Raw genomic sequence first — 248,124 nt, forward strand, 5'->3', positions numbered from 1 at the left:
GCCGATTTTGACACCATACTATACTATGACGTTTTTTATGACATTTTGAGGTCCAAAAAAATTTTGACTTTTTTTGGCCGAAAAAAACGCCATACTATACTATGACGTTTTTTATGACATTTTGAGGTCCAAAAAAATTTTGACTTTTTTTGGCCGATTTTGACACCATACTATACTATGACGTTTTTTATGACATTTTGAGGTCCAAAAAAATTTTGACTTTTTTTGGCCGATTTTGACGCCATACTATACTATGACATTTTTTATGACATTTTGAGGTCCAAAAAAATTTTGACTTTTTTTGGCCGAAAAAAACGCCATACTATACTATGACGTTTTTTATGACATTTTGAGGTCCAAAAAAATTTTGACTTTTTTTGGCCGAAAAAAACGCCATACTATACTATGACGTTTTTTATGACATTTTGAGGTCCAAAAAAATTTTGACTTTTTTTGGCCGATTTTGACGCCATACTATACTATGACGTTTTTTATGACATTTTGAGGTCCAAAAAAATTTTGACTTTTTTTGGCCGAAAAAAACGCCATACTATACTATGACGTTTTTTATGACATTTTGAGGTCCAAAAAAATTTTGACTTTTTTTGGCCGATTTTGACGCCATACTATACTATGACGTTTTTTATGACATTTTGAGGTCCAAAAAAATTTTGACTTTTTTTGGCCGAAAAAAACGCCATACTATACTATGACGTTTTTTATGACATTTTGAGGTCCAAAAAAATTTTGACTTTTTTTGGCCGATTTTGACGCCATACTATACTATGACGTTTTTTATGACATTTTGAGGTCCAAAAAAATTTTGACTTTTTTTGGCCGATTTTGACGCCATACTATACTATGACGTTTTTTATGACATTTTGAGGTCCAAAAAAATTTTGACTTTTTTTGCCCGAAAAAAAACGCCATACTATACTATGACGTTTTTTATGGCATTTTGAGGTCCAAAAAAATTTTGACTTTTTTTGGCCGAAAAAAAACGCCATACTATACTATGACGTTTTTTATGACATTTTGAGGTCCAAAAAAATTTTGACTTTTTTTGCCCGAAAAAAACGCCATACTATACTATGACGTTTTTTATGACATTTTGAGGTCCAAAAAAATTTTGACTTTTTTTGGCCGATTTTGACGCCATACTATACTATGACGTTTTTTCTGACATTTTGAGGTCCAAAAAAATTTTGACTTTTTTTGGCCGATTTTGACGCCATACTATACTATGACGTTTTTTATGACATTTTGAGGTCCAAAAAAATTTTGACTTTTTTTGGCCGATTTTGACGCCATACTATACTATGACGTTTTTTATGACATTTTGAGGTCCAAAAAAATTTTGACTTTTTTTGGCCGAAAAAAACGCCATACTATACTATGACGTTTTTTATGACATTTTGAGGTCCAAAAAAATTTTGACTTTTTTTGGCCGATTTTGACGCCATACTATACTATGACGTTTTTTATGACATTTTGAGGTCCAAAAAAATTTTGACTTTTTTTGGCCGAAAAAAAACGCCATACTATACTATGACGTTTTTTATGACATTTTGAGGTCCAAAAAAATTTTGACTTTTTTTGGCCGAAAAAAACGCCATACTATACTATGACGTTTTTTATGGCATTTTGAGGTCCAAAAAAATTTTGACTTTTTTTGGCCGAAAAAAACGCCATACTATACTATGACGTTTTTTATGACATTTTGAGGTCCAAAAAAATTTTGACTTTTTTTGGCCGATTTTGACGCCATACTATACTATGACGTTTTTTATGACATTTTGAGGTCCAAAAAAATTTTGACTTTTTTTGGCCGATTTTGACGCCATACTATACTATGACGTTTTTTATGACATTTTGAGGTCCAAAAAAATTTTGACTTTTTTTGGCCGAAAAAAACGCCATACTATACTATGACGTTTTTTATGACATTTTGAGGTCCAAAAAAATTGTGACTTTTTTTGGCCGATTTTGACGCCATACTATACTATGACGTTTTTTATGACATTTTGAGGTCCAAAAAAATTTTGACTTTTTTTGGCCGAAAAAAACGCCATACTATACTATGACGTTTTTTATGACATTTTGAGGTCCAAAAAAATTTTGACTTTTTTTGGCCGAAAAAAACGCCATACTATACTATGACGTTTTTTATGGCATTTTGAGGTCCAAAAAAATTTTGACTTTTTTTGGCCGAAAAAAACGCCATACTATACTATGACGTTTTTTATGACATTTTGAGGTCCAAAAAAATTTTGACTTTTTTTGGCCGATTTTGACGCCATACTATACTATGACGTTTTTTATGACATTTTGAGGTCCAAAAAAATTTTGACTTTTTTTGGCCGATTTTGACGCCATACTATACTATGACGTTTTTTATGACATTTTGAGGTCCAAAAAAATTTTGACTTTTTTTGGCCGAAAAAAACGCCATACTATACTATGACGTTTTTTATGACATTTTGAGGTCCAAAAAAATTGTGACTTTTTTTGGCCGATTTTGACGCCATACTATACTATGACGTTTTTTATGACATTTTGAGGTCCAAAAAAATTTTGACTTTTTTTGGCCGAAAAAAACGCCATACTATACTATGACGTTTTTTATGACATTTTGAGGTCCAAAAAAATTTTGACTTTTTTTGGCCGAAAAAAAACGCCATACTATACTATGACGTTTTTTTATGGCATTTTGAGGTCCAAAAAAATTTTTACTTTTTTTGGCCGAAAAAAACGCCATACTATACTATGACGTTTTTTATGACATTTTGAGGTCCAAAAAAATTTTGACTTTTTTTGGCCGATTTTGACGCCATACTATACTATGACGTTTTTTATGACATTTTGAGGTCCAAAAAAATTTTGACTTTTTTTGGCCGAAAAAAAACGCCATACTATACTATGACGTTTTTTATGACATTTTGAGGTCCAAAAAAATTTTGACTTTTTTTGCCCGAAAAAAACGCCATACTATACTATGACGTTTTTTATGACATTTTGAGGTCCAAAAAAATTTTGACTTTTTTTGGCCGATTTTGACGCCATACTATACTATGACGTTTTTTCTGACATTTTGAGGTCCAAAAAAATTTTGACTTTTTTTGGCCGATTTTGACGCCATACTATACTATGACGTTTTTATGACATTTTGAGGTCCAAAAAAATTTTGACTTTTTTTGGCCGAAAAAAAACGCCATACTATACTATGACGTTTTTTATGACATTTTGAGGTCCAAAAAAATTTTGACTTTTTTTGGCCGATTTTGACGCCATACTATACTATGACGTTTTTTATGACATTTTGAGGTCCAAAAAAATTTTGACTTTTTTTGGCCGATTTTGACGCCATACTATACTATGACGTTTTTTATGACATTTTGAGGTCCAAAAAAATTTTGACTTTTTTTGGCCGATTTTGACGCCATACTATACTATGACGTTTTTTATGACATTTTGAGGTCCAAAAAAATTTTGACTTTTTTTGGCCGAAAAAAACGGCATACTATACTATGACGTTTTTTATGACATTTTGAGGTCCAAAAAAATTTTGACTTTTTTTGGCCGATTTTGACACCATACTATACTATGACGTTTTTTTATGACATTTTGAGGTCCAAAAAAATTTTGACTTTTTTTGGCCGAAAAAAACGCCATACTATACTATGACGTTTTTTATGACATTTTGAGGTCCAAAAAAATTTTGACTTTTTTTGGCCGATTTTGACACCATACTATACTATGACGTTTTTTATGACATTTTGAGGTCCAAAAAAATTTTGACTTTTTTTGGCCGATTTTGACGCCATACTATACTATGACGTTTTTTATGACATTTTGAGGTCCAAAAAAATTTTGACTTTTTTTGGCCGAAAAAAACGCCATACTATACTATGACGTTTTTTATGACATTTTGAGGTCCAAAAAAATTTTGACTTTTTTTGGCCGAAAAAAAACGCCATACTATACTATGACGTTTTTTATGACATTTTGAGGTCCAAAAAAATGTTGACTTTTTTTGGCCGAAAAAAACGCCATACTATACTATGACGTTTTTTATGACATTTTGAGGTCCAAAAAAATTTTGACTTTTTTTGGCCGATTTTGACGCCATACTATACTATGACGTTTTTTATGACATTTTGAGGTCCAAAAAAATTTTGACTTTTTTTGGCCGAAAAAAACGCCATACTATACTATGACGTTTTTTATGACATTTTGAGGTCCAAAAAAATTTTGACTTTTTTTGGCCGAAAAAAACGCCATACTATACTATGACGTTTTTTATGGCATTTTGAGGTCCAAAAAAATTTTGACTTTTTTTGGCCGAAAAAAACGCCATACTATACTATGACGTTTTTTATGACATTTTGAGGTCCAAAAAAATTTTGACTTTTTTTGGCCGATTTTGACGCCATACTATACTATGACGTTTTTTATGACATTTTGAGGTCCAAAAAAATTTTGACTTTTTTTGGCCGATTTTGACGCCATACTATACTATGACGTTTTTTATGACATTTTGAGGTCCAAAAAAATTTTGACTTTTTTTGGCCGAAAAAAAACGCCATACTATACTATGACGTTTTTTATGGCATTTTGAGGTCCAAAAAAATTTTTACTTTTTTTGGCCGAAAAAAACGCCATACTATACTATGACGTTTTTTATGACATTTTGAGGTCCAAAAAAATTTTGACTTTTTTTGGCCGATTTTGACGCCATACTATACTATGACGTTTTTTATGACATTTTGAGGTCCAAAAAAATTTTGACTTTTTTTGGCCGATTTTGACGCCATACTATACTATGACGTTTTTTATGACATTTTGAGGTCCAAAAAAATTTTGACTTTTTTTGGCCGAAAAAAACGCCATACTATACTATGACGTTTTTTATGACATTTTGAGGTCCAAAAAAATTTTGACTTTTTTTGGCCGATTTTGACGCCATACTATACTATGACGTTTTTTCTGACATTTTGAGGTCCAAAAAAATTTTGACTTTTTTTGGCCGATTTTGACGCCATACTATACTATGACGTTTTTTATGACATTTTGAGGTCCAAAAAAATTTTGACTTTTTTTGGCCGAAAAAAACGCCATACTATACTATGACGTTTTTTATGACATTTTGAGGTCCAAAAAAATTTTGACTTTTTTTGGCCGATTTTGACGCCATACTATACTATGACGTTTTTTATGACATTTTGAGGTCCAAAAAAATTTTGACTTTTTTTGGCCGATTTTGACGCCATACTATACTATGACGTTTTTTATGACATTTTGAGGTCCAAAAAAATTTTGACTTTTTTTGGCCGATTTTGACGCCATACTATACTATGACGTTTTTTATGACATTTTGAGGTCCAAAAAAATTTTGACTTTTTTTGGCCGAAAAAAACGGCATACTATACTATGACGTTTTTTATGACATTTTGAGGTCCAAAAAAATTTTGACTTTTTTTGGCCGATTTTGACACCATACTATACTATGACGTTTTTTATGACATTTTGAGGTCCAAAAAAATTTTGACTTTTTTTGGCCGAAAAAAACGCCATACTATACTATGACGTTTTTTATGACATTTTGAGGTCCAAAAAAATTTTGACTTTTTTTGGCCGATTTTGACACCATACTATACTATGACGTTTTTTATGACATTTTGAGGTCCAAAAAAATTTTGACTTTTTTTGGCCGATTTTGACGCCATACTATACTATGACGTTTTTTATGACATTTTGAGGTCCAAAAAAATTTTGACTTTTTTTGGCCGAAAAAAACGCCATACTATACTATGACGTTTTTTATGACATTTTGAGGTCCAAAAAAATTTTGACTTTTTTTGGCCGATTTTGACGCCATACTATACTATGACGTTTTTTATGACATTTTGAGGTCCAAAAAAATTTTGACTTTTTTTGGCCGAAAAAAACGCCATACTATACTATGACGTTTTTTATGACATTTTGAGGTCCAAAAAAATTGTGACTTTTTTTGGCCGATTTTGACGCCATACTATACTATGACGTTTTTTATGACATTTTGAGGTCCAAAAAAATTTTGACTTTTTTTGGCCGAAAAAAACGCCATACTATACTATGACGTTTTTTATGACATTTTGAGGTCCAAAAAAATTTTGACTTTTTTTGGCCGAAAAAAACGCCATACTATACTATGACGTTTTTTATGACATTTTGAGGTCCAAAAAAATTTTGACTTTTTTTGGCCGATTTTGACGCCATACTATACTATGACGTTTTTTATGACATTTTGAGGTCCAAAAAAATTTTGACTTTTTTTGGCCGAAAAAAACGCCATACTATACTATGACGTTTTTTATGACATTTTGAGGTCCAAAAAAATTTTGACTTTTTTTGGCCGAAAAAAACGCCATACTATACTATGACGTTTTTTATGACATTTTGAGGTCCAAAAAAATTTTGACTTTTTTTGCCCGAAAAAAACGCCATACTATACTATGACGTTTTTTATGACATTTTGAGGTCCAAAAAAATTTTGACTTTTTTTGGCCGAAAAAAACGCCATACTATACTATGACGTTTTTTATGACATTTTGAGGTCCAAAAAAATTTTGACTTTTTTTGCCCGAAAAAAACGCCATACTATACTATGACGTTTTTTATGACATTTTGAGGTCCAAAAAAATTTTGACTTTTTTTGGGCCGATTTTGACGCCATACTATACTATGACGTTTTTTATGACATTTTGAGGTCCAAAAAAATTTTGACTTTTTTTGGCCGATTTTGACGCCATACTATACTATGACGTTTTTTATGACATTTTGAGGTCCAAAAAAATTTTGACTTTTTTTGGCCGAAAAAAACGCCATACTATACTATGACGTTTTTTATGACATTTTGAGGTCCAAAAAAATTTTGACTTTTTTTGGCCGATTTTGACACCATACTATACTATGACGTTTTTTATGACATTTTGAGGTCCAAAAAAATTTTGACTTTTTTTGGCCGAAAAAAACGCCATACTATACTATGACGTTTTTTATGACATTTTGAGGTCCAAAAAAATTTTGACTTTTTTTGGCCGATTTTGACACCATACTATACTATGACGTTTTTTATGACATTTTGAGGTCCAAAAAAATTTTGACTTTTTTTGGCCGATTTTGACGCCATACTATACTATGACGTTTTTTATGACATTTTGAGGTCCAAAAAAATTTTGACTTTTTTTGGCCGAAAAAAACGCCATACTATACTATGACGTTTTTTATGACATTTTGAGGTCCAAAAAAATTTTGACTTTTTTTGGCCGAAAAAAACGCCATACTATACTATGACGTTTTTTATGACATTTTGAGGTCCAAAAAAATTTTGACTTTTTTTGCCCGAAAAAAACGCCATACTATACTATGACGTTTTTTATGACATTTTGAGGTCCAAAAAAATTTTGACTTTTTTTGGCCGAAAAAAACGCCATACTATACTATGACGTTTTTTATGACATTTTGAGGTCCAAAAAAATTTTGACTTTTTTTGCCCGAAAAAAACGCCATACTATACTATGACGTTTTTTATGACATTTTGAGGTCCAAAAAAATTTTGACTTTTTTTGGCCGATTTTGACGCCATACTATACTATGACGTTTTTTCTGACATTTTGAGGTCCAAAAAAATTTTGACTTTTTTTGGCCGATTTTGACGCCATACTATACTATGACGTTTTTTATGACATTTTGAGGTCCAAAAAAATTTTGACTTTTTTTGGCCGATTTTGACGCCATACTATACTATGACGTTTTTTATGACATTTTGAGGTCCAAAAAAATTTTGACTTTTTTTGGCCGAAAAAAACGCCATACTATACTATGACGTTTTTTATGACATTTTGAGGTCCAAAAAAATTTTGACTTTTTTTGGCCGATTTTGACGCCATACTATACTATGACGTTTTTTATGACATTTTGAGGTCCAAAAAAATTTTGACTTTTTTTGGCCGAAAAAAACGCCATACTATACTATGACGTTTTTTATGACATTTTGAGGTCCAAAAAAATTTTGACTTTTTTTGGCCGAAAAAAACGCCATACTATACTATGACGTTTTTTATGGCATTTTGAGGTCCAAAAAAATTTTGACTTTTTTTGGCCGAAAAAAACGCCATACTATACTATGACGTTTTTTATGACATTTTGAGGTCCAAAAAAATTTTGACTTTTTTTGGCCGATTTTGACGCCATACTATACTATGACGTTTTTTATGACATTTTGAGGTCCAAAAAAATTTTGACTTTTTTTGGCCGATTTTGACGCCATACTATACTATGACGTTTTTTATGACATTTTGAGGTCCAAAAAAATTTTGACTTTTTTTGGCCGAAAAAAACGCCATACTATACTATGACGTTTTTTATGACATTTTGAGGTCCAAAAAAATTGTGACTTTTTTTGGCCGATTTTGACGCCATACTATACTATGACGTTTTTTATGACATTTTGAGGTCCAAAAAAATTTTGACTTTTTTTGGCCGAAAAAAACGCCATACTATACTATGACGTTTTTTATGACATTTTGAGGTCCAAAAAAATTTTGACTTTTTTTGGCCGAAAAAAACGCCATACTATACTATGACGTTTTTTATGGCATTTTGAGGTCCAAAAAAATTTTTACTTTTTTTGGCCGAAAAAAACGCCATACTATACTATGACGTTTTTTATGACATTTTGAGGTCCAAAAAAATTTTGACTTTTTTTGGCCGATTTTGACGCCATACTATACTATGACGTTTTTTATGACATTTTGAGGTCCAAAAAAATTTTGACTTTTTTTGGCCGAAAAAAACGCCATACTATACTATGACGTTTTTTATGACATTTTGAGGTCCAAAAAAATTTTGACTTTTTTTGCCCGAAAAAAACGCCATACTATACTATGACGTTTTTTATGACATTTTGAGGTCCAAAAAAATTTTGACTTTTTTTGGCCGATTTTGACGCCATACTATACTATGACGTTTTTTCTGACATTTTGAGGTCCAAAAAAATTTTGACTTTTTTTGGCCGATTTTGACGCCATACTATACTATGACGTTTTTTATGACATTTTGAGGTCCAAAAAAATTTTGACTTTTTTTGGCCGAAAAAAACGCCATACTATACTATGACGTTTTTTATGACATTTTGAGGTCCAAAAAAATTTTGACTTTTTTTGGCCGATTTTGACGCCATACTATACTATGACGTTTTTTATGACATTTTGAGGTCCAAAAAAATTTTGACTTTTTTTGGCCGATTTTGACGCCATACTATACTATGACGTTTTTTATGACATTTTGAGGTCCAAAAAAATTTTGACTTTTTTTGGCCGATTTTGACGCCATACTATACTATGACGTTTTTTATGACATTTTGAGGTCCAAAAAAATTTTGACTTTTTTTGGCCGAAAAAAACGGCATACTATACTATGACGTTTTTTATGACATTTTGAGGTCCAAAAAAATTTTGACTTTTTTTGGCCGATTTTGACACCATACTATACTATGACGTTTTTTATGACATTTTGAGGTCCAAAAAAATTTTGACTTTTTTTGGCCGAAAAAAACGCCATACTATACTATGACGTTTTTTATGACATTTTGAGGTCCAAAAAAATTTTGACTTTTTTTGGCCGATTTTGACACCATACTATACTATGACGTTTTTTATGACATTTTGAGGTCCAAAAAAATTTTGACTTTTTTTGGCCGATTTTGACGCCATACTATACTATGACGTTTTTTATGACATTTTGAGGTCCAAAAAAATTTTGACTTTTTTTGGCCGAAAAAAAACGCCATACTATACTATGACGTTTTTTATGACATTTTGAGGTCCAAAAAAATTTTGACTTTTTTTGGCCGAAAAAAACGCCATACTATACTATGACGTTTTTTATGACATTTTGAGGTCCAAAAAAATTTTGACTTTTTTTGGCCGAAAAAAACGCCATACTATACTATGACGTTTTTTATGACATTTTGAGGTCCAAAAAAATTTTGACTTTTTTTGGCCGAAAAAAACGCCATACTATACTATGACGTTTTTTATGACATTTTGAGGTCCAAAAAAATTTTGACTTTTTTTGGCCGAAAAAAACGCCATACTATACTATGACGTTTTTTATGACATTTTGAGGTCCAAAAAAATTTTGACTTTTTTTGGCCGATTTTGACGCCATACTATACTATGACGTTTTTTCTGACATTTTGAGGTCCAAAAAAATTTTGACTTTTTTTGGCCGATTTTGACGCCATACTATACTATGACGTTTTTTATGACATTTTGAGGTCCAAAAAAATTTTGACTTTTTTTGGCCGATTTTGACGCCATACTATACTATGACGTTTTTTATGACATTTTGAGGTCCAAAAAAATTTTGACTTTTTTTGGCCGATTTTGACGCCATACTATACTATGACGTTTTTTATGACATTTTGAGGTCCAAAAAAATTTTGACTTTTTTTTGGCCGATTTTGACGCCATACTATACTATGACGTTTTTTATGACATTTTGAGGTCCAAAAAAATTTTGACTTTTTTTGGCCGATTTTGACGCCATACTATACTATGACGTTTTTTATGACATTTTGAGGTCCAAAAAAATTTTGACTTTTTTTGGCCGAAAAAAACGCCATACTATACTATGACGTTTTTTATGACATTTTGAGGTCCAAAAAAATTTTGACTTTTTTTGGCCGATTTTGACACCATACTATACTATGACGTTTTTTATGACATTTTGAGGTCCAAAAAAATTTTGACTTTTTTTTGGCCGATTTTGACGCCATACTATACTATGACGTTTTTTATGACATTTTGAGGTCCAAAAAAATTTTGACTTTTTTTGGCCGATTTTGACGCCATACTATACTATGACGTTTTTTATGACATTTTGAGGTCCAAAAAAATTTTGACTTTTTTTGGCCGAAAAAAAACGCCATACTATACTATGACGTTTTTTATGACATTTTGAGGTCCAAAAAAATTTTGACTTTTTTTGGCCGAAAAAAACGCCATACTATACTATGACGTTTTTTATGACATTTTGAGGTCCAAAAAAATTTTGACTTTTTTTGGCCGAAAAAAACGCCATACTATACTATGACGTTTTTTATGACATTTTGAGGTCCAAAAAAATTTTGACTTTTTTTGGCCGAAAAAAACGCCATACTATACTATGACGTTTTTTATGACATTTTGAAGTCCAAAAAAATTTTGACTTTTTTTGGCCGATTTTGACGCCATACTATACTATGACGTTTTTTCTGACATTTTGAGGTCCAAAAAAATTTTGACTTTTTTTGGCCGATTTTGACGCCATACTATACTATGACGTTTTTTATGACATTTTGAGGTCCAAAAAAATTTTGACTTTTTTTGGCCGATTTTGACGCCATACTATACTATGACGTTTTTTATGACATTTTGAGGTCCAAAAAAATTTTGACTTTTTTTGGCCGATTTTGACGCCATACTATACTATGACGTTTTTTCTGACATTTTGAGGTCCAAAAAAATTTTGACTTTTTTTGGCCGATTTTGACGCCATACTATACTATGACGTTTTTTATGACATTTTGAGGTCCAAAAAAATTTTGACTTTTTTTGGCCGATTTTGACGCCATACTATACTATGACGTTTTTTATGACATTTTGAGGTCCAAAAAAATTTTGACTTTTTTTGGCCGATTTTGACGCCATACTATACTATGACGTTTTTTATGACATTTTGAGGTCCAAAAAAATTTTGACTTTTTTTGGCCGATTTTGACGCCATACTATACTATGACGTTTTTTATGACATTTTGAGGTCCAAAAAAATTTTTAACTTTTTTTGGCCGAAAAAAACGCCATACTATACTATGACGTTTTTTATGACATTTTGAGGTCCAAAAAAATTTTGACTTTTTTTGGCCGATTTTGACGCCATACTATACTATGACGTTTTTTATGACATTTTGAGGTCCAAAAAAATTTTGACTTTTTTTGGCCGAAAAAAACGCCATACTATACTATGACGTTTTTTATGACATTTTGAGGTCCAAAAAAATTTTGACTTTTTTTGGCCGAAAAAAACGCCATACTATACTATGACGTTTTTTATGACATTTTGAGGTCCAAAAAAATTTTGACTTTTTTTGGCCGATTTTGACGCCATACTATACTATGACGTTTTTTCTGACATTTTGAGGTCCAAAAAAATTTTGACTTTTTTTGGCCGATTTTGACGCCATACTATACTATGACGTTTTTTATGACATTTTGAGGTCCAAAAAAATTTTGACTTTTTTTGGCCGATTTTGACGCCATACTATACTATGACGTTTTTTATGACATTTTGAGGTCCAAAAAAATTTTGACTTTTTTTGGCCGATTTTGACGCCATACTATACTATGACGTTTTTTATGACATTTTGAGGTCCAAAAAAATTTTGACTTTTTTTGGCCGATTTTGACGCCATACTATACTATGACGTTTTTTATGACATTTTGAGGTCCAAAAAAATTTTGACTTTTTTTGGCCGATTTTGACGCCATACTATACTATGACGTTTTTTATGACATTTTGAGGTCCAAAAAAATTTTGACTTTTTTTGGCCGAAAAAAAACGCCATACTATACTATGACGTTTTTTATGACATTTTGAGGTCCAAAAAAATTTTGACTTTTTTTGGCCGATTTTGACACCATACTATACTATGACGTTTTTTATGACATTTTGAGGTCCAAAAAAATTTTGACTTTTTTTGGCCGATTTTGACGCCATACTATACTATGACGTTTTTTATGACATTTTGAGGTCCAAAAAAATTTTGACTTTTTTTGGCCGATTTTGACGCCATACTATACTATGACGTTTTTTATGACATTTTGAGGTCCAAAAAAATTTTGACTTTTTTTGGCCGAAAAAAACGCCATACTATACTATGACGTTTTTTATGACATTTTGAGGTCCAAAAAAATTTTGACTTTTTTTGGCCGAAAAAAACGCCATACTATACTATGACGTTTTTTATGACATTTTGAGGTCCAAAAAAATTTTGACTTTTTTTGCCCGAAAAAAACGCCATACTATACTATGACGTTTTTTATGACATTTTGAAGTCCAAAAAAATTTTGACTTTTTTTGGCCGATTTTGACGCCATACTATACTATGACGTTTTTTCTGACATTTTGAGGTCCAAAAAAATTTTGACTTTTTTTGGCCGATTTTGACGCCATACTATACTATGACGTTTTTTATGACATTTTGAGGTCCAAAAAAATTTTGACTTTTTTTGGCCGAAAAAAACGCCATACTATACTATGACGTTTTTTATGACATTTTGAGGTCCAAAAAAATTTTGACTTTTTTTGGCCGATTTTGACGCCATACTATACTATGACGTTTTTTCTGACATTTTGAGGTCCAAAAAAATTTTGACTTTTTTTGGCCGATTTTGACGCCATACTATACTATGACGTTTTTTATGACATTTTGAGGTCCAAAAAAATTTTGACTTTTTTTGGCCGATTTTGACGCCATACTATACTATGACGTTTTTTATGACATTTTGAGGTCCAAAAAAATTTTGACTTTTTTTGGCCGATTTTGACGCCATACTATACTATGACGTTTTTTATGACATTTTGAGGTCCAAAAAAATTTTGACTTTTTTTGGCCGATTTTGACGCCATACTATACTATGACGTTTTTTATGACATTTTGAGGTCCAAAAAAATTTTGACTTTTTTTGGCCGATTTTGACGCCATACTATACTATGACGTTTTTTATGACATTTTGAGGTCCAAAAAAATTTTTAACTTTTTTTGGCCGAAAAAAACGCCATACTATACTATGACGTTTTTTATGACATTTTGAGGTCCAAAAAAATTTTGACTTTTTTTGGCCGATTTTGACGCCATACTATACTATGACGTTTTTTATGACATTTTGAGGTCCAAAAAAATTTTGACTTTTTTTGGCCGAAAAAAACGCCATACTATACTATGACGTTTTTTATGACATTTTGAGGTCCAAAAAAATTTTGACTTTTTTTGGCCGAAAAAAACGCCATACTATACTATGACGTTTTTTATGACATTTTGAGGTCCAAAAAAATTTTGACTTTTTTTGGCCGATTTTGACGCCATACTATACTATGACGTTTTTTCTGACATTTTGAGGTCCAAAAAAATTTTGACTTTTTTTGGCCGATTTTGACGCCATACTATACTATGACGTTTTTTATGACATTTTGAGGTCCAAAAAAATTTTGACTTTTTTTGGCCGATTTTGACGCCATACTATACTATGACGTTTTTTATGACATTTTGAGGTCCAAAAAAATTTTGACTTTTTTTGGCCGATTTTGACGCCATACTATACTATGACGTTTTTTATGACATTTTGAGGTCCAAAAAAATTTTGACTTTTTTTGGCCGATTTTGACGCCATACTATACTATGACGTTTTTTATGACATTTTGAGGTCCAAAAAAATTTTGACTTTTTTTGGCCGATTTTGACGCCATACTATACTATGACGTTTTTTATGACATTTTGAGGTCCAAAAAAATTTTGACTTTTTTTGGCCGAAAAAAACGCCATACTATACTATGACGTTTTTTATGACATTTTGAGGTCCAAAAAAATTTTGACTTTTTTTGGCCGATTTTGACACCATACTATACTATGACGTTTTTTATGACATTTTGAGGTCCAAAAAAATTTTGACTTTTTTTGGCCGATTTTGACGCCATACTATACTATGACGTTTTTTATGACATTTTGAGGTCCAAAAAAATTTTGACTTTTTTTGGCCGATTTTGACGCCATACTATACTATGACGTTTTTTATGACATTTTGAGGTCCAAAAAAATTTTGACTTTTTTTGGCCGAAAAAAACGCCATACTATACTATGACGTTTTTTATGACATTTTGAGGTCCAAAAAAATTTTGACTTTTTTTGGCCGAAAAAAACGCCATACTATACTATGACGTTTTTTATGACATTTTGAGGTCCAAAAAAATTTTGACTTTTTTTGGCCGAAAAAAACGCCATACTATACTATGACGTTTTTTATGACATTTTGAGGTCCAAAAAAATTTTGACTTTTTTTGCCCGAAAAAAACGCCATACTATACTATGACGTTTTTTATGACATTTTGAAGTCCAAAAAAATTTTGACTTTTTTTGGCCGATTTTGACGCCATACTATACTATGACGTTTTTTCTGACATTTTGAGGTCCAAAAAAATTTTGACTTTTTTTGGCCGATTTTGACGCCATACTATACTATGACGTTTTTTATGACATTTTGAGGTCCAAAAAAATTTTGACTTTTTTTGGCCGATTTTGACGCCATACTATACTATGACGTTTTTTATGACATTTTGAGGTCCAAAAAAATTTTGACTTTTTTTGGCCGATTTTGACGCCATACTATACTATGACGTTTTTTCTGACATTTTGAGGTCCAAAAAAATTTTGACTTTTTTTGGCCGATTTTGACGCCATACTATACTATGACGTTTTTTATGACATTTTGAGGTCCAAAAAAATTTTGACTTTTTTTGGCCGATTTTGACGCCATACTATACTATGACGTTTTTTATGACATTTTGAGGTCCAAAAAAATTTTGACTTTTTTTGGCCGATTTTGACGCCATACTATACTATGACGTTTTTTATGACATTTTGAGGTCCAAAAAAATTTTGACTTTTTTTGGCCGATTTTGACGCCATACTATACTATGACGTTTTTTATGACATTTTGAGGTCCAAAAAAATTTTTAACTTTTTTTGGCCGAAAAAAAACGCCATACTATACTATGACGTTTTTTATGACATTTTGAGGTCCAAAAAAATTTTGACTTTTTTTGGCCGATTTTGACGCCATACTATACTATGACGTTTTTTATGACATTTTGAGGTCCAAAAAAATTTTGACTTTTTTTGGCCGAAAAAAACGCCATACTATACTATGACGTTTTTTATGACATTTTGAGGTCCAAAAAAATTTTGACTTTTTTTGGCCGAAAAAAACGCCATACTATACTATGACGTTTTTTATGACATTTTGAGGTCCAAAAAAATTTTGACTTTTTTTGGCCGATTTTGACGCCATACTATACTATGACGTTTTTTCTGACATTTTGAGGTCCAAAAAAATTTTGACTTTTTTTGGCCGATTTTGACGCCATACTATACTATGACGTTTTTTATGACATTTTGAGGTCCAAAAAAATTTTGACTTTTTTTGGCCGATTTTGACGCCATACTATACTATGACGTTTTTTATGACATTTTGAGGTCCAAAAAAATTTTGACTTTTTTTGGCCGATTTTGACGCCATACTATACTATGACGTTTTTTATGACATTTTGAGGTCCAAAAAAATTTTGACTTTTTTTGGCCGATTTTGACGCCATACTATACTATGACGTTTTTTATGACATTTTGAGGTCCAAAAAAATTTTGACTTTTTTTGGCCGATTTTGACGCCATACTATACTATGACGTTTTTTATGACATTTTGAGGTCCAAAAAAATTTTGACTTTTTTTGGCCGAAAAAAAACGCCATACTATACTATGACGTTTTTTATGACATTTTGAGGTCCAAAAAAATTTTGACTTTTTTTGGCCGATTTTGACACCATACTATACTATGACGTTTTTTATGACATTTTGAGGTCCAAAAAAATTTTGACTTTTTTTTGGCCGATTTTGACGCCATACTATACTATGACGTTTTTTATGACATTTTGAGGTCCAAAAAAATTTTGACTTTTTTTGGCCGATTTTGACGCCATACTATACTATGACGTTTTTTATGACATTTTGAGGTCCAAAAAAATGTTGACTTTTTTTGGCCGAAAAAAACGCCATACTATACTATGACGTTTTTTATGACATTTTGAGGTCCAAAAAAATTTTGACTTTTTTTGGCCGAAAAAAACGCCATACTATACTATGACGTTTTTTATGACATTTTGAGGTCCAAAAAAATTTTGACTTTTTTTTGCCCGAAAAAAACGCCATACTATACTATGACGTTTTTTATGACATTTTGAAGTCCAAAAAAATTTTGACTTTTTTTGGCCGATTTTGACGCCATACTATACTATGACGTTTTTTCTGACATTTTGAGGTCCAAAAAAATTTTGACTTTTTTTGGCCGATTTTGACGCCATACTATACTATGACGTTTTTTATGACATTTTGAGGTCCAAAAAAATTTTGACTTTTTTTGGCCGAAAAAAACGCCATACTATACTATGACGTTTTTTATGACATTTTGAGGTCCAAAAAAATTTTGACTTTTTTTGGCCGATTTTGACGCCATACTATACTATGACGTTTTTTCTGACATTTTGAGGTCCAAAAAAATTTTGACTTTTTTTGGCCGATTTTGACGCCATACTATACTATGACGTTTTTTATGACATTTTGAGGTCCAAAAAAATTTTGACTTTTTTTGGCCGATTTTGACGCCATACTATACTATGACGTTTTTTATGACATTTTGAGGTCCAAAAAAATTTTGACTTTTTTTGGCCGATTTTGACGCCATACTATACTATGACGTTTTTTATGACATTTTGAGGTCCAAAAAAATTTTGACTTTTTTTGGCCGATTTTGACGCCATACTATACTATGACGTTTTTTATGACATTTTGAGGTCCAAAAAAATTTTTAACTTTTTTTGGCCGAAAAAAACGCCATACTATACTATGACGTTTTTTATGACATTTTGAGGTCCAAAAAAATTTTGACTTTTTTTGGCCGATTTTGACGCCATACTATACTATGACGTTTTTTATGACATTTTGAGGTCCAAAAAAATTTTGACTTTTTTTGGCCGATTTTGACGCCATACTATACTATGACGTTTTTTTATGACATTTTGAGGTCCAAAAAAATTTTGACTTTTTCCGATTTTGACGCCATACTATACTATGACGTTTTTTATGACATTTTGAGGTCCAAAAAAATTTTGACTTTTTTTGGCCGATTTTGACGCCATACTATACTATGACGTTTTTTATGACATTTTGAGGTCCAAAAAAATTTTGACTTTTTTTGGCCGATTTTGACGCCATACTATACTATGACGTTTTTTATGACATTTTGAGGTCCAAAAAAATTTTGACTTTTTTTGGCCGATTTTGACGCCATACTATACTATGACGTTTTTTCTGACATTTTGAGGTCCAAAAAAATTTTGACTTTTTTTGGCCGAAAAAAACGCCATACTATACTATGACGTTTTTTATGACATTTTGAGGTCCAAAAAAATTTTGACTTTTTTTGGCCGATTTTGACACCATACTATACTATGACGTTTTTTATGACATTTTGAGGTCCAAAAAAATTTTGACTTTTTTTGGCCGATTTTGACGCCATACTATACTATGACGTTTTTTATGACATTTTGAGGTCCAAAAAAATTTTGACTTTTTTTGGCCGATTTTGACGCCATACTATACTATGACGTTTTTTATGACATTTTGAGGTCCAAAAAAATTTTGACTTTTTTTGGCCGAAAAAAAACGCCATACTATACTATGACGTTTTTTTATGACATTTTGAGGTCCAAAAAAATTTTGACTTTTTTTGGCCGAAAAAAACGCCATACTATACTATGACGTTTTTTATGACATTTTGAGGTCCAAAAAAATTTTGACTTTTTTTGCCCGAAAAAAACGCCATACTATACTATGACGTTTTTTATGACATTTTGAAGTCCAAAAAAATTTTGACTTTTTTTTGGCCGATTTTGACGCCATACTATACTATGACGTTTTTTCTGACATTTTGAGGTCCAAAAAAATTTTGACTTTTTTTGGCCGATTTTGACGCCATACTATACTATGACGTTTTTTATGACATTTTGAGGTCCAAAAAAATTTTGACTTTTTTTGGCCGAAAAAAACGCCATACTATACTATGACGTTTTTTATGACATTTTGAGGTCCAAAAAAATTTTGACTTTTTTTGGCCGATTTTGACGCCATACTATACTATGACGTTTTTTCTGACATTTTGAGGTCCAAAAAAATTTTGACTTTTTTTGGCCGATTTTGACGCCATACTATACTATGACGTTTTTTATGACATTTTGAGGTCCAAAAAAATTTTGACTTTTTTTGGCCGATTTTGACGCCATACTATACTATGACGTTTTTTATGACATTTTGAGGTCCAAAAAAATTTTGACTTTTTTTGGCCGATTTTGACGCCATACTATACTATGACGTTTTTTATGACATTTTGAGGTCCAAAAAAATTTTGACTTTTTTTGGCCGATTTTGACGCCATACTATACTATGACGTTTTTTATGACATTTTGAGGTCCAAAAAAATTTTTAACTTTTTTTGGCCGAAAAAAACGCCATACTATACTATGACGTTTTTTATGACATTTTGAGGTCCAAAAAAATTTTGACTTTTTTTGGCCGATTTTGACGCCATACTATACTATGACGTTTTTTATGACATTTTGAGGTCCAAAAAAATTTTGACTTTTTTTGGCCGATTTTGACGCCATACTATACTATGACGTTTTTTATGACATTTTGAGGTCCAAAAAAATTTTGACTTTTTTTGGCCGATTTTGACGCCATACTATACTATGACGTTTTTTATGACATTTTGAGGTCCAAAAAAATTTTGACTTTTTTTGGCCGATTTTGACGCCATACTATACTATGACGTTTTTTATGACATTTTGAGGTCCAAAAAAATTTTGACTTTTTTTGGCCGAAAAAAACGCCATACTATACTATGACGTTTTTTATGACATTTTGAGGTCCAAAAAAATTTTGACTTTTTTTGGCCGAAAAAAAACGCCATACTGTACTATGACGTTTTTTATGACATTTTGAGGTCCAAAAAAATTTTGACTTTTTTTGGCCGAAAAAAACGCCATACTATACTATGACGTTTTTTATGACATTTTGAGGTCCAAAAAAATTTTGACTTTTTTTGCCCGAAAAAAACGCCATACTATACTATGACGTTTTTTATGACATTTTGAGGTCCAAAAAAATTTTGACTTTTTTTGCCCGAAAAAAACGCCATACTATACTATGACGTTTTTTATGACATTTTGAGGTCCAAAAAAATTTTGACTTTTTTTGGCCGAAAAAAACGCCATACTATACTATGACGTTTTTTATGACATTTTGAGGTCCAAAAAAATTTTGACTTTTTTTGGCCGAAAAAAACGCCATACTATACTATGACGTTTTTTATGACATTTTGAGGTCCAAAAAAATTTTGACTTTTTTTGGCCGATTTTGACGCCATACTATACTATGACGTTTTTTATGACATTTTGAGGTCCAAAAAAATTTTGACTTTTTTTGGCCGATTTTGACGCCATACTATACTATGACGTTTTTTATGACATTTTGAGGTCCAAAAAAATTTTGACTTTTTTTGGCCGATTTTGACGCCATACTATACTATGACGTTTTTTATGACATTTTGAGGTCCAAAAAAATTTTGACTTTTTTTGGCCGATTTTGACGCCATACTATACTATGACGTTTTTTATGACATTTTGAGGTCCAAAAAAATTTTGACTTTTTTTTGGCCGAAAAAAACGCCATACTATACTATGACGTTTTTTATGACATTTTGAGGTCCAAAAAAATTTTGACTTTTTTTGGCCGAAAAAAACGCCATACTATACTATGACGTTTTTTATGACATTTTGAGGTCCAAAAAAATTTTGACTTTTTTTGGCCGAAAAAAACGCCATACTATACTATGACGTTTTTTATGACATTTTGAGGTCCAAAAAAATTTTGACTTTTTTTGGCCGATTTTGACGCCATACTATACTATGACGTTTTTTATGACATTTTGAGGTCCAAAAAAATTTTGACTTTTTTTGGCCGATTTTGACGCCATACTATACTATGACGTTTTTTATGACATTTTGAGGTCCAAAAAAATTTTTAACTTTTTTTGGCCGAAAAAAACGCCATACTATACTATGACGTTTTTTATGACATTTTGAGGTCCAAAAAAATTTTGACTTTTTTTGGCCGATTTTGACGCCATACTATACTATGACGTTTTTTATGACATTTTGAGGTCCAAAAAAATTTTGACTTTTTTTGGCCGAAAAAAACGCCATACTATACTATGACGTTTTTTTATGACATTTTGAGGTCCAAAAAAATTTTGACTTTTTTTGGCCGAAAAAAAACGCCATACTATACTATGACGTTTTTTTATGACATTTTGAGGTCCAAAAAAATTTTGACTTTTTTTGGCCGAAAAAAACGCCATACTATACTATGACGTTTTTTATGACATTTTGAGGTCCAAAAAAATTTTGACTTTTTTTGGCCGATTTTGACGCCATACTATACTATGACGTTTTTTATGACATTTTGAGGTCCAAAAAAATTTTGACTTTTTTTGGCCGATTTTGACGCCATACTATACTATGACGTTTTTTATGACATTTTGAGGTCCAAAAAATTTTGACTTTTTTTGGCCGAAAAAAAACGCCATACTATACTATGACGTTTTTTATGACATTTTGAGGTCCAAAAAAATTTTGACTTTTTTTGGCCGAAAAAAACGCCATACTATACTATGACGTTTTTTATGACATTTTGAGGTCCAAAAAAATTTTGACTTTTTTTTGGCCGAAAAAAAACGCCATACTATACTATGACGTTTTTTATGAAATTTTGAGGTCCAAAAAAATTTTGACTTTTTTTGGCCGATTTTGACGCCATACTATACTATGACGTTTTTTATGACATTTTGAGGTCCAAAAAAATTTTGACTTTTTTGGCCGATTTTGACGCCATACTATACTATGACGTTTTTTATGACATTTTGAGGTCCAAAAAAATTTTGACTTTTTTTGGCCGAAAAAAACGCCATACTATACTATGACGTTTTTTCTGACATTTTGAGGTCCAAAAAAATTTTGACTTTTTTTTGGCCGATTTTGACGCCATACTATACTATGACGTTTTTTCTGACATTTTGAGGTCCAAAAAAATTTTGACTTTTTTTGGCCGATTTTGACGCCATACTATACTATGACGTTTTTTATGACATTTTGAGGTCCAAAAAAATTTTGACTTTTTTTGGCCGAAAAAAAACGCCATACTATACTATGACGTTTTTTATGACATTTTGAGGTCCAAAAAAATTTTGACTTTTTTTGGCCGATTTTGACGCCATACTATACTATGACGTTTTTATGACATTTTGAGGTCCAAAAAAATTTTGACTTTTTTTGGCCGAAAAAAACGCCATACTATACTATGACGTTTTTTATGACATTTTGAGGTCCAAAAAAATTTTGACTTTTTTTGGCCGAAAAAAACGCCATACTATACTATGACGTTTTTTATGGCATTTTGAGGTCCAAAAAAATTTTGACTTTTTTTGGCCGAAAAAAACGCCATACTATACTATGACGTTTTTTATGACATTTTGAGGTCCAAAAAAATTTTGACTTTTTTTGGCCGATTTTGACGCCATACTATACTATGACGTTTTTTATGACATTTTGAGGTCCAAAAAAATTTTGACTTTTTTTGGCCGAAAAAAACGCCATACTATACTATGACGTTTTTTATGACATTTTGAGGTCCAAAAAATTTTTGACTTTTTTTGGCCGATTTTGACGCCATACTATACTATGACGTTTTTTATGACATTTTGAGGTCCAAAAAAATTTTGACTTTTTTTGGCCGAAAAAAACGCCATACTATACTATGACGTTTTTTATGGCATTTTGAGGTCCAAAAAAATTTTGACTTTTTTTGGCCGAAAAAAACGCCATACTATACTATGACGTTTTTTATGACATTTTGAGGTCCAAAAAAATTTTGACTTTTTTTGGCCGATTTTGACGCCATACTATACTATGACGTTTTTTATGACATTTTGAGGTCCAAAAAAATTTTGACTTTTTTTGGCCGATTTTTGACGCCATACTATACTATGACGTTTTTTATGACATTTTGAGGTCCAAAAAATTTTGACTTTTTTTGGCCGAAAAAAAACGCCATACTATACTATGACGTTTTTTATGACATTTTGAGGTCCAAAAAAATTTTGACTTTTTTTGCCCGAAAAAAAACGCCATACTATACTATGACGTTTTTTATGACATTTTGAGGTCCAAAAAAATTTTGACTTTTTTTGGCCGAAAAAAACGCCATACTATACTATGACGTTTTTTATGACATTTTGAGGTCCAAAAAAATTTTGACTTTTTTGCCCGAAAAAAACGCCATACTATACTATGACGTTTTTTATGACATTTTGAGGTCCAAAAAAATTTTGACTTTTTTTGGCCGATTTTGACGCCATACTATACTATGACGTTTTTTATGACATTTTGAGGTCCAAAAAAATTTTGACTTTTTTTGGCCGAAAAAAACGCCATACTATACTATGACGTTTTTTATGACATTTTGAGGTCCAAAAAAATTTTGACTTTTTTTGGCCGATTTTGACGCCATACTATACTATGACGTTTTTTCTGACATTTTGAGGTCCAAAAAAATTTTGACTTTTTTTGGCCGATTTTGACGCCATACTATACTATGACGTTTTTTATGACATTTTGAGGTCCAAAAAAATTTTGACTTTTTTTGGCCGATTTTGACGCCATACTATACTATGACGTTTTTTATGACATTTTGAGGTCCAAAAAAATTTTGACTTTTTTTGGCCGATTTTGACGCCATACTATACTATGACGTTTTTTATGACATTTTGAGGTCCAAAAAAATTTTGACTTTTTTTGGCCGATTTTGACGCCATACTATACTATGACGTTTTTTATGACATTTTGAGGTCCAAAAAAATTTTGACTTTTTTTGGCCGATTTTGACGCCATACTATACTATGACGTTTTTTATGACATTTTGAGGTCCAAAAAAATTTTGACTTTTTTTGGCCGAAAAAAACGCCATACTATACTATGACGTTTTTTATGACATTTTGAGGTCCAAAAAAATTTTGACTTTTTTTGGCCGATTTTGACACCATACTATACTATGACGTTTTTTATGACATTTTGAGGTCCAAAAAAATTTTGACTTTTTTTGGCCGATTTTGACGCCATACTATACTATGACGTTTTTTATGACATTTTGAGGTCCAAAAAAATTTTGACTTTTTTTGGCCGAAAAAAACGCCATACTATACTATGACGTTTTTTATGACATTTTGAGGTCCAAAAAAATTTTGACTTTTTTTGCCCGAAAAAAACGCCATACTATACTATGACGTTTTTTATGACATTTTGAAGTCCAAAAAAATTTTGACTTTTTTTGGCCGATTTTGACGCCATACTATACTATGACGTTTTTTCTGACATTTTGAGGTCCAAAAAAATTTTGACTTTTTTTGGCCGATTTTGACGCCATACTATACTATGACGTTTTTTATGACATTTTGAGGTCCAAAAAAATTTTGACTTTTTTTGGCCGAAAAAAACGCCATACTATACTATGACGTTTTTTATGACATTTTGAGGTCCAAAAAAATTTTGACTTTTTTTGGCCGATTTTGACGCCATACTATACTATGACGTTTTTTCTGACATTTTGAGGTCCAAAAAAATTTTGACTTTTTTTGGCCGATTTTGACGCCATACTATACTATGACGTTTTTTATGACATTTTGAGGTCCAAAAAAATTTTTAACTTTTTTTGGCCGAAAAAAACGCCATACTATACTATGACGTTTTTTATGACATTTTGAGGTCCAAAAAAATTTTGACTTTTTTTGGCCGATTTTGACGCCATACTATACTATGACGTTTTTTATGACATTTTGAGGTCCAAAAAAATTTTGACTTTTTTTGGCCGAAAAAAACGCCATACTATACTATGACGTTTTTTATGGCATTTTGAGGTCCAAAAAAATTTTGACTTTTTTTGGCCGAAAAAAACGCCATACTATACTATGACGTTTTTTATGGCATTTTGAGGTCCAAAAAAATTTTGACTTTTTTTGGCCGATTTTGACGCCATACTATACTATGACGTTTTTTATGACATTTTGAGGTCCAAAAAAATTTTGACTTTTTTTGGCCGAAAAAAACGCCATACTATACTATGACGTTTTTTATGACATTTTGAGGTCCAAAAAATTTTTGACTTTTTTTGGCCGATTTTGACGCCATACTATACTATGACGTTTTTTATGACATTTTGAGGTCCAAAAAAATTTTGACTTTTTTTGGCCGAAAAAAACGCCATACTATACTATGACGTTTTTTATGACATTTTGAGGTCCAAAAAAATTTTGACTTTTTTTGCCCGAAAAAAACGCCATACTATACTATGACGTTTTTTATGACATTTTGAGGTCCAAAAAAATTTTGACTTTTTTTGGCCGAAAAAAACGCCATACTATACTATGACGTTTTTTATGACATTTTGAGGTCCAAAAAAATTTTGACTTTTTTTGGCCGAAAAAAACGCCATACTATACTATGACGTTTTTTATGACATTTTGAGGTCCAAAAAAATTTTGACTTTTTTTGCCCGAAAAAAACGCCATACTATACTATGACGTTTTTTATGACATTTTGAGGTCCAAAAAAATTTTGACTTTTTTTGGCCGATTTTGACGCCATACTATACTATGACGTTTTTTATGACATTTTGAGGTCCAAAAAAATTTTGACTTTTTTTGGCCGATTTTGACGCCATACTATACTATGACGTTTTTTATGACATTTTGAGGTCCAAAAAAATTTTGACTTTTTTTGGCCGATTTTGACGCCATACTATACTATGACGTTTTTTCTGACATTTTGAGGTCCAAAAAAATTTTGACTTTTTTTGGCCGATTTTGACGCCATACTATACTATGACGTTTTTTATGACATTTTGAGGTCCAAAAAAATTTTGACTTTTTTTGGCCGAAAAAAACGCCTATGACGTTTTTTATGACATTTTGAGGTCCAAAAAAATTTTGACTTTTTTGGCCGATTTTGACGCCATACTATACTATGACGTTTTTTATGACATTTTGAGGTCCAAAAAAATTTTGACTTTTTTTGGCCGATTTTGACGCCATACTATACTATGACGTTTTTTATGACATTTTGAGGTCCAAAAAAATTTTGACTTTTTTTGGCCGAAAAAAACGCCATACTATACTATGACGTTTTTTATGACATTTTGAGGTCCAAAAAATTTTGACTTTTTTTGCCCGAAAAAAACGCCATACTATACTATGACGTTTTTTATGACATTTTGAGGTCCAAAAAAATTTTGACTTTTTTTGGCCGATTTTGACGCCATACTATACTATGACGTTTTTTATGACATTTTGAGGTCCAAAAAAATTTTGACTTTTTTTGGCCGAAAAAAACGCCATACTATACTATGACGTTTTTTATGACATTTTGAGGTCCAAAAAAATTTTGACTTTTTTTGGCCGATTTTGACGCCATACTATACTATGACGTTTTTTATGACATTTTTGAGGTCCAAAAAAATTTGACTTTTTTTTGGCCGAAAATAACGCCATACTATACTATGACGTTTTTTATGACATTTTGAGGTCCAAAAAATTTTGACTTTTTTTGGCCGATTTTGACACCATACTATACTATGACGTTTTTTATGACATTTTGAGGTCCAAAAAAATTTTGACTTTTTTTGGCCGATTTTGACGCCATACTATACTATGACGTTTTTTATGACATTTTGAGGTCCAAAAAAATTTTGACTTTTTTTGGCCGATTTTGACGCCATACTATACTATGACGTTTTTTTATGACATTTTGAGGTCCAAAAAAATTTTGACTTTTTTTGGCCGATTTTGACGCCATACTATACTATGACGTTTTTTATGACATTTTGAGGTCCAAAAAAATTTTTTAACTTTTTTTTGGCCGAAAAAAACGCCATACTATACTATGACGTTTTTTATGACATTTTGAGGTCCAAAAAAATTTTGACTTTTTTTGGCCGATTTTGACGCCATACTATACTATGACGTTTTTTATGACATTTTGAGGTCCAAAAAAATTTTGACTTTTTTTGGCCGAAAAAAACGCCATACTATACTATGACGTTTTTTATGACATTTTGAGGTCCAAAAAAAATTTTGACTTTTTTTGGCCGAAAAAAACGCCATACTATACTATGACGGTTTTTTATGACATTTTGAGGTCCAAAAAAAATTTTGACTTTTTTTGGCCGAAAAAAAACGCCATACTATACTATGACGTTTTTTATGACATTTTGAGGTCCAAAAAAATTTTGACTTTTTTTGGCGATTTTGACGCCATACTATACTATGACGTTTTTTTATGACATTTTGAGGTCCAAAAAAATTTTGACTTTTTTTGGCCGATTTTGACGCCATACTATACTATGACGTTTTTTATGACATTTTGAGGTCCAAAAAAATTTTGACTTTTTTTGGCCGAAAAAAACGCCATACTATACTATGACGTTTTTTATGACATTTTGAGGTCCAAAAAAATTTTGACTTTTTTTGGCCGAAAAAAACGCCATACTATACTATGACGTTTTTTTATGACATTTTTGAGGTCCAAAAAAATTTTGACTTTTTTTGGCCGAAAAAAACGCCATACTATACTATGACGTTTTTTATGAAATTTTGAGGTCCAAAAAAATTTGACTTTTTTTGGCCGATTTTGACGCCATACTATACTATGACGTTTTTTTATGACATTTTGAGGTCCAAAAAAATTTTGACTTTTTTTGGCCGAAAAAAAACGCCATACTATACTATGACGTTTTTTATGACATTTTGAGGTCCAAAAAAATTTTGACTTTTTTTGGCCGATTTTGACGCCATACTATACTATGACGTTTTTTATGACATTTTGAGGTCCAAAAAAATTTTGACTTTTTTTGGCCGAAAAAAACGCCATACTATACTATGACGTTTTTTATGACATTTTGAGGTCCAAAAAAAATTTTGACTTTTTTTGGCCGAAAAAAACGCCATACTATACTATGACGTTTTTTATGAAATTTTGAGGTCCAAAAAAATTTTGACTTTTTTTGGCCGATTTTGACGCCATACTATACTATGACGTTTTTTATGACATTTTGAGGTCCAAAAAAATTTTGACTTTTTTTGGCCGATTTTGACGCCATACTATACTATGACGTTTTTTATGACATTTTGAGGTCCAAAAAAATTTTGACTTTTTTTGGCCGAAAAAAACGCCATACTATACTATGACGTTTTTTATGACATTTTGAGGTCCAAAAAAATTTTGACTTTTTTTGGCCGATTTTGACGCCATACTATACTATGACGTTTTTTCTGACATTTTGAGGTCCAAAAAAATTTTGACTTTTTTTGGCCGATTTTGACGCCATACTATACTATGACGTTTTTTATGACATTTTGAGGTCCAAAAAAATTTTGACTTTTTTTGGCCGAAAAAAACGCCATACTATACTATGACGTTTTTTATGACATTTTGAGGTCCAAAAAAATTTTGACTTTTTTTGGCCGATTTTGACGCCATACTATACTATGACGTTTTTTATGACATTTTGAGGTCCAAAAAAATTTTGACTTTTTTTGGCCGAAAAAAACGCCATACTATACTATGACGTTTTTTATGACATTTTGAGGTCCAAAAAAATTTTGACTTTTTTTGGCCGAAAAAAACGCCATACTATACTATGACGTTTTTTATGGCATTTTGAGGTCCAAAAAAATTTTGACTTTTTTTGGCCGAAAAAAACGCCATACTATACTATGACGTTTTTTATGACATTTTGAGGTCCAAAAAAATTTTGACTTTTTTTGGCCGATTTTGACGCCATACTATACTATGACGTTTTTTATGACATTTTGAGGTCCAAAAAAATTTTGACTTTTTTTGGCCGAAAAAAACGCCATACTATACTATGACGTTTTTTATGACATTTTGAGGTCCAAAAAATTTTTGACTTTTTTTGGCCGATTTTGACGCCATACTATACTATGACGTTTTTTATGACATTTTGAGGTCCAAAAAAATTTTGACTTTTTTTGGCCGAAAAAAACGCCATACTATACTATGACGTTTTTTATGGCATTTTGAGGTCCAAAAAAATTTTGACTTTTTTTGGCCGAAAAAAACGCCATACTATACTATGACGTTTTTTATGACATTTTGAGGTCCAAAAAAATTTTGACTTTTTTGGCCGATTTTGACGCCATACTATACTATGACGTTTTTTATGACATTTTGAGGTCCAAAAAAATTTTGACTTTTTTTGGCCGATTTTGACGCCATACTATACTATGACGTTTTTTATGACATTTTGAGGTCCAAAAAAATTTTGACTTTTTTTGGCCGAAAAAAACGCCATACTATACTATGACGTTTTTTTATGACATTTTGAGGTCCAAAAAAATTTTGACTTTTTTTGCCCGAAAAAAACGCCATACTATACTATGACGTTTTTTATGACATTTTGAGGTCCAAAAAAATTTTGACTTTTTTTGGCCGAAAAAAAACGCCATACTATACTATGACGTTTTTTATGACATTTTGAGGTCCAAAAAAATTTTGACTTTTTTTGCCCGAAAAAAACGCCATACTATACTATGACGTTTTTTATGACATTTTGAGGTCCAAAAAAATTTTGACTTTTTTTTGGCCGATTTTGACGCCATACTATACTATGACGTTTTTTATGACATTTTGAGGTCCAAAAAAATTTTGACTTTTTTTGGCCGAAAAAAACGCCATACTATACTATGACGTTTTTTATGACATTTTGAGGTCCAAAAAAATTTTGACTTTTTTTGGCCGATTTTGACGCCATACTATACTATGACGTTTTTTATGACATTTTGAGGTCCAAAAAATTTTTGACTTTTTTTGGCCGATTTTGACGCCATACTATACTATGACGTTTTTTATGACATTTTGAGGTCCAAAAAAATTTTGACTTTTTTTGGCCGAAAAAAACGCCATACTATACTATGACGTTTTTTATGGCATTTTGAGGTCCAAAAAAATTTTGACTTTTTTTGGCCGAAAAAAACGCCATACTATACTATGACGTTTTTTATGACATTTTGAGGTCCAAAAAAATTTTGACTTTTTTTGGCCGATTTTGACGCCATACTATACTATGACGTTTTTTATGACATTTTGAGGTCCAAAAAAATTTTGACTTTTTTTGGCCGATTTTGACGCCATACTATACTATGACGTTTTTTATGACATTTTGAGGTCCAAAAAAATTTTGACTTTTTTTGGCCGATTTTGACGCCATACTATACTATGACGTTTTTTATGACATTTTGTGGTCCAAAAAAATTTTGACTTTTTTTGGCCGATTTTGACGCCATACTATACTATGACGTTTTTTATGACATTTTGAGGTCCAAAAAAATTTTGACTTTTTTTGGCCGATTTTGACGCCATACTATACTATGACGTTTTTTATGACATTTTGAGGTCCAAAAAAATTTTGACTTTTTTTGGCCGAAAAAAACGCCATACTATACTATGACGTTTTTTATGACATTTTGAGGTCCAAAAAAATTTTGACTTTTTTTGGCCGATTTTGACGCCATACTATACTATGACGTTTTTTATGACATTTTGAGGTCCAAAAAAATTTTGACTTTTTTTTGGCCGAAAAAAACGCCATACTATACTATGACGTTTTTTATGACATTTTGAGGTCCAAAAAAATTTTGACTTTTTTTGGCCGAAAAAAACGCCATACTATACTATGACGTTTTTTATGACATTTTGAGGTCCAAAAAAATTTTGACTTTTTTTGGCCGAAAAAAACGCCATACTATACTATGACGTTTTTTATGAAATTTTGAGGTCCAAAAAAATTTTGACTTTTTTTGGCCGATTTTGACGCCATACTATACTATGACGTTTTTTATGACATTTTGAGGTCCAAAAAAATTTTGACTTTTTTTGGCCGATTTTGACGCCATACTATACTATGACGTTTTTTATGACATTTTGAGGTCCAAAAAAATTTTGACTTTTTTTGGCCGAAAAAAACGCCATACTATACTATGACGTTTTTTATGACATTTTGAGGTCCAAAAAAATTTTGACTTTTTTTGCCCGAAAAAAACGCCATACTATACTATGACGTTTTTTCTGACATTTTGAGGTCCAAAAAAATTTTGACTTTTTTTGGCCGATTTTGACGCCATACTATACTATGACGTTTTTTATGACATTTTGAGGTCCAAAAAAATTTTGACTTTTTTTGGCCGAAAAAAACGCCATACTATACTATGACGTTTTTATGACATTTTGAGGTCCAAAAAAATTTTGACTTTTTTTGGCCGATTTTGACGCCATACTATACCATGACGTTTTTTATGACATTTTGAGGTCCAAAAAAATTTTGACTTTTTTTGGCCGAAAAAAACGCCATACTATACTATGACGTTTTTTATGACATTTTGAGGTCCAAAAAAATTTTGACTTTTTTTGCCCGAAAAAAACGCCATACTATACTATGACGTTTTTTATGACATTTTGAGGTCCAAAAAAATTTTGACTTTTTTTGGCCGAAAAAAACGCCATACTATACTATGACGTTTTTTATGACATTTTGAGGTCCAAAAAAATTTTGACTTTTTTTGCCCGAAAAAAACGCCATACTATACTATGACGTTTTTTATGACATTTTGAGGTCCAAAAAAATTTTGACTTTTTTTGGCCGATTTTGACGCCATACTATACTATGACGTTTTTTATGACATTTTGAGGTCCAAAAAAATTTTGACTTTTTTTGGCCGAAAAAAACGCCATACTATACTATGACGTTTTTTATGGCATTTTGAGGTCCAAAAAAATTTTGACTTTTTTTGGCCGAAAAAAACGCCATACTATACTATGACGTTTTTTATGACATTTTGAGGTCCAAAAAAATTTTGACTTTTTTTGGCCGATTTTGACGCCATACTATACTATGACGTTTTTTATGACATTTTGAGGTCCAAAAAAATTTTGACTTTTTTTGGCCGAAAAAAACGCCATACTATACTATGACGTTTTTTATGACATTTTGAGGTCCAAAAAATTTTTGACTTTTTTTGGCCGATTTTGACGCCATACTATACTATGACGTTTTTTATGACATTTTGAGGTCCAAAAAAATTTTGACTTTTTTTGGCCGAAAAAAACGCCATACTATACTATGACGTTTTTTATGACATTTTGAGGTCCAAAAAAATTTTGACTTTTTTTGGCCGAAAAAAACGCCATACTATACTATGACGTTTTTTATGGCATTTTGAGGTCCAAAAAAATTTTGACTTTTTTTGGCCGAAAAAAACGCCATACTATACTATGACGTTTTTTATGACATTTTGAGGTCCAAAAAAATTTTGACTTTTTTTGGCCGATTTTGACGCCATACTATACTATGACGTTTTTTATGACATTTTGAGGTCCAAAAAAATTTTGACTTTTTTTGGCCGATTTTGACGCCATACTATACTATGACGTTTTTTATGACATTTTGAGGTCCAAAAAAATTTTGACTTTTTTTGGCCGAAAAAAACGCCATACTATACTATGACGTTTTTTATGACATTTTGAGGTCCAAAAAAATTTTGACTTTTTTTGGCCGAAAAAAACGCCATACTATACTATGACGTTTTTTATGGCATTTTGAGGTCCAAAAAAATTTTGACTTTTTTTGGCCGAAAAAAACGCCATACTATACTATGACGTTTTTTATGACATTTTGAGGTCCAAAAAAATTTTGACTTTTTTTGGCCGATTTTGACGCCATACTATACTATGACGTTTTTTATGACATTTTGAGGTCCAAAAAAATTTTGACTTTTTTTGGCCGATTTTGACGCCATACTATACTATGACGTTTTTTATGACATTTTGAGGTCCAAAAAAATTTTGACTTTTTTTGGCCGAAAAAAACGCCATACTATACTATGACGTTTTTTATGACATTTTGAGGTCCAAAAAAATTTTGACTTTTTTTGGCCGATTTTGACGCCATACTATACTATGACGTTTTTTATGACATTTTGAGGTCCAAAAAAATTTTGACTTTTTTTGGCCGATTTTGACGCCATACTATACTATGACGTTTTTTATGACATTTTGAGGTCCAAAAAAATTTTGACTTTTTTTGGCCGAAAAAAACGCCATACTATACTATGACGTTTTTTCTGACATTTTGAGGTCCAAAAAAATTTTGACTTTTTTTGGCCGAAAAAAACGCCATACTATACTATGACGTTTTTTATGACATTTTGAGGTCCAAAAAAATTTTGACTTTTTTTGGCCGAAAAAAACGCCATACTATACTATGACGTTTTTTATGACATTTTGAGGTCCAAAAAAATTTTGACTTTTTTTGGCCGATTTTGACGCCATACTATACTATGACGTTTTTTATGACATTTTGAGGTCCAAAAAAATTTTGACTTTTTTTGGCCGAAAAAAACGCCATACTATACTATGACGTTTTTTATGACATTTTGAGGTCCAAAAAAATTTTGACTTTTTTTGGCCGATTTTGACGCCATACTATACTATGACGTTTTTTATGACATTTTGAGGTCCAAAAAAATTTTGACTTTTTTTGGCCGATTTTGACGCCATACTATACTATGACGTTTTTTATGACATTTTGAGGTCCAAAAAAATTTTGACTTTTTTTGGCCGATTTTGACGCCATACTATACTATGACGTTTTTTATGACATTTTGAGGTCCAAAAAAATTTTGACTTTTTTTGGCCGAAAAAAACGCCATACTATACTATGACGTTTTTTATGACATTTTGAGGTCCAAAAAAATTTTGACTTTTTTTGGCCGATTTTGACGCCATACTATACTATGACGTTTTTTATGACATTTTGAGGTCCAAAAAAATTTTGACTTTTTTTGGCCGAAAAAAACGCCATACTATACTATGACGTTTTTTATGACATTTTGAGGTCCAAAAAAATTTTGACTTTTTTTGGCCGATTTTGACGCCATACTATACTATGACGTTTTTTATGACATTTTGAGGTCCAAAAAAATTTTGACTTTTTTTGGCCGAAAAAAACGCCATACTATACTATGACGTTTTTTATGACATTTTGAGGTCCAAAAAAATTTTGACTTTTTTTGGCCGAAAAAAACGCCATACTATACTATGACGTTTTTTATGACATTTTGAGGTCCAAAAAAATTTTGACTTTTTTTGCCCGAAAAAAACGCCATACTATACTATGACGTTTTTTATGACATTTTGAGGTCCAAAAAAATTTTGACTTTTTTTGGCCGAAAAAAACGCCATACTATACTATGACGTTTTTTATGACATTTTGAGGTCCAAAAAAATTTTGACTTTTTTTGGCCGATTTTGACGCCATACTATACTATGACGTTTTTTATGACATTTTGAGGTCCAAAAAAATTTTGACTTTTTTTGGCCGATTTTGACGCCATACTATACTATGACGTTTTTTATGACATTTTGAGGTCCAAAAAAATTTTGACTTTTTTTGGCCGAAAAAAACGCCATACTATACTATGACGTTTTTTATGACATTTTGAGGTCCAAAAAAATTTTGACTTTTTTTGGCCGATTTTGACGCCATACTATACTATGACGTTTTTTATGACATTTTGAGGTCCAAAAAAATTTTGACTTTTTTTGGCCGAAAAAAACGCCATACTATACTATGACGTTTTTTATGACATTTTGAGGTCCAAAAAAATTTTGACTTTTTTTGGCCGATTTTGACACCATACTATACTATGACGTTTTTTATGACATTTTGAGGTCCAAAAAAATTTTGACTTTTTTTGGCCGATTTTGACGCCATACTATACTATGACGTTTTTTATGACATTTTGAGGTCCAAAAAAATTTTGACTTTTTTTGGCCGATTTTGACGCCATACTATACTATGACGTTTTTTATGACATTTTGAGGTCCAAAAAAATTTTGACTTTTTTTGGCCGAAAAAAACGCCATACTATACTATGACGTTTTTTATGACATTTTGAGGTCCAAAAAAATTTTGACTTTTTTTGGCCGAAAAAAACGCCATACTATACTATGACGTTTTTTATGACATTTTGAGGTCCAAAAAAATTTTGACTTTTTTTGGCCGAAAAAAACGCCATACTATACTATGACGTTTTTTATGACATTTTGAGGTCCAAAAAAATTTTGACTTTTTTTGCCCGAAAAAAAACGCCATACTATACTATGACGTTTTTTATGACATTTTGAGGTCCAAAAAAATTTTGACTTTTTTTGGCCGATTTTGACGCCATACTATACTATGACGTTTTTTATGACATTTTGAGGTCCAAAAAAATTTTGACTTTTTTTGGCCGAAAAAAACGCCATACTATACTATGACGTTTTTTATGACATTTTGAGGTCCAAAAAAATTTTGACTTTTTTTGGCCGATTTTGACACCATACTATACTATGACGTTTTTTATGACATTTTGAGGTCCAAAAAAATTTTGACTTTTTTTGGCCGATTTTGACGCCATACTATACTATGACGTTTTTTATGACATTTTGAGGTCCAAAAAAATTTTGACTTTTTTTGGCCGATTTTGACGCCATACTATACTATGACGTTTTTTATGACATTTTGAGGTCCAAAAAAATTTTGACTTTTTTTGGCCGAAAAAAACGCCATACTATACTATGACGTTTTTTATGACATTTTGAGGTCCAAAAAAATTTTGACTTTTTTTGGCCGAAAAAAAACGCCATACTATACTATGACGTTTTTTATGACATTTTGAGGTCCAAAAAAATTTTGACTTTTTTTGGCCGAAAAAAAACGCCATACTATACTATGACGTTTTTTATGACATTTTGAGGTCCAAAAAAATTTTGACTTTTTTTGCCCGAAAAAAAACGCCATACTATACTATGACGTTTTTTATGACATTTTGAGGTCCAAAAAAATTTTGACTTTTTTTGGCCGATTTTGACGCCATACTATACTATGACGTTTTTTCTGACATTTTGAGGTCCAAAAAAATTTTGACTTTTTTTGGCCGATTTTGACGCCATACTATACTATGACGTTTTTTATGACATTTTGAGGTCCAAAAAAATTTTGACTTTTTTTGGCCGAAAAAAACGCCATACTATACTATGACGTTTTTTATGACATTTTGAGGTCCAAAAAAATTTTGACTTTTTTTGGCCGATTTTGACGCCATACTATACTATGACGTTTTTTATGACATTTTGAGGTCCAAAAAAATTTTGACTTTTTTTGGCCGATTTTGACGCCATACTATACTATGACGTTTTTTATGACATTTTGAGGTCCAAAAAAATTTTGACTTTTTTTGGCCGATTTTGACGCCATACTATACTATGACGTTTTTTATGACATTTTGAGGTCCAAAAAAATTTTGACTTTTTTTGGCCGATTTTGACGCCATACTATACTATGACGTTTTTTATGACATTTTGAGGTCCAAAAAAATGTTGACTTTTTTTGGCCGAAAAAAACGCCATACTATACTATGACGTTTTTTATGACATTTTGAGGTCCAAAAAAATTTTGACTTTTTTTGGCCGAAAAAAACGCCATACTATACTATGACGTTTTTTATGACATTTTGAGGTCCAAAAAAATTTTGACTTTTTTTGGCCGAAAAAAACGCCATACTATACTATGACGTTTTTTATGACATTTTGAGGTCCAAAAAAATTTTGACTTTTTTTGGCCGAAAAAAACGCCATACTATACTATGACGTTTTTTATGACATTTTGAGGTCCAAAAAAATTTTGACTTTTTTTGGCCGAAAAAAACGCCATACTATACTATGACGTTTTTTATGGCATTTTGAGGTCCAAAAAAATTTTGACTTTTTTTGGCCGATTTTGACGCCATACTATACTATGACGTTTTTTATGACATTTTGAGGTCCAAAAAAATTTTGACTTTTTTTGGCCGAAAAAAACGCCATACTATACTATGACGTTTTTTATGACATTTTGAGGTCCAAAAAAATTTTGACTTTTTTTGGCCGAAAAAAACGCCATACTATACTATGACGTTTTTTATGGCATTTTGAGGTCCAAAAAAATTTTGACTTTTTTTGGCCGAAAAAAACGCCATACTATACTATGACGTTTTTTCTGACATTTTGAGGTCCAAAAAAATTTTGACTTTTTTTGGCCGATTTTGACGCCATACTATACTATGACGTTTTTTATGACATTTTGAGGTCCAAAAAAATTTTGACTTTTTTTGGCCGATTTTGACGCCATACTATACTATGACGTTTTTTATGACATTTTGAGGTCCAAAAAAATTTTGACTTTTTTTGGCCGAAAAAAACGCCATACTATACTATGACGTTTTTTATGACATTTTGAGGTCCAAAAAAATTTTGACTTTTTTTGGCCGAAAAAAACGCCATACTATACTATGATGTTTTTTATGGCATTTTGAGGTCCAAAAAAATTTTGACTTTTTTTGGCCGAAAAAAACGCCATACTATACTATGACGTTTTTTCTGACATTTTGAGGTCCAAAAAAATTTTGACTTTTTTTGGCCGATTTTGACGCCATACTATACTATGACGTTTTTTATGACATTTTGAGGTCCAAAAAAATTTTGACTTTTTTTGGCCGAAAAAAACGCCATACTATACTATGACGTTTTTTATGACATTTTGAGGTCCAAAAAAATTTTGACTTTTTTTGGCCGAAAAAAACGCCATACTATACTATGACGTTTTTTATGGCATTTTGAGGTCCAAAAAAATTTTGACTTTTTTTGGCCGAAAAAAACGCCATACTATACTATGACGTTTTTTATGACATTTTGAGGTCCAAAAAAATTTTGACTTTTTTTGGCCGAAAAAAACGCCATACTATACTATGACGTTTTTTATGACATTTTGAGGTCCAAAAAAATTTTGACTTTTTTTGGCCGAAAAAAACGCCATACTATACTATGACGTTTTTTATGACATTTTGAGGTCCAAAAAAATTTTGACTTTTTTTGGCCGAAAAAAACGCCATACTATACTATGACGTTTTTTCTGACATTTTGAGGTCCAAAAAAATTTTGACTTTTTTTGGCCGATTTTGACGCCATACTATACTATGACGTTTTTTATGACATTTTGAGGTCCAAAAAAATTTTGACTTTTTTTGGCCGAAAAAAACGCCATACTATACTATGACGTTTTTTATGACATTTTGAGGTCCAAAAAAATTTTGACTTTTTTTGGCCGAAAAAAACGCCATACTATACTATGACGTTTTTTATGACATTTTGAGGTCCAAAAAAATTTTGACTTTTTTTGGCCGATTTTGACGCCATACTATACTATGACGTTTTTTATGACATTTTGAGGTCCAAAAAAATTTTGACTTTTTTTGGCCGAAAAAAACGCCATACTATACTATGACGTTTTTTATGGCATTTTGAGGTCCAAAAAAATTTTGACTTTTTTTGGCCGAAAAAAACGCCATACTATACTATGACGTTTTTTATGACATTTTGAGGTCCAAAAAAATTTTGACTTTTTTTGGCCGATTTTGACGCCATACTATACTATGACGTTTTTTATGACATTTTGAGGTCCAAAAAAATTGTGACTTTTTTTGGCCGAAAAAAACGCCATACTATACTATGACGTTTTTTATGACATTTTGAGGTCCAAAAAAATTTTGACTTTTTTTGGCCGAAAAAAACGCCATACTATACTATGACGTTTTTTATGACATTTTGAGGTCCAAAAAAATGTTGACTTTTTTTGGCCGAAAAAAACGCCATACTATACTATGACGTTTTTTATGACATTTTGAGGTCCAAAAAAATGTTGACTTTTTTTGGCCGAAAAAAACGCCATACTATACTATGACGTTTTTTATGACATTTTGAGGTCCAAAAAAATGTTGACTTTTTTTGGCCGAAAAAAACGCCATACTATACTATGACGTTTTTTATGACATTTTGAGGTCCAAAAAAATTTTGACTTTTTTTGGCCGAAAAAAACGCCATACTATACTATGACGTTTTTTATGACATTTTGAGGTCCAAAAAAATTTTGACTTTTTTTGGCCGAAAAAAACGCCATACTATACTATGATGTTTTTTATGGCATTTTGAGGTCCAAAAAAATGTTGACTTTTTTTGGCCGAAAAAAACGCCATACTATACTATGACGTTTTTTCTGACATTTTGAGGTCCAAAAAAATTTTGACTTTTTTTGGCCGATTTTGACGCCATACTATACTATGACGTTTTTTATGACATTTTGAGGTCCAAAAAAATTTTGACTTTTTTTGGCCGAAAAAAACGCCATACTATACTATGACGTTTTTTATGACATTTTGAGGTCCAAAAAAATTTTGACTTTTTTTGGCCGAAAAAAACGCCATACTATACTATGACGTTTTTTATGGCATTTTGAGGTCCAAAAAAATTTTGACTTTTTTTGGCCGAAAAAAACGCCATACTATACTATGACGTTTTTTCTGACATTTTGAGGTCCAAAAAAATTTTGACTTTTTTTGGCCGATTTTGACGCCATACTATACTATGACGTTTTTTATGACATTTTGAGGTCCAAAAAAATTTTGACTTTTTTTGGCCGATTTTGACGCCATACTATACTATGACGTTTTTTATGACATTTTGAGGTCCAAAAAAATTTTGACTTTTTTTGGCCGAAAAAAACGCCATACTATACTATGACGTTTTTTATGGCATTTTGAGGTCCAAAAAAATTTTGACTTTTTTTGGCCGAAAAAAACGCCATACTATACTATGACGTTTTTTATGACATTTTGAGGTCCAAAAAAATTTTGACTTTTTTTGGCCGATTTTGACGCCATACTATACTATGACGTTTTTTATGACATTTTGAGGTCCAAAAAAATGTTGACTTTTTTTGGCCGATTTTGACGCCATACTATACTATGACGTTTTTTATGACATTTTGAGGTCCAAAAAAATGTTGACTTTTTTTGGCCGAAAAAAACGCCATACTATACTATGACGTTTTTTATGACATTTTGAGGTCCAAAAAAATTTTGACTTTTTTTGGCCGATTTTGACGCCATACTATACTATGACGTTTTTTATGACATTTTGAGGTCCAAAAAAATTTTGACTTTTTTTGGCCGATTTTGACGCCATACTATACTATGACGTTTTTTATGACATTTTGAGGTCCAAAAAAATTTTGACTTTTTTTGGCCGAAAAAAACGCCATACTATACTATGACGTTTTTTATGGCATTTTGAGGTCCAAAAAAATTTTGACTTTTTTTGGCCGAAAAAAACGCCATACTATACTATGACGTTTTTTATGACATTTTGAGGTCCAAAAAAATGTTGACTTTTTTTGGCCGAAAAAAACGCCATACTATACTATGACGTTTATGACATTTTGAGGTCCAAAAAAATTTTGACTTTTTTTGGCCGAAAAAAACGCCATACTATACTATGACGTTTTTTATGAAATTTTGAGGTCCAAAAAAATTTTGACTTTTTTTGGCCGATTTTGACGCCATACTATACTATGACGTTTTTTATGACATTTTGAGGTCCAAAAAAATTTTGACTTTTTTTGGCCGATTTTGACGCCATACTATACTATGACGTTTTTTATGACATTTTGAGGTCCAAAAAAATTTTGACTTTTTTTGGCCGATTTTGACGCCATACTATACTATGACGTTTTTTATGACATTTTGAGGTCCAAAAAAATTTTGACTTTTTTTGGCCGAAAAAAACGCCATACTATACTATGACGTTTTTTATGACATTTTGAGGTCCAAAAAAATTTTGACTTTTTTTGGCCGAAAAAAACGCCATACTATACTATGACGTTTTTTATGACATTTTGAGGTCCAAAAAAATTTTGACTTTTTTTGGCCGAAAAAAACGCCATACTATACTATGACGTTTTTTATGACATTTTGAGGTCCAAAAAAATTTTGACTTTTTTTGGCCGAAAAAAACGCCATACTATACTATGACGTTTTTTATGAAATTTTGAGGTCCAAAAAAATTTTGACTTTTTTGGCCGATTTTGACGCCATACTATACTATGACGTTTTTTATGACATTTTGAGGTCCAAAAAAATTTTGACTTTTTTTGGCCGATTTTGACGCCATACTATACTATGACGTTTTTTATGACATTTTGAGGTCCAAAAAAATTTTGACTTTTTTTGGCCGAAAAAAACGCCATACTATACTATGACGTTTTTTATGACATTTTGAGGTCCAAAAAAATTTTGACTTTTTTTGGCCGAAAAAAACGCCATACTATACTATGACGTTTTTTATGACATTTTGAGGTCCAAAAAAATTTTGACTTTTTTTGGCCGATTTTGACGCCATACTATACTATGACGTTTTTTATGACATTTTGAGGTCCAAAAAAATTTTGACTTTTTTTGGCCGATTTTGACGCCATACTATACTATGACGTTTTTTATGACATTTTGAGGTCCAAAAAAATTTTGACTTTTTTTGGCCGATTTTGACGCCATACTATACTATGACGTTTTTTATGACATTTTGAGGTCCAAAAAAATTTTGACTTTTTTTGGCCGAAAAAAACGCCATACTATACTATGACGTTTTTTATGACATTTTGAGGTCCAAAAAAATTTTGACTTTTTTTGGCCGAAAAAAACGCCATACTATACTATGATGTTTTTTATGGCATTTTGAGGTCCAAAAAAATTTTGACTTTTTTTGCCCGAAAAAAACGCCATACTATACTATGACGTTTTTTCTGACATTTTGAGGTCCAAAAAAATTTTGACTTTTTTTGGCCGATTTTGACGCCATACTATACTATGACGTTTTTTATGACATTTTGAGGTCCAAAAAAATTTTGACTTTTTTTGGCCGAAAAAAACGCCATACTATACTATGACGTTTTTTATGACATTTTGAGGTCCAAAAAAATTTTGACTTTTTTTGGCCGAAAAAAACGCCATACTATACTATGACGTTTTTTATGGCATTTTGAGGTCCAAAAAAATTTTGACTTTTTTTGGCCGAAAAAAACGCCATACTATACTATGACGTTTTTTCTGACATTTTGAGGTCCAAAAAAATTTTGACTTTTTTTGGCCGATTTTGACGCCATACTATACTATGACGTTTTTTATGACATTTTGAGGTCCAAAAAAATTTTGACTTTTTTTGGCCGAAAAAAACGCCATACTATACTATGACGTTTTTTATGACATTTTGAGGTCCAAAAAAATTTTGACTTTTTTTGGCCGATTTTGACGCCATACTATACTATGACGTTTTTTATGACATTTTGAGGTCCAAAAAAATTTTGACTTTTTTTGGCCGATTTTGACGCCATACTATACTATGACGTTTTTTATGACATTTTGAGGTCCAAAAAAATTTTGACTTTTTTTGGCCGATTTTGACGCCATACTATACTATGACGTTTTTTATGACATTTTGAGGTCCAAAAAAATTTTGACTTTTTTTGGCCGAAAAAAACGCCATACTATACTATGACGTTTTTTATGACATTTTGAGGTCCAAAAAAATTTTGACTTTTTTTGGCCGAAAAAAACGCCATACTATACTATGATGTTTTTTATGGCATTTTGAGGTCCAAAAAAATTTTGACTTTTTTTGCCCGAAAAAAACGCCATACTATACTATGACGTTTTTTCTGACATTTTGAGGTCCAAAAAAATTTTGACTTTTTTTGGCCGAAAAAAACGCCATACTATACTATGACGTTTTTTATGACATTTTGAGGTCCAAAAAAATTTTGACTTTTTTTGGCCGATTTTGACGCCATACTATACTATGACGTTTTTTATGACATTTTGAGGTCCAAAAAAATTTTGACTTTTTTTGGCCGATTTTGACGCCATACTATACTATGACGTTTTTTATGACATTTTGAGGTCCAAAAAAATTTTGACTTTTTTTGGCCGAAAAAAAACGCCATACTATACTATGACGTTTTTTATGACATTTTGAGGTCCAAAAAAATTTTGACTTTTTTTGGCCGAAAAAAACGCCATACTATACTATGACGTTTTTTATGACATTTTGAGGTCCAAAAAAATTTTGACTTTTTTTGGCCGAAAAAAACGCCATACTATACTATGACGTTTTTTTATGACATTTTGAGGTCCAAAAAAATTTTGACTTTTTTTGGCCGATTTTGACGCCATACTATACTATGACGTTTTTTATGACATTTTGAGGTCCAAAAAAATTTTGACTTTTTTTGCCCGAAAAGAACGCCATACTATACTATGACGTTTTTTATGACATTTTGAGGTCCAAAAAGATTTTGACTTTTTTTGGCCGATTTTGACGCCATACTATACTATGACGTTTTTTATGACATTTTGAGGTCCAAAAAAATTTTGACTTTTTTTGGCCGATTTTGACGCCATACTATACTATGACGTTTTTTATGACATTTTGAGGTCCAAAAAAATTTTGACTTTTTTTGGCCGAAAAAAACGCCATACTATACTATGACGTTTTTTATGACATTTTGAGGTCCAAAAAAATTTTGACTTTTTTTGGCCGATTTTGACGCCATACTATACTATGACGTTTTTTATGACATTTTGAGGTCCAAAAAAATTTTGACTTTTTTTGGCCGATTTTGACGCCATACTATACTATGACGTTTTTTATGACATTTTGAGGTCCAAAAAAATTTTGACTTTTTTTGGCCGATTTTGACGCCATACTATACTATGACGTTTTTTATGACATTTTGAGGTCCAAAAAAATTTTGACTTTTTTTGGCCGATTTTGACGCCATACTATACTATGACGTTTTTTATGACATTTTGAGGTCCAAAAAAATTTTGACTTTTTTTGGCCGATTTTGACGCCATACTATACTATGACGTTTTTTATGACATTTTGAGGTCCAAAAAAATTTTGACTTTTTTTGGCCGATTTTGACGCCATACTATACTATGACGTTTTTTATGACATTTTGAGGTCCAAAAAAATGTTGACTTTTTTTGGCCGAAAAAAACGCCATACTATACTATGACGTTTTTTATGACATTTTGAGGTCCAAAAAAATTTTGACTTTTTTTGGCCGATTTTGACGCCATACTATACTATGACGTTTTTTATGACATTTTGAGGTCCAAAAAAATTTTGACTTTTTTTGGCCGATTTTGACGCCATACTATACTATGACGTTTTTTATGACATTTTGAGGTCCAAAAAAATTTTGACTTTTTTTGGCCGAAAAAAACGCCATACTATACTATGACGTTTTTTATGACATTTTGAGGTCCAAAAAAATTTTGACTTTTTTTGGCCGATTTTGACGCCATACTATACTATGACGTTTTTTATGACATTTTGAGGTCCAAAAAAATTTTGACTTTTTTTGGCCGAAAAAAACGCCATACTATACTATGACGTTTTTTATGACATTTTGAGGTCCAAAAAAATTTTGACTTTTTTTGGCCGATTTTGACGCCATACTATACTATGACGTTTTTTATGACATTTTGAGGTCCAAAAAAATTTTGACTTTTTTTGGCCGATTTTGACGCCATACTATACTATGACGTTTTTTATGACATTTTGAGGTCCAAAAAAATTTTGACTTTTTTTGGCCGAAAAAAACGCCATACTATACTATGACGTTTTTTATGACATTTTGAGGTCCAAAAAAATTTTGACTTTTTTTGGCCGATTTTGACGCCATACTATACTATGACGTTTTTTATGACATTTTGAGGTCCAAAAAAATTTTGACTTTTTTTGGCCGAAAAAAACGCCATACTATACTATGACGTTTTTTATGGCATTTTGAGGTCCAAAAAAATTTTGACTTTTTTTGGCCGATTTTGACGCCATACTATACTATGACGTTTTTTATGACATTTTGAGGTCCAAAAAAATTTTGACTTTTTTTGGCCGAAAAAAACGCCATACTATACTATGACGTTTTTTATGACATTTTGAGGTCCAAAAAAATTTTGACTTTTTTTGGCCGAAAAAAACGCCATACTATACTATGACGTTTTTTATGACATTTTGAGGTCCAAAAAAATTTTGACTTTTTTTGGCCGAAAAAAACGCCATACTATACTATGACGTTTTTTATGACATTTTGAGGTCCAAAAAAATTTTGACTTTTTTTGGCCGAAAAAAACGCCATACTATACTATGACGTTTTTTATGACATTTTGAGGTCCAAAAAAATTTTGACTTTTTTTGGCCGAAAAAAACGCCATACTATACTATGACGTTTTTTATGGCATTTTGAGGTCCAAAAAAATGTTGACTTTTTTTGGCCGATTTTGACGCCATACTATACTATGACGTTTTTTATGACATTTTGAGGTCCAAAAAAATTTTGACTTTTTTTGGCCGATTTTGACGCCATACTATACTATGACGTTTTTTATGACATTTTGAGGTCCAAAAAAATTTTGACTTTTTTTGGCCGATTTTGACGCCATACTATACTATGACGTTTTTTATGACATTTTGAGGTCCAAAAAAATTTTGACTTTTTTTGGCCGAAAAAAACGCCATACTATACTATGACGTTTTTTATGACATTTTGAGGTCCAAAAAAATTTTGACTTTTTTTGGCCGAAAAAAACGCCATACTATACTATGACGTTTTTTATGACATTTTGAGGTCCAAAAAAATTTTGACTTTTTTTGGCCGATTTTGACGCCATACTATACTATGACGTTTTTTATGACATTTTGAGGTCCAAAAAAATTTTGACTTTTTTTGGCCGAAAAAAACGCCATACTATACTATGACGTTTTTTATGACATTTTGAGGTCCAAAAAAATTTTGACTTTTTTTGGCCGATTTTGACGCCATACTATACTATGACGTTTTTTATGACATTTTGAGGTCCAAAAAAATTTTGACTTTTTTTGGCCGAAAAAAACGCCATACTATACTATGACGTTTTTTATGACATTTTGAGGTCCAAAAAAATTTTGACTTTTTTTGGCCGATTTTGACGCCATACTATACTATGACGTTTTTTATGACATTTTGAGGTCCAAAAAAATTTTGACTTTTTTTGGCCGATTTTGACGCCATACTATACTATGACGTTTTTTATGACATTTTGAGGTCCAAAAAAATTTTGACTTTTTTTGGCCGAAAAAAACGCCATACTATACTATGACGTTTTTTATGACATTTTGAGGTCCAAAAAAATTTTGACTTTTTTTGGCCGATTTTGACGCCATACTATACTATGACGTTTTTTATGACATTTTGAGGTCCAAAAAAATTTTGACTTTTTTTGGCCGATTTTGACGCCATACTATACTATGACGTTTTTTTATGGCATTTTGAGGTCCAAAAAAATTTTGACTTTTTTTGGCCGATTTTGACGCCATACTATACTATGACGTTTTTTATGACATTTTGAGGTCCAAAAAAATTTTGACTTTTTTTGGCCGATTTTGACGCCATACTATACTATGACGTTTTTTATGACATTTTGAGGTCCAAAAAAATTTTGACTTTTTTTGGCCGAAAAAAACGCCATACTATACTATGACGTTTTTTATGACATTTTGAGGTCCAAAAAAATTTTGACTTTTTTTGGCCGATTTTGACGCCATACTATACTATGACGTTTTTTATGACATTTTGAGGTCCAAAAAAATTTTGACTTTTTTTGGCCGAAAAAAACGCCATACTATACTATGACGTTTTTTATGGCATTTTGAGGTCCAAAAAAATTTTGACTTTTTTTGGCCGAAAAAAACGCCATACTATACTATGACGTTTTTTATGACATTTTGAGGTCCAAAAAAATTTTGACTTTTTTTGGCCGATTTTGACGCCATACTATACTATGACGTTTTTTTATGGCATTTTGAGGTCCAAAAAAATTTTGACTTTTTTTGGCCGATTTTGACGCCATACTATACTATGACGTTTTTTATGACATTTTGAGGTCCAAAAAAATTTTGACTTTTTTTGGCCGATTTTGACGCCATACTATACTATGACGTTTTTTATGACATTTTGAGGTCCAAAAAAATTTTGACTTTTTTTGGCCGAAAAAAACGCCATACTATACTATGACGTTTTTTATGACATTTTGAGGTCCAAAAAAATTTTGACTTTTTTTGGCCGATTTTGACGCCATACTATACTATGACGTTTTTTATGACATTTTGAGGTCCAAAAAAATTTTGACTTTTTTTGGCCGATTTTGACGCCATACTATACTATGACGTTTTTATGACATTTTGAGGTCCAAAAAAATTTTGACTTTTTTTGGCCGAAAAAAACGCCATACTATACTATGACGTTTTTTATGACATTTTGAGGTCCAAAAAAATTTTGACTTTTTTTGGCCGAAAAAAACGCCATACTATACTATGACGTTTTTTATGACATTTTGAGGTCCAAAAAAATGTTGACTTTTTTTGGCCGAAAAAAACGCCATACTATACTATGACGTTTTTTATGACATTTTGAGGTCCAAAAAAATTTTGACTTTTTTTGGCCGAAAAAAACGCCATACTATACTATGACGTTTTTTATGGCATTTTGAGGTCCAAAAAAATTTTGACTTTTTTTGGCCGAAAAAAACGCCATACTATACTATGACGTTTTTTATGACATTTTGAGGTCCAAAAAAATTTTGACTTTTTTTGGCCGAAAAAAACGCCATACTATACTATGACGTTTTTTATGACATTTTGAGGTCCAAAAAAATTTTGACTTTTTTTGGCCGATTTTGACGCCATACTATACTATGACGTTTTTTATGGCATTTTGAGGTCCAAAAAATTTTTGACTTTTTTTGGCCGAAAAAAACGCCATACTATACTATGACGTTTTTTATGACATTTTGAGGTCCAAAAAAATTTTGACTTTTTTTGGCCGAAAAAAACGCCATACTATACTATGACGTTTTTTATGACATTTTGAGGTCCAAAAAAATTTTGACTTTTTTTGGCCGAAAAAAACGCCATACTATACTATGACGTTTTTTATGACATTTTGAGGTCCAAAAAAATTTTGACTTTTTTTGGCCGAAAAAAACGCCATACTATACTATGACGTTTTTTATGACATTTTGAGGTCCAAAAAAATTTTGACTTTTTTTGGCCGAAAAAAACGCCATACTATACTATGACGTTTTTTATGAAATTTTGAGGTCCAAAAAAATTTTGACTTTTTTTGGCCGATTTTGACGCCATACTATACTATGACGTTTTTTATGACATTTTGAGGTCCAAAAAAATTTTGACTTTTTTTGGCCGAAAAAAACGCCATACTATACTATGACGTTTTTTATGGCATTTTGAGGTCCAAAAAAATTTTGACTTTTTTTGGCCGAAAAAAACGCCATACTATACTATGACGTTTTTTATGGCATTTTGAGGTCCAAAAAAATTTTGACTTTTTTTGCCCGAAAAAAACGCCATACTATACTATGACGTTTTTTATGACATTTTGAGGTCCAAAAAAATTTTGACTTTTTTTGGCCGATTTTGACGCCATACTATACTATGACGTTTTTTATGACATTTTGAGGTCCAAAAAAATTTTGACTTTTTTTGGCCGATTTTGACGCCATACTATACTATGACGTTTTTTATGGCATTTTGAGGTCCAAAAAATTTTTGACTTTTTTTGGCCGAAAAAAACGCCATACTATACTATGACGTTTTTTATGACATTTTGAGGTCCAAAAAAATTTTGACTTTTTTTGGCCGAAAAAAACGCCATACTATACTATGACGTTTTTTTATGACATTTTGAGGTCCAAAAAAATTTTGATTTTTTTTGCCCCAAAAAAACGCCATACTATACTATGACGTTTTTTATGACATTTTGAGGGCAAAAAAATTGTGACTTTTTTTGCCTGAAAAAAACGCCATACTATACTATGACGTTTTTTATGACATTTTGAGGTCAAAAAAATGTTTGACTTTTTTTGGCCGAAAAAAACGCCATACTATACTATGACGTTTTTTATGACATTTTGAGGTCCAAAAAAATTTTGACTTTTTTTGGCCGATTTTGACGCCATACTATACTATGACGTTTTTTATGACATTTTGAGGTCCAAAAAAATTTTGACTTTTTTTGGCCGAAAAAAACGCCATACTATACTATGACGTTTTTTATGACATTTTGAGGTCCAAAAAAATTTTGATTTTTTTTGCCCCAAAAAAACGCCATACTATACTATGACGTTTTTTATGACATTTTGAGGTCAAAAAAATTGTGGCTTTTTTTGCCCGAAAAAAACGCCATACTATACTATGACGTTTTTTATGACATTTTGAGGTCCAAAAAAATTTTGACTTTTTTTGGCCGAAAAAAACGCCATACTATACTATGACATTTTTTATGACATTTTGAGGTCCAAAAAAATTTTGACTTTTTTTGGCCGAAAAAAACGCCATACTATACTATGACGTTTTTTATGACATTTTGAGGTAAAAAAAAATTTTGACTTTTTTTGGCCGATTTTGACGCCTTACTATACTACGACGTTTTTTTATGACATTTTGAGGTCAAAAAAATTTTTGACATTTTGAGGCCTTACTAAAGTATGACTTTTTTTGGCATATTTTGACGTCATACTATACTATTACGTTTTTATGACATTTTGAGGCCTTACTAAAATATGACTTTTTTGGCATATTTTTACGTAATACTATATTACGCCGTTTTTTTTTATTTTTTTGATATTTTAAGGCCCTACTAAAGTGTTACTTTTTTTGGCATATTTTGACGTCATACTATACTATGACGTTTTTTATGACATTTTGAGGTCTTATTAAAATATGACTTTTTTTGGCATATTTTGACGCCTTACTATATGACTTTTTTTATTTGGGCCCAAGCATGAAATTCGTGTGAAGCCCTATTGTAGCTGATGGGATTATTATTACTCTCCTCTTCTTTTATTTTCCTTCCACCGCTTTGTCGGCTAATTTGACCCCCTGAACGTGCTCAAAAACTCACCAACCTTTTCCCAAAATTTTTCCCCGACGAATGTTCTTCTTTGAAATATTTTCTTTTGTGAAAATATTCCAAGTAAGACCAACGGACTTGAAATTCGGTACACAGATACATCACTTCCACACGAGAAAAAAACTCTCCTGGACGAAAGTTCTACAATGTACAGGAAGTCCACCATTTCTGAAAAATACTGCCATTCTGTGTTTCGCACAGCTTGTACTTTATACAAGGCCTTCATGACTTTCTGGCCGTGGCGCTGCCACGAAATTGACCCTTTGCCAACACACAGGAAATTGATGTATTTGTGCCTGTATCTCCCACACACTTCATCCAGTGTGGATAAAACTTTACAGTCATGATTCAGAACAGATTGATTTAATGATATCATGGTACACAAATAGCGCCAACTACTGGGAATAGGAAATATGTCTATTTTTCATGTAGTTATGTGTATTTTTCATGTAGTTCACTGGCAAGCAGACCAGATGAAGAGGCAGAAACTGATCAGCATCCAAAAGAGAACACAGTGACATGCTCATATTATGCTACACACATACAGCACCTACTGGGGGAGAAGACATGTCTTTTGTACATGTGTATGTCTCTGTATATCTGGGGAGCAGATGAGAAAGGGCTGTTGGAAAGAAGAGAAGAGAAGAGAAGATAGTGGAGGCATTGGTGTAGTTGAGCTCCTTTTACTTGGAGCCATAAATGTCTGTTTATGTCAGTGTGCCATGTGAGCTATATAATGGAAATACATTCTACATAGATGTGTTAACATGGAGTTGTCATGACAAGCTGTGTAGATTTAGGATTTTGTGTGGCTCTTACATCATCAATCTATTAGCAGGGCACTGCAGGGAATTGAACCCCACCCTAGTGTACTAGGTGTACCATAACCAGTGCCTTTTGTTTTTGAAGTGATGTAAAGGTAAAGCAAAACCTATATTTCAACAGCATTTCTTAAATACTGTGTTATCAACATATCTAGTTAGAATGAAATATGGCATTCGTGGAAATGCCAACTCACTTAAAGTACAAATGTCCATTAAAGTTAACTTTTTCATATATATATCCACAAATACCAGGATATATTTAACCAAGGACATCCTGGTATTCTTAACATATGTGGCTGAAAATAACACCATTGAAATGTCTACACAAACTCTAAACAACACTAAAGTAATTTACAAATAACACTGTCCATTAAACCAAATTACATGTTTGCTCTGCACAGATAATCAGGATGACCTTCACACTCAACTCATTTATATGCTCATATGATGATACATTCATAGCGCCCCCTGCTGGAAGGGGGCCATGTCTGTTTTGTTGCTGTATACTGCTGTGCTTCTTTGCGGAGAAGAGCAGGAGAGAGGAGAGGACTTAGGAGGACTCTTGTGCATGGCTGCACTGGCTGCCACTCCCACGGCTCACAAGGGGTGCGAGGGCCCACCCATCACTGCTTGCAGCTTTAAGTTTATTTCACCTGTGACACATTCATCCACCTTTTGTTTTCATGTCCTTGTTTTTTTAAGTGCCGCTCAATAACAGAGCCTGTCATTCTGACCTTGACATGAAAAATAAGTAAGAACACCGGCTGTGAGACCCACATGGCTCATATATGATGTGTTTGATTTAAATTCAGGGTGTCAAGGTTTTCTAGCTGATTAAGCTAGGTCCAACCAGGGGACAATAAGGAGATATATTTCAAATACGCAACAAAATATGGCCTTAAATTCAGGAATGGTCCTGGAAGAATGGGGTCTCGTGCCTTTTGCTTATGGATATCTGATACATAGAAATACAGGGGCCTGGATGCAAGTACCTTGGTGTTCCTAAAATCCACCCTAGTGATGGCAGATATGCTTTTAGACAAAAGACAGGACTGAATTCAGTAAAACTAACATACAGAACTCTGCACTCTTGTTTTCCTGTGTTACCATCGCAACTATTGTCATATGCAGGTGGCAGTAATAAGATCTGAGTGTCGTCAGAGACTATTTTGGTTAAAATGGGACACCACTAACAACAGTGAAACAGACTACTAAGGTCAAGGCAAACAGAGTCCTGTGTGTCCAGTATCTTAGGACATAGATCAATGGTTTCCAACCTGGGAGTAAGGCCTCCGAAGGCGTCCCAAGATAAATCTGAGAGGTCACAAAGTGATTACAGGGCTGAAAAAAAAAGAAAAATAAAATACAATTACATATTTGTTAACACAAAATTAAAGAATGTTTATTAAAAGAATAGTTACAACTGACTCCTTAAACAAAAACTATATTTACAGCGACATACAAGAAGACAGCAACACAGTTCTGTTTTTGACAGGATGTAACAAATTAAAATTTTAAAACAATTCCCAACTATTTAACTTAAAGGACCATTGTGTTGGATTTAAGGAGATGAAATTATATTCCATGTTTTCACTAACTTAGAATAAACCCTTCATATGTACACAAAGAGCAGGTCCTCTTCCACCACCACGTTTCTGTTGCCACAAATTCTGCACAGTGGTCCTTTAACTATACAACAGGCCACATCAGCACAAACATGTTTAATTTTTATACATTGCTATACAAGTCATGTTTAAAAGATTCAGATTAATAATCAATAAATCTGGCCATTTGTCTCACTCCAATGTGATCAAAACCCAAGTTTCCATATTTTAAAAAAAAAAAAGGACATTAATCCCTCCACTTCTTACATACATCAGGGGAGAAAATTTGTAACTGTTGTTCACCTTTGATGAGGTAAACAAATGCAAGGTGAAATCTCTCCTCAGGTCCATTGATTTAACTCATTTGATTCCTCTCATATATTTTACTATGACATTGACAGCTCAGCTGCAACTGATCAGTCGTTGTCTGAGAAGTAAAAATCCTCTTCCTCTCCGCTTTCAGACAGTGCCACGTCGTTTCCTGGGAACATCTCCCAAACAACAAAGGTGTCATTTTCTAGTGAGAAAGGAAAAAGGGTATTATGTTAAGCAACATGCTACCGAAAAAAAAGAAAGAAAGCAGTAGTAACAACTTTCAGTTACAGCTCTTGAAATGTGCTGTTAATTTCAGAAAACTTTAACGTGAAGATCACCTCTAATCATAGATACATACAAGTCAAACACCTTCACTGATGTCAATACAAGTGCTACAAACTTCAAACCGGTATTTGCTGTAGAAGCATTGTGTTTGAGTTGTAAGGCGTTTCTGTTCCCCTGTTTGTAAGGGACATGGATAAAATTTCTAACATTGCCATGACACAGGTGTAAACCTACCTGTGTTACCACATCTTCTCATTGTTCGTTTAACTGACGGCGTGGGTGTAAAGCTCTGAAAGAAATATAGCACAAAGAATGACCCTGTTTTCCAATACAAAACAATAATCAATGTTCATCAAGACAACAAGAATCTAAGACATGAATCCTTACCTTTGCAGAGTGAGCCTGTTTGCAGACATTAAACTGATTTTTTTTCATCCTCTTCTGAAGCTGATAGACGTACTTGTCATCATTGCTCCTTTAAAAATCAAGAAAAAGATAAGTTAGTTACTTCACTCAGCTCTTACATGTTAGAATGCAGTAGTCAGCATCATTCACCTGTTTGGAGAGCCCATCATGCCAGGGGTGATATGCAGACACTGAGGAGTCTTTACTTCAGGGAAAACCTTCGACATGGGGGTAAGGGGCTCCAGGTCCGACACTGTGAGGTCGTGGTCTTCACTCGGACACATGGAGGGGATCTGTCCAACAGGGTAGACAAAAGGGGAACAGTAAGTCACACGTCCGCCATAGCGTTATAATCATTAGATGGAGGTTCCCTCATATCATGTTATTTTTGCAAGACACAAAAGCAGGAAAGGACACACCTCAAAGCGTTTATTCTGCATGTACGCAGAGCTGAAAACATCATCAGCGTCTTCTCTGGGCATGGCCTCCAGGAACTGACGCACCTGCTGCTTCCTCTTCAAGGTTCCCACTCGAGCAGATATTACGGGACGATCTGTAACCAGACATAGATTCACAGCGTGTCATGTCTGTGCACGTAAAAAAACAACTTCAGTCCTTCTCACTACATCCAATTGTAACGATACCTTTGTAAAGTTTACATGATGGTCATTTCACTCTACGTCTTCAGGCTGTAGTTTCTCTTGCTGTATTGAATTATATTAAACTGTAACCTCTTCCTGATATTTTGTCCACTCTACAGGCAGACAGGCTGCACAATCTACATCCCAAACACCTTAACCTTTCTCTACCTGGATCTTTTGGTGCTTCCACCTTTTCCTTTCTGGGTTTCTTGGCTCTCTTAGCAGGAGTCTGTGATACTCCATGGGATGTGTGCTGGTTGTGGCACTCCTCTGCAGAACGTGTTCCTACCATCCTTGCCACCTTTGCCCAGTAACCTGCCACATGTTTAGGATAGTAGGACACAGCCCTGGAAAACAAATGCACATAAATACATACAATCAGTGAGCCATGAGGTTGTGATTCAAAATTATGTTACTTTAATACTACAGGTATAAAAAACTTACTCTTTTAGCTTTATGAGCTCTGCCTCAGTCCACTTGTCTTCATCTTGCTCTTGTGGAATGGTTGTGCTCCCCTTGTTTGCCTTGTGGGGTTGTGTCGACTTGGGCAAAGTTTTCGTGGGTGGTGAAATTTTGGTGCCTTTGCTCGGTTTATGTTTTGTTAGTGTTTGTGTTGCATCACTTTTTTTCGTTAGTCTGGTTCTCTCTCTCGGTTCTTTACCACTCTCCTCAAAGGACTCTGATGACTGAGTCGATGGAGACATGTGGCTCGATTGTGACTTGTTAAGAACCTTCCTGCCTTTCTTCCTGTAAACTCCTTTCTTCTGCTTCTTTCTCTTAATGGAAAACTCCTCATCTGACGACTGTTGTTGTAATGTTTTGTCATTAACAGTGGGAGATTCAGGGGATGCTGTCACAGTCTGTTTACGCCCTCTCTCTGAAGGCCTGGTGGGGTCATGTCCCTGTTTTTTTGACTTCCATGTTGAAGTCTTTTCAGAGACAGTCTTTTGAGAGACAGTGTCCACATACGATATTTTTTCCATGGCCGGAGACCTTTTACTGGACCTTGTTGTTCTGCCAGAGCACTCTTCAGGACTGCTAATGGCCTCAACGAGAGGTTCAGGTGGATTAGGGGGCTTCTCATCATGGTTACCCTTGGCTCGGCTGTGTTTGCGGAGTGGAGCCTTGACCTTCCTCTGTGGCCCCGGTGCCTCTTCATTGGTGGCTGATTCACACTGCTTATGGCCTGTAAACACACAGAATAGCTTGTCTGCATGATGCCACTCATAACTTCTCTCACAGCAATAAAACTACATTGCCTCAGTCATCTTTACCTTCACTGCAGGGCAGGAACACACGCGCAGGTTTCTGTGATTTCCTCGCAGACACCATTGTAGTGACCTCCTGTGAGATACAAAAATGAAACGTAGTCATGTTAATCATGAATATTATTTGTTCATAGTCCTTACAACTGGCCTTCACTGATAAAAAAAAAAACTATATGCTGGAATATCACGTAACCTATATGAGCTCAACTTTAGGTGCTTACAGGGATGCAGATGGAGGTATCATAACATTCATGGATGGTAACATTCATGTGTGCATCCAGAATGACTCTCCCTCCTTTCCAATACTCCAGAGGGGGTTTGATCACTCGACCACTGCGAGACACTTTTGTTGACGCTGAGATGGAGGGAGGACAGGAATCAGCTGAAGAAGATAAATGTACAAGGAACAGAAATTACTTAACTGCAGCTGACTGGGTCTATAAAAACTGTGTAAACAAAACAGTGTTCTCCACAAATCTCTCCACCCAGTGAATGTTGCAGGTAGGAGGCAACAAGCCTATTTAGTCTATTTTATGTTATGGGTATGATGTCCTGTTGTCCTTGAATGTTCTTGTACTGAGCATTTATTCGCTAAGCTGTTAGCTAAGGTGTTTCCTTTATACTTACGTGTCTTGAAAGGCTTTTGCCTTTGTGGCTTCACAGAGAGGCTGATGGAAGATGGATCAGATTTTGTCTTGGCTACAATTGCTCTCCCTTCACTGGTCTTCTCTGTTTTTCTGCTGGAGCTGCTACAGAAAAACAAAGTATGACTCTTCAGAAAAACATCACTTAATAGTCATTTCATTGCAAATCATTTAATACCTAGAGCAAAAACAAAATAATCATGCATCTGTAAAAGCATGAATGCTGTGAAATAAATATTCTTACGGTCTTGACTCTGACAGAAACTTCTCATAAAGTGTCTTCCAGTTTGGAGGAAAACCATTAGCAAACTTCTTCAAAAGCCATTTGGGAAACCCTGCAGGCAAAAAGTGAGAGATAAAGGTTTGATGTACTTTGAATTTGCCAAAGTGAAAAATATTCTCAGTGGAAAACATATAGCCATACAAATGACTTACCAGAATCAACATCCAAGTTCATCCTGCCAACCAAGATGTAAACCCTCCCGGATACAGTCTTCAGCACAGAATTAGAAACCCTGTCTGCAATGATGTTACTGTTCCATGGTATGTTGTTCTCCCTTGGTTTTAAAAAGTAAAAAAAAAAAAAAAAAAAAACTATCAACAGTGCTCACATTAAACCACACAAAATTAGCTGCAATAAACTTTGACTGCATTGTCTTATATATAAAATATATTAAATCATGATGTTTAAAGAAACATTTACCTGTGGATTCCATCTACGAACAGGCCCTTATGATTTTTCCTCAAGAACCACTGTTTGAGATAAATGACACTCTCCTGCCAAAGAGGAAAACAATAACTTAGTAAGGAATGACAGACAAAACTGTCCAAGAGAAGACAAACTATGGCTGATTTCCATTTCACACATGATCTACAATGAGTCTGCTAACCTTAACCTTTTGGCCCTCCTTTTTATTTTCCCTAAGTGTAATCAAATTTCAGTTTAAGTATCTGTATGTATTAGTCTAAATACTTAAGAGATATTTATCAAATAAATTTCTACTCACATTTGGGAATTTTGTGAGTTGGGGCCATTTGTTGTGCTTGAACACAGCCTGATGTTTCTTCGGGATGGAGATCCGTGGCGAATTTAGAACGAGGGGGTCTTCAAGCAGAACTGGCTGTGACCGGGCAGCAGGGATCGCGACATCCTCAGAGGGATCTGATTGGCTGTCAGCTGATTCTACTATGGACTGGTCGACAGGAACCACACTTTCTGAAACACTTCTAAAGGCAAGGTCCTCCAATTCAGTCACGCCGTGAGGCGTGGAGAGAGGCGTGTCTCTGGACTGACGGAAATTATTACCTATGGAAATGAATGTAAGTTATAATGTAAACAAAGTTATGCCAAGTATGTCGACATACAGCCAAATATTTTGCTTTTGTTCTCCACAATACACTCACACCCACCAAAGAGTTCCCTTGTGCTGCTGCTCACTTCATGAACTTCTTGCTGTCCCCTTTTACTTTCCCTCTCTTTCATGAAGGCAAACATCTTGGCAGGAGACATTGGAGGACATTTTTCCATAACAACATAGCAACCTGTTTAAAACAGAAAAACCATAAAACAACAATGAGGCATCGGTCAATTCTTTCCCATAAATGATGACACAAGAGAAAAGAGTTTCACTTAAAACAAAACTGCAGCAATATCTCACGTTTCTCTGTGGCAGATCTTGGTGGTGGGAACACAGGGTCATGATTCAAAGGGTTCATCTCTGACTGGTCAGCAGGGAGCCCTATAATATGACCCAGATCCTCTATGCAGGTCTTGTTGTGGCCGTTATCCTCACTGAAAGCAGTGGAGGTTTTCCTTTCTTTTGGTTGACTTACAACTTCACTGTTGACCTCCTTTGTACTGCTGCTGACTTTGTTGAACTCCTGCTGCTCCCATTTTCTCTTCCTCAATCTCTTCCTCATGGGGGAAAACATCTTGGCTGGAGACATTGGTTTACCGAGAGGAGCATAATCCTCCTCAAACACAGCCCTTACACAGTCATTTTCTACTGGCTGTATCTTTACTGGAGTCCTGCTTGTCACCTTGAAACCATCGTCTCTGATCTGAGGTGGCTTTGTGCGGATCTCCTCTCTGTTGACCTGACAAAGGGGATGGGACACCGCTGTTGACTCCAGGAAAGCTCTCGTTGTTGGTGTGTGTCTATATCTTGACAGAAAAGCATGTCCCATTTCACTCAAAGGAGGCATTTCCTCCGCAGGCTTGCTGCTAATGTCTAATGAGTACCCTAAGGTTTTCTGAGGAGTCGATATGGGAGAAAGGGTCAAAGCCTGCACTTCACTGCGGTAAGAACCAAACCTGTGATTTTCCGTGGGCTCCTCGTTCATCCAGGTGCTCTCTGTTCTCTTCCTCGGCGAGTTAAAATCTGCTCCGTGTTTCTCTCTTACGTTACAATACGGATCCCTCGCGCACATCGCTTCTCTCTGCACTTTCGCTTTTAGCTTCGCAAACACCTTAGCAGGAGATTCAAACCGAGGTTTTGTTTGTTGTAATAAATGATGATACGACGACATGGCTTTTGGGCTAAAGTTAACAGTATTACACATCCGAAGCGTATGCTAACACATAGCTAACGAGCTCTGAAATTTCAAATTTCGCCTCACTGTCGCCTTTGGCTAGAATGCTGTGACGTAGAGCCAAAACAAAAACGTCATTTCCGCTTGAGTCGAAGGGTTAGTTATTTAATTTAATTTAATTTAATTTAATTTTGGTTTGATCATATACATCTTTTTTTCAATATCAAACAACAACAACAATAACAACAAATATCTGGAACACATAAATTCTATCAAGAAACGGTTCCAACATGAATTTCAGTTCGGGAACATGTTGGAACATGTTGCTTTATAACGAATGAGAATTTTACCAATTACAGTCAAAAGATTTCTGTGATGTTGTATTTTATTTCACAGCACATTGGTGGAATAATAATTGTGACTAAATTCCCCATTCATAAAATTATTTGCTAGAGTTAAGTCCTGCTTTAATATATAAAAAAAAGTGTAACCACCTCTTACCTTAGGAATTAAAGAACTTGGCAAAAAGACACAGGCATCATGTTGGAGAAAGATTTTCCGTAACCTGGTAACCCAAAAGTTGCTTTTATCAATGGTTTATCTATAAAACATTAGTAAATGACGTATTAACCAGTAACAGAGTCCATAATAAAAAATGGTGCTTTATAAGAGAGTAGTTTTGATAATAATATATAACTCATAGGGCCAATTTGCCTGCATTATGAATACTTTTAATACTTTATGTATTTTCTGCTGATACTATTTTCGTACTTTTAAGATATTGAATGTAGGACTTTTATTTGTAATAGAGCATTTTTACATGGTTGTATTGTTAGTTTGACTTAAGTAAAGCATGTCACAAGTCTTGTGCTACTGTTGCAAAGGCAGATTTTTAGTTCCTGCACAAACAGGTCTATTAGAGTGAATGTGATTGGTGTAATTATGTTTTCATCCTGTGGAGGGCAGCAAGACAACAAATACCGTCTGAAAAGACAAAATGAAGAAGAGGCGTACTACGCAGACTCGGAACAGTGTTGGTATTTCAACTGCCAGGCTTGGTCACTGTTGAAGGTAACAGTAAAATATAAAGGAAGTATCGGCGTTTTTACTTTTCATTTACAGGAACAGCGCGATTATTACAATTAATACAAAACGGTCCGTTCACACTTAAAATACATTTGGATATAACGTGTTGTTTGGCGGTCTAAAACTCTTGAGCCGGGGTGACTGAAGTGATGCAACATGGCAGCAGCTGCTGTCAATAGGTGTTTTCTCTCAGCACTGAGGACACACAGTCGGTGTCCGAGCCGTGGACTTAACTCTTTGGCGGAGAGGACAGTCAGCCGGTTGTCCTCCGTTGTTATATGTAACCACAGGGGAGCTGAAGGAGACACAAGCCTGGACAGGAGGGCTGCTGGGTGGGACAGGAAAAGCGGTGGGAGCAGCTTCAGCAGGTCTCCTCTGCTCAGGTCAGTGTCGGTGGGTCTGGGACTCTGTGGTGTGGCGCTTCTGGACAGTCAAAAAGACGAAAAAGAAAACAACAGAAGAGTCTTAGTGCCCGGACGGTTTCTTGAACACATCCTCCCATCAGCCCAGTGTGCTTCTCCCTTTAAACCGGACAGCCCCCGATATAAATACAACTTTATTGCAGATGTGGTCGAGAAGTCCACTCCAGCTGTCGTGTACATTGAAATTGTGGGCAGGTGAGTTGGCTGAAAAGTAGGTATTTGAAATAGTTAAAATGTCAATGAACATTTCTCAAGAGAATTATTATTACAAGCAAGAACTGCTTGTAATAATAAGTCAATAAGTAATAACACACACACACCTAATTTTGTCTTGTGTCACCAAGAATTGGCACCTCATGATATTAAGAAATTAGATACAGAGACACCCACAAGTTTTAAAAGATGTGATAACACAAACCATCGTTTACAGATCTGCCTGGAAAACACCAGAGCTGCAACAATTAGCCATAAGCTGCACTGATTAGGAGTCAAATGCCAAACTAATGTTTTCCTCAGTGTGTGCAATAACTCAAATGGTGCATTTTGCTTCCAGGCTTAATAAGATCAACTGCTTTACTGTTGTACAGACACCCATTTTCAGGAAGAGAAGTCCCAGTGTCCAATGGCTCGGGTTTCATTATCAGCAGTGATGGTCTCATCGTCACCAATGCCCATGTTGTGGCCAACAAAAGAGGTGTCCGTGTGAAGCTCACCAACGGAGAGACTTACCATGCCACTGTGCAGGATGTTGATCCAGCGGCAGACATAGCCACCATCAAAATCACTGCAAACGTGAGCAACAATCTGCACAAAAAACATGACATGAATATTAAACTAGGTCATTAGCAGGACAACAAAAATAAGCTAAAATACAGTTACAGCATGAAACATGATATGACTTCATCATGAGAAAACAGTCAGACTTAATTCTGGTGCTTGTGCTTTTGCCCTACTCTAGTTCTCCTAATGAGAATAACAAGGCTGTGACTGATGTTATTTTTGAAGTACTGAAACAGCAACATAGCAACGCTCCTGAATAGTCTTCTTTTTGTCTCATTAGTCATGAACAAGGGACATATTTATTTAGAGGTCATTTTGTTGCTGTTAATTGCTTGAAGTACTGTAATACAAGAAGACTGATGCACTATCTGTGTTGTAGAGCAGAGCACATAAATTATTATGTGTTCTGAGCAGGCAAAAATAGAGCATGGATAGAAATGGGTAGGTGTTTTCTTGGGATAGTATGAAGACCTATGAGCAGTGAGAATGTGCTGTTGAACTCCTCTTTCTGTTCCTCTGACACGTAGAATCCTTTACCCACGCTCAACCTTGGTCGGTCGTCTGACGTTCGACAAGGAGAGTTTGTGGTCGCCATGGGAAGCCCGTTCGCTTTACGGAACACAATCACATCAGGAATCGTCAGCTCAGTACAGAGAGGCAGTAAGGAACTGGGCCTGTCCAACTCCAACATGGAGTACATACAGACGGATGCTACCATCGATGTGAGTATTAAGGATGTAAATGTATCTGTCTATCTCTCACTTTTGTGATGATGTGCATCCTCTTTAAGTTTGCGTACTACCTATTTTAAGGACTAGGAATATTTCTAAATGTTAGGGGAAAAAATGTAATAATGGATTAGGAAAAAATGAGCCTGCAGAGTGGATTGGCTATGACTTATTCTCATGTAATGCTCTGTAACGTCATGTGTGACTGATTTGTTTTGCAGTTTGGAAATTCTGGAGGTCCCTTGATTAACTTGGTGAGTCACACGTCCTGTTTAAATGTTTATCATCACATTGAAATGTTAGCAAACCTGTTCTGACTGTTGTAGCGTGTAACATTTGAATAGACGGGGATTTCTGGTGTTGAATTTACTGTAGTTACAGTTGTTTAAAGTTACACCGTCATGTTTTTATTACAAGCTGTTGCATCTGGAAACATTTTGTCCACAGTCACAGGATATGTAAACTGATAGTTTGAATGTGGGGATGATATAGTTTCTTTGTGTGTTCAAAAGTTATTCCCTAATAACTGGCAAAATCACCTCTATCAAAAAAAACTACAGGAACTTTTTAGGATAAAGATTGACATTATACTAGACTTTAACGTTATTCAGTAAGATCTCATACCAAACCATATCTGAATGTTTTATCTCTCCTGTAATTAGGATGGTGAAGTCATTGGTATAAACACCATGAAAGTCACTGCAGGGATCTCCTTTGCTATTCCATCCGATCACCTGAGAGTTTTTCTGGATCAAGCCTCAAAAAGAAAGAGTAAGAACAGAAGAAGAATCAAACGATCTTTCTGTCTTCCATATTCTCTGTAGCCTCCAACTGTTCTCTCTTGTGAACACATTTTTTTTACACACCCTGTTTGTGTCCATCTTTTCCAAGATCCCTGGTCTGGTGAGTCAAAGCGGCGGTACATCGGTGTAATGATGCTGACACTAACACCGAGGTAAATGCTTTACAATCGGAAATGCTTGCACTAGAACTGAGTGTAACTACAGTCGAGTTACAGCAAACTAATTTTTCTGTTTTGTCCCTTTACTTCAGCATCATTGCTGAGTTGAAGTTAAAAGATCCATCCTTCCCAGACGTGACACATGGGATCCTGATTCACAGAGTCATTATGGGCTCCCCAGCCAACAGGTAAGCAGTGGATGTGGATGAGGGGTAAAAGATGCTTCTTGCTTTTGTCAACTTTTTTTTTTTCCATAGTATTGAGGATACAATAAGGAGAGTTCCCATATTAATAAAGAAACCCAGAAATTGAACCCGACAGACATCATTTCTTGTGTCTTCTTTAAGTCTGTGTTGCCAGAGTGCTTTTTAGTCAAACATTAATACAGGTTAGTCATGAGAACATACATTAATTATTTATGGAATTTATCCTGTTTTCCATGTTGCATGAGCAAAAACATTCAAAGTGTGTGATGAGCTATCGTTAACCCACTGTGCTGTCATACTTGTCTCAGAGCTGGCATGCAACCAGGCGACGTCGTGGTGGAGATAAATGGGATGAAGGTGAACACTTCAGAGGAGATCTACCAGGCCATCCGCAGCAGCGACAAAATCACCATGGTGGTGCAGAGGGGGAACCAGTTGCTTCGACTCCAAATGACCCCTGAGTACACAGAGTGACATTAATTTCATTCTGTAAACACTTGTTGACTTGATAAACAGACCATCACATGATTAGCTCATGTTTGCAAGAGAAAAAAAAAACAGTGAAAGCCGATAATGACAGAGACCGGCAAATGAAAATGTGTTTGACTGTGTTCCAGACTTTGAATATTTTGTTGTTACTGTAAAGGAAATCACAACTGTGAGACTGCAAAATCAGCTTGAAGTAAAAAAAAAAAAAAAAGTTTTGTAGCCATATTTATCAGATCAAGTATTATCTGTCTCCTCTACATGGCCAATGGCTTTTAACTACACCACAATTTCAGTGTCATTTCTCAAATGCAAACTGTTTGAATCGCCATGAGCCATAGTGCCAGCCTCTAAAGACGTAAATGGCTAAACAATTCAGTATTTAGTCTCATGTTTTTCTGACTACAATAAACGAAATGTGTTTTCTACCTCGACAAAATGCTTTGATACTTCTTACTTGGCAGCGTAAGAAATCTAGTCAGCGTCATTTAATGATTCAAGTTCTACAGCTCAAAATACAGTATTTGTAACTGAAGTTAATAAAACCTGAAACAATGTGCTTTATTAAAGCCATTTAATGTTAGACAGCAACAAGAAGCATGAGAGACCCAACAATATGGCATGGAGCGATGGTATTAAATTTACTACCATTAACTGAGCAAACAAGTTTGACGACTCACGAATGCTACTATGATGACGATGATCACACAATTAAAACTGAATTGTTGAGATCCCACGTATTTAAACAGACTGTTTTTGAGTATGTCACGCACAGTAAAAACCAAAAACATGAAATCACTTCGTTAAGAGAAAAATGCCAATCCTCCATAATGAGAAGCAAACAAAAAAAAAAAAAAAAAAGAAGAAGTGAAGAGATTACTCTCAGATTTCATTTTGAGAGTCAAAGCTGTGAAGCCATACTGAGTAGATTAAAATTTCCCTGGTATATGTACAGTAACACACACTTACACAGTAAAGTAATAAAATGACATGTACTGGACTGCTACACAATTAAATGTATTTACCTCAAAGACTGATATCTATTAAATGGAGATAACATTCAAACCACCTTAGGTTTAAACAATATTTTCATACTTCTGGACTAAAGACATCTTGTTAAGTACGAGTACTACAACATACAAGTATGGGAGAAAAATAAAATTGTTCAAATCCCATTAAAACTACTTTAAAAAGGCTTAATATATATTGCTGGTAATATTCTTCTTTTTAAGAAAATATAAATTGTGCGACTGAAGCTTACAATACACTGCTGGCAGTAGCGCCAGGCTCTGTGGTGACCTGCTGGAAAAGGGTCATCTGTCGAGGCGCTGTGTGCTGAGAGACTCCCCGGAAGAGAGAAAACCACAAAAAAAAAAAAAAAAAAGACAATTGGACATCTCATGATGCCTGAATCCCTTGCACCAAAACTCAGATGCTGCTATGGCGTTTGTCACGGTGGAATGCTGCAGATATCACATGATGTGCACAAACAGCAGCCAAACTAAAATCAAATTCATACAGATACATAAATAATAAGGGGAAGTGGGGTGGGGGTGGGTGAATGGGTGGGGGGGCTTGGAGAGGGAGTGACAATGTGAGGGAGAAATTGTAGTGTCCAGTCTAGTCCAGCAGTGAGCAGGCTAAGCATTGACTCAGTTGACATGGTCCAGTGCGCGCAGCAGCTCCTCCCCTTGCAGCAAGTACTGACGGCCCTGCAAGGGGGCGTTTACCTCGCAGTCGTAGCGGGTGAGCTGTGGCAGGGTGAAGAGGGAGCCAGTGCCCTCCGATGTGCTGCCCAGCAGACGACTCGCCAAATCTAAGAGAGAGAACGATACATCGTTGTTATGATTCATGTGATGTCTAGTTTCAGACAGCAGTTTGAAGCTTTTGTCAAAAAACTCGTTTATTCACCTGAAGGCAGCAGAAGTATGGTCCTGGTTGTTCCTGACTCGGAGGCCTTCATCTTTTTGCCCTGCTCCAGTTGTTCTTCAGGCAAATTTCCCTGCAAAAATCATCAATAGAGACGCTCAAACTCTCCATCTAGAAATGTGAAGTGTGCTTAAAGAACTACTTTTAGATACTGAAAACTTACCTGTTCAACAATCTCCTTTATGTCACCCAGTTTTCTTTTGCGCTGTGCGTTCTGAGCTGCCAGGGTCCTGAGCGAGACTTCTTTGTCCAACTGTGGGGTCCTGCAGCACAACGAAACTGATGCTTAACTAATCCAAAAAAGGTGATACAATAAAGTGATAAATATAGTGCATTTAGAAGACTTTACCTCTTAGCAATGATGGTGCCAAGATTAGGTGCGTTTACAGGCTCGGGTGGTACTGGGGAAGCTGTACGACTGCCTGGTGCACTGAATGAGGGGCTGGGATAGCTGCTGACATCCTGTGTGAGGTGGACTGGAGAACTCTTGAGGGAATTCACTGGTCCACAAGACAGAGGCTCTTCTGGGGTCAGGCTGCGCAGCTGGAAGTCATCGTCCATGGGGATATAGGGAGCTAACATCTCCAGATCTTCCAAGTCTTCCATCGCCTTAAGGAGAGGGAAAAAAAAAGGTCTATGAATTCCGACAGAGATCTTTTTACTGTGCCAGACTAACAATGAACTCGATTTAAATACAGTAAACTCTACTGTATCTCCTGGCATTATCACCTGTGAGGTGAAGGGGGTCTTGGGCTCTGTATCAATGGCAAACAGCTTCTCCACCAAGTCTAGTTTGAAGTCTGAGCTCATATCGGAGTCCATGGGGAAACAAAAATCCAACGGACTGTCGGCCTAAAGAGAAGAGAGGTCATTGGTCATTCTCATCTCGGTACAGTAAGGAGGCAAAAGGTTTATAGTCTGTACAGCAAAATGGCAATAATTCACTCAGTCTTACCTCTGAGGAGCTGTTGCTGGTCGATGTAGTGGACGGAGCTGCAACATAGTTCTCAGCTTTAACATCTTCAGAGGTGGCGGTGGTGACACTCAGAGGCTCGGTGGGCGGCAGGGGGGAAAGAGGCAGAGGCAGCTTCTCACTGGAGGAGGGAAGCATTACATCATTGTAGAGTGGGACATCCTTCAGCAGCTGGATCTCTGAATCTGGACCAGAGGACAGAGGAAGGTTAGCATGGTTTAATTTATCATTCACCACACAAAGTCTTGATTTACACCACCACACACTATGTTTTAGAACACCTCGATTTTTCCAGCTGTTACTTAACTTTACATAATTCAATGTCTTAGTGTTTCCGAATCAAAATTTGTGACTCATCCAGCCACACTAGTGGCATTTTTTTCTACAATGGAAATCAAATATTGTTCTGAAAGTTTGTCCAAACAGTTTCGGAAGTTCAAGTAAACATGTTGCACTTACAGGTTGCTTTGCTTTCACCTTCTGTCCAGTTCAGCCCAAACCAACTCTGTGGGGTTTAAATCTGGAGACTCTGCTGGTCTTCCATCATTTTAAGCTCCCTTTGCACCATTTAAGCTTATTGACTGAACTCGAACAGCTTAAATTTCAATAAAAACTGGAACAATGAGGGTGTTCTAAAACCTTTGATCAGTCGTGTGTGCTGTGGAGATGTTTACGTGTATAACAGGGCCACGAACCGGGGCAGCTGAAGTCCAGGGAAATGATTGTGTCTCCAGCGGCAGGGGCCAGCAGGGTGAGGGCCTCAGGCTCTTCCTTCAGCTGGTCGTACAGGCTAGCCACCGGCTGGGCCTTTACTGCCTGGGTGAAGAGTTTGATCACGTCCAGCTCAGGGCCCTTCTCCTCCTCCTTCGTCAGCACGGTTTGAGACATGTCAGGCAGACTGCTCTCCACCACAGCCTTTTCTTCCTCCTGCTTCTCCTCCTTCACTGGTTTCACATCCTCGGTTTGCTCCAGAGACAAGATCAGTTTCTCCTCCTGGATGCCACTGTAGCAGAGGACAAACACATGGCAGTGTTAAGCAGCTGTAAGGTTTACTGAGCATTTTGCAATTAATAGAACTGGGATCAGAAACATGCCACTTCGTCAGTTAAAACTATAACCCTCCACACAATCACTCAAGTTATGACCTGTGTCTTTAACAGAAGATCAATCAAACAAACAGGTTGATACATGACAGTCTCTTCTAAAGAACTGATACTTTAGTGTCCTTTACCTGAGCACAAAGTTAACACAGACAACACACTGTGGCTGGGAGTTCTTGTTGTTGTAGATGACAGTGGCTTGGGTTTCCACCCACGCAAAGCCTCCTTTCTTGGCCAACATCCGGTACTGTCCTGTGCTGACCTGGCCCTTTGCAAACACTAAGAGCAAAAAAGAAAGTGAAAGGAAACATTTAGAAAAGACTGATTTTGGCATTTGGTTGAAGGTTTGGCAAAAATAACACAGCTGGAGCTTGTTCAAAATTTCAGTGATATTCCGAGTTGCAAATTAAACGTTATGCTTACGGTTATGGTGAGTCTTTGTAAGATGGTCAGAGTCCAGAGCATGATAGTACTCATACACAGAACGATTCAACAGATCCTCTGGATCATAACCCATGAGCTCAGTGATCCTGGAGAAGCAAGAAAGATTAATTCTTCCACTGACACAATGAAGAAATGTAGAGATCAAGCTTCTGTAGTATCTACGCTGAACACAAGGTGGCTCTGTATGACTGTGCTGATGACAGCTTTGGTAATAGTAGAGGAGTACTACACAAGTGGCTTAAGCTGAATTATGTCTGATCCATGTTAAGCCTCTTAAGCATATAATATTCACTCCAATGAGGAAAATCACCTCTCATCACAATACGTGAACTTCATGTCCATTGTGTGGCGGCTGAGAAAGGTCTTGGTGTCCAGAGGGACCTCAATGTTGGAGGGGTGTGGGATGGGGTCACAGATCAAAACCAGGTAGGGGACCGGTGGCTCCTTGTGCCCGTTGGTAGTCTGCTCAGTGTGGGTTTCATAAACACGCACATGACCTGAGCAGTGGAGAACCTGGAGAGGGAACAGGATAGTCACAACATGTTCATTATAATTTCCAGGTTCCAAGGAAACAAAATAGCTTCCTACTGCAGCAGACAGGTAATCAGAGGACATGGTTTACACTTACAAATAAATCTGTTTCTTTAGAAATTCAAGAAAATTAGTGACTCACATGTTTTTATGTGCGTAAGGATTACAGGAGAGTCATGTAAACCTGACTATGAAGCAGAGAGGTTTGACTATAAACATCAAAACTCTACCAATGACTTTACTGATTTTATACAAAATAGCCAACCAGTTCCTTCCTATTACCTATTACTATATTCAAAGTCAAAGTCAGCTTTATTGTCAAAACCATATGTACAGGTCATACACAGGATTTGAAATTGCAGTGCTCCCTTGGCCCACAGTGTTACGCTAAACATCTTGTATAAAACAATATAAACATATCAATAACAGGTAGAAAACAAGACTTGTATGTAATACAAATTACATACATATTGTAAAGTGGGAGAGGAAAGGTGGCATGTAAAACACATTTCAAGAATCCTTTGGGATAAACTTGTAATTAAGGGCTTTCCAAATAAACAAATGCAATAATTGTCATCACACATTTTCATTTTGGCCATTGCCAAAGTTGTACAAAGATTCAACGTGCCCTACAACCCCGCAGGGAGCCACTTCTGACACGTTGCTGAGAGTATATTTCCTCAGTGGCTCCAGTAGGGCCTACCTTCCAAGTTGCTGACTTGACATTGACAGTCCGGCCCCTGCTTGTCAGAGTGCATTTCATTCGGAGGAAGAAGCTGCGCTCTGTGCTTGGTTCCTTGGTCTTTTTGGAGCCTGAAACCACATGAGGATGCAGAGAGTCACTTTTTTTCAGTGTTTTATTACCTACTGCCAACATTTCACATCTGCATTCAGAGGAGAAATTATGCAATAAAGCTTTTGTGGTGAGCTACACCTTGAATAAAAGGAAGTGGAATGTGCCAACCGTTACAGCTGTGATAATATCATTGTGCACTCAGCGCAATTCTTAGCAGAAGACCAGCATCTATTGATAACAAATTGTGTCGTGACCTACATTTCAGAGGGAAGATTTTGCTAAATTAATTTCACTTAAAAATCCAACTGAGAAAAAAAAATTTACCCACTGGAAACAGAAAGAAGTAAACAAATTCTATCCACAGACACAAGACAGGACTAAATGGTGTTGTGCAAGCAAAACAGTAAATGCGCCAGTTACTGTTCCAGTAATGCTGAATGAAAGGTCACTGAAGTCCATACACTAGCCAACTGTAATCACTTTGCCCTACGGACTGAGAAGCCAAAACGAAAACTGGTTCTGGCAGCTTCCTAGTCTGAACTTGCCAGCTCAGAGTGAATTGAATTCCCTGATGACGAGTGCTCGTGTGTGTCCGTCTCTCTTGATTAGAGAGATCTTACAATATGTTGTTGTTGTAGTCCCCTCACCTGTTCTGTGGACCAGCATCTCCCTCAGCTCCTCCTGATCACAGGGATGTGTAAAGTCAAACACGCTGTGTCCAGTCAGGTCAAACTGCAGCAGACAGAGTGAGAACAGAATCTAAGTCTTCTTACCACATACATGTACATGCAGCACTTTGTCCATATTGTTCAGGGCAGAGCCTGTGTGTTTACTTCTTCAGATTTTTTTCAATAAAAGGCCTAAAGTATATGTGCAAATATGTATGTATAAATGTACACTGAAAATATATATATTTTTGTTTTAAAACACTGGAAGCACAATCATTTTTTGGCTTAAAGGTTTCTGCTTCTCACACAATTTCCAATTCAATCTTTATGCCAACAAACAGAAAGACCAACCTGCGCCAGCCCGAGGCACTTGTTGACATTCTCTGAGAGATAGATTATATCTCCGTCTTCAGACAGCACCATGAGAAAGCCATCCAGAGCCTTAAGGTAGGAGCTGTTTAGCTGTATATCCAGCTCTGTTTCCTCCTCTACCATTGGGTCATCTGGAGAAGATAACAGAGGTGGGAGGTGGGAGGTGGGAGGTGGGGTGGGGGGCACGGGGGGTAATCAGGCTCATGAGATCACCAGAAGTCTCTGTTTCCTAAGAATGTTTGCAGGGCAAGACGCTGCAACTCACAAACTGCACCCATGGGTTTATCTGCAAACCGATGGATGGCCACGTATGTGGGAGTGGATTTCTTAAATCAGATGACTCAGTATTTAACCATTATTTTAAATGTGATGGTATCCTATTACACGCAAATCCAAGGAAAATTCTCAATATGTCTTCTTTATTTAAACACAATCAAACTACCTCTAAAATAACAATGACAATAGATGCATAACTCAACTGTCACTGGGATTTTACTTCAGATATACAGATCCCATGCTACACTGTCCACCATCAGGTACAACAACTACAGATACTGACCAGTGCTGAGCAGCTTCCTCATCCGCAAGTAGCTGATGGTGAGCCTCATGATGGAGGCCTTGTCCAGGCTGGAGCTGACACTGTGGGGCAGGGGCAGCTGCTGGGCCAGCTCGTAGAACACCTCTGACTCCTTCCCACGCCGGCATCGCGCTGCATCCCTGGACTTCTCCTTCCTCCGCTCCGAACTCACTCTGCAAGAGACAGGCGGTGGGTCAGCCAATGGCTTGTGACAAACTGGTTCTGATTCCACTATGTGCACTACAAAAGCTGACATCCCTCCTTCCTGACTTGATTGTGTGTACAGAGTCTGGTCAGCCCGTGGTCTATGAATGGGGGAAAGGCTGCAGCAGCTGGAGCCTGCAATGAGCAAGCTCACAGCCAAGCCACCGTCTGGACCCCCATCAAACTCATTTACATGGCAATCTGAGAGCGTCTTATTGGCTGCTGACCAAAAGAAATCGAGTCCACCCCCTCAGAGTGATTGGCTGGGAGGACGGGAATGGATTCTCTTGTCTGTCTCTTGGTGCACAGCCAAGCTACAGTGTGACACCAATCATTTTGACATTTACGACCCTGGCTGAACGGATCTACAGGGAGGAGAATGATAATACTGGAACTGACACAGAGCAAACACAAACACAGAGCATTTTCTATTATTTTGCATCAACAACCCTCATAACTGTTTTCCTGCTCATACTTGCTCCATTTTAGATACTGAATTTATCCCGGCAGTTATCCAAGGTCTGGCTAATGGACTCTCACCACACTGTAAACAAGATCTTAAGACCTGGCAGTATTTTAAAATGACAAAGTACAGCAGACTTTAAATGATACAATAACTTGTGCAAATCACTTCAAAAACAATAATCTTGATTTTACTAATCACAATGGAAAAACCCTGGTTTTTAAACTGAGCACTGACACAACTTTTAAGTTGCGTTGGTAACAATGTGTGAATCATACAGGATCACTGATGTAAATAGGCTGGTTAAATGTCCAGTATAACTGCAATTGTCAACCTGACTGCTGCTGACTTTATACCACAATCTCTCTCAGAACTACAGCCCCGTGACCTCAAATGCATTTTAGAAGACACTGGAGCTGCATCACAACAAAATGGATGGTGCTTCAAAAGCCCTTGGCTTTGAAAAGTACACCTAATTGAAATTGATCTGTTATGGACTTACAGCATTGACCAAGGCCATATTGTTATTTGAGGCTCACTAACAAGAAAATGGACCAGCTGGCTAAAATTAGCCTGCTGTGTATCAAATCACCTGGCAGGGTTGCAGGAACACTTTCTGTTTCAGAACAAAACTTTCCATCAAACACAGCTGATATGCAAATCACTCTACAAATTACATAATTAGTCTTCTGAGGTAAAAAGATTAATGTAAGACTGAGCATAGCTTTTGTCTCAGGAAGCCAGAAACCTGGCGATGGCCTAAGCCTGAGAAAAACATCTGTGAGTCTGATAAGGATTTTGTGCGCAATTACTAAAGTCGCTCTGAACATAGTTGTGCTTTGTACAAACAGTACAAAAGGAGGAACTGTACAAACAAAACTGACAACAGACACATTCAAATAGAAACTACTTATCAAAACTAGGAACTTAAACAAAAAAAATAAATAAATAAAATTACAACAAATACAAAAATCCAACCCGCCCAACAGACCTTGGATGATGGCTCAGTCACAGTTCTACAGAATCTCTTTCCTGACATTAACATGTCAGGAAAGAGATTCCTGACATTAACATGTTTCTCCGGTGATCTGATCACAAGCGGACAGCTCTACGCACATCAGTTCACACCCGGCATTAGAATGTGTCTCCACATGCGTCTCGAGTGACCACTGAGAGATCAGATCTCAATGTGTCCTGAATGGGTCCTCGGCACGTCTTGGGTGCACACACTTGTACTTAGAGCTGTCCACTTTAGATGGGCTAACCCAAGGCACATGTTAATGCCAGGTCTGAACAAAGCCTTGATCATCTAATCCCCATTTGATGGGAAATGCCTGCAAATACAAACTGGGTGTAACTGAGATTTTTGGTGAAAAAATCCCCCTCTCAAAAATGTCTATGTGCACTGTGATATAAACATGTTTCAGCCTAGAGTCTAATTACAGCTACAACCACAAGTGTATACATTCAGCCACATGTTTGCACATTTATCAGTACCACTGACAACTATTTACAATATCTTCTGTCAACCCCACAGAACACAGCCAGTCTGTCAGGGCATCATGAAAGCTAACTGCAGCATTATGCAATCAGTTCTGTATTATATCTCTACATTTCCCTGTTTCCAAGTTTTTTTTTGGGTCTCACTTGAATCACAACAATCACCTCCAACTTAAATTCACATAAATAGGTTAATTCATCACGAAAGGCTGAAATTATTAGAAACGATTAAAAAGCCACTGCACACAGGTCACACACTGGGAAAGTCCTCTCGCTAAGCTAGTTGCTAAGTGTCAGATGATCTAATGACAGCTAAACTCCACACATTGTTAATAAGCGTGGTCCCACTAGGAGGCTAGATGAGGCTAAATTAGTACTAGGCCTGTGTACAAACTGTTTTCCTCTGTAGTGGCTACTCCCCAGTGTACCACATGCCTTTATTCAAATCCTGTTCAGATGGAGCTCAGCTGTAATATTCCACCGGTGAATACAGAGGGGCAATACAGAGGAGGAGACGCAACAGTACAGTGTTGGAGTCACCATGCATCACTACAATACCACAGTTCCATAAACATCTGTAACACCAAAGATTCAGAAGTAATAAACACATCTAAACTTCCAGATCATTAAACCCCTTTAACAGTATCCACTTTTAAAAATACAGTCCTGCGACACAACTGTCTAATACACGCATTTCATTCTGTACTTTTATGTCCATTTCAGTATAAGTATAGTATAAGTTTCTTAATTATAAAAAGTAAAACTGCTGCTATTTGATGACCTGCCCCCACTGCCTCATCAAACCTACAAAAGGACAGAACACCCTGCTTTTATTCTTTTACATGAAATATGCAATGAGAACAAAACAGTTCTCTTGAACTTAAAACAAAGGCGAGCAGAGAGGCCACCGTTACATAACACTATTAATGCACATGGTCGTGCATGCCCCGCAGTCCTGTTTGAAATGCCTCACAACACAATCACATTTGCAGTTTTGCCCGATTTAATTAAACGTGTCGTTTTCTCATAAGAACGAGTGCTCTTATGTAAACAACATTATTGTGAGTTGTTAACAGATGTGAACAAGTGGGCTGGAGATTAAGTGGGAAGTAAAACCAGTGCACAATGAAAATTACCCTGGCTAATTCTACCCGAGTTGCTTGTATACTTTGTGACTTGAGCTTGACCTATTTCACTAGAGAAATGTTCTCAGTATCTGTCAGTACGGTTTACTGTGACAATAAACCCTGGCTTATCTATTATATAATACAGTTTGGGGAAACACCACAACTAAACCTCTCCCCAATATGGGGAGAAAAGCAAAGCAAGACCAAAAATAAATTCCTTCTACAGTCATATGAACCCCTGACATATGAAGTGACATTTTGGAAAACAGCACAGTAGGGGTCTCCCCTAAACTCCTGGGTATGATGCCATTTGTGAATTACAAACATATTTTGCATTTTGCAGGGGATGATAAAATCAATATTACAGCCTATTTTGGAAGTGGAGTAATGGAGCTACAGTTGAGTGTAATGGTTCACTGGCGGTGATCTTAGTTATTTCCTTGTGTTCAGCAACTCAACAAAAAATTGATCATCAAAATATTTGAAACACTGTAGGGAAACTCTTGAGGACTGTATCAATATACTGTATTAATTTATCATCATATACAATTTACCTGTTCTTGCATCTAAGATTTTTATCAGTAGAAGAAGAAGAAGAATTTACTATTTCCAGTAGGGCATTCTTAACCACTGGGAGGTGCAGTCCAGGCAAACATTTCCATGATTACAAATATTATAAACCATTCACAAAGCTTATACAGCTCACTCCTCACTCACTCCTCCTGCGCTACACTTCTCAGAAAGCCTACTTCAAATGATTACATTTGGCCCGTGGACGGCCACCAAGTCCTACATATGTTGTCCGTTCTTAATAATATATGCTTTTCCATTCACCTTTCCTCCATTTGGAAGTTGGGCTAGTCTGAGTCACCCAATATGGATTGTACAAATCCTCATTGGGTGACTCCGTGTGTTGTCATTTACAAAGCTTCGTCTCTGATGTGAGTTCAGTGATAAAGGGGTACTTTGGACTGGTTAAAATCCGGCCTTGGGATTATTATGCAGCAGGACAAATTAGGTTATTGTGGGCCACAGTATACGTAATTAATGAGTAACAGTGCTTTGTATGGACATATGAAAGGATCCTTAAAATAGCAGACATTAAAAATGTAGCACATTCTTCTGGGTTCGATTAGAAATGTAATTTTGCAGGGAATGAGTATAGTGGAGCCAAGAAGGCATTTAAGCTTTTTCGGAAACATGGAAAGACAAGTTTCTTGGAGACTGGTACAAAAAACTGCCATGATTTTTTTGCATACAGATCATCAGATTTGACAAAACATTTAAATAAAAAAGTCAAATTCTTGCACATGTAACCGTACATACTGCTTACCCTGAGCCTTTCAAAGTATGCTTGATAAGTAGCACCTCCAAAGTATGTAGTGGTTAAGTAAATAGCAGAACTGTACAACTGATCAACACAAGGAAATATATTAAACAAAATTCAGGATGTATGGAGGTATTGTTTTTCATAGTTCCTTCAGTCCTTAGACTGTGTATGAGATACTCTGTAAAAGCCATTTTCACTCAAGTAAAAATCTTCAACCACAAAACTTACTTGAAAAAAAAAATATACACACAAAGAATACAAATCTATGACCTGTTCCAGCAAATAACCCAATTTCTTTTTCAAATTCTAACTAGTCTGCACATGAGCAGTGGTTGTACTCGAATGTCTCGGGGCAACCTGCAAATTGCCAGCCAGTGAATCGCTACACACATTTGGCCACTCCTATTGACGTCAAGACCTAGTGATTAAGAGATGAGACAGAAATAATACCGTGGCACCTCACAGAGACTTGCTGAAACCGCATCCAACCAGACCACAACTTTTTCTGAGATTAAACTGAACCAGTTTAGTGAAACCAAACAGGATGTTAACCTTTTACCTCTGCCTATACTAAATACATAATTTCAAACTGGCAGAGAAAGAGAGAAGAGCATAAGGCAGTTCGATGCAGTCTACAACAACACCACCACCACCACATCCTCAATGGGGCAGCTGTTTAAAAGTGAAAAAACGAGAACTACAGGAAACTATTTAACCAGTCGGCTCAAGTGCACAACACCAACAGGCTTAATCAGATCTTTTATGAGATTTTAGCATGCAGGACAATATAAACGAAACTCCACAGAACAAGTTGCACCCATGTCGCAAAGACATTATTCACACATATTACCAAATCATATAACAGGGTAGATTTTGAGGGATCTTCCAGATGTGTTTTGTATTAATTTTATCATGTCTGCATCACTTATTGTACAGGAGAACCTTTGTGCGCACCCTCTGAATAGATTATCCCAAGTTTTTGGTCAAGACTTTTTTACACTAGCTTTTAACTGATTGTATATTCAAGTGTATAGCCGCCAGGTGACAGAAGAGGAATTTCCACATCCCCTGTCCACTTTAATGGCTCTGCTGTCAATTTATTTGTCACTTTTATGACATCTTTTTTGTTTATCTCAGAACTAGTTCTGTTTTATCAGACTTTTTGGTCTAATACTGCTGAATAGTTAAGGCCATGCCTAATGTGAAATGAGGGCTAATTTGTGAAAAACCCAAGGTTAGCACACAAAAGTCTGAGTATATGTCACTGATAGATGGACCAAACATGTCACCATATTTGGTGCATCTATCAGTGACACAAAGGCCCAGATCAGTAATCTGCAGCATGTGAAGGCTGAGCATGCACAGGTAAATGAACCTATTCTGCTGTCAATATCTCTTACCATGAAGTATTATCTTACTTCATTGACACATGTCAAAAAACCCCATGAGAATCACCTACAAATTAAAGTCCATGTAGACTGTCAGGTAGGATTAATAGTTTTAGTCAATGACAACTATGTCCAATGCAATCCAAATCTATCAATTAGCCAGACAAATAAAATCTGTTAATTGTTATATTCATTTACCAAGCAAAAATGCCACTTTACAATACACAGTCTCAGTTTACTGATTATCTACTTTTCAAATTATTACAACTTGAATACTCTGACTTTTGTATGAAATTTTACTACATCACTCTGAGCTCTGGTAATTTGTAATCAGCATGTTTTGTTATTTTTAACTTTTAATGCACTTAAGAAATGAGCAAAAGATGAAATTCTCATGTAAAACTATCATTTTCAGCTGCAACCCTTATTTAACTTGTTGGCTCTCACATTTCAAACCTGAGGCTATTGAACATGTGAACAAACTGGCCAGATGCAGAATTCAACTGATGTCCTGCAATCTACATATGAGGCATCACTTGTTCTCAAAACACTTTAACTCATATTGTTTGAGAAAACAGATATCCCAATAGTGTTTGGCCACCAGCCTGGCTTCTGTGGCAGACAAACCTGGTAGCCACCAACAGGTTTTGAACTGCAGGAAGTTTCAACTGTTGATAAACTTCCACATAAGTTTATAAGCTAGGAAAATTAAGATGATTACATATTTAATCAAACTTTAGCATTAGCCGTTACCAGTCCAGAAAAATGAAGGAGAGATTCAAACCAAGGCCACTTTCTCTTAACCTTAATATTTCATCAGAAACCGCACACCACCTTCCAGTATTGCTCACATTAGCGCTGGCAGCTTTTCACTGAACACTGTAAAGGCTGGCACACCAATCCCAAATAGTACACCACCAGTGATGTACTATTAATAAGATCTACAACTGACACATATATACAAGTTGACACAAGTGTAAATAACGCTATTATTGAATCCAGGAACTCACAACACCGATTAAAATGCGTAGTAACGTTAACTGACGAGGAAAAATGAATTTCAAAGTTAATTAAATCAAAGTAAACAGACAAAAACAAATCTAACGAGATGCCACCTGCATCAACCAGTTGATGATGGTAGCTTGCTAAATAAACAATCGCTCTTTATTGGTTCTATGTGAGCTAGCTAGCTAGGTTAGCCGCTTGCTAGCGATAATAGCGTCGCGAGCACACGCATTTTGTCGAACAAACACGCCAAACTAGCAGTTAACATTGGAACAAATACAATAATGTCGCAGTTTTAACACTAGTTGAATACCAACCGGTGACCAAAGTTACCCAGCTAGCTCCTAAACAAAAAGATAGCCTGCTACGTAGCATTAGCTGCCACTGATCTTACCTTTTCTTTTCGGGTACAATTCCTGTGTCCATGTCAGGACGAAGGACCTGAGTAGAGTCTCTCTATCGCTATCAATCTGTATCCGGGCCCGTCGAGGAAAAAAAACAAAATCCCACGGTTTATCGCTGATATGACTCCGTAAATCCTCAAGCGGGTTGCATACGAGTTCTCACTATGTGTATTTTGTTAAAGAAATCAGGCTTTCATCCGTTCAAAACAGCCCTTTCGCCTCCTCTTCTTCAAAGACAGTGCCACGCTGGAGAAGCGCTACTTGCCGAGACAATGTTGCACCATAGAGGCGCCTATGCTCCTCCCCCTGCTCCGCGGGGGCGCGCAATCACATGATTTTTTTCTTCCATCGAGGACGCGCACAGGAAACCGGAGGAACCACCGCCGAACCAAAAAAGAACTGTGATTTTTGACTTAAGTCAAGATGTGTTTTGGACATTAAAGTGCAGGTCTACAACACAAAATTACTAGAATGCTATTTTTTAATCGCTTTCCCATAATACTCCTATAAAGTTTATAGGCCTTCTATATGTTTAAATTTGTGGAAATGCTGATAGGCCTATAGGTCTTGCATTTTAAGTGTCTACAAATGGAAAATCAAAGCTTATTTTACCAAAAAAGACTCACCATTCGACACCTGAAACCAATTTATGCTGCTGATGCCCTCCCGCGAATGGCCCATCTACCAAACAAATTCTGCCCTCGCCCTTGTTGTTTCCAGCAAAGGAACCCTAAGGGCTCCAACACCCCCAGATTCACGTGTCAACTGGTTATTGGTATTTTAATTAATTGCGCATTTGTTCAGGATTTTGAACCAGGAAAGCACACTATCATATAGGCCAGGCCCTACAGTGTCAGCGCATTCTATGGCCCTGTCTTATAGAGGGACCCTGTGCTAATATGAAACATATTCCAAAATAAAGTGGTGTGTCACCACAGTGCTTTTCTGCATGATGATATAAAAATACAGCATTTGAATTTAGTTGTTATGAGAAAATAAATAAGCTAAACATTTTGAGACATTAATTCCTCCACTGCTTGAACAACAAGTATTTTAGTTTCATCAAGACGTGTACAAATGAGGGATTTCTGACAGATTCCACTCCACACTCACTGGTTTACAGATGGTGTTGATAATTTTCCTGTTCTGCTCTGGAGATTTCTGCCCTGTCAGGCCCTCCTCTCTCACCACTGTTGGTCATATTTGGCAGTTAATCATGTCACCTGTGATTCAGTTCTTGTGTTTAAAAAGTGAAAGGGAAGAAAAATTATATCCTGGTCGCCAAATCAGAGCAAAGTTCACTAACCATTAAAATTTCCCCTTTGCTATATTGCCTTGCAATACTTTATTCCCCTACTTAAAACATTTTGGTTATTACATTTGGCCATGACGATCTAAGCTTTGGTCATCACTTCCCAGAACTGTTGGCAGGGTGGCACAACACTTCAGTGTGAGTCGCTGAGCTTCAGACTTTGACTTGAGTTCGAACAACTACAGGATCAGGCAGGCCTTGAATAGTTTTGCCATACTCTGTGAATTTAATTTTTAGGCCTTTAAACCAGAGTGTGGCTGAGAAAATTAATGAAAAGTACAGCATATACACTCAGCTGGCACTTTATTAGGAACACCTAGCTAAAACTAATACAGTTTAATGTCTAACACAACAGTGCTGATATAAATCCTCCCTTCATGAAGGTTATAATGTTCAGTTTTGACTGAAATTGTTTCAGAGAGGTGTTCATTCAACTTTATGGAGATTCTTTGTGGTTGCCGCTTGTGGTTCTGTTTGATTATATCTGTGTTTTGGACAGGTGTTTCTATTATTTTGTACACCCCTGTTGTAAGAGATTAGTTTTAGATAGGTGTACCTAATAAAATGCCAAATGAGTGCATACAATATGGATCTTCTGGATTCTCCTGACTCTTACACTTTGCCAGCTGCTGTGCTTCACCAGAGATGGCTGAGCTTACAGATTTATTTTATCTGACTGGCTGTGCCTGTATTCAGCACAGAAGTCAACATTGAGTGTTACAGGTTATGGTAAAAATTACTCAACGATAGCAAATACAGTTTATTTAGTCATTCGGATTAAGCTATGATTGTCAGGAAGTATTCTAACTTCCAGACAATGTATTCCAGACAAGTTGTCTAATGTGCTAGCCACACCTTTGCTGTGCTATTGGTCACTTTAAAAAGGTGGGCACATGGTACCACCACAAACACTGTTATAATACAAGTCCTGCCAGTCACCTCTGCAAGAGCAAACAGTTTAAGATGTGGCACAACCGTTCTTTGGTGTCATAGAAGGCCAATTAATCTACAAAGGAAAGACTCTGCTGTGTAATAAGACCATTACCACACCTCTGAAAGGGAAATGTTGAAATGTATAAGAACTATTGCATTGTCATTGTAATAATGGTCATTGTCTGGTTGGATTGTACATCCTGAGTCCATGTCTTCATCATTGTAAGAAATTCCTGGACAGGGTGAGAGTCATAATGTAACAACTATAGGCTGCGGTACTGAATATATGATATCAACTTATTTTCTGTTGATGCAGAGAACATCCAAAAAGTGACAAAAAATAAGATTTCATTAGGTGATGGCTTTGTGTAGAGTCTGTTTTTCATTATCTTTTGCTGCTTTGGGGTTATCAATCAAGGGGCAGGACAGCACAGTCAAACACAGATTCAATCAAGCTATGCACAGACACTGCTGGCAGCCATCAGAAAGTCTCATTAATGAAGGCTGAGACAAGGCTCCTAAATCTCTCCTCTCATTCAGACCTTACCCCGAGGAAAGCTGCCAAACAGGGGCCACATTAATGGGTAAACAAAAACTCAAGTCATTTAATCCAATATAGAATTCTTTGTATGGCACACACCAGCCATCTTTGTTAGGGAAAGCTTAAAGCAGATTAGTTGGCTGCTGTTAAGTCTCTGAGATCAATGCACATGTAAATCTTGAGTTAAAATGATGTTTAAGGTGAATCAGGGACTTAACAGGGATTGAAGCAAGGTAGGAGCAAGGTTACAGCAGGATTAGCCTCCACTGGCTTGAATGTTGTTTTTGCAAATAAATATAGCTTTGCATTAGCAAAGCAACTCTTTGTTCTGTGTTGTCAAAGCATAACAGCACTGTTTTCAGTTTCATATTATACACAGGGTCACTGAAGGCTACAGAAACCAGTATAACCTGTGGAACCATCTACCAGTTTGGGGATGGGAGGTAGACACCCTCTCCACATTTAGGATTAGGCTAAAAACTTTCTTCTTCGATAGAGCTTATAGTTAAGGCTGGCACAAGCTTGCCTGAACCATCCCCAAGTTATGCTGCTATAGACCTGGACTGCCAGGCTACTTCCCATGATGTACTGAGATCCTCTCCTCTCCCTCTCCAGTTGTATTCTTTCATATCTCATTCATACATGTTACAAACTTGGCTTCTTCCCTTTCCTGTAGTTTTGTGCTTTCTCGCCTCTATCTTCTCCTCTCCTGTTACTCTCAGCAGGTATTTCTGCCTCCAGAGCTGGAGAGTCTGGATCTGCAGCTGTGGGCCACCTACTGCCCCCATTTTTAGTCTCATTAATTATTATTATTAGTCCTATTATTAGTCTTATTATCATTAGTTTTCCTAGTGCTATTATTAGTCTTATCATTAGTCCTGTTTCCTGTTACTTGCACTATTATTGTGTTCTTATTAGTCTTGTTATTATTATGTGTAACCTGAACTGTACTATGTTCTCTTTCCTCCTGCTCTCTGTTATGATTCAGTTCTTTATATATAAAATTGATTTGACTTGACTTGGCTTGACAGGCATTTTTGTGGCTTGAGCCAAACAATTTGCAGTATTTAGCATGGCAATCCTCCACAGGATCAGGGGTTGAGGAGATAAACAGATGTGATGCGGAGCCTGAAGACTTCCTCCCTCAAACTAACAGGAAGACTCCATCTCCGTCCTGTAAGGTCGGGGCTGTTCATGTCTGAGCAGGTTCAGCGTGGGGCACACAAGATTCCACACAATGCAAGCTTCTTTTTTTGTTTTTCCTTTGTTATTGTTTTAAAAGTTTCAATTTCTATTACCAAAAGCACACGGTAAACTGTATTCATGCTTCTCGAAGTAGCACAAAAAAAAGCATGATTGTGTCTTCCTGTTTCTATCCAAGGCGACAGTAATGACGCTGTGCGGCTTCCTGTTTATTCTCTGATGGTTTGTGATGACAAAATGAATTATCAAAGGCCTCCACCACATGATTGGCCAATGTTACTGTATTGCAGGGGTAAGGTTTTAAATTCTGTCCTTCTCTGTCTATCTCCTCTGAGTTTCCATTTTGTGTTCTCACAGAGAGGTTGGTCTAAATGTTCAGCAGCAAGAATATTCAGTAACTTCAACTTTCTCAGATTTGCATGTTTGAAAATGGCCCCATGTGAGCTCCCATAACTCAGGCAGCCTGCCCACAGACCTGGAAGCTTTCAAAGACTCAGTGTTTGTTGAGAGAAAGAGAGTGTGTGTCAATAGACAGCAGTAGACTGAGTGACCTCCAGACACATCCAAACTCCTTTGATTCTGGCAACTGCCAAACACCATACCGGCATTCTCCTTCTGTTCAGGTAACTGTGTGGTGAAATCTCAGACTTTTGGGTATTTCACAGTCAGCATGAATCATGACAGAGCTTTCACCTCAGAAGAAAGCATGCATTATCCTGAACACGCCCCGGCTGATTGAATTACACAGAGGGTCACTGAGACACATGCCAAGTTTTTGTCACAGGGTGTGACTGTTAAATAAATGATCCTATTATCACCTTTTTATCTAAAACTGACACCAGTAACCGAGAAAAATAATCATTTTTAATTTAATTAAAAATGTAACCTAATTTAAACTTTTTTTATATCGAGTTGGATATTCTGCTGTTTTTCAAGCATCATTTAAGTTTTAGCCTTTTATTTTGAAAGTGGACGGACTCAGCTTTAGCCTGTGTGTATTTGTATTTTTCCAGAGCAGGGTCACATCATTGAGAAAGTATTTCATCTGCTCACTCAGTCCTTCCAGGATTTTAACTGGCGGCTCGTCTTTTCTGGGAATCTCTGGCAGTCTGTTTAAAATTAGCTCTTGATTTCTCCTGTTCTCTGCACAGCACTAAAGTGAAAAAAAAAACACAAACCATACCATTAGGCTCCAAAAAGTGCTTTTTCATTTGAAGTAGCTGGAAGCAAACTCATCCATTTGTGTGAGAGCAAAATGTAAAATAAAATTCTGATGCTCCACAACTTTGTCAAACAACTTTACATCACATCAGCATATCAAATACAATGTTTCTACACAGACACTTGCATGAATGTTTCCCAATCAAGCAGTAAAACTAAAAGTCATTTCAAAAGATGATGACTCGCCACTTTTTCAGAAATTCCAGGAGTGCTTAAGAGTTCATCAGGTGCAGGCCCAGTTCTTGTTGAGAATGTGCTTGGCTGACCCCTCTGTGCTTTGCACCCTCCCGTCTCTAGGGAATGTGTCAGTGTGATACTGTACATACCACTGGGAACTGTCTTAGACAAAGCCATAGACAATGACAAGAACGAGACAAGTGCAGGATGACTTGTGGAACATCGAGGAGACTTTTAGCTCTCCAGTAGTTCGGGCGAAGTGAAGGAGAAGTTACGAAACTCCTCCTGGTTGATGGAAGGGATCAGGGGGTCATCAATGGGCGTGAGGGTGGGTTCTTCCTGAGTAAAATCTGGGTCAAAGTTGTTGACGTCCTCTGGTGCTTTCTGGGGGGAATAATAAACAATAGTTCATCAGCAGCAACATTTTAGCAAAAAGTATGGCCATAGCCACAAGGTCAGACAAAGTCAAATACTATGAAATATCTGCTGAGTGTCTTCACTATCATTTATACACACACTGTCAGGCCCATCGATAAATTTATTCTTGTGACTTACGATCCTCGGCTTGAAAGGTGGCTCTATTTCTCTGCGGTTCAGTTTCTCCCAATCAATGTTAGCGAAGAACGCGTGGCTGGTCACAGCGCTCTCGCCGCCCTCTGAGGGCACACAGCCCAGACGCCGGGCCGGGTTTTTCGTCAAGAACTGTGAAAACCAGAAGATGGATGAATTCACAGACACTTAAGACAAAGCAAGGAATTAAAAAAAAAGATAACAAATAAATCTGAATCAAACCTCAGCTGAATTTTAATTCAGGATCTATTCAAAGTGAGGAAATAAGAACTTGATGAATGTCATTCAGCTAGATCATACTGGATTATTTTGGAGTAGTGCCAAACTGGATTCAAGCCAGGAGACATCCAGTCAACGACCGCCTCCCAACTCAGAAAAACACCCCCTACACTGTCTAACACCTCCCACAATGGTTAAGTAGGACAGAGTTCAACTAGGTTCAATAAAACATAACTAAGTCTCCACTTCCTGGTTTTGTACACAATGAAACAATAGAACAGCGAATCACGCTTTGAAATCCAACTTCTTCTCTACCACTAAAGTCTAGTAGGTGGGAGAGACCCAAACAAACTAAAAGTGATAAAGCTTTGTTTTAACTTTCCGTGGGAGCTGACGGTGACATTCAGACGAGACCACAACAAACAAATGAGCCTGCGTCTTCACAGTGACAGCGGCCAGATTAACCCAAAGTCGTTGGAAAGATTAATATGTCTTGCCATATCAGCTCCAAATACTATTAACTACCAGAGACTTGTCCTAAACATCACTGCATGCCTCAGCAAAGTTCAAGGAGTAAAGAGAAAGGGGACGACAGACATCAACACAAGAAGTGTGACAAAAAAGTATGTCACAAAAGGGGAGATGGAAAGATAAAGAGGAGGGGATGAACTTAAAAACCAACCACCATATTGGTTTTGTGCTGCTTAGTCTTCACAAAACACACATGCCTCAAACACCACTGATAATTTTCATAAGTGTACAACAGTTTTTGGACTGATCTCCCAGCTTCTAGGCAGCTTTACTTGCTAATACAAGAGATGATATAAGAGCACCATGATAATCAACATGCAGAGACTTGAATCCTGTTTGACATAGGTTAACACACCTCTTTTGGATAGGGCAAAGAAACATGACAGTTTAATGCTGATGCAGCTGCATGTAGGGATTGATGACGTGATCTGTGGCTACAAAACACACCAGTACACCAGTATGGTTCTTAAAGTGTAATTAAATGGGAGCCAGACAGAGCAGCGGGGGTCAATCAGTTCGGGAACCTACGGACCACAAAACTCAGGAAAAACTATTCCACTGAAATTGATGCCATCTTTCCATGGCTACACGTCTGCTGTGCCATCCTCAGCACCAGACCTGCCATGTCAGCATTGGTACATGAAGAGGCCGTTCTCTGTTACACCAGCAGAACGGTGCAGTGCCATCAGAAAAGAATACTTGCTGTTACGTGCTGAAACTACAAGTCAATTAATCAGTCAACTGAATCAATATTTTTGATTGATTCTATTTATCATTTAATGAAAAATAACAATCATTTGCTGAATCCAGCTTCTGAATGTGAGTATCTGATGTTTTACATCATGTAAATGTTGCATCTATGGATTTTGGACCATTGGTCTGACAAAAGAAGCAAAGTAAATAAAATCTCCTTGGTTTCTGAGAAACTGTCTTCAGAATTGCGTACTGTTTTGCAGAATAAATGGTTAACTGATTTATCAAAAATCAACAATGTACATAACTGTTTGTTTTGGCCGTCATTAGTAGCTTCATCTGGTTATCAGTATCCAACTGTTTATACAACATGTTTACACAAACCACTAAAGTAACTTTCAGTTATCATTCAAAAAAAGGAATTATTGTCAACAAACAAACCAACAAACTCAACACCCGTGATTATTTTTTTAAATATCCTCATAAAACCGTGAACAACCTGACAACTAAGCTCCATGAACTTGCTAATGAGAACATGAAGAACCCTGCAACGGATCAACCTTCAGTATAAATAGTGCAGCAGCGTTCAAATCCACTCACACCGACATGCATCTTTATGTAACATGTGACACTGGGCGAAGTGACACAAATCAGCTGGGGAGATTGGTTCGGTGCTTCCTAAAGCATGCTAGAATAACAACATGGATAAGAGGAGGAGAACATGGTGCAAAGAGGGGAGGAATGGAGGGAGGAGGTGTTGTCGTATTTATAGCTTGTGTGCTGTAGCTGGGCAGCGAACCGTGCCTTAATATAGTTATGTAAGAGACCCAGGCCAAACAGCTGGCTGGCAGAGCTCTGTAGAGCTGTCAGTCACACTGCAGTCACAGTATCAGTCAGTCTAAAGGGCAACAAATAACAAACCATGATCAAAGAAATCCAGAACAGAGGTGTTCAGACCTTTGATATCTTAATATATCTTATTGCAGGCTCTTGTTACGCTATCCAGGAATGCAGGGAATTGGTCTTTTAGTAAAAGTTTACACCTTATTGGTTTTTTCCACAATGCTAGTCACAAACCCTGTGAGAAACTGATTTCCTCTATCATTAGTTCAGTTCACAGACATTTCCTGCAATTGTATAAAGTGGACAAAGTCTGACAGAGGTGGTCTGAGGACAGCAAGTGTCTGCCAAACAGACAAAGACTGCAGCAAGACCTGGCTCTCATCCAGCTTTATCCATCATGAACATTTTAACAGCTGATGAACCACTCACTAACTGTGAATACAAAATTAATAGATGCAAACTCACAGCTTTGAGTATGTTCACTGCTTCTGTGCTGAGCCAAGATGCATAAACAATCTCTTCATTGAGGATGGATTCAAAGAGGTCATCTTCATTTTCGGCCTCGAATGGGGCATGTCCTGACAGCATCTCATACAGCAGCACCCCCAGAGCCCACCAGTCAACAGAGGGGCCATACAGCATCTCCTGGAGGATCTGCGAAAACATGTGACAGCATACCAATAAAGTTACCCATCACAGCTCAGCATTAGAGAGTTTTGCGGCAAAACCTGAAACCAATCCATGAGGATCAGTTAGCAGTGTGCTTAATTTGTGCACTACCAGCAAGGCTACACTGAGGATTAAGTGTTGAGGACAGCAAAGCAGCCTTTCATAAACCCAGACTCACAGTCTTGGTCAGAGAAAAAAATGTCCAACATGAGGACACCATCTTAATCCCTCATTATGAAATCAAACCACGCCTGTGAAGCTGCATTCTGACAAGGGGATCAGGGCTTGTAATGTCAACAGCGCCATTCACAAGCTGACCTCACAGGTGTGCTGCCTTCCAGTTAGTCAGGAAGGAGTTTGGAGTGACGGGTGGTGACCACAAAGTTTGTTTTTAGTGAGGTGGTGTGATGGAGAGAGGATGGGACTGGGAACTGCTTCAGATGAACTCAGAGAACCTGTGTTACAGGAAGCTACACATGGTTGAATTTATTCTTTGCTGCAATATGTAAAACCGGCATCAAAACATTGGAAAATGACCTGTATCTGGGATCCAACAGTCTGTAGTTACTGGTTATGAGTGTGACTGTAACTGTGAGTACATGGTTATGTTGTTCAGAGCAAGAACAGAAACTGACCTCGGGGGCAATGTAATCCGGGGTCCCACAGAAAGTTCCTGTTGCTGCACCTTCAAATATGCCTTCTTTGCACATGCCAAAATCTGCCAGTTTACAGTGTCCGTCTTTGTCAAGAAGAACGTTGTCCAATTTCAGATCCCTGAGAGGCAAGACAAACACAGAAAGAGAAGATTAGATATTTATTTTGAGACACTGCTATCCAGCAGACACAAATCGATCAATATGTGAAAGAGCAAAGGCCTGAAGCTAATCAAATGCTATAATCCAACTGACGCCAGCAGCTGCTAAAATGTCAGTTTGTGCTCAGTCTCCATTTGCAGACTGTTAGTGTTGTTTCTACTTATATCTGATGGAGGTAGAAATTTGTGGTGAGACAAAAAAGAAAAGGTCCTCTGAGGACAGTGAAGTTTCTGTGGCAGCAGGAGACATTAACAGGCCATTACATGGCAGCCAGGAAAAGTCTGACACATTCAGATGACCACTCAATCTGGCAAGAGAAAAACGGTGCTCTGATGTCAATATTTATTCTGCATCCAGGAACGGCAAAATTTGAACTTTTGTTTTGTTTTGGGTTTTTTTTTGTGCAACGGATTCAATTTACATTGAGGGAAATTGAATGTGGTCACCTGAACTGGAGGTGAAGGAAGTAGGACTATCATCTTTATCATCTTCTTTAATCAATGAAATTTGGAACATATTTTTGGCAAAGTTACAATCAGCATAATACTTCAACCATAAATGTTAAAATATATAAATTATTATAGCCAAACTCTTATGTTTCTTCATTTTCTTCCGCCCAAAGGTTTTCAGTAGTCTAATCAAGTGCAAAAGTCAAATGTGATTTCAGGCTGTGTAAATAAAACTGACTTATTTTGTTCAGTTGAATCCAAAGCTACCAACATTTTATTTTATTACATTATAACATTTCTTATATTAATAAGGTTATTAGATTGAAAACAGTTACATAGTTTTGTCTGTTGTGTGCTTGGTGTTGCTAAATTGATGAATAACCCTGCTAACAGGAATCATTTTGCACTTGTTGAAGTGATTCACTAATAATGTGCAAACTCCTCAGTCTTTTTAGAAAGCAATAATAAGAGTCTGCCTTAATTATTAATATTAACTGAATTTAAAATAAAATGTATTTTAATATCAGAGGAAGTGTGTTCCCCTTTGCAGACTATGAATGTGGATGCCTCCAAAACGCTGGGAAAATCTCCTGCTCTGTGTTCATGTCAGCTGGTGCTTTGTCATCTGACAGAGGAGATTAAACCTCCTGAGTGTGGGCTCTGGAGTGGAGCTGTAATCTGAGATCAGATGACCCATCTTTAGACCAAGGTCATTTTAAAGAGATGGCCTGAAGCAAGACGGAAGATACTATGTAAGAGCACACGCTGATGCCAATAAATTACAACATTTGGGATATTCACACAACTTTTAAACAACAGATTCTATTTCCTGTTAATTCCAGCAATTCCAGCATTACCTGTTAATTCCAGCAAAAAACAGCAACAACAAAAAAAAACAATAGGAAAGGATTCTAGGAGACTTCCTTGAAATAGGATGACAAGTACTGACATGGAAATTCTGAATGTGAAAGAGACAGGGAGACTGATGGTCAAGCAAAATTGCTTTGCTCTTCTCTACTGTAAGCTGATTGTGTAACACTGACTCATATGCTCATGGTGCCTGCCCATCACAGCCTAACAAACAAAGCGAAAGAGAGCAACACTGATGCTCACACATCATGATCGCTCAGCCGTGAAGTACACAGTTAAGGGCATGTAAGGGCTTAAGACAACTTGAAAAACAAATCCAAGAGAACTAAAATGGGGACCAGTATTTATTTAAGTTTTATGTGTGTGATTTTCTTCTCCAGATATATGGCCAGTTCTGCAAATGTTTTTATGCTCCAAAGCTCTTTCCAGTACTATTGGTGCATACATTTTTGTATAAATGTGTTCACTAAGAAATTAATCCCTATCTCTGGCAGTTCTGCGACCTCTGATCACTGGGCTAAACGGGGCAGTACATCACAGTGCAAATAACTCACTGCAATTAGTGCTCTTCTTCTCTCATCCACCTGCCTCATCACCCTGGACAGACAAAGACCAAGTGTGACTTGGCCTTTGAACCTCTTTCTATGGGAAATAGGTCAGTCGGGCACTGTGGCATAGTAACAGTAAACATCTGCAATTTTGATCAGACTAAGGCAGTAAACTTTGTTATACCCCAAGAGCAACTGACCTTGACAGAGACAAGAGTTGCACTACCATGAAAATTTCCAAAGAAGAAAGGAGGAAGTGCTGACAAAGACAATGACGCACAAGCTGTGCAACTTATACCACAGTAATACAAGTCAAAGTTTAGAGTGTGTTTTACATGATAACTTAAAGTGTCCTTAAAATTATTTCATTTGTAAAATCAATTCTTTTTTATTATTTTATTCCCTTCTTACATGGTTTGTTCTCTGACACAGTGGGGGGCAAAAAATGATGCACCACAAAAACCACACCCCTCTTGCACAGCTGCAACAAAACTTTCTAAGCACCATAAAAGGCAGTGTTTATTGCAGGCCTTTTATACTGGTTTCCACAACGGGCTCATAACACTGTTTTTGGGCCCTGTACACTTCTACTCTCCTTGCTAAATAGAAAGTATGGACTGAGACTGTTGTAAAGTCTCCACTGTCAATACCCTTGTACCCTTGCATGTATTTTTAATCCTGAAAAACCAAGGCATTTCTTTAAACAAAATCTTTGAACTTCTTTTAGTAAGGTAGCAGGAAACATGGACACCCTGTGGCATCACAAGCTCTACTCCGCTTACACTGGCCTGATGTGCAAGCTGCTATTTGGCTTGTTATTTTAGTTGCAGCATGCAACTTGCGTGAGGCCTCTTAAGCTAACAGTCATGCTATGTGGCGCAGGCTGACACAGAACACATGTACCACTAAATATAACTCAGGATTTACTGTTAGGTCACATCATGCCCCCCCCCCCCCCCCCCCACACTTGGTTTTCATCATCATGTATGGTCAGGAAGCCCACTGCTCTGCCACCCAATATCTGAGGTAGGGCTAGGAGCAATAACATGCTTACCATATATAATCAGAATTCAATTCTATTCTCGAAAGTGCAGTTCAGTTAAAAAAAAAAAGAGAGAACATTGTTATCATGCTGTTTATGGCAGTCTGTTGTTATAGGGTGCTTGCTTTTATACGGTATGGGCATGACCAGAGCCTCGAGGAAAATGTAGGTGTGATAATGAGCTTAAAACTGAACATCTGGATTCGCAGCGTAAGTGTTTGCAAGAGCTGCTAGAACAATTACTGATGGAAAACACTTCATGAAGGAAGAACTTCAATAGTTTGGGAGAAGGCTGAGATCAGATCACGGTGCAACTGATTCATGCATTTTTTGGCCCCAAAAACTGCACTCGTTTTTCAAATGAAACAGGAAGTGTGGAAATAATGGCTGAATAGACACTGAGAGGTTAACACATCCATCTTAAGACTTTGTACTTCACTCATAAGAAGTTGAACAATTTGCTAAAGGCAGATTAAACAAATGGTGGAAAGAGGCCGAAGCAGGGTATTCTGAATTTTAGTTGCTAGTGTGTCAAGCTACGTCCTAAAATTTTCATAACGCCCCCATCTTTTAAAATTTTATATTTGAAGCTCTCATAACATAGGTTTTCTGTTATAAGTTTGTGGTTTCCAAACCGATTGATAATCCTAATTTTATTATTGGGGCTTTTGTCTCAAATTTCACAAAACAAGACATTGTAGAGCTGCCTTTTTTTTTAAGCCTGTTTAATTTTCCACACAAATAAATAACTATTTCAGGATTCAAAAAGACTAAATGGCATGGAATGTCAGTGTTCTACTTTTTGTGGCACATCAAACTGAACTGTTGTTTGTGTTCCTTGATTCACACCTGTAGATGATGCCTTTGCTGTGCAGGAACATGAGAGCGGAGGTGATCTCTGCCGTGTAGAAACGTGCTCTAGCCTCTTCAAACTTCCGGGACTTCTGGATGTGAAACATAAGATCGCCGCCATTCACGAATTCCATCACAAAGAAGAGACGGTCCTGAAAATGGAAGCAGGGAGAAAATTATGTGCACACAAACCACAAGAGCCTCTCAGAAGCTACCATGTCATTAAACAATCCAACAGCCCATGACCATGGGCATGCTGAGATTGCTTCAAAGATGATAAATGGCTGCTTCTCATATATTTCACATCTAATTTCATGGATTCCTGTGCAACTAACCACAGTTTAAAGTCAGCGGGGCAAAATAAATAAATAAATTAATTAATAAAAATACTGATCAAACCCATTAATCTTTCTTTCTCATTACAGGCTATGGTCAATATATGATCTAGAAAATGAGACTCTGGGGGAAAAGAACACACACTGCAGGAGACCATGATGTACAGATCTGCCCATAAAGCTTCCTGGAGTGATCAAGATATTCAGCTGCAGCTGACTCTTGTTAACTGCTCTGTGGCTTATGAGTGGTCTGTTTTTTTTTTTTTTTTACCCCAAGATTACATGAAAAATGTTTAACCAGAATGTGTTGCACAAGCAAAGCAGGCAGCACTCTGTGTGTGGTCTAGTTGTACAGCTGAGAGAATCTTTAAATCCACACTAGAACAGCTTAGTTCTAGTGCAAGTGCAACTTTATCCCAAAAACCTGGTTTGCTGTTTTTACTTTACTAAATTCATTTCTGTAAGGAGAATCTATCTCTACTTGGACATTGAAGTAACCACAGATGCCATTTCCTGGAGTGGACATTTTAAATCCACAGCCGGGGAACACTTCTTCTGGGATTTCCAAAGTTTAGCTAAACCTAATCTGTTTTGCAAGACTTTCTCCAAACTTCCATGAACTTCATGAGTTCAATGTCTGACTATGCAAGATTAGATTTGAAGTTGAGCAGCTGATGACAAACTGCCATGTTTAAAGACAATTCTCCAAAGAAGCATCATGTGGTAAAAGTGCCTACTACTCCACAGGTGCAACTACAACCACCCTCCACTCTTTCCATGCCCACTTTTTCATTTTTCAAATATCACAAAGATACTCTTTAAAAAGAAAACATGTAATCATTTTAATAATATCAATGTTACAACAAAATGTAAAACCACAGATAACTATACACTTTCAAACATATTTTATACACATTTAAAAAAATGTTCTTGGGTTTGTTTCACAGGAAAAGGTTGACTCAGTTTTATTGACTGCTCAGAAAAAGGGTGACAAGGAACATAAAAAAGGCTGCGATGCTGTGAGCTGCTCACTGCGGCTGTGTGCTCATGTGTGGGTTTGACTCGTTTAGGAGATCAGTGTCACTGAGTCGATTCTTCACTACTACTGCTGCCACTCTATTTTGACCCGAGGTAAAGTAGGTTAGGGGCGATCCAAACAAAGCTAAAGCAGATTAGGAGTGTCCTGTCTGAGCCAGAAAAGGCCGGCTCTGCCAGCTAAGCATCATTCACTTCCTCACACCCTCTCAGGAGACGCAAGACTAGGACACTGCTGCCACCTGCTGACCAGTTTATGAAAAGCAACATGGTACACTCAACCACACGAGCAGAAAACATAAACCAGGTAGCAACACTCACAATAAAACAATAAATCAATAAATAAATGAACTGTGACACAAGTGTGTATCTTTACTGACCGGTGTCTGGAAGCAGCAGTACAACTGCGTGAGGTAGGGGTGACAGCGAGCCAGTGACAGCACCCTCTTCTCTGTCATGGTACACTCCACATCATCATCCTGTAAAATGATGTCCTTCTTCAATACCTTGACAGCAAATACCCGGTCTTTGCTGTTAAGTTTCGCCAGCATCACCTGCAGACACAACAGATACTCAGTCGGGCAGAGGAGAATTCAAAAATTTTCCACAATTCAGTGTTAGTTTAAGGCCATGTCAGAATAGGTGATATTTATTTAACTTAATTTCTTCTGGTATTAGAAATATTAACTGATAAATAGTTGTTGAATGCTTTTTTCCTTCGAGTAACCATGTGTCTCTTTTCATTCGCACCTTGCCAAAGCTGCCCTTGCCAAGTACTTGAAGGAACGTGAAGTCTGAAATTCCCAGCCGAGGGGCCTGCTCCTGAGATTCTGTACTCTCCCTCCTTTCAGAGGGCATCCTCTCCTGGCTGACACTTTTGGCCTGTCAGTACAAAAACAAACAAACAAAACAAAACACCAATTACATTAGGCTGATTAAAGCCACATTTAGGTAAACTTAGTACTCATCTGATTAATACTAAAAAAAAAAAAAAAAAAAAAAAAAAAAAAAAATACAAGCAAAAAAAATAACTCAGGCTTTGTACCACTGAATTGCGTTTAGAGAGTCCTCCAGCCTGCAGACCCATCTCTGCGAGCTTATTGGCCAGTTCCACACTGTTGACCCCACAGTTTGGTGCTACGTTGCCTTTGCAGCGGATGTGAACATTCATTTTACAAACTGAAGAGAGAAACCACACAGATAGAAACACTCGTAAAAGGCAAAGTCGGACATTTGAGATTCTGCTTTTCTGACGCATGAATGTTGACATGGGTCTTACTTTTACAGTGGAGCCCCTGCCTGACTATTCCCCACAGCAGTGAGCCACAGTGGTCACAGAAAGTGGGCGACTTGTAATTGTGGATGTTGAACTTGTGAGGGACATTGATGCTGAAGCCTTGGTTTGTGGGCTGCAGAGAGAGGACACACAATGAAGGCACAATATAAACTAATCACTACATATTTCAACAGGATGTTCAACCATGTGTGCACACACTTTAAATAACCATAAATTGCCACACATACATTTTTTCACACAGTCTGTTGAGAAACTGAGTCTGCTGTGAAACTTTTTCTCTCCGAATTCCTCTGAGAAACTTTTATCGGACAACAGAACAAAAATGAAATGTTCAAATGCTAAAACAAGCACAGGTGTATTTATATCAACATATGAAAACGCTATAACAAGCATGTGTGGAAAAGTACAGTAGAGTGTTCCGGATCAATGACCACCACAACACAGAAAGAGGAACCAGTATAGTCTGTTGATCAGTGCAGGTGTGAATCAGAGGTGTGTGTGTGTGTGTGTGTGTGTGGGTGGGGGACTGTCTAACAGGCCTGCCATTTTTTGCACATTCTGTATTACAAATAAAAATCTTGCTTGAAATGTGTGAAATACCAGCGACAGTAACTTGAGAGCTTGAACACACAGCATATTGACACTGTTACTGAACAGGGAGACTGTTATTTAGTTGATTAAAGTGTCTTAGCTGACAGTCAAACTGTTGTTACCTGTTCTTTTGCCGTCTTCTTCATGCGTGGACACACTGTGACGACCTGCTGGTGGCATCGTTTGTGAACCACACAGGTGCACACTGAAAAGACAACCGTTGAATTTCAAACTCATAACTTGTGGGTATGTTTTAGTAACTGTGTCAGAAGGAAAAAATAAGGTCGACTGACCTTGGCACTGGTAACCCTGTTTTCCAAAAACGCCCCTATAACACAGAGACAGAGACACAGTCAGATCCAGTTTACAGTCCACACAGATACATGCAGGTAGAAGTGATTCACCCTTGCTCGACTTTCTCACCAGATGAACTCTTTGCAGTGGAAACAGAAGGTGGGCTGGCGGAGGAAAGTGGACATGAACTTGTGTCCGTTGACCTGGTGGATCCTCCGTCTCACGGCCCCCTGCCGCTTCCTCGTAAACTGCTTGTAGGTCTTCTCTTTCACTATGGCATCGTCTGGCAGCAAGATAAGAACAAAGGAAAGGCACAAAGAATTATCACAGGACTCTGCAGCTCGCCTCTTAAGCTCTGCAGAGCTTAGTGGCGCGTTTCAGGTCATGGTTTTGGTTGTTAGACTCACAACTTTACTGATTTGGTTCGCTCTCATTTATGTCATAGTGTTGCTTCTGGCGAGAGCATGCAGCTGTTTCTAAAACCCCACTTAACACCCACTCTGCACCATCTGCCAGGCATCAAACAGCAGACAGACAAAGTTAGTGACTGACAGTGGAGCATGTAGCGACTAAAGAGACGGGAGTTGAAGTACAGCTCCAAATGAAGGATATTATTTGCTCCTTATTTACTGAAAGTGTAATTGTGTATTGAGTACAATGTCAATTATTTCTTTGATTAAAGAGTGAATTATTTAGTCTATAAAAGGTCACAACGTTTTGAAAAATGGCCATAATGATTTTCCCAAGCCTAACATGGCATCTTTAAATGATTTGTTTTGTCAAAACAACGGGCCAGAAACCCAATAATATTCAATATGAAATAGTATGTTATAAAACACTGAAAAGGAGTAAATCTTCCAATCTGAGAGGCTGGAACAAGCAGATAATTTGCATTAATTTGCTTTTTGCTTGATAAATGACAAAAAAATTAATGATTTGAAAAAATTTGATCAACTACTTGCTTCAGTGTTAGCCCAGAGTCCCAAGAATGATTTTTTAAATGCTTTACAATACCAGGTCCAGCATTCCCAGTTTGATGGTTTGAGGTTTGACTTGATGTTATCATTCAGTCCAACATCATGATACCAACTAGACAACAGTGATGATTTTCCATAACTAAACAAATATTGTGATATCATCAGAGGAATATCATCTGTCACTTTTTCTTCTCTAGATCGTCCTACCCTAACCACCGGGATGAAAGACACATTTTTATGCAACAATAAAAGATATAGTTTAGTTTATAGTTATAGTTAGTTATAGTTTTTTTAAATTAATGACACTTGGTCTAATTCATCACTGTTACTTGATATATATGACACAGAAGAGTACGAAAGGATGCAACAGGAGACAGATGGAATAAAAGTCAGGTATTTAAATGAGGATGAACATTGGTACTTTGGACATTATATTGTGTAAATTTGTGTGCATATCTAAGTTGACTTTTGACACGCATCTGAATGGCTTGGCTCTAGGTGTTTTAGCTCTGAGCAAGTGTAGCCGAGCTATTTGTGAGGTGAAAACCACACGCGTTACAGAAACCTGCCTACTTGCTCCCACCATCACGACCCTGTAAACAGCAGACAGATGAGTGGTAGTGGTGTGAAAGGGGGCTTTACATTCAGACTAAAATACTACGAACTACGTTGTTTTTCTCTGAAAAGGCCAAGAATCTAAGAGACAAACAGATGAGTCGTCATGTCTCACCTAGTTCAAGTTGACGATAGCAGGGCAATAATTACATATTATTAATCAAGAATTAGTGAAATCATATCACAATGACTTTCCAATTTGTTGATACATATCAATATCAGAAAACATTCTCATTAACATGGTGACATTGATTGAAACCACACTGCCAAGCCCTATTTGGGATCTGGCAAAGATAAGGCAAGAATAGTGCATTCACTTACCATATGAGCTTGTGATTTCTATTACAGTGTGACTGTTCATACTCAGTGTTTGAAGCCCCACATACAGTGTTTGAAGCCCCACACACCCTCCTTGTGGTTGAACAACACATTGATAATGGGAAAATTTCTGGCCTGGTTTTTGTTTCTGCAATGTTTGCTAGTAGTTTTGTGACAGTATGGGGCTTTGCTGATAAGCAAACATTACCCTGGACTCTGCAGCGAACAAGGGAGGTAAAACAAAAACAAACAAAAACCAGGAAAACAAACAAACAAAAAAACCCCCAGCACATTTCAGAATATGGGAAATGTCAGGGGCGGAAGCTTTTCAAAGTTCAGAAAATGTCTGAAAACACTGTTGGTGGAATTATCATGCTGCAAGTAGCCATTAGAAGATGGTACACACCACAACCACCATCCTGGGCTGTTGGCAGTGTAGTGTACCATTCAAATTCTGACCCTACCACCTGCAGCCTCTGCAGAAATCCAGAGTGATTAGACCAGGCTACGTTTTTCCAGTCTTCGGATGTCTAGTTTTCGTAAGCCTTTGCCCACTGTAGCAACCGATGCGGCCTACTGCCGTTGCAGCCAATTTACGTCAAGGTTCAAAACGTTGTACCTTCTGAGACGCTTTCCCGCTCACCATAGTAGTAAAGAGTGATTATCTGAGGTACCGTAACCTTTCTGTGAGGTCCAACCAGTCTAGCCAGTCTCCACTGACCTCTCTCATCATACATGATGAAATGTCAGTGTTTCCTGAGGATTGGTGGGCAGTGAGGCACGATGGTAAAGTATAGAAAAGGGGAACTTAGTAGAGGGCAATTAGTCCACCGAACCAAACTTCTCCTTCAACAGATCTGCAAGGTCACTTCCCGCTTGTCTAATTTAAATGATTAACTCTCACTGGCTAAAAGATCTTGTACATGACTAAGCTAAAGACGTTCCCAATACTGATGTCCCTTGACATCTGAAGAAAGGAAACTTTCCTCCCATCACAACAATTTAGCCAGACAGAGCATCCCTGGCACGTACCAACCTACACGTTTGCCTGCACTCTAGGTATTTAATGGCTCACAGATAATAATGATTCAAAAACAGCAGTCAGTGTTTCACAGACTAGAAAAGAGAAAAGAAGTGACATACATTGTTAGCGCTGTTGTTTAAGAGTGTGAAAAAAAAACTGATGATACTTGGTGATAATTTGGTGTGAAGAGAAAAACTGGACTGAAAGTGAAACGTACAGTAGCAGCCTTACCATCAGTGAAAGATCCAGTGAGCGTAATAAGGACGTAGACCTTGCCCTCTGGCTCCAAGTCCATCTGCAGACACGCAAACACAAAAACACAATTATATTTCTGCATACCCAATACCCATATAGCAGACACATATTGAGATCCACCACAATTATATTCAGCAAAGTCATGCTAAAACATATCTATAACTGCATATAAGCCACTCAACCTAATATTTATTTAAAAAAAAAAAAAAAAGTAAATCACCCTAAAAAGGCCCATTTGATGATTTTAAAAGTATATTTGAACTTTTTAGTATTAGTATTTGAACTTTTTAGTTACAACAACTGAGTTAAACGGGATGTGAAATGGTATCTGTTTGACTGTTTGACTGAGCATCATTCCTTCAGCTGTGACACACTAAAGATGAAGGTATGTAAACTACATACTTTTGCATTCTTTGGTGTGCATGTAATGTCGGAGGAATTTGGACATGGTGACAGAAAGACAACAAAGCGGGTCTGGCAGGTCAGTCTGGTTGCAGAGGTTATGGTGACCTGAGAATGATGACTTACAAATACCTACTGACAGCGATAGGCAAACAGAACAAGATCCTTCCTGCAGCAACCGCTGAATGGAAACTTAGGCCACTGCACGCTTAAATAAATTTATTTATGTTTCACATAGACTCCACCTGGAAAATACTCACTGCCCACAAAAACCATGACACATCAAGCATCAAATGTTGCCGCTCAGTTGGTGCATTTAGTGTAACACTTTCATTTCAAGGAAGAGTTCATTTCACTTCATGTCCACTTTAGTTCTCAGTTATCTGCTCATATCCTGTGTCTCAATCCACAGTCTAGACTTTATGCCAACTCTCACTTGCCCACGGTGAAGACTTCCCCTATGTGTGTTATCTTTGGTATCTGAACCCTTGCTTACTAAAAAACTAAACTAAACTTACTACAGGTGCAATGCATTAGGGACTTTCTGAAATTTGTCTCTCCTCTGATAAGACACCTCAGCTGGACAAAACTGCTGATATTCAATGTACAATTGGGTGTGTAAGCATTTTTTGACACAGACTTGAGAAATTGTGAAGCTATCCTATAAGACAGAGCACAAATGATCTAAAATAGATGTAGGAGATGGTAGCATGACACCGTAGTTAAAAAGCAGAACATTTAATGCTGTATCAAAGAGAAAGAGGAGGAAGTTCTTTTTTCCTTTTAGCGTTTGTGTTTTTTTTTTTTTTTTCAGAATCTGTACATAGGGTCTGTTTCAGTCAAGCAAGCAGTACACTTTACTGGAAAATGTCAAGGTGCCATTTTTAACCCACTTTCAGTTTCAGTGCTCCTCAGAGGGATCAGGTCACTTCAAGCCAGAGAAACAACTCCAACAACACAGATTCCTAAATACTGATTATAGCCTACAAAATTTGAAATAAAAGGTTCTAACAACTGAGCAAAAAGTCAAAGATGTCACAACATAGTGTCGGGTGGGAGGCAACGGAAACTGGCCTTGCGTGTCTAAATGTCATATGGTAAATGTCTCACATGCATGATGTCAGTCCTGACAATAATTTCACTCCGAGCTAAAAAGAGGAAAAGTTGAGTAACTAACAAATTCTGCGAAAGTTGAGCTTAAATGCCACATAGCAGCAGTAAAGACACTACGATTTTTGTGGGGTTTAAAGTGCATCAAACCAAATCATGTGCACAGATAATAAAAAAAAAGGCAAGAAAGGAATTAAAGCTTATGAATAAGAACCAAAGGAGAGAGAATACTTTAACAGTGAGCCCTGGAGCACTGATCAGATGGTGGGAACGCTGAGATAAATGGCAGTGTAGGCGTGTGAAGGCTTGTGCCTCACATGTGAAACAAACCAGCCCAGCACTTCTTCTGTGCAGCGTAGAACAAAAAAGCCTTCACAGTTCAGATCTAGCAGATAACAACTGTTAAGTGTGTGTCTTGAAGTGACAGAAGCCAACTACACTAACCAATTACTTCTTCTAAAACTACAGACCAAGCTCCACTTTCATACCACTTCCCCTCAGTGCTTGGGGTCTCGGTGAAGGTTTGCGCAAAGCAGTCTTGCATGTTATTTTTCACTGTAGTAGTACATACACTCTTCTTCTGACAGAATTATATTGATTTCTCATCTCTACATGAAATGGATTTATAAGTAAACTGTGGCTATTGATTGTAATGAACTTAAATTTACCCGTTTATTTAAAACTGCATCTCTTTACGATGCATCAACCAAAAATGCATGTTCTGATCTGTTAAAAGTGAAACAAGAACATAAATGTGTCACTTCTCAAACACAACGCCATGCTAAGAGACTTTTCCACAGGGTACTACAAGGTCAGTGTAGATGTCTGGTCTGAATGTTTGGATGGTCAGTGAGGTGTGATGGTGAGAGTTGAGATTTTCTAGTTAATATCAGTAAAGTTGGTGATTAATGTACAAGTTCAGGATACCGAAGCATCTGCCTTCAGTGCACAATGTTGTACAAGCCCTCTTTTTTTAAAAAAAATCTCTTTTATATCACTGTTACTGTAAAGTCTTTGTTGTGTGCTTTTTGGTGACAGACTAAAGCATATTATAAACCTATGTGGTGATTAGTGATTAGATTCACTTCAAGTTTAGATAATTTTGATTTTTTTTTTTTCCGAAAAAGAAGAAGTACCCTTAATTGACAGAAACTGTAACGGCTAGAGGGGAATACATAAATATAATGAGAGTGCTGTGGCATGAAGTCGATACCACCTCAGTCTGCTCCAGGCCTGGACAGGTTCAGGTTACATTCAGTAACACCTGCAGAGGCTTACAGTTGTAGAGGGATCAAAGCAAGTGACAAGAGGGAAACTCAAGTTTGAACGGGCAGTTTTTGTTTGTGTCTGGAAGAGAGAGACTAATATGATATTTTACTCAAGGTATTTAATCTGAGCTTTGTTGTAATCCCTTCCTTCACTGGATTGTCAAGTGTGCATTAGACATACTGAAGTACTAAAGTTTAGAGAGACTGTCAGCTCTTTTACACCTCAGCTTACCAAGTCTGGTAGGCTGAAGTATGCAACTTTGCACCCACGGTTGCTTCTGTAACAAGAAGTTTTGTAATCATACTAAATATGTGTGCAGACCTGGTCAAAGTGCATTTGTCTGTGCACCCTGCATTGTCTTCAAAACCAGAATTAACACCTTGCCAGAGGAGTGGCGTTTGTGGTTTCAGACTATATTTACTGATGCTCACACCAAAATCTTCAAAGTCAGAAAGTATGAGAAACAAACGGTTCCTGTCCAGTGCACACTGTCCTAACTAAGATATGAAGATTTTAATATATGAGGATCTTGGATGTGTTTTGATGGGAGGGATGGGCTCAGTGCGAATGAAGTACTGTTGATGTTTTCAGGGAGAAAAACAGGCAAAGTTACTTGAAGTGTCGGAGACACGTGCGGTGAGAATTGCCTCGAGCTTAATGGAACGTTTTTTTAATAAACCTGCTCTCAGGTTTTCAGCAGGTGTCAAAGCTTTCATAGGGAAACTACAACTTCCCTGTGTAGAGTCAACACTGATGTATGGTAACTTTAAGAAACTGGCCATTCCGTGATAAATTTAACTGTAGCAGCAACATGGCAATTTTAAGTTCTTTAACAGTATTCCTCTGAAACTAAATGGGTAAATATCAAGGCAGATTTTGTATCAGTGGAAATTCAATCTGACACAGCTCCAAAACCCAAGTCAAACGCATGTCATGTGATCACCTGAACAAAGGCAGGCCCTGCATTAGTGCCCAACATTGCAGAGGGTCTCAATGTTGAAGCATCTAATTTCACCTCCTTTTTTATCTTTGTTGATATTGTGCTCACATGGAACATGTTTAGCTCTTTTAAATCAAATTAGCGTGAAACAAATAACACTAAAAACCAGAGGCCAAGTATTGTTCTAGCATAGGAATAGTGGTTAGCATCTGGGTCTTTGATGGGGGTGGGCGATGATGCCCATTGTATAAATACTATTAATATAAAGTCTTCTTTTGAGTATTGATACTAGGCTCAATCAGATCAAGTTCTGGGCAAATGCTCAATGTTGTATTCTGAAAAGGTCTCATACTCTGGGTCTCCACTGGTCAGTGCCCCTTTGGTTCAGAGTTGCATCAGGGTGCTTGGACCCAAGTATATCTGCTTTTAGGTCTAGTTAACTGTTTTAAAGCATGTGAGGAAATACATCACAAACCATGAAAAACGGTTCCCCCCTTAATGATTATACATCCATCTCTTTTAATAATAAAAGGTATCAGTGTGGAGGGGTCAACTGGGACCCAAGAGGAAATGTGCTCCCATGGGAACCCTAATAGGTTAACCCTGCCATGCTCAGAGTAATGAGGGTTGGACATAATGTTTACCTACTAGTTTTCTGTCACTGATAGGATGACTTTGACTTACCCATCCCTCGAAAAGTTCCCCTGTGTTGGAGGTTTTGATGAGGTCCTCAAACTGAATGGTGCAGTTGGCCACAAAGTCATCATATCCGATTGGAGTGTCGTGGAAAACCGCCAGCTCGATCTGTTTCCCGTCGTTCACGTTGAGGCAGAACTCCTCGTTGTAAGTCGGCGTGTTGGTTTTCTGTTTGGTGTGAGTTTGTCCGATTTTGTAGTCGTCCACCTTCACCACAATATAAGGGTCCAGTGCTGGAGGAGCTTTGTTGAAGATGACAGTGTGGCGGAGAGAGAAGGTCGTCGGCTTCAGGTCCACCGCCTCACCGATCCGGAGCTTCAGATAACCATTGAACTTCATTTTTCTTTTTAAGTCAAACTAGTTTAGTCTTCCGCGGAAAATTAAAAAAAAAAAAAAAAAAAAAAAAAACCTCAAAAAGCGAAAAAAAAGTACGAAGATCTAAAAATAAACATTCACGCCTACTTCATATAAACACTGACTGACAACAATGCTATGATAAATTCATAGTTATGATCTTCATACGTTAATGTGGCGTCAACTCTTGCGCACGTCTGCATCCATCCTGACTTAAAAGACCTGCGGAACTCCCGCCTCGCAGCACAGACATACACTGTCAGCCCCTAAAACGACGTGTTGTCTCTGTGTGAACCTGCTTCAAGAAGTTTCAGTAAGTAGGAAGCCACAACACTGTCATGCAGAAGAGGAGGAGGGCAAGTTCCGCATAACTTGTCACGGAGAACACGCGCGCGCACACACACGCGCACACACATACAACAAACAGTCACAGGACGCAGCCTCTCAGCCTGTCACTGTTGGCTTGCTGTGTCACATGGTTGAATTTGCAGTTCTTGTTTGGACAGAGGAATCTGGCAACTACACCAACCGTGATGCATCACTCTGCTGAAGGTGTTGTGGCGGCTCACCTGTGCAGTGATGAGGGAGAAAAATACCGCCCTCTGGTGACAGTTGTGGTGAATATATGACGGGATTGCAAGCTTTCTTATTCCTTTTCTTTCTTTCTTTTTTCTTTCTTCGAAAAGCAGTGAAATATGATTTTAGTAACCTTGAATTCAGTGCTAGAAAAAGTATTCGGATTAAGATAAAGTAGCAATACCACATCATAAAAATACTCCTTTCCAAATGAAAGTCCTGTATCCAATACGGGGCCTTCTGACATGTCACAGCAGGAAAAGCACCAGGTGTAAATAATAAATATAAATTATGGCTTAATTTTATTTTGTTGTTTCAGTTTCATGGTGCTGGTATTGTGCATGCTTAATTAAGTTGAGTTTTTTTGGTGTTGTGTGGCACAGGAGAGTCTGGATTCATGACCTCTGTGTTTGTAAAATCCTGGCTTGGGTTACAGTTCTGCCTCAGCAGGATTCTTGCTGGGGAAGTCCAAGTGAAATACTGTGAGACAGAGAGGCTGCTCTCACTAATTTGGGACAGCCAGTGATGGTTTTGATTGGATGCTGAAATGACTGGTCAATTAAATGATTAGTCTGTTGTCAGAAAATCAATGGACAAATATTCTGAAAATTACTTCATAAATTTAAAACAAATTAGCAAGAGAAATTTCAGATTCAAATAAATAACAGTAGATGCTAAATATTTGCAATAAATTAATTTCCTTCTTCCTTTTTTCTTCATAGTCCTCCTAAGTGCTCCCATACGATCCCTTTCGCTTTTCTTCTTCAAGTGCTATTCTCCCTCTCTCTCTCGCTGAGGGTGCCGTGCCTGCTACATCCATAAATGCCACGATCAAAGTCTCCACTTTATTGGTGTTAGACTTGACCTCTCACCCCACTCTGCCAAATGTCAGCGCTCCACATCTCTCTGCCCCAGCTGTTATAAATAAAGAACCCAGGTCCCAGATCTTACACATCCCTGGGATACAGACTGTCTTGTAAACAACCTCTCAGACATGACCTTACTGAGCAGAGAGGGCTGTAATGGTTAAACAGGCAGATAGTGGATTGCCTTCATGCAGGGGTGTGAATACACTCTTGGCTATCAGCAGCAAAGGCTTGAAACTTTCTCTCCTCGTACCTGGTTGGTTAAAGTAACATATTTTGCAGCTGAAATTCATGCTGCAGATCACCTTTACCAACATGAGTAAACACGATAGTGCATAAACAGTATAAGAAAGATCATAAGTTCTCCTCCTTCCAGTAAAGCCATCTTGTTGAACTGTCCAGCAGAGGGCAGAATAAGACTGATAAAGTGATTTTTCTCTCCTCACCTTTTGCCCCCCTCTTCCTCTCTGCTTGCCTCTCTCTACGAAACAACTTTAAAAATCTGTATATTTTACTTCCTCTCTCCCTTGCTTTCCCCGGAGCCAGAACTGGCATTTTTACAGTCCAGAATGATTTGTTTTGTTTCTTTGTTCTACCGGCGCCCCCCCCCTCTTTTTCTCCCTCTGTCTGTCAACTCTGTGGCTCTTTGCCCTGTATCCCTTCCTCCTCATTCCAGTCTAACTTTCTCTCTGTAAGTGGTTGTCATGACCGAATCTTGACTTATGCACCCATGGGACATGACTCCAGACACCTAACCGAGAACACAGGCTTGTGGACTACATGTGTACATTGTACACACACAGACACATGCATGCCTTGGATACACACACAGACATGAATACATACAATGCTTCTGATGTATCTCCTCAACATGCCAAAATTTTATTGCACAAAAGCACAAGGCCAGCTACCAAAAGCTTCCCATATTTCAGAGCAGACTGATTCCTTGTAAACGACCTAATTTCATCCACCTGTAGAGTTTCCACATTCACTTCAGAGCCTACACACATTTATGTCCATGTAACCCAGGACAGCTCAATCCTCTGGCTCCCTGCCCAGGTACACCCTATAGCTGCAGCTAATGAACCATAGCATTGGTACCAAACAGGGCAGTGGGGAATAAGGAGAGTATGGCCAAGATACGGCAAAAACCGTTCCCAACTCCTTTGACCCCGGTGAGAGAAATCCTACGGGGCCAGTATACATCCCCACCACACCTCCTGCACCACCGAAACCTCAATTACATCCATCAGTCACTGGGTCCAAGCACCAGAACTAACCCCCATTCTATAGTCACGAGACCCCAAACTCTCCTCAGGTAAGGCTGTATAGAAACATATATCCTGCATTGAGCCACACATGCAAACACAGACACACACACATATCTGAGGGGCTGTAGTGCATGAAAGCCAAGGCACTCCATAAATCACACCTGTAAAAGCTGATTTGGTACTAAACATGCTTTATTCACAAGTGGTGTTTACTGCCAGTGCTCTACCACAGGAAAACATGACTTAGGATGGCACTGTTCTGCAGAGATGAAACAGGATGTAGTGGTAAGGCCAAATGTTTTTGTGTCATGTTTCATTGATGACACTATTCTTAAAAACTGTGTTCTTGTCCATTTTTGCCTTTATTAGAGCCAACAGGACATGAGAGCATGCAACATAGGTCCTGAGCCAGATTTGAACGGAGGAACCCTAAGATTACATGGTCTGTGTTTTAAACTCCTAAGCCATAATTACAGCCTGATCCTCTTCATTATCAGCTGATTAGATGGGGAAAAAAGCAGAACAATCCTGGTGAGTTTGGAGGATGTGTTTTTCTGTAAGGCACGAGGAGGAAAGAAGGGGAAAGAGGGGCCGACAAAAATAAAGCATGATGTTGTGAAAACTGGAGGAATGTAACTGTGAGAGTGGTCGGAGCTGTGTTGGACAGTGGAGCAGAGCATGGAGGGTGGTGGGGGACTCTGTCACAGCCCCTCCAGGGTAATTGGCTCCAGATGTGAGGCAGCGTGGCCCCAGCGCCAGTGAGGCGTCAGAGCCGCATTAAGAGCTCAGCCCAGGGCTGATGGGATCGCAGAGGGACGAGCTCACCCCCCACTCACCACCCCAACAACACAGACTGAACCTCATACTGTGCCGCTGACCACTGGGCCTCCATCAGTACCCTTCCTGCCTCTCAAACCCTGCTCATCATCTGCCAAATAACTAAGCTCTGCTATACTTTTTAAAACATCATGAAACATCCACCTTGTTTATTTTATAAAAGGCGTATTTCACTCTTGACCTTGATTTCTGTGCTGACAATATAAAATGTCTCTCATTCTGTCTCCAACGTTTATTATGTCTTGGTGACTGTGGTGACAGCAATCTTGGAGTCAAACCTCTTTTTCTTATCATTGTGTTGCTGCTATTGTGTTGAGCCAGATTGTGGACTGACAGGTGATGAGTGTGACAGGCAATTCTTTCCCTGCATGCTGTTTCAAAAGTCCCTATTCAAGACAGCAACTTCTTATTTTTTTGCTGCACACAGTTGTTTAGCACTAGAGTTTTCAGTAGTTTTCGTGAAAGACATCTTTGTGTGAACCATGATTCTCTGACATTCGAAATGGAAGTAAGGTGAGGGACGTCACTCGTCTTCTCGTCTTCTCGACACACTGGAGAATAAGCAGAAGCAGATGACAATACCATCAAGACTTGTGATGTTATACATAAAGACCAATGAAGCTAAACACAGCCTGTTGAGAAGCTGTTGTATGAGATAATGCTGCTTCCTTCGTGTTGCAATTATGCTTTGTTAGCTGAAAGTGCCTTAATAGGATGTCTATACTTTTCTCAGTTGTCGGCCTTTTGTCAATACTATTTCTCCAGAAGCACAAAGAAATCTGAGTGTAAAAAGAGTAAAATCTACTGTGACCAGAGCATTTGCTGTCTCAAAAAGAGTCCTCAAAGCAAGAGCAAGGAATGCTCTTACTGTGGTACAAAGAGCATGTTTACTGATAGAGCATGGAAATCGATTAAAAGCAGAAAAGCAGCATGGAGCGATGGTAGACGGAGGGAACAGAGAGAATGGAAGGAGAGAAGAAAAATTAGAGAGAGCACTTCATCAGTGATGACACTTGCGTATCGATGGCTTTTGCTGAGATGCAGTCCGCCACCATGACTAACAAGGAAAACCACTCATCATGCCAACCAGCATTAAAAGGCTTATGTGAAAAGACCCTTGAAGCACCTTTCAGCCAGGAATGCCTGTTGAACAAGATTATGCGGGTAAACAGAAAGCAGATGTTGTGCCTGTTCTCAGCTCTGCTACAGTTTCTGATGTCCATTACCTGTGAAGGCATGTTGATATGATGTTGTTCTTGAAACACAAACAGGAAGTGGAAGTGGAATACTGCACTGACTCCACTTTCTGCCAATACTAATTTGTAAAGGGCTACACCACTTTACCGCCAAGTCCAACTGAACAATTTAGACTGTTGGATGCTTTCTGCAGATGATTTAATCCAGTGGCTCTCAGTTTTTTTTTGTTGGTTTGTTTTTTTGTCAGGCCTACATTTCTGTCAGATGAGCCCAAGTACCCCTTCATCAATGCCAACTGTCAAATTCTTAACATTTTCTTATGAATGGATCATACACTGGATGTTAGCAGACTCTATTAATTAATTGATACAGCTATTATTCATTTTCCATACAGTTGAATTTTTACTGTTTGGGTTGATCAAGTTTATATTAGTACCACTTGGAGTGACAGAGGCAAGGAGATTTACTATACATTACTTTAGGCTATTTAACTGTTTCTTCAATACCTTTTTCTTAATTATTTCTTAATTACATTTACTACTTTTAGTTTGCTATTTCAAGCACTGATTCATAAACATACTTTTAGCTATTTCAACTGTCTATTCATTTGGCCTACTACAGGGTAATGTAACAATTTCAGCGGTTTGTCCTTTGGCCTCCTTTCAGCTATTTCAACTATTTATTCATTACTTTTAGCTAACATAACTATTTCAACTCTTCATTCACTAGCCTACTTTTAGGTTAATATTTTAGCTGTTTATCCATTAGCCTAAGTAACTATTTCCACTATTTATCCATTGCTTTAAATGTTTCAACTACTACACAGTTGCCGACTTTTTATTTCAACTGTTTGCTGGGTAAATAGCTTTCATGCATTTCAATTGCAAGTACAAGTAAGATGGTGTCACCAAACAACATATCAAACTGTGTCAAAGGTAAAACTATGGACACTGGGATTAGACCCAGCTGTTACCCAAAAAAATTCTGATTTCCAACAACAGAAAACAATTTTCAAAGAACACAGCCAACACCTCTTAAAACAATACAAGAGCAGAGGCTGCCAACAGGGGTTTAATTTCAGCCCACCATCATTCCTCCGCCTCTTTCCATCCTTTAACCCTGGGAGATGGTGTTGTCATACTGCTGGACATGGGCCCAGGGTGTGAGTGAGTTTAACTAAACAAAAACACTCCCACCCCGGACCGAGGACTCATGCCCCAGTCAGACCTCCATAAAAACAGCTCTGCTCTGTGTTAACGTGCATGTTTCCAACACATGATAAAACTGGGAGAAAACTGGAGCATCTGGTTATCTCTTCCTAGTTAGGCTTTCATAAACCAAAGGAGGAATGTCAATGAAATGAGGATAACATGGACTGCTGTGAACACATTCTGACACTAGGTGGTAATCTTGTGCTGCATATGGGTTTAGCTCAGTGGTTCCCATAGGAAATAGCATGTATGGGAGCATCAAAGGTTATTTTATTCCTGAAAGAGCTTGTGTTTTGACGAATATGGTGACAGATGGCTGATGGTGGTTACTGGAAGTACTGATGTTCTTTGCATTTCTACCAAAGACACATTACCCTCTCTCAGATGGTTTCATTTAAATAATTATCAGTTTGAGTTCCAAAATGACCAAAAATTTCACAAAACAACAAGGAAAGTAAAAGAAACAATAATATAAATGTGTGTAGCAGAACATTGTTTGTTCATTGCTCCTACCCCATTAATCATCTCATGACCCTTCAGATTTATCTTGAGGCCCAAGGGTTCCCAACCTAGGGGCTGAGCCTTGAGAGGGAACTACCAAACTATCTAACTGTAGGCTGTGTAAAGAAGTTAGAACTAGCCACTTCGACCAACTACAACAGGAACATTCCACTTATATGCTTTTTCATGCATTAACAATCTAATAATATTATATATAATAAATAACTATAAATATAAATATTACACTTTACACAATACACAAATTTTGCTGAAGGCAGGACCTGTAATTGAGTATTTTTACATGGCTGTATTGGTACTTCAGTAAAGTATCTTAATGCATCTTCTACCACTAGCTACTAAACCAACTTACATATTCGGGGTTGATGGTAGTTGTGCTGTACTTGATTCATAGGAGTGTCCTTCAGAGCAGTGGATGGAGGCTGGGGATATTTCCTGCACTGGGGAACCTCCTTTAAGGGGGCGTGAAGAGTGGGCAGCCACCTCTTTCTGGATGGGCGGTGGGCCAGTCTGCCTAATTCCTTAGATTAAAAGCAGCAGTCGGGTGGCCGCAGGTCCAGAGGCAGCATGGAGACAATCTAAACAGCATCATGATTAGAAACGTACCAGGCATGTGGCTTTCATTAGCTACAGGCTGAACTCACATCACAACGCTGAAGAGTGGGTCTCAGTGTCAATACTGCGCCTGTCAATCAAATATACAGCCATGAATGTGACATGATAGACTGATGAGTTTTCCACAATACTGACAAAGACATTTTCGTGGTTAAATGAGCAAGTTGACATGTCAGTGCATAAACAATTTCCCTTTAATTAAATGCCAATAATTTGAAGAATAACATTATATTATTTTACATTATAACCACATGGAGTACATTGTAATTAACTAGTCCAAACAAAAGCACATTCATTAAAGCACACAGAGCAGCAGCAGAATCATTTAAACCTGAGGTTTGGACTATTAGTGGAGTGGCAAATCAATACTTGGATTAAAATATAAAAACAAAAAGCATAAAAGAAAATTCCAAAAACAGTAAAGTGAATAAAATAAAAACACTGGACCATTAATCATGGAATGAACATTTATGGTTCAGACTTGGTCAATAGCCTTTTTTAAATATATGTGGCAGATTGTAAACATAAGGTGCATGACCATCCACACAGAACAACACAATGGCTGTTAGACCATAAAAAAACAGTACATGAAATAAACTTGCTTGACACTTTCCTGTATTCTTCTGATACAGAAACCCTCACTTACCTTTTGTTTCACCCACATTAAAAATACAAACATCGCCCTGAATTGGGAATAGTCTAAAAGTCAGCATTTAGAAAACACCTGTAAAAATTAGTAAGGAGAACATGAAAAGTCCCTGTTTTGTTTTGGCTCCTATGTAAAGGGTTTGTTTTAGAATGTACTGGGGAAAAAAACACTAGTATAGTGTTGAGAACAATTTTACCATAAATAATCTGCCTGAGGTGATGCTGATAAGCATCTGTCTGTTCCCTTTATTTAGCCAGTATTCAGTTTCTTTGGCACGCTTTCCCCCTTCTTTGCTCTTGTGCTTGACTTATAAAAGCGAGTGGGGGTTAGGAGCTCTGTACCCATGTAATGACGATGACAGAGAAGCTGATGACTCCCATAGTAAAGCCCAAAATCACCAGGAGTACAGCCTGGAAACATAAAGAGCACACACAAAACAGTTTGCATCATCACCTAAAGGGAAATGCTTAAAATTTTGCAAATGACAAAGAATGTAAGTGCTGTGGTCAGTGACTAATTGGGCTCAATGTGATTTTGTAGCTTGATCTCAACAGTATATAAGATATACTGTTCTGTATATTAAGTGTGTATTTACCCCAATGGAGTCAAAGGACCTGAGGGGTTGCCTGCTGATCTTAAGGTAGAAGATGCCGGGGAAAACAAACAACAGACAGCTGGATGTTGTAGATCCTGGAGAAGAAACAGGAAAAGCCTTTGAACTGCACAGACAACATGCTCCGTGTCTGATGACAGCGGCTTCAAAAACCTTTTCAGCAAGACTGCACCATTAATTATGTATGAACAGATACTGTGATTTTAGCCACCACGATCAATAATTGTGGAATATTGACATCTTTGCTGAGATCTTGGCTGTTTTTATTGCCTGCTGTTTGCAGAAACAGATCTGAATATTTAAAGTTCACATTTAGCAAATGATTTTAAGACTTTTATGATTTATAAAGACCATAATATCTCGCAATATCTTTTTGCATATTTAAAAAAAAAATCACATACCCACTACTCCAAAGACATTTCTGATATCAGGGACAAAGATGGCCAGCACCAGCACCACACCCAGGATGGTTAGTGTTACAATAATGTGGATCAGCCAGGAGAAGGGGCGCCCTCCACATAGCAACAGGATCAAAGCCTTACGGGCCTGGAGCATCCACACAAATAAAGCTCATTTAAATTCAAATAAACTCACTGAAGATGTGCTATGTTATTTACTTATCATCTGAAGACATACTTGATATCATTACACCTATGTTTTCCCAAATTATAATTCATCTGCCTAAATTTATCTGCCTAAACTTATGGGGACCCACAAGAGGGGTTTTAGTTGTTGACTAATACATCAATAAACACTTATAGCTGTTCACAGCCACTAACACATTATAGTGTATTATTAACCATTTGTTTCATGTTACATATTGCTTCAACTTGTTGGTAGCGGTCAAAGGATTGGTCTGCTTTTTTAAGAAATGCAAAATATTAAAAATACATAAAATTATTTTCTAGTTGCAGTTGTTTTACATTCCTTGAAAAAAAAAACTCGTAGAATAATTGATAACATTCTTTTTAAGTGATAACCTTAATAATAAGTGTAAAAAAGCTGAGATACAACCATACAAAATCAAGTGAATAATAGTAAAGCGGTGACTTAAGAAAAACAAAGCAAAGAACCAAATAAAACTTTATGTTTTAAAACTGTGTTATAAATATTACAGGTTTGTGAAAACACCATGAGCCATTTATTGTTTTTATATACTTTCATAGATTTAAATTAACAATCCAAAAAGAGGAAAAAGCAAGCTGGGATACCTTTTGCTAGGTTTTGATTGTATAAAAAGAATATTATGGAGTCAGTCTACTCACAGGGAAGTGAATGAGTGGTACAGTTAGCAACACAGAAAGGAGGATGGCCAGTCGAACTGTTATCACCATGATGTCCCGTGGCATGTATGCATCGTAGCCAAGCAACAGCTCAGAGTCCACGTGAGCTGCGCGCAGGAGACGGGAACAGAGCGAGTGTACAATGTGAACAGATATGACGGGTTCTGAAAAGTAGCTACAATAGTATCTTTAACTCAATGATGTGTGTCCTTGCAGGCTTACCATAGAAGGTGAGGTAGCCAAACAGTGCAGAAATGAGGTAAAGCAGGAAGCTGAGGCTAATACTGGTATTTGTAACATTCTGCATCCTGGCCTTAGTAGGCCTTGAAAAACACAAGGAGATAATCATTTAACATGATCATAACAGATGTTGAACAATACTTTCAGAGAGTTCAATTAAACAGTGGAAATAAAAGTAAAGCAGCTGACCGTTCCAGTTCACAGTAGATTGGCAGGATAGCTGTGTGGCACAGAAAGGAGAAGGCCATGGTGGGGATGGCGTAAGCACTCTGCAACACACATCAGTCAGAGCACAGCCGTCATTAACAAATTATCAGCTTACACTGTTACACAGAAGCGAGGGGGCAGGTGGGTCAAGGTATGGTTTGTGTAGTAGTAATTGCCATCTGGGCTGCGGAGCGTGAGCTTTCCTGAAAAAAAATGTGCTCACATGAATGAAACTAGGCATCTCTAAATACCACACAAGTGTAATCTTCAAGCTCGTGAAATTCTGCATGCCACATGTACGTTTGGCCTTCATGTCTAACATACATGTGAGTGGCAGCTGCACAGTGCACTTGAGCTCCTTACATATGCAGCCCATCCTTCATAGGTAAAGAGTGTGACTTGTCACCAGAGTCAAACAACTGCAGCAGACCCACTTTCAGCAGCCTGTCATTGCCACCTCCCAGTTTCTGCATGTGCAGCGTAGAGAAAATATTGGTTTCGTATACGTACCTTGCTGGAGATGACAAAGAGTTTGGGCGTGCACTCTGAGTCAGAGGAATTTGATATCTGGAGAAAGAAGGAGAGAAGAGTGAGCATGTTATTTCTGAGAGGAGATGACTTCTGCAGTGCTGCTGAAAATGGAACATACAGCTAAGCTCCTGGCTTTAGAGCGAAAAGGAAAACAACCCACTAACTTCAGATCTGGTATGGGTTAATTTATAGTATGGTCTGTATAATTCCTAAAGATCAGAGTTCATTTCCAGGCTCAGGCAAGGTCACCTGAACTTCCTTCCCCTCAGGACTGGCACCATTCACCATATACGGTTCTCTGCAGCCTTCTCTGGTCCTCATCAGCCAGAGCCAACCCAATCAGTAAACTCAATCCCCTGGGTTTTCCTCCTAATCCTGTGGCCGTGACCGACTGCTCCAGACTACCTACCTCAGACCTGTGGTATCTTACGTATGTGTGTTTGTGTGCACGTGGACTAGTAAAGAAAGAAATGGGGGTTGTTGTTACCTGGAAGGTTCCTGGAAGTGTAGTTACATTGTGAGGCAGTGGGCAGGGGATGGACCATTTCTTGACCACAACCTGGAGACAAGACAGCACAACAGTCAATAACAAAAGAGCTAAATAAAATAAAATAAAAATTTGGAGGGGAATATTAAATCTCACCACAACAGCAAAGTACAGCATGAAGAAGAAAGCAAGGCTACTGGTGTATCCCAGGAAGCCTATCCCAAGAGACATGTATGGTAAAAAACAATAGTTTGAATCAATAAGGGCAGCAAATCAAGATGCTATTTGACCAACTTACCAATTTTTGGCAATATTGCCAAAGGTAGAACAACACAGAGCGTGACCAGGATCAGAAGCAACTTGCCATCATTGTACCAGGCATTTCTGGAGATCAAAGAGAGGACATGAACTATTAAAGGCCAATGTTGAATTAAGCCACATCTCTCATCACTGCCTCCCTGGTTGTGAAACGTCAGGGACGGCAGAGATGAGTCTTGGGTTCCTTAAAATGGACCGGCTCTGGAAATTTGTCTCCATTTCGTGCTCAAATACAGAGCGACAGATTCATCATGTGGTACGAATTAAGGGCTTTAGCTCTCGCAAAACCATAACAATTATGTAATTCACATGCAAACGTTGTGTCGCTCTGTCAGATGAGACCACATTTCACTTGCCGGGTTTTTGGAGAGGGGGAATAATATTTTCCTTTGCTGAGGGATAGCCTCGGTGGTTTATTCAGGATTGGGGAGCTAGAAAAGGAGGAGGAGGGGCAGCGCTCGAGGTGACACATGTGGAAGGCATGCCGGCTCCGCTGGGGTCGGGGTCGAGTGGGAAGGGTGCTGCCTGGCGCTGCTGTATATTGGACCGCAGCGTGGGGTCATGGGGGACTGGCTCCACCACTCTTTATGGGGCTCCCACAGTCAGCAGCACCTGCTCTGACCACATCAACACCCACTGACCCCTGTTTGGCAGTTTCACAGCTGTGGCGTTTCCATAGGCGCTGATGGATTTGTCTCTGCGTCTACACCATTTCTTCCCTGTAACTGGATGTCAGGGAGACCTCTGCTCTGACCTCGACTTTCTCTTGTCCAATCGCTTGTACTCTAACCTATGTTTAGCTGAAGCACTCGACAGCAGCTTAGCTAACCCCCTTCTCCACTTTTACAGACTGTTATGCAGATACAGGGATGTAAAAAAAAAATCTCCCCCACCATTAGGATCCATTCTCAGGAGGCTCGAGGCTTACTGCAAAGGCGCAGGATACCTAGAAGACCCATGAAACATGGAACATTTCACGGTATAACAAGATACAGGACAGCTCTCAGTTAAGGCTGGACTACAACTGCCAAAGAGTCAATCTCCAGATAGTGTTGAAGATCAGTATAAATCTGGCCAATGAAGCACAAATTTACTAAACTTAAACAGGACTGGAGACATTTAAACAGGAGATACACTCTGTTAGAGCAGGCGAAGAGTAAAAAGGCTGAGCACAACTGTGTTTTCGCTCTGCCGTATTATGATAAATGATCCAGAAAAAAGAGACGCGTTTTAATATAAAACAACTCATTTATTTAGGCTTTGATGGAATTGAGTGTGTGTCTGTTAACATCCCAAAGCCACTCATTAACAGAAATGTTTTGTTTCCCTCAGCAGTGAGCTGTAATTAGAATGGCAAAACTGATATCCCCTTGTATCAGTCTGATTCCGGGGGAACATGTGCGAGAGATTTGGGGGTGAAGGGAGAGCACTAATACAAAGCAGCTGTGTGTGGAAGATTCTGATGTTGACGGATTGTGCCGAGAGCAGCTACAACTCTTGCTTAAACCAGTGTGGCCAATAATAAAGTGATAGAAGTTACATTCTTGGCCGTGGACTTCACTGTGAGGGCTCGTCCACGTAGGCCAATGAAAGACACAGGCTGCTGCTGAAGGGTGATGAATGGCTCTCTATCATAAATACATTTCCTCTGGGCATGCTTCATGCTATACAACACAGAGCACAAGTTTCCCTCCAACTGCTCACAGATACACAGTATTAGCTCACAGTATTAGTAGTGTACTGTGGTTTGGTGAAAGATCTTCTTCCACCACATTATTCATACATTTCTCATTGCCTGACTAATTCCAGTTTGTGTAGCTTTGTGGTGCAGAAGTGACAAATTTGGTTACTTGAAGGCCAAAGGTATAATCTACAACATCATGGGAACAAGAATGACTCATTCGTTATCTTAGTGAAGTTAATTTTAAAGAATAGCTTGGTTCAACCCGCAGCTGTGACAGATTTTTGAACCAAAATGTTTTATTGGTGAAGGAGCTCACAGAGCTGAAGTATATACCCACCCTGTGTAGTCTGGGCTCAGCAAGCTGCTTATGGCTGCAGGAAGCTCTGACTTCAGGATGAACAAATAGGATGCCATGGCTGAGGGGAGGGAGGAAAAAAAGATTCAGAAAATGTATTTTCCAAATCAAACAAACAAAAAAAGAAAAAAAAAGCACACAATCATACCAAACTAGTAAATCATAAACACAGCAGTTGACTGTATGCTGCCACAAGCAATCTTAAATTGCTGTGTGAGGGTGGTGAGTTTTCCAGCACAAGGAAATGGAAGGCAGGGTGGAGGGGGTATCGCGGCTCTGAGTTAATGCAGATGGGTGGGGCAGGCAGCTCAAAGGGCTCACCAGCAAAGCCCTTGGTGCAGAGGAGCAGACATTATGCAGATCTTCCAATTGCTGGAGACTGGGAGTAGCAGCCAGGATGGAGAAGTGCGAGGGGAGAGGAATGCTAACAATAATGATCTCTGACGCTAATCCAGGTATTTCTCCCCCTTCCCCATTTCAGTAGGAAACAGGATATTATCTGAATCTGACAGGCTCCAACATACTTCCCTGGATGCTCAGGCAGCCAATGGGAGAAGGGATTGGGGTCACTTCCTGAGGGTCATATCAGCCCCAAAAACAGGAGGAGGTAAAAGGGAAAGGGGAGACAGAGACTGCATCAGGAGAAGGGAACACGTTTAGTCCGAAACAAGGATTCAGAGGCAGTGTGTGGTCAGTCATAAAGGGAGATAATGCTAAGGGATTTAAAATTGTGAAGCCAGGCATAGCCAGAGTTAGCTGGGACCTTACTGCCCCTGGGCTGGTCTTGCACTAGCCGTTAAATAAGCCTAGACCATAATCCCTCAGATCCTGTATTTGTTTATAAAAGAAAATTCCTCCAATAACCCTCCAGCCCACACAGACACACGGACACTCACTCTGAGAATAACTAATGCCATTTATAAGCACTAAGCGCTGTCAATAATGGGATATTATGAGGCAGCAGTTGCTTTAGTGTTTTAGCCAAAATGTTCCCCCACAAAAAGTTCATCCAACAATTTAAACGAATCATAAAAATCTTTTCAACCACACAAACTCATACAGACACACTGACAGGGATCACACAACAGGCATGATGCAATGGTTTAGTTTCATGCAGTTGGTTACTGTAAGTACAACAACTCTTTCATAGGAATTCCTGAAGGGAAGATACTTACATCTCTAAACAAAATAAAAGGCCCTTGAGTGAAGAAAAGGGATTAAAAAGGGTTATTGGCCAAGTGGTAAGAAAACAGATCCTAATAATAAGCTTGTATGTAAAATTCAAGAAAAATTGATGTAAACCTTGTGTGTGTGGTCAGCGAGTAGTGAGAGAGTGTGATCAACAGAAGACAGAGCCACTTTCATTTCATTAAGAGTGAGGGGAGAGGCAGGCTGTGAGAGCCCTGGGCTGGTCAGTAATTAAGGTCAATTGGCCCATCAGCCTTTGGCAGTGCAGATGAATGTTTACCCAGAGTGAGGCTAATTGCACTCTTATAAAAGGGGCCCGGGGTGTAGACAGATGCATGCTGGAGTGCTGGCTCTCACACTCTCACACATACTGCCCCATGCTGGGAAAACCACAAACATACCAGAGGGCACGGCAATAATCCACTCAGCCGTGCCACTAATGACTGCAGAGGAGCTACCACCTCAGTCCTCCACTGTCTGAGAAGCGCAGTTTGTGGCGGAGGGACGGATGGAGATGGCAGTAGAGAGAAGTAAAGGGGGTGGGGGAAATAACAGGAGGGGTCCCATTAGGTTACTCAACACTCAGATGGTGGGAGTGGGTTTACCATCAGTGATCAATTAGACGCAAAGTCAGGTTTCAGGCCCAGGGGAGGGGGCTGAGAGGACAGCGGCTACAGGGTCAAAGGTTATCAGGGAATCCAGATAATGGCCTCATGGAGGGAGTAAAACTCAGCACAGAGCCATGAGATCTCCAGTAGGAGGCACTATCTACCTCCAAAATAAAACTGGCCAGAGTCTGACCCTGCAGCACTCGGCACCCTCTTCACCACTCTGCTTCTTTGAAAACCACAAAATCAGTTTATGTCCAACATGTCAGAAATAATGTATGTAACTGAATAGTAAAATTGACTTACCACCAATATTTTGGACAAGAATAGCAACTCCAACTAGAAACTAAAAAAGAATTTTGAAAGTGTTAGTGTGAAAATGTTTCCTTGCAATGTTGAAAACACAAGTGTGTGAATTCTTTGCCTTTTTCTTTTTTTGACAAGGTAAACTTCAACACTAATCCAAAACTCAACACTCACTTTTCCTGGATTTTTCAAGGCTCTCCCTCCAAGGTCTTCATATGAATTGATGCCTATGGTCAAATCAAAAACAATCAGACATTCTCACCTAATCAAAGATTTAAAAGAAAAAAACAAAATCAGGATAGGCTGGCCCTAACATTGCAAAACTCTCAATAGAAATTGGGTGGTAATTCATAGTCCACCAGTCAACATTATCTCTTTTTATCTCATCTCATTATCTCATGCCTCTTTTGACCCTTTTTCAAACATTATTCAAAAATCACCTGATCCACATGCAACTAGGAAGTAAATAAAGACAAAAAACAAAGGGACAAACAGATAGCATGGTCTTAAAACAGACAGCAAATCAGGTGGCTTCCTTACACACTGATTTAATAATGAGTGAAGTAAGGGGCACAGTCCAGGGTTAGGGTAAAAAAAAAATCTGGATAAAACCTGTTGGATCAAGCCACGGGGATGTGCTTATCTAAAGTTAGACTGTGTATCCATTGTTAGCCTCTCACCTGTTTGGTCACATAGCTTCAGAAGGAGGTGTATAGAGTAGGCTGCCAGGCTTGATACTAGTAGCAACAGGATACTAGAGAGGAAAGGTAGATGTATTTATTTCTGATTCGTTTAGAAAGCTGTCAGATGTTTAAACAGCTCTGTGGTAGAAGCTGTAATAAGAGCATTCTTACCAGAATCCAACAATGCCAGTGCTTGCCATAGCATAAGCTAGACCCAGGATACCGCTGCCCATGATGGCATTCATCAGGTTAAACACAGAGGAGGCGAAGGAAGCTCCTCTGGCCCTGGTCTGCACTGATCCCTGGGCACACAGAAGAGAGAAAACACAGATAGATAAAAAAACAGCTGTACAGACAGACAGACTGAATATAAAGAGGTAAAACAGTGAGTGTGAAGACAAAGACTAGCAGAATAAATCTGATTATTTTTGTAAGAGCTTTAAGGGAATTGCACCTGACACTAATAAGAACAACTGGCCAGCCCTGATGATGGATGTCATGAAACAACACTGCAGTGGCACGTAGGATCAGGGAATGGAAATGGGAATGGATGGGGTGGGATTTGAGCTGCTGGCTGTGGGACAGCTGCCTGAGCTCAGGATAAGGGGAGCTGCCCGAACTGCTTGACCTCTCTAATAGGGGATATCCTGGAGAGAACGAGTGGCAACTCCAGTGTCAGTGTCACAACAAGCTCAGATTGACCTGCGGGCTGCTGAATCTGATTCACTCTGGGTTACAGTACTGATAGATAGGAAGTAAACTATGACACCACATGTATGAATACATAGACTGGCTGCTGTGGAAAAAAAACTCATATGCTGCAAATCAAATTCATTTGAAAAGACTAAGAATGAGACTGTTAAATAAAGTTGACAAAAACAAATTAATGCATTAATACAGATGTATTTTCACCATCTTATTCCTGTTGAGGGTCACAGTGGGGGTAACCAGTCCAGCACAGTGCTGGGTGACACAATCAGTCTACCAATAACAGAGATAAACCACTGCTCATCTCACATGGTTTCTTTTCTATTTGATGTCTTGTGACTGGTTTCAGATTGGTGATAAGATCAATCTGGATAACGTGTTACCGTGAGTAGTTTAATCAAGTAACTTGACATAGCCGTGTCATTCAATATTCAAAAAAGTGCACAACAGTTTCTACTGTCTCCACTTCCTGTGAGTGTGTTTCTGACATGAAAGCAGTATATGAATAACACTGCCTGATAAATCTTATTATGAATTGGGGTTACTGGCATCCATCTACTCTGTGTCAGACTGTTCATTACTGTGGCTCTGATGAACATGTGACTGTTTCTTTCCCCACTACCTCCTTCAGCATATTTGCACATTTTTCCACTACCTCATTTCACCGTGTCTTTATGTTTGTTTTTTTTTTGTTGTTTTTTTGCACTATAACCTGCACTATTTCTGTCAATAGCCTGGATATATATTTATATATATGTAAATAGTTATATAGTTATCTTTAGTTTCTGGAACAAATTGCACCACCCACATTTTTGCACCATTAGTGTTCCGTCGGTTGTGTGTTGTTGTTGTTGTCTTTGTTGTTGTACCGCAGGAGAGGAAGAAAAACCGGAGTCAAATTCCTTGTTTGTATGTACAAACTTGTATGTACAAACTTGGCCAATAAACCTGATTCTGATTCTGATTCTGATGAATCCTGCAAAGACACTACATTGATCCACATTCCTCTTCTTCTTCACTTCTTCAATCTCATCCATTTGCTCCTTTGTTCAACATCAAAGAGAAATAGATTACTGCATGCCACTGTCAAATGCTGAGGCTACTCCACAGATGGATAATGGAACAGCTGATTGTACAGCTGATTGAACAGCACACATAGAAACTTTATTGGAAAATGGAGACATTTTCAAAACCCAACCAGATGACTGAAATTCAAATAAGCCCTTTTGAATCTCAAACAAAAAAAAAAAAATCACACAATCAATGACTAGAACAAGCTTAATGGACCAACTCCAAAAAGTATCACAGTCAGCGAAAATGACACCAACAACACATGCCTTGAAAAGATCAGAGCTACCACTGAGGACACCAAGGTTATGTCATCTGTAGAAATGTAACATTAGAAGAAGTTTACATTGTACAAGTAGGGACAAAAGTCCCATAGTGTGCTTTTAGCTGCCTCCAGAGCCACAGAGCATATTACATAACTGTTTTAATGAGCTGAGTGCTACTGATCATGATAAGCAAAAGCTGGTAACAATAAGTGTGGTTCCTCTTCAAATATAAAGTGTTTATAAGAATTCTAATTTTACTGTAGCAAGTATTAGTAGTACTTGTTTTATGCACACTTTTACCTTATTAAATAAAATAAAACACATCTTTACAACTACTTTTGTACTTCATTTATGTCTATTTTGGATTTTTTTTTTTATTTCTGTGTAAAATGTAGAACTGAAGAAATGTTTTCTTTCCCTCTATATTAAGTACGGTATGTAGAGAACCGTAAAAGTAAATTCTACTCTGTAAATGTCACATAGAATTGATTTTTATTTGCATAAGAGATAAACATAAAGAACAGTGTATTCTCAGTGGAAAATAATCAGTTAAATGCCATAATTTAACTACTGTGTTAATGTAGACTTTCCTTTAAAGTGCTGACAGTGCTTACAGAGAAAACCGAAAGGAAACTGGAAATTTCACAACAAGCATGTGACTGCTGACATAACCAACATTTTGTCTGTTTACATAAACTATCTAAAGTTCACAAACTGAGACTGAAGCACGCGTTTCTTGGCTGTGAAACAAGTGACGGTGCCGTTTTCATACTTACATTTGATAATAAAGGAGTAGTGTCGTTGCCTCCCGTGTCGCCGGCGATACTCTCACTGTATAAATCAGTGTTTATATTTCCATTCACACTCATTTTCTACTTCGGAAAACTCAACACACTCCACAAACTACACGAAACAAACCCGCGCCGTGCAATGTCAGACTTCACAACCACTCCAGTCAACGTTTTTATGAGACCATTTTCTCTTAAATCACTTCTAAATCTTCTCTTATCAACTCATCAGCTGCTGACTGTTGTTGTTGTCCGCTCGCGTCACGTGCCTCTCTTTTCCGTCGCTTTTTAACGTAAGAGAGGAGACCGACCAATCAGGAATCGACTCTCCACCCGTTCGACCAATCAACAGTCAGCTGTCGTCCAACACCGATGACATAATTCAAGCGTGCCTGAGAACGGAGGATGTTGAGGTTGGTGCTCTTGAGTGTGATTTTTTTTTTTTTATAATAATCGCATAATTATCACTTTTTAAGCCTCATGTTGCTCGGTTTGTGCGACAGCTAACTCGGGCTATAGTTAGGATGTGTGTATTCACTTTTCTGCTTCCATTTCAGGCTCCTCAGCAGAGTCTTAACATCTGCACACACTCACAGAAACCGAGAAGCTGCTGCTGTATACCGGAGCGTTTGTTCTGCAGCCTCACAGTCAGCCTCAGCCTGTCCTGGCTTTACTGTGAAGCCCGCAATGGAGCCTAAACTGTACCAGCCCCCTCCAGAGGTCCGAGGTATGACCTCTCTGGACAAAGAGGCTTTTACACAGAACATTACAGTCCCAGCTCTACGGGTGCCCACTAGGGTCTTAAACAAAGTGGTAAAGAGCCTGAAAAAGTCGACCATCCAGCGCCCAGGGGTGTCCAGAGTGGTGCAAGATAAAGAGGAGAGTGATGACTTTCGTTTAGTCCTGTTGGACCCTCACAGAGTGTCCTCGACAAGCTCCTTCTCAGAGGCTGAAGCTGAGGCTCTGAGGTCTTTTGGCGTTGCTGAGGAGCTGCACTACTATGAGCTGCAGCTGACCTACGACAACCTGAGGAGTGAAGAAGTGCTGGAGGCCGTGCTCCCTCAGGGGCAGGATGTGACCTCTGCGTTCAGCCGGGTGGGACACATCGCACACATGAACCTGAGGGACCACCAGCTGCCGTACAAGAACCTCATAGGTGAGATGCAGATGCAACACAAGAATTTCAGCGCAAAGTAACATACAGATGACACATCAATACAGAGTGACACCGTAAGGTGTAGGCCTCAACCCAGCTTTGTAAAGATTCTCTAAGTCTCTCAACTCTACTTAAGGGATAAGCATATTCCCATATTTTGAAGGTCACAGCATGATTTTCATCATTTTTCATCACACTCATCAAACCACTCAGAGCTGTGGCTGTATTTAATGTTATTACAAATATATACAGATAGTTCAAGATAAAATTAAGAATATTAAGTTTAAAATTATTTTTAAATTCTGGTGTATTTCTCAATTCCTAAATCAAGCCCCAACTCAAGACAACCACAGTTAACAAGCAAGTATTAGGTTTAAGGTTATACTCACAACTTGTCTGCTGCTTCCCCTGTAGGTCAAGTTATCATGGACAAAAACCCTGGTGTTACCTGTGTGGTCAATAAAACAAACATAATTGACTCAACTTACCGCAACTTCAAGATGGAGGTGCTAGCTGGAGAAGAGAACATGGTCGCCAAAGTAAGTTATAGTACAATTATGCAATGATATCGTGTTAATGATACATACACACGGAACATCCACAGAGTTTTGGAGAGTCCTCCGATGCTCATCACCATTTATCTGTGTGTGGCAGGTGAAAGAAAACGGGATGACATATGAGTTTGATTTCTCTCGTGTGTACTGGAACCCCCGGCTGAGCACAGAGCACCAGCGTGTGGTGCAGCTCATCAAACGCGGTGACACCGTGTTTGATGTGTTTGCTGGTGTTGGACCATTCGCCATCCCTGCTGCCCGCTTGGGTGCCAACGTGTTAGCCAACGATCTCAACCCGGAGTCCTACCGATGGCTGCAGCACAACTGCAAACTCAACAAGGTGGAGAGCAAAGTCCGAACGTTTAACCTGGACGGCAGAGCTTTCATCCAGGGACCTGTGAAGCAGGAGCTGCCTGCTCTGCTGAAGGGAAAAGCCAATGTTCATGTGGTGATGAACTTGCCTGCCTTGGCTTTGGAGTTTCTGGATGCATTCAGAGGCCTCCTGCACCAGGAGACCCCCTGTGATGAAAACCTACCCACAGTGTACTGCTATGGCTTTTCTAAAGATGACATCCCTGACACGGACGTGGTGAAGAGAGCGTCCCACAGCATTGGGTTCCCCCTGGAGAACAGATGCTCTGTACATTTTGTGCGTAATGTAGCACCCAACAAAGATATGATGTGTGTGAGATTCACACTCCCTAAAGAGGTCCTCTTCAGCAGCAGTCACGAACAGACAGGTGATAATAATTTCAATATGAAAACCAAACATTCAAATGTGAACATGAATTTATAGTAGAATGCCACAGAGCCGGTTGGTGCTTTGTAAGGAGGAAGAACTGAAGATATTTGTTGTAATGTTTTTTTTGTGTGTTATCCACAGAGTCTTCAGAAGAACCAGCCCCAAAGAGACAGAAGTGTGAAGAAACTACAGATTCAACATAGTAAATCATCACAAGGAAACATTTGAGTTGGGAGTTTTTTTTTATAACGAGAAAGTATGAGTTTAATAGATGTTGAAGCATTTTGTCACCAGAAATCATGACCCAGTTTTGGTTCAATACTTTGCTCATACTAGAATGTATAAGAAGTGTTATTACTCAGGGCTTGACATGTTACATCCTGAGTTACTTTATTTTTAAATAAATCTGTCAAATGATGGACAGACACTCAGTGTTCATTGTGATTTATTTAAATATAAAATTACCACAAAAATATAAAAAGTCATGTACATGTCGACCAAAAATGAGTCAGATCACTTCCCACCACAGCAGCTCTCCATAGTGGTATCAGGGGAGTATTTACCGGTATAGTCCATTCAGTCACATTTCTATCCAGTAGCTGTTGTAACTCCTGTATGGGTTTAGCCTTTTGGAGGGAACAGCCCACTGAAAGCATCCTGGATGGCTCGATGACACGCTAAAGCCGAGGTGTATCCTCCAGCTGTGTCCTGAGGCATGGCGGCTCGCACATGGTTCAGATACCTGAGAACACACAGAGAGCTGTGGTCAGTAACAAGAGTAAGCTATTTTGTAAATAATGTGACTGACTGGCAGCCCGAGAGCTGGTTTCAAAAAGTAGTTCCTGTGAGTGTAACCTGAGGGTAAGTTTATTCTTCATTAAATCCACACTTGAAGTTATTTTTTCTGGCTCTCCAGGACCCTTTGGTTCCTTTGATGAGATCAATGAAGACAGACGTACCCGTACCCTAACATTGGAACACCTTGTGCCCAAAAGCCCTCCAACATGGCTCTATTAAAGTATTATAGGTGTCTTTTATTTTATAAGTGCTTACAGATGTATCCTGCCAAAGCCTCTTTTCAGGTTCTTAAGCAAAGCCAAAAGTCACTGTTTATTTTCACATTGGCCCACAGACAGAAAAACAGTCGAGCTATTAATTTGGTCTCCACATCTTGTCCCAACAGTGATAGATGTCCCTGTACTTATGAGTGGGTGTTTGTTGGAGCAAGGGGGGGGGGTAACCTATGTCCTCACCCACTCTAATCCTTCCTCCTCTGTTTTGTGCCATCAAAAAGTGATTATAGGGAGAGAAACCTCCACACATGCTCTCTACTCCTTTCTTGTAGCATATGACTACAAAGCTAAAAAAGCAAAGTCCTCCAACAACTGAGACAACACGTAGCTCGTCAATACTGCCTTCCCTCCTACGCTCCCCCGCACGCCCCACCCTGCAGAAATCATAGTCCTGGCAGAGAGGTCTAAAGCCCTCACACGAGTCTGGCTTCGTGGCCCTTGTTCCTGTGAGCCGGGGAAACTTCAAAGTGAAATGGGAATCAAGAACACAGACAGCCCTCTGTGATTTCTGTGCCCATTCAAGCTGCTTTACAGAGTAACCTGACACCTGTGGGGAGGTTCAGACTGAGAGAGTTGAGGTGTGTATGTGTGTGTGTGAATGAGAGATGGACAGGGACAATAAGGTGTTGGTGAGACTGCATGCTGAATAGATCTTATTTTTTTTCTTTGGTGTTTTATGATTCTTCAAGGAGCTTTGGCAATTTCCTAGTAAGGCAATAAAACCCAGAAGAAAAAATAAGGTTGAAACATATTCGCTGGCATGACTGTGACATAAACACATAAAGTCGAACATTAATGAATATCACACGCAGGAGATGACCTTGTCAAGTCTTATAATAGACCGTGAAAGTGAGAAGAAGAGCTGCCGAAGAGATGTCAATCAGGTCTTGCACACAAAGACCACTCATCGCCCACTAGAGAAACAACACACAAGTTCAAAACAGGAGGCCCAGTGATTAATAATAACTTCATTAGGCCCAAGCTGCTGTAGCCTGTCCTTCAGAGCACTTGAGGGAGGTCTTCTCATATGGCTTCCTGCATCAGATGAGTGCTATCTATTGATTATATTGTACTGGGCCTTTTTAATGGTGAAAAAAGTGGGCTATTTACAGCCCGGCTAAGTCTGCTCTTCCTGCTAATCTAATCCCCAAGCTACTCATGTGGTCATTCCTTCCAAGAAAGCTGAGAGCTCTGTGTAACTTTATACCTGCCTGCCCCTAAGGAGAGAGAGAGCAAGAGAGCAAAAAGAGAACATGAAGGAGAGGGGGAAAGAGGGTGGAGGGGTGGGAAGTAGGAGGGAGGATATGAGGTGAAATCACCTTTGGGTATCATCATCACAAACCCTCTTCTCTTAAACTAACCCTGTCTGCCCTCTGCTCACCCCTAACACCAGAGGTTAGTTCAGTTCTGCTCCATTAACTCAGCTACAGCGGCCGTATCCGCATCTTCCTGTAAAAGCCCAGCCACATACATGTATGTACACATTACCGGCTATAGATGTTGATGAAGCTGAAAGATAAACTTGACTCTTTCCACATGACTGAACTTGACAATGCTGACAAAATTAAGAGCGGACTGACAACATCTCAGACATGCAACTACAAGAAATGCATTAAAAATGGGCAGCAGAAAAACAGGCAAGCTCTTTCAGTCATAGACACACACACACACACCTCTCTGAAACAGACGCTTCGAGCCCCTCTGACGCTACTGTTTCTCTGTGTGCACTAACACACTCCACACCCTCCCACCCCATCACCGCCCCTCCCACCCCCGTCCCCTCTTTCTCCCTTTCTCTCTGTGGACTGGACTGCCTTTTGTTCGCAGGGCCCTGAAACCCAAGCCGTTTCGGCCGGTAACATCTTTCACTCTCCAGGCCCCACTGGAGCATTAGCTGCAACTCGATATGGGTCTTTTCAAAGCCTCGTATTATTGGGTAAATATGGGTCACTTTGGACGGGCCCATTATGTCGCTTGGAGGGGAGTGGGAAAAGACGAGCGCAGGTGATGAAGACAACCGAATGACACAGTACGACAGTGTGCGTGTCAGAGTGCAATTGCCACAAGGGAGTATGACAGGGGTTTTCCATTAGTGTACACACTCAAAGTGGTGATATATGCTTTTTTTCCTCAGATGAACATCTCTTTCCCGTACCATAAACACTGGGCATGAATTCCTGTAAAAAAAAGAAAATCCTTTGGAATCAACAGCAGAATATTCTCAAAAGTCCTTGCATTATTTTTCAACCTCTACTCTTACCATCTGCTATTACCCCTCTCTTTCTAAAAACCATGTGCAGTTGGATCAAAACAGTTCAGAGCAAACAGCATTTTTCCACTTGGGTCTGGAACTCTTAATACCTGGGCAATGTCTCCTGCTAATGCTAATAACGGTCAGAGATATTCCTGACGGGACACTGAAAGTATTCCCCGCTCCTGCTGCCTGGAAAACACCGCAGAGCCCCATCTCTAATTCAAAGTGAAAAGATAAGTGGCGAAATGTTCCGGCGGATTCCGTGTGATTTCCAGCTGAGAATGTGTGGCTCCTCTTTGTGTTTGGATCGGCCATGCCTATGTGGAATGGAGGGTGTTTGGCTTCTTCAGGGAAATAGCTGCGAGGCTGGGACTCCGGAGGGAAAACAGTAGATATCAGACGGAGGTGCGGGCTGTGTTGGGCCTCTTGTCTAGACTCCACGTGTTGGCGGGAATTGGATTAAGAAGAGCTGTGGAAGCCCAGGCTTGATGGAAAAGAAAAGAAGCCTGTAATGCTACAATGGCTGTTTCAGCAAGCAGACACTTAATCAACATTCGTGCCGAACCACAGAGCAGACGCACAAGACAATGGAGAACTCTGAATCAGTCTTAAACAATGCTCACTGTAGAATTACTGTGTGTGGTTTGGCTGCTTTCATACATGAAGATTTTACATTCCTGTTCACCATGCAGCAAGTTCAAAGGCTGGCTCCTCCAGTGGAACAGAAAATTTGAGGTAATATCTGAATGACTGGGATTTTCTGAGAGAATCCATAAATTCTGAATACCTCTCACATTTCTCCTTCAAAACCTCAGCACAGACCTGAGACAGGGCTTCGGCTTGGCACCTGTCCGCTCTCACAACACCTACACTGATCCTGGGTCAGCCTTTGTTTTTACAACACTGATGATCAGAGGCTTTTTGGATTCAGCTTGTCATCAGCGTGATTCATGACCTGAACAGCATACGCTGACTTTCAGGCAGTTGAGGGAGATAAACTTTGTATTCTGGTGAATCCACACAGGAAGGAAAAAATGGCATCTACAAAGACAAATCAATAAATCTTACCCTACATGAGATTGCTCCAAGGACTGGAGCCTCATTAGCTATGTTTATTAAAGTGAAGGAGCTTAGACTGGTGTGTGGAGTGCACAAAGAGGGCAGCTAACATAGGCTATATCTGAACAGAGCCTGGGAGGCCAGTCATGAGGCTGCTGGATGGCAAAGTGAATGTCCGGAAGTCTTCCTTTAACGCTCTGCTCCGGCAGCGGTTGAAGATTCCTGGCCTGGGAATGATGGGGGCTGGAGGAGGGTGGGGGGGGGCTACACACCTGCCAGATGATTTGTCATTATAGAGGGGTCAGCACTCAGCTGTCACCCCCTAATCACCCATCCTACCCCTTAAGTCACCCCCCCCACACACACACACTCTCCTTCGCCCCCAAACTCCACTCCAGTCCTCTAAAAACACCCCCTGCATTCCTTAGCCAGCTCCGGTTTCACTCACAGCACTGCTGCCCCATCTGCCCCTCCTTTCCTAAACTCTACCCTGAGAGAAAATGTACCCCTGTGAGAGACACAGCACACTGAGCACATTGTGTGGATGTGCGATGTGTGCTTATGCCCCTGTGTGTGTGTCTACACAATTCATATGTGTGTGAATACATGTTTATCTAAGGGCAGAGCTGTTTGTATCGATACCGACGGCGAACTGATGGAGCAGAGTTTTACCAGTGGAGAATGTGTGAATTGGTCCAGGCTGCGGTCCAGAAACAAAACCCCCGCAGACAAGCCAAACACAGAGGACTCTCACAGGTATACTATATCTGTCAACAGCGGTCTTTCTTCACCATGGGTCATAGGTCACACTCTTTTCCACTGAATGCAGCTTCCTCTGGGATGTGCGAGTGTGTGAGACAGATCCTCAGCCATTAGCCTGTCCACTGTCCACCAGATTATCTCAAGTTGTACTGTGGAGGGGGGCACAGTGCGGTTACATCATATCTTCATGAGCCTACGGATCCCTTATCTGTTATCATGTGTCTTATCATCACCACCGACAGGCTGAGTCTGCCTCTCTGCATCCCAAAAGAGTGGACGACAGGGAGGAGGGTATCGCTAACACTTAGCAAAGGGGAGAACATGTTTAGAGTGTTAACAGAAGCTTTGGGTGACACTTGACATTAACATTTATAGAAATACATTCTCATGTGGAGTGACTGACGATCTGTAAGTTGTTCTCAAGAAGTCAGCTTGTTGGTATCAGTGATAATGACTGAGACGTACGCTTGTTTTGTGTTTCTGAAAGACAGAAGCGTCAAAGTGCCTACGATAAAGGCCTATTGTGCTACTTGCGCCTAAATTCAACTGCTTCTTGCTCCAAGTGTCACCTGTCACTACTCATCCTTGGCTCACGTGTGTCCTAGCCCTGCACCTCCTCTGTCTGACCTGATGGGGGCAGTAGAGGCTGGATGACTGGCTCGGCCACCGGCTTCACACCTAACCGCAGCAGCCATGGGGTTTGGAGAGACATCACACACCCTGCGAGCCACTTGATACAGAGAGCATCTTTCTTTCGTCTCCTGAGCTGCCACTTGATAACTCTGCCCCCTGGAGAGCTCAGAGGAAGGAGGAGGGGGGCAAACTGGACTGGAGAGGGAGGATAATGCCATGACATCAGTGTCATCGTTAACCAAATGGGGCCGTAAACAATGGAAGAACATATGCTTTCCAGTGAATGGCTGGTAGCAAAAGGCACACCCATACAAGCAAAGGAGCCTTGACAGTTAGATGTAACATTCTGAGAATAGAGAACCGATACAGAGGGGAAGAATAGAGTTTTCCCAGGGGGGATTTGCCTCCACAGGTATCGGTTACTGATGCACCTCAAGCCCTGAGGAGAGGCAAAGAGGATTTCAATTGGGGAGAAAGATGGGAAAAGAGAATTGAAGAGGAGGGGGGAGGCAAATAGGCAGGGAAAGGTACAGCAGGGGGAGGGTGATAATTCATACATCATAGTGGAGATGTACCTCCTACCATGAGGTGTGCGTGGCAAAGCCCCTCATGACAGGAGTTTGTTTTCTTTCTCCTGCTCTTAAGAGGGGAAAATGAGCCCGCTAATCCCCCTGTACATTGACAAGCCCTTTGCCCCAGGGGTGAAGAACGGGGGAGAAACAAGGAGTCATAGTCTGTTGGTGTTTGTGTGAAACACACACACACAAACTCAGTTTATGTGTATGCATGGTTACGAGCACGGTCTGGCTCAAAATCAAAGCATACAAACCTAGGCTGTGTGCGGCCGCTTTGCAAACCTCTACACAGATCGGCGTGTGTTAAAATTGTCAGGAGACATCACCTCACTGTTTGCTGGATGTTGACCCTGACGCTTCTAGGCTGTGACACAAATAAACCTGGAGGCAAGACAGGCTGTTATCCTCGGAGTTCCCTGCCCACTGGTGTCTCCTTCACTGGCAATGGCCTGGTTTAACCTGGCCGGAGTTCATCATAGGAGGAGACTGCTGGTCTGTCTGGCGCTCAGCCCACAGAGGAAAACAATAACACTAAAAGCAGACCTCTTTCAGATGACCAGAATACACATAAAACAAATGTACCTCCCGCTCTGTCATTCTGTAATGTTCCTTGTGTTTCTGCCCACCATTTGGGTCAGAAATGACTCAGAAGCCTCTAGTCAACTACAGAGTGTGCTTATTTTGACTCATACTTCAAGAGTAGATCAATATTTGCACAGATCTATGGGAGGGAAAACAATAGTGATCTGGCCTCTACCAGCTCTCTCTGTTAATGGTCTGTTTACTGAGACAGACGGGATAATGGCCTGGGTGGGGGCTGGAGGACAGTGGCCACGCTCCACTCTATTTCTGATCTAGTTAGTAACGAAGAAAGAAAGCACCTACAGTACAAGAAGCTGAGTATCAAAGCAAGGCGGTGGTTGTATGCTGTGAACGAAGACAGGGGATCCTGTTGACACAGACAGGTTTGCAAGTCAAATAGCTGGACTCAAGCCTGCACACTTTTATATTGCCTGCACTCTCTTTTGGCTATGCAAATTTTAAATCTGTGAGCCTGCACAGCTGCAGTCAAGCTTTTAGATCTAGGCTATGGAAACACTTAAATGGTCAGACAAGCGCTGCACTCAAGTCTATAGTTACTGGCCATGCTGGCTCTAGTAACACAAGACACTGCCACGCGCAATGAGTGTGTAGTGTGGAAGAATGGAGGATATCAGATATCTGAGAAACCAAGTTCAGCTTTAGGTCTTGGTTATGGTGGCAACCCCAAAGTATTTGAGGGAAAGCCCTATTGTTATGCAAGAGCCAAATAAACCATTTCCCATAAATGGTACTGTTTGGCGACATCACAGAATATTTTAATTGGCTGAATAAGAGCAAAATATGTGTCTTGAGACATTATCTAATAGTAGTAAAAGCAGATCAAAGACTACTGCTCTTGAGGGAGTTCATCTGAGGTCATGCTAACCGGCGCCTCAGTCTCTAGCTCATAACTTAAGCATCAAAGCTGTGTTTGTGTGAGAGAGAGTGCGTGAGTGCAGGACTATTTGAGGCCCAGAATACGAGACCCGTCTCTCTAAGGTGCCATCACTCTGCTCCCGTCAGTCTCAGCACTCTGACATCCCGGTGCTGCACCTCAGGTCCCCCCGCGGTCAGTGACCTCTGATCCCTAACCCCCAAGGCTCTTGCAGGCCCGTCAGGGCCATCAGATGGATATGTGCCCTGCAGGGATCAGAGAACCTGGGATACATGGAAAAGCTATTCATGGCTGTTTCTAGAGATTCCTCTGGAGTGGCTGTTCCCTGCATACTGAGTGAAAAAGAAGAATATCATGGCTGACTTGCACTTTCATCACAGAGTGAGAGGGGAAAGCAAGGGAAGGAAAGAATGATTTGTATGCAATTTAAACCTCATATACTCTAATTTAGTGATGGCAGAAATGGATTCAAGAGTACTCTATGGACCATGTTTAGTGGTCCTGCTAACTACAAGAGCCAAATCCAGGGTCACTGGTAGTGCTCTTGGCCAGCTAGGCCAGAGCTGGAAAGATGGAGAGCTGAGACCTGGAGTCAGGCCAACCCGGCAGGGAGAGGCTAGCAAAGCCGGCTGCCAGGAACTGAGGGCTGTGATGGCACCACTGACTATTCTGGATACCCCCCCACCCCACCCCACCCCATCCAAAGCACTTAACATGCAGCATAAGCCAACACACCAACAAACAAACAGATACACACACAATTCACATAAACACGCAGACACCAAGGGATGCTTGGAAAGCTAAAGAACACAGGCAGGAGGAGAGCATCACTCAGAGACCCATTAACCCCTGGCTCCCAACCAGAACAGTGAGCAGGCATCCTTTAAGTACACGTTAAACATAGCTACTCTATGTGTGTGAGCACAAGTGATTTATGTATTACTTCTGTGAGTCCATGTGTTTGTACTATGTCCATAAAAAGATTGAGTCATTTTAAATGAAGACTCAGGGGCAGTTCCAGGGGATGAAAACAACTGGTTGACCTCTGTGTTCGTAAAATAAGGTCACAGCAAACTACCTATCGCTATTTAACCCTTCAGCTAGTCTGTTTTGCTGAGGCCCAGTGCTCTGAGGACTACTTCCTCATGCAGAGAAACGTATACCCCAGGAGAGGAGCTCTAGACTAAACACTCTGCTCATTCAGCTGCTTCCCTTCACCCCACCGACAAGAGACGGATGCGTGACAAGCGCTCCCAACAGAAAACCTCACTTTTTCCACCAATTATAGAAAGAAATGCGGAGTGGGGGAGGAGGCAAAATTTCAAAATATTATACACACTGGCATTTGGCGAAGTACATTGAGCAACCTCTGTCAGAAAGAGATGGGCTAATTTCAGGGCGACCTGTGCCAACACAAACAACTATTCTGGCTAGCTTTCATTGTCAGCACTTGAGGTTTGAGTCGAATTTTTCAACGCTCCACAGCCAATTTCTCTTTCCCCTATTTTTTCCCCCATATGATTTGTCCTTGTCCAAGATCCCAGTCAGTCTTTCATCGCCTGCGCAGTCAGAGCTTAAAAAGTATTCTTGTAGAGAACAAACTCAGACCCAGATGCTCATCTACACACACACATAGACAAAAATAGAACATTAATTTTTCTTTCAGGTCATCAGTATGTGTCTACATGAGCTCATGTATATAAATCAACTTATTTTAACCATAATGCAGGCATGACTTCACTGGTGCAGTGTATTTTGATGTATGGAAGTGCCTCCATTCAGGTTATGTCCATCAGCAGGCACAGGAGCGGTGGGAGGAGGCGGGAGTTAAATCAGCTACCACTTCAGCCTCTGGCTGCTGTGTGTTGGGATTCATATCAGCCATATCAACATAAACATCATATGTTTCTGTTTGTGTCTGCAAAGCAGTATTTACTTCTACTTTGATTTTGTTTATTAAAGGTATTTACTGTTCAACATAAAAGTAAGGAGCCATGGCAGGACATGTGGCGTACGGGCTGTAGTGTTACATTCATAGTCTGCTCATAATTCTTACGGCTCACGCATGGTTCTGGGTATGTGCCAGTCAATGAGATGGACTGCACTATACTGCCATTATGGAAACCTCACGCAGTCAGGGTCCTGTCCTCTGTGGCAAATCATACACACCTATGAACATCAGGGGAGGAGCATTTGGTTGTGTGTGTGAAGGTGAGAAGCTGAATGGGCACTTTTGGAGGCCCCCACTGCCTGAACATGCAGCCTTTGCTCTGCTCCAGTATTGAGGCAGCTGTCTTTAATATAAGAGCTCAGCTCAGCCCATATTTATTCAGGTACAGCTGACAGAGAGAGAGAGACAGTGAAAGAGGCGTGGCCCTTCTTTTTCCTGGCAGCCGTGCAGCACTCCTGCGGTTTTTTGGGGGGCAAAGGGACAAGGCGAAAAAGACACAGACACTGAGACAGAGAGAGAAAGAGAGTGGTGTAGAAGAAAAGAGTGAGTTGAAATAAAAAGCATGGCTCCAGTCAGTCCTGTGTTGACTGGACATCCCATGCAAGAGACCAAACCCAGAGGCCCTGGGGCCACCAGGGAGGGGGTGTATGAGCTTAATTCTCCAGTCTCACTTGATGGCTCTGTCCAAGACAAATCACCAGTGGTGCTGCTGTCACAGTGGGCCTTGACCAAGACAAACAGCCTTGTTTCAAAATAAGTACCTGCCCCCTCGCAGCCCCTTTCACCTCATCCACACTCAGGCACATCCGTATCTCCTCGCACATTCAAGCATATTCCCTTCACAGGTCATAGGACTGGAGCTGTAGTCTAACGCTTTACACAGGGGACTCACTTTTCACCCTCTCAACGCTGTCCGCATTCTCTCCCCTCTGCACAATCACTTGTGAATATTTACCACATCACATAAATTCCACTGAGGCAAAAATGCTGAAACTGTAATAACAGGGGTGAATGTGAGTGTGTATGACACAAAACGTACAACAGCTTTAAGGGACACCGTCTGCGCACATGTGTACTTGCAAGTGCTTGATCGTCTGTGTACATATGAGCTTGCATGCACAAAACCTCAAACTTCGCTGAATCACAAACTGCCAACTGCACAGAAGTGTCAGCACAATTCCTTGCTTTTACTTAACAGCACATTGCATCTTGGGAGTTGTGGTTTGTCTGAACGGGCTTGTCTGTGTCGCTGCCTGCAGCCTGCACCAGTGGGACTGGTGTTCCTGAACTGAACCTCATTTATCTCCGTGGCAGAGCCCTTCCTCTCCAGCATTGGTCCTCCTGGACCCCTGAACTGCTGACACCGGGCCCCCCCCCCCCCCCCCCCCTCCCTCTTCTTCCTCTGTCCTCTGAGCTCCAGCATGCGGCAAAAATTGTGAGATGTGTTTCATCTGCATATTGATCAGGCTGGCCAAAAGAAGTAGGACCTCAGCACTTCACTGAATACATAATGTAAATAAGTGCCAGTTATTCTGCTTAAACTCTCCTGCAATCCTTTAAGGAAAACGTTTCACCTGAAGTAGGTGCTTTTCCATGTAATTAGGTAAATGTGATTGTACAACACAAATCAATAGCGCCTTTTATCTGAAAAATAAAGAAGAGTAAACCAGAAAATCCTTATCCTAAACATGCTGACATGATGTTCAGACCTGCACTTCTCAGCCAAATGAAGGTTACTGTCACGGTGAAGCAGCGCTGAAAGTCAATGAGCTCACCTAAAAAGAATATGACCCCGTTTTGCTCCTGTCACCCAATAAAAACAGGCCGCTCACAGTGTGTGGGCAGGCTTTAGTGCCAGCTAGTTGCAGTGCAGACGGCTGGGCGCTTGGCTGTCTGATGGATAGCTTACATTCGGTGAGGACTGGACCAATGGCGTCGTGGATTGATTGGCCCAAAGGGGCCGTCGGAGAAAGCACTTCCTGTGTGTGTTAATGGACGCTCCTGCAGAGGCACTGTGGCGGCTTGTGGCAGGGTGATGGCTGTTTCTCTCTCTCTCGCTCTCTCCCCCCTTCTCCGAGCCCTCCTCCCCTTCATTTGCTCTCACTCTCCCACTTAATCAGAGGAGAGTCAAGTGAGACGAGCCAGGCTTCCCAAGCAGACTGACTTTCTAACAGCTCTCTAACCCCACATCAAAAACTTTACAATACACCATAGCTAAGCAGAGAATAAAAAAACTCCATGACTGACTTTATGTGACCTGTCCCATAATTTCCTTTAACGTCCCACAAAAATGATATGGAACTGTAAGTTCATTAGGAAGGCCCCTGGAAAAACCTCTTGAATTTGGTACCAATTATAAGGAAAACTGAGACAGTACTCAGGTGGTATATTTCTAATTTGTTAAGTCTAATAATTTGCTAGTATAACCTAAAGAGTGTTCAAGTCAGTTTGCTGCAGGTCAGATGATCTCTTACTTAGTGTTTACTTGGGTTTAAATGGAGCCAGTCTTTCAGAAAAATTTCACTGGAAATCACCAACTACTTTAAAATTTGAAAGCGCTAACTAATTTCAACTGTCTCAGAACATTGTCTCTGTTTTTCTTGTAAGCTTCTTGGAACCAAATTACATAATTCATTCCAGTGAACTTCCAAAGAATTTATAAGGAAATAATGGTCCTGTCATTGGATATCACTTAGTCAATCAACTTGACAACTGAGCTAATCTCAGTGTTAAATTAAAACATAGCGTATGACCTGAAGGAACCAGATGTGCGGTCAAGATTGCATGTTAAGAAGTTTGTACCCGAGTCTACCCAGATGCTCCAATTCAGGCACTGGAGGTCCGTAGGTTTCAACTTGAAGAGGCTTGTAGTGGTACAGGACTTCCTCTATCTTGGGCACAGCCATGAGAGAGACTGTCTGACGCTGAAAGAAAAAAGGGAGACAACATTCAACACAGGACAATAATCTTCATTGTCTCTGTTTAGTATGTAGCGCAACACTGGAAACTGTGGCTATGGCATAATCAGGATGACACAAACAGAAAAACAGTTTGGAAAAAGATTAATGTCAATCAAACTGCAGCATTAACAAATACCAGTTCTTGACAGACTGGTTTGGAAATAGAAGTTTTGTCTGAAAACATTTTCACTTTCCCCAGGCATTGTTGGTTTGCCGGAGTAACCTAAAAGGGACAATGACTTAGTATGTTTGTGGTGGTCAACACATTGTTGGCAACTCAACAACTATTCCTGATGGAAATCTGAACAAGAAGAAATGAACGTTATCATCAGAAAGAAGAACTGTGGTCAGGTTGATGAGGAAATATAACTCCTGCTAACAGGAAGCAAACGTACTTTGGATCAAAAACGGCTATTGGCTATTTCCGTGAAACCACCAAAAGACAAATAATTTGAAAATGTATAGAATATTATTTGATAAAACTTAAATTTGGTAGGTAGTGTGTGTAGTATGTGTAAAAGAAATACTTTGTTTGTGTGTTTAGTTGTGATCATTTGAATTTTCCTTCCAATGGAATTACCTAACACCCGGGTGAATCTGAATGTCAGTTTTCAGCTTTGATCCAACATTACTTAAAGTTGAGATTTCAGTCAGGCTACTCCAGTTCCACATGCAGTTGACCACGGTGATCGAGTGAGAAATGTGATACTTCTTAAGGACACTGCAGAATTGCTCGATTTGGGGATCTGCCATCAAAAGGGGAATTTCCACACAGCGTCAGACCACAATGTTTTCTCCAGCATTAAAGTAATGAGGCTCAAAAGACAAGCCAGAGTCATGAAACAAACCTGGAATTAAAAAGATGATGTCTAAACAAACACGGACTATTTTAGAGAGTAGCAAAGGGAACTCAGAGGCAACGAGAAGATAAAAAGATAAGAGATACAGCAAAGAAACGAGCAGAGGGGGAGTATAAACAACAGAACACAGAGTGGAGCTGATCAAAACCAAACTAAACGAGTAACATGTGCCCCGCGGCCTCAGACTGCCTGCCCTCACACATGCTTTGGCCCATGTGAGCGCACACACAGGGAAATAAAGCAACCAAAGCTGAGCTGGAAGTTAAAAAAGCACAAGTGATGCACACTGAGATTGCAATGGATGCAGAGTTTCTTAGCCAAACACAACATGGTGGTAACTGTCCGAAACAGGCCTAAGAGCAGGACAGTCAGAAAGACAAAAGAAAACGTGCAAAGACACATATAAAACAAAGAAAACATATACTATTCATTTAGCATGTTATATATCATCAATATGTTGTGATTCATTCCAGGATTTATTTTGTGGTTAAATGTTGTAACTTTTTTCTACACTTCTCTCCCTTATTGTAATGTTAATCAAGGAGCAGGATTGGCTTTTTATACAATTGTAGCAACAACGTACTAAAGTACCTTGATATGTCTGGTATTTAATTGACTTTATTAGCTAAAAAATTAAAAACTAAAACATTCCTGACTATGTATTTTATCCTTAAGAAGTTTCACTGGGGCTCACAAAATGCAATATATCACAATATATCTCAATATTGCAATACAAAACTACATATACTGTGATTTCCCAGAATGACTTTCAGAAACCTTAACAGTACAAGCCTGAACTTGTTGTATTTAGCAGTGGTTTATACATGCAGGTGGGGGGAGCTGCAGGGATAGTAACGGTAGCAGTATAGTCACAGTAAGAGAGTGGGGTTTTTTTTCCAGCGAACACATAATGAAAGTTGAATGTCTACACAAAACACAACATGCCCTCTTGCTGCATTTCCTTCCACTTATGAAACTGCAGTAAGTGGAATAACAGGTGTTGTTCTTTTCCATGTCTCATTTCTTTTTAATTGATAAATTCAAGTTTTCTATCAAATCATTTACATAAACTGTTACTCCTTGACTGTAAGGATGCCAAAATTTGACATTTATCCATGTTTGGTCATTTATTGTATACAAAGCAGTAAGAAAAAAAACAACAATAAATAATGGATACAGTATTTTAGCCCACTGCTCGTTTCTGAATGCCCAGTTTCCCTTAAAAAAGAAAATACTTGACAGACACTTCTCGACCTTTAACCCCAGGGTGCCAGTGATTCCCTATCCCATCCCATCCATTCATCCAACACAGTGGAGCCCCACCACAGGCTAATGAAACCCAGACCAACTAACCCATACCCGGTCACTCTCCCTCTCTTTCGCACTCCTTTAGCCTCTCCATCCATCTTCTTTCAGACTTTCAGCACTGTTTAACTCCCCTACTGCGCCAATCAAAGAGACGCACGGGGCCGAGGGGGTGGAGGGGGAAGCAGAAGAAAAGTGTACGATGGCGGTGGAGGTGGAGAAAGAGAGCCGCAAATTGGGAGTTGCAGATTGCTACGGGGCAGTGAATCAGATTTTTAAGCGACAGACAGAACAGAGGCAACCTTCAGACTAGAGAAACCTTCGGTTACATTCCTTTGCAAGGGCACCTTGAAAACTGGCAGACACACATCAGCACAAACAAACACAGCATATGACATGCACACATAAGACCAGGTTTGGTTCTATATATTGGTTCTATATATTTGGTTCTATATATTGGTTCAATATATTTACAAAAAATGTACAAAGTAAACATTTGTAGCACATCTAAACTGCTTTCATACAAGACAATCTGTCTGACTGTCCATCCAACGCTGAGCCGTTTCCTCTCAGACCCGCTCTGTCCTCCACTCCTCCTAATAACACTGCTGAAACTTTCAATCATGAACTCATCACATCCTATTAAAAGATTGTGTGAGTTACGGCATATGAATGTTGTTTTCCAAATGCTCTGGTGAAAGAAAGCAACAGAAGAGGAGAGAGTGCAGACCCCCAGCCAGGCCCAGCACGGCAGAAATGGCTGAGGGAACAGGGGCCACTGGAACAACACGACTGAAAGAGCCAACATAAACATCTGCTTTTAACATCATGGAGGCCCATCTTACTACCTATGCAACATTATGTGTGCCCTCATGATGCTTTAAAGTTTGTGTATAACTGGTATTTAAGACTCTTTTAATACCCCTGCGACACTAAAATGAAACTCTGGGGGCCATCAATCTTAATAAAACCGCAGGGGAGGATGATTTAAGGAAATCACCATTGTGCCAGAGGGAGTATTTCTCCTCCTGCTCCTCTGATCCTCCTACATCTACCTCAGATATAGACAGAGTTCTACTGATCAGGTAATACCAGCTTCAACTTTTAGGAGTGGAGCCATTTTAAAAGGTCAAGTAAAGCAGTCACTGGTGCCAATCCTTGTGTTGGTGGAGGGGACAGGTGTGCTGGCTTGGAAAACCGTTAAACATTCTACGCCTCTTGGAGGGTAGAATTCAGCTCGTGATATCCTGTCACATTACTCTTTCTTAACTCCGTGGTCTGCGTTAACTGTACCATCTGGGAAAGCAACAGGGTTAGCCCGCCTGACAGAGTGATGCGGCCGACATTCATGTGACTTTTATGGGACAGGGATCTCATAAAAGTCACATTACTTTTAAGGTATGAGAGGACTGCCTCTAAGGCGCAGCACTGACTGCGAAGGTCTACATTAATTATATTAGATGTTTGGGTATCTGCTATGGGGGCTCCTTAATTTTGGAAAAATGTAATTGACACAATTTTTTTGCAGTCATTGCTTAAAACTCACTTTCACACATTTTTTATGCAACAAATTATTCTTATCTAGCAACAGGCTCTGTAGCTGCCTGATTTGTCTACACTACTTCTATGATTTGCCATTTCTGTTTTTAAATTTTGTCTTATTTAACGACTAGTCAATAGCTCAAATTGCAGTTCAGCACTAAGAATGCCACCAGGAACATGTGCCACGCACGCACGCACGCACACACACACAGACATACATACACACACTGCACAATCATCAGCACTCTCCATGCCGCCCATCTCTCCCCTGACTTTGCAGCTCAGCAGGACACATCAAGGTCGCCTGGAGACTAACCTCTCCATCAGCACCTCTCCACCATGTCAACAGAAACACACACACAAGACCACATACACTGCCTTGGTTACCGAGGGTTTGGGGAGCCACGGCTATGTTAAGCAGAGCTCCAGAGGCAGGTGGCCCCATTCGCTAGTGCACATAGTGATAATGAGAACAATGGTAAAGGGAAACAGTGGTCAGCATTGTATAGGGGATGAAATTAATAAGCCTAGTTAGGGGCCAGCCTAGTGCCATGCCATCCTCAGCCCTCACTTCCACCTTGTGCCCTGGCACTGCCAGTGCTTCTGTATGGATAAAGAGCTTTGGGCTACCCACCGGCCCACTGAGCAGCAAGTAGCAAGTGTAAAAGCTGCTGCCCACATAGTGCCTCCCCTCGCCTTAAAAGTTTAAATATAACTGCCTGACCAGTGGCAGCTGCCCCAGCGCAAAGCCCCTAAAGCTGACAACTCCTTTTTCCGCTGGACTGGGCTAGGCCGGTTTGCCCATGGGCAAGGGTTGTTGAGGCCAACTTAAACAGGGCCAAGCCTGGGGCAGGGGCAGAGGTGTGAATGCCCACATGTGCTGGTGCCAATCAGTGCTGATGGTTCCCTTTACCGCCTAAGCTAACCCCCGCTCCTGCAGCTATCAACCTGCATGCCAACAATCCAGTAAAAAAGGAAAAGGCCAAAAGGCAAGGGTTGAGCATTCTCTCACATAAAACTAGCAGTCTATGGTTTGCGCATGCTCTATGTGTTAAATTTTTATTTATTCATTTACTTTTTATTTCAGTATTTTTCATGTAAACAACAACAACACAAATATTGATGCCTGTTGCTGTTTGTCTTAGGAGCGTGAATAAGAGAATTGAAAATAACACTGAAGATCATGGCAGAGTGAGTGGGGGTTGCAGGGAGTATGTAGCGACAAACTCCCAGGCAAAACTGGTTAGGCCAGTCTGTCAGAATAAAAGTGCCTGTGCTTATGAGTACGTCTACCGAGCAGAGGTCACTGTAGAGGACAACTTAACCAAGTAAAACATACCTGAGCAAACAAGTTCACTGCATGAGTGTATGAGTGTGTGAGTATGTGTACTTGTGCTTGTGTTTTCTATGGTAGTCAAATTCCACTGCCTACGTGTAGAATGGAATAAAGCCAGAGAGAATCCGGGGTTATTTCAGTCGGCTACACATCTATGTTTAGGGATAAACTTTCCACCCACATTTGGCTCATTGTGTGTGCGAGTTGCACTTTGTTTTTGTGTGCGTGTGTGCCTCCCGCTTTCATTAGGTGCCCATGCCGGCCTCGTCAGGTATGTCAGCTGCTCTGTCGCCTGTGAGGAGTGGATTGGGCCCCAGCAGTGCTGGAACCTGGGACCTTTCATTTAAGATGGCGCTGAAAGCTGTCCCAAGGTGGAGAGATTCCCCATCGGTCAACTGCTTTCAGGAATGGGACACTATAGCAGCTGAGGACAATCCCTAACCTCACTTAGACTGGAAAACACAATGACTTTATGGGCACAAACAAAGGCAACATGCTAAAATATAATCAAAAACAACAACCACAAAAAACAACAACAATTACTCATACAACGCTTAAACAAGAAGCAATTTATATGCTGATAACCGTCAACTCATGTCTATGTTTTGTCAGAGCAGGTGCCAAGAATGATGACTCTTGTCATCATGTTTGGCACTGGGGCTGGTCTTATGTGTCAGACATCAACAAGCAACCTGTTTAAACAGCCAATAGTTGCCTCCCTCCCACACAGAGAGCCTCTTTTGATATTAGCGGACATCTATTTTAAAAAGACACTTTATTCTTCAAAGGATGTTTACTCAGACTGGGTAAAGGGAGTGTGTATGCGCATGCACCCGCACACGGGTATGTGTGTGTCTTAGTTCAATAGAGTGCCTACAAAGTGAGGGATTAGCGAGTGATTTCAGACCATTCCTGAGGCAAGACCAGGCCCATCCCACCTCACATCACACCTGGACCGAGACTACTTTCCCTCGGGATCAGCTAACTTCCTCAAGCATCCATTTGACTGCATGTTAACACACAACCAGGATAAGCAGGGGCAGATTTAAAGTCCCCTTTACCCACTCCTGGAAAATCACCCAGGCTAAGAACAGTGCCAGCATGGCTGAGATGTCCCCTTACATGTTCCAAGTAAACAACATGACACAACTAGATGCAACATTAGATCACTCTTTAAATAAAGACCGGAGCCATTGGGAAGCTGAGAAAGAATTGGCATCCTCACGTTCCACAGATCGGACAGCTCAAAGACAGGCAGATATGTCATTCCACCAGTGACGGCTCACCTTGGCCTGGGGTGAAGCAGCTGGCTCAAGTGCTGGGGGGGCCGATGGTGGTGGTAGAGGGGTGGTGTGGGGGAAGGGAGGTGAGGGGAACAGTGAATTTCTGCTTTTGTGACTGGTGAACTTGCGCATCACCAAAAACATCCAGGTGAAAAAACAAGGGGACACAAATCAGCTCTCTCCAATTCATCACTGTTACAATCTATTAAATATTTCTCCTTTGTGAATGCGTTTCACATGAGAGTATTGATACTGGGGCTTCTATTAACAGTTGCTTTATTGATTGAGCTTCGTTTTCCAGAGCTCAAGGAAACATCGTCAAACTTCTTGTTTTCTCTTACCAATAGTCAAAGACCTAAAAATATTATGTTGACAAGTGTATAAAATAGAGAAAAGGACGAGAACCTCACAACATGGAGTCTGTGGATGTTTGGCCTTCTTGCTTGATAAATGACTCAAGTGGCTGATCATCAGAGTTGTTGTCTATCAATCTTATACTTTGATTGAAAAGTCAAATAACTGACTAAACGTTACATTGCACTAATTGATGTCGCTGTCACTAAAGAGAGCAGCACAAACCAGCTTAACTATAAAGGAATATCATACGAATGTGCCCCAGATTTAGAAATGTGTTTTTACATTTGCCTCCCTTAATTTCTGCTGAAGAAAAACTGAAAGCCTGCTTGGAACAAGGGACCACAACCTAGCAGATAAATGAATTCCAGCAATCTGCAGGAATCCACCGCTCTGTGCTGAAACCCCACCAAGTCAAACAGAAGTCATTCTTATGGACTCTGAGGTGAAGGGAAATCCAAACCCACACGTTCCCCTGACTCAAGTCTCTCAGTCCAACACAGCAGATGCATGGTGAGAGCTCTGCTCCACCAACAGGAGCTCGGGGACGGGAGGATGAAGAGAAATGGGAAGAAAGAAGCAAGGAAAAACAGCCGCAGAAGAAGCCAAGAGCAACATAATCATGCTGTTTCTCTCTCCATCAGCAAGTTTAACTTCATGTTGTATATCAAGGGGGTGAGACTCAGTGTACCACATCTTCCATTTGGATCAACTCAATGCTTTTAGACTGGTGGTGGATGAGCCAGTTGCCTCTTTGGGGTTGAATAAGTAAATTAAAACTTTTTGTAAAGTTTCACTGATTATTACTGCATTTTATTATTTCACCGAGAACTTTCGAGAGAGCTACACCAGTGAAAAACACATTAAAATGGGCAGAACAGCTGAACAAAGATGGCAAAAGAGTGAGATTCTGGCTGTACCTGAGTATGTCAAAACCTAGCTACAGCTTTAACCTAGGTGAGTACTGAGCAGATATCTCTCTCATGCACCACTGAACTGTGGGAAGACAACCATGTCTCATGAGGGCTGATGGGGAGGGGGTGGGGGTGATGACACAGCCTATCTCATCACAGTAAAATGAAAATAAACGACTGTAAACCTGAACGACAGCCAAATGGAAGGTCTCTCTAGACATGATGAGCACAAAGCTACAAGCCCAGAGCGACCAGAGCCCTGAGCCCACATCCTCTCTCTGTGGGTCGCACCGCTCACCCAGAGGTTTATGATGACATGACTGAAGGGATGACGACCTGTTTCCACACTGAAGAAGAATCAGATGCAGACCAATATCCACCCTTTGAGGGTCTGGAGTGTGAACACCACTCTACTGTTAACAAATCCTCCACATCAAGTTTAAATTAGAACTGAACTCATACTATGACCTTAACTATTCAGACCCACCTAACCACAGGTGGATACAAATACCATACCATGCGACCTTAACCTGAATGGGCTCATTGTAAATATAGAAGCCATTTGTTATTTATTGTATGTATAGCTTCTTCAAGGTTTTGTGTTTCACTGACTTCACCCTGCTTTTACCTGTAACAGCAAAGCCCAGCCTGACTCATGCATACTAAGGTTGTGTTCAGAGGAAAATTACAGAATTCCTGTTTACACATACAGACTCCAGCAAAGGAGATCCAACAGAATGCCATACACTGGGAACTTCGAAAAAATGCTGCCAATGCCCACCGTGACTCGAGATTCAAAAATGGACTACCTCGTTGTTGCCTAACGATTAAGGTGAATACTGTGTAACCACATCTCTGTGGTTCGCCTCCTGACCAGGGAGACAAAAAAGCAAAAATGCCAAAAATAATAATTTAAAAAGTAAAAAAAAAAAAAAAAAAAAAGATCAAAAGTCGCATTATGTCACAACATGGGAAAGTTGAGAGAATTTCAGTTTTATTCCAATCACATTTGTTTTGATTCCTACAGGAAACTGAAGCACATAAAAGTACAGTCAACAGCTTCTCAGCTGTCTCTTATCAGAGACAGCTGAGAGATACTGAGGCTTGAATAAGAAAAACAATTCATAAAATCAATGTTGTGACAATTCATGGAGGCAAGTTTTATGCGGGAATGTTAACGTGTTAAAGTGGCAATTTGCACTCACCATATGGATTCCAGTTGAAAATATATTAGTAGGTTTGATCGCCTGCTTCTGCTGTTCTATCTCGGTCTCCAGCTGGGCAGCACGGACCTTGTGTTGGGCAAGCAAGATGGTGGCAGGAAGTTTAGACTGCTCCTGGAGAAACAAATGGGATTTGGGATTTTATGAGAAAGTTAATCTTGGTGTGTGTGAGTTACATGCAACAAAGTGCTTTATCGGGAACTTTTCTAAAAAGCAAAAACAGCTGACACTCGTATATTTTGAGTCCCTTTTCACATGTAGCTGTTGTATGTTGAGGACAGATGAAAGTACAAGCAGTCAGCCCCCCGCCCCATGCATCCCAGATATTTCTGTCTAACTGGTGCTTTCAGGCTAGCTGCCACATTATTGATGCAAGCCATATTAACAAAACTGTGGCACTGCAGGGGACGCTGCTTCAAGTGCACTGCACCGCCTTCACCTCCATTAAATGCAAGGTCGGACGTTTCACTTTCTCCAGTGGAGTGTTGCCAAGCGCAGAGGTTTAAGAACACAAGCTTGGACATGTTGTACGCTGAAGAGGTAGGACATTTTTGATAGGGTGGACAGCAATGGTAGGACGGTCTAGAGCTGTCTTAGCATTTAACAATGAACCAAAAGTGATTTAATGGCTAACGCTAACACTAATAAGTCCTGCTCTGACAGGAAAAACTGACCACTTACTTATGAGGGTTACACTTAGCGTGCAGAGGCACTTGGGTAAACTTGCACACTTTATTTGGGTGACATCAGATGGCTAATGTGTCTCACACAGATCTTGAGAGAAAAAAAAGTTAATAAATTCAAGAGAAAAATGTGCCTGCAGACAAATAATATAAATTCAATGTTTACATTTCATTACAACAATAATCAAGAAGAGTGTTCCAAGTAAAATACATGTTAAATACATGTGTTGGCATATGCTTGTAGGCTCATGTGAGAACAGTGAGCTTTCTGGCCACAGGGATGTACAGATGTCAGAACTCAGGAGAGTGCCCCCAGGGGGGTGAGAGCTGATCTCATCTGCCTACAGTCAACAGGCCCTGTGCCTTAAACAAACAAACACACAGCTTAGCCTGCTATCTGTGATGGTCCTTCAGCAGTCCGCTCTGCAGGAACAATCACTTCCAAAGACCGCAGCTCAACACAATGGAGCCAAGAGGCTTTGGAATCACAGAATGAGAACAATGTAGCCCGCAGCACAATGGCTGGTAATAAGCTCTTAATGATCTCACAGCCATGGACCCTCAGGCTGAGGGTGTGTGTGCAAGTGTGTTTGTGTGTATGTGACAGGCATCTATCATAATGCAACTTGCCCTCTGCTTGTCTTTGTGCATCGCTAGACTCTTCATTCTGTGGACATGTACATGCAACATGTGTGTTTCTCACCAGTTCATCCAGCAGAGCCTGCTTGTTCTTCTTCTTGGCCTGGAGCTGCCTCTGCTCCTCCTGCAGTGCCTCCAGTCTCCGCTGCTCATTTCCCTGCTGCTCCAGCAACAGAAGCTCCTCCAGCTCCTCCTGTTCTCGGGTCTGAGGAGGACATGGGTTAGCAAGAGAAAAAGTATGTTGTAAAAGAGCATGCTGTAGTGTGGTTGACCTGTAGGCCTTCTACATGTGTGGGAAAATACACTTGGTACTTACAAGTGTAGCCTTATTCCTCTGGATGAGATCTCTGTTCTCCCTCTGGTACTGCTCCATCCTCAGCTTGGTATTCTCCACGTCAACGTTGTTTGTCAGGTTATACACTACATAGAAGTGACACAAATCACCTTTAATTTCTTCAGCCCAAGAGACCCCTCAGTGTACATCATCACAAACTCATGCAGTGCAGGCAAGCGCTGTTCAAAAACCCACGATACAGTTATTTTAAATTCTAGTCAACACCCAAAGAGTTCCAAAGATAACAAAATATTTCCTGCTGAAATACCGAGAAAAGCATAAAAAATTATGTTCAACACATGTATACTTTTCTGTTTGATGGAATGGTGTAGCCTTAAAAACGGCATCTGGTGATTCCATATTTCTCTAAACTTAAGTGAGACAGATCTTCTGTGGTGCACTAAGGGGAAATCTGAGGAGAAAATGTGTTGTTTTAAAGGTTAAAAATGGACAAGCTGGTCAACTTTGAATGACCACATAATATCACTAGTGTAAATCCTTGCACCAAACCTATAACCTTGATCACAGGAGCTGTTTTGCCCACTGTTACAGGCTAAAAGCCATTAATGTATTGTAGGAACTGGATACCTGACTGTAATGTCACATTACATTAATGTCCCTCTTCCTGGCCCCGCCCTTTCTGTCCCATTCATGTTATAGACTTTACATTGGGGTGACATCACACACATAAAAAACAGATCTTCTAAGGTCTGGGAAAGTTTTGCATATACTAAATCCTCATGGTTTCATGGGATAATACCTTATTTGCAGTTCTGGGAGTGCTGTCAACACTTTTACGGATATCTCTTTTATAATGGCAGTCTATGGGGAAAATACTTTCTGGGCCATTGGGGATTCTTTTTCTCGCAGCAGCACTTTTGGCCACTGGGACAAATTAGAAACAAGGCCGACTGGCCGCACCATATCCAACTCTTTTAACACATCCAAGCTAAATGGTGGCTTTGCCAGTCAAGACGTGTTAGCGTTGGCAGAGCTACTCCCTGATCCATGAACGGCTGTAAAACATCGACCTTTGCAGCCAGATACAAGGAGAAATTATTACACTAGTAAGCATCCCTTTTGCCCTCTGTTTCAGCATAAGGCTTCCAAGTAAGTGCTCTCACCTATGTCCTCCACTTGCTCCAGGTAGTCGTTATACTCTCTCAGACTGGGGAAATCAAAATCCCTCTTGTTGTATCTGCACAGGGAAGATACAATTCATGATACAAATAGTAAAACCTGATGAAAGCAAACATGCACTGACATTAATAGCCTCCATTAAATCAACCATTTTATAATACCATGTCTGCATATTGCCTAATAGGCACACATTAGATGTCAATTAAGGGGCTATTAAAGAACCGATGAGAGGGAGAGAAAGAGGCTGGGGAGGGGCTGCGAAGTAAAAACCTGGCAGGGAAAGAGCCTTCCCGTTTGAGCCCCCCCCCATCCCCCCCCCGGGGAGAGTCATTGTCTACAAAACAAACAGTGTAATGAGAAAGACAAAGGTGGCTTAAGAAGTGGGTGGAGGCATGGGATGGCACATAAACACGCAGAGCCTCACCCCTCACCCTCCTGAGCATCCCCCCCACTCACATCTTCAGCACCTTCTTGCGGATCTCCACTTCCTTATCTACGGTCGGGTCTTCGAAAAGCTGCACGCGGAAGTTGCTCTTCCTCAGGGGCGTGTCGCACTGCACACAGTTGCCCGAGCCGCGCACAAACAGCATCTCTACACAGTTCTCGCATCTGTGGGGGAGAGGGGCACAACAGAACAGAAAATATACCACCAAGCTGAGTTGGATATTTCCAGAGGTGACCCTCCTCAGGCAGGCCTGAGAGTCAGCTCTGTGTGTGTATGCATGTGATGTCTTGTGTGGCTGCTGAAATACAATTTTCCTCAAAGTAAAGCAAATTTGTGTTTTTTTTTTTTTTCAAGTCTGTAAGTTATCATCAGACGCAGTGGGTGATAATGGGGCATATGAATATTTCCTCTGAGTGCTCAAAGATGGCTGGGATTATGATTGGAATGTCGTTTAGGCTGCCTCCCACTCTCAGACAAGAGGAAATTAGTCTGACACTCCATCAGTGGAGTGTCTGTCTGCCGTGGAAAAACATTTGCTTTATTGTTATTTCAACAAACCTCAGTCATTCTGCCACGTTGCATAATATGATAAAATCCAGCTCAGTAATTCACAGTGTAGTCTATCATTATAAGAATGGACTATGTCTTACGTAATTTGGGAAAAGCCAAGAAGTACAGATGGTCAACTGCAGTGTTTTGTGTATTCATTACTTCATCTGTAAATTTAAGTATTTTAAACTGAACTGTCATTTGTGCTTAAGGTTTTTATTTACCTTGAAGTTTAACTTTAACATGTCAAATTATTCTTGACATGGTCCCTAAATGAAAGAAAGCTGCGTTACTGAGTAGCTTAAGCCACATTTTTAAACACCGTGGAAATCTAGGCAGTTATTGATCAAAGTATCTACTATAAATCTGTTTAATGGATATGATTACTTTCCAAGACAAAATATGTAGAAGTACAGCACAGTCATGATGAGTTTTTCAGGTGGCCTTTGGTTCCTCATATAAAGCCATGAATCATTGTTCTCTTCAATAACGTGCACACCTCTCTACCAGTGACACAACAATGAACAAAAACTTTTCAGATAATGTTGGAGTATTCCAGGTGAAGCCCAGGTTGGTTTACTCTATGAACCATCATGACACAGCTCCTTGGCAACCAACCAGCAGACCTACCTGAGGGCACAACCCTCAGTTTAGCCATCAATCACACCTTTATGCAGGTAGGCGTTTACCCATCAGTCACACTCAAGTGAGGAGTGGACACTGAAGACAATGGGAATGTTCCTAAATCTCCCCTGATGGGGTGGAGGGCCTGGATAAACGTTTGCACAGTACGCTCTTGTAATTAAGTCCTTGTGGAGCTTTATTTCCACAGGAGTTCACCTTCCTGCTTGTGACCACCTTTGCAAAAATGGATAACATCTGGTTTCCAAATGTTACTACCTGCTTTTGAGCACTGACAGTACTCATAGTACTCATAATAAAATATAGAAAAGCTGCAGGGAAAAAGCCTGATTTTTCCCCATATGCCACTGATGGTATGACTGAGTCACTTCTTTCCAAAAGTTAAAGACTGGGCTTGAGGCACTGGTGCCTTGTCAAAAGCTCTCCTGGGATGAAGCCTATTAGAACAATCATGACAGAGTCATCATGCAGGACATTTCACTTCATCAGCAGGATTCAAAACAAAAAAAAAAAACAGTTAAAGGAGAAACTGCAGAGCCATGGAGTTTGGCTGTTTATGCGTAGCGTCTCAGATATGGGTCAAACAAGCCCTACCTGCCAGGTATGACACCAGCCATACAACACGCATAGATATATAAAACAGACAAAGCATTGCAGGGGACTTTTTTACAAGCATGTCAGTTTAGATGAAGCAGCAATATAAAAATGAAAGCTGGACGATGGACAGAAACATCTGCGTTGTCCAGTTGGTGCTTCAGAGCATGAGGAGCCCATTGCTCAAGTGCACCCTGGAAGAGGCAGATGTTCACTGTGGCCCCAGGCTACAGGAGATGTATAGGCCTGGCCATATGGAGGGAGACGGGGAGATTCAGCTTGTTTCCACAGGCCCACAAAGAGCCCATTCATCAACACGGGGCGAGGAGTGGGGCATAGCTTGCCCCCTGCCCCATAAATGGACCACACAACAGAACTCTCCATAGGGGAAATCCTGTGTAACTCTAGAGCAAAGAGGTGAACGTCTAAAGGGGAGGGAGGAGACTTTTAGAGGCAATTTGCCATCTTTCTTCTGAAGTTCGCCTTGTCTAAGTGACAGCTTTCAGATTGTGTGCCTGTTGCAATTTGTAATCAAAGGGAGATTCAGAAATCTCTTGCCAAGGATAAGCAATTTTGCTTGGCATACAGAACAGACATCTAAGTGAACAGTCAGATCTCTAGCAGCTTGCCATCTTTGTGTCCCAGGGCTGTTGTTGCTGACTGAGTGCTCCTGACTCCTCCCTCTCTCACCTGTCCTACTCAGAGCTCCAGGCTCCTATCTCTCCCATCTGCAGCTGTCAGCAGGTCAGAGAAGGGGGTGGTAAGAGGAGGGTAAACAGGGTCCTGGCTCAGCAAAGACGCTCCCCCACCACCGCCACCATCACCCCACCACTGCTTGGTGACATTGCCTGTATCTTTGCTACCTCCCTTTGTGAGACAGAGCAAAAAACTAAACAATACAAAACAAAAAAAAAACCCACCATGATCAGACAGAAGCTGGAATCACCTGTTTGTGTCACGAAGCTCATGATGTTCTCAGGACTTTCTCTCTTTGTGTCATATTTAAACCTGCTATGATGCTCTGTCCTGCCCTGTGACCTACAATACCTGCAGCAGCACACTCAAAAAATGCTGAGGCCCAAGAGTATGACTGCTTACACAGGAAGCTAGCGTTAGGCTTGTGTGATCTTAAAAAAATAAACCACAGATTTGGAGTATTTCATAGAGTAGCAAAGTGGACAGAGATTTGTCACTGTAAACTTCAACTTAAAACTCTTCTTTTAATCCTAAACCTAAAGTTTTCAAAATAAAAACACAGGGATATGAACATTTTAATCATATCATGAAAAATACAGTGAGAACCAAAGGCTTGTGGAACTAAGCTTACCCTGAGGTGGTGCAGAAGTTGACATTTTAAGAAATATCATAAGTAGCATTCTTCCTGAGGCTTATACAAGACAATCTCTCTGCCAAAGAGTTAAAAAATGTGCCTGCTAGCACCTATAAAGTTCACTAATTATTATATCTTGTTTATTTAATCTGAAAATTAACTTTAGAAACACCTGAATAAAACTTTTCCCACTTTACCACTGTTAATGCACCCAGAACATATAACCATCAGGTACAAGAAGCTAGTTTCTGCTTAATGAGGTGTGTCTATCAACCCCAAAATGTCCACCCCCTGACATTGTTTGTGCCTGCCTGGGTGCCCAGTGTCAAATGTCAAAGGGACATGGGCCCGGTGTCATTGTGCGAAGGTGATAAATAACGCACATCAAACACCACCGGTGACAGGGACACAAAATGTGCTGTGGTGGGGTTTAAATTTAGACGCATGCTAGAGGTGGAGAAGCTCGATACCGCATTGCATCGCCAGGACAGGAAGCCTGGTCAACCAAGACTGGAATGGGCCACTCAGGCGAGCCAAGGTAGAGAGAGAGAGAGGTTAACACTCTTTTAAATGAATGAACCGGTGCAGAGCGTCCAACTAGGGCGACATTGAAAAATCTATGCATCATTTTATCAATAAATCTGTTAATCATTTAACCCATATTCACAAAACTGAAACAAATATCTCTCATAATTTAAGACAGACTGTCAGAGAAAAGAAGAAAAGAAACTGGATACAATGATTATCAGTTTAATCAGTTATCAAAACTGTTGTTGGCTGAAATCTAGCCTAGGTTGAGTTTGTATTTTCATTCTGATTACTAGATTTAAACTGTTCTATCAGCTGTCCATTGTGAACCAATAACAAGGTTGTACTGGAAAAAGTAGCTGTATCATTTCACAATATGAATTTTCTGCCCGTCTGTGCTTTTGTAATGGGAGGTACATCACTCCAAATTTTGGACTTAAAAGATATGGACTTATGTAAATAAGAAACTGCTTTATGTGTTTGTTTGTGAGTTTAATTAAGTATACAAAGACACACTGTTCATGTGTATTTATGCATTTTCCTTTCTGATTCATTTATTTTTCCATATTTCCTCTGTCGTTCTTATTCACTGTTTTCCGTATAGAGTTGTTGATTACAAATGGGAAATCAGTAACTGTGAAATTGAAACACTTTGCTCAGGCTACAGTGCAGGCCTCCATATTTATCAACTCTTTGGTAAACCTGGCTGGAAACTAAAAGCCAAATGACATCAGTGATGAAAATACTAATACAGTTTGAGAGTACAGCAGTTTCCAAGTGGTGCATAAATTCAGCGTCGCACCGGCTCCGAGAAACATATCCAAGGTGACCTGAGCTAGGACATCTCTCCAAATTGCTTCATTGCAGAATCATTTTAATTTTCTGCGTGTAGCCCTGCATCCAGACGGAGGCGGTGAGTTATGAGCTCACTGACCTGATGACAAAGCACAGCCGCTTCCTGACGGTTCGGTCAATAAACAGACAGGGTCGAAAAGATGCTCTCATCAGCCTACCACCGTCACTGCATGATGCTCATGGAGAACATGTCCCCTTCATTTAAATGACCAGATTTTTAAGCACGTGACAAGGTTAAACACTGGAAAATGCACAGCAAACAAGCTTTACCCAGTACTGACATGACAATGACACCCAATAAAAACTGTAGCGAACAAATATGTAAGATTAATGTGAACTAGTGCCGCAACAATTAGATTATTAAGAAACCAAGTCAATCAAAACAAAATTATTCCACTTGTGATAACTGATTAGTTGTTCAAGTCATAAATCTGTTAGTTCCAGATTCACAAAAATAAAGACTTGCTGACATTTCTTTGTTTTATGTCATTGTACATTAAATATTAAATTAATTTTCTGGTAGCTTGTGAAGAACATTTTGCAATTATTTGCTTATTTTTTTGTTTTGTTTCATAGAAAAGTATGAAGGATTTTAGGTTCAAATTCTGTAACTGACCCACCAGTCCAGACGCACCACAGGAGTTTAGTAAGTTTAAAAAAAAAAAGCTTATGTTCAGGGATCAGCTTCGGATGGTTACATTTAGGATGCGTTTTTTAATGAGTGGGGTCTAGGTGTTTCTGTCTCTGCTAGTAGGATCCATAAGCAATATAGAGCATGTTAAATGATCATACTATAATTATGTAGTGCAACCTTTTTAACACCTCTAGACTGTCTGTACTCATTACATACACACAAAGTTTATATTCCCCTTCATTAGTCACTCTTTTACCTGCTATCCTGAACTTTTTGTACTTTCCACGAACTTATAGGGGTACAGATCAGTGCAGGTACCAATGTGCTGCTGTTGTCTGGTCTGTCAGTGTCTAGCAGGTTTGACAGTTGTCATGCAGAACTATCAGATCAGAGACAGAGGATGAAGCCACCTTTCAACTGTGCTAACTCGCCTGTTAAAGCTGCAGTACGTTTCTGAAAGTTAGTCATGGTCAACAGTGTCAAACTTATTTTATCTATGCGAGTTAGTATGCTGTTTATAATCCACCTTAATGTTTCATCATAAAATTCATCACTGAGCACAACAAACCGTTAGCTGTTAGCCAAACGCTCAAACCTCTTTAACACGCAACCAGTAAGATTTGAGAAGATAAAAAACGCAAAACAGGTGGAAATAGTTTTAAAATAAAACGTAACCGCCTGCTTTGGGCGTTTTAACTGTCGGCGGGTGTCTTTAGCACAGTTTGAAGCAGGAAAAACACGGTGGTGTTGTGGGGGGAAATTGGCTTCACTGTGTGCTCTCTGTAGCTGTCAGATGTAAATACTCACAGCGTGTGGCCGCAGACGTTCACCATCAGCTTCAGCGACGGATTCCTGTACTTGGTTGTTTTGCACCTCGGACACCCCTGGTCGTCCATTTCTGCGCGAGCAACACAAAATAACGAGCCAGAGAAAAATGTCAACAGCCTGCAGCTCCTTCTGTCACTTTCCAGGAGGCGAACCGCTGCGTTACACACAATGTGGTCCGACGGGAAAGTGCACTAATAAGAGCAGTTCCGCCTTGACGATGACCTCCACAGCAACGATGGCCACACTGTGGTGCAGGCACACCCTGGGGTCCCTGAGGAGTCCCAGGGGGTCTGAGGCAAAAAGCTGAGTAGCTTATTTTCACTTGGTTGTATTTAGAGAGAACGTATAAAATAGTTGTTTTTATTATGGGGTTTCATTGTCTCCTCTGCGCTGCTCTCCATACATGAGTCTCACATATTCCATGATCTAATGTAAGTCTGAACTGAAACATAATTAAAACCAAAGACCTATCCAGATGTTGTTCCCCAGGGCTCCTGACATCATGCAGTTTCTAGTTGAATGTATAACTGTTTGGGGGAAAATTATTTATCAAAGATGATGGATACATTATATGATTTATGATCTTACATCATCAATGTGTGCTGAAGACAGAAAATGTCTATTACATTATTATAGTGATAAAATAGTCCCATTAACTTTAAGGCAGGTTGGCTGAGTAGTTTAATTTCAGATTCAAAGGTGATGCACTGCTGTATATTTTATCACAATTACTAAAGGCCCAGGCCTACGTGTTGATTTACTGACAATGTATGAATGTCAGTAATTGTTAATATAATGTTAGACTCCACCACTACATTAGATTTAAACTTTTTCAATTTGCAAAAACAAGCAAACAAACAATAAATTACAATGACAAAAATTCATGTTTTGAAATAACCATGAATCTGACCAGGTAAATGTGATAGTACAACAAAAATATAACCTTCTGTGAGTGACATTTGATGTCAGCTCTCCTTATATTACTAATTTCATATAATCTTATATTAATGTTAAACAGGTGGATGGCTTTGGGGGCATGAATGTATGGTAAAAAAATAATACTTAGAGTTACTTTTTGAGCTCTAAAGAAGACAGAAATATCACAACACACATATTTATGGTGGTCAGATGGTCTGAAAATCTATATATATGTGGAGCGGTTTGTTTCTTAATATGACATGATTATATATTGGAGTTGATCTAACATTGTTAACATGCTTATTGGGATCATGATGTGTTTGCTGTGACCTGCCTCAGAGTGATATATCTTGTGGTATACAGATTTCAGAGTGCACTGAAAAGTCTGTGGAAACGCAAGCTAAGATGGAGAGTGCCAGATAGTGTTGGCATTTAAAAAAATCTTCTGAGTTGAGTGTATCCGACTAGTCGAGTCTCAGTCTCAAGTTTTTTTTTAATGTTTTGCGAGTCAGAATCATTTCTGATTGAGATGGTGAGGGACAATATTTCCAGGATTACCCCCCTCGCCCCCCTTAGATCTCAATACTTGGACAAGGTAATAAAAACTCTCTCGTGCTTTTATAGTTCTATATACCGACAGTAAACGCAGCTCCTGACCATACAGATAACAGGGATATCCCGTTCCCACGATCCCAGAAGCGCTCACCTTGCACAGGTGAGCTGCGGGAATATACTGGAACTTATATGAGTGACAGTTGGAAACCAAACATTCGTGTCTGAATCGGCTTGCTCCTCCCTTATGGGTCCATCGGCGGCCAATGGCGTGGCTCTCCTGCAGATAGACCCCAGTGTGTCTCCTTCCAGCTCCAGTCCCCGCAGAGTAAAAGTCACGTTGGAAGGAAAAGGGGAGAGAGATATCTACTTACAGCTGCTGTCAGATATCCGATCGCATTCGCATGGCGAGGAGGTAACCTGATCGAGCTGGGAGGAGTGACTTTACCAGGGAAGGCTTGAACAAAAAAAATGTCTTCTTCTTCTGCCGGAGAAGTCACAACAGCAAATGACATCAAGAGGGAAAATGTGAAGGAGGTGGATAAGCGGGAGTGCATCAAGTTTGTGGCGCTGGACGCGGCGGAGTTGTCCATGGAGCGCACGACTCCTAACACGGACGCGGTGCGCACGGAGCTGTTGGTGAGCGCCGCTTCCTCTCTGGCTTTCTCTCCGGAGCAAGTGGCGTGTGTGTGCGAGGCTTTGCAGCAGGGAGGCAATGTGGACCGGCTGGCCAGGTTCCTGTGGTCCCTGCCACAGAGTGACCTGCTACGCGGCAACGAAAGCATCCTAAAAGCCCAAGCCCTCGTTGCTTTCCACCAGGCACGATACCAGGAGCTGTATAGTATTTTGGAGAACCACAGTTTCAGTCCGTCCAACCACACCTTTCTGCAAGATCTGTGGTATAAGGCCCGGTACACCGAGGCGGAGAAGGCGCGGGGGAGACCCCTGGGCGCTGTGGACAAGTACCGGATCCGGAGAAAGTATCCTCTCCCCAGGACTATCTGGGACGGCGAGGAGACTGTGTATTGTTTTAAGGAGAGGTCTCGAAACGCGCTTAAGGATCTGTATAATCAGAATCGGTACCCCTCTCCTGCCGAGAAAAGAAATCTCGCCAAGATTACAGGACTCTCCTTGACCCAGGTCAGCAACTGGTTCAAAAACAGGAGACAGAGAGACAGAAACCCGTCCGAGGCACAATCAAAAAGGTGAGGCAACAAAAGGAACAATCGACGCATTTAAATCACAAACTTCATACGAACCAAATTATCAGAACATTCCTCTGAGTGCACTGTGCGCATAAGGCGCATTAAAATACACTCGGGCTAATTTTAACAAAGTATTTGAAAGCTCTTTTTTGTCCCTCGTGGAAAGGCGCTTAGTTTATAACCATTCACACTGTGCCTGACATTACTCGGTATATTTCAGAATCTCCCGTCGGACTCACTTATTAGACTTGACAACGTGAATCATTAACTGTTTATAATTAAGAAACCAAAAAAAGTATGCGTAAAAGGGTATGGAGCACGCTTTTAATGTTTTGAAATATGAAGCGGTTGCCTTTCAGATCCGGTTTCAAGTGTGTCGGTGCTATGGGGCATGGAAACCATAAGCAACTAAATAACACAGTGACTTCACACACACTCCAGTGCCTTGAATATCAGACACATAGAGTGTAACTTTGATGAAACATTTCAAAAGCTGACTTGAAAAGTTACTTTCATTTCCTCTTCACGTGTATTAATAAGTGCGTGTGTAGATGCGCACGAACCCGTACACACACACAAACACACTAGCGCGTGCGTGTGTCCCCCAGCCCAACATAAATCATTTTCACAATCACACTTTTTTCCCCTCTCAGACAAAAAAAGGATCTAAGAGGCTCCACCAGCTTCTGCGTTTCATTTCATAATCTTCCACACAAACAGACTGAATTTTACCTTCTTTCATGTTTCCCTCTCTGTGAACAAAGCTGACGCACACCTGGTGGAGGTGACCCCTCCGTCTCTCTCTCTCTCTCTCTCTCTCCCTCTCTCTCTCCTCCCCACACACATACACGCAAGCGAGCACAAACACACACAAACCATCACAGGCCGCCTTCAAATCTCGACAACAATTACTCTAAAACAGTGTTTTAATATTTTTATAACCTGCGGATATTTTTGAACAAACTTTATCGTCTCACACTTACAACAACTAGTATCTTGCTTTGTATCTTTTCCTGGAAGTGGGGGGTTTGGATGTTTGAGTGTGTGTGTGTGTGTGTGTGTGTTTGGGGAGGGGGCGGCTTGGGGGGATGCAGCTGTTTTAATCAGTCTTTTAAAACTGGGTTAATAAACAAAACGTAACAGCCACGTCCATATTGTTTTTCACGCCTTTTTTTAACTGAGAAATGAGGATTTTAATTTTACATTTGAAATTCAAGGGAACAACTTTTCGTTTCAGCCATTTGTCCTCTCATGCCACCAGTGCTGGCATTTTGTCACACCAGAATTTATTGCGCCAAATGGTTGCACGGTTGTTGATGCTGGTTGGTTGTTGTCAGTGCTGCTCTCCATGAGGTAAGAGAGGGTTACACATTCACAAACACAGCCTGCTCTTCAAAGGTTGGTAATAACACAGCAACAAATGTGACTCTGTCTGCTCTGCGTTATAGGCAAGATGTGGGTGGAAAGGAAATAAACGCCATTATACCAGTTTATGCTCTCTAATTGTAACAGGGCTTTGGAGTGTGTCTTCTGTCCCCCAAAAACTACACAAAGGGAAGAAGAAGCACTTAATGCTTGTATCAGGAACTTACACATTTTTCCGATCTTATTCCATTTTGGCTTAGAGTCAACAATAATTTACCACAAATGATTTCCTGTTTTTCTTCTGTTTTGCGAGACACCATTTGTCATCTTCATCTGCCTGTTTTTTTCACAGTGAATCTGATGGAAACCACAGCACAGAGGATGAGTCGAGTAAAGGCCAGGAGGAGCTGTCACCCCGGCCCCTCTCTAACTCCTCAGATGGGGTGATCACCCATGGGATTCAAACAGGGCCTCTGGACAGCGGGGTGGTCATCCAACAGATAGGGGACATCAAGATGCCCCCTGGGTCCAGCAGTGGCGGTCTCTACAATGGAAGTCTAGTAACCAGTAACACCTCTTCCACCGTGTTTCACAATGGTGGCTCGTCTTACCTCCACACACCTGGAAACATCCTCTTCAACGGGCTCAATTTGGGCATCCAGCCCTTGGCCTTCAACCCTCTGAGGCCTTCTGGAGGGGTATTGCTGGGGAACTCTGGAGTGGACATGCAGATGCAGACAGGGCAGGAGAAGGGACTGGGCAGCTCTGGTGAGGACTCGAGCCTGCAGTACGCCCCCTACTCTGGCTGTGTGAACGGAGCCGAGGTGAAGCTGGAGGGGGTTCACACCATGGCCACCCAGAACGGGGGCTCCTCTGTGGTGACTTTCAGCTCCTCGTCAGGTGCGCTGCAGCTGGGCGGCTACAGTCTAGTCCAGGTGCCGAGTGGAATCTCTGACAGTGATGGCAGCTCATTACTCAACAGTGACATAGGTCTTCCTCCCCTGCAGCTCTCCTCTGTCTCCTCTGCCTCAACAATCCCACAACAAGGTGGGTACAGGAAGTGATTTGTTGTTAAACATGATTCAGTTTTCATTTCAGTTTACTTATGAAAACCTTTGTTTTTATGTTTACTTGAGAAATGTAAAATAACATTCTGAGGAAAAATGAGACACAATTAGATATTACAGAACTTTTTGACCTAGTGACAAATGACTAATCATTCTTTAATTTTTAATAATAAATAGGATATATTATCTAATAATGGGGTTATGATAAGTATACATTTAGTCATTCACTTACTCATTTAGTCTGTGAGGTACATACAACAGATTTGCTCTAAATTAAAGCTTTTACATTAGACGAAGAAAAGACAAAAATAGGACCTACTACAGTATTAGAATAACCGAAACCCAGATAAAATCTACAGGTGTCTTATATCACAAAATAGATATGAAATCCTTATATCTCTCAGCTTGATAGCAGGTCAGTGGTGCTCTTTGCCCTCTTTAAATGTTCCAGTGCAATGCTACACATCCCTGGCGGTTTGTCAACAGATCTCTACTACGTTCACCCAGTATATCCGAGCTGCTTTATTCTTGGCTTGTCTGTGACTGGGCTATAGCCCAAAGGACTGATACTACACATAACACAGAGCAGAAGAAACAGGGAAGGCCAACCCCCCACCCCTCCACACGCACACGCACACGCACACGCACACGCACACGCACACGCACACGCACACACACACACACACACACACACAAAGAGGTGGTCCTTTGAAAACCCCAGAGATGAATAAAAACAAGTTCTGAAGTCACCATCACTCATCATCATTGCACTCTTGATCTGCAGAGCAGGGAGGTGGGGAAAAATGTTTCAGACAATCAGAGGCCATGAAACACATTAACAGGGAATAAGCCATTACAGCACTTGCTTTGACAGAAAGCAGAGAATCTACTCCAAGATGAATTATAAGGAAAAACAAAAAAAACTGAGGCTTGCTGTTGAGTTCAAGCAGGCTTTTGGATTCATTCTCTGGGGCACTGTGGGGTCAAGCTTAAAGAGCACAAAGTGTGTGAGACACACACCAGCAGTTTTGGGGCCAAGGCCTGCTCTTAATGAAACATATAATACTGTAAGGAGTGAGAAGGGGGCCCAGCATGGACATGGGATCTAAACTGTAGAGATACTGTATGTATTGATCTGTCATTCTATTACCACAGGTTCCATGCCTCTGAACAATGTAGCAGCAGTGAGTTCCTCCAGTGACAACTCGTTCCAGCAGCAGGACAAACTGACCATGACGTCTCTGCACCACAGCACAGTCCTCTACAGCATGAGCAATACCGGCCAGCCGTCCATCAAGAAGGAGCCTCTGGAGGGAGGTGTCTACTCCTCATACCACCCCGGGCTTCACCTGGACCCCAGCGGTCAGATCAGCTACACCACGCCCAACTCAGAAGAGGCTCCCTCTAGCCAAGGTCCTGCCTCGACCACCGAGGTCCCTGCCGTTACTTCATCCAGCCCTGAGCCGGAGGTCTACACCACCCTCACCGTCAGCACGCCCCTGATGGCCCAAACGGACCCGAGCAGCCACCACCTCCAGACCACAGAGTACCTTGGGGGCCACGAAGTCCGGGGGCCTCCGCCCTCGCATCTGATGGGCTCCGGCATGAACAGCGACTACATGAACCTTTCAGAGAACAAGGTTGATGGCCCGGGCTCAGGAGGCGTGAATGAGATGGTACGGGCGATGTGTGGGGAGATGGAGGCTGTGGAGGGAAAGGAGCTAGCCAAACTACAGACAGTGCAGATGGATGAGGACATGGCTGACCTTTAACCTCAAACCAGTCTCCTCAAAGAAGCACTCGTGTCCTCCCAAGCAGCGATATGGTGAATCTTTTTACCTTTGTGTGAGCGTGTGTGTGTGATTTTTTTTTCTTTTTTACCATTCATTTCCTTTAAATGTTAAATTATTTGTGTTCATTTGACTTTTACAATGCACTCTAGTCAGAGGGGAGCCCCGTGGGTGGGCATTATCAGTTTATCATGAAAATAAAATAAAAAAATTTTTAAAAAGTCTTTGACATGTTTTAAAAGCCCCAACAAACATTACAACTGTTTTGTGCAAACACAAGAAGTCGCTGTATGTGTTTGAGCCATGTTTAAATGTGCATTTTTATAGACAACACCTGCTACTTCCTGTTGAGTGGATTTGATCTGCAGAAGCAGGTGCTGGAATGCCTTGAGTCATGTGACCAGGATGTTCCTCCAAACTAAGTGCGTCATCTGGCTCAAACCAAAAAGGTCATTCAGTAGGGGGAAGAGGGAGAGAGCCTCTGTGAAAATGATCAGTTAAACAGCGACGGCTTCACTGAAGGACTGCACACACATACGGAGAATAATAGGCTGTTAGACACAGAAAGCTGCTGATTTAGGAAAAAGTGTCCTTCAGTAAGCACCTTAAATTCTCTGATTGCCTCTCAAGTCACTGCAAAACCCTGATTTTGTGCTTTATATCACACCAAATGAACTAGGAGTGTTGAGTATGGAACTAGAGTTAAGACAAATGTGCCTTTCTGCTACTTAAAATACACAATGGCATTGGTCTGTTTTGGCATTTGCACTACCATAACGACATTACAATGTACACGTTTCAAGCTGGCCTCATGTTAGAGGGTTTGGCATGTGTGACGACAACAAATGCACACTATTTCAGCAATGACTCCTATTTCAAGCCTCATCATCAACCTGTGAGACCAAGATTTGAATGATGATCGAAAGGTCACGCGGTTGGTCCATCGTATGTTGTTTATAATGCTGCAACTCATAGTACGTTGACTAGATACAATGATGCTATACTATATTGTGTTTCATTTTGATGTGTCTCTCCAAATGTCAGTAAACATGAATGATATTTTTCTATAAAGCCAGATGCAGACGTCCACAGTGTGTATGCTTTTGAAACGCTAAAGGAACAAAGGGAAAGAAGTTAGAAGTGAATAATAGGGCAACTTATTTTTCTTTTTTTTATTTTACTGTCCAACATTTAAACCGGAGAGGGATTGTAATAATTTCTCTTCGCATGGCGTCATAATGTTTTGGACACTAGTGCCTTTTACTTTTGTTTTGTGAATAATACTAAAAGTAAGCTCAGTCGTAGCTCTTGCGTTGGTGTGCAGGCAGTGACAGCGTAGCTTCAAAGATTTACCACCACCCCCGTCGCCATCACTGGCACACTTGTTGGGTGTCAGACAAGGCAAAGAAAAGAAAATGTGGAGCCCATTTGTCAAGTGTGTCCAGTTATTTTCACAACAGGAGCCTAATTCCTCGCTGTCAAATGTGACCATAATAGCATATTTCAGCCTCACAGCCAAGTCATAACATGCACATGTATCAGTGCATCACATGTCTTCATATTAGAGGACTATTAACACTTTAATTTGTCAGGATTTATGACATTATCCCAAAAATTTGAATGGACATTTCAGTGAAAGTATCCTCAGTGCTTTAATGTAATATACCAAAAAAGAGTTGTGGGCAAGTAGTAAACTGATGGTCATTTGTTTTGTTTTGTTTTGTTTTGTTGTTTTTTTTTTTTTTATCTTAGTTTGAATGATATGTTTGTTATCTGAAATTATGTGAATGTATTTTTCTAAATCTCCATACTGCAATAAAAGTTTATATTTATAAAAACATAAAACGGATATCTTTAATTCTTACAAGCAAAATTAGCTTCGAGATGACTGATTAAATTAGGGAATCATCTCTGAGGTTTTTCGAGATTGTAAGGATACAACATATCTGTAATGAATGAAAGTTACAGACATTTCAGAGTCCTATGTAGGCAAACTGTGCATGGGTAGGTGGGGAGGTGGGGGGTGGCATGCAGTAATCCAGCAAGCCTGGTGCTGCTCTCTGCAAACCTGCAGTGATCGTTTGCACATGCCTGGCAACCTGGAGTTCATTAGTCCTCCTTTTCTCATCTCAGCCCCTGTAATTCAAATAAACAGCAACGAGATTTCCAGAGGTAAAGCTCTCTTTGGGTGGGGGGTCTGCAGCTCCCCACAGCTCAGTCCAATCCAATGGCCTTTTTCCCTGAGCGAAGGCCGAACAACCCTCCCCTGCTTCAACATGTGGAAGAATGAATCTGAGGCGCTGTCACTCACAGGCTCTCGAGTCTCTATCCAGAAAAGAGCCTGAACTCCTGTCACGGCTTGAGGGGATTCTCTCTGTGTTCATGAATTTCCACCCAAGACTTGTTCACTCTTTGGGCACTCGACCAAACCAGCGTCAAGAGATAAGACGGAGACAAAGTTTGACAAATGGACAAACAGCAGGGGATTTTATTTTATTCGCAGCATGTCTGTGTTGGATTATAGGAGTAGCCCTCTCAGTGAATCCTGGCTGGAGGAGTTATATATGATCTAAGTGATGACCTAAATAAACAGAGACTGTTTGTATGTGCTCACTGTTGAGGCACAGAGAGAGGGAGAAGAAAAATGGGAGAGGCTAGCGGGAAAGGGAGGGAGAGACAGGCTACCAGGATAAAGTTACCTGTGCACAGGTGACCTCGTCGCCATGGGCAGTGGATTAGCTGATTGTTGGGTATCAGGTAACTCCTCCTGTAATATTGAAGAGGGTGAAAACAGCTTTGTTGGAGCCCAGAACAATATCCCATTCGCAGCAGGAGCCCATGGTCTGTGGGTCTCACGGGGAGGGGGTCACAGTAAACTCCAAATTCCACCTTTGTATTGTACCTATAAATTAGACAGGAAAGGAGCTCAATTGTTGCCTCACAGAAGACACATAGTACATTTTTCATGGGGACTCGACACAGTTGGTCGCTGAATTTTTACATTTTACAGCTCTCCTTATGTGTGAAAATCAGGACATCCCCATATCTAAATAGTAGTGGATTATTTATGTCCACAATTTCAAACATGCAGCATAAAACATGCGCAGTAAAAAAAAAAAAAAGAAAAAAAAAGAGGGAACTCCCCCAGAACTCTGGCCTTATTAAAAACACTGACCTCTGATCTTTCAGATGGTTTCAAAGCTGACATTTAATGCTGCGCAGCAGACTGCAAGCCATATGTAACATGACCTGGGGAGAACGGTACTCCACTGCTCCACGTCCCACTAATGAGAGGGCAGGGGTCAGTGGGTACCAGTCTGCTAGTACAGACCCACCACTACTGGCCAAGTAGTTCCCTGTCTGTACTGGCAGGAACACAGTCTCCTGTTGGCTCTAGTCAGGCTGTGGAAAGTAGGTGCTGTTTGTGAACTATAGACGGGAAATAAACGTCCTCAGTCCTTGTGGAGTTTTCTTCTTCTTTTTTTTTTTTACCTCCTTAGTTGTTGCTTGGCAGAGTACAAGGTATGTGCACATGTCTGCTCCATCATCCAGTGTGGGAAGGGGAAGATGCAACCAGCATGATTCACCAGTTTGTTCTGGACTACAAGGACAGAAAACATAAGTCATGAGGACAGCTTTAAGTGTCCATGTGTTTGTGTGTCTGAGTGTAATGCACACACACACACAAACGCACGCACACAAACAGTGGCAGCAGCTGGGAGGCAGCATCATGGCCACACCACAGTGGTCAAACGGTATTTCCCAAAGAGAAGAACACCACTTTGTAACAGGAGCAGAGCACATGAGGCCTGACATGACCAGGGAGGATCACGGACACACACACACACACACACACACACACACACACACACACACACACACACACACACACACACACACACACACCTGCTCCTTAAGTACCTGACTGCTAAATAAAACTTTATTGGCAAAAACACAAATAGCAACTCATCCCGGCAGGAGTTACATTTTGACTTGTATGATCGCATTGCCATGGCGCCCCCTCCCTGCCAACAGGGACACATGGTATTTGCACAACACGTTTAAATCGTTCTCTTTTGTTTGTTTATGTCTTTGTCTGCTTGCCCGGTTTGTTTACTTATTCCTGCCCTTCAGCCAAATAACAACAACAATAATACTACTAATAATACTAACAATACTACTTAATAATAATTTCCCTAAAACAAATGTCTTCATCTCTATGCCCGGGGCGTGTTTACCGAGCAGAGCACTGTAAAAGCCGAGGCCGTAATTGCATATTTGTGGAGGTGGTCCTCTGAGGAAATGCGTAATGATTTTGATGAGGGGGGGGGGGGGGGGGGGGGACTAACCCCAGTGCACTTGTACCAGGTCTAATTTTCCAACATGACAGGAAACTCTGTTAAGCTGATAATTGCAGCTCCAATTTCATTTAACTCACTCATGTCAACAGTTGTGTTTTGTTTTGAGAGAAGGAGCTGCTTTTTTTTCACTGCCTTTCACTTCACCAAATAAAAACCCTCTAACTCTTAATTAAAGACACATTTTGGACATCTTGAATTCACCGAAAACTATAAACAAATGACAAAACTATTGACTGGATTAATTAATTTGTCGATAAATGTGCAGCTTTTTCAAATGTAATCCAATAAAAAGGCAACTGCAGTGTTTTGCGATATTCTCGTACTTGTAGAGGGGCTTCAAGAAAATGCATAATGCATGTTTTAACAAAAAAAAGCGCCCCTTATAAATTGATGCAAACATTTTTATTTTGTTTCAATTAGATAAATTCTTTTTTATATATATTTTCAGTGCAGTGACAAGGTTTCCTTTGCATGTCACCAAAGTCGCCCCCCCTCCAAAAAAGAAAAGAAAAAAAAAACAACTCAAAGCAAAAACCAGCCTGGGGACTAAATCTGACATTTTTTCCCTTGATTTAAACAGTATCGGCTTTGTTCCAGTCGATACAGCTGAAATAGCACTTTGGATTTAGATAGAGTGAAAACCATGTGTTCAGTGAGCCAGTGGTCGTTTCAGTTTTCCTCCATATTTTCAATAAAATAAAGCCTCCAATAGGAAACACGGTCTTTTTTTAATGATGACATTTTTATGAAGTGTTTTCTGGTGTTTTGAGTTGATCCTTTTTCTTTCTCTCACTCTCTCCCTCTGGACTGAAGTGTCACTGTTATATCTAATGCCCCCCCCCCCCCCCCCCCACACACACACACACACACAGTGCGGGTAACAATTTACCACTAATAAAGGCAGATATGGCTGCTATCAATAGGCTGATTAATTAAACGGCTGCTATTCGTGTCCAAATTGCTCTGATGAAGTGGAATAATTCAATAAGCGCAGGTCCCCACACCCCTCCCCCCATTCCTGCGGATGGCCTACTTCACATAATGAGAAATGACAAAAAGTTTATTTCTCGGGGTGAAAACATTCTGACTCATTTGTGATTTTTCCGGAAAAAAATCTGTGACTAAAACTCGGAACATCCAGGATACTGAGCAGCCCTGAACCTACAGCAGAGGTTTTATGGTTTTTGAAGGTGACAGTGGACAGTGGACGCCAGGGGCCATTTTTTCTTTTTTCTTTCTTTTTTCTTTCTTTTTTTTTTCTTCCTTTTGAGAAAAAGCCTGTAACGCGAATAAGAAATCCCTGCTCGTTCAGAAAGGAGTAACGAAGTGACAGCACTACCTATGTATTGCATTACTTGTCGGGGTATGAGGAGCCCAGCACTGGGCCGTGGCAGAGGCGGAGGCGGAGAGTCCACATCTTGAAATAATCTCGCCCCCCGGGCTGCTCGGGTTAAAGGAGGAGGCGCGGCGCAATGTGGTAGAGATATTAGAGAAACCCGAGAGCCGCTCATCAGACAGCTCATTTACTGAAGCACTGAGGTTTTACACAGCCCCAGTGCAGCTACAGACCCCGAGCTAAAGTGGCCTGAGAGCCTGTGCGTCCACCAAGGACAGACCTTCACCTCAGAATTTAAACCAGGAGCTACTATGTCAATCTTTTCCAGTTCTATATACCACAAGTGTTTAGCCTGCACTGCGAAAAGAAAACAAGGAAATTAAGTAAAAAAAAAAAACTGTAAGTTTACAAAATAAAGGTTTCACATTATTGCAAATATAATGTACATATTAAAGTTATTGGTTTATTCAGCTACCGGCTGATGCGGCTAAAGTTGTTTGAATAATGTGCAAAACTCTGCAGGTACAATGAAACAACAGTGACTTCAGATGCGTTTGAGCCAATAATGTGAAAGCCTGTGTCTTACTTTAATGTCAGCACGGTGAGATACGAGGTACATGGCAACAATTCAGGTGCAAATCAGGTGGTTTAGGTCCAAGCTAGTGTCTGATAAAGCCTAAAATAAAATCATGTAAAATCTTTTTTTTCCATTTTACAACGAGCATATTCAACTCCTGTGGTCTATAATCAATCCTGATTATCATACAGTCCTTTTTTCTTAATTAAAATATCTTGTCTTTTCAATATCCTGAACATGTGCACACATTCCCAGATACTGATTTTTTTTTAAAGTTTGAAAACATTATCTCGAGCTTCCTGACGGTTAAATTACATATAGGATATTCCAGAGTGAGGCTCCTCAGAGCAGCCACAAAAAAACAAAAGTTCATTTCATCCTTACAAAGGACGTGTGTCACCTCCTAAAACCGATTTGTGTGAATTCGTTGACGTTAAATATTATTTTCTAGGGCCCATCTCGTTCTTTGACATATTGAAAGGGAGTTTAGTTTCAGACTTTTGCGCAGATAAAGAAACGTGATCTATACGGCTCAAACCAACAACTGCACCACCAAGAACCAGTGTCGCAGAGAACTCATTTACTAATGGATTGGTTTAGTGTTTCACCCCACAGAAAACACTGGAGCCAGTGCGGTGCCCGGCTAATCCTTGAAATATAAATGTAGGCTACAGGCTGGGAAGGAGCTCTTCAGAAACACGTGATGGCATATAGGAAATATGCACGAAATAGCAAATATAAGGAGTGAAGGGCCTGTTATATCTGTACATAATATTAATTTTCACCTCTGCAAGCAAGTTGGGTTCTTGTGGTGGAATTTGCCAAGTGAGTATCGTGAATAAACAAAACTGCAGCTTGACCTGAAGAACTTAAATATGTTGTATAATTCTGAAACTCATTTTATTTGCACAGTTTATACCACAAGTGTTGGAAATTTGTGTGCTACTGAATTTGTGAAGATGTTTGTCAAATTGTCTAACAAGCTTAGACCATGTGTCACTTCATATCAGCCTCTCTCTCTCCCTCTCCCTCTCTCTCTCTCTCTCTCTCTCTCTCTCACACACACACATACACACACGCTTAAGTGGCTGATTTCCTACTGGTGGTCTATGGCCCATAACACATTTGGCAGGTAGTATAGGTTCCTCATATAAAAGACGCGCGTAATGGTAAGCATGGACCCAACTATCATAGGAACTTATTAAATTATATCACCTCATAAAATAAACGGCTTCGGTAATTAATAGACTATGAAAGGTGGGAATTCAACTAACTGTTCAGTCTGAATGTAATTAAGGTGGTGGGCGTAAACCACAATCAGCTGCAACGGTTAAAAAAAGAAAAAAGAAAGCGCGTGACAATAAAGACAGTTGGTTAAAGACAGAAAAATAACAACAACAAAAGAATCAATTAAGATTTTGTGTTTTTTTTTAGTTTTTTTTCCACTCTGTATTGCCATCAGTTTATTACTACTCCCTTATATGCTGTTCATGAGGATGTTTCAACCTTTAAAGTGGATAAACTTTCCTCCACAAATAAAAAGCTTTGTGTTTTTGTGGGTTTATCCTCCACTGACTATGATTACTGATAAGGTATGGAGATGCAGTGTGCGGTTTGCGCCACGTGGGAAGCCTGTATAGGCACCACTGTAGAAGATGTATATTCGGAACATGTTAATAAGGCTTTTTAAGAGGTCTGTAATAATTGATTAGTGTTTAGGTGCTGCTCTGCTCCCTCAGCTGAAGCGGGAGAGGGACTGTGGGGGCGGGAGGTGGAAGCGCTCCTATTTCAGCCCCTGACGCACTGCCTCTGGGGAGGAAACGGAGCTGCAAACTCAGTCCTGCTCTGCTGTACAGGGTGCAGGGCAGGGGGAGAGCCAATCACCGAAACGCACAGGCTCCCTTTAAGCCTGACATATCTCCAGCAGGAACAAATTGTCCCAACAATCAACATCCCAATCTGCTGCGCGCATCAGGGGCTGGAGTGGAGTGGATAGCCTATAGGCCTGTGCTGCGCGGAAGGATTGCGCTGGATTGCATCGCGACAAGAAACGATAAACACATAAAAAAATAATAAACGACAGCTATCGTTTTGGATACCAGCGTTTCGGGCGGAGGAGTGAGCTCGGACATCATGTCTATATTACCGTCCTTCGGGTTTACGCAGGAGCAAGTGGCGTGCGTTTGCGAGGTGTTGCAGCAGGGTGGAAACCTGGAGAGGCTCGGCCGCTTCCTGTGGTCTCTACCCGCTTGCGATCACCTCCACAAGAACGAAAGCGTCCTCAAAGCCAAGGCGGTGGTGGCCTTTCACCGGGGGAACTTCAGAGAGCTCTACAAGATCTTGGAGAGCCACCAGTTTTCTCCGCACAACCACCCCAAGCTGCAGCAGCTCTGGCTGAAGGCGCACTACGTGGAGGCGGAGAAACTGCGCGGCCGGCCGCTCGGAGCTGTAGGGAAGTACCGGGTGCGGAGGAAATTCCCGCTGCCCCGCACAATATGGGACGGAGAAGAGACCAGCTACTGCTTTAAGGAGAAGTCCAGGGGAGTCCTGAGAGAGTGGTACACGCATAACCCTTACCCGTCCCCGCGGGAAAAGAGAGAGCTAGCCGAGGCCACAGGACTGACCACCACGCAGGTCAGCAACTGGTTCAAAAACAGACGGCAGAGAGACAGAGCGGCAGAGGCGAAGGAGAGGTACGCGAGACCGGCACCGCTTCGGTGCTGCTTGTTTTTCTTTTATTGTAAAAAAAAAAAAACAAACAAACAAAAAAAAAAACGTTACTCTTTTTTGGTAACACCTTTTCAGCCCCGAATCAATGTTCAGCTTGGATGCAGAATTAGCAAAATGTGGCTACACGCAATCAGAGTATAAGAAAGCGGATCAGAGTCACAGTGCTCTGATAATATTCATGGCCAGAGAGACTATAACAACACAGGGAAAGAAACAGAATAAAATCTGGTATAAGAATAATTTAATTTAAGCCAGAATGTCCTATTTCTATATGGTTACGTCTCCAAATCAGTGATGTCCTGGTAACGCTGATGGTGGGTAAACAGTAGCGTGTTGTTGACAAATGATGCACTTTCTTCAGACACATCTGACATGTCTCAACCGGAATTAAAACCTAAACCACAAAGATCAAAAATCTACGGATTCCGAAATGCAAATGATGTGTTATGTTATTAACTTTGGAATAACAAAGAAAACAACGTGGCCACATTTTTTCAGAACAGTGTACTTTTGAGATCCGTACTTCTGAGGTTAAGCTAAGGATAAATAAAAAATATCGCCCATGAAAACACTTTGTTCATCAGTCAAATATCATCCAACACAGAGTAAAATACAACGTACTAAATATAAACGTGCACAAAAAGGCAAAAAAGCTACACATTTCTGCTTAGTTTGTTTTCAAGGCCAATGCCTGTTATATTTTTAGTGAACTGTAAATTAACTATGGCAGCTTTTTATAATGTTTCCAGGCACTTTTTTTTTATCCTCAGTGAGTTTCTAACAGGCCCAACTAACACACTGATCTGATGCCATATTCTAACATATTCTCTCCTCTCTTGTCATTTCCAGAGAGAACAGTGAAAACAACAACGCAGGCGGCAACAAACAGAACCAGCTGTCCCCGCTGGATGGAGGAAAGTCTCTCATGTCCAGTTCGGAGGACGAGTTTTCTCCACCTCAGAGCCCCGACCAGAACTCAGCGCTTTTGCTCCAGGGCAACATGAACCACCCCGGGGCCTCCGCTTACCCCATGTCCGGCCTCGGGGCCCCACAGCCGGTGCACGGCATGCACGGACACCCGCACCAACTGCAGGACTCCTTGTTGGGACCTCTAACCTCCAGTCTTGTGGATTTGGGCTCTTAAAGAGGCTGCCAGATTATTCTATTTTACAAAAACAAAAATCAGAAAAAAAAGAAGACTGATAAGTGTATCAGATTGAGTACATGTATGAAATAACACTATAGTAGCCTACCTTATAATATAGACTGACTTGTCTGTCGTTAAATTTGGTTAGAACAAAATTCCTTTATGCGCTTAACCTGTATATCCCCCCTTCTGACAGGAGGCTTTCTCACCTCCTGCACACGAAAACACACAAACAGGACCTTTCTGAAACTCTAAACTCAACGAAACACTTAACTGGACTGCCCATTCGCTTAATTTATGATATTTTGTTAAGATAACAAAAGAATTATAGGAACCTCCTGCGATGGAAACTAAGAGGTAACGTTTTCATTAGAGTCATGGTAATTAGTTTCCAATAAAACAAAAGTAATGCATTTGTCTCTGTGTTATTTGTGTATTTGGAGGAAAAATAGCCTGTAGACATTAAAGTCCAGCATTTATCCTACAGTTCCTGACTCTCAAACCTAGTCCCTGAACCGGGAGCATAATCTCACAGATTACTAACCATTAATACATGGTGAATTGAAGTGAAGGAAAGAAAGTAATTCATTTTCTTATTATAGATTTTTGGCGTTGTCCTATTTAATGATGTTTTTTTTTTTGTTTGTTTGTTTGTTTTTGTTTTTTTTGGCCTGATGCTTAGAAGGAGTGCATCCTTTAAAAAAATGTAGAAATTACATTCAAAATTCCCTGAGAAGTAATCAAACCTACACTGGTGGGATATGAATCTCTATCAAAAAATATTATGAGGCTCCAAAGAGTGCAGATTAAAGCCTGCGGGTTCTTTGGCTTTTTTTTTTTAACAATAATAATGGTCACTCAGAACATATAATTCAAAAACAGAGTCACAAAGGGAAATTTAATTATACCAGTGTGAGTCAACATCAGCAGCTGTCTGTCAGGGGGCTGTTGTGTACACATGAACCAGCTTTGGTTCCTTTGAATATCCCGTCTGTTCTACAATACAAGTGTGGCTGGAAGAGAGAGCAGTTTTTTTTCTCGTTTTCGTCATTTTTAGCCCGAGTGCTGCTGCGGATCATTGGCTTTTTGTTGCCGTGTTTTCTTTGCTCTCTCGGAGAGTTTGTTCTGTCGGTTCCGGGCCATGGGAAAGAGCCACCACTCAACCTCTACCAGCTCTGGATTTTCTGACGAAAAGTGGGCAAACATCCCATGTGAGAAATAAAAAAAAAAAGTTTAAAGTTTAAAGTTCACTGCCTGATGACATCAACATAGATACCCTATAAACAAAACAAAACAAAACAAAATAAAATAAAACAAATCATATGGGCTTTAATGTTAGATTAAAGATATACAGTATAAATACTAAAGAAAAAAATCTGATCACCATAATAATCTCAATAATAAACAACAATATCGAAACATAATAATAATCTTGATGATAATAATAATAACAATAATAATAATAATAATAATAATAATAATAATAATAATAATAATAATAAACTCAGAGACACAGTTGGATATATTTGTGGGACAGATTATGAGAATATGGTGGCCTGAGACCAGGACTCTGGTGAAGACAGCTCTCTTGTCCCCTCTCCTCCCCAGCACCACCCCCACGCTCTCTTTGGGCTCATGTCAGGGTAAATTGTTTTGAGGGGAGAGCACTGAGGATTTCCTGAGCATAATCTGAAACAGTCGCTGCTATAGCATTACTGCCTGATTGCAAAGATTGCAGGGCTGCAGGGCTGCAGCGCCCCGCTTCAGTGGAGGGACCTTGAGGTATTCTGCATCCCAGAGGCCCTCTCCTTTTCCCTCTTATTCTCCCAGCCCCTCAGGTCTACTAAAAAACACCAGGGCTGTGCTCCCCATCTATCACCTACAGCTTTCCATATGGTTGTGTTTGAGTGACATGGCTGTCTGGCTGTCCTCAGCAGACCTTCCATCAGCAGGGTTTTGGTCAGGGCGCCTTATTTTTACATTTTCAACCTACATGAAAATCTGTGGTGGAATATGTATTCAGATCAAGTATTGACAGAAACTAAAATCAATTTAAATATAAAAAATATTACTTATTATGCACAATGGCTCCTGTCAGTGTTATGTTGTTGTTGCTGGATCATTGTGACAAATGCATTTACATGTAAATCCTTTAATTTTGCTGATGGGTCAAGTGAAGTCAATTTTAGCTACTTTATGTGCCAATGGGTTAAATAACAACTCACCCTATTTTATTAACTAATATCTTTTGTATATAAAGGTTTAATCTGCAAAGTAATTGTAACTGTTAAATAAATGTAGAGGAGTAGAGACGTAAAGTAGCATAAAATGGAAATACCCAAGTAAAAAAGCACAAATACATCAAAATTATAATCACAAACACTGAAAACTTGGTTTTAAATCTTATGGACTATAAGACAAAGTCCTTATGACTAAATAAACAAAAATCACAGTTAAAGTTAGAAAAACCACCTTTGAGCATTAGTTAATAAGCATTTAACAAACACAAACTCAGATTATTTGCTTCATTAGGCCTGTGGCCTCAAATGTGAGGAAACAACACCACGATTTTCATTAGATTTTGGCTGAAATGTGAGTAGTCCAGTGAAATACAATATGTGACATCACCTTTTTCCATCTGAGCCTCAGCACTTCAAACCAGTGAGAAGAGCACAAATCTCAAAAAACAAAACCTAAGCTTTTTAGGGCCTTTAAGTTTGGTATTTCAGTAGATATACACAGTTATTGTATTCTACACCACAGATGAGAATACATACAAAGTTTTAACCTGAGTGTAATGACAAAATGGCTAAAAACAAATATGTAATAAAGGGATGCTTTTACAATTGTCACCTGTTGTAGCACAGGACAATTCAATCTACTGAAAATACAAAGACATAACAATTTGAATTGTTTTTGAAAATATAAATAGTCATTATATTAGCACACAACTAAAAAATATCCCACAGTACTGGTCAAATGTCACATTCAGCAGAGGTCAGCAGAGAGCAGAGGTTCTGCAGATCATATATAATTCTGACCACAACAGGTGCTTCACACTCTTGGCACACGGTGTGGCTAAATATTCACAAATTAACAAACAGGTGATCACAAAGCCACCAAAGTGACTCCTCATACCTGTTAATCTAATGACAAGATGTCCAGAAGGGTACAGACACAGCAAGGATTAAACAGGCTCTAAGTCACCTTCAGGATGTGGGGGAGACTAAAATCAATCCAACACGGAAACTCTGACGGTGTTTTTAATCATGCTCGGATCCCTTGCTTCCGAACACAGAGGGACAAAGTCTGCGTTCATAAATCTATCTGCCCTATCAGCCGCACAGTGTGTCTTCCTCTCATCAGCCATGCAACAAGTGCAAGTGAAAGGCATGCTCCTGCCTATAGACTAGATGACAAAAGCTGGATGTAACGTCAGCCTAAAGCAGGCCGGTGCCAGCAACAACAGCTGCTGATGGCAAACAGAGTCCGAGTCATCAAAAGGGCATTTCATTTGTCATAGGCGTAAGTGGCAGTGGCTCTAAATCAACAGCAGGAAGGGTCCTGACGTGTGCAAATAAACATGGAGGGAAGCCCGCATGAGCCTGCGCCGTCTGCCTCAGCTGGGTTAATGTTTTCTCTGGCATCGGAATCAGTGTACATCTCCTATAAGCACTAAATCCAAAGCTGAGGAACTTTTGGTTGAGTAGACTTTCCATGGTCTGGTGCCTGCAGGTAGCTTTACCTCACATGGGAGCCGGGTGTGACACAGTCCCAGGTATCCACAACCACAGGCTGTATGTGGGGTGTGTGTGAAGACAGGGGGTGGGGGAGAAGGAGGGAGAAAAGGAGGGGTGGAGTGCAGGCGGGTGATGAGGGACAAAAGGATCTTTTCAGGTCTGCCTCAGAGGGGTGGGGGTAGTGGTGTGGTGTGAGGGGGGGTAGAGAGATTTTCTTACCAATGATGCATGGATCTGACAATGTTCCTGCCTGGCCATACCCAGAGGCAGATGCAGGCTGTATATGTGTGTGTATGAGTGCGGGTTTGTGCATACTCATTTGCACCAGACTCGGAGTGTGTGAGTGTGTGTGTGAGTGTCTGTGTGTCAGAGAAAATAAAACTGATTAAAAGTAAAACTCAGAAAACATTTTCTAGATGACAGTGGCAGGCCTCTGCAATATTTCCATGACATAAGAGTGTAGAGATGAGAGAGTTTACTTTACTCTAAAAATAAAAAAATAAAAAAAGCTCATTATACTGATGCAGGAGCTGCGAGCCAAAGATAGCTTCCCCTCACAGGAGTAGGAAGCCATTCAGGAAGCTCCTATGTGACAGAGCTGAAAGAAATATTTATCTCTTTCTCCCAGTCGGATGAGTGATGTATGACCCAGGGTTCAGACATGAGGAGGAGGAGACTCTGCAGACGATCCCTAACTATTAGGGTGTTAAATAGCATGTTCTGTGTCAAATAAAGGACAGCATCATATACATTACCTGATGAAAGAGGGAAAAAAATTTCTAATACGTTACAAGAGGAGAAGACGGAGGACAAGATAAGACGTGTGTGTAATGTCTACGAAAGAGGACTTGTATAAAAGAAAAGTGGCCAGAAGGCACAGGCTCATATAACAAACTCTTCCTGAGACAAGACCCAGCTCTGGTTGCTGAGAATCAGATATCTATATTTTTGGAGCTTGGAGAGAAAGGTGATAGTGGCATTAGTCTCATGTTTTTGATCAGGAAAGTCACTTCAGTCTGGGATGCTTTTGGAATACTTTTGGGAGGATTTAACAGATTCTGGTAATGTTAGTTTCAGCCCTTTGAAGCCAAATTAAAACAGACTCTACTGTAAATTTAGTGTAAATATTTCCCCATGTGGATGACAGGACGCGGGGATGCTTTATGAAGGAAAGAAAGAAAAAAAACTACATTAACAGAAAGACACTTTAAAGGAGGGGGAAGCAGCAGCTGTAATCAACAGTACAATGTAAATAAGTATTAAGATTATTAGTTTGATTTCATACTTAAGTGGAAATAAAAGCACTAGAGTAAATATCAAATCTAGGAGAAATAAAAAAACAAACAAACAAAATTCCCTTAAACTGGCCTCAAAGAAAATGTTATTCATTTCCATTTTAGAAAAGGTGTAACTAAACCCATTTAGAAAAGTTTAAAGGTCATGGCTGGTGTTATTCTATATAGTTTTTATTATCAACAATTCCAATTAAAAGATCGAAATCAGCAGTACGATTTAAGATTTTCCCATCCTGTTTGTGCTTGAAGATGTAAATCACACATTTATTTCATTGTTTTGAAAAGGCTCTGTAATTTTCTGGAGCAGCGTGGTACTGTACTTTCCCACAAATGTTGCACAAACGAGAGTAAATTATTTATTTTTTGGGAACTTTAGCTTCAGGTTATTACAAATGTTATGCAATAGTGTGAATTTACAGCAGCAGGACAAGTTAAGGACAAGTTTGTTTTTTTCTTTAAATGACAGAAGGGACACAGTGCAGCAGAGTTACTCATTTATCTGTCTTAATAGTCATAGTCTTATCTTTGCCTCCTTAAAAGGTTTTGATGATAAATTTCAAAATTCCAAAACTGAAAACTAGACAGAAAATAAAGGGCCCAGACAAAATAAAGCCAAACCACTCTTTTTGTTGGATGAATGACCGGCTGACTGTAAGTGACTCCCTAACTCTTCATTTGCTGATGCTCATGGAAAGATGGCAAAAAGCGAACTTTGCCAGGTTGTAGTGAAGTACATCAGTAAGATTAATTTAAAGGACGCGTCTGGTGATATTCTGTAACAAATATCACCACAGAAAAATAAAAGCAACAACAAATCTCCACAACTAACAAGTATTGTCTGTGTGTCTAGAGCCTGATTTATCTTATTCCCCCTGTGACACAGAGCTCCTCTGTTGTCCAAAAACTATTAAAAACACATCAACGAGCCACACCACTGCACTGGGTGACATGTTCCCTTTTCACCATGAATATAAGCACTGTAGCTTATTCTGAGTGTGTTCCACATTCACTGTCCTGCTGCTGTAAATATTCACTGGTGCTTATTAATCCACCGCTGAAAACAGTCCCCAGCAAATACACTATTTACTTCTGTTTGAGTAATATTTGCTAAAAGCTACAGAGCTGTTTTAGGAAATTACTTAGCCCTTAAAAAAAAAACAATCAAATCAACAAATAGTATGTTTTTGAGTTGTTACGCCAAGAGGCAGACGAACACAGTGTGGGTTTTTGTCTTTTCAGCTTTTCAAGATTTGTTAGCAATAATAAAAATACAAAAGAACCACACTAAATTGATTGATTAAAAAATATAAATAAATGAACAAATTCACAAAATAAAAAGAAAGAAATGTTAGTTAGAGATTTGGTTGTTACCCTATAGTGCAGGGAGGTGCTGAGCATAAATCAGGCTTGATGTGACCTTTAAAAGAACCAGACATAACCAGAGCCATAATAACTGGGTTTAATATTATATTATGGTTGCTATTTCACAACAGAAGTAATATTTGATAATTCAGCAGACTGTTACCACTCTAAAGCTTGTTGTTCTGCTATTACATCCAGCCAAGTCAGATCCATGGGTCTAAACACAGACGCATCACTGGTCCAGGCTCAAGGGGTTTTTGGGGAGGGGCAGGAGCGGCAGACACAACAAGAGGAAGTGCTATGGGATATGGGATAATGAAATCTACCTCACACTCCCGAGGGGCATCGCCTCACCTATCCTGGGGCTCACAAATAGCTCAAGTAACCAGTCTCCCACCCCCCTACCCCACTTCACACACACGATCCACACCCCCGCTGTGCCTAAACCACACCACAGCTACCCTCCACCAGGACCCTGCAGCTATGTGCAGTTTGTACTTTATTTGTTTGCCAACGCTGGAGTGACAGCAGCCTGAATCTGAGCTGCCATCTTGCTCCCCTCGCCCTTCATCTTCATACTGCAGAGAGGAATAAAATACCCTTCTTGGTTCCATGCAGAAAAAAAAAAAGAAAAACATTCAGGAAATGAAAGTTGTAACACGATCCTCTGTGTGCCAAACGTCTCCCTGAGCAGGGACAAAAGGCCCAGAGAAAAGCTGCTGGGCCTATTTTAGCCTGCAGATGATAGAAGAACAGGGAGGGTGGTGAGGAGAGGGAAACGCAGAAGAGAGGAAGAAAAGAGAAAGCATGAAATTACAATGAGTGAGGAATTAGAAATCAGGCGTGGGGATGAGCTGAAATTATTTCCTCAGACAGTGAAAGAGGAGGAGGAGGAGGAGGAGGAGGAGGAGGGGGGATGAGGGCTCTGCGATGATGAACTCGTCTGTGCAGAAACTGGAGTTCTCCTGCTCTGTGCAGCCCTCTTATGCACAGAGCCCCACATCCCTCAGATATGCATGCACCAAGCAAAATAAACTTCCCATTCCGGCTCTGCAGTATGTTTTCCAGCGGGCCTCTCCTGAGAGAAAGCCTTCATGACTCCTTATTGAGTGCTTATGGTCCAGTCGAGTGTGTCCAAGATGAGGGCAGAGGCTTTTGATGTTCGACAGCAAAGTGGGAAAAGAAAATAACAGATTCTAACTCACCCTGATATTTATTAGTGATTCTGTAAGAGGGAAAAAGAGGCAGTGAAGAGAGTACCCTTCTTTCTCTCTCTGGTGAAAGCACTTTTTTCCCTCTCTCTAACCATGCATATGCCATGGCTGATCACCAGATCATCCTGGCAGCAGAGGGTGGGGGAAATGCTCCACTGGTCCCCTCGCTGCTGACTGGTGCATTTGCGGCATGGTGTCAGCGGCCGGTGGTAATTACCAGGCTCTCTCTGAGTTACCGCTACACCAATGTGCCACCGGCTCTGGTATGCCAGCTAAGCTCTGTTATTAGGCACAGAGCTGCCACTGCACAGTAGGCGCTACTTCAGCAGACAAAGAGTCTATCTATCTATCTTGTCTGGTGATTGTTTTACTGCTTACAAAGTACAGGCTTGGGTGCTAAATTAGTAGGATCCTTGTCATATGTGGGAAACGTGTTTATCATATGCAGCAGCTGTAATTATGCACAGAAGAGCTGTCATCTCACTCTTCACTCTAAAGACTCGAGTCTTTATTAAAGCTTCATTTGGTACAGTTGAAAAACCTTTGGAAGTCACTTACCCATCAAAGAAGCAGCAGAAAAGAAGAAACCTTCTCATCATCCTCTTGCCCATGTCTTCAATCCGACTGCTGGTTCCTGCACAGGATGTCTCTTAGAGAAACCTGAAGAGAAGTTATCCATCAGTTAGTGACATATTTTTCAGAGATTGTCACACTCAGTAAGACGTTTGCGTAAAGATATTATATATTTTTTTCTTGTCAGTCGTTTAATGAGTCCTACAATGAACCTTGTAAAAGTTTTTTCAAAGTAAAACAAAATAAAAAGTGATTTTTTTTAAAACAATCATGTAAAGCACATTAATTTGAGATATATTTTTAAAAAATTAGTGAGCAACTGTAACTGGTTCAGACATTATTTTAAATTGATAAATCAAAGTGGTCTAGTACTAAATAACATTTACAAACTGACAAGCTTTCCATCAATAAAAGGAAAACAGTTGCTTTTACAGTTGCTTTGGCATAAATCTCAATTGAAAATTATTACTCTCAAAACACTGTGTGAAATTCTCAAATCTGCAGCTCATTTTCTCCCCACAGTAAATACAAATTTGGATGTGTTCATGCAGAATTAAAATGTTTATAAGTACAAACCAAAAACAATACTGTGACTCAGAAAACAGCACAATAAAAAAAAAAAATTAAAATTAAATAAATAATATGACTGAATTTTACAAAAGTAGTGAAACTCTGTTTCAGGGAGCATATATTTCTACAATAAATACACAGGAAGCAGGATTAAAAAGATGTATCATAACAAATCAATACAAAAGTAAGAGTTTTCAAAGCCTCTGTTTCTTAATATTGTTAATTTTGGGTGATTAAAAAGACAAAAACAAAGATCCTAAAAAAATCTGAAACAACAACACTTCCTGTCAAGCAATTTTTAAGAAGTAGAGTAACATTATGATATAGTGTGATGCTTTATAAAGTCATGTAGATGTGTTGGAATGTCAGAGTGTGAGATAATAATGAGCTGATAATTAGGCAGGTATTTTAGTTCATTGACACATAGAGGTGGGCAAAGAACAAATTCACAATTACTCAGAGGCTGGAACCAAAGAAGGTAGGAAGTAGCTGATAATAGGATTCGAGCAGAGCAATGGATGCAGACAAGAACTTTTCGATGCATTTCTCTGCACATTATTTCTGAAGTTACTGCAGGTTCAGGTCGACCAGCAAATGGGTCAGTTTTTGACTTTCTGAGGCTTCAAGAGATCTGACCTGAAGGGACAGGAGAGATTTTCCGCTTCGTTCTCTCTCTGCCTCCGAGTTTGTCAGGTTTAAAACTCTGACCCAAGAGCATGACTGAGAAAGGCTCAAGGTGCTGAACTTAAACTTGGCGACAGCTGCAGAAACTGGAGACCAGAAAGTTTAAATATAGACCCTTAAAATCCCAACTGGTGCCCTTGCCCTGCTTCAACATTTTCTTACACATGTACATTCACACTCTCCACTCAGTAATGCTGTACTCTCATTTACACTTGGCAGTGTAACTGTAGTTTGTGTTGGTCAAAATCTTTATTTAAACAGCTCTTTTTTCTTCTACTTGTTTTTACAATTGTAATTATTCTTACTCTGCTATTTGAAGCAAAAAAAAAGTTTCTTGTTTTCCGAGACAAATATAGTTATTTGTATTTGACTAAAATCAGTCATTAAATGTAATGCTGTTAATTTTCTACAGATGCACTGAAACAGGACAGATGTCTCACAACCTGAGGCTGCAGTGCCTGAGAGCTGTTCACTCCCTATCATGACTCGTGTGCACCATCGTGTGGCCAAAATTCAGAACTACAAATACAGATACATTCAGTTTACCTTTTGATATTTAGAGGAGCTATTTTCATTTAGTAAAACTAAATCATTTTCATTAAAAATCTTATAAAGCTTATATATGTGAGAGAGCCACATATCAGAAAGAGAAAGAAGCCTTCAAATGATCATCAAAATACATCTGAACATGTATATTTTTGGTGTAAACCCATATCACCAATTAAAGACTCCCATAAGTAGCCACATGTTTTAGTTCAGAAGAAACATGTTTAAATGTTATTCAAAGAACTGATGAGAGAAATTAAAAAGACAGTTCCACTTATATAAGGATGAAACATATAAAGGCTTGTTTATGGATGGTCTTTCTTGGGTCATTGTCTCCATCTAGTGGCCAAATGCTCTCCATCAACCACTGACTGAAGAGACATCCACAGTAATTGCTCCCTTTCTTGGTATGCTTAGGTTGTAATTTCAGGTACTGTGGTACTCACTTATCCCTATGACAACTGTGAATTACAAAAGTAGTAACTTAATTGTAGGCTAAGTTTATTTTTCTCAACCATTCTTTTTTGTGAGAAGTTATATTCTTACTAACTTTGAGATGTGATTTTACTCCAGAATGTAGGTACAAAACATTAAAATCTTATGAATTGCCTGTTGAAAATTATCAGTTGTACATTTATCACAACCAACTGCCAGAAGCCCCCCAAAAAAACAGGTTCCCAGTGTGGTAATTAGATTGTGGTAATTTGTCTGAAATATGCACCACTAAAGTGTAATATAAACTGATCTGGTAATGGCTTTAAGATGTTATACTGCATTTTATAATAACCTCATTTCCAGCCATGCTTCAAAATCTGGACATATATGCAGCTATAAGGCCTCACAACAGGCTTTTTTACCACAACAGACCACACTGAATTGCCATAGCAGGAAATTGTGTGTTATTCAAACTTGGAGACATTCTTAACAATTTACAAATAAATTAGGCATAAAAGATCACAGAAGACTAAACCACATAACACTAAATAACACCAGCATAAGTGAAAAAATAAAATAAGACTCACCGGTCTCTGTGAGATCCACAGTTTCTGACTTTGCTACAGGCCATCTGACTTCCATCAGGCAGCTCCACCACCCCACAGCACCGTCAATATACCCACTGTGCACCAGGCCTGGACAGAGAGCATGTTTTCTGATCATATTTTCATCATATATTTGTTACCAGTGCTACCAGTCAAAACAAAGGCCACTTACAGCTTATAGAGGCCAGCTCACAGTAGCTTGGTGATATGAATATTGACTGACTTCACTACACTCACACAGGCCACATAATTGCCTCACATTGTCTGTATTGTATCTGCTAACAAACAGCAGACAAGCCAAGGTTGGAGCGATGTATCGACTGATCCGCGGCTGTCGAAATGACATGAAGCACTATTCAGGAGCTTGAACAGATGATTTACAGCAGGAAACTAAGGGGGTCAATCAATGTCTGTTATAAGACAAAGTTAGCGAGCTCTCCTTCAGTTTTAACGTGCAAAACATAAGTATACAAATTAGAGATGGTTCAATATGATCAATGAGTGGACCGAAAGGGATTTGGGAGTTGGAACAGTTATAAGGCTACTTTAGCATACTGAGGTTTGAGGCCTTTTGAGCTTTATGTTAAAAAAAGATTCATCTTCAATGGCTGCAGCATAAAAAGACGCTTTAGACAATTCACTTTCAACTTTGTGGCAACAGTTTGGGGAAGGCCAGGGGACTATGTCCACTTGAGATGGGACCACATGTCGCAGCCAGGTTCCAAAATCTTATTAAGAGCTTTCCAAGAACAACTGAGGCTATTAGAGCAGCATATATACCCACTGTATATAAGGCCCTGTTCTATAATATTGCCCTAATGTGGGACATTTTTTGCATTTCAGACTTCTGGAATAGCTACATTGTGATACGAAGCCAATACATTAAATCCACTCCCAGTACAACTCTGCAGTCCCTGCGATCAGTACTAATCAAACCAAAAGAAAAAATGCAGATACCACAATCATAATAGAAATGGTAGACATATCAGTACAGTTAGTGCCAAGTTGTCTCTGACAATCTGCATTTGGCAGTTCTGTCCAATATGTGGGACACTGAAAGGTCTGTTCAAAGGCTTAAATCACCTTAATTTATGTAATAAAATCTTCCCAGGTCTGAAATGTACAATCCCAAGTCCAGTAATTTTACCACTTACAATGTTACTGCTCTTACAAAACCTAGGATTATAGGTGTGGATGTTAGATTGAGAATGGAACAATATCAAACAAACAATAGATTCTAATAGTTTTGAAGCAGAAAGACATTATGTTGTCCATGTTATCACATCTGTCATGCAGAGAGAGCAAAATTAAATGCACAGCTAAACATTCATGAACCTGCTGTGAACTGCAAAGTTGAAATGTTAAACCGTTCATATGTTTTCTATTTCACTACACAGGGTGCACATACAGGCAAGTTTGAAGGCAATACATCAAACCTTGAGGCAGCACATAAAATCTGAACCTGCATAAAACCATTGCTCACCACACACTGCATTATGGATAATGACTGAACAAACAGATTCCACTGAATTAATCAGTCATATGCATAGAATTAAATTAAATTAAATTGCTGTAAATACTTGAATGGCTGTGTTTTTGAAATTCATTGCTATTTTCTGAACTCAGACATTTCTTCCTAACATTATGCCTGGTTAAAGGGGTACACCCTTCATTTACATACACATACACATACGCGCGCGCGCGCGCATACACAAACGTAAATATCAACAAGAATGCATTTGAATATAAAATCGGCGTAAATAACCAGTGTTATTGCACTAATTTTTGCCTGACTGCAGTACTTTCAGATCTGTCCCACTTTTCAAACCATATTTTCTAAAGCGGGACAGTGGAAATCTTGATTGAAATACCAAATCTAGAGCATATTTACACCATATTATTGTAATTTTTTGATAAACAAACATATTATAAACACATCATAATGAAAAAGTAGCAGCGGAGTTTGATTTATAAGATTAAATTTACACCCTTAACATAAAGTTTATCTAAACTTACCTTAGGTGGTCTTCACAGGGGATGCTTCCTGTTTGAAGACCGCTCCACCCTGATCTGTGTATGATTGGACATTTGAGAAGTCATGTGATTTTGATCACATGACATCACATCTCGCTTTAATTACAGACTACCACGTGGTCTTGACCGCCACCCGAAATATTTTTTGAGGATTTTATTATGAACGAAATGCGTCGAAAAACTTTATTAATCAATGTGGAAACGAAATGAAGCAAAATGTGAAAATCGGCAAATTCGTTAATGGGGTTTCGCTATGAGAGAGAAGGTACACACACAGATAAGAATAATTAATTGTACACAGGGTTTATTGACTTTAAAGCGAACGAGTCACCTAAAGCTTTACCCAGAAAATATCAATATCATTCTGATGTGTTTCGACCAACGGGAGAACCATAACTACCACAGTGGAGTGGATATAGGAGCTGCTACTGACCTCAGGTGTGCGGAGAGAGGCACCACGCCCACACATACACAGGATCCACGCAAACAGATCAGCAGTAACTGAGATTAAAATTTAATTTCAACTAAATATGGCTACTGACTTTAGATTTGAACTACAGAACATGCAACGAATCTTCATCTTCAAATCTAACCAGCACCATTGCTAACATTGGAGGACACTGTTTACGTTATGTTACATTTGGGAATTTCAGCTACTTCAGATGGATTACTCATAGTTCTCATAGTTTCTCATAATCATATTTATTTGTGTATTTGAATGTTGAGAGAAAATAAAGGTCAATTCAAAATGAAATGAGGGGGTGTAGTATGTCTCTAACAGAGCTGTGGAGATAAAAGCTTGAAACAGCTTCGTGCAGGGAGATAACTCTAACTTGATCTTAGTTTGCTGTGGGTTGAATTTTATTTTTTGTTGAAAAGCTACACAGGTGCTTCACTAACTTGTGGGATCCCTCGTGTTTAAGAAATCACAGCCACCAGGGGGCGTCACTATCATGCAGTTTCCCTTCACAGTTCATGTTGATGGGGATGCAGCATATGAAGCCCTCAGAGCAGGAAGCAGCTCTATACTATAGAATAAGCATGTTCCTCATTCCTCGGCACAGAAACCTCCTCTGAGATGGGAAGGAAAACATCAGCCAGGTTACAACAACATGTGACGAAGCAGACACAAAAGCCCTGAAGTAACTGTATTTCCAAGGTTTGGAAATGCTCGGGGGGAAAGGGCAGTTGTAAGTGAATGTTTTCGATATAAATTTATGGCCTTGGCCTTTCCACAATGAGCAGACAGAAAACTGTTGGTACTCAGAACAAACTATTTTGATGGCGAACTTATCAAAAGATCACCCAGTGAGTTCTGGTTTGACCTTGTAAACAACAAGCAATGGGGGTGAAGGCCAAAAAAATGTTGTTGGAGAGTGCTTTGGTTGGAAAATGAAGAGGGTGGAGGACAAAAGACCTGCTGAAAAGGACAAGTTTCCCCTACTGAGTGACCTCCACCACTTCAGGAGGCGTGTTGAGAGGGAAAATGTGACCGACTGACAGTATCAGTGTATCAGCCCACCACTACTGCTGACCAGCCCAACTGACGTCTAACATATGAATGTCACTTTAGGTCTAATACTGATGGATGGTGTCTCTAATTTTTGTCCTCCCTGTTTACATACATGACAAATATCAGAAACACCTCTGAATATAGTGGAATCCAGTACAACAACACCACTGACTGTAAACATATCATTTGATTAAGACCTTTAGGACAGTGTCAACAAAACCTGAACATTAGTGGCATCATAAAAGTGGACTTTAAGATAGAGCAGTTGTACCGGATGGACAATGGGTGAATTTTGTATTACTAATTTGAATCTGCCGAGTAACCAGTAGAGCTGTCAGAGAAATGCAGTGAGGTTGAAGCATAAAGTGTCATAAAATGGAAATACTCAAGTAAAGTACCTCAAAATGGTTCTTGAGTAAAAGTACTCAGTTACATTGCAGCACTGGAGGAGCATCACAGAAAATAAACACGTCCCTCTGTATCATGACCCTCTCCTCTCTGGTGACTAAAATAAATGTTACTGTGCATCCTCTGAACGGCCTGCAATACGCTAACAATGTTTTTCATGCAGTGCAGTCCTATAGCAATTATTCGGCATGTGACAAGACTTTGACGGTGAATCTGCTGCGATGCCACATTTGTTATCCTGACACGCAGAAAGCAGGTGTTAAAGGGAGCAAGGCTTACAGGTAAAAGTCCGTTAAAACAAGTGGCCCCTCAAGGTTGTGTCCCTCGACAACTGTTACATTCATTTTATAGCCCACTGATAGATGTCATGACTGCAAATAATCTAATTCGGATGATAGATAAAGCAGGGTGACAGGCGAGAAAGCACAGAGCTGCGGTTTAACGGTTACTTAATAATAATAATCATCATCATCATCATAATATAATCACAATCATAATAACAATAATAATTCTGAAGCATATCAGGTGATTCGTTTTCTGCGTCGGGTAATATGAATGAAGAGGCGACGATTCACTTCTACAAAGTGTTCGCCTTCTCCATCACAGTTTGGTGTGGCGGCTCAGGAGATGAGACAGATGGAGCGGTTTAACAGCGTGTACAGTATCTGTGTCCTTCTTTCTGTTTCCTCCCCGTAGGATATTATAGATAACAGGCTATACATCACCTTCAGGCTACATTAAAAAAAAAAAAACCTCCTCTGGTTAGAGATTTCAGAGAGTTAGAAATGGGGGGGGGGGGGGGGGGTGCTTTCTAGGGACTTTCTAGGACCCGTAAGAGAATGTAAACACTTCCTGTATGCATTTATTCAGTATATTTTATGAATCTACACTTTCTTTCTTTCTTTTTATTTTTACTCTTATTTGTTTTTAACGGTTGCTCTTTAGTCCTTTAACTGATTTTTATGGCGCTGCTTCCGATCAATTTCTCATGCAATAAAATACTTTATGATTATTATTATTTAGAAATATGAATTAATGCTAGTGGTGGCTTTACCACTTGTAGATAATAGGTAGTCATATAATATGATAAACGTGTTATTATCTACATATGCACTTACAGCACTCGGAAATAAAATGTTAAAGTTTATTGCTTTGTCAAAAATATCTAAGCAGCTCACAGCGTATAGCTCCAGCTCAGTCAGATGCAGGCTAATACAGCAGTTCCGCAGACAGATAGCTGTCATGCATGTGCAGTCACTGCGCCTCGGAGTGTCTGCGCACTGAACGACGCTGACAGATTCAATCACAATAAAGACATATAGTCAAGGCTGCAGCGCGCCCTTCAGCTCATCTCAGCTAAAGCTGAAAGGGTCTCTTAGTTAACAGCACCTATCCAACAAACTCTAACTTGTCAGAATACGCTGAGGTTGAATCACCTCAGTCACACCGAAGTTCTGAACACCACACCAAATATTTTCTGATCAATGCCAAGGTTAGGTTAGAAAAAAAATATTTACAGCACCCCACAAACTACAGTCTACTACTAAATAATGTATGAAATTACTGAAGCGCGGTCAATGTGCTGCGTCCATGAGCAGGCTACTACAAGTCAGAAAACAATCAACTGGTAATTAAATCCTTTTAATAGGCCAAGCCGTGAGCTCACACTGTGGTGCGCGCCCGCACACACACTAACACACACACACACACACACACTAGAGAAGTTGTGATTTCCGTGCCCCAGACTACCCTCACAGGAGTCTTTTCTTTGGAGAGGGGACCCGCGGTCGCTTCCCTTCACAAAACAGCGGCAGGGCCCCTTTTGTCCGAGCAGGGACCGGAGACCCATCATTAGCACTGATTACCGCTGACCAGTTTGACAACCTTATTGACTGCGAGAAAGACTTTTTCATCTAGTCTCCCGGTCGTCCTCTATTTTTCAATAGAAACGGAAATATTCAGCCATTTTGTCCCTGTGGTTTGAAAGAGAGGCAGCAAAAGTAAAAAAAAAAAAAAAAAAAAAGCCTTCCAACCCCATTTATTTCCCTTCACTTGTTTCCTCTCTCTCCCTCTCTCTCTCTCTCTCCATACAGATTTAGCTTCTGTGTTGTTCACGCTGAAAGACTTTTGTCTGTTTAAGAAGTTACTGTAGCCTCATTAATTGCAAATGGGAGGAAACCAGGTGTCTGTCCCATCAGCCGGAAAAGCTCAACTTTAACTTCTGGTTTAGTCCGCTTTTGCTCACTTTGCTTTGCTCTCATCCTGATCCTCAACGTGTTAAGGCTGAACAGTAAACAGGCAATTTGTTCTGATTTAAAGTCTATTTATGGTCCAGTAGAAATGCTGCTGAGAAATGTGTAATTGTTGTCAGCCTTGGAAAGGGATGCTTGAATCCCAGATTTAAGTTTCGAAGGATGCATTGTAGGGAAAAAAAAGAAAGAAAGAAAACTAATATCAGTCAAAATTATCATAGCTTCACTAACCACTGGAGCAAAAAATATTATGCCAATATTTTGTTAATTTTCGTTACAATAATGTGATTTTTTTAAATTGAAGGGATATTGCTAAAAAAATCTATCAAACAATTAGTTTTGGTTTGTAATTGTAAGCTAATGCCACATATGTGAATTTATGCTACGCAAATTTAAAAATATATAAATCATATTGATTTAGCCATATCAAATCTGTGACGAGAGGGGCTGCAGCCCCCTTTTTTATGTTAATTTAAAGGATGCATTTGAGCCATGCACGGCCTGATTGTTAAATCAGAGCCTGGGTGTCTTGGGAAAATGGACACTTGCATTTTAAGAAGCCTGTTTCTGCATTGTCTAAAGCTCATTTCCACAATCTGCTGTGTTTTGATCTGTATGATCTCTCTCGCAGATCATCCGGGTTAGTGAGTCGGCCTCTCCGTGACCTCTCGCTGTCACCCTGCGTTACAGGACGCCAGGCATGTCGGCCAATTAGTCCCCGCTCTGAAACGTGTCAGGGGATGTAGCACTGTGGCGTCAAGTTCTCTCCTCATGAAAACAGCCAAGAGGATTTTATATAACAATATTAATATTTTTTAATCCAATTTTATTCATCGCTTTGTGTCTTCTTCCGCCCCCCCCCCACAAGACAACCCCCCCCCAAAAACCAAAACAAAACAAAACAAAAAAACAATTAAAAATTAAAATTTATGCTCTCTTGATCAACAATTATTTTATTAAGTTATCTTTACTTTTTTTTTTTCTTTTACGGAAACACATTTTCACTAAAGCGCGCATGCTCAACAGGTTCACCTGTGTACAAGGTAAGTATTAAAAACACCAAGCAAATGAATATGAAATTCGAAGAGACAGAGCAGATCGTTTTAAATAGGCAAATAAACATTATTTATAAAACTTTGAAAGTAAAGTAAAAATATCACAGTTCTTTTTCAACATGAAATACCCACAGAGAACAACAGGTTAGGCGCTCGGATGCCTTCATCCTTTTTCCTTTTTTTTCTTTTTTTTCTTTTGTTTTCTTTTTCTTCTTTTTCAACGTTTCATCTCGGGGCGTTGGTTTATTAGTCCGTGAAATATGTTTCGTCCGTATTAAGTTCAGTTATCCACACGTGGGTAAAACGCAAACAAAAGTAGGCTATAGGCCTAAAAGGATAAGGACGGGCAGTCAGATCACATCCCCTCATGTTTTGGCAGCCGTCAAATATCAGTCAGTATCAGTCTGTGTGTGAGCATGTGTGTATGTGTGTGTGTATGTTTGTTTTTGTATTTTTTTTTTAACTCAACGCAGGCACTATGACTTGTTTTATTAGATTGTCTTTCACTCGTATCCCCCTTTAATTCATCAACACCCTCGATCTGCCCGTCAGATGTCACATTCACTGTCGCTGGAGGTGATGGAGATGGCTGAGGCGGCTGCTTTGCTGGACAGACTGGCCTCCGGACTGGACGAGTTCCCCAGGCGGTCCACGGTGCCGTCCTCGTCCGCCAGGGAGCGAACCGAGCCGCCGGACAGGACCTGCTGCTGGAGCCTGAGGAGGACACGGAGAGACGGGACAACATGACATGAAAACGGCGGTTGTGGAGGATGTTTAGTCTTTTCAGTATATAGTAAAAATATTAGTCTTTTTTTCCCTCTGACAACTATTTGAGAAAAAAATCGTATGAGAAAATTATCTAGTTGCACAACAGCTTCCTCCCAGGACGTTCTTGAACTAAGGGTCATTTTAATTTGTAGATGTGGGCCTATTTTCTGCCGTGTTTTTAAAAATAAATACTCAATGTCTAAACATTTCCTGAAAAAATAGGAGTGAAACAAATGGAACTATTCAAACTAATTAGCTTTTTTTTTTTCATTTTCACTTTCACAAAACACATTCTAAAAAAATTAATTACGAAAAACTGACATTTTTTCCCTTTGGGAAAAATATGGCTGAAAATATTCCTGATAAAAACAAATAACACTGTTTTCGATATTGTACAAGCACCACAGCAAGATCACAGATATTTACGAAATAATAGACCAGTGTGGGAGGTTTAAAACGCTGCTTTTTCTCACGAAGATCTCACTAATGAATATATAGCTTATACCATTCACTATAAGTACCTATTGAACAATTATAGGCTATTTTAGCTACATTAAACATGACCATCACAGCAGTGTGACCTCGACCCACACTGCAATGGGCCTTTCAACAGAGTAGCTACAATTGTAATTGGCAATTAGCGCATTATCTTTCAGAAATACATGTAATATATATATATAATATTATTACTGAACCACTGGTCTATACTGGGGTATAATTACAATAAAATAAGCATAAAATAATACATTAAAGCAGTTCAGATTAAGTGTTGTTCCCCAGTACTGTGTTTAATCTCATTCACAGCAATTACAAGTATAAACCATTTATCCAGAGCTTTGTTCTCTCAATAATCCATTTGCTCTCCAAATATTTCTTTTATTGTCACTATGTGCTGGCTGGCCATTTTCTGCATTTCAGCCCTTCTTAAAATATAATTTCATTACAGAGACTGTGGGCAGCCCTGATCTTGGGATTACAGGATGATTTTGAATCTAATATCCAGAGAAATATCAGAATCGAATGGCTCCAAGCAGCGTGGGTTACGGCCTGTTTTGTCATATTAAACTGAATGTGTAGCCTTTAATAAATCACATGATGCACAGATCGAGTCCGGATGCAGGATGTTTTTTTTCCTTTCTACTATGACCAAATAATTAGTTTACTGTTGCAGCTATCGTGATGAAAAACCATCCAAGAGATGCATGTAGCTCACCTATTCTTCGCAGCCGCCGCTCTGTCTCTTTGTCTGCGATTTTTGAACCAGTTTCCTACTTGTGTGGGTGTAAGTCCAGTAGCCTGTGCAAGCTCCCTCTTTTTACTGGGATTCGGGTAGGGATCCTGCAAATACCATTCTCTTAACAAGTGCCGGGTTCTCTCCTTGAAGCAGTGGGTTTTCTGCTCTCCATCCCAGATGGTTCTGGGTAAGGGGAACTTCTTCCGCACCCTGTATTTGTCCACCGGCCCCAGCGGGCGTCCCCGCAGCTTCTCAGCCTCCTGGTAGTGCGCTTCGAGCCACAGCGCCTGCAGCTTCGTGTGCGACTCTTTGGTGAACTTGTGGTTCTCCAGGATGTGGTAGAGTTCACGGAAATTGCCGGTGTGAAAGGCGACGACGGCCCGGGCCCTCAGCACCGACTCGTTCTTGTTGAGGACCTCGCAGGCCGCTGGCGCTACGGGCAGAGACCAGAGGAAGCGGCCGAGGCGCTCGACGTCCCCGCTCTCCTCCAGAGTCTCGCAGACCCCGGCGACCTGCTGGGGGCTGAAATTTAAGATGGGCAGCTGAAACATGGAGGCTTCTCCTGTGTTTCCCTCTCCCCCTCCTTTCTCCTCTCTCTCTCTCTCTCCTCCGCGCCGAGTCCTCTGCTTCTTGTCTCCGTGCGCCAAGGCAATCCAAAGAACACCCAAAAAACAAGGCAATCCCAAAGTTACCGAACCAGTCGTCTGACCAGCCGTGAAAAACGCAAACACCAAACACCGCGGAGGAGGAACGATGCTGCGTGGGGGCCGGCTACCGCATCCTCGGGCTTGGCAAACTTGGCTGGCAAAGGGCTGAGGGTGCAAGAAAATTAAAGCCGGAGCCGCGATGTATTTTTCAAGGTAGGCTGAGATTGAAAGTACGAAAGAATTAAAGCCGGAGCCGAGATGTATTTTTTAAGGGGGGGAGAAAAAGACAGTCAAGCCCCCTCCGATGATTTCCTATTGGACTTGGCAGATTGGCTGCCCGGTTGCCATGGATGCACGTCAATCACTGTCAAGTTCGGCCAATCAGGCGGAAAGAAGATCTCAGCACCTCCCTTTTCAAAAATAATATAAACATTTTGACCTTTTTGCTTCGCAGTGTTCAAACGTTTAGCTGCCCCACCGTGCTTCCCAAACACCCTCTGCCTTTGTACGGCGGGCGGTGGAAAAGAAAGACTCTTCAGTCTATATAGTGGAGTGCCAAAGCAGGCAAACACGCTCAGCTCAGTCTCCCTTTAGAGCTCTTGAAACAGGCTTTTACGCAGCAAAATGACACATCCCCGATGACTGCAGGCTACCCCGAGATCAGCAGATAATATTATACAGTGTTATGTAAATTTTAGACAATATTTACACAGTTGATATTTATACTGTGTTTAGCTTGGTTTACTAAATTGTGTTTTTTTTTATACTGACCTCACTTATGATAGGATATATTTTTAATCTCCTACAGTCTCATTATGCCTATAATACAATAATATTCCTATATCATAAGCCTGCATTGCTGGAGGTTTCTGTACAATCTGAATCTAGGCTATGCTTTCAAAAATAAGATTATATTTCTTTATTTTTATATTCAGATATTTTCAATATCCTTGTATATTCTAAGTTATCAATGCTATATTGTATTAATCTTTTATTTTTTCTTTATGTATTTTATTTTTTTCCAAAAAAGGGTCAATGTGACCTTTGTTTCAACAGGACTGTGAATTTACAGCCAGCACAGTTTCACAACCTTGAAGAGAGTTCGTCAAGGCAATTTTAAACTGCATTTTTAAATTTCACAAAATCTTCACTTATTAATCATAATGTGTGACATTAGAGCCTGGGTTATGATGATGCATGCTCTTTTATGAGGGGGAATGAATAAATTTCACTTTTTGAAAACACAGGCTAATTGATTGCTGTTATATCTTGTGTGTGTGTGTGTGTGTGTGTTATGGTGAGCCCTGCAGACTTACAGTTGCTTATATTTACAATATGGTTGCAGCCTATCAGTAGCGACAGCATCAGCGAAGGGAGGCTGCTTCCAGGCGGTGATAGCTGTAAAACATAGCAGGGGAGAAACGTCGTATTTGTGTGTATATAGGATTATCATGGCCCTGCCAGGCTACTCGGCTTTAGTATCAGACACACTCCGTTTTGTGCACAGGCTGATTTAGTAAATAAGAGGGCGGATAGATAGCGCAGATGGTTTGAAGTGTCGGGTCAGATTATTTCATGGCTGGATACAGTAGTAAAGTTCATTCTGACGGAAAAGCCTGATATTATTTTCACAGATACACCCCCTCACACACACACACACACTCTCTCTCTCTCTCTCTCTCTCTCTCTCTCTCTCTCTCTCTCTCTCTCTCTCTCTCTCTCTCTCTCTCTCTCTCTCATGCACGCGCACGCACACACCACACACTAGAACTAAATCCCCTTCGGGCTCTTTTTGCATGAATTATAGACTCTTGATGCGGGGTTATGAAATGCCTTCTGCACAGGAAGCTGCTCATTCTCTTGCTGGTTTGCTGGAGACTGCATCATCACTACAGATGAATTAAAAAAACAAAAACAAAAAAAAACAACTTAATTATCCAGAGCGTTGATGATGCCTGTGTGTTTGTTATAAACTGACCTGCTTTGACAAACAAATAGGTCGCATCATCTTTTATGAAAATGTCCATTTATAGCAGATGGAGTGACCACTGTGGAGGAGCGGTGAACAGATTAACACCATTCTGTCTATCATTCATTCATTCACCCATTTCAGGCTATCACAGCAACGGGTAAATATTGGTAAATAAAGAATAAGACCTCACATCAGATGCAGCAGTGGAAGTAAATTGCGAGAGCGAATGACAAGGTGCTGGTCTGAAATATTTAGCTGCCTGTAAATATTTCATCCCTGCAGGCTGCCGGTCCCAAACTAAATCTACAAGCACTGCAATACCTTTTCTAGGAAGCGCGGATCAATAAAACATAGGCGGGTTTTGGATCTCTTAAACGGAGGGCTGGAAATAACAATTGTAGACTATGCTCTGTAAGCAACACGTCTACCTTATAGGCGCTGTTTAAAGATTCATAACATAAAAAAAGAAGATCCGGGCACCCTTTTTTTCCCATAGTGAATTCGGGCTTTAATATTACTGCGCTAATAATCAGGTAACTACATTCTCCGCGTATTCATCTCGTGGAAAAAAGAACTCTCAAATAGGCCCATTTTTTAATTCACGTATTATTATTTTTATTTAATTGCTCGGATTCCTGGTGGTAGCCTTCCTCATTTATTTCTGTATTTAATGCCCCTGACATTTTACCCTCCATATAAAATGATAAATATTATATGCCATCTTAAATATACTGAGACTCAGCCGAAGATACGCTCTACTGTATCTCAATGAGTCCAGGCCTATGTCACTGTGTCAGGAGATACTAGGCCTCCTGACACCAATATCTCCGCACATTCAGCACAGCAGCACAGTGGTTCTCTTTCAAACACGTCTGTTTTTTCTTTCTTTTGTCCATTTGTTTCATGGATGCCACTGCCATCCCTGCAGCCAGTCTTCTATCACACAAAACAGATTTTGATGCCGTTGTAGGTTTTTATATTAGGCGTGTGGGTGATTTTTAAATGACTTTTTTTTTTTCAATAAAGATTTCATCGTTTATTTTTTGTGCGCATACAGTTGCAACCACACCTTCTCATTAAAACCGATGTAGTCCGGAGATCAGCCGAACCAGATTCAAAACCAGAGTGGTTATGTACAGGGTGTGGACAAAATAAGAGAAACACCTGAGAATATAATCCAACCCATCATATCTCAAGATGTGACCTGAAAAATGACTACAAATTTATTTCAAAACATCTCTGACAGAGTTCCAACAAAATCTGACCATTGTAACATCCTGAAAAAAATACAACCTTTGCAGGGTTTCTGTGCTGAATTACATTTAAGTCTATGATATGAGGTTTTCCTGTTATCAGCCCTCTGTTTCTCTTAATTCAGTAAAAGCAAAAATATTAACCACATGAAGTAGCTAATATTTTGAAAATGTGTTGAGAAAAATTAAAACCTTCAATTCCATAACCACTGCAAACTCCATCTGCTGTTAAGGATAATGTGATATTATTAAAAGCTCCAGGACAGCTACCAAATGGACTTTAAGTGAGAGTGCTTAGTCAACTGCTGTTTCCAAGGGAGAGAGTGAACTTAAAGCCTCAAAAATATTAATTAGCTTTCAAATGAAAGTAAAATAACATCTCAACATCCGATCACTGTTTATCATAATCCACATGAAGGTTATTTTAAAAAAACAATCCCAAACAGTCACTTGAAGACTGTGAATATACTGGAAAGAAGGCTCTGCAGAACATGGACACAATCAGCAATCACACAATCAGGACACAGCTTATGTAGCTGCTGTTGATGTTATGCCAACTGCTACAGATCTTTCACTGCATTTAAACTGTCTGAAGATTATTTCCAAAGAGAAAAAGCTTGATCCACATTTGTTTCTGAAGGTAGGAAGCAGCTCAGTGACAAACAGCAACACAGAGAGGACTGCAAGGTATAAAAAGACGGATGATACAGAGCAGAGGTGTAGTGTGCTCCCTGCTGCGGACCACCGTTCAGTGTCCTCCCAATTTCCGATAAGAGACAAGTAGATTTATTTTGTGTCATCATTAGCATGTAGCTGGGTCGTAGCTTGCCCTGGGCAGAGGGAGGGAAGGAGTGGGGAATGGTTACATGTGAACAGGCTGGAAATGACCCAGATTCCCTAGGATCACTGGAGCAGACGAGACGCTACAAGAGCCTGTCACCAACAGCTATCCTGCCACTATCCCATACAGACCTACAGTACCTTTCCCTCTGCATCTGCCCTCCCCCACATCACTGCTGCTCTTCATATTCATAAGCCCACTGAAATGTACGAAAACATGCATACGGACATGCTGGAGTTTGCTCACAATAAATGTCACTGGCAAGTGGCAATCTGCAACTCGATATCACCTTAGTGTTAACATGCTCTGTTACTGTAAACACCCTCTGATCTATCTGTGTAGGCACTGAGCCTGTTCAAAGCACTTAACCAGCATCAAGAGAAGGCAGGCAGTGATGTGAAACAGTGCCACACAGTGTAAATTTATGTTGTTATTTGCACGGGGCGGGTAGACACTTCTGCTGGGCAAAGATGGAGGATGCAAAAACATCTCTGTGTGCGTTCACAGGCTGTCAGACCTCAGTATTTTGTTGACTTCTCCCTGTGCGACAGACTGTTAGAGTTAGCTGTCCCAGCACAGGATTAACTTTCCAATTAAGATATCATGTCAGTAACACTACCCATAACCCCTGGATGACCCGGATATATTTAAAGGCCAGGCTCATGGAGCAGGACTTAAAGAGAAGTCACTTCGCTCAGATGTTGCCTCGTGGCTCCACAGTGACAGAAGGGTTAAGCCAAAGCTCTCTACGAGTTGTGTTTTCAGACCCATTTGCCCTCAGGGCAGCACTAGCTCTCGACGCTGCATTTAATCTGTGGATTTATGGTAACAGAGAAGACTTCTTATCCAGTGACCCATTGGCCTCCAGTGTACGTAATCCAGTGCCTTTCAGTCACACAGCCCTGCTGACACGGATAGCAGAGAGCCAATACACTGCAGCAGTCAGCGTGGGTGCACACACACATGGCCAGCCCTGCCCTGACACACATACTCCTCCCCCAAGCTTTTGTTTCACAGGGCAGACCACTGTTATTATAATCAGTGCACATGATATTAGACATTACATCCACTAAGCCAATTCACACTAGCCTTATGTGCTGAATATGTAATTCCATAATGCCTATTTCAAAACTGAGGGTGACAGCAGCCATGAATATTTATACTGGAGCATACATTCCCAACTCTGCCATGAAAGGAGTAATTTTACCAGCAGAATTGTGCATTACGTACACGCTGAGGCCGTACAAAAGCAGGGTTGCCATTACACACTTGTCAAAGAGATTTTTCTGTCGTGTAAATCTCTGCAGTGCTCATGCAAATTACGACAGGCTTTATCAACCTTCTGTGGCCTGTAAATGTAACTTCATTGAATCTTGCTATTGTCACACAGCATAAAAGTGAGATCCTATATCCAAGGTTTCCCAGAATCGCCATGTTTTATCTTCCCCGCCGGTTGCAAATGTAAGTGAGAGAACACGTTTATGGAGCATGTTATAGAGTGCATCTAATTATTACATCCATTCCACTCTTGAATGCAGTCACTTTCTGGCCAGATAAAGGGCTAAATGAAACTAAGGAGAGTGCATGTTGCACACCGCCTGCTATATATTACCTGTGTTTGCGAGTGTTTGCGTAATAGGCAGAGCAATAGAGAGCAGAAATTGCAAATGAACAAATGCATGCATCACCTATAGCACTTGCACAACAAAGCGATTGTGCGTACAAGACAGCGTTTTGCTGTTAGAGCTAAAATTCCAGCCTTGTAATTATGAACAGTAAATCCTCTGTTCACGCAGCTATATACGGCATGCTTGAAATTCAATGTGAGCACAGCAGTAAGTGATTTTCCACATACAAAACATACATGAAATTGGCGTCCAGTGGTGTGCTTTTCTTTCCTTTCCACTCCCTTGTTTTGAGTCATATTGAACTGCAACTGTCGAGTGCAATGAATGAAAGTAGACTGTCCAAAATCAATTCAAAATCAAAAAATTTCTAACATCCAACACAATGGTCTGGTTTTCAAAGCTGAGCACTGTATGACCAGATATTTAACAAATTCAAAAAAAACCTTTTCAATGAATGTACAGTATTGACGTAGCTACAGACAAACTGTCAGAACAGGTGGGTGGACTGAATGCTTGGTCTTTAGACCTTCCTCTGACGCCACCCACACTCTGTCTCCCTTTTTGTATTTTATTCCCTAACAAACAGTTTACAATGCATTGCAATAGAAAAGAATGAGTGTGCAGTTTTTACATAACATCTCAAATAGCCTATTATGATGCCAGTACATTTGAAGTTTCTGACTGAGTTTGTAACACAATTGTTGCTGGCATGACAGGAGGTTTCCAAAGAACAAGGATCTATGAACAGTTTTTGAGATATTCAGTTTGTGTATGACAAGAGCAAACCTCTTTTTTTGTTTTGTGCCGTCTTGACTGTCTGGAAAAGCCTCCTGAATGACTCCTCTCTCTCTCTGTTCTCTGTAGGGCACAGTGGTCACCCGTAGAGCGTTTTAGGCTACAGAAAAGCACCCTCTCCAGAAAAAAAGAAAAAAAACCAACAACAAAAATCCTGTCCATGTCAGAGGATCTTGACGACACCCAAAGGTGACAGGAGTCAAAACTCATCACAGTCAGGAGGACCTCTGGCGCCAGGGAGCTACATGATGCGTGAGTCAGGGCACAGGTCACAACGCCACAGCCATGCCGCCTGGGCCTCACCTCCACTTCACATTGTCTAAGAGCCTCTGCTCCTCCTAGACACCCCCCCCCCCCCAACTCCAACCACCCCCCCAACACACACACACACATACAAGCACACATAGATGACTGTCAATAAATGTCTCTTCTAGCAACAGACTTTGCTCTTTTGTCTGCACTATCACAGTTTTTCCGACAGTGACCTTTACACAGTCTCTTTAGGATGTGTGTGATTTAATATGTTGTGTGCAAGCAGAGAAGAAGCTTGCATGAAAAATAAACAGCTACAAATACTTCTTCCTCGTACCTATATGGCATGCTTGATTCATTTCATGTATTTATTTGTATGTATTCCCTTAATAACTACCCATGCATCTTCAGGCAATCTGACAGAGAGGGGAAAAAATAAATAAATAAAAAGAGAAGCCTGGATTGTGTCCATTAGCTCCGGGGAATGATTCATACATCCCCTCATTGTGCGGTGACTTCACCCTGAGCTCAGAATTACTTTATAGTAAATGGTGCATTCATCACTGCATTGCACTCTCCTATACTATAAGGATCAAAAAGACTCCTTCAACTTGATTAGTTTCCATAAAATGGAATTGTTTCCTCATTCTAGGGTTTTTATTAGTGTAGAGGCTCACTCTGTGAAGAGCCTTCAGATACAATGCAGCACAATTACACTCAGTGTCTATTGAAAACCAAAATGATTTCATTGGCTAAGGTTGTTGTTTTTAAATCAAGGAGCGTATGCATTTTTTATCCATTATATGCAATTTGAAATAAAAGGTCTAATACCAATGATCTTCATATGCAAAGCTACACATTTCAGTATCGTATTTTAGAAATAGAAGAAAACAAAAGGAGAGAATAAAAAAATTATGTTTATGCTGGTGGTGCATGGATGTTTCCTAGTACTGGACCAGACCAAAACCATGATAATCTGCCTTCGGATTGCACATGGAGCGCCAACTCAGACTTGGGAGTTATTTCCACTGCAAGGGGCAGAGGCCAGGGATATCCTGGATTTCTGGACTCTTAATGTCTGTCAGCTGTGCTTTATTGATGGCTTATGTCAAATGCCATACTGACAGAGCTCATTAGGATGAAGAGAGTCATCTAGGTAGAGACAGGAGAAGGCAGAGCTGGCAAGCTGCCTGATCACTGTGTGCACAAAGCTCACCACTGCACCTACAGGGTGATGCCTCTGACAGTAGATAGCTGACAGGGCTATCTGTGTGTGTGTGTGTGTGTGTGTGTGCGTGCGTGTGCGTGCGTGTGCGTGCGTGTGCGTGTGCTCATGTCATTGCTTGAGTTACCCGGTGTCACTGAGCAAGTCCCTGCTTGATGTCACGACTCCAAGCACAACTGACAGGCTGAGAGTCATCTCGCTTTCGCCACTCACACATGCTCAGATATTTAACCGTGCACAGCCCTCTCAGTGCACTGCGTGGCATCAGCAGTCTTGTGCTACAAGGACAAGGCCCTGTGGAGACTTTAGAGACCTTGAGAAGATGAGTCAAAAGATTTCTTCACTGGTCCTCTTTGCCACACAGTGAATGCAATATCCAGCAAATCCTTTTAAAAAGACACAAAGAATGCATTTTATTTGCAGCTGAATTGTCACTCTCTGTATGGTTCTTGTATAGGAAAAATACATTTTACACTTCATCATTCAGTGATTGCTCTCTAGTAGCCAGAAGCCAGGGTCTAATACTACTTTAAACAGCTGAATCCATTTCTGCTATGGCCAGCGGCACTGGTGATGAGCTCAGACTGTTATGTGACATCTTAATATACTGATTAAAAATGCATGTTTGGAGGGTAAGCAGAGGGGTGCTCTGGGTGCTCCTGCCAGGGAAGATTAAATCATTCTACTTAACAGACATGCTGGGAATTCGGGTCAATGTAAATGAGCGAGAGATATAAGACGCCAAAGTCAGCAGTGGATTTTCTAACGAGACAAAAAATAATCGTATCACAGAAAAGTAGAGGATATGATCAATACAATCCTGGCTGTGAGCCTGAGTAGAAGCCAGCTGTGGCGATGGTGATATGGCAGCATTAATTCAGATGTTGAAACCAGCCCAAGCAGAGTTGGGCGCAATTCACATTTCATTTTCAGTCAGTTCAAGAAAACAAATCCACACTGAAATCATCTATAAAGTTCGGATGCACCCACGAAAGCTAATTACTAGTCACGGAATTGTCAAAGAATGTGATTCAAGTTTGTCTGTGGTCTCATCAGCATCCGGTTTCATTAAAGTTCTGCCAAATATTTTGGCACACTGCAGCACATCAGCACTGACAGCAGCAGGGAGGCTGAGCCAGTAAAACCTGACAGTGTTAATGCCATCTTAGCTTGGAAGTCGTAGTCGTATGGAGCCTGGCCAAATTGCTGCTGGTCCATGTAGGCTTTGAGCTGAGCCTGATCAATAACTGCTCTTTCTTTGCCAGGCACACACTCACACTTGTTCATACACAGGTGGACAGACACAAACAGACCACACACACAAACACACACAAACACGCACACACAAACAAAAAAAAAAAAAAGATTTACAGTGTAAACTGCTACAGTAGCTGGTGTTGGAGTCAAAGGAAATGTGCTAGTTCCTGTAAACAAATAAATAAACAGATTAATTAATTAATTAGAATTAAACAGTCACAGGAATAAAAAATATTTTATAAATTATATACCGTATGTTCATTTATTTATCTATAGATATGTCATCTGTCTACCAAATGAGACAATATTTTATTTGCCAAATATTTCACATAACACTTCTAACTGGCTCATTTTAATGTCGGTCTAATTACATATCAACAATGAACAGCAAATAAATAACACTTGTTCATAAATATAATGCACTGAATTAAACAGAATCTAGCAAATGGCTGAGCGCAATGACTTAATGTTTTTTTGTCTTTTTAGGGACTGTAACACGTCCAATTGACAGTCGAACGGTGTCATGGTGTAATGAAACCAGCAGTGTCATCTCAACATCTCAACAAAAATCTTTCAAAGTCCAGACAAATTCACATTAACTCGGATTCACATATTTTATCAAAAGTGACATATTTGAGCTTGTCTGGAAAACACAAGCTACACTGTTTGCAGAGATTATTTTACTATCAAATGTGAGTGCATATATCTTATTTCAGACATTTTCTCTACCTCCCACATATAAAGGATGGCTATTGTATACACAATCCTTCTTCTTTTTGTATATTGGTGGGTTCCTGACAGTTTTTAGCATCACCATTTACAATCTTCCAAATGCTTTTAGAAACACTGACTGTCATGGCCTTGTGCTGAATAATACAGCTTTAGAGAGAGCAGGGGAATTTTCGTCAGGGCACAGGTGTGCCCTGATAGTCTCATAAGCCCCTGGCAGCACAAAGAAAGAAAGATGCTTTCTTGGTGAAAAGGAATAGGGAGGCACGAGGTGGAGAAACAGATCAACAATGGCTTTTTTTCATTTGGGTGTATTTGGTTTTGACCTTCAGACAGAGCTTCAAATAAATGCGAAACCGAGGGGGAATATGTGATGTTCAAAGATGACTGGGAAAAAAAAAGTCTAATTCTTAAAGTGTAATACATTTTCAGACAAATGGAGAGACAAAGTGTGCAGGCAATGCCTCTCCATAATCGGTAGCACCAGCAGCTGCAGTCGTTTTTTTTTTTTAATGCATTCATACACTTGAAGACAGAAGTGTTGCCCACATATACTCATAAATGGCAATAAAAATACATTAAGCATTACGTCTATCATGTCTGTGACTGCGACTCAATACTGGCACATTTGTCATGTAAACCTGCATGTATATCTATCTGTCTATGTCTATTTTTGTATTATAAAACTTCTATCTACTAGAAACCAGTAAAATATTCCACCACAGTTATAGAGTATACATAAATCAAAGCCCACAAATAGAGCTACAACAAATGGCCTTGGATTTTAAACTCTTCTCCTCCACATCTACCAAGCTCTTAACTTCTGTCTGCATCTGGTCCTCTGAAAGGGTCTGAGATGCTTGACATGCAGTGATGGGGTTGACAAGGTAAGTGGTCAGACTGCTAAGTCAGGCAGTCAGGAGATAGACAAGACACTTACAGAATGAGGAGAGGAACTGAAGGAAGTGTTTGCTCAGGAAAATTCAATGAGTCTGTCAGAAAGAAATCAAAATAACCCCCATATTGGCTCTAATTATTGAATGAAATTATACATTGGTATAAAGAAGGAGGTAATTAAATAATCATTGTACATATCTCGGAATATATTTGAAGATATCAGTCTTTCAAATGGCAAATCTACCAAGCAGTGATGCCCGCAGGGAAGTGGGGGCTCAGAGAAATTCTGCCTGTCCTCCCCAAGAGCAGACTTTATTTTTCTTTATTTATTTATCTATTTATTTTTTGCTGATAGCGCAAAGTGTCTCCATGAGGCTAATGCTTTATGTCAGATTCTATACTAACTAGCACATTTGAAAGAGGGAAACCACCTTTACTTTGCCCATAAAAGCATTTTTCTTTTCCCACAACACTCAACACCAGAGCGGTTTTTAAGTATCGACGCAGTTGAAAAGCTGATGACTAGGTTCCAAGTAGGTGCTAGAGGTGTACTGTAGAATCCTCCGTGCTTCACCCTGTTTTGCCTGTTTTCTCTTCATTTTATTATCTACACTTCAGCAACAAGGAGAGCCAGACAAGTGAATTGATGGGAGGGTGGAGCAGGGAGGGGAGGGGAGGGGAGTGATAAGGAAGAAAACAAAACAAAAAGGAAAACAGACAAGGAGTGCCAAGCTCTGAAAACTGGCATGCTGCAGTTGTATGTCAGTCACCTAGCAACAAGTCCTCCCCATCACTTACCCCCCGCTTCCCCGTCTCCCGCTGCGCTCTCTAATTCAACAAATCTGCTCAGAATGTATGGCTGCTCTTCTAACAAAACACATTCTGCGCTGGGGGCTAAGGATGTGGGCCTCTGCTGAACACGCCACTCAGCTGCCCATTGACCACCGGGGCCTTTCTCTGCACACACTAAGGAGCGAGGGACAAAGCCCCTGAAAGCAGGGGCAGCTCCACAGAGAAAACATTTGCTTGTAATTGTGTTTGACTGCATAATGAAAATGATGTTCTTTTTTAATTTGGGCTTGTTAAGGCCACACTATTTTCCTCTGGTCACCTGATTATTGTAAAGAAGAAACCCCTCACTTGCCCTATGGGGCACAGAGGGGGGAAATATTGAAAATGGTCCAAAGACCTCCCCACTCTTTACTTTAACCCCTCTTGTGTTTCAAGTGTTCTCTGGCAAAAACATAAATATGTAGACCCTGTTCATTACAGGATGGGAGAGTATGCTAGAATGAGTTTTTTCTCTTTTTTTTCGAGAGAGAAAGGATAATGACAGTGAGGCGCACACAAACACACAGATGCACGCACATACACAAATGGGAGTGCTGCCATGCTTGCCCTGAGTTGCGAAGCATTGAGAAGGTTAGCATTCCTGGTGCTACTTCAGTGAAACAGACCATTAGCGGGAGCATCGGGCTAGCACCCAAAAGAGTGCTTCAATGGACACATTCACATCCAGTGATTATTTGCACTTTTTAGCCCCCAATTTCCTGTTTTATTAATGTGTGTTTTCTACATTCATCTGGCCTTCTTCTTCTTCCCCTCACTGCTCTCCTGTGGTAAAAGTGAGGAGTATTTGGGTGAATGTCTAGGCTTGGAAAACAGAAATTTTAAACAACTCCCAGCTGGAGACCAATTTATTTAATTGCTCTTTGAGAGGGTTGCACTACACCAAATTATGTTTCATGTAAAAAAAAAAAAATCCTACCAGCAATACTTTCATTTAATGTAGCTTTAATGTCACATTTCTTTGACGCTTCCTGTTATATTACATACTGTCAGAAGCTGATGTGTCTTTGAATCCCTCAAGGCTTACTGTCTCCCTCCCTATGAACATCTATCCAGGGATTTAATTGGTTGAAGTCAGGGTCCTCTTCTCACAGTCATCCTAAGGAAACCCCCTGATAAAGCATCAAGATCCTGCGAGGTCACATATGAGAAAAACGGGGCTGCCCTCTGCTCACTGATGTTTAAGTGTATTCTCTGGCTTTTCATCCAGGGGTTCTGGAAGCAAGGTCAGCTCATGTGACCCTGACAGTGAACTGTGGCCTTCCCTGATTAGTCAGTTAATCCACAACAAGCAAGAAGTTTGATGATGGTTTAATTGCATACTTTTTGTCATTTTTCAAGCAAAGATGCTAAATGTGCTCTATTTCCTGCTTATCTAATGGGAGGATTTGCTGCTTTTCACAGTTTTACACCACTGTAGTTGAATAACATTGGGGTTTAGACTGCCGGCCAGACAAAACAAGCCATGTGAAAAAGTCCCCTTCAGCTCTGGGAAATTACAATTGTCTGATTTTTTATAGACTAAATCATTAAACAGTCAATCAAGGAAATAATCCGTAGATGAACTGATGATGAATATAAATGGTAGTTGCAGCCCCCAGATATCACCCAACCCTAATGTGGACCAAATGAACAAGAGGATTTCGCACCCCATGATGAGATAAGTTTCTTCCTTAAGGTGCAAGCACTGTGGGATTAATAGCAAATCTCCTCTGTCATCCCAACTTGGGATCTTCACTGAGATTGAGCAGGTGTATAGAAGAAGGGTAGAATAGTCTGAGGGGTCAGATGGGACTGACTTAAGTCGAAGGATCCTGTCAGATTGGAGTGGCTAGGGGGCCTGCAGTAACACCCCCCACCCGCCACTATAGATTAACAAGTTTCAGCACCACATTGACGGGGACTTGTTTCATTTGTATTTTTTTTTTTTAAGTGTCAACAAGTGAGCGTGTCTGTCTCTGTGGGTATTTTCAGGACTTTCACCATAAGGACCCCAACTCTGACACCAATTAAAGAGATTATGTCTTAAGATGAGAGGAAAACTATAGCCTTGTGTTACCACGGTGATTGCTTTTGACAAGGTCACAGGCTGCGGTGCAACAGTGCACGACCTCAACTGGCAGCTGCTGATTTTAGGAGGATGAACGCAAACAAAAAAGAAAATATTCTCTTCACAAACGCTCACACACAAAAAAATAAATAAAAAAAACAAAACAAGCTTCATGGCTGAAGATAAAATTCTGTAACAAAACAAATGTGATTATCTGATGTGGCAAAGTGTTTGAAAACATGGAGTCAGTGATAGGTTATAAGAGGTAATGTAACAACTAATAATGAACTTTACTGAGCTTTGTCCACATTTGAGACATGTGGCCTCCTCTCCTCTCCATCAAGCCAACATTGGAAGAGCTGCATCATTTTATTATACATATGCTATTTGCTGTTTGTTATTGCTGCTTTCTGTGATAGATTCATACTAAAATTTCTTGTAAGCAAGTATAATAACAATAAATATATCAAATTTGGTCTTCTCTTAAATGGCAAATATCTTTTAAGTAGTTTTCTTTATTTTTAACCATTTATCTTTGGTTGTCTTGAAGGTGTTGATTCAGAATAATTAAAAAAAATGAGGAATTTCAGTGGATTCCTGCTTTTAAAGTAACAGTGCAAAAATGACAACTAAAATAACTATGCCTTTTAGTTTCGATCTACACTAAAGGCTTCATGACAACCTCTAAATACAGCACACAAAGGGAAAAAGGATATGAGCAACTAACTTTAACTCAACCAAACTGTAGCTGCTTAATAAGACTTAATAATAATTTTAGGTTAGTTTGGCTGATGCAATCAACAAGCCATGCTAAGTCCTTTTTATTTACATATTCATTTTCATGGCCTCCTTGAAAGTTTTATTACCCTCCGAGTAATAAAAACTTTTATGAGGAAGCACACACAAGCGTTTCAGCGCAAATAGGCGCGCATTCATTTTAAAACTGGGTCAAATATAGAGCAGTGATGAATATAAATGTTTTTATAAGGCCAAAATGATAAAAACAAACAAAAAAACAAAAAAACAAAAACGTGAAGGCGTTTATGTCAGGTTTTAGAGTTGCGTCATTTTTCTTAAGAGTCAATTAAGCATATTAGCCCTCTGTTTTTAGACTTTGTCTCTTAATTTCTTTTCAAATAAGAAACCGAGAGAGAAATAAATAAATAAATAAATAAATAAATAAATAAATGTTATGCTGTCGGAAGGGGAAAAAAATCCTCGCGTCATTAAAACAGAACCGCCAGTTTAATTAACCTGCAGCCCCTAAATCAGGCCTCACCACAGCTGAAGTTACAGCTTTAGCAATAAATTAGCCCACAGGTCAAGGAGCTGTGTGCTACCTGCGCAGTCTGAATCATGCTGCATCATTTTTGGATCCTTCTCTGTAAGTTTTCAATAGTTTCTGATTGTCCTGCCTTGATGTGGATGGCAGGTTCATCCTGACTCAGTTTTGTGAAACAGGAGGAACCCCACTGGCCTCCTTCTCTATTTTTTTTTTTTTTTTTTTTGCGTGTTTTCACATTAATTGGCAGCAGTTGAACTGTGAGCCGTAAATCAACAAGCGCGGAGTGTATTAATGAGTCGGACCACCCAGGAAAACTATTTTCTCTGCACTTTCTTAGAGGACAATGTGAGGATACTCGAGTTTGCCATGCTCTGAAAACCATGAATGAACATTCACAAGAGCAGTGCTCCCCTGCTGCCACATTTCCAGCAGGCTAATGGCTGCTACAAGTACTGATTAAAGTATTTCAAAAAAGGTGAAGTATTCTAGACAAAAACAGATTATTTTGCTGGACGAAGTTAGGGTCCTGCATGATTTTTTTTTTTTTTTTTTTTTTTTTTTACTAAGCATGAAGCTTAAATAGAAAAAAGTTACAAAATATTTTATAGTAAAAAAAAAAAAAGAGGAAATCAAAATGGAGCCAACCTAAATGAACAAATGATTATTAATCACCACTGTCCTTGGCATCAGTAAAAGGCTATTGATTTAAGTAAGGATACTTTTTGACTTTTTGAATAACTTTGTTTATTAAAGTTGTTCAAATCAACAGGCTTCATGATAAACCCGATAAATAAATACATTTCCCTCTACACATCCTTTAAAAAAAAAAACGGGCCTGTAAAATCTTGCTCTAAAGAAATATTTTTTTTTCCATAAGAGCAGATCTTCAGCACTGGAAGTACTGCTTAATTGTCTTCCATTATGAAAGCTCACAAAGCTAGGCCACTGGCTACTAAAATACCAAGGTTGATCTTGATTAAATGTCTTTCAAGGGTACAAAAAGCATATTTTACATAAAACATCCTTCAAGAGGATTGAAGTGTGATGTTGAAAAAAAATATATATAAAATATTGCTGATGGCAAGGCCAGGCATCCCACCATCACAAATCAACATACCACTAATATGGCTTCATCTGCCTTCCCCATTATCTTCCTCCCCAATTCAAGTCACACCAGCAAGTCAAAGCTACAACTTTAATCTTTCCTCAAAGTACGTATTAAGATTTCACATGAATGGTTTTCAGTGCATATGTGGTACTTTAACATTTTCTGCTTTTGTGGCCACCATTCATTGTAAAAGACAAGTTTTGTTGCCTTTGAGAAGCAGCCTATAATAGGCTAAGAGCTGTTTAAAAAAAAAAACAACAGTAACATAACTCTCCATTTGTATGTTTCTCACTACGTGGAAACAGGCTTTGAAGCTAAAGTTTAAATATGAGAATTAATTCAAAGTGATACTACTCTTACAGCTGCCTTTAACCTTTACTGAGCATTGTCAAATGTCATTATTTATTAAAGTGCAAAGAAGTGCAACTAATTCAGCTTTATAAATGCTTCTGCACAGCCAGCTCTATCAAGGCTTCCCTCTCTTCTTTCCTCTGCTGAGTGAGGAAATCCTTTTGCGGGCTGAATGCCCCTCGCCAGCGACTTTTGTTCTCTCACACTTACCCCACACACTCCAAAAGTAACATCCCTCTGCAGAGAAAAAAAATATTTCTTCCCACACCTGTTGATGAATTGTGTTAGTGTATAAGGCTCAGACAGGGCACTAACATGTGTCTTTATACAACTGAGGCACAAACCCAAAACAGCAGTTTCCTCACATGGATAGTAGTGAATGAGGAAATCCTTTCACAAAAACAGAAAAGAAGCCAAATTAGAGTAATCGTCATTGACAAACAGAAAATTATTCCCAGTTTGGACAGGAAAGTCATAAGATGCCTTAATGACTGCTGCTGCTGCTGCTACAGAGGGAAAAAAGGGCTGTTTGTGCTCTCGATGTGTGGCTGGTGGCTGAATGGTGCCCAATTTCTTGCCAGCACAGGCTGCCCGCCCCATGAACCCACGCAGTTTTGTTATACCGAGAATATAGAGGAACAAGACCAGTCCAACTCTGTGAGTACAGTTTTATAACCATATCTAAACTCTTAAATTTACATTTGAGTTTTGTTAAAGAAAAAAAAAGGAAGTAAAACCTGAATTCTGATTATAACATAAATATTCACACAAAGTTTTGTTTGAAACTGAAGAATACATGTGAGAATATCATAATTTCACTGTGCTGTCGATATGTTGCACCTTTAACTGTCCACTTTTTATTTGTTTTGTGTCGGGAAAAATTCAGAGAATGGAATTTATGTGATTTTTTTTTCCAATTAAATGCTGGCAAATGAAATATTTAAATGTGTCCTCACAGCTAATTTCAACTTTCCCTAACTCAGGGACAAGATTTTAAAATGGTAACTTGCTTTGGGCCAGATTTTGTTTGCAAAGTTCATCTACTGTTAGTGGCTTGTGAAAAAGTGTTGGATTCAGCTGGACAGTATTTAGGAAAGAGTTCATAAAAGAAAAAAATATACATATATTGTTTTCTTTCTTTTTGTCTGATAAGTGTCTATATCATAACATAAAAGTGGATGAACGTCATTCACAAAAATCATACACTGGAACTGTGTGTTCAAATAAGCCACACAGGTTGCAGAAATTGTAAAATATCAGGGGGTTTTTTTCTAAGCCAAAAGCATGGAAATCTGAGAAACCTTGAAATTAAACCGTTACATTGAGCTTCTTGTTTGCCTAAAGGCATAAATTTCAAAAGACAAAATTTGTTTTACTGAATCAAACTCTAAACTAATGAGGATTTAACATCTAAGGATGACATGAAGAAGAAGAGACAAAAGTGGGGGTAAATTTCCTATCATATCATTTATACAACTCTTCTTTCCATGACGTTGTGGCCATTTCTAATACCATGTATTGTAAGTGTCACTACAAGGCTGAAAGTTACATAAAGTAAAAAACAAACATACTGGTAAAGAAAACTATACGAACTGAACTATTTCTGGGTTATTTAACAATTTCATAGTCAGCAGTGTAATTAGTTTTTGTTCTGACATCATGCAGATAATTAAGTACAACAAATGAGGAGAATATTTCATTTTCTGTATTAAGGCCTTGACTAGAACCTAATCTAATGGGAAATACTGTATGTCCTTTTTTGGTATTGACATAAGCGCACATCTTTCATCATATGTTTGAAGCATTGTGGATCATGTGGATTCAACCAGAACATTTTTTTTAAAATCCCCAAACATAAACACTAAATAACTCAACATACAGAGCCAAAACATGACTAAATGAGTGTAGTGACAACCTAAACACATGGTAATACAAATGCCACAAATAGTTGTGTTCATGTACGATACTGTGTAAGCTGGAGTTAATAGCTGTGAGAATACATAGTTCAAATGGAATATGGTTGTATAATGTGAGATGTACGAGAATATAAATTCAAATGTGACCTGAATGAATTAGAAGACAATTCAGCTCACAAATATACAGCAGAAATTCTTTAAGACTGACATTTAGCGTTACATGTTAGTCAGTACTCGGTATTCTTACACAATGAAGACATACATCATTCAGAAGCCTCATAGTCGGGCTGCTTCGTTTCTGACCTTTTCCATTCTTGTACTTTGCTTAGTGTAAGCAAAGGACATTACAATCTGTTATATGAGAATATAATATAAGAAAGACATAATGGGAGATTATGACACGAGACAGAGAGACTGAAGGCTCTTAACCTCTTAAATGTCAGTTAAAGGAAGCAATGTCACCTTGTCTTAATTTGCTGCTGACCTACAACACAGAGCTAGGAATGCTTACAATGGCTTTCACATAACACAACATGGGGTGACAGCTGCATTCAAGGTTTTATTCTTGGATACAAATTTCACACAGAACAATGTTGGGTCACTCAGATATTGGTGATGTTCCTCTTAATCCCTCAGGGCACAAACATGGCCTGGAGATATATAGTACAGTACAGGTCAGTGTTAACTTTTGGATTCATAAGTGCTGATCCAAAGGCTGTGTTGGTTCAATATTGTGTGGTCATACAGCAAGAAGAAAAATAACTGCTAGCTGTTCGCATAGGAGATGCAGCCTTAGAACCAGCAACTTAGCTCAGCACCATTGTTTACCACAGACTATTCAGCTACGCATCGTGTGGTGAGGTTAGTAAATGACATAAGCATGACAGTCAGAACTGAACGATGGACCAAGTAAAACTGAGGAACACAACCCACTTGATTCCTCTTGAGTCAGACTTATTGGTACCATGAATGGAGGGCTTTTAAAAAGTAAGCTCAAAGCCTTGCCCAATGCCCCTTAACACTCAACATGATAACAAACAGTCTTACAATGACCATATCCTGATCTTTTAAAAGCCTTTGGTGGAGACGGGATACAATGTCATGGAACACAATTTTTTTCACAGTGGCAAACAGCTTTCACTGCTGCAGCTGGGGAGAGTCACAGCAAATATTACTATTACAACTGAGCTGATTACTTTAAAAATGGGATTTACTGCTTCTAGTATATGATGTAAAGGGATGGAAATTTACACATACTAAAAAAAGCAGTACCTCAGTCGGTGAACATCCTGACAAAATATTTGTTCCAATCAGGAATACATGAAATAAGTGAAGAAGTGCAAAAGAAGACTAAAATAAAGCTTTTAGCAGCAAAAGCTAAAATAAACAAGTCTCATGTTAACTGCGAGTGGAGATACTCCAAGAGCACAACTGGTAAGATAACACTGAGAAAGTGATGTGTTTCTGGAGCCATGATAAAATAAAATGTAAGCACTTCCAAATCCAACATGAATAACCACCTGTGCACCTCCACACACTAAAATTATTTGGGGGTTTGAATATATACAACGCAGTTTGAGGATGATAATAATAAGATGTCATGTAACTCAACTGCTGGCTAGAAAGCAGTTACATAACTAAATAAATAACCGCAAAGTAAAACAACATATAGCTAGTCAGAATAGGGGAGGAAAACAAATGCAGTGTGAGTCGTCTCATGGGGCAAATTTTTCTCTGCAGGTGTTACAGCACTAATTCTATCTGGTCAGAGTGATGCTGTCTTCCATAATTTCCTTTTAGCTTTGGTGAATTTCACAGGTTCATACTGCTCATCTGCCTCTAGGCCTCTGCACGGCTCTCTCTTATCTCTGGACCACACCTAACAACACAATCTGTAAAAGAGAAAAGAAAATCTCAAACTTTAATGTCTGCTTTGCAGGAAAGCTTACCAGTGGCTAGAGTGAAAGTGAAATCCTTCCTAAATTCATCAACAATGTATTTATCCAACTGGCCATTAAGTTAATGGAAGAAGAATTTGAAATGTTTTTGCTGCTTTACTGAAGTTTAAAGAATCACTCACTGCTGCGATTGATGAGTATATCTGGCTGCCAGCTAGTCTCCAATCAAATTTAGCCATAATATTTTAGCATTAGAATGATCAGATAAAATGAGCTACATGAGAGAGGACTAGGTAAATTCCCATCCCTGCCCAGAGTCTTTCACAGCATTTAAATTAGTATTTAACCTGCTGTTTTGGGGTGATGTTATGCAATGTCCAAGACAGGTGTGGATAAGTTCATCTGAAAATGGGTAAATTTGTATGGTGATCATCAATGAATGGCTGGTTTGGCATATCAGACATGTAACGATGAAAATCACATTCAATAAATGAAGAAATGAGAGCAAATACTTAATTATGATCATGGGCAAATATGTGGCAACAAATGCTTGCTTGACACCCCCTGATTAGTTCTTGTTTTAGCTGAAACCACGAAAGAAGAGGATGTCTGGGTCCTGGGGAGGAGAAGAGCAGGGTGAAGTTTATGGATACATGAGGTGAACTGAAGGCATGCGGGAGGACTGACTCGGTCACCCATGGGCTGCATGCTACCAGATGTCAGGCAGCATGCAGAGGAGATGAAAAAGACAAGTCGGTACAAAGAAAAACACCTTGTGATGTTATGATTAAAAAAAAAAAAACATTAATAGTTGGGGGCCCACTGAGATGGCAAGATGACAAGACACCCACAGACAGTCATGAACATTTCCATCTCACCACAGCCCAATCACAGGCAAGAGAGCATGCCGGAAAACGAGAAAAGGCTACACAGACACAAAAGAAAAACAATTTGCTATCAGTCACATTTTCAAAGTAAAGGACAATAGGTTTTAGACGAACAGCGTAATCAAGAAAATTGCTGGTATGGATTGACAGAAGACGGCCACAAAAGTACTGAACAAATACCGTACGCCTTTAGCAGGAAAAGAAAAAAAAACATCTAAGAGAGCCTCATCAATAAATGGGTATTTAACCTGTTTCACAGACAAATTGAATTCCATTCTGTTCATATGTTTCGACATATTAGTGGTGAACTCTCCTAGGTTTTCTTGAGGCCTCAGTGGCCACTTCTGATACTGTACTTGAGTTTGTTAAGCAAATACAACTTTAAGAGTCTTTCGTGACCACTGCTCCTCTTTCTTAATGCAGTTAAGACATTGCAACATTACATTTTGCAGTGTTTGCAACTGATGATCCAGTGATATAGGCATCAATCACCATCATGCAGGAATTTCAAGACATATTAACTAGATTCTGACAAAAGCATTACTACAGTAATTTCATATTACACTTCCATAAAGTTGGGGGTCCTTCAACAGACACATTAAAAAAATAAAGTGCAAAAACTGATGCAGCAGAGGCCAAAACATCCTGACTTTTAGCATGTGGTATGGGTCAAATCCTCAAAATACTGGATGCTACATTTTCCATTACGCAACACACAAGCATCTTTTCTTTCAGACTACCAGCACCTGGTAAATGCCAGTGTTTTTCAAACTCCACACCTCCAGTTTGTGATGTTTTGTAAAACATCTGTAGTCTCCAAGCTTAAGATAAGAGGTTAAGTGAGGTCCCTCCAGTGAAGACATTATACCAGGGTTTTTCATAAGCTGAGAGGTCCTCCTCATCACAAGTTAAAGCAAATTTATGATTTCCATGGTCTGCAAATCCCAAACGGACGTCCACATGTTGGCCAAAATTTGAGACCATACTGACTATATGCACACCCCTCCACGGGGTACCATTAACTGGCTTTTATGTCAAATCAGCGAAGCGTCCCTTGAAGACAATCACATTTACATGAAGAAACATACAAAGAGAAGGTTGCTTTATCACGTTCAGCCAACTTCAATCAAGAAAAAAAATCAGCCAAAAAACAGCCGATATGAGAATCGACCGGCTACTGCATCTACTGCAAGACTGTGTACTGAAGGAGGTTTCAGTTATTTTGTCCATCCCCTGTAGCTGTGACATACAACTAGTCAGCCACTTGCCAGACGAGAGTTATTCTGAGACAGGATTTTTTTTTCCCCCTTCCACACACTGAAATATGGATAAGAGTGAGGGGGATAGTGGGCAGCTGTCAACAAATTCCACAGCTTCCCGCCACCACTGATCAATCAGTCCCGTATCTGAACCACAACAGTGCTGACCCGCTGGCTAGAACTGACATTAATCCTAAATCTTCCAGTCAGTGTGGAGGAATGACAGGGCACAATGTGGTGGCGGTAGAAGCGAATGCTGATACAGGCTCTAACAAGGAAAGGTGCTGATGCTAATGAGTGTATCTGTGGTTCTTTAACGAGCCTGCATCGTTTGATGTCCTAATTTTCAGTGAGCTGTGTCTCAGGGGTGCAGGATAATGAGCTGGCCCGGGATTCCCAGGGCAGCAGCTTGTGTAACCCACCTCATGCAGGGGACACTCACTCACTCACTCACCCACCAAGTATAAAGTGAGAGACAGAGAGAAAGAGAGAGAGAGAGAGACAGTAGCAGAGAAGAGCAGGAAGGACATATTCAATGTCTGTAGGAGAGAGGAGGGCATGAGGGAGGAGGTTGTGTGAGGGAGGAGGTTGTGTGAGGGAGGAGGGTGGGGAGGTGGGTACATGTCATCCCCGCTTGATATGCTTGTTTGTACACACCAATCATTGAATCGCTGCAACCAAGTGAGAAAAGCTTGTGTTCTCTGTGACAAACTGACCTTGGGCAACAAGAACACTGACAGAAAGAGGAAATGGAGAAGGAAAGGCATGGCGGGTGGAGGAGAAGAAGAAGCTTTAAAGAAGAGAGTGTAAATTTTGCTGGATTTGATCCTGATCTAGCAATGTCTTGTCCACGAAGACGTCCCTTCCCTCGCTTTCGTGTGTGTAATTCGATCACATTTTTCCCTTTTTTTTTTTTTTTTTTTTTTAACAGAGCAGCACTGAAAAAATCTGGCTCCTGGTGCGCTCCAAACCAAATTAGCAAATGTGGAGCTCAGTGACCTCAGTGTAGAGACCGTCCACAGAGTATGCGGTGTGCCCTACCACCCCCACCTCTTACTGCTGTGTCTGCATGGCTGCATTAGTCAAGCTCAAATGGGTTTTTCCGCCATGCGAAGCAGAGCATGACATGCGCTAAACAATGGCAGGCAGATGACGAGCCAGCTCCATTTGATGATGGCCTCTGCCGACGTGGGCACTTTTTTGATGTGGAGGAATATAACGGCAGTGTGATTCATTAAGGGTGCACAGGTGACCCAGGATCTAATGAGTCACATTCTGTGCGAATGGCTCAAAGAGGGATGTACATGCTGATAAACAAGCTTGTTTTAGATAGGAGTTATGATTTTTATCAATATAGGGAAGATGCTTTAGGTTTTTTCTTTTTTTTAGTATATTTAAATCTAAGAGTACAACACCAGCCAACAGAAAAGGTTTCCAAAGCAACAGAGGGCCCACATTTAAAACTAAGCAGTTCAAAGTGCACAACAACACAGTGGCAGTGGCCATTAACATTAATTTGACACAATCTGAAACTACGTCTGCTGCTTGTGCTGTTCATTCAATAAAGACATTATGACTAAACACCTTAAAAGTCAAGAGTGTTAAATGCTGTTATTTTATGCAACTAAAAGCTGTCATAATCATCTGCTTCATAAATAAACACTGACCATTTCTATCAATTAACTTTCAGAAGACTGTCTGCCACAGTGAGAATGCCACTGCTGGTGTTTCTAATCCGTCTCAGCTATTAACACTGCCCCCCTCTGGCTAACTGGCTGCCTGATTAGGACGTTGTTTTTGGAATCGATCAGTCAGATATTGACTACAAAGAGAAAGCTACAGTGTGGGAGACATTTTATTCCATTTCTAATAACATATGCCCCTTTAGTGAGGAAAAAAAGTCACTGATGAAATGTACACTTAAACGTAATTAGGCAATGTTAACAGTTGTTACAGTAACAGAACAAACTTCAAGCTCAATAAATCTAACCTTCCTTCAGTATCACAGGAGCCACAACAATCCAAATTGTACCTGATCTATTAACTGCTCGCCACTGAGCACCGTTTGAACGTTTGACCTTCTAACACAGCTCATGACATTATGTTGACATTTAAAGTAATCCCTCCCACGGTTCTTAATCCCAGTGGCCGTGGACTGCCCTGACCCATCCTCTGAGCTCAAACCCCTCACATGCACTCGCTACACACTGACAGAAAAGGCAGCAAGACAAACACAACAACTGATACCCAGACAAGTCAACAACACTGCCGCGCTTTAGAGGGCTTGCGGGGCTCAAAACATGCAGCGATGAAAGGGCTTGTTAATTATCATACACAAGCTGAAGCTTTAAATCACACGCTGAGATTCAGTGTCCAGAATGAGGACAGCTCCTGTCAGGTGCCTCTCATGTGTCACCATTACAACTGAGTCACAGAGTTTAATATTATAGATCCCCCACCCCCCAAAAAAACAAAACAAAACAAAACAAAACATAACATAACAAAAAAAAAACTTACAGACTCTTTTAACATCTGGATGAGAAATATTTTGCCCGCTGCACGATAAGAAAGATATTTTTACGGCATTTTCTAATACCAGTAGCCTTGCTCAAATAATACACTGCATAAAAATACAAAACATTAGAAAGAAAAATCTAAATATACCAACATAACATTTTTTTTATTGTGCAGCAGAGTGTTTCAGGATTCAAGAAATACCTTCAGAACAGCTATAAGTGTTGTTAAATGACCTTCTTCTTTTTTAAAAGATCTCTGTGTATTTATTTTTTAAATACCAAGCATCGCACTTTTAAAAGTGCGATGCTTGGCCCTGTGACCCAAATGTAATGGTAATAACACATGAGAGGCAAAACTGGAGCTCACATGAGGACTGCCAGAAAGAAATTTACAGCACAGCAATGTGCCAAACTACTCCAGATCCAGAAAAGAATAGAAGAGATAGACTCACTGCCACTTCTGCAGCTTCTTCTTTGTCATAACACAGGTTCAGACGAGTAATGAACAACCTGTGTCTGTGCCAACCTGTGTGATGACAAAAAAAAAAGCTTGTACAGCATATTATACTGTTTTATCACTATCTCATCTAACTTGTCTTTTTTCTGATATAAAAAAGCATGCTTGGACTTTATATCCTCCATTTATCCTTGGCTCTTAACAGCAGTCACCCTTAACTATACTTTCCAGTTATATTATCCAGCTTTCCCTCTAAACTGTATTGTACAGGTCTTTTTTTTTTAGAATTGTAGAAAGTTTCTCTCGTGCAACAGGCCTCAAACAGATAAAAACGTGTTGAAATGAGAGGTACAAGATGACAACCCATTTATTTAGTAATACATTCTGCAAACTAGAAATTTTATTCAAACTTCAAAGGCTAAAAAATGAAAGAAAGGAGGGAAAGATGGGGAGAAAATTTAAGGAGCAGGGAGAGAAATGCATCAATTCACAAGCAAGGAATGCAATTTGTTCAATCAACAACACAAATAGTACAATTTAGTTCAGGGAACAAAGCTTTTTTAAACATTTTCTTTTCTTTTTTTTGCCATTCCTTTGGAGCTAGAACATAATACAAAATATACAGTTATTGAACTTTGTAAAATCACTCACAGAGGCCTCTGAGAAGCATTTGAATCAACATTGACAATATGTATCTACAGCACTCTAAAGCTATTCTTGAATGTAATCATAAATATAGCAGACATGAATGTATGTATGCACATTTTGAATGCTTACGAGGTTACCATGTTAAAACACTTGCATTTGTTAAAAGTATGACATCATCTGCAGTGGAAAGTTAAATAAGCTTCCAAAACCGAAATTCAATAAGGTAACATGGGGGGGAAAAAGCATACAAACCAGCAATGGCTGAAAAGTTGTACCTTGTGACAACCAGGACAAAGTCACTTTGTTGACTTAAGCTTAAGTACCCTCACATGGAGACAGTTTTTATTCTATAAGAGCATAACGTCAGCAGTATTACTTCTCCTCATAGTGTTTTGTTGAACAAATACTTTAGGGGGCAACATGAGATTGGGTAAGGCAAATCGGTGAGCTTATTTATGAGCTGAAAAAGGTCAGCAAAGTGAGGCTCAGGTCGCCCTGCAAGGGGGACAAATAAACCACCACTGCTAAGGGTCACACAGTAAACGCCACAACCGAGGTACATCAATATGTACAAGAGGGCGCAAGCGTTTAAAATCTCTTCAACTTCTGCCAGGTAGTCCTCCGTACAAGAATATACAGGATGCATTCCAGGCAACCAAAGGTAACTCTGTAAATAGCTTTATAATCTTTTCTTCTACAATAACAATTTTCTGGAAAAAAAGAAAGCTGATTATACAGATGATCAGTGCATATGACTATTGTCATTTAGTCACCCCTATTTTCTCACACATCTCACATTTTTTTAAAACCCTGAACTCTCAATACAATTCTAGATTTGAGATAAGTGAGCGTCACACAAGTGGACAAAGTTGGTGAAATTACACAGGTGAGTATCTCTAGGGTTCTGTTTGAGAGGGGCAGATCAGCTTACACAACAAGGCCAATAGTGTTCCTAGTTACTCAAATAAGTTGTCATTTGCAGTAGCCACTTAAATCATAACTCGCTTTGCTAACATCAGCACTATTCAGTCAAATACTGTACACGAGCACAGGCTTATCCCACTCAAATAGATCAGTGTTAAAATCATTAGTTCTAGGGGAGAACCATATGAAAATGGCTCTGATTAAAGTGAACTGCTTTTTGAACAGTTTGGATCTACATGAGACAAAAACACACTTCCTATAAATTTAATGAGGTATTTCAGTTCATGAAAAATTAAAACAAGAATAGATGATTGGGGGCTTTCTCTTTCTTTTTGTTGGGGATGGGGAAGTTAGTAGGGATGATGGATTTTTTTTTCACACAATTTAAATAAAACACCCAGCTGTGAGAAATCACAGCCAAGCCAATGTCAATATCTGCTAACATTCCAGCTACAGCAATTTTGAGTAAAAAAAAAAAAAAGGGGGGGGGGGGGGGGGGGGGGAAGTTAATTTCTACATTTCTCATTCTGTGGAATATGTGTTACAAAACTCAGTAATTGACCAGCATCATTTAAGGGCAACAACATGAACAATACAATTTCTGGGGCAAAACGCAGGACAGTCCAGGGGCGTGGAGGTAACAATGGCCTCAAGATGTATGGAAATATGTTTGTTCTTTAGTAAGCTTGAAGAAAAATTGCATGAAATGTTGCTTTAAGAGTCATCAACACCTACCACATTTGCAACAAGCAGCTGGGTGCTGAAAACTGTTTGATAAGAGAGACATTTAGTGCACTCACTTAACAAATACAGGCAATCCAGCACAAAATAAAAGCTTGTAGATGTATAAGTATAAACTGCTTACGTAAATTAATTTTTTTTAAAAAAAGGAATTTTCATATGCTCTAATAAGTTTTTCCTCCAACACTGAGTAAATTGAGTTTTTGTTTTACACAATGTGAGTACAATAATGGGTAAGTATTGTGGTAGAAATACAATAATGTGAAACCAAAAACGTGAATTGAGAGACATTTTTACTGTTCTGCTGTTTGTTTTTTTGTTGCTGTTTTTGCTTTTTCATGGGAAGAAATATTCAGAGAAACAACATTTTCATGCAAACACACAAATAAATCAATTTCCCTATTTGACATGTTTATAGTTGAGTTAGATACCACTTCAACTGGAAATCTACTGAATCTACTTATTATTATTCATTTGTTTTGTAAGATGATTGTTTAAAGGTACCCTATGGAGTTCCTACTGTAAACACACAGTTAGGTTTACATTCAACATTGCTTACAACATTGTCTTTAAGGCCTAACAAGCATTTCCATACCTCACATTTTCAATGGCTTTTACTAGTGTTCTGAAACCTGCACTTTTTGCATTGGCTTACGGTTTTATTGTCTTTAAACTGGTTCAGCGGCACTTTTATGCCATGTTACCATGACACCAACTGTAGTCAGCGGAAGTACGTTCCGTGTCACCCCTTGTGCTTGTCCTGAATGTTCACACCTGCTCATCGAAACGTTTCTCTACAGCACCACCAGTGGTAAAAAAAAAAAAACAACTCCAAAGAGTACCTTTAAAAGCTAACTAAAGCCAACTAAAAATTTCAAAATATGGTTGATACACCTTAACAGTTTTAACATCCTTTACAGGGTTACAGCAGAGTTCTCCTTTACATTATTACTTCTTGCATTATAGACTTCAAAACTACAAAATCTGAGTGGTCTTTGGCTTTTCTGCCACATAAGCATATTAGGAAGCAGCTAATTTAGGATTATAGTCAAAGTCTGTGTTTTAAGATTTTATAATTTGCTACCTACCACAAACCAAAATGTGGTGAAACAGTTAAGATTGTCATTTTGATAAATGCAGACTTACAAATTTAGTACATTATTACTGTGTATTTTATAAATGAAACTCTCAATATTGATCAGAGGGACACCAAAGTGATAAGAGGGAAACCTTTGCTTGCGAAAACACACAAAAATTCAACTAACCATCCCAAGACAAACCAGAATCATTTTGTCCATGGCAAAAAAACTAACTCAAGCGACATGATTTATTCCTTGAAAGTTTAAGTCAAAAATATATACATACATAAATTTCCAACAATGCAATTTTAGACAAAAAAATGGCAGAAAATAATTTTGAAATAAAACCATTTCTCTCCAAGAAATATATCCACTGTGTGTGTGTGTGTGTGTTAGATACAGATTTAGTCAATGACTATTCATCTTTTCAGGGGGGAATTAACTGAAAAAAAGATCATACACTATAGCAGCAAACTGTATTGTGCTCTGGCTTGTGGTGGCGCAGGGGGAGGGTTTTAAGCAGAGCAAACCCGATGGGAATGAAAAAGGTGCTATACAACCATGAGAACTCATTGCAGCTAGTGGATTTGTTCTTGGTTTGAAAATCCAAATAAAGTGGGGGAAAAGAAATAGTCATGTAAGTTTTACAGTCAACAGTTTCTCCTATATTCAAACAAGTATCAGGGGATTTTCTCTAAAACACTCAGTGCTTTAACTGTTCATATCAGTCAAATTATCAGATGGGTTTAAAGGTAAAATCTAAAAATCTATCTGTACCATGTACAAAAACTGAATCTCATCGAGGAAAAACAAAAACTTGGCATAGGCTGTCATAAAGCTGAAACAAATGATCATAAATCATATGGCACCCACAATGGGCACTGGTAACTATGAATGTTTAGAAAAGTGATATTAAAATATGACACAATAGATGTGTAAATGAGTCAAGATTTGACTAGCTGCAAACCATTGTACACCATGGGTAAATTGAACTACTTGTGTCATCTCAGGTTACAGTATAGTTCTGATATATAGCTTTAAGTTGTTCAATAGCGTAACAGCATGTAAACTCTGTTATCCAAAGCGTTTTGGAATAAGAAGTAGTGAGAGCCTGTCTTGGGTTGATATGGAACACGGGCTAAAAAAAAAAAGAAAAAAAAGAAAAAAGAAAGACCAGACAATGGGTAAGCACTGGGCAATTCCCTTAAACTCCAGCCTGGTCTGTTGTCTGAACCACCTCAGCAAATTTAAATTAGAGTTGCACAAACAGATCTGCCTTTACACTAACGCACGTGCGCACATACATACACACAAGCACCCACGCACGCTTGCAAGTATCTATCCGCACACAGACAAATGTGTTAAACGGGTATTTTTTTCCATCAGATGCCTCAAAGAAATAAAAAAAAAATTAAAAAAAAGTATTTTTCGCTTCACACTTCCAAAATGACTGAGAAACACTTTGCCATTATTATTTGAGCATGTACAGAAAACCACTTACAAAAATAAAATACAATAAAAAAAGCACAGGGAAAAAATAATTAGGATTTAAATGGTTTGATATAGAGAGCTTACTGTGCTGTCAACTATACAATTTACCCGTTTCTTAAAGGAGCATAGACTAACTGAAAAAGAAAGAAAGAAAGAAAAGTAAAAGCGCAGAGACATTGTGCCTGGAGGACAAGCAGTAATATCCACTGAACAGACATCTGTTAGAATTCCAGAAGAGCAGGAAAAGGCAGATAGTGCATAAAAGGTTCTCTTTTTCATTTCTTTCATTTTTTAACTTAAAATCAAGCTGCATTAAATACAGGCTGTTTGTACAGGACAATTGCACTTCACAAAAACAGAAATATACAAACACACACAAGGAAATGTGAATCAAATTAATTACAGCAAAAAATTTTACTACTTAAGCTGATTATTTAACAAAAAAAGAAAGAAAACCTTGTGGACTCACTTGTTATGGATTACTTTAGAGGAGAGTATTTAGGTGGGTGAACATAAATGGGAGACAAGACGGTGAGGATCCTGAACTCCAGAGTGGACTGGTGCTGCACTATTCCAGGTTTGTGTGCATGCAACTCCTCTTCCTCCTCCTCCTCCTCCCATGAAATTCCCTTCTTAGAAACCAAAAGCTCAGAGTGACGGCAAGACAGACTGCTGAGCTGAGCTGCTGTGGGTCTTGAGAGGATGGTGGTTTGTAAACTCTATGCTGTGTTAGCGGTAGGAGGTTGTGTTACCACATGTCGTCTGTGGACGCAGAGTCCTTAATAAGAGAGGAGAGGAAGGAAAAACCCTTCAGACTGACTCCACATCCATGAGATCTCTATCAAGAGCTGGACAGGTTTAAGCATGTACGATTCAAACTGATAAGAAAAACCATCCTGGAGCTGATAGATATTTGTATATCAACTCATTATTATTATTATTATTATTATTATCTCCCAACGTCTTTGTTGTTGTTGTTGTTAATGTTTTTATAGATAATCCGAAGATATTTTTTATATCAAATGTACAGTTATTTATGAATGCAGCATTAATTAACTTGTCAAGTATACAACATAGTCATATACAATTATTCACTGTTTCATAAGTGTCAAAGATAATTATGGTTTATAAGGCCACCTCATTGTGTATCGTGGTTTAACTGACGTGCACCAAGCAGCTTCTGATGCAAACTTTGCATGTGCTATTTGTTTCAAATATTCAGCTACGTGTTAAGATGATTTTAGAGTCCTCTCAGCCAAACACCAAACCAGAAGTAACATCAACCTCAATCTATATATCAACAGTCAACATAAATTTATATGTACGAGATAAAAAGGCATTTTTGAGGGAGTAGATATATTTTGATACATTTGAATAGATATTAGAGAAGTCTAATGCTTTTGTCATAATTCAAATCAAAACAAACATTCTAATTTAAAATTCTTAAAACAACTATTCTGGTAGCTCATGATCCTTTACACTATATGGAAGCTCTAAACTATTATCAAATCTGACGCGACAATTTGGTCCATCTGACTGTAAATGGTCTACAGTCAAGTAAAACAGATGCTGCTGGAATTTATTTATGTGTACATGTCCTCTATGCTGTGAAGTAAATGGGAAAGTGGTCTCATACTTTTGGACCCCACTGTATATGGTGATATCTCACAACTAAACAAATCACAGAACTTGAATCAGGGACATCATGGAATAATGACATGGGATACCAACCAAAGGATAAAGCGGACAGGTTTAGGAGTGTTTTAGGTTTGTAAGGAAGTGATGCAAACATTGTGACCCCTCATCACTACTTTATACATAGACTCTGTGTTGGAACAGCAAATATGAAAATAAACTTATTTAGTACAGTAACTACATGTTAAGAGCTAAAGCATATAGTCAGAATGGCTGCCAGTTGCATTGTAACTGCTTTAAGTGCCATGTTATTTTACCACTACCTGCAGGATACACCACTGACAATCATGTTAGCTGATCCAAAGAAGCGATTTCTGGAATGGATCAGTATCAGCTAAAATAAACCTAATCAAATGCTCACCCTTTCTTTACTGTGACAACGGCTGGGTGCTACAGTGCGAGATTAGAGAGCAGCAAATGTGAAAAATTATTTGGGTGAATTTGGTGCAACTAAGTCAAATTTCTGACAACCTGATTAGCACAGAACAGCAATTTCACAAGGTCTCCCAGTTAAACTTTCATTTACATCACATCAATAATTTAAGCCCATCAGCATAATCTTCTTGAGACACTATTTGGCTCATTTGTATACATGTATTTGTTTTATTTCACTAGGCGTACTGAGCATCTTTGGCACGCATTTTTCTTTTGGGATGAGTTAAGTTTCATCTTATCTTATGTTCAGGTTGTAGTTTGGGAGTGCACTGGTTCACAGATTAAATAAGCTTCAGACTGGGCCTTGGTATCAGCAGATACCCAAATACCAGTCTGGCTGCTAGCTGGCACACTAGCTTCAGAAGCTTACTTCTTCCCAGTGCCAATACAGTTTCAGCAAAGGGCTACAAATAATGCAAATGAATACATAATAAACACGTTTGTTTTGCCAAATTTAAGAAACAGTGGAAAAAAACAAAAAACAACAGAACTGCACCTCCCTACAGGTTGCCACACAAGAAACACCTCAAAGCTATCCTGCATTCATACCACTAAATACACTTTTACTATTTACCTTTTAAAATACAGGTATTTTGATTTTACAAACTATAATATCGATTTTCAAGAAAATCTAATGTTTGTCTACTAATACTAATATAGAGTACTACACAGTAACTCAAACTAAAATTGATGTGGGGTTCTTTTTTTGTCAAATTTGCACATTTTACGTATACATTTATTGTTTGTGTATTATTGCTATTGTTGTACCCAAAAAACACCTTTGAAATCTGTTAGTCTCTTACACTGCTGTGATTTTTATGGAAAGAAATTAATATCATTTACAAGGTATTTTGACTGGTGTTTTCCCTTAAGCACAAGAAAACCAAAACAGAACAATGTGTATTTACACAGTGCAGATGTCTTAAGGTTTTGTTGAAAAGCAGAATAATGTCTTGAACTTCTCCCACCAATGTCAATATTATGAGTGCGACTGTTTATAAAAAATGGCAAAGATGACACATATACGTGCAAGGAGACCTGAAGGTTGAAATGTTGCCAAAGGTAGTTCAAATTACTACTCCATTATTACTACTCAAATAAAAAGACTGAATAAAGTAACAAATGCTGTATAATGTTTTTATGAGCTACTCTGAATTAATCTGCTAGCATTTCTAGGAACCTAATTTCACTTTCTACCATGGAAAGCTTTGTGTAGACTGGTGGCAAACAAAGCCTCAATTTAGCCCATTGTGTATTTAGACTGCACCACATTATACAGACAAGTCAAGGGGCCTGACGGTGTACTGAAGGTACCTTAATTTCCGAGCTAACTCAATATGTGAAAGTAATTCAAAAAGTCCATCTTCATACAAACATGAAATACTGAAACAGAGTGCCAATTCTTCATGGTCAAGGACAAGATGAGATGTGCACAATTACGCAGCTGAACCAGTGAACTTATCTGATGAAAATTCAAAAGCAGGATACCTGAGTAGACAAGGGCACCAGCTTTGCGGTCTGTTTGTATACAAAAGACTGATGAGCAATGCTCCTTTTAAATCAGTATGTAAGAGAATGCAGTTTTTATTTCATCCACACAAACACCAGATAATTTCCCTTATTAGCTCTTTCTTCTTTGGTTTAAGGAACACTAATTATTGAAATCAGCTCATGTGGTATGAGACTGGGCCTTTTTGGCACAGGACCTGCAATACACTTGTGGTCCTTTGTCAAAATTAAAGCAAGTTTTGTAACTGAAGACTTTCTTTCACTATTTAAGAGAAAAAAATTGGACCATTTTCTGCTGGAATCAGCCCCACAGAAAGTAGTTTGTAGTATTACAACAATTGGTGCTTTCATCCATTTTCTCTGTTTTCTGGATTCACATAAACACGGCAAAAGGAAAAGGGATACCCTTGACAGGTCACTATGTCACTATGTTTTGTGCAAATTTCACTTGACGATAAGCTTACTTCCTTGTTACATCTTACTGAAAACATGCATAAAATTGGTTAAAACTTGCTAGTCACACGTCAACAAGCATGCATACTGCAAACAAAGCACAACTACTGGGAGTTAAAGACAAACTGGGATACTTACTGTGTCATCGCTTCGGTAGGGGTTGAGTTTGTTGTACACCGCTTCAATAACACTTCGTCTGAGGGAAAGAAAAAATATTAAAATGTTAGACATTAGTTTCTATTTAATAAAATAAAATGTAAAAAGGTGAGTGATTAGTGATTAAACTGACAATAACTGTCAGTGAAAATGAACAACTTATCATTTAATGATCTTGTTGTCAATTCTAACCACAAAGCTCACTCACTTGCTTGCCAGCTCTCCTCCAGGAGGGAGGTTAGGGATGCTCTCAGATGCTAGCGTCCGCATAACATGGACCAAATCCGGCACACCTTCATCCCCCTGCTTTTTGATGATCTCTGTTGGAAAACACAATTGTATTGTTTTAGATCCTTTGACAGGAACTTAAAAGAGTGCTTCTAAAAAAATATAAAAATATATGATTGATTTGTGCAAATACAATGCTGGAAAAGCATGTATTTATGTGTAAAATAATGCGTGGTACATAAATATTATGGTTGAAACCTCCTTTACTTGTTTTTGGTAATAAAGAGTCAATAAGATGTTGATGCTGTGCTATGCAGGAATTTTACATATGATCTTTTCCTCTGTACACACAACATCTACAGTACAACATGTTTGTTCATCCCTGAAGAGGGATCCCTCCCCTATGGTTCTTCTTGAGGATTCTTACTCTTTTGGGGAACGTTTTTTCTCATGTGAAACGAGGGTCTTGTATGCTGTGTAAACTGTAAAGCCCTTTGAGATAAATTTTTGATTGTGGCCTATATAAACAACAACACGCTGATTTAGCTCAAAAAGATAAATGTAACTGATGGCTGTGTTTGATGGCTCTTAAGCTTATGCGATCAACGTCTACTGGCCAAAACATCTAATTCAACAAAGTAACAAGAGGGTTCCACAGTATGAGTTATTTGCTTATTCACCAGCATTAGCAATGTATGTGTATCAGGTAACATTTCCCCCAAATAGAATAGGCATTTTAAATAAAATCTTTACACGTCTGAGTTGTGCCAATAAACTTTGTGTGCCAGTCACTGTAGAGACTGAACAGGAAGTCTGTTAGTTGGTGTTTCAATGCACACACGCTCCAGCAGACTACTACATGCATGACATTAAAAAAAACCCAGAAGTTATGTCTAATGAAGAAAATCACTTTACATTAAGAAAGCATTTGAATACCTAGATTGTACTCAGCAAGGTGTTTGCCTATTTTTAATTTCTGTTCATCTACCCTAATAGGAAAGTTAGCAGATATCTATATGCCAAAACTTGGGTAGGGTAATGAAGCCAGCATTATTTAAAAGTCAATGTAAATAAATAAGGAAAACGCGGGGTTTACACTGAACAAGGGAAACAGCACAAGCTAAATGAAAAGGAATTATTATGTTACTGCCCCACATTTTAAGGTGGTCTCTGAAGATAAAATATAAATTTTCTCCCCTACCTTCTACTCTAGCCTCCAGATATTTATCCAGCTCAGCCTCCCGTTTCACTGCTTCTGGAGATACCTTTGGGGCCCCAGGAAAGCAGATTAACACAACACTCATATTGTCCCGGCTTCCCTGTGGAAAATAAAGAACAAACACGGAGGTCATTTAAACCAATCATAATTGCAAAACAGACAAGTGTGTAACAAAATGTTGGTGTAGGTTTTGTGGACATGCCATACCTTGTACAAGCAGGTGTCAACAATTTCATTGCTGACTCTTTCAAGATCATCTGTCACCTCTAGCCTTGACCTGACAAAGTCACACAGTTCCTCATTGGCCATGACATCCCAGATGCCATCACAAGCTAGTATAATGAATTCATCTTCCCCCTCGCATCTCTCTATTGCATAAACTTCAGGCTCAGGAGAAACAAGCTGCTCTGTCGGGCCTTTTCCATGCACACACTTGTAGTCGAAGTCTCCCAGAGCCCGAGAGACAGCTAGGGACCCATTAACTCGCTGGATCATGACTGAGCCGCCGGCATTCTGGATCCTTTCCTTCTCCAGAGGGTTGCTGGGTTTGTGATCCTGTGTGAAGAAGTGCACAGCTCCACCCCGGCTGAGGAGCCCCCGTGAGTCGCCACAGTTGATAAAGTAAATATGGCTTGGAGAAATCATCACTCCCACTGCGGTAGAGCCACTGCGGTCCACACCGTGCTTCTTCTCAGAGATGGTTCGCATGTGTTCATCAATCTGCAGGAATCCTGTGCGGATCCCCTTCTTCACACTATCCACAGAGGGGTCCTCCTGCAGAGCGCTCTGGAAGTCTGAGTTGCTGGTGATGTGGTCCAGCAGGTGCTCACAGCAGTACTTGGCCACCTGAGAGCCAGCATGCCCATCATAAACGGCAAAGAATGACCAGGGGTCGAGACCTTGAGGCAGACCAATTACTGCTGTGTGTGCATCTTCCATCTCTACCCGCCAACCCTGCATGCTGCTCAGCCCATACCTCAGGTTGTTACCCTCACCATGGGAATTATATTTTTCCATCTTTGGTTTGTCCAGAAATGCACCCATTGTGTCCCTCTTAAAACCTGAAACACAAATGAAAAGAGAGAAATGCATTTACAAGATATAGCAGAAACTTAGTATGTTCTAATACAGCCAATAATGTGAGAACTTTGTAATAAAGTTTCAAATTACATTATTGTGCAAAGGTATCTAGGAAAATGTGGAATAATTTGCCAAAAAGTACACATGCTGTATGTCTGCACTACACAGAAGGACACAATTTTGTATATTAGATTAAAAAAAGTACACTTTCCATCCATTTGTGGCAAATAATTGGCATCTGGGAGCTAAACTCAGGCCCCCTGCTCTAGGCTAAAAATAGTGAGCCTGTGTATATATTGTTGCTATATATTAGAAAGGCTGTTAATGTGGATCAAACTGAAACGCCCTTAAACCACTGGCTGATCAAGTTTTGCATGAAGTGCACTGAAACGAGTTAAGTCATTTAATCGTATTTTGAATACACCGCTGACCAGCATCTCTCTGACCTTCGCAATGCAGAGCACTTCACCATACTAGCTAGTCAGGGTGATATTTGTAAAAGCTATCGTTACATGCCTGCAGAGCTAATGCTAGCTAACCGACTGACCACTTGATAAACACAACACAATTTCAGGAGATCGGACAAATCCAACAGTAACTCTATCGTGGTAGTAATCTAACTTTCACCGTGAACCTGCTCATTAAGGACAGCTTTTGCTGTTGGATTAACGCGAAAAGTTATCTCAGTAGCGCGTCCAAACCACAACCCAAAATAAACAAACAGCCTTGCCTAGTTGCGGGCCTTGACCCTTGTCCCTCACAGCTAACTTTGACAGGCCTCCCTCTGCCGTGGTCTGTTAACGTAACGCTGAGGCAAGGAAAGCCCTCGGCCTTGCTAACGTAGTGCGGCTACGTGCTAACTTAGCTAGGGTAGCTAACTGCCCAACGTTCCCCTACAGTTGCTGGATCAAGAGTAAACATTTTATCACTTACCAAATTTCCAAAATACGGGTTGACAGCAACTGAAGTTGCGACACTGACCAGGACTGGTTAGACGCAGTTCACACCAGAGAGGGTACACCGACGAAACTAGGGGGTTTGCGGTGGTTTAGCTAGGCTAGCTAGCCAGTTAGCTAGCAATGAGCAATCGTCACTCAAGACTCAGTGCATATAAATTGTGTAGGTGCCGAGGTCCCTCTTGGCGTACGCCCGTGTTGCATTACATTATCTCAGCTGACGATCTAAAGTATATTCTAACAGATTTTCTTGTCAATTTGTGGGCCGGAGCTTTGAGTGGCCAAGCCAGGGGGAAGCTGAAACGTCTGTCCCAGCCTCTCCACTTGACAGCTTGACAGCTTGCTAGCTAACGTTAGCTACGGAGGAGCACAGAACCACTGAGACAGGACCCGGATGTTGCAGGTTGCGTACTCGAAAACATGACATCATCCCTGAAGAGCTGTGGCTGCTCAGGCTACTACACAGAACATATGAATCCAACAACACTGGCTTATATGTTTCCCACATCTGTATTTGGATTGCCCTGGTAAAAATCTATCTTGCATCTACAGCGATGTGCGTACACTGTTCTCTGTTGTCAGCAAATGGATGTCAGTGTTTTAACTGAGCCGCGTTGGAACATGGGATGGATTTATCGCATTCAAATGTTTGGCTTATACACAAGTAATGTGGAGTGCAATGCAATGTCTAATGCAAGATCTATGATGGATAAAATTCAAGATTAATACATGTTTAAAAAAAGGAAAACGTACAAATGTCACAAGTGCAATAAAAGAGCAGTATATGAAAGGATCATATGAATATAGATATTGCATTCCAGCAGAGCAGGCTTTCTTTCTCATTCATTTATTCATTTGTAAGGCCATGCCAAGGATTTTTGGAATTCTAAGGTCCAAAGAAATCCAAGACTCTTAGACATTATATATTCTTCGATCCAACATTTTCTGGTGAGAAAACTTATCTAACTTTACAATATGTATTTTATTTAGGCATGGCTTTTTTTCTTTTTCAAATTTATCACTGATGCGTTGATCAGTTTGACATGTTTTGTAAAATGGAAAAGAAAGGGTCAAAACATGTTTATATTCCCCCTATCATCCTGCAGATCAATAACTTACCCTAGTTCCTCGGTATTTTGTATATTTTCACCTGTTCTTTGTAAAATGTTATCATGTCAAGTCAAGCTTGTAAAATAGTCACAAATTATCAACATACATATCTCACAACCCAGTGTAGGATAAATGAGAACAACAAATCAATTAAGCATACCCCACAGGAGTATGTAGCAGGTATGGGCTGACAGGTTTACATAAACCAACTGCATGGTCTACAGTGATGATCAGATATAAAAATTATTATTATGATAAAAATTGGACATGCAAGGCCTGTTTCACCAACAAAAGCTTAGCAACTTTCTGTGTAAATGTGGTTACACAGTGGTTGAAGTTCATTATTGCGAAAGTGTACATTTACCACAGAGGGGAAAAAAGGGCAGTGTCTGCAAGAGGGCAGGAAGAAGAAACACTGTTGCTTATAAAATGAAAAACAAGAAGATAGATAGATAGATAATAAATATAGAATCATTATTAGCTGATCAGAGATGAAGTAAAAATGGCGGTACTGCCTTCACTAAATTAATGTTAATTCATCTCCATCTTCTGCGAGTGCTGTTATTTTTTAATTTCCGAAGCTGCCTAGTGTCGAGCTTTAATTTTGAAAATATAAAGACGGAAGTGACGCTGCATCCGTTTGCTGTAGTCATTTTGGTTGTCTTATTTACTTAAATCATATGTGTCGTGTAGCTCACAAATGGACTGTTGCATTGTGTCTGCATTGTGGTGCTTTGTGCCACTTTATGTACTCTTTCACGTTTTGTGTTTCATTTTCGCGGATGCAGACTTCACTCTGTTGTGGGCAAGTGTGATAGGACACAGGCCAGGTGAGTTCGTTAAACCTGTGCTTGTGTCTATTATTCTGTCCCGTTTTTCTTATCCATAAAAAAAGGAACGTTTCCGTCAAAGTCAAGTAGACTACAGCTATTTGAATGCACTGATATTCACATCAGTGCATTCAAATAGCAATTCATAGTGAATTCATATCAATGCAGCAAATACATAACACTGTTCATTGTATTTCATGATCACATGTCCTGTATTTAAAATCTTGATCTCCAAAGTAGCTGGGACATAAATGTGTTGGAGTAAAAACAGAGATATCATTCTTTTAAATGTGGTGGAATATTAAGTATAACACACACAAAAAAATAAAATCGTATTCAAGTATAGTAAATGTACTTAGTTACTTTCCAAGACATCCATTTTCCATTGTGTTTATGTGTCTCAGTAAGCTGTAACAGAGTAACAGTGAGCCAGTGTAATAATGTACAATACAAATGTTGTTTGTCTCTATATGAAACGCTGACAATTGTGATTTGTGTTACCCAGAGACCAAGCTGAAAGGACTGGTAGTGTGGGTCACTGGAGCCTCCAGTGGTATTGGAGAGGAGCTGGCCTACCAGCTCGCGAAGTGTGGGTCACGTCTCATCCTGTCTGCTCGACGTGAGGATGAGCTAAACAGGGTGAAACATCGCTGCTTAGGTGAGAGAACTATTAATTAGGCAAGTTACTGCAGGATCTGACTTACAGAAACCACTTAGAAATTCACAAATACTTCAGCTCTTTAGCAATACCAAGGTATAACAAAGTAAGAATATTAATAAATTGTTTTTTTACTTGCAGTTAGACGCAGTTCATTCACAAACAAACAATAAACTGTATAATGGTTTTGGTAGCTCACCTGAATTTGTTTCATTTTCATTCAGTCTTACTCAGTATTGACCAGCTTAACTTATTTCCTGACTTATTCTTTAAGATTACTCCGACCTGCAGAATGAAGATATTCTTGTTCTTCCACTTGATTTGTTGGAGAGGACATCGCATGAGGAAAAAACAAGAGCCGCAGTCCAATACTTTGGACATGTAAGGCCACTGCAATTGCACTTGTATAGCAGAATCCATTTTCATCATTAGCTTCATTAATTTCTGTTCATTCATTCTAAGGTAAAAGAAATTATAATTCAAATCATGCTGTTCTCCTTGCCTCTGCTTCTGTCCACTTCTTTGTTCCTTTTCAGATTGATATCCTAATTAACAATGGCGGCCGAAGCCAGCGCTCTCTATTCTTGGAGACCAGTATTGATGTGTACCAGGCCTTGATGGAACTCAATTTCCTGGGTACGGTCTCCATCACCAAGCAGGTGCTGCCTCACATGACGCAGCGAGGAACTGGGAGCATTGTGACTGTCAGCAGCGTGGTTGGTCTCGCTGGGGCGCCCCTGGCAACAGGATACTCTGCCAGCAAACATGCTCTTCAGGTGAAGGGAGTACAGAAAGCAGATGATGGCTTTCTGGTTTTTATATTTTTTATGTCTATTATTTTTAATTTAATTTACTTAATGTCAGCTTGTGTAGAGAGTGCAGTTACTGTATTCTATGTTTATGTTTGGGGGTTTTTTTTTGGTTTGGCTTTACTTGTGTTTCAGAGCAGCAGGTCTGGTTCATCTGAACCTACTTTACTTTGTAGTACTTAAGTATATAAAATAAACACCTTTAAAGGTGATGACCTTTCTGGACGAAGGTACATTCTGTTGATAGTTACTTTATTGTCCACAGGGTTTCTTTAATTCCCTTCGAACTGAGCTGACCGACTATCCAAACATACTCATCAGCACAGTGTGTCCAGGGCCTGTGCAGTCACAGATTGTACACAATGCCTTCACACATGAGCTGAACAAGGTACTGCTTTTAACATAAAACATAAATATCCTGTATTTTACCTCTATTTTACATGTGTGCTGTGAAATGACAGTAGCTATTTCAGTAGTTTCAATAACCTTTTTTTCTTCCATTACCTAAGCCTGTGGCCACAGCTGGTAACCAGGAACACAAGATGCCAACAAGTCGCTGTGCACGTTTAATGCTGGTGGGAATTGCCAACGGTGTCAAGGAAATGTGGATCGCTCAGCAGCCCTTCCTCCTGTTCTACTACGCCTGGCAGTACACTCCCACATTTGCCTGGTTTATCACGAACCTGTTGGGCCGGAAAAGGGTGCAGAATTTCAAAGCTGGTTTGGTGGGTATATAATGATGTCTTTTTGAGACAACTACATGTACAAAGTTAATATGGTGCAAATACAATTTAAACATAGGTTCATTGTCAGAATGGCCTGCCTGGTACCCCCCCCTCCAAATATCTTTGTTTCATTTTTACCAAATACCTCATAATATGGTATTTTCTCATTTAACTATTGGCAAGAAAGCAAATAAGTGTATTTCCCAAACTGTCAAACTAGGACGGAGCTATGCTCTGCTGAGGCCACTGAACTCTGCATACTTAAAAGAATCGTAAATTTGTCCTTAACAGCTGCAGCAACACAGGAGAGATGGAGCCACATGCTCACACAGTCCTAGGAAGAGATTTAATCAACCAAAACAACTCAAAACCCATCAGAAAGTGCTCACGTGACAGGAGCAGTTTGTTGCTTCTTTAAGCTCAGCCTTGCTGTAGCTTTCTGTAAGGTTGACCTTGCTACATTTGAGCCAGGACCGGGGGATTCTCACTGTGTGAATGGAGTAAAAGTACTCAAATAAAGCAGAACGTGGTAGACACAAAGCATTGCCAGGGGGCCTCAGCTGTTGCTGACCTTGCTTGAGTCTAATAAGAAGACAGTGGCCAGGGTATGACAGTGAGCATGACTACTTCCCCCCGGTGCCGACTGACTGACTGACCAGTGTGTCTGGTGGCCTCTACTGGACAGTGACAGCTGAGGGCCATGCAGAAAGGTCATGTTCCAAATGGCCAGACATCAGAGAATCACATGTTTATGCTTCAGTAGGATCTGTGATTTATCCTTTTGAGATGAAAATTTAAAAAACTGCCATCTGGAGTCGATGTAATTTAACGAAGTCTAAACAAGATTCCGAAACAGTGAAGTCACTGCAGTTAAAGAAATGTCAGTGTTATAACCATGACCACCATGCAGTTACTCCAGATATAGAAATCTCACCAGGGCACACTACAGAGACAGTTTTCATGCTTGAATAAAAATGAAAAAAAAAAATTGGTTTCATTTACAGTAATCAAAACACCAAAACACTGCTAACAGTTAGCTTTTTCTTTTGCAGGATGCAGACTCTGCATACTTCACCAAGCCGAAGACCTCCTGAAAGTCCCCTTCTGAAGAGGAAATGTGTTTATTGCATTCCCAGTGTTTGACCTGGATAGTGAGAGATGGGTTTTTTCCTTCATTTAGAAGGAAAACGTTTAAGGACACAACTGCTTCAAAAGCTTTGAGCTCTCTTCCCAAGGCATGGCAGCGTCTGACAAACGTGTACATTTTTACTCTAATATGCCTTCATCTCAAATGTAAATCCTATAATTTACTGTGTTTTTGTGACAACAATCTTCAGATTATGTGAACTTGAACTTCTGGCACAGAACCTTGGTAAATTTATCACATAAGGGCTAATGACTACATGTAAGAACAATGAAGCACTTGCACTAACCTTTTGAATGGCTATTAAAATTCTGTTTTATGTCCTGGGAAGTTTCTCTTTTGTGAAACATAAACAAAACTGCTTCTGCCAAGCTATTTTATTATAAGTATATATAGTTACACATATAAAAATCAACAATATGTACAAGAGACTATGAACATATTCATTCTAAATTGTAAACAAGTGAACTGTAAACAAAACAATAGCACTAAACACCTTACACATACAGCAAGACATACCCAAGGCACATCCTTGATATCTTTACTAAAACATTAAAATTATTGTCCCTTTTTTTTGTGGACGTGGAGGGGAAATCACCTGAAAAGTACAATAAAACCAGAGGTATTCAGCAGGTGTCTCCTACAGGGGAGGTGGGCAAATGTATTCACTTCTTTTAAAGCACAATCATTAATAAACAGACCCCAAAACGTATGTGCTTCTGTGGGAACATATTGGTGGTCAACTCTCGCAAGACACATGTTCAAAGAGAATTTTTCTTTTTCAATGTGCTGTTCCAGGAAGTAGTCCACATTGCCAGTTAAAATCTTAAAACAAGATTTTGCAACCTGCACAAGAGTACAGTCATGATGCCACTGCTTCTTCCTCTGTGGTGCAGGAAATGAAGCACCCAAAAAACAAGTCAACCTAATATTGAAAAACAATGTAGGCTCCCATACAGACATCACTCTTCTTTTGCTATAGTATCCACCTAATTTCCTAATAACCATTCACTTTGGAAATACACGTTTTCCTGTGGGAGTACTGACTGAGACGCACCCTCGTCTGTCTTCAGAGTATGTTCTTTAGAGGCAGGGGAAGTGAAGGGGGGCCGAGGAGTAAATGGGGTATCCTAAAGGGGGATCGGCTGCCTGAACAGTTAAGTTTCTTAGCATGAAGGGGTGAGCCTGGATGCTGTAACGCTCTTCGTCATCATTAGTAGCATACAGGAGCTCCCAGGAAAGATTTGCCCACTGGCCTCGTACCCCCTCTCCATTCAGACGGCCTACCTGCACCAGCTGCTCCTGCAGGGACAGCACTCGCCCTGTGTAGGTACCCTGTGGACAAGCACAGGCAGTCATGTCACTGAGATAGGCTCCAAATTGCAATTTTAAATAACCTCTGAATAATAGTATACATATAATAGTATAATAGCATAATCTGTAGGTAAGGTTATCTCAGAAGATAAACTTTTATATTTTGTAGCTTTGACAGAATGTGAACAAGGACTAGTGTATGTAATTACCATAGCGAGGTCATGTCCTAGAGAAAATAGGAAGGGTTTCTCCTGAAGGACACTGTCATGCCAGCCTTTCTCTGTCATCAGGCCAATGTACCAGTCCCTTTCGTATTCCTCCAAGGTGCTGAACAATTCCTCAGGGGACTCCATGGGCCCTAGGCTTGCTTGATCAAACAGCAGCTTGAAACTGAACCTGAAAGCAAACAAAACCATAGAGGTAGAATTCAGCGGAACTGGAGATTTTTTCTGGCATAAATAAGTTCTAGTGATCAGAAATACCAAAACTTGGAAACTAACTGTAAAATTTTACCTGAAAGCCCGAAGAGCGAGCTGGTAAAGTTCTTTACTTGAGGAGAGCCAGTCGAGTCCTTCTGTCCATGGTACATCTCCACAATAAAGTCTGTAGACGTAACTGGGACTGGTGAAGGCAGACTCTGCCCCCAGTGAGATGAGACATGAAAGTGCGACCTGAGTGTGCAGTTCTTTCAAAGCTTCATCCTCCTTCAGGGCTTTGGTCATGTCCTCTGAGGTCTCGCCCTGCACAGTGGGCCCAAAGCGCCCTAAAGTAAACCGAAACCAGTCCTCGGGAAACAAAGGCCTGAGCTGCAGCAGGCGGGATGGTAGCAAAGGTGCTGTCCTCCACCCTGTCGGTAGGTTGAATACCTCTGACTGAGGACAGCTGAAGTTCAGCTGAGGGATAGACCCAGGACTTTCTCTGAAGACCTCTGTGTTTCGGCCTTTATCTACAGCCGGCATTCCGATGCCCAGTCCCAGAGGCTGCAGAGGCTGCAAAGCAGACAGAGCCATGTTTTCAAAGAGACTGTCCATCTCCACAGAGCCCGGCAGAGAGGCCCCTGTCTGCAGTGTTGTGTGTCCAGGCTGGGCCTCTGCAGTCACTAATGCCACTGTCCGCCGGGCTGGCTGAGGCCCAAATAAGTCATCCTCATCTGACCAATCACCAAAAGAAGTCAAGCTGGAGCTGTCCTGTCTAAACCTGAGAGATGACACATTGGATTCCACCATAACAGCATCCGGTGGCTGGTTGCAGGTCGTTTGAGCCAACTGGGAAGACTGGGACTTCCTGCCTCCTACCCCTGGCCCTTCTTCGCTGCTCCATAGAAATCCTTTATGCTTCTGAACGCAGTATCGAAGAAGCAACCAGACCAGCGCTTTAAGAAAGTCATCCTGAAGTTTTCTCAAGTTATCATGAGAGTCAATGATGCCAGAGAGCACATTTCGAGCGTCAGAGTAGACTCGAACTGCAAGGGCAGCACAAGGGGTGAGGGCGTTCCCCCAGTGCAGGTTGAAGCCCTGGGTGAAGCCGAGCCGCTCGGGGCGCTCAAAAGCAGCCTCGAACACCTCATCCACCCTCCGTGCCTCCACTGTGTGGCAAGATGTCTCCTGCAGCTCCAGACCCTGTGACAAACCACACGGCATCATGTCATCTTGTTGTAAAAGCCTGCAGTTACACTTAATAGACAAACGGAAAGATATAGTACCTTAATGTTGACTGTACAGTACCCATATCCTCTTTCCAGGATCATTATCCAAACCATACGGTCCTGAAAGCGGCCGAGAAAATGAGAGCCTGGGGCTAAAGAACCTACAGAGGGGGGGAATAATCATTCATCCATGCATCTGACATGTTAGAGATGTGATTTGTAAATTGAGGGCAATGAATAAGGGAACACACAATATATACATCATGCAACACGCAGGGAGCCTTGGCGCACATCCCTTTCATTTTGCATCAGTTGTGCGTCCCTCTGCTGACTATGTGGATAACATGGCCACTGGATGAGCTCCAGGGAGACGCATACCATCACAGAAGTACAAGAAGGTCATGATACTGTTTTAACTGGCTGACTGCACAGAAATCTAAATATTAAATATCTTCCTGGCCTTAGCTTTCCATTAGTCTCTAAAAATGCACTCCTTGTATACAATGTGGGCTTTTCATTTTTGGAGGCAGAGGACAGTGGACAGACGTTTATTTCAACACAGATGAGCAGCGGTGGCAAGGTGACGGAGGCTTTTGTTTTAAGTTGACTAGCACTTGCTTGGCTCAAGGATAACGTCAAGTCCCATATCGACATCTCAGATTAGACCCAGCTGCTACCTCATGATGGGAAGTGACACGCTGGGCAGACTCTTTTACTGCTCAATGCTCCCCAGCCCCCGGTGTGAGGAAAGCAAAAGAACAACAGCCATCGTTAAACCTTGAGTATCAACTTAACAAGTGCTTATTCTGAATTATACATCGCAGCTACAGTACTCCGAGTGCACAAAAAATAGAAAGAGTAAGACTGAGTGATGACATCACCTCAGCGGTTGTATTCAGTTTTGAATAATCATAATTATTCTCTACTCTCACTGTTTTTTCTCGTGCCCCCTCCCGATCGAGCGCAGAACAAAATCCTAGCAGCAGCTCTGTTTGGCCTAAGAGTATTACGTGGTTAATGGTGTGGAAATATTTGGATGTAATGAATACAGATCAGAGCTTTGTTTTTTTTTTTTTTGGGTCACTTCACAGGAAGCTCAACTGGATCATGCGAGGTCGCATTACTGCCAGCAACTCCAAAGAGCTGCTCACAACAACATTCCTCTTACTATTGAATCATATGAGGTGATGCTTCAATGCTCTTTGATCTCCATACAGTCTCTACTTGACCCATGGCAAAGTTCAGTCACTGCAATCATAGTACAAGTCAAAACACACTGTAGTTAAACAAAAAAAAAAAAAAAGAATAAGCTGGTGTGTTTAAAAAAATAAAGTTAATAATATCAGTTTTAATTTTCTGAAACCTTTTCTGATTCAGCCGATTGATGAGATAATTAACTAAAATGATGGGTTCCAAATATCTTGATCACAAATGAATAATTTTAGTTATTTAGTGACAATATCAAACAAGTTATTAATTGATTCAAACAAAAAAATTAATCTGATCAGAATATACTCTCATTGAACACTCTAATAGAATGTTATCTAATATATATTTTACAATTTACAGATCTTAAAATAGTAAACATTGTTTTCTTCTAACATTTAAGAAAGATTAAGAAAATGAAGACAAGCATGCACAACTAACCCAGTGACCCTCTTGCAAAGGCTGTCCTCAGAGCTGAGGCCAGACTTCCGCTCATCTGCTGGTAGAAGATGGAGTCCGTGCAGGGACAGGCGGTACCCACAGGCCCTGGCCAACTGCGCTGAGGCCTGGGGAACCCTACCAGGAAGATAGGCAGGGTGAAGAGGGGCAGCAGAGGGGCAGAGAGCAGGGCAGAGAGGGTCACCACCGCCAGCAGCAGCGGGCACAGAGAGGCATTCAGAGCCAAGAGAGTTCCAGCCGACTGACGGCGCTGCTTCTTCTCTGTCCAAGATGTCACCAACACAGTCAGGGTGAACTTTAGCTTGGCCAGGAACTGGGTCAGTCTGTCAATCAGGAGCCCCACCTGGATCAGAAACACACAGGAAAACATGACGAGCACGATCCACTGAACCACCACCAGGTCTCATCAGCTGGCGCCTGTGTGATTTACAGCATGTTTGATTTGTGTATTTCATTAACTTTTTCATTGTACTCTGTGTATTTTTTACTTACGCTTATACTATGCTTATATTATTTGGTTACCCGAATTAACTACAACCTCAGTAATAAACATAGTTGAATTAACACCTCTCTTGACAGTGTCAACAAAATGTGAACATAAACTCTGTTGTACTGAATTACATTAAATTGTACAGATGTACCTAATAAAACATCTAGACTGTATTTTATTTTTACACTATGACTCTATACTTACTTGTAAAAATGTTGCAATATGTTGGAAAAATAGGGAAAGATGGTATCTGTACCCATGATGATATCCCATATTTAAGTTTTGACAAAAGGGCCTCATTATTGTATAAACGTTGCACACAAAAATTGTTTCGGTTAATAAATGATGTATCCCATGCACTGTCACAGATCAATGTGCTTTTCACAGGCTTAGTGTAAAGAGTTGTGAGAAGTGTAAGCACTGTTTAGATCAGATATAAGCCTGTGCAAATATGATATAACGCAAAAGGTAGAAGCAATGAGCGACAAATTAATTCTGATCTCACCAGAAGAAGCTGAACTCCAGTTCCAAGGTTGTCCCACCCTGGCAGCTTTTTACTTCCAGCTGCAAGCCGCACCAAGACCACCACCACCATTTGGAGCAGAGCATCCTCTGAGCTCTGCCACACCTGCACACAGCAACCACTATGTTGAGCATGACACTCAAAACTTAATCATAGTTTAAAAAAAATGTGAATAGAACAAAAGGACAGGTTTTTAATGGTCATACTTTTTGGTTTTCTTTTAATCAAAGACCTGTTATTTGTGGTGGTGCCACCTACTTTAAACCTACTTTAAAAAGAATGTCTTTATTTTTGTGAATACATACAGTATACTCTGTATGTTATGTTCACATTAATACCTGAGACACTGAGCAAGAGTGAGTGTGTACATACCACTCTAAAGGCTCGTGTGAATCCCACACTGAGGGAAGCCCTGTGGAGCAGCTGAAGAGATTTGTCCATAGACAGGAAAGCAATCATTGCAAATGGAGACACTATGAAGTGAAACACACAGTAGGTACTGGTGAGCACTGAGCACTGGTGCATCCACACCTGAGAAAGATGTTAAGATTGGACTGGATCATCAGACTTAAATTACACATCATAACAAGCTCACCAAGATAAAGAAGGACTCTTCTGATTGCTGCAGCAATGTACAATCCTCTGTTCCTCTGCTTGAAAGCCTGTACACTGGACATCCCTTTAGGATACAGGGGATTGAGGAACACCCCTCCAAATACATAGGCCCCCTGGATCTCTCTGAGAACCCAGCAGAGGCAAAAGAGTATGAGGAGTAGGTAGCTGACAGGAGCCTGGGGTCCCGTTACCAAGCTCTGGGACTGAGCTGAACTGAGGAAGTGATGCAACAGCCCTGCCTCTGCCATAGCCACCAGTAGCAGGCTCAAATATAGTAGCAGCTCCCTGCAGCCTAGATTCCAGCCAAAGGAACTGGGAGGAGGAGGTGGCGACCCCCCTCTGCGAAATCCACAGTCCCCGAAGGCCCTGGGACCTCTGCAGAGTGTGCAGACCTGGCTGAGGTCCAGGCTCAGCAGAAATCCCATAGAGATGGAGAAGAGAACCACACCCAGTGTTGACGGGATGAAGTAATTACACACAGCTACGCCGGTAGATATGCTAAACATCAACAGTAGCCTGTGGGACAGCACACACACACAGAGAAAGTCAGAAGTGATGATACACTGTATACTGTCACACTTGTCATTTCAGTGGGACTGTTACAGTCTGATCAAGGCTGGTTTCTCACATAACATGAGCAGGATATGAATAGATAAAAATCATCATTTGGTTAAACTGATGGTGTAAAACACTGAAGCTGGTGCAAAACAGATTAATATAGATATGCTGTAACACAAAGGAGGTGTGCAGTTATTTTAGAAACATTTTAGACATAACAAAATACTATGTGTGAAATCACACTCCAAAATATAAGGTGAAATAATGACCACAAATACAATACTATCTAGTACTACAGCTGTTGTAGTATGACAATTTTAAGAAACAATGAAATGGGAACATTTAAAAGTGCTTTTTTAGGCTCCTATATCAATTAAATTTGTCAATACCAGTGGAAACCTGTTAATAATAGTTACAGTATGTACCTGAGGTTGCTAGACATGGGTGAGCCTCCTAAACCAAACACAAGAGCCTGCTCCATGCCCCAGAGGAGGAGGGCATCCAGGGGAGGCAGTATACCCAGCGCCCACAGCAGAGGTAGGAAGAGGAAAAGCACATGGAGAACCTGGCTGGCCAGTTGGAGCTCAGGTACAGGGCCCGAGAACCTAAACCACAAAAAAATAGAGAGATTTGTTATGGCGGCAAGCATTGTAAAAATTGTACAAGCAATATTCTATAAGAGGACTTGTCAGTAAATCAGACAACTGTGTTGCTTTTGCTCACCTATCAGCCAAGTCCACAGCAATGAAAATAAAAATGTAGAGGGGTCGGGTGAGTGGGGTGATCTCATAAGTGTCCTGTGCCTGGAAAGTAGCCGTCTCTGTGGCCGTATTTACAATGAGAGAATACTCAGCTATACACAGTGTGACCCAACTCAGGACAAAGACTACGAGGGATACACCAATGCTGCCGTAGAGAGCTGTCAGTTTGCCAAGGAACACATACCATGTTCCAAAGCCACAAAGCACCCCAGCTAGAACTGCATGCAACACCACATTCAGCCCAAACCTCTTCCCAGGGGCAATGAACCGAACTGTCTCTGGGCTGACACAGTGGGTGAATTCCACTTCCTCTTCATCAGCCAGTATGTTGGGCGCACCAAGTCTCTCCACTGTGCCACTTCTCCGAGCAGCATACAACGCCAGGGCCTGGACACCCACTGCAGCCCCTAACATAAGCATACCAGAGAGCACTGCGGCATGGAGCTCCTGAAGCAGCTGCAGCTGGCAGAGCAGAGTACCAATACCCCCAAAAAGCCATGGTGTCAAGAACAAGACTGCCTGATTAACATAGACATATGGTGGGGCACAGTAGCCCAACTTGAAGCGTGGACCGCCCAACACTGTCTGGGGGAAGCGCTTCCAGAAGAACTCCTGCTTGTACTCATTAAGAAGGGGCACATCTGGCCCCATTCTGACCATTCCCAAAGGGGTGGAAGGTCATCTCCACGCAGATGAACGAGGGTTTCCATTCATCGTCCCAGACACAATGAAGCTGTCTGCAAAGAAGCACATCTACAGTTAAGCAACAGAGGAATGATTATTATAAAACACAGCAGAGGCGCACTAATACTTGACACTTGTGGCTTTTGTACGAAGGCACACTGCTGACCCAGTCTATAGCTCTCATGTACTCACATTACACACCCAGGAATTATATCAAAGGTAACTACTACACGTTTAGTATACTGTCCCGTTTTACTGCCTTTATTTGGATAAATATATTTCTGTTTTATAGGGAAAATGTCACTTCTTACAGCTGTAACACCATAAATAGAATCACCTTATAGCCACGTATTTACAACTAGACAGACAGGTCTGAAAAATCTAACCCCCTTTTGCACCTATAATCTCTTAATCAGTCATTGGTGTGAAAACACTGGATGCTGGCCGCGTTAAAAGATAAAGAGACATCGTTATTAGAGCATCCTTGAAACTCTCAGTGAGTGAACCGGTATGTGAAGACCGCTAATATAGATACAACAAGACTCCGTTAAATAGGGGGCAGTTTTAATAACAAAGGCGCCACGAATCACCCTCGGCTTTTGAGATAATAGCACAAAAAGAGACACAAGACAGGAGCAACAGCTATTGAGTTGCTATGAAAACACAACACAGAAGCAGCAGCGTGTGGGTGCGCCAACCTGTTTAAGCTAGCTGCCGGACATTTCGAGTCCCACTTCATACAACCAAATCAGGTAATTAGCGAAAACTAAATCGTTTTCTGGACTGAGACTGTTCTTGTCTCTTTACCTTAGCTAGCTCTATTATTGTTAGCTAGCAATGTCAGCAAGTCTTTCCAGCTTGACTATCCGTTAGCTTGCTATTACTAAGAGGCAAATAACATGTTGGCAACCTTCAGTGTCAGTGGTGTGAGATAAACTTACCGTTAACAGCAGAATAGCCAACTACAGCTAGGCTTAGTGTAATATTTGACGATATAGGTAGTATTGTGTGGAAATAGGCGGAAATCGCCAGTACTAACATTAGCTCTAGCTAGCCGTTTGAAAGCCAAGCAACATCGGCATGATACACAGACGGATTGTAACCAATAGGAGTGGAGACGAGAGGAAAGCGAGTCCTCTGATTGGCCTGTGCAGTTTAAACCCCGCCTCACACATCTCAACCCCGCCCCTTCAACACCTACACGCACACACGTTATTAATGATACGAAAAGGGAGTAACACAAATCCATGTTAGTTGTGTCTTTTTGGCGAAGGGGTACTGCTGAACACTGCTGTGTTGCACAAGTACTCACAAAGCACCAATTTAGAAAGGACAGAAAACTATGAAAAAGCTAGTTGAGTTTATTACCATAAAACTACATTGAACACCCTTGAACATAAACGATGATTAACCGTAATTATATTTATATTTACGTTCAAGATCAAGCACTGTTGTGAGCGCTGTATAAACCAGGACACCACAGAGTGTGACTGTCAGTTTTTTTGCGAGTGGGAATCACATTTAACTGTGCCCACCTTATTTAGCTGTACTGTGTGAAAAACCACATTAGTACAGTCACTTGAAAAATACAAATAGCCCACCTTAATAAATAAACGATTTTATGATTCCGGCGTTATTTCCAAAGAACAATGAAAAGACCATTTCTTATTGCAATTATAATTACGTTAAATGATACCTCCCAAGGGGTTGTTTACCCTTCTTTTCCTAAATCGTTTTTCTACTTGGCACTTGCCAGTATCTTTAAATCCTGAATCTAATGCACTTAGTTGACCCCAAAAACTGACATAGGATTATGAATATTAATATTACATTCTAAATCCTTGTTATGTTCTTAATACAAAAAGAGCAAATCCTACAAGTATTATTTCAGTATAATGAAAGTGATTGTGGTCAAGTGTCTGGCTCTCCAAAATGTTAATTTACTTGGAAAGACAGAGGGCAAAAAGGAGGATCATGAAATGATCAACTAAAAAGGCCACAATATCAACACAAAGAAAGATAATAATCTGGAGCAAAGGAGATTAAATTGTTGTTGTTGTTGTTGCTATTCTTCACTGGGACTGAGGGGATAAGGGTGGGCAGGAGGTTGCGTTTCCTTGTAATCTTGAAAAAGCAATTTCTGCTCCGTGTAGGACACAATAAACCATAACAACAGAAAAGCCTGTCAGTCACGACAACATGAATTGCACCCTGTAATCCCCCCGTAGCACCATTTATTTAAAATCATTGCTCCACTTTTTTTACAGCTGTCTGATGAAGAATATCTTCTTGAAATAAGACGTAAGAGTCATTAACAAAGAAACACAAATGCAAATATCATGAAATAAAAAAGGCTGATACCAAATTGGCCTATCTACAAAAAGCAGACCATCTGACAGTCCTCTGAAAATTGATTCCTGTTAAATCTACAAGAAAATTGGGTATTTGTCTGTTGTGTTGTTATTGTGTTACTGTTTTTGCTTTTTTTTTTTAACCAAGCACCACACATTGTGTGATTGAAATAATGTGATAAATGACACACAAGTTCAATAATGTGATAAATCACAATCAAGTCCAGAAATGAATAGCAGTTAAGATTTAATGCTTATGCGAGGCGTGCTCTCAACAAAATGTCTACACAAAATAAAAGCATTTTCCTTTTCACTCTAATTGTCACTCTCACTCCATTCTTTTATCTGTATTTTCACTCTCCCTCCATTCACTCTTTATTCCAGGGAACCTCACAGGAAACAAATTACAGGAAAATGATAAGCAACAACGATAACTCAATGATTTCAAGAGAAGCAATATGGCAAGATTGTTTTTGAATAGAGGATGTATTTGTGGGGATGAAAATAAACTTGGGACATAATATGCACCTTTTGAAAACAAAATCATTTATATTTTGATGATGACCTGCAGTTGGCTGCCATCAGAAGTCAAATGTGGAGAGAACATTTAATTTTTACAACATCAATTCCAAGTCAAGTGATGATGCTGATGTAACTGTAAGCTCTACTGACGCACTTATAAAGTCATACAAGCTGGTAAATGTGTAATGCATGTGGACTTTAATGGTGTTCCTGCATTTCACATACTGTGCATAATGCTTCGATAAACACTGCACAAGATGCAGTGTTACCTTCGGCATCAAACATCAATCAGTGTCCTCATCCCTCTCACTTCACCCCCTTCATCAACCCCCAACACTGGAACCTGAGTAGATAGCAGTGAAAACATGGTCCATTCAGTAAT

General features: G+C 39.3%; 13 protein-coding genes across 17 annotated transcripts; 5 read left to right on the forward strand and 8 right to left on the reverse strand.

Moving 5' to 3' along the window:
- Positions 1-52,282: 52,282 nt before the first annotated feature.
- mis18bp1 (MIS18 binding protein 1) lies at positions 52,283-58,603 on the reverse strand. Of its 2 annotated transcripts, none has more exons than XM_041059953.1 (16): positions 57,675-58,603; positions 57,427-57,558; positions 57,024-57,322; positions 56,720-56,793; positions 56,452-56,573; positions 56,261-56,351; positions 56,000-56,118; positions 55,594-55,754; positions 55,379-55,448; positions 54,549-55,290; positions 54,273-54,451; positions 53,883-54,016; positions 53,614-53,756; positions 53,446-53,533; positions 53,293-53,347; positions 52,283-52,975 (listed from the first exon to the last, which is right to left on the reverse strand). In XM_041059953.1, the coding sequence occupies exons 1-16, from the start codon at positions 58,576-58,578 to the stop codon at positions 52,875-52,877; spliced, it is 3,414 nt and encodes a 1,137-aa protein (XP_040915887.1). In that variant the 5' UTR covers positions 58,579-58,603; the 3' UTR covers positions 52,283-52,874. The 2 variants fall into 2 exon arrangements, with proteins under 2 accessions (XP_040915887.1, XP_040915886.1); XM_041059952.1 differs by having other exon boundaries at positions 56,000-56,121.
- A 961-nt stretch (positions 58,604-59,564) lies between these two features.
- On the forward strand, positions 59,565-63,545 carry LOC121196968 (serine protease HTRA2, mitochondrial-like). Its single transcript, XM_041060236.1, has 8 exons — positions 59,565-60,251; positions 60,644-60,848; positions 61,364-61,558; positions 61,786-61,818; positions 62,227-62,335; positions 62,456-62,519; positions 62,618-62,713; positions 63,040-63,545. Exons 1-8 carry the CDS (start codon positions 59,791-59,793, stop codon positions 63,203-63,205), a joined length of 1,329 nt encoding a protein of 442 aa, XP_040916170.1. The 5' UTR covers positions 59,565-59,790; the 3' UTR covers positions 63,206-63,545.
- A 229-nt stretch (positions 63,546-63,774) lies between these two features.
- Positions 63,775-78,303, reverse strand: hif1aa (hypoxia inducible factor 1 subunit alpha a). The gene is made up of 15 exons (XM_041060234.1): positions 78,019-78,303; positions 70,590-70,780; positions 70,010-70,161; positions 69,638-69,722; positions 68,898-69,007; positions 67,974-68,176; positions 67,643-67,749; positions 67,351-67,498; positions 66,815-67,122; positions 66,102-66,304; positions 65,876-65,998; positions 65,496-65,755; positions 65,310-65,409; positions 65,129-65,219; positions 63,775-65,033 (listed from the first exon to the last, which is right to left on the reverse strand). The coding sequence occupies exons 1-15, from the start codon at positions 78,048-78,050 to the stop codon at positions 64,870-64,872; spliced, it is 2,277 nt and encodes a 758-aa protein (XP_040916168.1). The 5' UTR covers positions 78,051-78,303; the 3' UTR covers positions 63,775-64,869.
- Positions 78,304-83,202: 4,899 nt separating this feature from the next.
- prkcha (protein kinase C, eta, a) lies at positions 83,203-103,339 on the reverse strand. The gene is made up of 14 exons (XM_041060235.1): positions 102,663-103,339; positions 98,234-98,297; positions 95,198-95,351; positions 95,068-95,102; positions 94,897-94,979; positions 94,166-94,295; positions 93,932-94,065; positions 93,637-93,768; positions 93,267-93,440; positions 91,514-91,668; positions 87,576-87,714; positions 86,737-86,925; positions 83,971-84,117; positions 83,203-83,799 (listed from the first exon to the last, which is right to left on the reverse strand). Exons 1-14 carry the CDS (start codon positions 103,011-103,013, stop codon positions 83,650-83,652), a joined length of 2,037 nt encoding a protein of 678 aa, XP_040916169.1. The 5' UTR covers positions 103,014-103,339; the 3' UTR covers positions 83,203-83,649.
- A 6,957-nt stretch (positions 103,340-110,296) lies between these two features.
- On the reverse strand, positions 110,297-122,349 carry slc38a6 (solute carrier family 38 member 6). Its single transcript, XM_041061511.1, has 16 exons — positions 122,091-122,349; positions 119,444-119,574; positions 119,270-119,343; positions 118,764-118,816; positions 118,590-118,629; positions 116,470-116,548; positions 114,429-114,514; positions 114,287-114,345; positions 114,131-114,202; positions 113,623-113,679; positions 113,095-113,174; positions 112,888-112,988; positions 112,648-112,772; positions 111,784-111,928; positions 111,365-111,459; positions 110,297-111,179 (listed from the first exon to the last, which is right to left on the reverse strand). The coding sequence occupies exons 1-16, from the start codon at positions 122,181-122,183 to the stop codon at positions 111,096-111,098; spliced, it is 1,374 nt and encodes a 457-aa protein (XP_040917445.1). The 5' UTR covers positions 122,184-122,349; the 3' UTR covers positions 110,297-111,095.
- A 138-nt stretch (positions 122,350-122,487) lies between these two features.
- On the forward strand, positions 122,488-124,981 carry trmt5 (tRNA methyltransferase 5). The gene is made up of 5 exons (XM_041061485.1): positions 122,488-122,515; positions 122,660-123,258; positions 123,673-123,797; positions 123,913-124,552; positions 124,696-124,981. The coding sequence occupies exons 1-5, from the start codon at positions 122,508-122,510 to the stop codon at positions 124,755-124,757; spliced, it is 1,434 nt and encodes a 477-aa protein (XP_040917419.1). The 5' UTR covers positions 122,488-122,507; the 3' UTR covers positions 124,758-124,981.
- A 1-nt stretch (position 124,982) lies between these two features.
- Positions 124,983-155,469, reverse strand: mnat1 (MNAT1 component of CDK activating kinase). Its single transcript, XM_041061486.1, has 8 exons — positions 155,296-155,469; positions 149,368-149,520; positions 148,896-148,969; positions 147,754-147,857; positions 147,502-147,642; positions 146,098-146,229; positions 137,141-137,262; positions 124,983-125,296 (listed from the first exon to the last, which is right to left on the reverse strand). Exons 1-8 carry the CDS (start codon positions 155,382-155,384, stop codon positions 125,176-125,178), a joined length of 936 nt encoding a protein of 311 aa, XP_040917420.1. The 5' UTR covers positions 155,385-155,469; the 3' UTR covers positions 124,983-125,175.
- Positions 155,470-157,120: 1,651 nt separating this feature from the next.
- On the forward strand, positions 157,121-164,046 carry six4a (SIX homeobox 4a). Its single transcript, XM_041060833.1, has 3 exons — positions 157,121-157,991; positions 159,709-160,403; positions 161,579-164,046. The coding sequence occupies exons 1-3, from the start codon at positions 157,258-157,260 to the stop codon at positions 162,193-162,195; spliced, it is 2,046 nt and encodes a 681-aa protein (XP_040916767.1). The 5' UTR covers positions 157,121-157,257; the 3' UTR covers positions 162,196-164,046.
- Positions 164,047-170,299: 6,253 nt separating this feature from the next.
- Positions 170,300-172,402, forward strand: LOC121197695 (homeobox protein six1b). The gene is made up of 2 exons (XM_041061417.1): positions 170,300-171,180; positions 172,067-172,402. The coding sequence occupies exons 1-2, from the start codon at positions 170,621-170,623 to the stop codon at positions 172,359-172,361; spliced, it is 855 nt and encodes a 284-aa protein (XP_040917351.1). The 5' UTR covers positions 170,300-170,620; the 3' UTR covers positions 172,362-172,402.
- Positions 172,403-190,613: 18,211 nt separating this feature from the next.
- six6a (SIX homeobox 6a) lies at positions 190,614-193,203 on the reverse strand. The gene is made up of 2 exons (XM_041060006.1): positions 192,632-193,203; positions 190,614-191,364 (listed from the first exon to the last, which is right to left on the reverse strand). The coding sequence occupies exons 1-2, from the start codon at positions 193,201-193,203 to the stop codon at positions 191,199-191,201; spliced, it is 738 nt and encodes a 245-aa protein (XP_040915940.1). The 3' UTR covers positions 190,614-191,198.
- Positions 193,204-212,264: 19,061 nt separating this feature from the next.
- On the reverse strand, positions 212,265-231,689 carry ppm1aa (protein phosphatase, Mg2+/Mn2+ dependent, 1Aa). Of its 3 annotated transcripts, none has more exons than XM_041060005.1 (6): positions 231,316-231,689; positions 229,510-230,363; positions 229,285-229,402; positions 228,064-228,175; positions 227,838-227,895; positions 212,265-213,599 (listed from the first exon to the last, which is right to left on the reverse strand). In XM_041060005.1, exons 2-6 carry the CDS (start codon positions 230,344-230,346, stop codon positions 213,570-213,572), a joined length of 1,155 nt encoding a protein of 384 aa, XP_040915939.1. In that variant the 5' UTR covers positions 230,347-230,363; positions 231,316-231,689; the 3' UTR covers positions 212,265-213,569. The 3 variants fall into 3 exon arrangements, with proteins under 3 accessions (XP_040915939.1, XP_040915937.1, XP_040915938.1); XM_041060003.1 differs by lacking the exon at positions 212,265-213,599 and adding an exon at positions 213,633-214,221; XM_041060004.1 differs by lacking the exon at positions 212,265-213,599 and adding an exon at positions 220,954-224,385.
- Positions 231,690-233,083: 1,394 nt separating this feature from the next.
- On the forward strand, positions 233,084-236,940 carry dhrs7 (dehydrogenase/reductase (SDR family) member 7). The gene is made up of 7 exons (XM_041061024.1): positions 233,084-233,278; positions 233,784-233,936; positions 234,211-234,317; positions 234,473-234,712; positions 235,011-235,133; positions 235,255-235,470; positions 236,523-236,940. Exons 1-7 carry the CDS (start codon positions 233,149-233,151, stop codon positions 236,562-236,564), a joined length of 1,011 nt encoding a protein of 336 aa, XP_040916958.1. The 5' UTR covers positions 233,084-233,148; the 3' UTR covers positions 236,565-236,940.
- Positions 236,941-236,976: 36 nt separating this feature from the next.
- pcnx4 (pecanex 4) lies at positions 236,977-245,949 on the reverse strand. 2 transcript variants are annotated; one of them, XM_041061022.1, is made up of 11 exons: positions 245,811-245,949; positions 244,148-244,922; positions 243,850-244,029; positions 242,847-243,382; positions 242,624-242,724; positions 242,234-242,356; positions 241,221-241,581; positions 239,631-239,734; positions 238,442-239,547; positions 238,138-238,324; positions 236,977-237,949 (listed from the first exon to the last, which is right to left on the reverse strand). In XM_041061022.1, exons 2-11 carry the CDS (start codon positions 244,843-244,845, stop codon positions 237,698-237,700), a joined length of 3,648 nt encoding a protein of 1,215 aa, XP_040916956.1. In that variant the 5' UTR covers positions 244,846-244,922; positions 245,811-245,949; the 3' UTR covers positions 236,977-237,697. The 2 variants fall into 2 exon arrangements, with proteins under 2 accessions (XP_040916956.1, XP_040916957.1); XM_041061023.1 differs by having other exon boundaries at positions 244,148-244,918; positions 245,811-245,939.
- Between the last annotated feature and the right edge of the window lie 2,175 nt (positions 245,950-248,124).

The sequence above is a fragment of the Toxotes jaculatrix genome, chromosome 17 (genome assembly GCF_017976425.1).
Source record: "Toxotes jaculatrix isolate fToxJac2 chromosome 17, fToxJac2.pri, whole genome shotgun sequence".
Classification (NCBI taxonomy): Eukaryota; Metazoa; Chordata; class Actinopteri; family Toxotidae; genus Toxotes; species Toxotes jaculatrix.

What these genes read in the sequence shown, in the direction of transcription:
- slc38a6 (XM_041061511.1), bottom strand. Translation starts at nt 122,183, where the DNA reads ATGAGTGTGAATGGAAATATAAACACTGATTTATACAGTGAGAGTATC. An exon ending in ACTGGCATTGTTGGATTCTG is followed by an intron (nt 119,344 to 119,443) that starts GTAAGAATGCTC and finishes TTTCCTCTCTAG; the next exon opens with TATCCTGTTGCTACTAGTAT. An exon ending in AAATGTCTTTGGAGTAGTGG is followed by an intron (nt 111,460 to 111,783) that starts GTATGTGATTTT and finishes TTTCTTCTCCAG; the next exon opens with GATCTACAACATCCAGCTGT.
- LOC121197695 (XM_041061417.1), top strand. Translation starts at nt 170,621, where the DNA reads ATGTCTATATTACCGTCCTTCGGGTTTACGCAGGAGCAAGTGGCGTGC. An exon ending in GCGGCAGAGGCGAAGGAGAG is followed by an intron (nt 171,181 to 172,066) that starts GTACGCGAGACC and finishes TGTCATTTCCAG; the next exon opens with AGAGAACAGTGAAAACAACA.
- dhrs7 (XM_041061024.1), top strand. Translation starts at nt 233,149, where the DNA reads ATGGACTGTTGCATTGTGTCTGCATTGTGGTGCTTTGTGCCACTTTAT. An exon ending in TGTGATAGGACACAGGCCAG is followed by an intron (nt 233,279 to 233,783) that starts GTGAGTTCGTTA and finishes TGTGTTACCCAG; the next exon opens with AGACCAAGCTGAAAGGACTG. An exon ending in TCACACATGAGCTGAACAAG is followed by an intron (nt 235,134 to 235,254) that starts GTACTGCTTTTA and finishes CCATTACCTAAG; the next exon opens with CCTGTGGCCACAGCTGGTAA.
- trmt5 (XM_041061485.1), top strand. An exon ending in GCCGTACAAGAACCTCATAG is followed by an intron (nt 123,259 to 123,672) that starts GTGAGATGCAGA and finishes CTTCCCCTGTAG; the next exon opens with GTCAAGTTATCATGGACAAA. An exon ending in AAGAGAACATGGTCGCCAAA is followed by an intron (nt 123,798 to 123,912) that starts GTAAGTTATAGT and finishes TGTGTGTGGCAG; the next exon opens with GTGAAAGAAAACGGGATGAC.
- mnat1 (XM_041061486.1), bottom strand. Translation starts at nt 155,384, where the DNA reads ATGGACGACCAGGGGTGTCCGAGGTGCAAAACAACCAAGTACAGGAAT. An exon ending in AGAGGAATAAGGCTACACTT is followed by an intron (nt 147,643 to 147,753) that starts GTAAGTACCAAG and finishes TGTCCTCCTCAG; the next exon opens with ACCCGAGAACAGGAGGAGCT. An exon ending in GAGCATCTGGGTAGACTCGG is followed by an intron (nt 125,297 to 137,140) that starts GTACAAACTTCT and finishes GTGTGTTCTCAG; the next exon opens with GTATCTGAACCATGTGCGAG.
- prkcha (XM_041060235.1), bottom strand. Translation starts at nt 103,013, where the DNA reads ATGAAGTTCAATGGTTATCTGAAGCTCCGGATCGGTGAGGCGGTGGAC. An exon ending in TCTCTAAACGCAATTCAGTG is followed by an intron (nt 93,769 to 93,931) that starts GTACAAAGCCTG and finishes TTGTACTGACAG; the next exon opens with GCCAAAAGTGTCAGCCAGGA. An exon ending in CGGATTACATTGCCCCCGAG is followed by an intron (nt 86,926 to 87,575) that starts GTCAGTTTCTGT and finishes ATGTTTTCGCAG; the next exon opens with ATCCTCCAGGAGATGCTGTA.
- pcnx4 (XM_041061022.1), bottom strand. Translation starts at nt 244,845, where the DNA reads ATGGTCAGAATGGGGCCAGATGTGCCCCTTCTTAATGAGTACAAGCAG. An exon ending in GCTGTGGACTTGGCTGATAG is followed by an intron (nt 244,030 to 244,147) that starts GTGAGCAAAAGC and finishes TTTGTGGTTTAG; the next exon opens with GTTCTCGGGCCCTGTACCTG. An exon ending in CCCATGTCTAGCAACCTCAG is followed by an intron (nt 243,383 to 243,849) that starts GTACATACTGTA and finishes GCTGTCCCACAG; the next exon opens with GCTACTGTTGATGTTTAGCA.
- six6a (XM_041060006.1), bottom strand. Translation starts at nt 193,203, where the DNA reads ATGTTTCAGCTGCCCATCTTAAATTTCAGCCCCCAGCAGGTCGCCGGG. An exon ending in GCGGCGGCTGCGAAGAATAG is followed by an intron (nt 191,365 to 192,631) that starts GTGAGCTACATG and finishes TGTCCTCCTCAG; the next exon opens with GCTCCAGCAGCAGGTCCTGT.
- mis18bp1 (XM_041059952.1), bottom strand. Translation starts at nt 58,578, where the DNA reads ATGTGTAATACTGTTAACTTTAGCCCAAAAGCCATGTCGTCGTATCAT. An exon ending in AACTCACAAAATTCCCAAAT is followed by an intron (nt 56,794 to 57,023) that starts GTGAGTAGAAAT and finishes CCTCTTTGGCAG; the next exon opens with GAGAGTGTCATTTATCTCAA. An exon ending in TGCAGAATAAACGCTTTGAG is followed by an intron (nt 53,757 to 53,882) that starts GTGTGTCCTTTC and finishes CCTGTTGGACAG; the next exon opens with ATCCCCTCCATGTGTCCGAG.
- LOC121196968 (XM_041060236.1), top strand. Translation starts at nt 59,791, where the DNA reads ATGGCAGCAGCTGCTGTCAATAGGTGTTTTCTCTCAGCACTGAGGACA. An exon ending in TACATTGAAATTGTGGGCAG is followed by an intron (nt 60,252 to 60,643) that starts GTGAGTTGGCTG and finishes ACTGTTGTACAG; the next exon opens with ACACCCATTTTCAGGAAGAG. An exon ending in ATGCTGACACTAACACCGAG is followed by an intron (nt 62,520 to 62,617) that starts GTAAATGCTTTA and finishes CCTTTACTTCAG; the next exon opens with CATCATTGCTGAGTTGAAGT.
- six4a (XM_041060833.1), top strand. Translation starts at nt 157,258, where the DNA reads ATGTCTTCTTCTTCTGCCGGAGAAGTCACAACAGCAAATGACATCAAG. An exon ending in TCCGAGGCACAATCAAAAAG is followed by an intron (nt 157,992 to 159,708) that starts GTGAGGCAACAA and finishes TTTTTTTCACAG; the next exon opens with TGAATCTGATGGAAACCACA. An exon ending in CTCAACAATCCCACAACAAG is followed by an intron (nt 160,404 to 161,578) that starts GTGGGTACAGGA and finishes CTATTACCACAG; the next exon opens with GTTCCATGCCTCTGAACAAT.
- hif1aa (XM_041060234.1), bottom strand. Translation starts at nt 78,050, where the DNA reads ATGGACACAGGAATTGTACCCGAAAAGAAAAG. An exon ending in AGACCCCCTTCACCTCACAG is followed by an intron (nt 65,756 to 65,875) that starts GTGATAATGCCA and finishes CCTCTCCTTAAG; the next exon opens with GCGATGGAAGACTTGGAAGA. An exon ending in GGCACCATCATTGCTAAGAG is followed by an intron (nt 65,410 to 65,495) that starts GTAAAGTCTTCT and finishes GTTGTGCTGCAG; the next exon opens with GACCCCACAGTTGGACAAAG.
- ppm1aa (XM_041060003.1), bottom strand. Translation starts at nt 230,346, where the DNA reads ATGGGTGCATTTCTGGACAAACCAAAGATGGAAAAATATAATTCCCAT. An exon ending in TTGACACCTGCTTGTACAAG is followed by an intron (nt 229,403 to 229,509) that starts GTATGGCATGTC and finishes TATTTTCCACAG; the next exon opens with GGAAGCCGGGACAATATGAG. An exon ending in TCTGGAGGCTAGAGTAGAAG is followed by an intron (nt 228,176 to 229,284) that starts GTAGGGGAGAAA and finishes GTTTTCCAACAG; the next exon opens with AGATCATCAAAAAGCAGGGG.